The 270,968-nt window shown below is 40.8% G+C and overlaps 39 protein-coding genes, 5 long non-coding RNA genes, 3 other non-coding genes and 1 pseudogene across 68 annotated transcripts; 26 read left to right on the top strand and 22 right to left on the bottom strand.

The window, feature by feature from the left end:
• Positions 1-3,218: 3,218 nt before the first annotated feature.
• On the top strand, positions 3,219-7,253 carry LOC135593977 (uncharacterized). 2 transcript variants are annotated; one of them, XR_010479928.1, is made up of 2 exons: positions 3,219-4,811; positions 6,796-7,253. It is a non-coding gene; the product is annotated as an uncharacterized LOC135593977 (long non-coding RNA). The 2 variants fall into 2 exon arrangements; XR_010479929.1 differs by having other exon boundaries at positions 3,219-4,789.
• A 2,184-nt stretch (positions 7,254-9,437) lies between these two features.
• On the top strand, positions 9,438-14,148 carry LOC135593978 (uncharacterized). Its single transcript, XM_065084372.1, has 5 exons — positions 9,438-9,657; positions 10,856-11,382; positions 12,217-13,122; positions 13,277-13,568; positions 13,936-14,148. Exons 1-4 carry the CDS (start codon positions 9,493-9,495, stop codon positions 13,542-13,544), a joined length of 1,866 nt encoding a protein of 621 aa, XP_064940444.1. The 5' UTR covers positions 9,438-9,492; the 3' UTR covers positions 13,545-13,568; positions 13,936-14,148.
• A 703-nt stretch (positions 14,149-14,851) lies between these two features.
• LOC103999462 (uncharacterized) lies at positions 14,852-24,963 on the bottom strand. The gene is made up of 11 exons (XM_065084574.1): positions 24,796-24,963; positions 21,750-22,269; positions 19,158-19,308; positions 18,812-18,961; positions 18,507-18,750; positions 16,641-16,829; positions 16,041-16,280; positions 15,887-15,956; positions 15,568-15,707; positions 15,414-15,486; positions 14,852-15,091 (listed from the first exon to the last, which is right to left on the bottom strand). Exons 1-11 carry the CDS (start codon positions 24,961-24,963, stop codon positions 14,940-14,942), a joined length of 2,097 nt encoding a protein of 698 aa, XP_064940646.1. The 3' UTR covers positions 14,852-14,939.
• Positions 24,964-26,400: 1,437 nt separating this feature from the next.
• Positions 26,401-31,282, bottom strand: LOC103999361 (U-box domain-containing protein 45). 2 transcript variants are annotated; one of them, XM_009421105.3, is made up of 6 exons: positions 31,122-31,282; positions 30,761-30,837; positions 30,158-30,343; positions 29,474-29,581; positions 27,629-28,788; positions 26,401-27,384 (listed from the first exon to the last, which is right to left on the bottom strand). In XM_009421105.3, the coding sequence occupies exons 2-6, from the start codon at positions 30,809-30,811 to the stop codon at positions 26,583-26,585; spliced, it is 2,307 nt and encodes a 768-aa protein (XP_009419380.2). In that variant the 5' UTR covers positions 30,812-30,837; positions 31,122-31,282; the 3' UTR covers positions 26,401-26,582. The 2 variants fall into 2 exon arrangements, with proteins under 2 accessions (XP_009419380.2, XP_009419381.2); XM_009421106.3 differs by lacking the exon at positions 29,474-29,581.
• A 3,267-nt stretch (positions 31,283-34,549) lies between these two features.
• Positions 34,550-47,438, top strand: LOC103999362 (ribonuclease J). Of its 2 annotated transcripts, XM_009421107.3 has the most exons (17): positions 34,550-34,808; positions 35,998-36,226; positions 36,973-37,096; positions 39,527-39,583; positions 40,266-40,457; positions 40,539-40,616; positions 42,459-42,641; positions 42,756-42,836; positions 43,012-43,077; positions 43,213-43,305; positions 43,524-43,649; positions 43,792-43,905; positions 44,766-44,861; positions 44,933-45,030; positions 45,860-46,347; positions 46,565-47,001; positions 47,218-47,438. In XM_009421107.3, exons 1-17 carry the CDS (start codon positions 34,697-34,699, stop codon positions 47,308-47,310), a joined length of 2,667 nt encoding a protein of 888 aa, XP_009419382.2. In that variant the 5' UTR covers positions 34,550-34,696; the 3' UTR covers positions 47,311-47,438. The 2 variants fall into 2 exon arrangements, with proteins under 2 accessions (XP_009419382.2, XP_009419383.2); XM_009421108.3 differs by lacking the exon at positions 34,550-34,808 and having other exon boundaries at positions 36,089-36,226; positions 36,973-37,082.
• A 484-nt stretch (positions 47,439-47,922) lies between these two features.
• Positions 47,923-56,114, bottom strand: LOC135593980 (uncharacterized). Its single transcript, XM_065084374.1, has 15 exons — positions 55,958-56,114; positions 54,778-54,964; positions 54,565-54,676; positions 54,332-54,475; positions 52,588-52,692; positions 50,896-50,979; positions 49,406-49,521; positions 49,209-49,310; positions 49,023-49,136; positions 48,849-48,905; positions 48,705-48,771; positions 48,575-48,628; positions 48,405-48,479; positions 48,259-48,294; positions 47,923-48,136 (listed from the first exon to the last, which is right to left on the bottom strand). Exons 2-15 carry the CDS (start codon positions 54,804-54,806, stop codon positions 48,023-48,025), a joined length of 1,209 nt encoding a protein of 402 aa, XP_064940446.1. The 5' UTR covers positions 54,807-54,964; positions 55,958-56,114; the 3' UTR covers positions 47,923-48,022.
• Positions 56,115-59,006: 2,892 nt separating this feature from the next.
• Positions 59,007-60,704, top strand: LOC103999364 (protein ELF4-LIKE 3). Of its 2 annotated transcripts, none has more exons than XM_009421110.3 (2): positions 59,007-59,145; positions 60,161-60,704. In XM_009421110.3, the coding sequence occupies exon 2, from the start codon at positions 60,216-60,218 to the stop codon at positions 60,552-60,554; it is 339 nt and encodes a 112-aa protein (XP_009419385.1). In that variant the 5' UTR covers positions 59,007-59,145; positions 60,161-60,215; the 3' UTR covers positions 60,555-60,704. The 2 variants fall into 2 exon arrangements, with proteins under 2 accessions (XP_009419385.1, XP_009419386.1); XM_009421111.3 differs by lacking the exon at positions 59,007-59,145 and adding an exon at positions 59,215-60,015.
• A 2,909-nt stretch (positions 60,705-63,613) lies between these two features.
• On the top strand, positions 63,614-71,388 carry LOC135593981 (E3 ubiquitin-protein ligase RGLG2-like). The gene is made up of 11 exons (XM_065084375.1): positions 63,614-63,994; positions 67,481-67,565; positions 67,663-67,803; positions 67,887-68,000; positions 68,072-68,169; positions 69,481-69,560; positions 69,792-69,897; positions 69,992-70,119; positions 70,217-70,427; positions 70,611-70,667; positions 70,946-71,388. The coding sequence occupies exons 1-11, from the start codon at positions 63,701-63,703 to the stop codon at positions 71,024-71,026; spliced, it is 1,395 nt and encodes a 464-aa protein (XP_064940447.1). The 5' UTR covers positions 63,614-63,700; the 3' UTR covers positions 71,027-71,388.
• A 1,677-nt stretch (positions 71,389-73,065) lies between these two features.
• Positions 73,066-73,278, top strand: LOC135594564 (small nucleolar RNA U3). Its single transcript, XR_010480115.1, has one exon. It is a non-coding gene; the product is annotated as a small nucleolar RNA U3 (small nucleolar RNA).
• Positions 73,279-74,079: 801 nt separating this feature from the next.
• Positions 74,080-74,152, top strand: TRNAA-AGC (transfer RNA alanine (anticodon AGC)). The gene has a single exon. It is a non-coding gene; the product is annotated as a tRNA-Ala (tRNA).
• A 71-nt stretch (positions 74,153-74,223) lies between these two features.
• TRNAA-AGC (transfer RNA alanine (anticodon AGC)) lies at positions 74,224-74,296 on the top strand. The gene has a single exon. It is a non-coding gene; the product is annotated as a tRNA-Ala (tRNA).
• A 1,102-nt stretch (positions 74,297-75,398) lies between these two features.
• Positions 75,399-82,583, top strand: LOC135593983 (auxin response factor 17-like). Its single transcript, XM_065084376.1, has 3 exons — positions 75,399-77,465; positions 80,665-81,377; positions 82,288-82,583. Exons 1-2 carry the CDS (start codon positions 76,386-76,388, stop codon positions 81,337-81,339), a joined length of 1,755 nt encoding a protein of 584 aa, XP_064940448.1. The 5' UTR covers positions 75,399-76,385; the 3' UTR covers positions 81,340-81,377; positions 82,288-82,583.
• Positions 82,584-83,635: 1,052 nt separating this feature from the next.
• LOC135593984 (26S proteasome non-ATPase regulatory subunit 11 homolog) lies at positions 83,636-87,619 on the bottom strand. The gene is made up of 3 exons (XM_065084377.1): positions 87,505-87,619; positions 86,630-86,672; positions 83,636-85,144 (listed from the first exon to the last, which is right to left on the bottom strand). The coding sequence occupies exons 2-3, from the start codon at positions 86,631-86,633 to the stop codon at positions 83,883-83,885; spliced, it is 1,266 nt and encodes a 421-aa protein (XP_064940449.1). The 5' UTR covers positions 86,634-86,672; positions 87,505-87,619; the 3' UTR covers positions 83,636-83,882.
• A 1,557-nt stretch (positions 87,620-89,176) lies between these two features.
• On the bottom strand, positions 89,177-91,204 carry LOC135581092 (pathogenesis-related thaumatin-like protein 3.5). 3 transcript variants are annotated; one of them, XM_065084379.1, is made up of 3 exons: positions 90,797-91,204; positions 89,967-90,633; positions 89,177-89,507 (listed from the first exon to the last, which is right to left on the bottom strand). In XM_065084379.1, the coding sequence occupies exons 1-3, from the start codon at positions 90,852-90,854 to the stop codon at positions 89,366-89,368; spliced, it is 867 nt and encodes a 288-aa protein (XP_064940451.1). In that variant the 5' UTR covers positions 90,855-91,204; the 3' UTR covers positions 89,177-89,365. The 3 variants fall into 3 exon arrangements, with proteins under 3 accessions (XP_064940451.1, XP_064940452.1, XP_064940450.1); XM_065084380.1 differs by having other exon boundaries at positions 89,967-90,627; positions 90,797-91,203; XM_065084378.1 differs by having other exon boundaries at positions 91,032-91,188.
• Positions 91,205-92,430: 1,226 nt separating this feature from the next.
• On the bottom strand, positions 92,431-95,183 carry LOC103999370 (subtilisin-like protease SBT3). The gene has a single exon (XM_009421122.3). It carries the CDS (start codon positions 94,806-94,808, stop codon positions 92,523-92,525), a length of 2,286 nt encoding a protein of 761 aa, XP_009419397.2. The 5' UTR covers positions 94,809-95,183; the 3' UTR covers positions 92,431-92,522.
• Positions 95,184-96,673: 1,490 nt separating this feature from the next.
• On the bottom strand, positions 96,674-103,898 carry LOC103999371 (probable receptor-like protein kinase At1g49730). Of its 2 annotated transcripts, none has more exons than XM_009421123.3 (9): positions 103,673-103,891; positions 101,771-102,322; positions 100,402-100,707; positions 99,726-99,987; positions 99,600-99,652; positions 99,449-99,516; positions 98,344-98,433; positions 98,186-98,270; positions 96,674-97,511 (listed from the first exon to the last, which is right to left on the bottom strand). In XM_009421123.3, exons 1-9 carry the CDS (start codon positions 103,752-103,754, stop codon positions 96,979-96,981), a joined length of 2,031 nt encoding a protein of 676 aa, XP_009419398.2. In that variant the 5' UTR covers positions 103,755-103,891; the 3' UTR covers positions 96,674-96,978. The 2 variants fall into 2 exon arrangements, with proteins under 2 accessions (XP_009419398.2, XP_064940453.1); XM_065084381.1 differs by having other exon boundaries at positions 96,829-97,517; positions 98,192-98,270; positions 103,673-103,898.
• A 3,520-nt stretch (positions 103,899-107,418) lies between these two features.
• On the top strand, positions 107,419-112,599 carry LOC103999372 (PI-PLC X domain-containing protein At5g67130). Its single transcript, XM_009421124.3, has 8 exons — positions 107,419-107,751; positions 107,846-107,959; positions 108,052-108,189; positions 110,252-110,350; positions 110,423-110,726; positions 110,823-111,046; positions 111,132-111,209; positions 112,229-112,599. Exons 1-8 carry the CDS (start codon positions 107,662-107,664, stop codon positions 112,379-112,381), a joined length of 1,200 nt encoding a protein of 399 aa, XP_009419399.2. The 5' UTR covers positions 107,419-107,661; the 3' UTR covers positions 112,382-112,599.
• Positions 112,600-113,447: 848 nt separating this feature from the next.
• LOC103999373 (peroxidase 12) lies at positions 113,448-114,847 on the top strand. The gene is made up of 3 exons (XM_009421126.3): positions 113,448-113,752; positions 113,809-113,994; positions 114,124-114,847. The coding sequence occupies exons 1-3, from the start codon at positions 113,510-113,512 to the stop codon at positions 114,706-114,708; spliced, it is 1,014 nt and encodes a 337-aa protein (XP_009419401.2). The 5' UTR covers positions 113,448-113,509; the 3' UTR covers positions 114,709-114,847.
• A 2,874-nt stretch (positions 114,848-117,721) lies between these two features.
• On the bottom strand, positions 117,722-119,303 carry LOC103999374 (protein YIP4b-like). Its single transcript, XM_009421127.3, has 3 exons — positions 118,713-119,303; positions 118,293-118,367; positions 117,722-118,211 (listed from the first exon to the last, which is right to left on the bottom strand). The coding sequence occupies exons 1-3, from the start codon at positions 119,187-119,189 to the stop codon at positions 117,951-117,953; spliced, it is 813 nt and encodes a 270-aa protein (XP_009419402.2). The 5' UTR covers positions 119,190-119,303; the 3' UTR covers positions 117,722-117,950.
• Positions 119,304-119,511: 208 nt separating this feature from the next.
• Positions 119,512-124,816, bottom strand: LOC103999375 (tubby-like F-box protein 8). 5 transcript variants are annotated; one of them, XM_009421130.3, is made up of 7 exons: positions 124,253-124,580; positions 123,643-123,845; positions 122,950-123,019; positions 122,444-122,857; positions 122,215-122,302; positions 120,477-120,609; positions 119,512-120,384 (listed from the first exon to the last, which is right to left on the bottom strand). In XM_009421130.3, the coding sequence occupies exons 4-7, from the start codon at positions 122,798-122,800 to the stop codon at positions 119,646-119,648; spliced, it is 1,317 nt and encodes a 438-aa protein (XP_009419405.2). In that variant the 5' UTR covers positions 122,801-122,857; positions 122,950-123,019; positions 123,643-123,845; positions 124,253-124,580; the 3' UTR covers positions 119,512-119,645. The 5 variants fall into 5 exon arrangements, with proteins under 5 accessions (XP_009419405.2, XP_009419404.2, XP_009419403.2 ...); XM_009421129.3 differs by lacking the exons at positions 123,643-123,845; positions 124,253-124,580 and adding an exon at positions 124,631-124,816; XM_009421128.3 differs by lacking the exon at positions 123,643-123,845.
• A 4,787-nt stretch (positions 124,817-129,603) lies between these two features.
• On the bottom strand, positions 129,604-130,490 carry LOC135593988 (vacuolar iron transporter homolog 1-like). Its single transcript, XM_065084386.1, has one exon. The coding sequence runs from the start codon at positions 130,353-130,355 to the stop codon at positions 129,741-129,743; it is 615 nt and encodes a 204-aa protein (XP_064940458.1). The 5' UTR covers positions 130,356-130,490; the 3' UTR covers positions 129,604-129,740.
• Positions 130,491-131,809: 1,319 nt separating this feature from the next.
• Positions 131,810-134,730, top strand: LOC135593986 (abscisic acid 8'-hydroxylase 3-like). 3 transcript variants are annotated; one of them, XM_065084385.1, is made up of 9 exons: positions 132,587-132,721; positions 132,820-133,138; positions 133,217-133,369; positions 133,450-133,719; positions 133,787-133,873; positions 133,951-134,029; positions 134,111-134,217; positions 134,291-134,409; positions 134,482-134,730. In XM_065084385.1, exons 1-9 carry the CDS (start codon positions 132,600-132,602, stop codon positions 134,570-134,572), a joined length of 1,347 nt encoding a protein of 448 aa, XP_064940457.1. In that variant the 5' UTR covers positions 132,587-132,599; the 3' UTR covers positions 134,573-134,730. The 3 variants fall into 3 exon arrangements, 2 of the variants coding, with proteins under 2 accessions (XP_064940456.1, XP_064940457.1); XM_065084384.1 differs by having other exon boundaries at positions 131,811-133,138; XR_010479933.1 differs by lacking the exons at positions 134,111-134,217; positions 134,291-134,409; positions 134,482-134,730 and having other exon boundaries at positions 131,810-133,138; positions 133,801-133,873; positions 133,951-134,005.
• Positions 134,731-134,902: 172 nt separating this feature from the next.
• On the bottom strand, positions 134,903-136,316 carry LOC103999377 (protein MKS1). The gene has a single exon (XM_009421134.3). It carries the CDS (start codon positions 136,002-136,004, stop codon positions 135,270-135,272), a length of 735 nt encoding a protein of 244 aa, XP_009419409.2. The 5' UTR covers positions 136,005-136,316; the 3' UTR covers positions 134,903-135,269.
• A 5,172-nt stretch (positions 136,317-141,488) lies between these two features.
• Positions 141,489-143,035, top strand: LOC103999464 (E3 ubiquitin-protein ligase PUB23-like). Its single transcript, XM_009421218.3, has one exon. It carries the CDS (start codon positions 141,609-141,611, stop codon positions 142,848-142,850), a length of 1,242 nt encoding a protein of 413 aa, XP_009419493.2. The 5' UTR covers positions 141,489-141,608; the 3' UTR covers positions 142,851-143,035.
• Positions 143,036-143,144: 109 nt separating this feature from the next.
• On the top strand, positions 143,145-146,233 carry LOC135593989 (protein LEAD-SENSITIVE 1-like). Its single transcript, XM_065084387.1, has 3 exons — positions 143,145-143,300; positions 143,421-143,494; positions 145,266-146,233. The coding sequence occupies exons 1-3, from the start codon at positions 143,281-143,283 to the stop codon at positions 145,940-145,942; spliced, it is 771 nt and encodes a 256-aa protein (XP_064940459.1). The 5' UTR covers positions 143,145-143,280; the 3' UTR covers positions 145,943-146,233.
• A 1,085-nt stretch (positions 146,234-147,318) lies between these two features.
• On the top strand, positions 147,319-151,925 carry LOC103999380 (receptor protein kinase TMK1). 2 transcript variants are annotated; one of them, XM_009421137.3, is made up of 4 exons: positions 147,319-147,410; positions 147,523-147,720; positions 147,895-150,345; positions 151,245-151,925. In XM_009421137.3, the coding sequence occupies exons 3-4, from the start codon at positions 148,032-148,034 to the stop codon at positions 151,754-151,756; spliced, it is 2,826 nt and encodes a 941-aa protein (XP_009419412.2). In that variant the 5' UTR covers positions 147,319-147,410; positions 147,523-147,720; positions 147,895-148,031; the 3' UTR covers positions 151,757-151,925. The 2 variants fall into 2 exon arrangements, with proteins under 2 accessions (XP_009419412.2, XP_009419413.2); XM_009421138.3 differs by lacking the exon at positions 147,319-147,410 and having other exon boundaries at positions 147,420-147,789.
• Positions 151,926-155,515: 3,590 nt separating this feature from the next.
• LOC103999381 (serine/threonine-protein kinase Nek5) lies at positions 155,516-162,774 on the top strand. 3 transcript variants are annotated; one of them, XM_065084389.1, is made up of 15 exons: positions 155,516-155,759; positions 155,858-156,200; positions 156,275-156,341; positions 156,431-156,496; positions 156,576-156,622; positions 156,712-156,757; positions 156,844-156,924; positions 157,014-157,056; positions 157,147-157,196; positions 158,447-158,528; positions 158,619-158,668; positions 159,625-159,698; positions 160,080-160,131; positions 160,252-161,043; positions 161,118-162,774. In XM_065084389.1, the coding sequence occupies exons 2-15, from the start codon at positions 156,115-156,117 to the stop codon at positions 162,534-162,536; spliced, it is 2,955 nt and encodes a 984-aa protein (XP_064940461.1). In that variant the 5' UTR covers positions 155,516-155,759; positions 155,858-156,114; the 3' UTR covers positions 162,537-162,774. The 3 variants fall into 3 exon arrangements, with proteins under 3 accessions (XP_064940461.1, XP_064940460.1, XP_064940462.1); XM_065084388.1 differs by having other exon boundaries at positions 155,526-155,797; positions 155,877-156,200; XM_065084390.1 differs by lacking the exons at positions 155,516-155,759; positions 155,858-156,200; positions 156,275-156,341; ... (4 more) ...; positions 157,014-157,056; positions 157,147-157,196 and adding an exon at positions 157,865-158,002.
• An 884-nt stretch (positions 162,775-163,658) lies between these two features.
• On the top strand, positions 163,659-168,127 carry LOC103999465 (NDR1/HIN1-like protein 2). The gene is made up of 2 exons (XM_018818212.2): positions 163,659-164,440; positions 167,847-168,127. Coding segments are annotated over exons 1-2 (759 nt in total). The 5' UTR covers positions 163,659-163,682; the 3' UTR covers positions 167,848-168,127.
• Positions 168,128-168,812: 685 nt separating this feature from the next.
• LOC135593991 (NDR1/HIN1-like protein 1) lies at positions 168,813-169,764 on the top strand. The gene has a single exon (XM_065084391.1). It carries the CDS (start codon positions 168,901-168,903, stop codon positions 169,531-169,533), a length of 633 nt encoding a protein of 210 aa, XP_064940463.1. The 5' UTR covers positions 168,813-168,900; the 3' UTR covers positions 169,534-169,764.
• A 1,239-nt stretch (positions 169,765-171,003) lies between these two features.
• LOC103999383 (NDR1/HIN1-like protein 10) lies at positions 171,004-171,939 on the top strand. Its single transcript, XM_009421143.3, has one exon. It carries the CDS (start codon positions 171,095-171,097, stop codon positions 171,761-171,763), a length of 669 nt encoding a protein of 222 aa, XP_009419418.2. The 5' UTR covers positions 171,004-171,094; the 3' UTR covers positions 171,764-171,939.
• Positions 171,940-172,045: 106 nt separating this feature from the next.
• Positions 172,046-174,142, bottom strand: LOC103999466 (probable aspartyl protease At4g16563). The gene has a single exon (XM_009421220.3). It carries the CDS (start codon positions 173,817-173,819, stop codon positions 172,401-172,403), a length of 1,419 nt encoding a protein of 472 aa, XP_009419495.2. The 5' UTR covers positions 173,820-174,142; the 3' UTR covers positions 172,046-172,400.
• A 24-nt stretch (positions 174,143-174,166) lies between these two features.
• LOC103999384 (transcription repressor OFP13) lies at positions 174,167-175,154 on the bottom strand. Its single transcript, XM_009421144.3, has one exon. The coding sequence runs from the start codon at positions 174,831-174,833 to the stop codon at positions 174,222-174,224; it is 612 nt and encodes a 203-aa protein (XP_009419419.2). The 5' UTR covers positions 174,834-175,154; the 3' UTR covers positions 174,167-174,221.
• A 1,736-nt stretch (positions 175,155-176,890) lies between these two features.
• On the bottom strand, positions 176,891-177,957 carry LOC135593992 (probable CCR4-associated factor 1 homolog 11). The gene has a single exon (XM_065084392.1). It carries the CDS (start codon positions 177,833-177,835, stop codon positions 176,999-177,001), a length of 837 nt encoding a protein of 278 aa, XP_064940464.1. The 5' UTR covers positions 177,836-177,957; the 3' UTR covers positions 176,891-176,998.
• Positions 177,958-179,262: 1,305 nt separating this feature from the next.
• LOC103999387 (ubiquitin-conjugating enzyme E2 variant 1C) lies at positions 179,263-181,122 on the bottom strand. 2 transcript variants are annotated; one of them, XM_009421146.3, is made up of 4 exons: positions 180,987-181,122; positions 180,382-180,521; positions 179,689-179,814; positions 179,263-179,610 (listed from the first exon to the last, which is right to left on the bottom strand). In XM_009421146.3, exons 1-4 carry the CDS (start codon positions 181,018-181,020, stop codon positions 179,467-179,469), a joined length of 444 nt encoding a protein of 147 aa, XP_009419421.1. In that variant the 5' UTR covers positions 181,021-181,122; the 3' UTR covers positions 179,263-179,466. The 2 variants fall into 2 exon arrangements, with proteins under 2 accessions (XP_009419421.1, XP_064940465.1); XM_065084393.1 differs by lacking the exon at positions 180,987-181,122 and adding an exon at positions 180,660-180,678.
• Positions 180,821-187,864, top strand: LOC135593994 (uncharacterized). Its single transcript, XR_010479936.1, has 4 exons — positions 180,821-183,883; positions 183,992-184,092; positions 186,806-187,408; positions 187,510-187,864. It is a non-coding gene; the product is annotated as an uncharacterized LOC135593994 (long non-coding RNA).
• A 6,151-nt stretch (positions 187,865-194,015) lies between these two features.
• On the bottom strand, positions 194,016-196,501 carry LOC135593995 (uncharacterized). 2 transcript variants are annotated; one of them, XR_010479938.1, is made up of 2 exons: positions 196,172-196,501; positions 194,016-194,340 (listed from the first exon to the last, which is right to left on the bottom strand). It is a non-coding gene; the product is annotated as an uncharacterized LOC135593995 (long non-coding RNA). The 2 variants fall into 2 exon arrangements; XR_010479939.1 differs by having other exon boundaries at positions 195,964-196,501.
• Positions 196,502-196,556: 55 nt separating this feature from the next.
• Positions 196,557-198,310, top strand: LOC135594165 (ubiquitin-conjugating enzyme E2 variant 1C-like). Its single transcript, XM_065084575.1, has 3 exons — positions 196,557-196,655; positions 197,748-197,873; positions 197,952-198,310. The coding sequence occupies exons 1-3, from the start codon at positions 196,557-196,559 to the stop codon at positions 198,093-198,095; spliced, it is 369 nt and encodes a 122-aa protein (XP_064940647.1). The 3' UTR covers positions 198,096-198,310.
• Positions 198,311-198,490: 180 nt separating this feature from the next.
• On the bottom strand, positions 198,491-199,463 carry LOC135593996 (transcription factor DIVARICATA-like). The gene is made up of 2 exons (XM_065084394.1): positions 199,022-199,463; positions 198,491-198,849 (listed from the first exon to the last, which is right to left on the bottom strand). The coding sequence occupies exons 1-2, from the start codon at positions 199,402-199,404 to the stop codon at positions 198,663-198,665; spliced, it is 570 nt and encodes a 189-aa protein (XP_064940466.1). The 5' UTR covers positions 199,405-199,463; the 3' UTR covers positions 198,491-198,662.
• Positions 199,464-207,903: 8,440 nt separating this feature from the next.
• Positions 207,904-209,370, bottom strand: LOC135594434 (NAC domain-containing protein 90-like). The gene is made up of 3 exons (XM_065084819.1): positions 208,915-209,370; positions 208,526-208,821; positions 207,904-208,437 (listed from the first exon to the last, which is right to left on the bottom strand). The coding sequence occupies exons 1-3, from the start codon at positions 209,069-209,071 to the stop codon at positions 208,159-208,161; spliced, it is 732 nt and encodes a 243-aa protein (XP_064940891.1). The 5' UTR covers positions 209,072-209,370; the 3' UTR covers positions 207,904-208,158.
• Positions 209,371-211,673: 2,303 nt separating this feature from the next.
• Positions 211,674-213,939, top strand: LOC135593998 (uncharacterized). Of its 2 annotated transcripts, XR_010479942.1 has the most exons (6): positions 211,674-211,883; positions 211,977-212,067; positions 212,176-212,278; positions 212,479-212,581; positions 213,577-213,630; positions 213,748-213,939. It is a non-coding gene; the product is annotated as an uncharacterized LOC135593998 (long non-coding RNA). The 2 variants fall into 2 exon arrangements; XR_010479941.1 differs by lacking the exon at positions 213,577-213,630.
• On the top strand, positions 213,092-213,174 carry LOC135594551 (small nucleolar RNA Z266; annotated as a pseudogene).
• Positions 213,940-214,386: 447 nt separating the features above from the next.
• LOC103999391 (pentatricopeptide repeat-containing protein At4g21065-like) lies at positions 214,387-217,102 on the bottom strand. 3 transcript variants are annotated; one of them, XM_018818179.2, is made up of 2 exons: positions 215,107-217,102; positions 214,387-214,526 (listed from the first exon to the last, which is right to left on the bottom strand). In XM_018818179.2, the coding sequence occupies exons 1-2, from the start codon at positions 216,990-216,992 to the stop codon at positions 214,523-214,525; spliced, it is 1,890 nt and encodes a 629-aa protein (XP_018673724.2). In that variant the 5' UTR covers positions 216,993-217,102; the 3' UTR covers positions 214,387-214,522. The 3 variants fall into 3 exon arrangements, 2 of the variants coding, with proteins under 2 accessions (XP_018673724.2, XP_009419424.2); XR_010479940.1 differs by having other exon boundaries at positions 214,388-214,526; positions 215,036-217,102; XM_009421149.3 differs by having other exon boundaries at positions 214,388-214,526; positions 215,082-217,102.
• A 248-nt stretch (positions 217,103-217,350) lies between these two features.
• On the top strand, positions 217,351-218,216 carry LOC103999392 (uncharacterized). Its single transcript, XM_009421150.3, has 2 exons — positions 217,351-217,498; positions 217,647-218,216. The coding sequence occupies exons 1-2, from the start codon at positions 217,366-217,368 to the stop codon at positions 217,922-217,924; spliced, it is 411 nt and encodes a 136-aa protein (XP_009419425.3). The 5' UTR covers positions 217,351-217,365; the 3' UTR covers positions 217,925-218,216.
• Positions 218,217-221,018: 2,802 nt separating this feature from the next.
• Positions 221,019-221,938, top strand: LOC135594435 (protein FAF-like, chloroplastic). Its single transcript, XM_065084820.1, has one exon. The coding sequence runs from the start codon at positions 221,060-221,062 to the stop codon at positions 221,807-221,809; it is 750 nt and encodes a 249-aa protein (XP_064940892.1). The 5' UTR covers positions 221,019-221,059; the 3' UTR covers positions 221,810-221,938.
• Positions 221,939-226,802: 4,864 nt separating this feature from the next.
• On the bottom strand, positions 226,803-229,623 carry LOC103999469 (probable fatty acyl-CoA reductase 4). The gene is made up of 10 exons (XM_009421223.3): positions 229,457-229,623; positions 229,245-229,348; positions 228,783-228,985; positions 228,605-228,705; positions 228,256-228,448; positions 228,003-228,164; positions 227,815-227,896; positions 227,448-227,714; positions 227,223-227,350; positions 226,803-227,110 (listed from the first exon to the last, which is right to left on the bottom strand). The coding sequence occupies exons 1-10, from the start codon at positions 229,533-229,535 to the stop codon at positions 226,957-226,959; spliced, it is 1,473 nt and encodes a 490-aa protein (XP_009419498.2). The 5' UTR covers positions 229,536-229,623; the 3' UTR covers positions 226,803-226,956.
• Positions 229,624-245,608: 15,985 nt separating this feature from the next.
• Positions 245,609-246,606, top strand: LOC135594436 (uncharacterized). Its single transcript, XR_010480093.1, has 2 exons — positions 245,609-246,096; positions 246,170-246,606. It is a non-coding gene; the product is annotated as an uncharacterized LOC135594436 (long non-coding RNA).
• A 3,838-nt stretch (positions 246,607-250,444) lies between these two features.
• Positions 250,445-253,222, bottom strand: LOC103999393 (probable fatty acyl-CoA reductase 4). The gene is made up of 10 exons (XM_018818205.2): positions 253,064-253,222; positions 252,852-252,955; positions 252,387-252,589; positions 252,186-252,286; positions 251,876-252,068; positions 251,623-251,784; positions 251,407-251,488; positions 251,040-251,306; positions 250,815-250,942; positions 250,445-250,702 (listed from the first exon to the last, which is right to left on the bottom strand). Exons 1-10 carry the CDS (start codon positions 253,140-253,142, stop codon positions 250,549-250,551), a joined length of 1,473 nt encoding a protein of 490 aa, XP_018673750.2. The 5' UTR covers positions 253,143-253,222; the 3' UTR covers positions 250,445-250,548.
• A 15,030-nt stretch (positions 253,223-268,252) lies between these two features.
• Positions 268,253-270,957, bottom strand: LOC103999397 (fatty acyl-CoA reductase 1-like). Its single transcript, XM_065084821.1, has 10 exons — positions 270,818-270,957; positions 270,605-270,708; positions 270,138-270,340; positions 269,960-270,060; positions 269,663-269,855; positions 269,410-269,571; positions 269,222-269,303; positions 268,855-269,121; positions 268,630-268,757; positions 268,253-268,517 (listed from the first exon to the last, which is right to left on the bottom strand). Exons 1-10 carry the CDS (start codon positions 270,894-270,896, stop codon positions 268,364-268,366), a joined length of 1,473 nt encoding a protein of 490 aa, XP_064940893.1. The 5' UTR covers positions 270,897-270,957; the 3' UTR covers positions 268,253-268,363.
• Positions 270,958-270,968: the final 11 nt, after the last annotated feature.

The following is a 270,968-nucleotide window of genomic DNA, read 5'->3' on the forward strand; positions in this document are numbered from 1 at the left end:
ATATGTATCTTATATGATCATTTATAAATAAGATAAAATATCTTTGACTATTGAGACATGGAGTAAAAGATCCACATATATAAGTGTGTCTAATCTCTAAACTTTCAAAACTCCTCTTGGCATCTTTAGTGGACTTGTTGGATAACTTACCTTTTATGCAATCTACATAAGTTCCAAAATCAGTAAAAATCTAGAGTTTTTAGAACTCCATCATTTTCTAATCTTTTTATTCTTTCTATGAAGATATGACATAGTCTCCTATGCAAAGATTGCTTATTGATAATACCATGCTTATGTCCAAAATTTTGATCATGCATGTTAAAATATTTAAGTTCAAATTTGAATCTAAATCAAATTTAAATAAATCATCAACTAAGTATTCGGTTTCAATAACTCTTTTATTTTATCATACATACATGTCTTAAAATTGATTTTATCTTCTTAAGTACAAACAAAATGACAAAATTAATAATCCATTATATAATAATTATAATGGATGAAAAAAACATGAATATGAAAATTTTATTGTAAAAATAAAAAGAACTAGAATAGTGGTTAAAATAAAATTTAGGATTGAATCAAATAAATCGATTCCATCAAAGAAATACCTCAAAATTTACTCTTTATGTTCTAGATAACATGGATGTAGTATGACTCCAATACCATTAATGTAAGTAAAATAATCGATGAATTGAATATGCAATGGATTATAAAATTACCTTCAACCATAATTATTATAGAATAAGTTTTGGATGAAAAACACTAGACTCCTTGGATGATCTCAAGAAATATGGATGTCTTCTAGTATATGCCTTATGGAATTTCAAAGATGTCTATGCCTTCATGGATATATATATATATATATATATATATATATATATATATATATATATATATATATATATATATATATATTTACAATGATCTAAATTCAATGTAATTCATAAAATGCTTAATGCGTTATCCTTAAAAGTTCCATCCATCATGGAAGCAATCGCAAGAATTTTGAAATAACCTTCTCCGTTGTACTTAATAAAAAAATATTTTAATTGATCATCATTATCATGATAATAATATAATTGAAATAACTTAATTTGATATGTGGACCATCTTTGAAATTCCAACAATCATTGCTAGACATGTTCTCCCTATTCTCAATAGAACTAAAAATCTTTGGGCCAAACTATTAAATGCAAAATATTAGTGTCATGATCCTTGGAACCTATACTATAGGAGGGCTTCCCTAATTTGGAAAGGAATTAGTAGCACTATTCACTATATTAGGGAGGGCCTTAGGAAGGTAGTTGGATTTGGCAGCATGTTAAATTATGGGAGGAGCCTTAACTATCCAACATCTGAATAAGTGGCCCACCTTTATCAATTGTGAGTTTGCTTCCAACCTTCATTAGGTGGAGGATTTTATGATGGGTAGAGACTTGAAATGTGCAACTTCTTAATCATGTGTTTCACCCTTATTTTACTATTTATAATTTTTTATTTTTCTAAAAAATTAATATTTCTAAATTATCCTTTTACAAATATACTTAAATATTTTTTCTTCTTCTACTTCTTCCTTTTCCCCTTCATCATCTTCTTTCTCCTCGAAGAACAACATCGAGGGGCCAGTAAGCGAGGTTGGATGACATTAGTTAGCATTCGCAACGAGCAATGTTGATGACGATTAATGTCACCTTTGACTACACTTGCATCAATGGGTTAAAAAAAAAGAAGGAAATTGATAGATGCATAAGCCCAAGCATCTCACAATAGCTTTGTTAATTTTAAAATAATATTTTTATTAAATTTAAAAGTGTTGTTAATAACAAGAGAGTTAGCAATAAAAAAAGTGATAGTAAAGAGTAAGCTTGTTTACCCTTCACATGAGTTACCTTATCTAGACAACATATAAATTGTTACTTATTTTTTATTTCCTAACATAAAAATAATCTATCCTATAGTCAAAATAAATATGTACTTAAGTTTTATATTGAATCACATCATAGTAGAGAGAGAGAGAGAGAGAGAGAGAGAGAGGAGGGGAGGGTGTGTAGGTATAAATATATACAAAGATCTTATATTTATCTTTGGTAACCCTAAGTACATTGTATATGCAAGCTTAAGAAATAGAATGAGCAACTTATTTATACTATTCAAAAATCATTATACTACTTATATTCCACAAAGAGATTACATTGTTGCATCAGAAATAATTTATGTTCCATATTTTATCATTTTACATATTTTCTATATAGTTTATAATTTTTTTATATATTTATAGTATTTTATAATAAATTTATTTTTTACACCTTCGTCTCTAAGGTACTTACAAGATTTTTAATAGGTTTTTGACACTTTCACTTTTAAGTTAGTTACGATGCTTATAATATTTTTTTTTAAAAATATAAATTTATTTAAAAAATATTATAATCAAGAAATATGATTGGTTCATCCGATGAATCGATCTGAATTGATAGTTTGATCCAAAAAATAATTTTTTGTAAAGATAGTAAAAGGAATATTCATTGAAAAATATAAGTCCAAAAAATAAAGTTTTTCTTAAAATTTATCCTAATTTCTTACAAATGTAAATACCGAAAAAAGCTGAAACTCATCGATATCCTTTTATATTTAAGAATTTACAAGCAATTAATTTCTTTTTTTAATCTATTTATTTTTTTTTTTACTCCTTTTTAATTCCCAAAGCACGCACGCTGTACTTGCCTCGACACCCAATCCGTTCACCAGCCCAGCAGAGTGCAAGTATGTGAAATCAAGGGTGTGTGTATATCAATCAATCATGTTTTCCGTGATCAGAGGATAAGCCCTCATGATTTCCGATGCGACCGCGGAAGCGTCCCTCCAAACGACGCAGGCCAACCGCGGTGGCACTCTCGTAGTTACGGACAAGGACGAAGGCCAGTTCCGTACCGCCACCGCAACCGTCGTGCTCCCATACGGGACACGTTTCGATTGCCGACTCGTCCGGACACGGTGTCCTGTCCTACCAAACCCGACACCCCATCACCGCCCAAATTCTCTATGAACCGGGACACCTGACCGTCGTGACCCACTCCCGTACCTCCTCGTCCCCTACCCCCCACCCGTGGGTCCCGCAAAGGAGGACGACGTCCGAAGTTTACCGTTCTGCTGTCGGTTGTGTTATTGATGATTATTGTATATCTATATTTACCCTCTCCGTAAAACTGCGCTCGTTAAAAGACGGCTCAGCGGGATGCGAAGCCCTCTCCATCATCTGCTGCTCTTTGATTCGATCCATCCTTTTTATTCTCTTGTTCTCATCTATTTTTCCTTGAGTTTGTAGTTCGATTTTGATCTGCGATCATTCTAGTTCTTCGGTTTCTGCTTCGGACCACGGATTTCCCCATTTTATGAGGGTTTCGATCGTCTGCCGCTGGATCCGGCGGTTGAATGATCGATTCCGGATTTTGATGACGCCCTCTGAAGTCGCATGCGTGGTTGACAACGAGAGAGAGCACGCCGGTCCGCAATCATGCGGGCGGCCATGGTTGTGTGTACCAGCGTGCTCTTTCTCGTCGTCACCTGGCTCGCTCGCCCTCGCGACGAAGCGTGTTCTGTGTCTAGAAGCCCTCTAGGTTAGTTCTTATCACTTCGATCCTTGGTTGTTCACTAGAATCGGTTTGCTTTCAGTTTGATTTAGGCGAAGTTGAGAACTTACATGCTGCCGCTTTATGCTTCTTCTTATGCTCGCATACATTCTATGTTGAAGCTAGTAGATATCTTGATGAATCGTTTGAGCTTCATTCTTTCTCTAGAAAAGGTGCCATTTTCTTCACTCTATTACTAGTGAAAGCTCTACTTTATAGTTCTATAGATACAATGTAGCTGAATGAAAGCATGATTAACTGACCTGGTGCCCAACGATGTTGATGCTTATTTCCAATTAGTGTACAAGTTGTAGCGAAGATCCATCTGTCATGTTTCCCTTTTCGGAACCAAGAGAAGATATGCAAATGAATTGGATGAGGTGAACATAGCGTGAGGAATATCCAAGGCACATAAACTTATCAATAAAATTTCGAATTCTATGTTCTTTAACATACGGGAGAATCCCCATCTTTACCAACTTTTTCTTTGTGCTGCACTTTAATGGTGTTTGTCCTAGTAACGGATTAATGACACTGCAGTAGCAGAATAGTCTCCAATTCATGTTGTTGTGTTATAGCTGTTAATACTGTTGCGCTAGTTTGGGTTTAAAAGATTGTATTGGCAATTTTAATAAAGTTTCTTCCTGCCTCGTATTTCTCCTTGAATTTGAAGTCAAATGAGTTTCTTTTGGTTCTAGATTTGTCAGAGATTCTTCCCTATTGCATACAACAACTGTGAACCATACATATGCCTGCCTCTATTCCTGTTGGATGAATAAGCTTGAAGGCATTGTGCCTGCAACTTGTCTTGTGTATACACATCGCAGGAAGGATGTAATTTGTATTCTGCAAAAAAGTACACACAGCTTGAAACTTCCAAGGATTGAGGCTCTTTTGAATTTGTATTTTTCTCATATACTTCAATTATATAAATTGACTATTTCATTTTTACGATTCATTTCCTAGCCTTTTTAACCTATGCCTTGTCTGTTTGTTTTAGTATGTTGAAGAGGTAAGTCAGAATGTCACTTATACAGTGGTAAAATGGTACACTGTCGGCATCATTATTTAGCCAACTTTTTGTGTCTTGGCGTTTTATTCGTAGGCTGATCTATTGTGGCTTGGCTTCTTCTCTACAAGCTGGACTTTTTCTCCACTATAACGTAATCACTGCTGTTGGTTTGAGTGAGTTCATTTTTTTTCCAAGTGAAAAAATGTTTATTCCTGTTGGAATGTGTGGATCATCTTATTTGTTACACGAACTATTTTTATACAGTTTCTTTTGGAGGATTGTAGAGAATAAGAATATCACCTGACATTTATGATTGACCGGACTTTATTCTATGTGTCTGTCTCATACATCTGATATTTCTCTGAAGGACTACATTGTTTGATTTAGACACTGTAGGAGTAAAAATTTAGTCTCTAGATACGTCTTAATGGCTGATACCTAAGTATATGTTATTGTTGCTGAATTAAGCAATTATGCTCGACTGATTTGAATTGTAAATTCTGTTTGTAGTAATTATATTAACTTGACATAAGCATGCAATGATTTAGTACCAAATAACAAGAAAAAAATATCACCGAGACAGATGTGCAACTCTTGTAAAAGGTTCTGTAAACTACATAAGATAAGACATTCTAGACTAATATGGGTTGCCTGCGAAGCAACTCAGCCTGTGATATTATCATGGCAGCTTTGAGTACATGTTTCAAGAATAAGAGTATATCTGTTTATGGTATTGAAAAGTAGTTGATCTTTACCATGTATGATAATGAAATCCTTTAGTTTGTTTTGAATAATACCTGACTGCTCAACATGGACTTATTTTTATCTTTACATAATAAAGCAAAGGAGAAACAAATAAAGTGTTTAATTCGATGGAGCTAGTTGAGATTTATAGGAAAACAAATTAACATGCCTATTATAGTTAGTTATCTTTGTAAATATTGGAACTCAACATATGAGGATTTAAATTTAGATATGTTGATGGTTAATTTACAATCTAATTTATTAAGTACGGTGGTAAATATTATATTAAGTTAGACTTTCATGGTTATGGTTTTATGATAAAGAGTGTATCCAGTGCATGAGGCTCCTTGCTAATACGGGGTTTGGAGAGGATCAATGTATCTGGTCTTACCTTTAAATATTTTAAAAAAATTATTTCTGTGACTCAGAACCCTGATCTTCCAGATTGCAAAGGAGCATTCTTACCATATGTTTGGGGAGGACTATAATTTTATGATATTAACAAAATTATTCTTTATGGGTGAGATAGCAAATTACATGTGAGTACAGTATGATGTTTTAACATAGTCTATTTGATGGATAAGTGAAATTTGAAAGACTTGCGTAGTTGAATGTGTAGAACCAGTTGCATGTTTAAAATTATAATAATCATGCAAAAACTTCAAGAACATGAGGTGAATTCTACCAAAAATACATGTTCCAGAAATAAAAGGTATCCCATTAAATAGTATTATCATCCATCAGTGAGTCTTAATGTCCATTAAATGCAACAGGAGGCACCAGAAGAAATCCGCATTCTGTATTTATGCTATATTTTGTGATAGAGATTTGAGATAATTGTTGCTTTAATGTGGCTTGATTTTTGTTGGTAATTACTAAAGATTGATATAAGATTGTTTTATTGTCTCTGCGTCATAGATCAAAACGTTAAAAGTAGTCATTATTATCATAGACAGTTTTAAGTTCTGTTTCTGAAGTAAATGATCTTCAAAGAAACATCCTCAATGGATGACATTGGTTAACATGAATTTTCCCTAACCTGAAACATAACAGGGAGATGATATTATATTTTCATTGAGATAGAATTTAATCTGATGATAAGTTTGCTTGTCAGGTTGGATGTGTTGTTGTTCATTTGATGTATGTTGCATTGGCAACAAGAAATGCAGTGGTTACTTATGTTGAAAAGAAAGTATGATTTCCAAATGTGTCATGCAAATGCAGAATATGATTGAGTGAGATATCAAAAGTGGATTTCTGCATGGAATTCTTAAATTTGTTATTTACAAGGTTCTCAAATTTTCTGAGGTGGATAGCTTTATAATAATATCATATTGTATGTTAAAAAATAGAGTTAATGCATGCAACTTCTACATGACAAAAATTTGAATCTTGACCTTTTTCCATTTATAGATTGAAGGAAAGAAGAGAGAGTTGTGTTAAATCTATCATGCCAGGAGAATGTAATCAATAAATTTTCATCTTCAGGGCAAGCCAGCACATTGTCTTGTTACCTGGGCAAGAACTTCATCTTCTGACTGTTTTTGGGAAAAGGTTTGCCTCTGATCTGGACTTTTTGGTTCACTGTGATGTGAATGGGATTGGATGTAATCTCTCTTTTTTATCATCTTAATATAATTTTCACCTTTTTGGAAATTATATCATATTTACAAGAAAACAAATAAGTTTTCATGTAGGAAATGAATATAAAATATGATACAAATTATGTAAAGAGAGGCAGGTGTTTGAACCATGTTTCTTTGCCCATGCTCTCTTCTCCTATCTTTCTCTTATTGTTGTGCCAGTATGATTTCTTGTATCAGATGATTTGTATAACGTTTTCTTTTACAGGTTATAACCTGAACTTGTCACAGGCCCATTTCTAATGATTCTTGATCCATTGTTTGTAGAGAAGAAAACTTCATAATTAGTGATAGCTTATTTTTGTCATCTTTCATGTTCCAAGCATGAATCGTTTGTTTGTTAACCACATCACTGATAACTCAGAATGTTAGAGATGAGACACCCTATTACGAGTTCCTGTAAAGAAGGTGGTCTTAATCAGCACCAGTAAGTCCAGCCCACAAATGTTGCTTGATCACCAGCCAGAATTGAGAAAACACAAGGTTAGAAGAGAGGTTATTTTTCTACCATAGGACATAAGGCATGCAAGTATTACTACTATGTGTTAAAGACTAAGATCTTGAGAACTAAGACATTTAGAAATCTTTGGTGACACCAAAAGGGGGCAGTAATTAAAGGAATATACTGACAATATGGACAAAAGTTTTCTTTCTAATGGTGTAGAGTCAATAGTGGATTCAAAGAATAACCAAGAAAGAAAATGATGCTACTGGAAAACCTAGAATCCTTATGACATGAATAAAGATTACAATCCAAGTTAACTGCATCCAATAGTGAAGAAGAAACTCTTTTTAACTTCTCTTGTTACAGAAAATAATGTCTCAATATACATGTATATGAATAAAGATTACAATCCAAGTTAACTGCATCCAAGTGTAATGTCTCAATATACATGTATATGTGTGTTTTACTCTTCAAACTTGATACTACAGGAAATAATCTACTTGTGATTACTCAAGATATCTGAGCCTATAGCATGTGGCAATTTTTCGCAAAATAAATGAACTGAAAATTGCCCTTAAAGAACTTACAATGTATAAATCTCATGAATTGGACCATTATTTCCAATGAGATGTAAATCTTGTCTGATAAAATGTTTCTAGCTCTTAGTGACTTGTTTTCTTTTTAAAAAAATTAAATTTAAGAATTTTTTACCATTAGACATAATTATTTATACACAAGGATTTTCCTCATTCAATGAGATAAATATATTGAGTTTTCAAGACATATAATATCAAGTAAATTGGAAAACAACATAATATGCTAGGAATGTTTTTACAAGAAAGGGCCCTTGATTAAAAGGCAAGTCACAAACATCATATAGTAGCAGAGTTATTTTGTTCTTGGGCTTCTTTTTCTGAATTTGGTGGTTTAAGCAGAGTTATTTTGTTCTTGGTCTAAAGAGGGTCAATGATAGCAACCTTACTCATATAACCAGAGATGGTGATTCTTCTGTGACTAAAATCCTTATCACCTAAAGCAACCCTTCACTAATCCAATAAAATATGGTATAGTATACAGATTTGCAGCAATAATAGCACTTATAGTTAAAACTTATTGAACTATGGAAGGATCCAGAAAGCATATTAACCAGAACTAAGAATAATGCACCTCTAATATATATATATATATATATATACATATATATATATATATATATACATATATATATACATATATATATATATATACATACATATATATATATATATACATATATATATATACATACATACATATATATATATACATACATACATATATATATATATACATACATATATATATATATACATACATATATATATATATATATATATATATATATATATATATATATAAAATGTACTTCGGTTAGTTTTACTTAACTCATGCGACATTTTTACGTATTCAACCATAAAACCTTTGAATGTCAGTAAGAGAGAAAACTAGATTAAATGCAATCTTCTAAGCAAATATCATAAAAAATATAAATTATAAACATAGATTTCATAAATTCTCGAATACATAACAAAATATTTAAAATGATTTGTTACGATCAAAAGTTCTTATAAATATTCATATGATATTACTATGAACAAGATAACGAATCAGTCTTAAACAATACACTAAAGGCTATGTCAATTAGTTCATCACTCTGGATATATATATATATATATATATATATATATATATTTCAAAGCAAATATACTATTAAATACCCTTAAATTTAAGTAATGTTTGTTAAGAAAAAAAAAAGAAAGAAAATTCTAAGATGGTTTTGATTATATGGTATACTAAAACTAATAGGAATATTTATGTCATTTCATAACAGAAAGAATAAATATGTAATTATATATATTTTTTTTTTACTTTTATTTTTCTCTTTTCCTGACCGTCAAGTAGGTCACCTCTTTCTTATAAGCCGTTCAAGAAACGGTGCTCGGGTTGGGTACTCGATATCGGTAGGATTCGAGGGACGCAGCCATGTCCAACCGTTTGCTGAGGCGAGTCCTCAAGGAACGGGAGGAGAAGAGGTTCGCCTCCTCCGATCTCGATCCGGAAGCCGCCGCCATCGAAAACGACGAGGAATCTGATTCTCCGCCCGCCGGTTCTCGCTTCAAGAACCCTTTCGATCTCCTCGATGATCAGGTCGATTATACGTTTTTTCGATTTCTTTTTCCCATTCCTTGATTATTTCAGCCGACCCGTTTGATGATCTGAGAATTACATGGATTGGATGCTTCTTTTCTGACCATTGGTTGCTAGGGTTTTGATTAATTGCATGAGAATGGATAGTTCGAACACTTGATCGATAAATTGAAATAGATAATACGGAGGATGATTATGGTAACAGCGATTTGGATGTGGTAAAATCGAAAGTACGAAGACACAAAGATGGCGGAGTGATTTTTTTTAGTGCTTTTCTTTTCATCTTGCAACTTGGCATCATCTAAATGCTTGTGGACATAATTATCGCAAAGGTGATAGGGTGAGGACACAACAAAGGATGGAGAAGTGGACAAACTGACGCTGCTGCTCTTTTTTTTTTTTTCCACCTTCAAAATGCGTCTCTGCAGTATCTAAACACAATCTATTAATAGATGAGATGCTATATTTGACAATTTGTGAAGAAGTCGATTATAGCTTTTACTTGCTTTTTTTAATTTTTTCTCTCCGTTCTAAAATGCTCAAGAACATAAACGTTGCATATAGGTTCTGGTCTTGGAAGGTAGCAGATGGTTGAATATGAGAGAATTTTTATCTGATTCTAGGATGAGGATTGTTGGATGTGACATTTGATTGGTACACATTCATTCAGATGGCCCCTCTGTGCTACTTCCTGGATGATCCACTGCATGTTGTTGTTTCGGCGAGCTGCTTGTTTAGAGGAACCAGTACATCAGGACTTACTGGAAAGTTTGACTTTGTACATTGATGCATTTTTCTTGATCTACCTCAATATGCCACCCAACTTCATTGTATAAAATAATAAAAATAATAATTGTACTGTATTGAGACCAATAAATACCAGTCAATGCCATCCAGTATGGTTGAAATTTAAATTCTTGGTTCATTCTACAGTTGCTAGGAGTTACAAAATTATTTTTATCTTTTGAGATCTGATAATTATTTTCTAATATATTTGTTAGCTCTGGTGTTTTTCTTCCTTTTGCTTGATCTTCATTTGCAAGTGATCTTGTCCATGTTGTGAAATAAACAGAACTGAAAAGAGACACAGGAGAAAGCTAGCTAATTATAAGATGTAAACTTACAATGTTGTACACTTCTTAACACAGAACACTTGTTCAGCCAGGTCTGGGCATAAATGGTGTTTTTTTCTTTTCAGGAGGATGATCAGCAATTTGATGTTCAAGAGCAAGCACATGATGTCGGTGGACAAGAATTGGTGGCCAGAAAACCTGCTAATACTATTCCATCTTCTAATCATAAATTAAAGAAAAAGAAGAAAAAGAACAAAGATGAGTCTAAAGTAGAAAAGTCACTGGATTCAATTCTAGAAGAGCTATCAATCAACACAAAGCCTTCTAACAATCAGAGTTTGTCTGAAAATGTGAAAGCATTGGGAAATGAGGCTCACGAAAATAACAAGAATGGCAGATCTTCTGTCCTAATAGTCGATCCAAAATATTTAAAAGCTGAGAATGAGCTGCGGAAAATATTTGGTTCGAAAGTTGTCAACTCTTTTGAGAACCAACATAGTGTTGGCAGCTCAAGACAAATGCATGGCGGAAGGCAGGCAGCCTATAATCTAAGGAAAACATATCTTGCTTCTCCATCAGGATTATGGCCTCGATGGGACAATTCCATGACTATGGAGCTTCTGGAGACAAAGGATGGGGTGCACTATTTTAGGTACCCCTTTGTTCCTTGTATCTTGTATAGATAATGAGTAATATATCTGCAGAGCTCCTGGAATTTCACCTGCACCTGTTGTAATAGGATCTCACATAACTGTTGGAAAATACCAATATTAATCTATGAAAAAAATCAGGGACATCATGGGTATTTTATTTTCTGAATTACGGATTATTAAATTCTAGATTCAGTTGCTTTATTTCTTTACATAAGCTTCAGTTTTCATATAGCATCAGATTCTCGTACTAGAGAAATGACAGTAAAACACACTTCTTAATATTCAACTTTCCTTTGAGAACGGAAGTGCCAGCTGAGACAGTTGCCCGGCGCCAACAAGATACGAGTTATGGTAGGAACATTTATGTGGGCAGGATTGTTTAAGGCAATTTGATATGATCAACAAGATAGAGTTATGGAAGGGAGTGTTAGCTGAGACATGATGAGGATTGCTTAAGGCAATTTGATATGATCAAGATCCTTTCACAGTGACCGTTATGGAAGGAACATTTATGTGGTACTCACATGTCTTTATTCATTCACATGAGCTGCAAAATAGGCCTCATGGAATGGGCTGAAATGTAGGTTTTTGTTTTCCATTTAGCAGTAGATTGTGAGGGATGGTTATGGTGGAAAAAACACTTGCATGTACTTTCATGTTTACCCAGGATCTAATTTTGATGATAACATATTTTATCCAGGCATCTTATATGCTGTTCATTTCTATCCATATATCAGAATGCATTGCTGTATGTATATATCAGAAAATTTTGGACAATTTTATTTATCAAGCAGTTTCTTAGCTGCTTATCTGGCACCTGGTGTACAATGCAGGTACATGTACACCCCATCTTACAAACATGCACAAGAAGCATTCGAAGCTGCCAAAGCAGCCAACAATATTAATGCTATTGGGGATATCTTGGCGCGTCATCCCTATCATGTAGATGCTTTATTGACCTTTGCTGAATTATTCAAGTATTCAGGAGAACATCAAACATCTGCTGAGATGATTGAAAAGTGCTTATATGCATTGGAGTGTGCATGGCATCCACTATTTACACCCCTGCAAGGTACTTGCCAGTTGAAATATAGCCATGATACAAATAAACCAATTTTTTCAGCCCTTTTCAGCCACATGAAAAACATGGACAGACGTGGTTGTCACCGGTCAGCTCTAGAGGTTTGCAAGCTGCTACTTTCACTGGATTCTGATGACCCAAAGGGAGCATTATTTTGCATTGATTACTTCTCACTTAGAGCACAGGAGTATAGATGGTTGGAACAATTTGTTGAGGAATATGGGACTGACAACTCATTGTGGTTGTTGCCTAATATCTCATATTCTCTTGCTGTATCCCGTTTCTACCTTGAGTGCAGCGATGAATCTAGTATAAATCACAGTGAGAAAGCTACCTCTAAAGATCTTATGAAACAGGCCTTGATGCTTCATCCTCTTGTGCTTCAGAAACTAGTAACTAAGGCACCTCTGAAGGATTCAGTATGGACCCAAATACTCAAATATTCATTTTTTGGTTCAGCAAAGGCAGGAAGCCCCTCTCTTGACCACCTGATAAATATATATGTTGAACGAAGTTATATATTATGGAGGTTTCCGGAATTGCAAGCTTTATTAAAAGATGCAGCTTTGCTAGTGGCTGAATCACTCGAGCAAAATAGCAGCGAAGCCAGGGATTGGGAATGTGTAAGGAAGGAAGCTTTTTCATCAGAAAAGAATGAGTAAGTCATTATACTTCCTTTGGTTCTATCTTTGACATTATGTTCTTGAAGGCATTGCAACCGAGGAACGAAAAATCAATATCAGTTGTTTGTAATTTTGAAATGAGAGGTGATGCGAATGTTCCAAGCTAATAATAATGTTTCATTGTGACAGGTATTCTTATCTAATGGTTTCAGATTTCTCTGATGTGATACCATCACTTCCTCCTGAAGAGATAAGACACTTTATGGTTGGCCCTCAACCGGTGCGTGAGATGCCAGATGCTGATAGAGGAGCTGTTCCTGAGATAGGCCATGCTGCACGTTTGGATTTACCCCGCAACGCTGCAATTGCCTTCCTTGAGTCAATACTGCCTTGGGCAGACTATGGAGTCAATAGAAACAGAGGACCCGACGACCATGACCAAAATGTTGATGGCTGAAAGCAGCAGTATAACCCTCTAGCGGTTGGTGATCCCATCTCTGTCTTACATCATGGAGCACAATTTTAGGTTCCAATTTGTTTTCCTGCACTTAACAAAATCATTTTTTTTAATCTTTTTTCATGCACAACCTTTGGTAATCATCCATTGTATAAAAGTTGTCAAGCCTTATGGCGCCTTTTAATTCCATCCGAAGAGCACCCGGCAAACCTATACGTGTCACACCCCCCCCCCCCCATTGTTACCATCTGATAGCAGTGGTGTAATAGGTGTAGAATATTTCTGTTTGCTTCCTTTTAGTCATTTCATTTAAGTAGGACAGGAGGCACCATTTTGTTTGTAGTAACTCATTAGTGCGTACCCTCATTTATTTCCTTCTCTATCTATGCAGAACCACTGTATTAACCCTGGAAGCAAAGAAACCCGACACTGCAGTAGTGGTATATAACAGTAGAATATGATCAAAGTGAAGCAAACCATGGGAAAGATCTTTTTATTGGATATCATTGTGTTATTTCAGATTTTCTCAGAGTTTTGTTTGCTCGGTCAACTCGTTATACTTGACATTGCAAATAATAATGTGATTTCTCATGTTATGTAACCATCTTCCATTGTCATTCGCTTGTGGTGCTGCTTTGTTGGGGGTCTAATTCATGGCATATAAGCTAGAGTACGACACATGCTTGTGGCAGTGAAGTAGCTTCTGATATCTCATCTTTCTAGAGGCATATTGTTTGGTATGACATGTCAAGTTTGGACCGAAGTACTAAATTGAGTTTTGAGCTTTTACTTGCTTAGGAGTCGTTTTAGATAATTTTATTATTATATTCAACTATAATATATATATATATATAATAATAATAATAATAATAATAATAAATAATTTTAATTATATAAAACAAAAATATTAATTATAATACTCACTCAAAATAAATTATTATATTTTTTTTCAGTGCTTATAAACATACTCATAAGAATATATTATTCTTTTAAATATTTTAGATCGTAAGATCCTTAATTGACATTGATTGTATCAAGACACCTTACTAAGTACTTTATATCAATACTATCGTTATAGTAATTATCATTCTTTAAAAAAAAAACTACTAAGATATATCACAAAATATCTTAAGTCTTAAGATAAAATCTTATAATCATAAGACTTGATTAGTGACATTAAACCATACCATAAAATCAGTTTTTACTATTGATAATATAATTTATACTTTACTATTCTTCTAAATTACCGCCTCAGACTAATGTAAACATAAATTGTATTCCAACACCCTTGCATCCAAAACAACAAAGATATAATAAGATGGAAGATACTGTGTTATACTAAAGCCTTCATGGTGTCAATCTACTATTCTTCACGTTGGTATGCTGTGTTGTTGTTCATGCACGTTGTTGCTCTATCATGCTGCGAATTTTGCTTAACATGTTGGTAGCTGCAGCTAAACGTGCTTCACAGGGACTGCTCATCGAATCTCCGTGCGCATTCATCTCAAAATCAATCCCCTTGACGGTCACGCTGGCCTGAAAGTATCCTGCAACAAAAATTGCTCGTGATTAGCAACCAAGGAAAGCTTTCAACATTTCTGCTTTTACAAGGACAATATTTCGGAAGCCACGATGCATGGTTTGTGGCAATGTTCCCTAAGAAAATTATGTAGGGTAAGTATTCCTGAAGCCTTCTAGATACTAATGAAACAGAACATTAGAAAAAAAACTCTCTAGCTTATAGAAGGCAATTATAGACGACGAGTTATGGTTCTATCTATGTACCATAGTTTTCTGAAATGGGTTAATGCGGTCAGTCAGTTTATGGCAGCATTTGAAATAACAGATGAAGAGAACAGTGTGTCCTACCGTCAGCAGTCGACGGAAGCACGGTGTATCTCGGCAGAATCCAACCATTCTCACAACACATATCATCGAGTTCCTGCAAAACACAAATATCATTTGTCCAATAGAAAAAGAGAAAAACAAAAAAGCTATCCCATAAATGCATAATATTGCTTGCCTGAGATGAGCTTTTTGATCTAAGAATTGCTTCCGATAATCTCTTGACTTTGATCTCTTGCGGATATCCTCTTACATCAGAACATAGAGCATTACATGCTTCAATCATCGACTCGACTTTTGATTTCATGCTTCCTTGCCCTTTTTCGGATTATTAATAAACATAAATTAGAGTACTCTGCTACAGAAAACTGCTTTCAACTGAAATATACAATTGACTGCCTATGTGTTTCGGCATTACCCAATCAGTAACTATTATTAAATTAAATTAATAAACTAAACAGATATGTTGCCTGTGTAGTAAGAAAGTCAATTTTTACCGTTCACTATCGCTTGGATGTTCATTTCGCAATGAGCAATTTCGTCTTCTAAACAACGTTGTTGTTGAACCTATGAAAAAGCAAATTTATTAGTAATAACCACAAGAGTACAGAGAAAAGGATATGATATGATAATAACATAAAAGTCTGATACCAGATCATTTCGTCTTTTTATAAGAATTCTTAATGAAGCTTGAAGAAGATCATTTCTCTTTGAAGCCATAAAAAAATTAAATTCATCATAATTCTCAGATGTATGCTGAACTGGGAAGAGTGGTAGAAAAGAGGGAGATGCTGCATCTTGGGAAGTAAGATGTACGCTTTTCCTGCCAAAAGTTTCCCCATCATTGCTTTTGGTGATACGTGGCTTCTTTGATGAATTGAGCATGTCCGCCTATCAAGGGCCAGAAAGAGATTTTAGATTGATATGGCTGGATAAAATATATACTAAATGTCACAAATAGAGTATTGTCACTGAAACACCATCACATATTCGTTCACAATACCAGAAGCTGCAAATTAATTTCACCAAAACTAGTATCTCAATTTGCTGAAAGCCAAAATTCTATTACAAGCAAGTTTATTATAGCCATAAAAAATTAAGTGTGATATGATAAATTTATGTAAACTAAAATCAAACAACATACTGCTCGATAAAATAATAAAATATGCAAATGAAAAGCGATGGAACTCCTAAACGATTCTCGATCAAAGATATGAAAATAGATTTGGAGGAGAAAAATAAAGATCATACCTGCTCAGTACAGCCATTGCTAGGGTCATTTCTAGGATGCAAACTGCTGCTCTTTTTGCTTGTTAATTCATTTGCAGTTTTGCCTATGTTGTTATTACTTGTGGCCACAATTTGTTCAACCTGGCCAAAAGTTTGCCCTTCATTGCTTTTGGTGATGTGTGGCTTCTTTACCGAATTGAGCATGTCAGCCTATCAAGGGCCAGCAGAGATTTTAGATTGATATAGCTGGATAAAATATACATATTAAATGTCACAAATAGAGAGGGATAACAGTCATAATAGATAAATTTACTCCACGGTTCCCTGATTGAGTACTCACCCACTCTTGCTTTTCAGTGTTATTCTCTAGAACAAAGTTATGCTGGCCTTCTCTTTAATTGGTTCATACTTCATACTTCATAGATGCATCTCTTAAGAGTTTATAACTGAACAACATTATAATGGCAGTAACATATTTAATATAGTTTATGACCCTATTGTTGCAAAGAAGTCTAAGAGGACTAGGTCATCTTTGCTTTCTTTTGATGATGCATGTTGAATTCGCTAAACGGAATAAGACACTATAGTTTCAAGTTTTCAATTTACTAAACATTATCAAAGTTCATTTCCTCTTATTCTTATAAGAGAAGCCAAACCATCTTTTTTGTCTAGTGCATAAAGATGGACCCAAGTAACTTATCACCTTCTTTCTTCACTACTCTAATTAAACTTGATTTCATTTAGTGAAGACAAACATCTCCAACAAGGGTCCTCCGACACCTCATTTAACTGTACTATGTGAGTGGATGAAGAAAGGCAGGACGGCACAACGGTATATCTGGGATACCACAAATAGGCCTTATATGGAGCACCTTTTTTATAATCGTGACACAAGTACAACTTGGCAACAAGCATCTACAACAGCTTGTTCTTCCAAATGAAAGGAAGAAACAGGGAAAAGTAAAAAAAAAAGAAATTTAAGGGACAGAAAGAATGAAAAGGAATGATAACAGAGATAGAAACAAAAGCAAATAAAATGTAAATATCCAGGAGTAAAAGCAAATGGCTGAATTCAGATGGTACACAAAACGTTCATGATGAGCCACACACAGAGCTCCTATCACTGCCCCAACGATTTACTCCAACTGTTAAATCTTTCCAAGTTTCAATGTGTAGCTCAATTTGCAAACTTAAAGTTGGAGTAAATATTTTACTCCAACTTGCAAGTTTCAAAATTATTGGCATCACAATATTTACATTTGCAAGTTTACTCCAACTGTTAATCTTTCCAAGTTCATGAAGGAGTATGTGACCGTTGTGACCAATTATTGGCATCAAAATGTATAGCTCAATAGTTCATTTTTATTTTTTATTATTTTATTCGCTAATACCACAAGATAGTAGCTGATGGACCATCCAGTATAAAGCTACCATATTGGTTTGTTATGTAACTGAAGCTAATATCAGGATGAATTTTTAATCCTTGTCGACAACCATAACATAACAACGTAAAGAGAGAAAATAAAACTAGTGAATGTTCACAACGGTCACCATGTATCAGAAGTTAGTTTGTAAAACTACTGTTACCACAGTACTCAAAGTGTATATCTGAAACACCATCACATGCTCCTTCGCAATACCAGAAGCTGCCAATTAATTTCACCGAAACTAGTATCTCAATTTGCTGAAAGCCAAAATTCTATTCTAGCAAGTTTATTATAGCCATAAAAAATTAATTGTTATATGATAAAATCAAGTAAACAAAGATCAAACAATATTGTTTGTTAAAATAATAAAATATGCAAATGAAAAGGCAATGGAACTTATATAAACAATTCCCAATCAAAGATACAAAAATAGATTTGGAGGAGAAAATAAAGATCATACCTTCTCAGTACAGCCATTGCTAGGGCCATTTGTAGGATGCAAACTACTGCACTTTTTGTTTGTTACTTCATTTGCAGCTTTACTGATATTGTTACTACTTGTGTCCACAATTTGTTCAACCTGGCCAGACAAGTTGTTCATTTCATGAGATTCCACTGTAAGTACCCTGTCTGACCGCAATGAACACTCACTGACTTCAGGCAGGTGCCTGGGCAAATCCAAAAACTCAGCATGAGGTGCTTCCCTGTTCAGTAAAGCTGATGTTATAGCAAAAGTCGAACCAAGATGTCATGTTCCTTAGTGACCTGGGTTTAAGGTGGCATTCAATTAGATAAATAGTTACATACCTGGACAGCCAGTTAGACAATATATTAACATACGGCAACAAATGATAGTATTCAACAGCCGATGTCACTTCAGGAATTAAACCAGTCACGATGAGAGGCCCACTCAAGCTATAAAAGTCAAATCAATATTAGCCTCCGAAGTTAGGTAATTAAACAGGGTCAGAGACTCAGAATATTACTTAATCCAAGGCTTGGCATTTTTTTGTGAAGACATGCATAACATAAACATCACATGTTTAATAACAAGAACACAAAAGTGTAGTTGTCAAATATAAACCTACATATAATTATCATGCTAGCATACCTGGTCAATACATCTTTAATAGAAAATTCCACAAGTCCGTCAGTCACCACTTCCATTGAAATCATTACATATAACCTAATAGTTGTCTTCTCCTGAGTTAATGAGTAAGTCAGATGACGTTCTAGAATAGAGAACTTTGAGCAGCTAATACCTGTTCCAGTGTAGAAAATTTTCTTTTTGATATGAGAATAAAAGAAAAAAAGCAATGAGAAACTGAACTCCATTTGTAATTAAGGCTCTGATACATCAGGCATAAATACACTAGTCTAGTGATGAGAAATCAGTTAACAGAGGTAACTGTACATAAAATCAGAGCAAGTGCAACATGTGAGACAGACATACAAAATATTGGTAGCATTCAAAAAATATTTCAGTACCAAGCAGGTTTTTAGAAAACAGTTTTGCATAGAGGAGACTAGACTGACAAATGACGATCAGGACAAACTTGGAGTTCCCTTTAATCAAGAGCAATATGTTATCTACCTGTCTATGCCATACGTACCTCAAACTACCCATGTGATGATTGGAACATGGGTAGAAAGAAGGCATTGTTTAAATGCACCAAAACCTACAAAAGCACCATGGGCATACAATTTGGTATATTTTGATGAAAAAGTAATAGAGAAATTAGATCTGAAGGTGGCACCATTAACTGGAATTTTGTACTACTATGATTTCCAGTCTCAAATAGGTATGAAAATGAATGAATAGTTACAACTACAAGCAAGAGACTTATTCCCACTAGTACGTGAAATACCAATACTGGAACTCTACAAGAGTTAGCATTTAAGCTAACTCCAAATGTCCTTTACCTGCAAACAAGTGCTACCAAAGGCACACATCAGATGTGAGACTCACTGGGATCAGTTCTGAAATGCCCCTTAGGCACATTGTGAATGATCTTTTTCAGAAGACTCAAGCCTAAATGTTTATTTCTTCCTTAATTAGCTATTATAATATCTGTGTGATGGAAGAAATCATAACAGTTACTTCCTTTCAGTAGTAAAAGTTCAGTTCTATAAAAAAAACAAAAAGACCAACCAGGATTGTTTCGGTATATTGGTTCATAACTTCTTCATCATCCTATCCATTCTTATTTGCTTGTTTATAACTTGATTTAATATATTGTTAACCTTAATATATGCTGATTAGCTATTTTTCCTCACCACCTGCATTGTTTTTTAGACATTCTATCCTTTGAACTATTGACAAATAATAGATCTTATTATCATACATCATATATCAATTATTGTATCTTAAATCTTAATAATAAATTTCTTTAAATTATTACATGATTTCGTAGGTGCTTGTGTTGTATGCATCTCATGGCTAGACGCCATAGATGCTGGCACCTCAATTCACCCTGAAACTTGAACAACTTTGCTACTACTATGGTTTTCTTTGTTTCTACAACCGACAGGTATGTCATACTACTATGGTTTCCTTTCTTCTGTATAAGGCAACTCCTTTAGGGGATTTACTATGTATCCATCAATTTAAGACATCAATAAAGAAAATCTTTCACAAGGTTAGCAATTTCAATTTGTACTAGTATACTGAGCCTTGCTCGGTATGATACATACCGAGGCATACCGATGGTACACCAGGGCGTACTGAGCGATACACTTAAAATAGCTGAAATTGATCATATAGGCACAAGTCATACCTATACTTATACACCTAAATCAGGGTGTACCAGTACATGTCGGTAACGGTTGATTTACTGATACATGTCGGTAATAGTCGAAATCGACCGTTATCGCCCGGTACAAGTCGGTAACAGTCAGATTTCAATCATTACTGCCTGGTACAAGTCGGTAACAGTCAGATTTCATTCATTACCGCCTGATACAACTTGTATCGCCTGATATGGGGTCAAAACTTTGGTATCGCCCGGTAGTGGGATGTCCACATGCTAGGAGGTTCTCGGACCGATACGTGCCGTCCGTACCCGGTGGCACACATCGAAATTAAAATCCTTGAACCTTCACTCAAGACACAACTAGATTCACCCTACAATAGTCAAATAAATATCAATTTTTACATCAACTACAATAACCCACTAATGCACCAAGAAAGCACGAGTTATTGACTGGATAACAAAGTCAAAAGCAAGTAAATAACAAGAATCAAAATTTTTAATTGTTACCCAGAATAAAGGTCAAGTGTTATGCAAAACTACTCAAGACAACAAACTTTTTGCCATCATTAAGCCCATGATAAAATTTTTCATAATATGATTAGTAATATTTATATTATTATATGATATATTAATACATTAAAATAAAATAAAACAAACATATAATATAATATATTGAAAAACATAAAATTAGTAAAAATCTGTGGAAGTGGAATAAACCACTGATTTTAGTTAATCATATCCTACTCATCCATTTATATCAAATTAAACATCAGCTTCAAGCTATGAAATATATAGTAACAGTATGACAACATGTACATTAGCAATTTAAATGCCCGGATGCAACTGCTACTTAAGATATTCACAATTGTGTCTTCAGTATATAATCAACATTACATAAATAAAAATGCAACAGATATTTTAAAAATATGGTGATATACAGATGTTAGCACCTGTCTTTTGCTCCATAACAGAAAATGCAAGCTGCTGAAGTGAATCTTCATTTTCCAATAATCCATCTGAATAGTCACAAGAGAAACTTTTGTTTTTGGATGCATGTTTTTTCATCTTTCTGCTATTCACTAAAGCAATTGGTTTTTTAATTTCTTTCTCCACCAAAGACCAGACCCCCTGCGTCATAGAGCCAAAGTCAAGGAAACATTTTTCCTTGGAAGCATCTACAAGAAATACAGCAACCCGAGAAACCAGCCATCCGTCCATATTTGGAGCATTTTTTAATGCATCTAAGGTTTTAGAAATATTGCAGGCATCCATGATCTTCTTTTCCATAACTGAGAGCTGTTGGTCCAAATCTTGTAGTTCCTCAGCATTCTTGTGCATAACATTCATGTAAGTAAGAAGAATTGGTTTAGCTATGGTAGCTACTTTGCAAAAAGCTTCAAAACAAAGAAACTCAAGCCGTGGAAATTGCTTCCGGTGATAATAGTTGTAAAGAAGCACAACTGTATGCATCTGCATCGTAGCACAATTTAATGTCAAAAGAATACGCCATAAAAGAAATTCTCAGGCAGAAGAACATTGAGATGTGAGAATAAGACAAAGTGAGACAGCAAATAAATTAATAACCAGTCAATCAACGAAGCTTTGCTGCACTAAAGGCTTAATCTTTAGCCATATCTGACTTTGCAAATATGGGGAGAAATTAGCCATATGTAAAGTGGTGTCATACTCAAATACTATCGTTGTTGTCAAACATTGGTAACATATGTTACATGATGAAAGTCTCCAGTATAAATTTGCTAAAATTAACTATTTCGAACATATAAATGGAAAAAGGCTTCTTAGTTGGGAACTCACATGCACTGGCCAACCAAGAGAACATGAGACAAACATATTCTGTATTCAAAGAAATTAGGTATAATATCCCCATTCTTATAAAAAAAAGTAACTTTAAATGCATTAATCATTTATATCTCCAGCTAGTTATAAACTTGAACTAGAATATTGTATTAACACATCTATTTCTAGGTGAGTTGACCAACCATTTATATCTTCAGCCAGTTATAAACTTGAAAAGAACACTGCAAGAAGACAATTTTGTTTCTCAAGTTTACTCACCATTGAAAGAGCAACAGTATGGACAAGTGCATGACCTTGTTCTTGTATTTCATAATAGTGAATGGCTTATATCCAAGCTAGTAGGGATATGCTTTGGGTCATTTTGTATAATGCACTCCATCTCTTATATTTTAGTTTCACTGTTATGGGAAGAAAGATATTTCGTAAAAAAAATTAATTTATTATGGAATAAGAAGGTAAAATAATTTTTTACATGTGTTATTTTATATCAATTTTCTAAATTTATCTTTTGTTTTCACTATTTTGTGGGTGTTTTGTTTCTAAAATTATTTTCTAGGCTAATCCCAATCACACTGATCTAATCAAGGAAATCCTGTCAATCCTAAGCATATCATCCTCAGTGAGACCTGATTTCGGTCCAGTGAACTTTGGCTTTTTCTTGCACACGGCATAATTTTACCATAGTCTATCACTAAGGATCAACCATTGTCTATTATCAGCGCAGCCAAGTAAATGACGCTTATACCAATATGTTATCATTTCATCTACCATTGTCTATAATTAGGGGGTCAACCATTTCCATCATTAAGGCATCGATTAAATGAGGCTTCTACTGATACGGGGTCTGAAAAGCATCAATGAACAAAACCTCTACAAGTCGAAAGGTTATTTTATGACTCAAACCCTGATTATCCAATAGCAATTTTTAACTGTGGTGTTGTGGCTCACCATTTATTTCTAGTTCAGAAAAAACTGTAAAATGAGTTGATGTGTCAATTTATCACTTATGTCTTTGAAAATTGCAAGTGGGGCTTACTTATGTGCCCGCCTCTATTTTTACTCTATCTTCCTCTATTTTCAATCCATAAATTGGACACCACTAATTTATTTTGTGGAATCAAGTTTTCTTCAATCAAGCTTCACATATACCTTTGCATGATTAACCAACAATCATTGTGAGATCCTAACAACAAGAGACCTTATTTTATAATCATTTTGACCCAGCTATATCTAAAAACAATTCATGTCCGCCTCTTTCCTGAAGTATAAGCTGGCAACTCTAAGATCATAAAACAACAGAAAAGGCTAACTGAACTGAATTTTCTCACAGTAACCATATACTGATTAGAAAAGCATGTGTTGGTTAAGTGGTGATGAACAAGTTCAAGGATTTGCTCCAGGATAGTGGATGATAGAAACAAAAAGTAAGTAAAATGTTGGAAAGCTAACTTACAATCATGAAGCACAACCAGATAATGAAATCATCAATCATATGCTTAAGGAGGAGGTAAAATGATTTTGTAATTTTCAGCATTAAAGCATATTCCTTATGAGTGATATTTGTCTATCCATGTTTCTTGGTTGTTTTGGTTTTCTACTTTTTACTTCAGATACTATTTATAATTTGATATAACGATGGATTTTTACACCACATATGCTATATTCAGTACATCCAATGTTTCAAACGGTTGGACATATCTTATGGTGAGAAGAACCTATTAGACATAGGTCACGCCACTACATTGTCGGGGAAAAGTATACATGTACATGAAAATGTTCCTGGATTGCCAAAATCATGGTTTCCTGGTGATATTTGTCTATCCAAGTTTCTTGGTTGTTTTGGTTTTCTACTTTTTCCTTCAGATACTTTTTATAATTTGATATAACGATGGATTTTTACACCACATATGCTATATTCAGTACATCCAATATTCCAAACGGTTGGACATATCTTATGGTGAGAAGAACCTATTAGACATAGGTCACGCCACTACATTGTCGGGGAAAAGTATACATGTACATGAAAATGTTCCTGGATTGCCAAAATCAGGGTTTCCTAGTGAGATGACTCCGTACAGCGCACTACAAGGCTTCTCATTAGTGACAAAGATATTTGGTTCTCCTCCTTCAGGAATCAACCAAGAAGACAAGAAGATCAAATATTGAGTAATGGCATGCCTGTTTGGCGACGGAGTTCTGCTGGTCGATCGTCGGTGGCTCCGCCGAAGAAACCCTCGCGGGGAGGAGGGGCTCGACGAGGTGCTCGATTAGGGCTTGCACCACGTCGTCCATCGGCACCACAGCTGGTGCGGGTTGTTGCGCAACCGGCGTTCCTCTTGCCGCCATCAGGTGAGGGGAAGGGGAAGGGGAAGGAATATTTAGGGTTAGGGTTGTACCGGGAGTTTCGAGTTTGGCGTCGATCGCTGCAATGAGTTCTTCCCAAAGAAGAAAAGCGCGAAGAACCTCACGCGACTGCTTCGACTCTTCGTTTCCAAATGGGGGGTTATATAGTCCCGGTAATGGTATGATGATGCGAATATAATTGAGTACCCGATCCAAAACCCGAAATGACTCGAATTGAATCCGATAAGATTCCCATCATCAAAATCCAAACCCGAAATGACGTGGATTCTCAGTTTGGATCTGTGAATTTGTCGGATTCGGATATAAATCCTACATGGGTCCGATCCGATGAGATACTAGGGAGGAGGCAGGAAGGTCCCACGTTATCTGGCGGAGCCCGCCACGAAAGCCGCATCGTTTCAGGTTCATTGAACCTGTCGCTTCACCCTTCACCTCCGGCATTCCATCCCATGAACCCAGACACCGCCGGAACATTGCTCTTCCTTTGTGGGCAGGTGAATCCATCGAATACCCCCCACCCGAGTTCAATGCATCCCCAGCTCTCCGATGCATATATAAGCGTATGGAACATGCTCCCCTTTCATCCACGTACGCCTCCATCTTCATCTGTCTGGAACTGGGATTGGATCACCTGCTCCTTCTCTCCCTCTTCTCTCTGTACGTGCTCATGGGAAGTCCGACGCAGGAGGCGTGTCTTGTGATGGGGATCGCCGCCGTGGGGTTGGTTTACATGGTGCTGATGGTGATCGAAGCGGTGGGGAGTAGCAGGGCGGCGCTGCTGCTCCCGGACCACTGCTGCTTCCCCACGCAGCATCTTATGACCATGGACGGTGTCGGAGGAGCATCGCCGGCGTGCAATGGCGATGGTAATCACGTAGGAGGTTTTGCGTTGAGATTATGATGTCGGTTGCTTTGTTCTTGTCCATGCCTTCATTCTGGTGGAAAGAACGATGAGAATTGGAGTCTCGATGTAATCGTTGTCGGCTCTGCTGATTGTTGAGGTGGACACTGTAAATAACGAGCGGAGATTTAGATTGTGGATAGCATTTCTGACAAATATATGTGAATCTTTCATTTGCTAATCTCTACAACAAGTTATTCCGGAGATTGTAAACATCTTGTTGCAGTCTTATGTGTGTGAGACTCAAACACAGGCATGGATGATATACCACCACAAGTGTTGCCTCCATTTATATGAGCTCACTAAGATAACATATTCAATTGCTGTCTACCTGTCATTCTTCTTTTTCTCCTGTAATTTTCTGACCAAGGAGGAGGCAACAGAGAAGAGAGAACAGCAGTTGATGGCAGAAATTGATACTTATTCAGTACTGGTGGTTCTGTTCATGATGCCCAGTAGATTTCTTGCGCTTGAGGAATCACCAATTTTTTCGCTGGAACATATCGAAGAACACAAGATACTGTATGCTACCGGAAAGATAGCAACATATAACAAGAACAGAAAGCCTGTACATCTCTTCTACGAAGGGAGGCAAAGGGAAAATGCCACATTACCCTTGAGGAGAAGATAAAGAAATTTAAACAAACAAAAGCAAAGAGAAGATACAGAAGCATGTTTACATGACAATGGACCGAGAACATTAGCACCGGTATACCGAAAAACTCGTGTTCTTCCATATCGAACTCAGTGTCCGCCTGAACTTCTTCGATCTTGACTTACAGAGTGTCTTGGACTCTACAATCGTCTCACGACCACCATTCTTCTCGACCTGTTGTGGCTGCTGCTTCAGGGGGGAAGGCTCTTGCTGGCGCTGCTCCCGGAACAGCTTCAACAACTTCTCGGCCTTCTCCTTACCTTTGGTTGTTCCGTTCACCGATATTGATATTAGTGATGGTATCACCCCCTCTTGCAAGACCATCTGGCTGCATCTCTCATCATCACTGCACAGCATCAATAGGCAACACACAACCTGCTCTTGTTCTGCAGGCTCACCAAAGTCCAAGACCCCCGCAAGACCACAGAAAATGCTTGGGGCCGACATGATTTCCTTCCTTCCTGCTTGGCTTGCTGCTAAGTTTATCAAGATGGCCAGAGCCTTTTCGGCCAACATTACGCCTTCAGACGCAGAAGGAAATGCAAGGAAAGGATGGAGACTGTTAATGATATCTGATGATACGAGGGAAGGGATGTTGGGCGTATGTGTGGAGAGGTTGTACAAGGTGTAGAGGGCATCATACTCGCAGGAGCTTCTTTCAATGTTGTGATCTCGTAGAAGCTGGATCAAGAAAGGAACAGCCATACTTGAGCCAATAAGAGGCTTGGCTTCGTCGAGACAGGACAGGCTGAGGTACAGGGCAACTACACACTTGTACATTTCTGAATTTGAGAACATCTGCTCCAGCAATGGTATCAGTCCTGCTGCTATCATCATTCCCTTGTTCCTGATAGAAGAAGATTTGTCATGAGAGTTTACAGTGACTAAAATAGCCAAAATAGTTGATAATGAAGTATGTGGCATATATGCAGTAATTGATGTGCAAAGTTAAGGCTGTGTTGGACTGATAACCAAGGGAATGAACAGGTATAACATTGGTGTTGAATGCCAAATACAAAAGGCACCAACTGCAAAATCCTATCTATCATGAACACTGATAGCGGAATGCAAACTATCATGAGATCTAATACCTATTACTGTTGACCATAAGGTTGAAAAGGGCCATTGCACCAGCTTCTTGAGCCTTCTCATCACCATTGTGGACAGCCATCCTCAAAAACTGTATAAGCACTTCCACAGCCCCATTAGTACCCATAAAGATCCTTGCTTCTTCATCCTCCTTCAGCAGATTCGTGATCTGCTCAACTATTCTAAACTGTTTCTGAGCACTTTCAGCCTCATGGAGAGCTGACAGCAAGCTTCGATATCCGCAATTGTGGTAGTGGTTGTCTAAAGATTCAGCATCATTCTCTCTGAGCTCCTCTCGAATGCCACTCTCTTCCGGAGGAAGGACCTTGACGCATTTCAATTTGGAAGAGCTTGTACAGCCAAAAGAACTGGCGTCGATGGCTTGACATTTTGAGAAAGCCAACCACCAATAGTTGACATCCAGGGACTCTGGTGGACCATTTGGAATGGGAAATCCATTTCGTTCACACCAACTAACAATGAGTCGTTTAACACAATAATTTGGAGTTAAGCACAGATGGGATAGCTGCTGCTGGGTTTTCGGACAGGTACTATGGCCATCATTGAACCATTTCTCAATGCAGAGGCGCTCGTAGGTCTGTCCAGATGAAACAATGACAGGATCAAACATGAGCTGCAAGGAGATGGGGCACATGAATTCTTCAGGAGGGACTGGCATATTCCCAGAATTTCTTCCATTTTGTTTGAAATTGAAAGAGTGTGGCTTAGTTAGCTGTCTCTCGCATGTGTGATTATTCCTACATGGACTGGAGTCATCTTCAAATCCTTGTACGGTAGGAGAGCGTGGAGTTGATCCCTGAGAATCAGTATCATCTGCATGCTCATTTCTGAAAAGCTTTGAGTACTTTCTCGTGAGATGATACAAGTAAGATACGATAGATTCCTTCCGCTTGTCATCCTGAGCACGAGCACTCTCGATAAGTTTTTTGAGGGCTCTTCTTTCCGTAAGTGCTGCTCGGGAAGAAGTAATCCCCAACCTTGAAGCAGCTTGGTGGAAAAGTTCAAGCTCTTCACTGTCATTCAAGTTATTCTTAAATTTGCCCTCTTTCTGAAGCAACGAGATTACTTTTTCACCTGCCTGCTTCTCTGATTGATCCAATTCAAACACAGTTTCCTCCAGCCCACCAACAATTGCAATAATCTAGCATGACAAGAAAAGAATATAATCATTTAGCAAAATGAAACATACACAAGTAGAAATGAAATTGCACAATGTTAAGCACTTTTCTCTAAAAAAAGGTAGTCTCCTGATTTTACACACATTTAATCTGCCCTAGTTTTAATCTTTCAGTCAAGATATGCATATTCTGATACTAAAGCATTGTTGCTAACTATCACACATTGCATGATAGCTTCCTGACAACAGTAAAAGGACCGAGTTAATATTCAGTGAGCTCCAATGTTCACCAAAAGCATTGCATGTGCCTGAAGTTTGAGGAGTATAAAAAGGAAAAAAGAATAGCAGCTGCCAACTATTATTAGAACAACCAAAAATCAATTTTAAATGGTGGTAGAGGTGGAATGCTGCCTATCATTCACAGCTTTATCCAATTACAGAGGATTTCTCCATCAGTCAAAACTAAAATCAGGTTTATTTTATAAATGCAAAATCAACCTAGTGTCACTAAATCAGGCTAGCTTCATTTCCACATAAAAGAAACCGAGTGAAGATTCTAAGTGATTACTTTGTTGGCTCTCGCATAAGCTAACAAACCAAATGTTTAACTCAATTTTTTTAGTATATAAATTTCTTGATATAAAATCTAGTCAAAATTTTGACAATGAGACTGTCATACAATGATATGCAAATAACTGTAAATGCATACCTGACAACTAATAGGTTCTGGGACTATTTCTTCGACATGTCTAAGACTTTCTTGAAGCGCACATTTTGCCTTTTCAAACTTTGTTACAATTGAGTCTCCAGTTATTGCCTAAGACATCAACACATACATAATATAAACGATTCATAAAATAAAACAGTGCTATCAAACAGGATCTACCATAACAATCTTATTATGGATTGTTGGAAAATATCGCCTAAGACTTCATGATTCTATTTTCTCAAAGTAACAGCTGCGTGATAGGAAAGCTAAATTTTGACCAGGAAGAAGGAGAAAAAAAAAAGGAACCCAATTAATTAGATCAAATTCATTAGTTAGGCAAACATATAAGCAGCTTGTACAGTTTAAGGCTCCAAATGTGGCACAGATCCTTAGATATAGGATGTGATCATTCCTATTTCTTAAATGAATAATGTTTGAGTAGATTAAGGTCGTCAGAGAATTAGATCCTCTAACGAGTAACGACAAAGATAATCACTAATTCTAATCCATACAAATTTGTTCTGCCAATTTAACATGAAGTTATTGCCACAAGGAAAAAATGTTCAGTACAGAACATAACCTACAGGAGAAGTACATACTGTCGAAAAACAGGCTATCTTCATGTCAATTCCATATGGCCAAGATCAGCAGGGCGTACATAGCAGATGTGAAAAGAAAACTCACCAGGTAAAGCTTGCTACATTCTGAGCAATGCTGAAGTAGGCATTTGGCTTTCTCAAGAGCAACATGCAAGGAGCACAGTGCTTGGATGCCGGACTTACTTCTGGGTCTTGCTGCTTCTATTAACGGAAAGATCTCCAACACCTTACAAACAACTGCATGGAGCACCCTAAACATTCTTCCATGTACCTGCTTACACACAGAACAAGTCACTTACCTCGAGGAGAAAACAATTGTTCCAACTACACCATTTTCTGATATATATATAATTATATATATATGAACATACGAAGTTTAATCGCCAAATTTAAATTGAAATTAAGGGATATTCTCTTAATGTTCTTTGCAGAAAGTTAACAAAACGACATTAATTCGTTAACACGCCTTGTCTTGTAGGCATTGCAACAGAGTGTGTGAATCTTTGAAACCATGAAACCATCAAGAAAAGGAGTTTTCTCGCTCAAAAGAAGGGCAAGTAAAACAACAAACAAGAAGAATCAAGCAATCATGATATAAATCTTCTCTCGATTCGTGGTCTTTTGAGTCTCATTTTCGTTTAAAAGGAATCCCAAATTAGATGGCCTGAAAGCGGATTCAAAAGAATACCTTTGCGTCGCCAGCAACGAATAGATTCCCCTCGACCTCGGCCGCATCCATTATTCTCCCTCGACAGGGTGAATCAACTGATAGGGAGGGAAATGAAAAGAGTCAATAAGTTCAAACAAAGCCAACAAAGCTCTGAAGCATACCCCTCCCCTAAACCCCATCTTCTGACAAAGCCGAAAGCAAAAGCCTTCACGGAATAATACACGAGAACAGAAAGCTAGATCCAAATTCGACGACAAAAAAAGGCATTTTTCCAACTGGAAATAACCGGAGAACACGAGTTCCCGTGTCTCCGATGCTCCAGAATGAAATAAATCACCTAGAGAAACATTCACATCCCGTGAATCGATCAAAGACGTACCGAAAGAACAGCCACGTCCCAATCGCTAGCGCTGGAAACGATAATTCAGATGACAGGACGCATTCCGCGACAAGAAGATTGAGATCTCAGCGCCTCCACCTCGTTAATTAGGAAGAGGGTTCCTTCATTGAATGCACGAGGAGTGAGAGCAAAGCGAGACGCATTCCATCCACTATTCCTCTCTCTCGTCTCTCTCGTCTCTCTCTACTAATTAGGGGCAATTATTAGCACAATATTTGTAGATTAAACAACTCTACTCTCTCTCTTAACTAAATTAAACTCTCGATAGACCTTTAAGAACAACACTAGCTCATGTACCTTCACATCTACGAAATCTTATCGGGACCCACTAAATAATCCAACAATAAGACGGTACGTGAGACGGTAATATCGATAAAGGGTACGAAAAGAATATTGTCGTTTTACAACGTGGGGATGGCTTCAGCTGTGCTTTGCTTCTTCCAGGCAACATCCAGCGGCCGGAATCAATAATTGATTGCGGGATCCACCGATCGGACGGCTCCAATCAGCTCTCCTTTGTCCCCTCGTTCCGCGGCCTGCCGACCTCCTTGTCGTCTTGCGGAAGCAAAAGTACCCCTCGCAGTGGCTCTTGTATCATTAGTCTTCCGCTGATCCGATCGTTATTTACGCTAACTATATGGGTGTTTATGGAACACGGCTCTTTCCGCTGTCGGCTCTTCCGACCTACATGATCTGACACGTGGCAGCTTGTTCGTCGCTCGTTTTGGCGGGGATCATTCTTTCGGCGCTGGTAAACGCGGGGAGTTTTGACGATGATCGGACGGACGACAACTGCCCGATTCGTGACGGACGGTCGTGTGGCTATCCCGCAACGAAAAAAATAAAAAAAATTTACTACCTGCTTTGTCTTACTCGCCTTCCTACCTGCGTTGTGATTGGATACGTCCACGGCTTCCTCAAATCACGAGAGGGTAAAACGTGCCAAAACATCCACTCTTTACCGTCTTATCCGAAAAGGATAAGCAATCTGGACCGTTCATTGGACACCGCGCGGCAGTGGGCCCGCTCATCCGGATAAGCACCAGTGGTCGTCTCTTCTGGGTGTCGGAAGATTAGGTGCGTGTTTCGACGCCATAATTAAACATGGTTTATTATCTCACATGATATCATGCAATTATTGTGATATATATATATATATATATATATATATATATATATATATATATATATATATATATATATATATACAATAGAAAGTATGTATGACCTACAAAAAGAAGTGATGGTTGTGAAAGGACTTTGTTTGTGTCATCCACCACTATTCCTAAAACCTTGAGTTAGTAAGTAGCATACAAGTCCATTGATAGATTAATAGATGGATCAAAGCACATGATGACTTCTTAATTGGAAAGTGATCAAAGCACATAGATGGATCAAAACTTGTCTCCTTGACTTGGTCAATTACAATAATAAGCAATAAAAAATATATATTATTAATATATTAGAGATTAAAGTTTTGCTTTAGCGAGGATACCATGGGAAATAGATCACCCATCTTTATCTTCGTCTTATCCTTATCTCATTTTCCATTTAAACGAGGTATTAACGAAAAATTTATGGATTTTTCATATCCTCCTATTATATCATTTAAAGTTTTTTAAACAATGAGAATATCGAGAAAAGGGAGAGGAAAAAGTGAGTATGCGATGGGAAAAGAAAGAGAAAAAAGAGAAAAAAAATACTAAAAAATTATTATTAATGTTCACTATTTATTATTTACGATTGTTGATCATATGATGAATCATCATTTGCTAATAAAAAGATGAGGACCGATGAAGACAAAATAAAACAATCTTTTTTATTAGGAATTGAGTGCGTACTACTAGAGAAATTATTATTCTTGAACTAATAAATATTTTGTTTGATTCAATTGAACGAAATGATTCTTGATTGAATCGTAATCGATTCAATTAAGATTCATCTGGTCTAATTTAAATAACAAAAGTTTTAGGTGTATTAATATATCAAACAAAAGTATGGGAGTAGGGTGAGAAGTGTTCAATCCATCCGAGACTCATATTTATAAGGAGAATATAAAACGTCTTCGTACCTTACGACACCGTACTCACGTGTAATTGATATTCGTATATTTGTATTTGTCTCGATTATGTTGGTTGATATGGTCCAATAGCAAATGGAACATATGATGAGTAACGTGGCAAAGAAGTGATCCTCCACTTAGATACATTTGAATACTCTTTTTCATGTGATAGGAGCACCAACTCTTCTATCTTTATGCACATTTCATCTTCATTCATGAGGTAGCAGAACCATTAACTAAAGCCTCATGATATGCTTGTGTGTGTGTGTGTGTTTGCTTGGGAGAATCATTGGTGGTGTTGCCTTAGGTTAGGATGATCCATATGGAAGGAATACATGAGCATGGGAGGCATTAACTCTTGCATATTTAATTCATGCAACTCCAACATAGGGAATAGAAGGGTACCATGCAATGCAATGAAGCAACTTGGGTTGACTTTTCATTAAAAGATGCTTAAATATTATTTAATATAGCTCCTATCATCACCTTGGAATTTGTATTAGGTATGCTTATGACAATGATATTTAATATATGGCAAGAGAATTTTGTGATTGAAAAGCATTATCGGAATTCATGAGAATATTTAAAATCCTCAAAATTATATTACGGATACTCCTCGAAACACAATAATATTTGAAATCGAAATCAAGAGAGATTATTTATGAAATTATTGCTAATCCATCCAAAATTGGTGAATGAAGTAAGATTGGAGAGTAGGATACTATACATCTTTGGTCAAACTTTCACATGAAAATTAGACTTTTTAATGTAAGATCAATGTATATAGTTTCACATGAATAAACAGATTGATTGATGTCAAAGTCTTAAATTAAGGTCATAGAAAAGTAAACTTAGTTCTTGGCCTTATTAATATTATTCATTGTTAACTAAACCACTACTCAATTAATATTATTATTTATTTATTATTATATATATATATAATATATATATTTATTTATTTATGTGGGACAGTCTCATGTTCTCAAAAGAACTATGGAGTTACTTCAAAGATTAAAAGTTGGCGAGATAGTGCTTTAAGATTACCGCAGCCTTGTGTGGGGACCGTGGGTTTCGTGCAACACAAATCTCAAAGCAGAATCAACAATAAACCCCACTTAGCCGAAGCATAAGTTGACAGCGGATTTCGTGCAACACGAATCTTGAAGCTGAATCGCCTATAAACCCCACGAGTCGAAGCACAGCGGCCGACGGATATCCTGTAACACGACTCTCAAAGCATAAGTCCCCGCAAAGCCAAGCATAAGTGGCTAGGATATCGTGTAACACGAATCTCAAAGCAGATTTCCCTAACCATCAACCAAAGTCGATAAGGAGATATTTCCGCTCGGCACCCGTCCGCGGCGAAGAAGGGTCACTTCCTACTCTGCTCGCTCCCATTTCCTCGCTCCTCCCCAATCCGAGGCGGCGACCTCTCCCCGGCGCTGTTGTAGGGTGTCGAGTCCTCCCCGGTTCTTTCTCGGCGGGGGACCACATGATTTCTCTCTCCGCCTTCCCCTCTCTCTGCCCTTGCGGCGTCTCCCGGCTGCCCAAGATTCCAAGAACCGCCGTGTGGTGCTCCCTTGGATCTCCTCCCCCGGTCGCAGGTTCGCGTTCTTGTTTTCCCTTGTATGGCTTGGTTTCTTGAATTAACAGGCGTGGAGGGTTCCCTCCTTTGTTGGACTTGGCTAGTGATCGAGTTTTCATCCGGGAAACGATGGGGAAAGTTTTGGAACGATTTCTTTAATCAATAGTTTCTGGTGAATTTCTCGAATTTCTTGCGTGACCAATTCGTTTCCTGGCAATATTTGTCTCTATCAGCTATGATCTTCGTCGATGGTTCGATGCATTTCTTGCTGGTTGGCTTCTTTCCGTTCTCGTCTTTGTCGAACCACTGCGTGCTTAGGGTTCGAGATGTTGTTTCCAAAGTAACATGCTGCTAATTCGAAAACTTCAATCCTTTTTTCTCTTCCTGTGTCTGTATACATTTGGCATTTTCCCTTTGAAACGATTTCTTGAAGCAATATCTGGTAAATATGGTGACTCTGGGGTGTTTTCTTGAGTTTCTTGTGTGGCCAATTCATTTCTTGGGATTCAAGAATCTGTGATCTTTGTCGATGCTTTGATGCATCTCTTGCTGGTTGGCTTCTTTCCATTCTCATCTTTGTGGAACTACTGCGTGCTCAGGGTTTTAGATGTTGTTTCTCGAAGCAACACTTTGATGCCATCTCTACCTATGGCATTTGCCCTTTGAAACGGTTTCGTGAATCAATAGCTTCTAGGTAAAGGGACCTTGGGGTGTTTTCTTGAATTTATTGTGTGACCAATTCGTTTCTTGACAATATTTGTTTTGAAAAGCTATGATCATTGTCGATGCGTCAATGCATCTCTTGCTTGTTGACTTCTTTTCTTTCTCATCTAACCAAAAATTGCTAATTAAAAACTCAAACCCTTTGTTCTTTTCTTGTAGCGTTATTCATATGATCTTCACTTTGAAGTTAAAGAAAAGAAGTTTAATTGCTTAGAATCATTTTGCAATTTCTTGCTGGTTGGCTTCTTTTCTTTCTCATCTAACCAAAATTTGCTAATTCAAAAACTCAAACCCTTTGTTCTTTTCGTGTAGCGGTATTCATATGACCTTCACTTTGGAAGTTAAAGAAAAGAAGTTTAATTGATTAGAATCATTTTGTGATTTTCTTTAACCATTTTTTCGGTTTAATTTATTTTTCTTTTCCTTCTCATGTCATATATCATATTTTGGGTTTTAGTTTGAATTTTTTTTCTTTGTATTGATAGGTGCCCGAGAATCAAAAGCACCACGTAGAAGATCTAGAAGGACCGATGGAGCAGGGAAAAGTATGGAAGACTCTGTGCAGCGCAAACTTGAACAGTTTTATGAAGGATTAGATGGCCCACCACTCCGTGTTCTTCCAATAGGTGGTCTGGGTGAAATTGGAATGAATTGCATGCTCGTAGGCAACTTTGACCGTTATATCTTAATTGATGCAGGCATCATGTTCCCAGAGTATGTTCAGAAATTAAACTGCATCATTAGTAATTTTGGTAATCAGTAACTTTTTAAATTTGTCTGTAGTTGTGCAGTCTTGAAACCCCTATAATTGTTGGCTAGTATTGGATCTTTGTGATCTTTAGAACCATGACACTTTTTATCTGAACATTTTAAATATCAAGAAACATGAGGTTGCTCTTAAAATACATAGAAACGGTAAACATGATGAAAAACAGGGTGTCTCCTTCACATTTTGTATCTTACTATGGAAAAGTTAAATTAATGAATTGGTACTTTTTCTGATATGGATAAAATCTTCATCTGCACGTGTCCCTTTCATAAAACATGCAAATGGTTAGAATTATTGGTTTTTCTTTTGTTTCATTCAAGATAAAAGTAACTAGGCAAACAGTCTCTCTCTCTCTCTCTCTCTCTCTCTCTCTCTCATGGTCTGTTTATGCATGTCTTTTCTCGCTTCATATTTTGGCATGTAGGCATGACATTTCTTATATTCAATTTACGATAAAGTTCATGGGTTCTCCCTCATTTTATGTGTGCTAACTAGCTATTGTTACTTGGTGGTGGCATGTGCATTCAGTTCATACGTTTCTTTTCTTTGTGCTATCACCATTGCATTTACTGGTCCACATGTGCTTCTTGCAATTTTCTTTTAGTCTTCTAGATGACTTGCATACTTTTGTGTACATTTTCTCTCGCATTCTAAATGGTTTCATTTTAATTACGTCCTATATTCATATCAGTTATGATGAGTTTGGAGTCCAGAAGATTGTACCTGATACAACATTTATCAAAAGATGGAGCCATAAAATTGAAGCACTTGTTATAACACATGGCCATGAGGATCACATCGGTGCGTTGCCTTGGGTAAAGTTTTCTATCTTCTGCTTGAAGCTCTTACATTATGTGGGTGCTAATGTGGTTCTCTCACCATGCATTCAATGGAATTTGTTTGAAATGCAATAGATCTGGTAATTGTAACTGATTATTTTATTTGCAAAAAATTAAAATTCTGTATGGAAATTGTTATAAATCATTGGCTTTCACACCTTTTCCACGTAAGTTTGAGAATGCCTTTTGAAGGTCAAGTAATATTTTATTACTTGACCTTCCATCTTTTGCGATGCTCGTGTAAATTTCTTATCATGTGCCTTTTCTTTTTCGGATACCTCTGCCATATTTTCAGAGTGAGTTAAGAGAATCAAACGGGAAAATGTCCGAAAATGATACTACAAATGTGTCTCTATGGCCAATGATTCTGTTGGATTTTGAGTAATTCCAGGCAGTCATTAGCCAAAGTTGTGCCTTTGAGTTAGTCGATTCATTTGGAAGTGTTTGCCTGGGCTAAATTTAGTAAGATACATATTCCGAAATAAGTTGATCCAACAACAACTTTGGATGTACTTTGATTTTTTTCCCAACTTTAAATTTTTGGATTTGAGCCTGATTTATGGCACCTATGTTTGTGATAGTCTAATCGGGAATAAATAAGTTCTTCAGCAGACTAAAGAGAGAATTCCTCAGAACAAGACTCGAAAGTTTATGCTGCATCAGGGGTATTGGCACAAAATATAGATGACTGTTAAAGAAGAAAACTTTCTGTTGTTGCTGTGATAATCAAATGCTGAACAGTATGAAGAGTAGAATACCAGAGGGATAAGAAATAGATACTGAACCAGGCCAGTAGTCTTACAGAAACAGAAAGGGTTCGTGGGTCGCTGAAAAAATCAAATAAAACCAATGTATATTTTGTAAGTGGTGTCGCATCTCATCTAGGTGAGCTTTAATCTCAGAAAGAAAGAAAAGGAATAAAATCAAATTACTATATATATCAGTTAAGGAAACGATTGGTTAGTGGTTTTTCTCTCATCTAGGACTATTATCTTCCTCCCAAAGAGAGTGAAAGTGATTAAAAAAATATGTAAAAATGAGAAGAAAATAAAAAGAAAGGAAAGAGAAAGTGAAGATATTTTGTTGTTTGCTTGTTGTAGAAAGATCAATGATAACAACCATCAACCGGCAGTAATGTCTCAACTATTTTGGGGTCGGCCACATTGACTTGTTGCAGAGAATTTGGTTGGTGCAGAAAACTAAGGAAAAATGAATGAGTAGATGATTTTCCTTGAAATATCACTTTACCTTCATGGGAGGAAAAAATCGTGGATAGTGAAATTTTACTCAAGGCTTCTCTTTACATTTTTCTTCCTTAATTATCTTTTGCAGCTGAATTCCTGGTGGACTTTCATTTCTTATTTTCTTGGAAACAAACATAGAGTTAAAAGATTATGTAGCAAACCACATTCTTATTTTCAATCTGGGTGGCCCACTTTAGTATCCCACGGTTTTCCTTTCTCATTTGGCAATGGTTGGCCAAAGATGACAGACTCTTATAATAGTTACATGGCCTAGCTTCCTGCTTGTTCTGGAACCAAATTGTCCTTTCCATGGACAACATATTAGCTAAAATCCAGACATAAAACACAAAGCTTGATTCCAGATACTAATAAGATGAACCTAAAATAAGAAAAATTACTTTACCAACCTCGAAGATTTATTTTTGAAGTAAAAAAGGCTCAAGAAAGACGCATGCCACTCTACTCTTAAAAAATAGGACAAACTTTCTCTTTGAAAAGAATGTCCGAGAACTTTTCTTAAGTTGGTTAGATATTCAGCAGCTACATACATCCTTAGACTGGAGTTCCGGACAGCAAAGTATGAAGTGCTTCTAAAGCATGCATCCCAGATACACTAAATCTAGACAATTTTATTGCAATAGAAAAAATTATGATGAAAATTTATTTAAAATAAGAGAAAAGCAGGAATGTTTTATTTTGATTTACCATGATTTAATGCTAAACCTAGAAAAGAGTCATACTAAAGCCCCAATACAGTTTTTCCTGTGTCTCCAATCCACTTACTTTAGCTGAACTGCAGTTCTGTTTTCTGCTCGGTAGATACTGACTTCGTATGAGTGGATAACATAGCAAGTTAGTAGAGGTGGCTGCTTTATTGCAACTATTGTTAGAGTCTAAAATAGCTTTTTGTAGTAGGAATTATGCTTATACTTCATTTTATCTAAATTAATTTTTTCTGCAGTTTGAAATATTTCAAAAAATTGCTCTGTTTCCAATTTTTCATATATGGTTTGTTCTTTAGAGATAATCCTTTGTATGTATTATGTGTAATTTGATATATGAACTTTATCTGTCTTGCAAAAGTTGTCTAGATCATGTCGACATGCTACTTATTTAGGTCTGCTGCTCTGATTGTTTCTGCTTTTTTGGAGCATGTTTACAGGTTATACCAGCTCTGGACTCCCACACTCCAATTTTTGCTTCATCTTTTACAATGGAGGTAGGCATATCTTTGTAGTGAACATGTTTTAATTATTGTCATGGTTTACACTGTAAAGGGTTTCTTTATGCTTAGGAAATTTATAATAAATTGGACATCAAGATTCTTTGGTTCTAATCTTATGGGAATGGAAAAAAATTACCTGGACCTCTTTGGGTACACCAAGTTAACCAGATTGCAAACGTGGGTTTGCCAAAGTAGAAGCCAGCATAGCTTTGTTATTGACTCAAGCATGGTTTAGGAGCTGATAACTGGGCAAAGAAGAAAATAATTGCTACATAAAGGAAAAGACTTGTGAATCATTATGTTGTGTTGAAAAGGCTTAGTTCTTTTCCCAATCCCACCTCCTTTCTTTTACTTGGGTTTCTACTTTCTAGAATTGTTTTCTCCATTTTTTTACTTTAGTAACAAGAATTGGTGGGTGGGAAATATTTGTTACATCTTGGTAAGGCAAGGTTGTAGTTTTCAGACCTATCCAACAATTGCAATCCTTAGGCAATGTATTACATTTGGTGATTATGCCTATACCTTCTTTTTTGAGTGAAATGAGTAAATTCTCTATGATGTCCATGCGATTTCTTCTGTCACTATATTCCCAGTCTGAATTTTTCTTGTTCTGAAGATCTCTTTCTAGCATCCATATGACATTTACTTCAATGAACTTTGTGCTATTTGTGGACAGTTGATCAAGAGACGTTTGAAGGAGTTTGGGATTTTTGTTCCATCCAGGCTTAAGGAATTTAAAGTTCGAAAGAAGTTCCAAGCTGGTCCATTTGAAGTGGAGCCCATCCGAGTAACCCATTCAATCCCTGATTGCTGTGGGTTGGTGCTCCGCTGCAGTGATGGTACTATTTTTCATACTGGTGACTGGAAGGTAATATTTCTGCTTTTCTTGTCATGCCTCTATCAGCTTGTTTTCCTTCTAATGACTCAAGTATAACAAGTGCTTTTGTAGATTGATGAGTCACCACTAGATGGCAAAGTTTTTGACCGTGTTGCATTGGAGCAACTTTCCAAAGAAGGGGTGACTTTGGTAAGTTTTACTCGTAATATTGGACTTCTACAATTCTGATTGTTAGTTACCCTCTCCCCTTTGTCCAACTTTTATTTAAAGATATTGATCCTAGATTCTGTTAGTGTCTGGGAGAAAGTTTCATTCATGGACATTGTTATTTTTATCTGTGGATAAATTGTTTTTCTGTTGGATACTTTATAAACACTTTACTTTATGAAGCCCAATATGGTGTAATCTGATTATTGTTGCTTGTTCAACAGTGAAATGTGTGGTCATTTATGTTTTAGAAGAGCTGTTTAGACAAAAGTTCTGTTTTTTATTTGCTGAATTTCTTTTGAGGTTTGAAGTAATATAACATAAAATCTCTACCACTAAAGACTTGCTAGTTTAGCTGGTAAAACTTTGACAATTTATCTCTCTTGTCAAAGAACTAAGGCTTGCTCTCAAAGCTAATGTTTAAGGAGTTGAGGATCACTGGAGGAGATGCACAAAAAAAAAAAAAAAAACTAGTGGAAGTTGAGATTTTGTCATTTGTTCTTTATCCCATCTCATTTAATTGACTGTATCTCCCTGAATGATTCATTTGGTGTTGAACAAAGTAACAAAAACTGATCTTTTGTTTATATACATCCTTGTATTTTGTCTTCTCTTCAGAAGATGTCCTGTCATGTCATAGTTTTATGTTGCTTTTCTTGGCTTCCCTTGGTCTTCTTTCGCTTGAGTGTTTACCAACCATTAACCCTAGCACTTAGATCGTCTTGTAAATGAAGGTGTGACCTATCCATTACTTGGCATCTATAATGGATTATGGACCTCAGATTCTAGTGGAAGGAGTGAGATATTGAAAGCTGTACTGTTACTAAAGAGGAATCTTTTTTTTTCCCTTCATTTATATTTTCTTGTTATAATGGAAATGACTTTTTGGGGGTCAATATACATTTTTACTCTCAATAACAGTCTCAACATCAGAAAATTTATAACATCATTAATACTGTATTTGTAAAAGAAGAGAGTACAGAGAGGGGAGAAGTTATGTTCTCAGACACAATCATCTAATCACGTGAGTCGACTTCTGTTATTTGCGAGAGATCAACCAGGCATTCATCTGATCACGTGGATACATAGAGGCGAGAAGTTATGTTCTCAGACACAATCATCTGATCACATGGGTCAACTTCTGTTATATGTCAGAGATCAGTCAGGCATTCATCCTTCATTTCCACATAAATAATCTTTCTAAAACTTCTACTTTCATAAATTCAAGCTGAATATCTTAGTCAAATAGTTTCATGTACTCTCTTCATGGCCTCTATCTTCGTGCTTTCTTCAGTCCATAGAGTTGGTGACATCATACTTTTATGTGGATTAGCTTTTGTTCTCTTAAAGAATTCAACAGTCTTATAAGTTAAATATCTAATGGAACTTTGTCAACTTGCATTTTCTTACCTGGCATTCACAAATGAAGCAATCCTCAATCTTTAATGCATATTGCCAATCATGCTTTTTTTATTCATGCCATTAGCCTTATCTATGTACCACAGCCTTTAGTGTTAACATAGTTTTTGATAGATCCAAGCATTGAAGCTCGAGGAGGTTCCACGTTGATCTTTTGAATATGCTAGTGACTTATGGTGTATGACATAAGGCCTGTCTCAAGCTTAGGGTGATTGTAATATAATAAGTTCTTTTCTCCCATCTAGAGGATTTGATAGTCTGTTGTTTCATTAGTAAAAAAGGTTATTTCTTCTGGATGTGTTTACTCATTTTTTGTTTTATTTGTTCGACATGCCTTATTGTTTTGAATTTTTTCACAAATCTGGAACGGAGGATAAAGAGCTGAAATTGTTGACTCCTTTACAGATGATGAGTGACTCAACCAATGTTCTGTCACCTGGAAGATCTGTCAGTGAAGCAGCTGTAGCAGATGCATTACTGCGACGCATTTCAGAGGCAAAAGGAAGGGTTATAACTACACAATTTGCTTCTAACATACATCGTCTTGGAAGTGTCAAAGCTGCTGCTGATTTAACTGGACGAAAAATGGTAAGCTGCTGCAAATTCTTTAGTTCTTTTGATTGTTTTCCTGATAGACAATGTTCTCTGACTACATGATACACAATCATTTTGGATACTTTGAGAGTTATGATTAATCAACAGGTATTAGTTGGTATGTCTCTGAGAACTTATTTAGATGCCGCTTTCAAGGATGGAAAGGCTCCAATTGATCCTTCCATTTTGGTAAGGAAAATGTTATTAGCATGTCTTAACTTTTTCAATTTTCTTATTCCATGTTCTGAAAGAGGTCCAAAAATGAGAACTCAAGAGGAGAAAATTTTCCCATCTTTTCTTTCTATATGGCTATTTTTTGTGTAATATTTTCTCTCAACTTAACAATGTGGCAAACTTTTTGTAGGTGAAAGCAGAGGATATTGATGCTTATGCCCCAAAAGATTTGTTGATTGTGACAACTGGTTCTCAAGTAAGATGTTCTTGCTGTCTATCTGGGGACATGAAATTTTGTGTGATGCTGTCACAACAATATAATTAAATGTATTGTCCACAAAGATCATCACAAATTTACAATAGCATGCAAATGCGTTGATCATTGTGTCAGGCAGAACCAAGAGCTGCACTAAATCTTGCATCCTTTGGCAGCAGCCATTCTCTAAAACTGGGAAAAGATGATGTTGTTTTGTATTCTGCTAAGGTAATTATCAATTTCTTGGATACTACCATGCCTTTTGTTTCCATATTTTTGGTCATTGTCTTCTTGCACTTGGAAACTCCAATTTTATACTTTATTGTTTTGTTCGTATCTGTTTCCCAAATTGCCTTGCTGCCTGATTTTTAACAGCATTATATTGGTGACATAATGCCATTGTTTATGGTTTTTTTAACAGATTGGACATGGTTTTCTTTTTATAGGTAATTCCTGGAAATGAGACTCGAGTGATGAAGATGCTAAACCGCATATCAGAGCTTGGTCCAACGATCATAATGGGCAAAAATGCTGGATTGCATACATCTGGCCATGCCTACCGTGGAGAATTGGTATCTGCATTATTTTTCTTTCTTTGACACTTATTTGTAACTTTTCATATTATTTAGGTTGGCCTGTTATTCAGCCTTCCATGTAAATGTTCAACTTACAAGATGAATCTAAACAAAACTGTAATCTTATTAAATTTTGTAGGAGGAAGTTCTTAAAATTGTGAAACCTCAACATTTTCTACCCATTCATGGGGAACTGTTGTTTTTGAAAGAGCATGAATTACTTGGAAGATCCACTGGGATACGGCATACCGCTGTAAGTCATTTATTACTTGAATGATTTGACCAAGAATCTGTGCCTTAGATCATCATTATTTCTACTATTTTCTTCACTAGTTAAATATTTTGTAGAACATGTAGTAGTCAGTGTGGTTTGGTTATGATTTTTGTCACTTGGAAAAAAAAAATAATGCCCTATTTCCAGCCTGAACATGTATGTTGATTGTTATTTGTCATTTTGAATTTTTATTTTAATTTGTGTTATCTGTTCAATGTTCAAACTTCAAATTGTATGTTTTCCTGGCAGTCTCAATGTAAAATTGTCTAGCCTGGAAGATAACCAATTTTCCTGGCAGTCTCAATGTAAAATTTCCCTGTACGATTCCAATTTTTCATATTACTGTCATTTAGGTGTTTCTTTTCATGTCAACTATTTAAAATGCCAACATGATTCCAAGATCATTAGTTCCAATCAAAATAGATGTCAGCTCGGTTGCACATTGTGGATTAGCTAAAACATGGTAACATGTCTATTTTGCATAGCAAAGAACTGACTACTAGCTCACACAAATTTACATTTTGGTAGCCAATGGCTAAAGATTATTTTATTAATCCAACAATTAAATTTGTTTGTTTTAAGTGAGTGATGCATGGTACCTATCTGTGCCCATAACTTATGTCTGTTGGGTGGGGCAATGGAATCAAATCGTGAACATATTGGTCAATATGGACTAACATATATCAGTTTGATGGCCAACCAGTACATGGACCAAGCAAATTGCGTGAACCTTATGCAAGCTTTGTGTTAAAATAACACAATTGTAGTTTTGTGTTATTTTATCATGTAAGCTTGGCGTGAACACCTTATGCATTTGCAGTTGTTCTTTTTGATTGCAGGTAATAAAGAACGGAGAGATGCTTGGTGTTTCACATCTCCGGAACAGGAGAGTTCTGTCCAATGGGTTTTCTTCACTAGGAAAGGAGGCATTAGAGGTTTGATTTTCAATTGTTCTTTGTTGTTTTGTGATGTTGATTTGTTTGTAACACATAATCATCCATGGCAGTTGATGTATAGTGATGGTGATAAAGCATTTGGAACGTCAGCTGAACTTTGTATTGATGAGAGGTTAAGAATTGCATCTGATGGTATTATAGTTGTCAGGTACTGGATATATTTTGAATTTTAACACATTATTTTAGATATTTTTTAGCCAAGTCTGTTTTTACAGGTGAAAATAGATATTGTTGGTTTAGTTACTGACATACTGTGATATTTGATAGTATAAGACTGTTAAATATGCAAATTCTGACATATTCATTCAAATTCCTTAAAGAATATAAGTTTGTTGTCTGTAAAGTTTATACACTGCAGGGTACTATCTGATGCCACATTTTCTTGGAGATTCTAGATTTCATTGGTTTAAATAGAAAACTGGACTTCATTTTCGCTTTATAGTTTTTGTTCTATTTATAGTGAAGCTTATTCATTTCCACTGTAAAAAGTTGTGTATTGCACACATTAGTGGACACACGGTCCATATTGACCGTGTTCTTGCATTCCCATGAGAATAGAAAGGTAAAGCAATACTTATATTCTAGATCTCTAGCTGTTCATTCTTTCTTTTTTTCATTTGATTCCATGTATATGATTCTATCTACAGCAACATGATGGATCAGGAAAGAAACATCGTGTTGTAAATTAGAATATGTAACAATATGTTTGTTTCATTGCCTTTCATTGTTCTATCTATGGTCATTCCATTCTTCTGTTTTGATTTAAATTTCATGCATTTCAAGTTCTCTTTAATTGAGACTTGATGGGTCGCAACCAAGTTTAAGATATTATTTTATTTCTGTTGTCTTCTATGCTGAAGGATCTTTTATAATCTTTTTCTGGTTGACAGATATAGTTCCATCATTTATCTAGTAATAATTATTCATAACTGTTAAGGATAATAATTCTCAACGATTGCTTATTCTTATTTTACCAGCATGGAGATTTTGCGCCCTGAAGCTGTAAATGGTTCATCACAAGCATGTTTAAAAGGAAAAATAAGAATCACCACGCGTTGTTTATGGCTAGATAGAGGAAAGCTTCTGGATGCTCTGTATAAAGCTGCATACGCTGCACTCTCAAGCTGTCCTGTGAATTGTCCGCTGGCTCACATGGAACGAATCGTATCTGAAGTATTAAGGAAGATTGTTAGGAAATACAGCAGCAAAAGGCCTGATGTCATTGCAATTGCAGTGGAGAACACCACTGGAGTTGTAACTGAAGAATTGAAGACTCGATTATCTGGAAAATCTCGTGGTAGTTTTGGGCTCTCTGCTGCTGCTCAGGCATTCAATATGCGTGCAACAAAGCATTCAAGTAGACAGTTCAATGAATATAGTGATTCTTTGCCTTCAAGCAGGCAGCTTGATGAAGTTGGGGATTCTGCCATCGATGTGAACAACATAGAAATGGACTCTTCTGAAGGTACCATTATGGAGGAGAAATGTATTGTTTCTTTAACAATTAGCTCTTAGTTGTTTAGAAATATATAATATTCTTTTAGCAGCTTTAGTTAATAGCTTAGTCGGTAGATTTATTGCTTGATATGTGGGCTTCTGTTGTTCTTATCCATGCCATCCATAAATTTTATGTTTGTTGTATACCTTAGCCTTCTGAAACTATTTGATCTCTGTTTTTGTAGGCGAGAGTTTTGATGCTGATCAAACGTTGCCTGAGGTTGCAACTAAAAACTCTGACCAAGATGAATTATCTTCTCATGCATCCCAAGAACCAGACGATATTGTTGAACTTGTCAAAGCATCTTCTTCTGTCCAACAGACGACAGCTAGTGACTGTGGTTTGGAAGAGAATATGGGTGTTGATAAAAACGTAACACCTGGCAGCAAGGAGCCCAGCAGATTGTTAAATGCTAAGAAATCTGCAAAGCGTAATAAGTGGAAGCCTGAGGAGGTGCAAAGACTGATAATATTACGTGCTGGATTGGATAGCAAATTCCGGAGTGCTAAAGCGAGAATGGTTCTCTGGGAAGAGATATCAACTGATATGTTAAACGATGGAATAAATCGTAGTCCCGCACAATGCAAGTCTCTCTGGGCATCACTGGTTCAGAAATATGAGGTATCTTTTCTGTTTACGCCTTCAATTCTCTGCTACTTAGGGTTATTTCAGTGGCACATTTTTTATTTTCGTATTATTTATTCTGGTTAGTTCTTGAAAGGGAAATGCTGTGAAAAATGTATAAATTTGTTATAGGGGTTATCTTCTTTTTTTAATCGAAAAATGTATAAATTATAGTATAAATTTATTGCTCATATTACATTTTTCGTATGGCAGGAAAGTAGAAGAAATGAGAAAAGTAGAAAAACCTGGCCCCACTTTGCCGCCATGGATGAAGTTTTGTCCGCTGGTGACCAGGCAATGAAATGAACAGCTGAGTGGCATATATTATGTTGCACAGAACACCAGATGTGGCAGAGAAGCACCTTTGATTGATTCGTAATGCATATCATCATCACCAGAGGCTGTCTGTCGAGAGCAAATCTTTTGTATCACGAGGAGCACAGTACAGAAATTTTGGTGGTGTGGATTGTTCGGAAGGTGGGATGAAGCCTCTTTTTATGGACAATGCCAGGCAGGTTTCGTTCGAATGGAATGGCTATGTATGCTCCATTAAATATTAAAATTTTCCTTCGTTTTTTTTTATCTTAGCACTTTAACAAAGGATGTGACATTGATTGCTTTTAAAGATCATTCGCCTCGACACTTTCAAGTCCTTTAAATTGGTGGCGATGGTTTCGAGATTGAAAAGTGCTCATGAACACGCCGTAAGGAAGCAGAAGAAGACCTCAAAGGGCTGCTGCGCTGCATGTCCAATATAACGGATTCCGACGCTTTCTAACCGAACTAGCATATGTTCTTTTCCAGTGTACCTGAAGCGTCTCCTGTGCTCTCTGTTTTATCTTGGAGGATTTCCGTAAGGCATCCATCCTGTCAAACCTTGTCATAAAAGATTAAAAAGAATATACTGGAACTGTGGAGTGAAAACGCAAGGATCAATAATATATCAATATAGAGCCACAGATCTCTCTATATACACGCAATAACCGATGAATGAAGGGAAAAGAAATAATACATGAATTTAAACGCCTGTTGAGTTCGGGGGGCTGATCCCTTTTGAAAGATAATATGCCTTCTCAGCTTCCGACAATCGCTTCCGAAATATCCCCCACTCTTTTTTGCACCTCTCTCTGACCTGTAAAAAATCAGGAGACGTTTGGAGCATTAGGAGGGCACAATAAATCCAACAGCATTCCGATTGGGGATCACAGGCACAAGCGAGAGAGAGAGAGAGAGAGAGAGAGAGAAGCCACTTACCCCTTCCCATGGTGCCTTGCCGTTATCTGACTGGCCCTGCCAAGTAGAAAGAGAATGTCAAAGGAGGAGGGCCTACATGACGAACAATCACAGAAGCTCTCACAAGACACTCAGCCATAGCAACACACTTTGGGTTGTCCTCGTACCTGGTTTCCAAGCGAAGGAACCACCTGATGAATGATCCACTGTGAATCTACGACTCCAATTTTCTCATGAGCCGGCTATGTAGAGAGATACAAAGATCAACATAGTCAGATATAATTAATTACAGCCAAAAGAGCAACGACAAAGTCGGTCAATTCTGCATTGTACGTACCTCTACGCATTTTCTTAGAGCAAAGTCGAGGCCCCATCCATGGACCAAGTCATTCTGCATCAGTAATGCAACTTGAGGAATAGCAAACAGAGGTGTACACAGCACCGAAACAATGAAGATCCACCCTTACCTGAATCATGTGCCATACACAACGCCATGCATCCCTAGAGAACACAGTTGCCATTATCTCGACGAACCTGTTAGCAGACAGTATTTAGTTTTGACGTCAAGACGAGAAATGCAGGCAGGGCAAAGATTAGTAATGCATGCATACGCTGCACATGGGGGCAGATGGGGGTCGGCACACCAGCCTGGTTTTTCCTCTGTTTCCCTATGACGAAAACAGACCATGCGTCAGTTACCCTGGTATAAAGGCAACTTAATAATAAATTGACAACAATCATGTAAACATTTATTCCCAGGAAAAAAAAAGATTTAGAAAGCTCACTTGTGGACTTCACGGTCACCTCTCCTTTTTGTCATTTGCCATGTTAACCCTTTGTCAGGCTCTAAGCCAGGCTGTGAAATCTCCAGTCCATGCTTCTTTACTAATCTGATATACCTAAGATATGAAAGTTTATTACGTTAGGCCTTTTTAAAGGATTTCTTTTTGCTTAACAAATTCATCACTTACTCTTCGGCATCAAAATGCTGAACTCCTAGGTCCTCATCCCAAATGAATATGTACTCGTATGGGGCCACAATGTCAGGGTGCAAAAACCTTTTGGCATACCACCTTAAAATGAAGTAACAAAATTAGACACTTCCGAGTTTTGACCATGTCATGTAGAGTAAACACATAAGACCACACAACTAGCAAGAGATGATCACCATTTAGTTTGCTTCCTGGTGCTCACATGAATAGCTCGTTTTGACCACTCAAATTCATCCCATTCAGAAGTTCGACCATCATAATGAAATAATAGTATTGCGAAATTTTCAGAGAACTGTAGGATAGATTCTCACAATCAAACAACTACAGCAAAAAAATCTTCAAGTAACAGTTAAATATATGAGGTTTAACTTGTTGTCATAGACAAACTAAATAAAAAGTATAATGACAGTCTACAAAGCCAATTTCCCTGGTCCAGTGTTCAAACTCCAGAAGCAAAATAACAAAAAGTCAGTGTCTGTTCGAGTTAAGAAACCATACAAGAAACTGCTTCAACAGCTGCTAAGCAGTGTCAGAACCAAATTAGGGAGAGAGTAAATCCCTTCATTCAATCACATAAAAAAGAAATAGTTAATTGAGCTGCATAATTCAATATGTGGCATGATGCAACATATTGAAGCAACTATGCCCGATCCCCATGAAACATGAAGAAAGCTACATGGCATTAAGCAGCATCAACACTACTACCATGACTCAATGTTTCACATATTATGCAACCGTGGTAAAAAAAAGGGGTGGGGCGAGTATGTAGTTTATGTCAAGATGTTGTGGATTCACAAAGGCTGCGTAGAAGTGCTCTACTTCAAGTCCATACCCATTCCTCTTCCTTGAACCAGGTTTTTGGGAGCTACAAAACGAGTAGGTGGGAGTTGAGCTTGTCTGGATTATTTTTAACCGTCCAAAGCCTAAGTACCATGATTACTAAAAGCTACATTTGACAACCTATGCCCAGAACATTGACCTGGGAAGGTGAAATGGATGTACAATTTGACTTGCATGGATCCAATTGGGAAGCCAGAAACAGTTCATTCTTTATTTTATATATGGAAAGTGAACAACTAGTAGCTCAACCTTAACGAAGCCAGTAAAACAAGATCCACAATAAGTTAAAAAGACAATCAATTAAACCTCATGTATCTGTTCGCTAAGCAGATAAGCCAGAGATAATGATCAGAAAAACAAGCTTATAGCACAAAAACACATTGCAATCAGCAACTATTCTTGCACCATATTATAGTTATAATCAAAGGTTCTGAGACCTCCATAAATGCAGCTCCACTGCTTCCAAAATGAGCACGAAGATATAAATTGAATTCAATAAAAAAAAAAGAGTTGGCAATCAATCTCTGAGGGAAAATAAAAATGAAAAAACTGGAAAACAGGTAAACTAGTGATCAATCTTTAAACATGAACTTCAAATTCAAAGTGGAAAAGGAAAACAAAGTATTGGACTTCTTCAAACCAAATGATGTGGTGGAATAGAATTTACAAACTAGACGTCCATTAGTGAAATTCAAAAAAATCAGAAACAGGAAGTTATCATATATATTTGATTTAAGTTTCTGTATAGTAACAACAAAAATATTATAAAACATGTACCAGTTGAGAATCCTTTTCTCTAGAACTCAGTTAACAGCTGAGTACTCACCTTTTTAACAGCAGCATCAATGTTCTTTTTCTGGTCATATCCAACAGTGAATGTCACAAGATATTTCTGCCGGGTGATTAGATCCTGCATCATTCAATTTAAACAATAGAGGCAACAACTTTAAGTAAGACAGAAATACACATGTGGCCACAACGTGAAAACAGGTCCCAGAAAATTGTTAAATCACAATTGAAAGCAAGCATATCCATATTAGAGAAAATGTTGACCGATATAGAATTGGATAAAGCTAGAGTCAAGACTAGCAGAATACCCATTTTGTAACAATCCCATGCAGCATTGAACTTCAAAGCTACACACTAAGAGCAATCTAGTCTAAACCCAATAGATGAAGTTTAAGAGGAAAAGAGCATCTCAGCATCCTATGATTTCTGAAAAGCTTGCTTAAACTCTGGTTTATGACCAAATGGTGAATATTAAAAACAAACATAAAACACATAACAACAAGATCTAATTATTCAGCTTCTAGTTAAGTTGGAACTCTTTTCTATGTTGATAGCACGGGTTACAATCTCAGTCCAGGGGCCAGCTGCTGGACCAGCATGGTATTAGTATGGGGCAGAATACTGATGCTACGAATCAGTACCAGTTGGTACCACCCAGATGTGAGAGTGAGAGTGAGAGTGAGAGTGAGAGTGAGAGAGAGAGAGAGAGAGAATCTGTGAGCTCAGTAAAATAAGCTTACAGAATGGTATATCCTATACTGCACTGAACCAGACTAAATCACTTGGTACATGTCTCAATTGTCAAACTGACAAGTACCAGCCATAAGGGTGGTATTTTAAACCATGTTGATGAGTCTGGCAATAAAATATAACATATACCAAATTGAAGAACATCTGTTCAGATCATACTAGCAATCTGTTCTCATAATTGCTTAATTCAACATACGCTTCCCACTAGATTATCATGCAAGATGACACACATGAAGGTTCACATTGGTTCATAACTCAAGCTTCTATATGTATATTAATGTACAAAGAAACAATCTTCACATTCAGTAGAGCTGTATAAACTTTAATTTCACAAAAAACTTGGCCAAGCTTAGAGAGCATGTCATGGCGTGAAGCCACCGCTGTGTCATGGACTTAGCTAGAATTGCCTATCTCATGAGGTACCTTTGGACTAGCATGGGCAAGAATCCATGATATGGTACCTTCATAAAGCATGGGGCAAAACATGACGGCGTGGGAGCCAGGCAAACCCATGGCTGCATCAATTGCTTTTCACCATATGTCAACTTCAATATTCATTTCACATCAAGACTAAGAACATAAATTCATAAAAAAATGTTTCTTAGAAGAATCACGCCCAGGTTTGAGCTTTAATGATCTAAAAAACAATAATATACTGACTGCAAAAATTTGACTACAATATTCTTGCATAATTGGTTAAAGGGTCCGTTTTTAGTGTCTGAATGAAATAATATATACGGCATCTCACAGTGCATATTTATTGTCATGCTTAGAATCTAGCAACCATGTGGAAATTTTTTGTGCATGTATATTCCACATATATGTAGTCTAATTGGAAATTCAATATGGTTATAACAATCAAAAAATAAGTCATGACATAATTCAAGAATATTATTGTCAAAAGAATACATCAACTATGGAGAAATACATCATTAGATTAAAAAAATGTCTTGAGAAAAAATCATCGAGAGCTACCTACCTCATCTGGGTTACCCCATAATCTGCGCAAATAAAAATCTGATTCTGGCACAATGATGCCAGGTGGTAGTCTTTCTGCACCTCTGGGATTTGTAGGAACATAAATCTGCAAGACAGTCAATATAAAGAATCAAAATTCCAGTCAATCCTTTAACTAGAGTTGACATGAACCGTTGTCCCATATCGTAGGGGATTTCACTTCGAAAAGAAAAAGTTCATCCCAACAAAATTCAAGTCCAATCTGTAACCAAATGTTGCATATATTGTTTGTGCATTATCAAGTAAAAAATATATAAGAAGAGATACATGTGCATATTTCCAAGAGACACAATCTCCAGTACCATATCTGTACTGATCCAGGACTGCACCAATACAGGTTCGAGCTATACCGGCGTATCGTGTGTCAGTACATTGGTACATACCAAATTCCAGAAAAAACCTGAAAAGATGTTGAAAAATCTTTAAACTTTATTGCCGGTGAAAGCCCTGTTTTGGACACTAGGAGGTACAAGCCCTATATTGGACACAGGGAGGTACAAGCCCTATGCAGGACATAACATCAGGTTTACCCTAGTCTGCATGCCGATAGGCTATCGGGCGTAAATACTGACTGTACCAATAGGTGGTATTGTAAATATTGTAGATTGCATAATCACAAATATGCCCAGTTTACCCTGGTCCGTGCACTGGTAGGCAGTCAGATCGGTAAATACCATCCATACCAATGGGCAGTATTGCAAATCCTGTAAATTACATAATCAGATACCTACGTGTTGCAAGTATCGACAAAAATATATACTACAATAGATAAGATATTCCATGGAAGTAGATTTAGTATATATATACATTCAGATATATATACACTAGTTTGCACAAAAAATAAAGTATTTTCATCATGTTGAGAAAGGACTTTCCAAGAGAAGAGGGGTTTGGATAACTTAAAAATTAATATAAAATATAAATGCAAAATGGATGGCACTATCAGCCATGCATTCCCATGTTTGTTGAATTATAAGTTTCTGACATCATATTCTCAAATTTTCTCCGGCTATTTTTGAAGTTTATATTTGTATATTTAATTTTAGTTCTAGTTATACTAAAAACTCTTGTTTCTAAGAATTATCTTGATAGTTTATGTTTAAAATTAAACTCCCAATTCCTCTCATAAATTAAAACAGCATCTTCAACAGAAAAACATGCACCAAAGAAATATCTTCAATATACCTAAACTTTAGTTTGCTAGTAAAATATACAGATAGTATTAGGAGTGAAAAATTGATTTCCTCATATTATTCATATTATTTACAGATTATATAAAGTTATAAACAGACTTTAACTCTCATCTCTCCAATCCCAAGAACTCCTCTCTCCAATCCCAACAACTTCAGCTAATATAACATTAGAGAAAATTAACTCAACATAAATATACAGCCAGAAAAGTAATCCAGTTTCTTTCATTCACATGATGGAAAAATTTTATGAGACTACAATAGCACCATATGGTCACATCGACAGTTAGATCCTTTTAATCATTCAAACTCCTCATATTACAGATGATCTTCTCCAACGTAACTATAATTAAAATAGAATACCAAATTCACAAGCCATTTCATTTTTTGCTCTGCATACCAGATTGTGTTGTCTAAGGACTTCACAATAAAAGTGAATATAAAAAGCAAGTACAACAAACCATGAGATAAGCAAAAAACAATTAGCTGGAGCCAACAGCTAGAGAAGCAAAGCACCTTTAAAGTATCAGTTGTGTTTGAAGTAGCGTTATTTCTATTTTGATTATTAGCTGAGGTCCAAGCATGGTTCAATAAGGTTTGGGTAGTGATGCCTGAATTCCTGTCTTCAATGTATGATATAATACTGGAAGGAAAGTGAAGCTGCAAAATTTAGCAAGTAAAATTATCATTTCTTCTGGGAGCATTAGTTTTGAATATCAGAAAAAGAAAGTAGCAACAAAATCATTTACCTTGGTTATGCTGACTGTGGGAAAGGAAATGCCTATCAAGTAACCTAACACAATTCCAATGACTGTTGAAATAATAAGCCTCATGTTCTCATTTGATTTTCTGGGAAGGGCACTGCAAGTCACAAAGTAACATACATCAGATTATGTCAAGCATAAATATAGTTCTTCAGTGCAAAAGCTGCATAATCTAAAATGATTTAATAGCTTAGGTACCTGCGACCACCAGTTCCAAATTTTGCCATGTCTTCCAACTTTAGAATTGAGAAGCCAGAGCAATATTTCTAAACAAAAGCAGCTTCACATTGTTCGGTAGGTTCATAATTATTGTTAAATTATGAAAGAGATGATGGCATCACCACAATTTAAATATGAAGAACAGAAGTCAGAAGCACCATAAAACCTGGTTTGAGAAAAGGTGCCAACGAATTAACATACTGCACAGGCATCACAATCCAAGGATGCAAGGAACCACTAGAAATAATTTAATTATCCGGAAAAAAGTTAGAGCTGGAAAAACTTGTAACCAAGTCTGCAAGCAATAAACACTTTGACCAGAATGAAAATTAAATATGCTGGAAATTGAACTGAAGTTTAATTCTATCAGAATGTCTTTAGAATAGTAGTGACATCTGGAGACCTTGACCACTATTTATAAAAAACCAACACCAAGTACAACTGCCAAAAAAAATCCAAAAATATGGAAGAAAAAGCATTCATGATCACAAGAATAATACCAGTCCATAAAGTAACTCAAAGTTTCAATAAGAAAACAGTCTAACCCCATGCATCATCAGTCTATATAGCTGAAATTTTGTAAAACATAGCCTCGCAAAGAAGGAGAGAAATAAAATTAAAACTAAAATAAGATTATAAAAGACTGTATATGCAGCTGCAACAGGTCTTACACGGCAAGAAGTGATTTCCAATAGTTTGTAAGGAGGCCTTGCAGCATGTCTTAACGGTCTGAAAAGATCATTTGGATAGCCATTTGAGCCCTAGAAATGGGTGACCTAGGCACAGGGAGTTGATGGGTAAGATCTTTAGAAGAGACTTGGAATCTACATTTCCCCATTTCAACCTCCATGCTGTCCTCCCTCAGTAGCCCATACACCCAGCAAAGAAGGAAAGGAACTCAAGAATGGACCTTTCAACTCCGATGGCCACCAAATCGTCTTTCAAACAGTGAACATTTAGAGAGCATCGAACCAAACTAGTCACATGTAACAGATAAACAAATCGAAACCATCACCGCTAAACATCTTAAACGTATAATGAATCATCGTTTCTCCTCGCGTCAGACCACAGCAAAATCTCCCATGAAAGCAGGAAAACACAAGCAAAATCATGCAATTCCTTGAAGAAAAGTAGGAAGTAGGAGGCGAAAAGAAATCACCTGGACGGGATCAAGAAGATCTGAGACCCACGGATCGATCGGAGAAGCAGCAGGCGTCCCCCTCTCGCCTGTATCTCGAATCCACCGCCTTCGGCTCGATCTCCAGATATGATTCGTATTTGGGATATCAACGGGGTCGGTTGATCCAATCGTCGACCGACGATAAATAGAAGAGACCAATGGAAGGGCGAGAAGGACATCAAAGAACACGAAAGAACAGCGAGATCATTAACGTTATAGGTTTAACGCGACACCTTCCCATACCTTTCGTTCTATTGGAGTAATTATCGGACCCTCAAGGTGGGTCCAAGCAAGATTCCTCAGGTAACCTTCTCGGGTACGAACACACAAGTTTCTAGAAATAATTGCTCCGAGTTTTAACTACCATTTACGGCTAATTCGGAAGAACAGCAAAACTTCTTTTACCTACTAATAAGTTCCCTCGATCACGCATGACTTTTGGTTGGAACTTAGATGGGACCCATATATTTTTATCCAATACGAAAGCAGGTAGAATTCGGTGGACATGTAATCTTTGTTCCGCAAAGGGGATTGCTAGAGGTGTAATTGGGGCGGGAGGGTTTAAGCCGGTTCGGAATCAGTAGACCGAAAGCTACCTAACGGTTCAAGTTTTAAAACATGGACCCACCCCATTCAAAACGATCGCGACTGAAGGCGTGTTGGGTGGGTTTGGACACGATAAAAGACGATGACGAGCACAATTCGGTTCACTCGCGTCTCCGATACGAAACGAACCACACAATTTGACACAATCAATTTGGTGATGGCTTAGGTTTATCTCTCTGAACCGAGTCTGGTTCGACTCGAACCGAAAGTGAACCGGTATCCGGCGCACCGCCTCCAACGGTACAAAGGAACTGCGTCAGACACCGCAGGTCAGCCATCGCCGCCAATGCCACGCCGTTGGCGGCCACCCCGTTCTGTCAAGCCTAGGCCACCTACGAATCGAGACCACGTCTACACTCTTCAGCATCGACTCCGCCCTCCGCTGGTGGTGGAGGTCCGGCTGCAGGTAGCTAAAGGATACATCCATTACGTTATGGTTGGGGTTGGAGAAGTCGGCCAGAATAGTAATGCCGGCATCGAGAAGGGTGCCTGCGTCGAGGAAGACGAGGTAGACGATCAGCATGCTGCTACGGACCGTGTGATGGGGGTGGGTGTGCCGATGGGCTTGTGGGGCGGCTCCCAGTCGGTCGCTGGTGGCGGAGTTCCTCTGCTCGTCTCTCTCGGAATGGTATTGCAGATAAGAATGGGGAAACACCGCAAGATAAGTAGAAACTCTTCCGTTTTTATGGATTCATACATGCTGTTTAGGTGTGGAATGGCTGCTTCTTCGATTGCGGGCGAAGAGTATACCAACTCCTCGCTGAGGGCGAGGAGACAAAGAGGACATAAGGTTCGAATCCTCAACCCATTGCAAAGAGATTTGCATATGCATCGTCTCAATAGTATTTCAACACCATGCATCTCATCGGATAAGCCCAAGTCATAGATTAGCACTGCGGATTAGACACTGCACTTATTTTATGTCTGCTGCGCTCCACCTCCCACCGCCTAACGCACGAACTAATGGACATGTAGGCTGGCTTTCCATTTGTTTAACTCCATTACAAAGGTGATGGAACAGTAGCAAAGATCCCAACCTAGCTTCTAGATTTGACAATAGGAAACCTTAAATTACAGATCTTGGGTTTCCGTGTGCCACGCCGGGACGTAGAATAGTGTGCACCAACACAAAGATACTTTGATTGCATGCTGGCCTCAAGAGGGTCTCTGTCTCCAAAGCAATCAGTTTATGGATTGCACATGTCATGACAGTCTTTTGAGTGTTGTTATTTATCAGACATGATGGCTGTGAGAGCTGCTGAGCTTTGAGGTATCTCCACAATTTAGTTTGCAGATTCTACAACTGCACTGAGAACCATGAACCGAATAAACTAACAGAGGAAATGTGAGAAGAGAGGAAAGCATGAGAACCTGTCAAAAGCAGAGCTGTGACAACTTGGTTATCATCATCTTCTTCCTTGAGAAATGTTTCCTTATGATTTGTTGGACACTTGGATTCTGCACTAATTCTTATTTTGCCAATTCTTTTGTCTTGCTTGCACTTCCTCTGGGAAAAATTAAATTCTTGTTTACCCTTACAATTATCTCAAATTGGACAAGATGGAGTTGTAGTGTATGATTTCATATACTCCTAAACAGGTTTATAGTTGGGAAAACAGTTGTAAAATTCTTTATAAGATTTAGCATTGAAATTGTTTCATGATAGTCTTTGCTTGACCAAAGTTTTCTCAAACACTTGTTTATATCTGAGTTAATCCAGGCTTAATATTCCATCATCCATGAGTCCAACACTTTATTCCTATGCAAGTCATGACTAATAAAAAGTCGTAAACCATTATTCTTACATATTTATTAATTTAGTAGCAAATATGTGTCACTCATTTATATATTTCTGTCTTTGTTCCTTATAAAAAGCACATGACATGAAACAAAGTCTTTATCTTTATTTGTGCAAATAATCCTACAAAGTTTCAACAACAATTATTTCTTTATTTATTTTTCTTTTTCTTCAACAGCTCATCTAAGTTTTCCTTTGTAAAATTTGCCAAGCTACTCACATTTGACTTTCTGCAAATTGTTTATGTGGAAGGAATTGATGTCACAGAAATAATTGTTCAGATTCTTTGTATTATTAAACTTTGCACTTCTACTTGTAATCTTATCTCAGCTCTGAATGTGGATATAGAAGACATGGATCAAATAAAATGAAAGAAACTGGACAAGGAATGGATGGGAAGTCTGGATTGCTTGAAACTACTTGTCATGAGAAACTAGCATTTCATGTATGAGAACTTCAATTTTCCTTTTTTGAGTTGCATGTTTGATCTTTCCGCATGACATGATGTGTAAGTTTTAGGTTTGTGAAGGTGACTTGACCAAGTAGAGAAATCCAGGAAGTCTTCTCTCAAGTGCACATCTATACATCACCCACAAGTCACCCCCCTGCATTCTTTGTTTAGTCAGTAGACCCACTGTTATATATAGTCACATAAGTGTAGATTCTGGTTGCCAGTTCATACTCTCTCACATTTCCTCAATCTATTTCCTCTCTCTCTCTCTCTCTCTACATGCTGGGATTGTTGGAATTTCCAACTCAGAAGGTATGCCTGATGCAAAAGAATATGTACCTTTGTTTCCTTTCCATGTTCTTGTGGGATCTCCTTTTGTTTTCTTGCTGGTCTGTGAAGGTTATGGAGGATCTGACATCAAAAATTGTATCTTTGTTTTTTGTTTGTCTATCTTTGTTTCTGAAGAAAATTGTTTAGAAGTATGGCTCAAAATATGATATTTGTTGCTGGATCCTCTTCACTTTGCTTTGGAGGAGAGTTTTCATTTTCCTTCTTTCACTTTTTTTTCCATACTGAAAATACTAGATTAACAGCTCAAAAGTCTGGAATTCAGAGGTAATGATGCTACAAAGTTTAGCTGGCAAGTTGCTTTGCCACAAAACAGAAGAACCAGAGCTCTTAGCAAAAGATGCTGCCCAATTTGCAGCAGTGTTAGCTTCTCTGAAGATATGGTTGAATTGTACCTCCAAGAAATTACCTTTGAGCTTCCTTCTTTCACTTGATTTGATGCTATTCTTCCATTTGTTTTCTTCTCTCAAGTTCAGGTTCATCTTAGCTGCAGATTCTTGTCTTCACATGGCATAAAATATTTCTCTAGAACACATGAAAAGCAAGATGATTTCATCCCCTCTCCCCCCCCTCTTTTTTTTTTGCTTTAAATTAAAATGTCAATCTGCCTTCCCTTTTGCAGTACATTGGCTGTTCTCATTCCTTTGCTTTCTTTCTGCCATGTGGTTGTTCCCAGTCCTGTTTGAGGTTTTTGTTATGGACCAGCTTTTCCATGCTGTCATGTAAAGATTTTGTTTGTTGTACACATTGTGGAAAGGAGACTAGGAAACCATGATCTCTCTCTCCTTTGTCCCTGCCTCAGCATCCCTCTCAAGCCCAAATACCACTCAATAGGTGCCTTCCTTCCCTCTCTCTCTCTCTCTCTCTCTCTTTGCCTTCGAGCTTTATACTCGGTAGCTCTCACAGTTTCCTTGCTTTCAAAGCTGTTGTCAGGATCCTTCTTACAGTATAGACTCTTCCTTTTGTTGTCATCTTTCAGTGCTTGGTTGGATTGACTCGATCGCCAGCTGAGGAGGATCGGATTGGAGGTGGAAATGGAGGGAGGAGACACCTTCTCAGTCCATGGAAATGGAAACCAAGTGGACAACAAGGCCTTCCATGCCTTCCAGAAGAGCTTCGTTCAGGTGCAGAGCATCTTGAATCAGAACAGGCTACTGATCAATGAGATCAACCAGAACCATGAGACAATGATCCCCGACAACCTTGGCCGCAACGTCGGCCTCATCAGGGAGCTCAACAACAACATCCGCCGTGTCGTCGACCTGTACGCCGACCTCTCCCTCTCCTTCACCGGGCCGATGGAGGCGTCGTCCGGGGGCGACTCCGGTGGGAAGCTCGGCCACAAGAGGGTTAGACATGTCAACGAGTCATAGTCGCTCATTGTTCCATGTTTAGTGTCCTCCTGTTGTCCAGTGTCGTGCTGTTCCTGCTCTTACGGGCCAAAGACCTTCGTCTTATCTCGTGTGGTGGTTGTCTTCCTTAGATGCTTTGATGTGGCAACAAGAAAGCAGCTTTGGTACCCATTTCCCCTCTCCTCTGTGATTACTTTGATTGAAGCATGAACAGCCATATGACATGCCTTGGAAAAAAAGTAGAACAGGTATCAAGAATAAAGCAGCTGAATGATGCTGCAGGAGACAGAGACCTCTATAAAGTGGCGCCACAGAAGAGGACAAGCAACATAAAGCCACCTCACAGCTTATCATATCTGCTTAGAAGTGGTTCCTTGTTTTCTCCCACACTGTGCAGAAACCAGATCAAGGAAACTGGCTTCCCTTGCTAGATTCCTCCACTCTCTTCTCCATGTTGATTGCATGGGCTGTCTTCTAATGGACTAACCATTGCTAATCTATTTCATCAGCATGCTCAGATGATGGCCCCAGGCATCAATATGTTAGAAAACTAAGGAGTGGGTGATATGTTTCATGATGCATAGAGAGAATTACGGCAAGTGCATGTGTTGGTAGGGGTATCAATCATCCAGAACATAAGGTTTCGATGGATTTCCATGTGGACTGAGTTGACCAAACAAAATGAAAGGGATTGAAAGAGTAGGTTTGAAGCTTTTCCAAAGGCACTGCTTGCTGAATATGACAGTCAATCAATCCTTGTTGAGATGCTCCTGTCATTTACTTTCTGCCCCCAATGCTGATGAGCTTGCAGATGTTGTTTGCTGGTTGGCTAGCTGGACAAATCTGGAGGATGGTTTAGCATCATTTCAATCAGTGATCAACTGCATTCCCTCTTTGTGTTTGTCCCAAATCTCTCTGGAAAATGCTCCTCAACCTAAATGTATCTTTCACATATATGTGCTGGATTAAATTCAGTTCTGTATACTTCTGAATTCTGATCTTTCAGGCCCTTCACTTCTTAATATGCTACACTCTCTCTTACATGGTTAGAAGTGAATGCTATGTAGTTGGATGAAAAGTCTATAAGAGAAAATCGTTGTCGATGTTTGAGTCAACCCGACGTAATCCAAACTTGAGAGCGCAAGACTATCCGACGTAATCCAAACTTGAGAGCGCAAGACTATCCGACGTAATCCAAACTTGAGAGTGCAAGACTATCCTAAGGTGGTGGCTGAGGTAGCTCCGATGTGACTCCGAAATATCTATTCTGATCTTTCAGAAGTGGATGTTCTGTTGTTGGATGAAGCAAAAGCTTGGAGTGGAACCTCAGAGTCATCAGATCTTCTTCATCAACTCCTTGTATGTTTGACTGGAATGAAATCAATGAAGCATAAGAAGAAGAACTTTTTTCATAGAAGAACTCCAAATATGGAAAAACTTTTCTATGAAAAAAATAAACCTTAAAAGTCAGAATTTGATTGTTCCATAAGATTGTCACATTAGATTATGATATTTCATATCTTCTCTTCTCGTCTATCTATAAATTTCATAAATTATGATATTTTGAATCTTTTCTTTCTCATTATGTTAAGTTCTAAATGGATGATATAATTGGATGAAGTAAAAGATTGGAGTGGAAGAAAAGGTTATCGAATCCTCTAATGTTAACTCCTTCTCGTATGATCAAGTGAAATTAAAGAAGTATACTTAGACAAATATTACGGTCGATAAATATTTTTAAATTTTTAAAATTAATATTAATAGAGAATTAGAAATTCAAGTATGAAAACGACTTCTTTACAACGAAAATAAATTTTAGAAATAAAAGTTTGATTATTTTATAAATATTATAAAAAGAGACTTATTATATTTTGACCTCACATAGGGAAGAATTTAATTTTTTTCATTAAACATAAATCTGACATTAAAGTTTTCTATTTCACAAACATTCCCATTTTTAATGTATTATTGTGCAACTAATAAGTGTTGGAATTGGTAAAATGAGATTTCATATGTAGTTTAATATAATAATGAAAAAATAAAAATAAAAAAAACCATTAGCAAATAGATGGTGTTATGATCATGATTTCATATTTGATTAACTAGAAGTGTGTACCAAAAGGCACCAAGTTCTTCTATGACAAAATCAATGGTGCATATAAGTAGGAAATTGAAATGAAGACTTTGGAACATGCCCAGAAATTATTTTCAGGATCAAGTCAAGAATGAGAAAAGAGAAGAAATAATCTTTATCAAGTATATTTTAGGCATTTCTTTCATGTTTGAACACTTATACTAGAAGGAGGTTGATTGATATAAGTAAATGTATGCATATTCTGGTCACAACATATGTGATTGCTTCTTTGTCAAGATAACATATTTGACCATCTAGATTTCAATATAGCATTTATATAGATAGCTAAGGACATGCATATATCCCTTCAAATATTTAAATCATTCATGTTGGTCACCAATAAAATTAAACTATTAACTCTCTCTTAAAATTTTATCGATTATTTGAATATTTATTTATTAAACTTAAATTTAAAGGATAAGTATGAAATAATGGCATATATGATTTTTTTTAGAAACTATTATGTTTTTTATACAAAGAATAAATAGTGAAGACGAAATTTGAATACAAAATCTTGTCAAAGTCTTTAAGAACGACTTCAATTATGACGAATAAGATTTTTGCAAGTTCTCACTTTAGTCAACTTTAAAGATATATATATATATATATATATATATAATATTTATATAATCAACATTTCTTTGGTCAACTTAATACATTTTTATGTCATTATTTCACAAGTTTATATATATATATATATATATATATATATATATATATATATATTAGCGTTTGATTCACCACGTCGAGCAATCAGTCAAAAGCGGAATTGCTTTTGCTGTATGCTTTGTGGAAGCAAAAGTGTTTCCTACGTGACCTAACTTTGTCATCTTATCTAAAGAAGCACACACGGCTTGTGTTTGTTTTCTGCTTTCGTCCGTTGGCTCTGGTAAAAGCAAAAGCACTTCCTATAGTTGGTCTCATTCAGTCCATCACGTCTTGTTCGCCAATCATTTTGTCTTTCCTCTCGAGCCAGTCTTACCCCACTCCGTTCCTTGTTGTTTTTGTTGTTGATGGTGGCGGTGAGGGCTTGATGGGGGGTGGGAGCTCGAGGGATTCAAGGTCTCGCTACAGATCCTACCAACAGCGGAGCCATTCGACGGAGCAGTCTTCCCCCTGGGGGCACAACTATTCTCAAGACTACGACCCCTCGCCCCCTCCTCCGCCACCTCCTTCTTGGAGTTATGCCTCCCCTCCGCAAGCGTACCCCCCGCCGCCGCCGCCGCAGCAGCAGCAGCAGCAGCCGCAGCACAGCGCTGTGTCGAGGCCGAGGACGCTGGATCGGCGGTACTCGAGGATAAGCGACAATTACAACTCGCTGGATCAGGTAATCGATCTGTCTTCTTGATTTCTCTGAAATCCATGGAAGGAGGGCACACTAGTTGCTAGATTCGCATGTATTTAGATCGTAAGAAAATAAGATTGAATTTGATTATGACATTTTGTATAAATATAATTATATCAGAACCCTTAGATCTTTGCTATGCGAAATAGTTTTGATGTTCCATCTGGTCAAACCCTAAGTGTGATTCAGCGGTTTCTCGATTTTAGTTGCTTTTACTTTCTTTTCCTCTTCTTTCTTCTCCAGCGACAAGTTGGAAGGAAACGAAATCATGTAGTGAGGTTGGGAGAGATCTGTCATGTTGTGGTGTTTTAGGTAGGGGCGTCTTGGTGACTGGATAATGGGGAGGAAGACTAGATGCAGAATCTTGGTCAACAGTGCGGTTGTAATTATGGTTTTGATACGAGAGAAATAAAAAACACAGATATTAGCAGTGGTTGGGATTCATGATCTTTGATGTGTGTGTGTCGGCAGGATTGGAAATTTTATATATCAATAGAAGTATTATAAAAGGCATGCCTAAGGAGCAACTGAGGCATGAGGCCTAGTGAACCTCAACTCAGATGGGTGCGCCTTTGGTCGCATAAAATTTTCTAACTGCTCAGATGCCTTGTGATGCTAAAGGTTACCTTTTTGGAGGAAAAAAGTGATGCCAATCAACGAAGAATCTTTTGCCTATTGAAAGACAGAAAGAGGCTAAAATGATTGGGTGTCACATATCAGTTCATTGACCCTCCCCCAGACCTCACATTGACAGGAGCCTCATGTACTGGGTACACTCTATTTTTATATCGGTTCATCCTCCTTGTCTGAGCCACAGAGCCAGATTATTAATTTTGGTTAGTTGGATATTAGTGAATGATAATTTCATCTCATTTCTACTTATTTCTTATCTCGCTAAATATTTTGATAAATACTTATATCATGTACTTTTGCTTCACCACATTAGAATTCCGATAAAATTGGGGCGCTGGAAATCTAGCAAAGATGGGAGAACAAGGTCCAGTTTGGTTTCTGGAAAAAGATTCAAACTTAACCAAACTGCATGAAAAACTTAATTGAAATAAGTTTGGTTTGGTTGTCTATTGTATTTTGTTTCCAAGATGTATTATGTTTCAAAGGTAACTATACTATAAATAATTTTACATGAAATATTAATTTTGGATGACTTGGTTATCTGGACGTTATTTGGTTTGCTCCGTACCAGTTTAGCTATGTCTGTTGCCAAAACACTTGTTTTTTGTTTTCCTTTCAGGACATTTGATGCCTCGCAGTTAACATTGGACCAACCCATTCAATCATGATCAAGTTTTGGCTAATCGTAATTGCTTTCCATGAAATCCTTGTGGATTCGCTAGGTATTGGGCCATTAAGCCATTTGTTGCCTTTGGGATGCATCTTGCCATTCTCAAGTCCTGATCGATCTCTGACTAACCTATGACTGTTTCGTGTTACTTCAAGAAAAATATGATCTCATTATCTGATTCGATCAAAGTCATATTGCAACTACAAATCCTACTATCAAGTCCTGATCGATCTTTGACTAACCTATGACTGTTATGTGTCACTTCAAGAAAAATATGATCTCATGATCTGATTCGGTCAAAGTCAAATTGCAACTACATATCCTACTCTCAATCCTGATCTTGATTTTGAATCTTTGGATCTTGTAAAATCATAAGGGCGAAATTTATTATATTATGTTTATACGTGTATTGAATATGATTAAACCACTTGTGTTCCAAATTTATCAGAATGAAACATGTTTTCTTTTGTGATTATCTTATCTGATCTGGTTGAGATTGTTCATATAGTTGCTGGCTGATTCAGGTCCCATCCGAATTGTGGCTTATTACTGACAAAGTGAGTGAATGGTTGGTGGATGTGGCTTGAAGGTAAGAACCATATTGGCACTGATGTTGCAGGTGGTGGCATAGTCATTTGGCTTGGCAGCAGGTTGAGATGAAAGAGAAATGACATAATTCTTAAAAATATCTCGTATCCAGGTTTAGCTTAGTGTCTGCTGCAGCATGTGATCTTACACCATCTTGGATATCAGCCTTTTCACTTAAAATTCTAGATAAAAGACTTGAGTTTGAATAGGTCAGGAATGTATTGATGGGAAATGTCTTCTCTAAGATGCACCAAATGATAATAGGGCATGCGATCTAATACCATCTTGGATAGCTGCATTTTCACCTAAAAATTCTACATCACAGCCTTGAGTTTGAATAGGTTCGGAATGTTTTGATGGGAAATGACTTGTCTAAGATGCACCAAATAATAGCGGTGTTGGTGTGTAAAGTTAAACAACAGTGACACCACAGTTAGTTGAGGCCTATTTTCCATTGAACATATCCAAATTAAATTTCTTGAGACATTCTGTATCAGAATAACTTTGCACCTGACCTAGAGTGTAATAGATATTTTATTGTTCTCGGTTTCAATATAGTTGATGTGCTGTTAGTGTATTTTGCAACACCATGCTTGCTGCTTGTGGTCTAGTTTAATCAATTTGTTTTTCGTATTAGCTATTAATGTTGTTGATTTACTTTTCTTTTTGTACTCTGCAACCCAGCAACACATAGGACTTCCAATAAGTTTTAGTTCATATAGGGAATCCTATCTGTGGAGAATCTTCTTGTTCTCCTGTGCAGTGATAATATTGTTCTCTTTTGGTGCTTAAAGTCCTTAATCTTGTCAGTGTGGAGAGGATTCTATTTATGTTATGGTGTTGATTTTGTTGAAAGCTTAGGGCTTTTTGATTCTTGTCTAAAGACGACATACAAGTGATACCTCTTAAAGTTGCAGCATCGTTACCAATATTAAAATGTTTTTTTTTGCTTCCCTCTAATTCATCTTTGCTACATTTTTTCCTTTGTTTTTGCAACAATTTTCTGTTTAACTTAGAACCTTTTCTGTGATAGCCTCAGACACATTCATAACCCATCTTTATTCTCATTCCCTATCATTTTAGTGGCCATCAATCATGATGGTGAAATCCTAAATCTCTCTGGATTTTGGAATCATTATTGCTTATATTGGGTACTGCTTTGATTTAACTACTACAGCAACTTTTAATGAGATTATCACTCGATTGATTTGATTCTTCATATAGATCCAATTTTGATGGTGTGGTCTATATGAGTCCAAAGTGGATCACTTAGGGGCATATTTGTAACATATTGGTGGAGATATAGCTTGGCATGCTAGTAGTATCTATATCACTTCTTGTGCTTTTTTGAGCTTGCAGATGTGTGTGTGTATATATATATATATGTGTGTGTGTGTGTGTGTATGTATATATGTATATGTGTATATATATATGTATGTATGTATGTATATATGTACATATACATATATGTAAGTATATACATATATATATATGTACATATATACATATAGTAGTTTCACCATGCTTCCTATTCTTTTTCCTTTCTAACTAAAATAGTTTGAAATTTTCTCATTCAGGTTACTGAGGCTCTTTCACAAGCTGGCCTTGAGTCTTCAAATCTTATTGTTGGTGTTGATTTCACGAAGAGCAATGAGTGGACTGGTGACTCTATTACATTGAATATATTTTAGTCAATTACTAAATGTAGTTATAATATCGAAATCAAATATACTGACACTAGACATCATCTGATAATTAGGTAAACATTCATTTAGAGGCCGCAGTTTGCATCATATTGGTGATTCACCAAATCCATATGAACAAGCAATGTCGATCATTGGACGAACCTTATCAGCATTTGATGAGGATAACTTGATCCCTTGCTTTGGTTTTGGAGATGGTAAATATCATCTGAAGTAAGGTACTTTTTAAGATTGTTATTTTTTATGTGAAGATGTTGAATTTTTCTTTATGATTTGGCAGCATCAACACATGACCAGGATATCTTTAGTTTCTATCCAGACGAGAGACCATGCAATGGCTTTTCAGAGGCCCTCGAGCGATACAAAGAACTTGTACCACATTTAAGATTAGCTGGTACTTCTGCTGTTGTCAACTATTTCTGGCATATGTAATTATTGTGACTTAAAAACTTCTTTTCCCTCTAGGTCCAACCTCGTTTGCACCTATCATTGAAATGGCTATGACCATTGTGGAAGAGAGTGGAGGGCAGTATCATGTCTTATTGATAATTGCTGATGGGCAGGTATGATATTTCATATTTATGTTTATGTAATTGTACTTGACAAGGATTTAAATCTTGATCAGAACTGGTTTTTGTCATCTATCAGACTATTTTAATACTGGTATATTGGGTGGTACATAAACATGTACCACCCAGTACCATCGAATAAAACAATAACAAATTGTTGTTATATAGGTATCAAGGTTTTGTTTTGATATTGGTACCGTTGGACCAATAGATACTGGTGTATATTGACCAGCATGGTCAGATTTGAGACCTTGGATTTTGATGCAATTTTGGTGCATCTTTGGGTCCAGATATAGATACCTAGAGACAACTTGGAGGAGGCAGTGACAGTGACTTTACTGTTGCGTAATGGATGAGGCATTAATCTTGATGATGTGAGAGTAATTTCAGCTAATATGTGCAACGGCTCATAAGGAGTTTTAGCAATATGAAATAATTAGTTTTCTTGCTTTTATGGAATTTGTATAGCATTTTTATCTGTTGAAATGGTAGAGAAATAGGAGCAATTAAAAAAGTAGGTAAGGACATCCAGAAGTCTTTCGCTAGGACTTTTGACTATCCCCCTTATTTGCCAACAGGTTAATTAAATTAGAGTACTGTAAACTTGTTCATTTAATATTATTAACAGACTCGTCTGTCTTTATTGCTTGCTAGCTTGGCTTCTGATTACAGATTTTATATATGTTAATGGTTGTACAATCGTGAGTTGGCATAATGGGAGTCCTGTTAAAGATGAGCTTGTTCAATTAATCAAATTTATCCTTAAATGATGGCAACACTGTAAAACAAGGCTATAGGTTGTGTGTGGAGGTCATTGGGTTGAGTCCCAAGGATAGGGTCATATTGAGAAACTTCTACAGAATAGTGATTGATGAAACAGTGATGACAATGTATTTAGTGGGACTTAAGGAGCCATCGAGGACAAGATTCAGCTTTCTTTGTGTTTAGCTCTGCAACTTTTAGTGTGTCCTGTCCTTGATTAACCCATCTGTTATTATCTCCTTCCTCACTTCCATCCAAGTCCTTTCTAGTTTTCCTCTTCTCTTTCGACAACTCTAATTTGATGAACGTACATTGGATTACTATGAGATCTTCTTTGATAGTTTGAGAAAAAGGAAAATATGATGCTCTATGCTGTTATATATATATATATATATATATATATATATATATATATATATATATATATATATAACATTATGGTATTTGCTTTCTTACAGTCAGTAATTTGGTCAACTGTGGTCCTTACTTGTGTCTGCTTATTGACATTGATGATTTTCTCGTAATAATAGTTGGCTTACACAGGTTACAAGGAGTGTGGATACTGAATATGGGCAATTGAGCTCTCAAGAACATAAGACCGTTGAGGCAATTGTGAAAGCTAGGTAAAAATAGTATTTCATTTCTTTCATCTGTTGTTCAAAGAATCCCATAACAGGTAGAGATCAGGTGATTCGATGGTTTTATATATTATCTGAATAATATAGCATAACAACTATGAATACCAAAATGCTTTTTATTGATGTCATGGTCATCTGTTCATTTGATTAGTATGGAGAAAGTTATTGATGACTTCTTGTTACTAATGTACCTGTCCTGATACTTCTTTGTTGTAGTGAATTTCCCTTGTCTATAGTATTAGTTGGAGTTGGAGATGGCCCTTGGGACATGATGAAAGAATTTGACGATAACATTCCTGCACGAGCCTTTGACAATTTCCAGGTAAATTTTGGATGCCAAATATGTATAAGTTTATACTAGAATGGGTCTTTTATCTACTGTAGCTTTTATCTCTATGAAACTGCATATTTTCTAGTTTGTAAATTTTACGGAGATAATGTCAAAGAACATGCCCCAAGCGAGAAAAGAGACTGCATTTGCCCTTGCAGCATTAATGGAGATACCTTCACAATATAAAGCAACACTTGAACTGGGAATTTTGGGGTACGTATCCAAAGCTTTTGATCTGATTTTGCTTTATCTATAGACCATCTAGTTCTGCTTTCTCTGTACATGCTTTGATATCTTTGTTATTGAACAGCCGTCGTTCTGCAAAGTCTCCAGAGAGGGTTCCTCTTCCTCCACCTGTTGGAGGCTATGGTAGAAGCTCTGTTGGTTCTAACAGTTTTAAATCAACCAGTTTCCAGCAGAGTGCACCATCATACTCTGGCTATGAGACTGCATCAGCATTGGCATCCGCATCTGCATCAAGTACAACTCCTTCAGCACCAAGTTCTTCATATGATAATCAGGTACACTCCCGAAGAGACGTGACATTTTGTTCCCTTCAATATCTTATAGTGCTGAAATCACATCTCATTATTCTATAGTATGATCCAGAATGGTGTTCTGCTTTCAGTGATTGTCATATGTTACTACTTTTTTCCTTTGCTCGAGCTTTTGCTGACAACAGTCATTTATTTCACTCTTGGCAGATTTGTCCGATTTGTCTTACAAACCCCAAGGATATGGCTTTTGGCTGTGGGCATCAGGTGAACTTTCTCACTGCCTATCATTTTTTGGTTGCTCTTTGGGAACATGGTTTATGTTGTAGGTGTTTAGTGACTCTATAAACTGGCTTCTTGTGCATTGTTTTATATGGCACCCAACATCTTTTGCTCTTTGAAGAAAGAGGTATACATTTTTCTGACCAATGAGTAGATTTTGTCTGTGTTACGTCTTTCATTTCCACCTTCTTAACCTAATATTGATAGTTACCAGCCGTAATCGGTCACAGTAGGCTTACACTATCTAGTCTTCTTTGCATCAGACGTGTTGCGAGTGTGGTCCCAGTCTTCAAACATGCCCCATCTGCCGTAGCGAGATTCATACCCGAATAAAACTCTTCTGAGGTGGCATCTGTTTACGAGAGCCATGTGCTGCTGCCAAAGCAAAAGATGAGTTAGATTTCATGAATGGAGCTGCTATCTTCCAATCCACTTGGGTACGTTGGAAAATTGTGAGTGCTGTAATCTATTTCTGGGTGCTATCGATCTGTACCTTTGTACATAGACCTTGCGAGGCCAATGCAGCATATATCTTGATATTTGCACGACCAATTTAGCTCTAGAGATTTTTCTTCTTTTTTTTTTCATTGTAAAACAAAGTCTAATTCTTTTCATGGTGTCTGTCATGCTCAAGGATTCATCAAGTAATTTGTTGTTTAAGTACTGCCGTCCGCATGTCAACGGAATTTAAGACACTTTTTGCTCATCAACCACTCCCAACTCATGCTTGTCCATTTATATGCCATATTCTTTCGGAAACTTGTAATTTATGTCTTTCGAAATCCGTGGTTGGGTTTTAGAAAATTAATTGATGTTTCCCTGTTGATCGAATGGCTTGTAGATGTTTGACTACCCTATTGTTAATTATATGATGCTTATAATAACTTTTAATAATTAACATAATCTAATTATTCAAAAAATAATATTATATATATATATATATATATATATATATATTTCACTTGAAAGTCTAACTGTTGGTTAAATAGATTTTCAACTCCATGGAGGGTAAGCTTTATGATTCGTGCACATGCACAGCCGGACTTGATCAACCTCGAGGACTCCTCTGGGTCTTGTGTGGAATCGGTTGAGCCCAACCAAGGAGTCGATGTCTCTTCGGACTCCACATCGCTGGCTCCCAACCCTATAAAAGGGAGGACGATGTGGTTTCTTCTTAGTCTGGATCATTTCCATCACTGGCCGTGAAACCAGTGAGCTATGATCCCCAGAGAATCGACGAGAGCGAGCAGGCAGGTTTCTCGAATGCGGAGGCTAGGTGATGCCCTACAGCCCGTACTTGGTCTCTTTTCTGGACTCTGTTCGAGTTCTTGAACTGGTTTCTGTTTCTCGTTCAGATTGCTTGAAACTAGCGAACGAGGAGGCCGAGAGAATCGATCAGAACGCAGCAGCATGCTTCCTGAATGCGGAGACGAGGTAATGCGCTTGATCCCGTACTTCACCTCTCTTATCGACTCCGTTCGAGGACAAAGAATCCGAGGGCGACGAGGGGAACGCGCAGCAGGGGCTCGCACTCGTCACCTTGATCCCGTTCTTGGCTGTTGAGTTACTCCGAGTACTTCTTCGTAACGGAGCCGCTGTGGCCCCTAAGATCAGATCAGATTGCGTCTCTCGACCGTCGGGTCGACTGGCTGAAGGTTCACGAACGGAGCTGCCGCGTTCCCCAAGCTCTTTCTCATCTCTTTCTGTTGGGGTGTCTTACGGTTTCTTCTTGACTTTCCATTAGGCTTCTTCATGTTTTTGGGATTTCGTTGAAGTCTCTTCTTGAATCGTCTACGGTTTTACGGTTTCTTTAGGTCTCTTTTGGGGTTTCTTTAGGTTTCGCTTCCTCTCCCCCCGCCTTCTGTATTCATCTCTTCCCTTTTATAATGCTCCTTTCGAACGAAGCTTTTTGTTCTTGGGATTTCTTTAGGTTCTCTCTCGAATCTTTGGTCTTTGTTAGGCTTCTTCTTGTTCTTGGGGCTTTTACCTCTATCTCGCTCTCCACTCCTCTCCTTATCCCTCCTGTCTCTACTGCTCCTCCATGGGAATTTGTCGGGGGCCCACCCTTTCTGTAGAGACATCACTCTATGATGTGAATATAGCATTAGCTGTAGTTTTTGCGTTATGGATCAAAGAGCGATTAAGGAGTTACTGTCGCTCCTTTGATTGGTAGTGCATAACATTCTATAGGAATTATGATGATATATAATTAGCTAAAAGAGTAAACGAAGGAATAAATCTGGAACAATGTAAGTTCATTTACTGAATAAACACATCATGCATTTTTCATGTATTTTTCTTAAGATAGAGGCTATTTAGTCCCACATCCTAAATCCTATTCTTGCATGGAGTATATATTAGAAGCCTTGCTTACGGCTTAGGCACGACCTTACTTGAACAGGATCTGTTCTATAGGCTCGTGCATCTGTCTTCAAGAGTTCAACGAAGACAGACAATCAAGTCTGGCGGATGACTCCATGGCCTTAGAATTAGAGCGTGATTAACGGGTGAAAACTTCTTTGAGTTCAAACCTCCAGAGGATCGTTCTCAGTTGGCTGTGGCCACCTGGGATGATTCTAAGGTTGTCTGACAGACTCTACATACATCATTTTTGTTTTTGTTTTCTTTATTAGAGCTTGATTAATGACTGAAACCTTTTGAGTTCAAAAATATCGAGGATTATTCTCAATTGGTTGTGCCCAACTAGGGCGATTTCAAGGATGTCTGACAAACTACACAACGCTCATGAAGTTTCATATGCTTTACACTACCCCATCGAAGTGACAATTATGAAGTAAAAAATTTAGTATTCTGGATAGTGTAAGAAAATAGTTGGTAATTTTTTGCTTTGTATTTCAATTAAATTAGCCTCTTGCGCATCTGTCTTATCCATATATATTTGATCTAGATTCATCTGGTCGTCAATAGCAGCTGCAACAACAAAATGACCAATGCTGAAGCTGCGAGACTTAGTTAATTAGGGTCATTATTGTTGTGGAAAGCCAGCGGTGAAGCATGGATGTAAGTAAAGTTGGCTCGCTAGAATGCCAATTTAGAGGCTATTTAGTCTTATATCCTAATTGCTTATCTCGCATGAAGCATATATTAGAGGCTTGGCATAGGCATACAGCATGATCTTATTTGAATAGGATTTGTTCTCTAGTCTCAGGATGACAGATGACCTTAGAATTAGAGTGTGATTAATGGGAACAAACTTTTGGCTGTGGCCACCTAGGGTGATTCTAAGGTTGTTTGACAGGCTATACACCATAATCTTTTTTTTGACAAAATTCTTTTTCTCTTTACTCTAAATCTTCTCTAATTAGTTGTGGTCCAAATTTATTGACACAAATTTCAATATATATTTAAAATCCATTGTGATCGTTAATTGACGTGAGGGGATGTAGCTCAGATGGTAGAGCGCTCGCTTAGCATGCGAGAGGTACGGGGATCGATACCCCGCATCTCCATTTTCATTTACTACTTTTGACACAACACTCATGATATATTTAATAAATATTATGATCATTAATTGACATCAGGGGATGTAGCTCAGATGGTAGAGCGCTCGCTTAGCATGCGAGAGGTACGGGGATCGATACCCCGCATCTCCATTTTCATTTATTACTTTTGACACAACACTCGTAATATATTTAGTAGATATTGTGATCACCAATTTGATATCAGGGTATGTAGTTCAGATGGTAGAACGCTCGCTTAGCATGCGAGAGGTACGGGGATCGATACCCCGCATCTCCATTTTTATTTTATTTGAGTATTACTTTTGAATTTTCTTAGCCCATTGCGGATCTGATCGGACCGGACCAACAATTTAGCAACTCTTAGACAATATACTCCATCCATTCGGATAGTAGATAACTGTAATAAGCAACTTTATTGTAATATTAATTACACTATATATTTATTGTAATAGTAGATAACGAGGATTGGGATTCTCTGATGTCTGCGATAGCGACAAGTCCAGTCGAAGGTCCATGAACAGTGCTCGTTTTCGTTTTCCATCATCCCTCTCGGTCACGTAAGATTCTTTTCTTTTCCTTTGGATTCTCCTAGTGCTTCCTCTTGTTTTTGGGGTTTCTTCTCGGAACCTAGACTCTAGGGCTGCTTCCTCTTGTTCTTGGGACTTATTTGGGTTTCTTCTCGGAACCTAGACTCTAGGGCTTCCTCCGTCGTCTTCTCTCGAGCCTCTCGTCTCTCCCCCGTTGCTACGGTTTCTCTTGATCGATCTTTCTTTTGATCCAAGGTTTAGATTTCTTGGGGTATTTTCTTAAATCTTTCAGGGTTTTGAACCAGCGTAATAATACAAGAGGAAGCAAGAAACAGCACCAAAAAGGTTCGTGCTTTTCACAGATTTTAATATGTCCTTTGCTGTTTTGTCGAATCGAAGCTATTAACTAACGTGATTCCCTCATCCGCAGTTTCTTTCTCTCGGAAAGATTATACATACTTAAGTTGTCTTCTTCTCGTGTGCTTGTTTGCTATTCCGAACCTTTCTCCACTTGAGTTTCTCTCTCAATTTTTGAACTCAAACCAATTTATGAATATCTTATTGGTGATTTTTTTCGTACATTAATAGGATGATACATTATTTTTTCTGAAGGATATGACTCTCTTTTAGTGTCTGTTATAAGTATTTATATATATATATATATATATATATATATATATATTCGAGATAAGATTACGATTTAGAAATATTTACACATTCTTCATAATAGCCTTAAAATAAATTATCATAACACAATCAATCTAAATGTAGAGCTTATCCCTTCCTATACATTGCAACCACGGCAATAATGTTGGATAAGACAACCACCACTTTTCTACTCTCAAAATTAAAACGGAGAAAATGATCTGTCTCTCGCCGGACGACCGACAGGCCATCTCGCATATAGCTGGCACGGGCAGGCGAGAAACTGGCCACACCTGACCTCTTTACGTCATCGCTTGTACCCGACCATGTTCGCAAGGGCGTGACGCCCCTTGACCGATGGACTGCCCGTCGCGTGTTTGCTCTTTTGCGCGAGAGGCGCCCCCCTTGACCACCTCCTTGTCCTACTCGCGTGGTTGCTGTTTTGCACTATGACCAGCTCCCCACCCCTCCTTGGGGCTGGCAGAGACCGAGACATGCTGCCTTTCTGTGCCGTGCCTTGTCCTCTCCTTGTTCCCTCCATCCTCCCATCACACGTCCGGAGTAGACCGCAAAATCCTGATGCAATGGCCTGCACAAGCGTCGCTGGTTCCGCGTTAATCGATCGGTCGGTAGAATATCCTGTCTGTCACGAGTTCGCGTCGATTGATGAGTCGTTGAAATTTGGACAACCGTGTCCAGCCTCCGATCTTTTCTCCGTGACGGCGTTCAACTTTTTTCCGAATCTTAAAGCGCTCGATCATGGCACAAGGTAGGAGGATTCCATCGAAACCGCCTTCTGGCAATTGCGAGTGTCGACAGCTCTTCTTACTCGTTCCCAGTGGCAGGCCTCGTAATTTTCCCCGCTACTTCCCGAACCGAAGACACCCACACACACACACACACACACGCACGCACTTACGCACACTCCCTCTCCCTGCAACTTGCTCTCATCCTCTTCGGATACGCCCTCCGCCCATTTTAAGTATCCCGACTCCCTCCGCCCCGACTTAATCCAAATCTGAACTCCCCGTCACCAAACCCTAATTCGAATGGCGACGGAGGAGGAGGAGGCGGCGGCGCCCGCGAGGGAGATGCCAACGGTGGAACCGCAGGTGTGGAAGGCCTGCGCCGGCACGGCCGCGCGCATCCCCGCCGTGGGATCCCGCGTGTACTACTTCCCCCAGGGCCACGCCGAGCAGGCCGGTTCCCGGCCCGACTTCTCCACCCTCCCGTCCCTCTTTAACGCCGTCCTCTGTCGGATCTCCGCCGTCCGCCTCCACGCTAGTCCTGAGACGGACGAGGTTTTCGCTTGCATCAGCCTCGACCCCCGCGTTCCTTCCGCCGACGTGCCGCTGCCGGGGTACATGACCCCCTCCTCTTGCCCGTCACTGCCGGAGGTCGCAGATGGAGGCGGCGGTGGCTTCGTCTCCTTCGCCAAGATCCTCACCCCCAGCGACGCTAACAATGGGGGCGGGTTTTCGGTGCCGAGGTTCTGCGCTGACTCGATCTTTCCCCGTCTCGACTTCAACGCCTATCCGCCGGCGCAGTTCATCTTGGTCTACGACGTCCACGGGAATCACTGGAAGTTTCGGCACATCTACCGTGGGACTCCGCGGCGCCATCTCCTGACCACCGGATGGAGCAAGTTCGTTAACTCTAAGAAGCTCATCGCCGGCGACTCGGTGGTGTTCATGAGAAACTCATCTGGCCAGATCTTGGTTGGCATCCGCCGCACCAGCCGTTTCTGCGGCCCTGTGGACTATTCTCCCTGCGGCCCATCAGCCGCGGCCCTAGTGAATAGAGGTAGCCTCCTCGCCGGTACCGAGGGATTCTCTAGCAACGCTAGAGGTAGAGTTCCCGCCACATCGGTGGTGGCGGCGGTTAGATTGGCTGGGATGGATCTCCCTTTCAAGGTCTTATACTACGCGAGGGCTGGATCTTCAGACTTTGTGGTGGCGGCGGAATCAGTGGACGTTGCGATGAGCGTGCGTTGGACTACTGGAATGCGGGTTAGGATGTCGGTGGAGACGGAGGACTCAGCGAGGATGACTTGGTATGAGGGCAGAGTATCCTCAGTGAGGATGAATAGCGTGGACCTGTGGCCACGCTCGCCATGGCGAATGCTTGAGGTACGAGTTCTTTTACCTCTCATGCTTCGGTTATTCATGTGATCGGTTGCTGGATTCGCTTTTTTTGTTCGTTTATTGTTGTTGATTTGCTATCGTTGAAGCTAGTTCGATCGATCCTCGGTAGTGGTAGACTTCGGTCTTTTTCACATCATTTCAAATTTGCTTTGTTCCTTTTCTTTTTTTTTCTTTGTTGGGTTGAAAATAGTTGTTTAGTTTTATCCATCAAGTAATAGTTAATTTTGGCGTTTGGTCCGAACTTGCGGGTTTACAGTTGAATATTATATCTACTTTCTTTTTTTTTTTTATAGGTGGGTGCTACTACAGCACTATCAATGACTGGGTCTCATTATGACATTAATATAAATATTTGGTGACAGTTAATGCATTCACACATCACCGTCCAATACATTTTCCTTCACAATATAATTCTACAGTTTGATCTTAGTCTAGAGTTGGGGCATCAGCCGGCTTTCTGATTGTGTTCTATCATTCAGTTTAGAGAAGTGGTTAGCAATCGCTAAGTCTTGCATGGCACCTGAGTGTCTTGCAGTAACTGCAGGCGACGCCTTCATAGAGTCGGTACATTTCAGAACAAACGAACAGAAGCAACAAAAAGATGGGATTCTTCATCTCCTAATTGACCTAACAAGACAAAGAATTTGATTTCTGACCATTATAATTGAACGAGTTTCATCCATCCCAAAAATCAACATGCACCCCAGCATATCTTATTTGCTTAGACTTATTATCATGTGAATGTCTGCTTTTGGTTAGCCTATGTCATGAACTCTGTTGGTCCAGTATTAAAAGAAGTCAAAGATCTGATGCTAGTGTCAGGACAATGATTATGGTATGACAAGTATGGTAGAAATTTCACCATGCTAGTCATTTATGACAGCAGATTGGAGACGTTGATTCTGCCAGGTCTGCAGTTGGTCGGCGGCTGAGCCTGTGCAAGGTGTATCTGCACAAATAAGTATTGTGAAACAGATGATATGTACCATTCATGCTCCTGTTCCTATGGCATAATATGAAATGACTTGTATGTTGATCCTTGGTGTTATCTTAAGTGTGTTTATGGAAATTATATTCTACAAAAATCTTACTAACAGTCTTGAAGAAAATAAGAAATGAATGTTACACAACACTGTTCTTTCGCTACCTCTATCCTGTTTCATGGTGTTACCATAGGTGCTTGGCTAGCCTTCCAGTTTCCAAGTACCTTAATACTCTTTGAGGTACTTAATGCTTTTCAAGATACATGTAAGATTTTGGACTGTTTCTAGTGGGAACCAAATGTATCTAGCAAGTGCCATTAGCTTCACATGTTTATGTCCTTGGTTCTTCAATAACAAATGAGGTCTAGGTGTTTGATATCTCTTTGTGAAACATAACACTGGAACTTGTATATTGTACCTTAGCTTCCATCTTTCTTATGTCTTATGCAGATACACTCCAAGAAGTGCTACAGCTGTTGTAAGACTGCACCAAATATCTTTACCACATCACTATATTATCTTGAATTCCCATGATAAAGTCCTTGAAACTAGACAATCTTTTCATGATGTTGTCCTAATGGTACATGGAACCTTTTAAAACAATATTAGATTATGTGCTTGTCCTGAAATTTACTGCTTTATAGCCCAATTTTAGATGATTATGATGATGATGATGATAATAAGTATTAGCATTTTCTGTACTTCCTAGTTTTTATCAAATTGGCTCTAGCCAAAACTTACTTTCTGCAGTGGTAATTTATCATAGTTAGATTTATCTCCAATCTTAAGATGTAAAGCATTATTGGAACCTGATTTTCTTCACACTGGACCAAGTTGCTTGAACAAAAGCAATTCAAAGTTGTTACTTCAACCATCTTCATTGAAGACAAATGGGATTGCTCAGTTCTATGTTGACCTTAGAAGGAACATGCTTTTTTAAAATTCTATTAATATATTTTGGCAAGTAAATGGTCTTTTGCAGGTTAGTGGGCTGAATTGATTGACCTTCAGTATCGAGATGAGTTCGCCTAACGAAATCTGTCATAATTCAGTAGGTTGGTGGTCAATACCAATCTCCAAATCAAACATGTTAAAATTAACTTCAAGCGATATTGCTTATTTGTGGAACTCTGGTCTGGATTTTTGGAACATATCCTGGTACCAGTTCATTAAGAAGATGTAGAAGACATGAAACATATGGAACAAGTAATTTTTGGTGACTACATGTGTATTATGTTTTGACACTGAGAGATAATTTTGTATCAAAAATTTCCATCATTATTATTATTGTGGTAGCATGTACTTTGTTACTTGTTGATTTCTTTACTTGATTAATACTTGAAATTCTATTTCTAGTCTTGATAAATACTTGATTTGCTAATGTGTTAGACATAATTAAGTCTTGTGGATGCCTGTCCAGGTAACATGTTTGGTTGTATTGATAGAAATAGATCTTGTTGTTTAGTAAGATTAAACCAATTGAAGGGAGATCTCTGATCTTATTGTTAAATAAGATTAAACTAGTTACTGAATGCCAAATAAGATCTTGAATTTGAATGGTTTCTAGTGAATTCTTTGGTTTTAGTATAAGCAAGTGTACACTGGCAGCTTCTGTTGGAATTAGATTATTTTCTTCTTTATTTGTGGGTTTCAGAGCATGGTGTCTGGGAAGTGACGTTGGAAGTGACTGTGATATGTAACTAATTTGAATGATTATTAATAGCTCGATCTTACTTTGTCTTGGCTATAAATCCTTTTCCTCCAATGTTACTGCAGCGACATAATTGAATGCTTGGAAATAATTGATACTAGAAATTCTTGCACAAGACTTGAGGTTCTTTAGGATTCAGGATTGGTGCATTTGTCTTTTCAGCAACTGTTTTATCAATATGTTTATTAGGAATTATTTATGTCGTCTATGGATTAGATTGGAGCATGGGAATGTTTACTGCAATGCGATAGGATTTCGTTTTCTATCAAGATATGCATTTTATTGTTTAATATACATGCACTTATAGAGGAAATATGAAACAGCAATTATATATTTTTATGTTTCTGAGTAATCAATCCCAAAAGGATTATGGTTTTTTATTTGATTTTCTTTTGAACTTCTTATTTCACCTTAATTATTGTCATAGGAGCATTGGTTTGTCTTCATGATTTGCTCCAATATGTTGTCCTTGTTTCCTTTTTTCTATTAGGTTACCTGGGATGAACCAGAGATTTTGCAAAACGTGGGAAATGTTAGTCCCTGGCAGGTGGTGTTGGTTTCTGCTAGTCCTCAGATAGAATCTCAATTTTCTGTTATAAAGAGAATCAAGATGCTCGAAAGTTCAGAATTTTGTGGTGATAGAGAGGGTGACATGCTCTTCCCAGTGACAGAATTGAAGAGCACAATTGTCGGCAGTCTACCCTCCTCTGTGTTCAGTTACAGTGTATTTCCTGCTGGCATGCAGGGAGCCAGGCATTATTCCATTGGTACACCCAATTTATGTGACTCCATAATGAATACCAATCGAACAGTTCTCAATGATTTACAAGGTGTTAATGCATTACGAAAGGATGATGTATCCGTGGAATTAAAAATTGGGGGTACTTCACAATCAGGAGGATCATCTCCTCCTAGCCAGGGTGGCATCCAGGTTTTAGACAGAAAGATACCTGAACCAGGAAGTGATCCCGTTAAAAAAACTAGTACAGGATCAATCCAGCTGTTTGGTCAAGTAATCCATATTGACCAACCCACTAATGTTGAAGCCAACAGAGAGTATGAAGACACTGAAGGTGGAGATGGATCACATGGTTCTTTTCACTATCCGCATAAGCAGTTGGTCATTCAATGTCCAAGAGTTTCTGCTATAGGAGCTTGTCAGTGAAAAAGATGATGCTTGTGTTTCTATGATGCTTCTCGCAGGTATGTTTAATGTATTCGTGTTTCTTTTCTTCTTGTATATAGCTAAAATTTGAAATTTCTCAGAACAATGTTGATGTTCATATGACATTTACATCACAAAAGATTGAAATAACTATCCGGTTCTCTACTTGAGTTCGGTTCATAATTATGGTATGTCCTACGTGTTAAGATTGATATTACGGGACTTAGGAGTGTTTATTTAATTAGTTCATATGAATTTTTCTCATGTTTCTACTTTCAAACAGCTAAATTAACAAATTTCTCAGGAAATTTTTTTCCGTAGCTGGTACAGTCATATTTTCCTAATTGATTTTACCATGAATTCGTTAAAGGAGGTTTGTTGAAATGAGAAATTAGCAATTACCAATTGAAACAGCTAAATTAACAAAAAAATTTCACCCAAATATCCTTCCTATGCTCGCAAATTAGAATGTTGTCTTTTGGTTTGATGAACTTGAGCTGTTTACAAAGATATTCGGTCTTTCTATGGTCATCTTCATAGATGTCATGTTAGGCAAAGATTTGCACTTTATAGCTAAGATTTTGAGTATAGAAAAAAATATATAACCTACGGGACAATATTTTTTACGATAAACCAATGCATCTCAGCCGTCCAATGTTTGCACAATGAACCAAGTGTTCATCAATCTCCCTTCCTCTCGAATTATTGAATCTATGATACCTGGGACTTGTACTCAAAAAGTTGCTTTTGATGAGAACAAACATAGACCTATGATTTTGTGGATGGATTCAAATTGAATTAAGTTGAATGGATTTTTTTGTGTTAACACAGTTAGATTACCTTTAAATATTATTGTGCTTGTTTGATCATTGTAAAACTACTCTTCCAGTAGTTTCAGTGACCAATTAGAGCAGCTTGGTGCTTGACATTCCTTTTTGTTTTCTACAGGGGTGCTTTTTTAGATGCTTGCCCCATATATGACTCGATTTAAAAGTGTACTGCCTTGTCCCCATCATCTATCCATGTGGATTAACCTAGTAGTGATGCTAATCGCTTCTTTGTGATGCTGTTGAACCCATTTAGTTATGATGTTGTAATTGCTTTGGAGACCCCATCTCTTTGGGAATTTTTCAGCTTCGAGTGTTTAACTTTAGTTTTTTCTCTTATGGTTTGTGTGGTTGAACTTCATTACTGTATGACAGCTTTAGTTGTTTTGAGGACACCTCCTAATTTGTGTTTTAGTAGCTTGTTGTTGTCTTTGAGATTTAATTATATGAGTTTATTTCCTCTTTTGCTAAATCAATTCAGTTACATTATATTGGATCATGTGCATATTATTATGATCATGATATCCTGGTTATTGAATCAGTTTTTGCCAGTATGATGCACACATTGGGCATCGATTCAAAATCCAGATGTCAGTGTTGTTATTCATGGTAGTTACATGATCTTTGAGGATCATCTTTACATCTGATGGGTAATTGAATATATTGATAGAAATCGAGACTAAACTACGTTTGAACTGAGTTTAGGAGGAAATCTTCGAGTTAAGAGAGAAGGGAGCCCAATAATCGAGTAGGATGGAGATGGAATGGTAGAAAGTGTAAATGTTCACTCATAGAGTTTTGGTCTAAACCCTCGGGGTAATTTTGTTCTAGGCAAAGTAATCGAGAATGTTTTAATTATATAATTATTTATTCTAACAATTTATACAAAACTTATTATAAGATCTTACTCGGTAGATATAATTATATATTATTTTTTATAATTAATTATCTTTAGCATTTTGATTCTTATATTTTTAAAAACACTTTTACCTTATGAGAGAGAGTGTGGTCAGTGTCTTGTTTTGTTTTTGTTTTTTTTTTTTTTTTTGGGTTAAAATAGATGCATCACACAAGAAAATTTTAGTTGGCGGACATATGCTTATTTCCTAGGCGAGAGCATATGGTTTGGTGCATCAAACACTTAATAAGACCTTGAGATGGTTATGTCATATAAGTAGATACTTAGGCATGGAAAGATGGATATATCTAGATAGATCTCATTAAATGCTTGTCCCAATAGATGCATCAAACACAAGGTGATAACGATGTGCCACATCACCATAGAATCTCAAGGGAATGTTTTTCCCATCGATTCTTAATCTTCTATAACCAATAATGATTATAAAATCATTGACTTGAGCATAAATTTCGTCGAGCGTATGCCTCGACCTAAAGTTACGTAAAGAAAATAGGGTAGGACAGTCAAAGTTTATCGGTAACCAAGTCACACGAACCCAAATCCTCAAAACTTCAACAACAGAAAACAACTGTTCCAAGCAAACAACAACAGGCATTATGGTCTACTTCACGTTGTCCTAAATGAAATGAACCCAAACGGAAGGTACCAAGTTCATACAATTAAGAGTTTGCACAAGATAATGGACACAGCCAACGTGGGACAAGAAACAAGAAAAGTTTAAGCCTCAACCATCCAATGGACTGCTAAACAAACATCGTATAAAGTTTCTAAGACACCGTGGATGAACCACCCAACTTTCACGCCATTATGCGTGCTGATCTCACATAAAGGCTATCCACAACCTTGCCGATGTTGGCTATGGTCTCCAGGGTGGCAGGAAAAATCGCATCAGGTTTGGGATCGTCGAAGATAACAAGACAACCTGCACCTTGGTCCAAGGTCCCTGCAAACTTCTTGTCGAGTATCATCTGAGACAGCTTCTTCTCCACGTGATCCACTGGCAACTCGATCATCTCGGCTACATGCGCGATCTCCACCCTCGAGTAGGGTTCGATCAGCCTGCAAAGGTTCTGCTCCAGGAGGGTGTCGTACAATGACGACAGATGCCTATGAACGATTGGATCTTCCTCCAACTGGGCCCTGTAATCCCTAAGTGCGGTTTCAAAGAACTTCAGTGACCGTTTCGAGTGTGCATCGGCAACAGCTTTCATAGCATCCAAGTCAGGACCTACGTACTGCAATCCAGCCTTGGAAGATATTATTCCTGAAACATCATCGGCTTGGCTAACCATAATCTTGCACAGGAGCATGTATTTGAGGCTAAAGACAGCTCGGGGATCCTCCAGAGCATTAAATGCTTCAAATGCTTCAAAGAAGTAGCTGTAAGCAGTCTTGTAGTCCTTCTCTTCTGCATGAAGGATGCCACTTTGTAAATCTATTGTTCCCTGCTGTGCTGGTGGAACATAAATGGCATTAGCAGCAGTTCTTGCTGCCGTTAATGCAGCTTTCGCCTTGGGTAGATTTCTCAGGGAAAAGTGAAGCTTGCTCTCCAAAAGGTCGATATCCACTAGAAGTAACTTGTCATCCAATCTCCTGACCTCCTTGATTAGGCTGGAGAGAAGTGTCAAGGCTTCAGAATACTCTTTGCTTTCCATCAACAGGGCTGCAAGCCTAGCCTCCACTCGTTGCCTGAGGAATGTTCGTTTCTCCGCACGGGTCCATTCCACCATTTCCTTGCAAAGAGAGATTTGGAGATCAGAGGTTCCTGGTATCTTTGCAACAGCATCTATAATTCCCCTCACTATTTTTGCAGTTTTTGCCTTGGGAATCAATGAAAAGAAGGGTCTAAGCTGGGTCAGAAGGCTTCTCAAGTCCTCAGCTTTCTTCTCCTGTGTAAGCAATTCAGTAAGATTTGTTATTGCCTGTTCTTTTATGCGCAATGCCTCTGGAGAAGCCGATGGGTTTTCAAGGACTCGATAGAGCATAGAAATGGACTCAGAAGCATCTTTAGCCTCCAATGCCTGTGCTATTGAATCAGTAGTAGCAGGAAGATACGAGGCTGAAAACATTGAGATCACGTAAGAAACCGTCTGAAAGATATAGAGCTAAGAAATACAAGTAAAGACATTATGAGGAAAAGGAAGATCAATCCTTTTAGATATGTTCCGCAGTTCAGATGGTCTACACTGAAAACACAAATTATAAAAGCAGAAACATATGATCAACTAGAGTCTTTGTTACCAACTAATCCAACGATAAGAGCATAACTGACAGATCACACATGCAATGAGAAAAAAACAAGATTTTCCTAGAAGCTGACAGATTAAAGACTTGAAAGATTTTTCCCGCCCTTGATTGTCTTATACCTCCTCAAAGTTTGCATTTGACCAAAAAATGTACAATTGGTCTAAATCCCTCAAACATATACGTCATGTGTCAAGCTATCCCATGATCAGAAACACAACAACGGCAATAACAAACATGGCAAAATATCCCAAGTGCTTGGAGGCAGCTACATGCTCTCTTCTCGCCATTGAGCTCCGTGTAAGGTAGTATCTCTAGTAAAGTTAAGAGCGGTCATCTTTTCCATTGTTTGCTACAGGGATCTTTCCCTGTCATTGATTTTTGTGTAGGGTAATATCCCTATGAATCAAACTTTTTTTCTATTGTTTCTATTAAGGTTCTTCTACGAGTCCATCTACCTCTTCTCATACAATAGATCCTAATCGATTCATCTTGTCCAAGCCATGTATAGATCTCATTTGAACACATTCATATCATCTTAGATGGTTTGCATTCATTTTATTCTTCATTAGAGCTGCACCAAATTGTAAGTAGATGAAAATACTTTTTTATTCTGTCTTTTCTAAGAACCTTGTACTTCCTCCTCAACATCCACATCTCAGGTGTACTAACTTCTGTTCATGTTCCCTAAATGCCCAACACTCCAATACAAAAGTTAGCTTTACATCCATAAAGCGCAGCATCATCTCACGATCACTAACGATGAGAATACTTGTTGGCTTTACATCAGAAATATGCTCACTAGCCAAACTCAAACTGGGATATGTCTGAATCTGCTGAAATAGATCACGAGATCGATTATTTTGAAGTGATCATTTGGCCTGTGATCAGCCCAGATCAACAAGATCATCTGGAAGTCCATCGCGACTAATAGGATACAAATAAATTGGCATGTCTGACCAATAACCCATCAGACATCCAATATTAGTCAAGATTTGTCAAGGATTAACCTAATTGGCCTTCATATTCTGAAGACCTTTGATATACATGGGGTTTCAGAATGACCCAAACTGGCCAATCATAATGGATACAACAGGTTCCCTCTTCACGAGGCTAAAGAAAGCCTGAAGGGAACATGTTTATGACAAAAAAACCCAGCAAAAGCATGAAAAAAGGGATCAATTAGTATTCATTGCAATAAAAGAAAATGAGGAACAATAAGCAAGTTACCGAAACATATACGGAAACCCTAATAGAAAACATGCAAGTATGAATTGGTCAATAGAAAATAAAATCTTACCCATGCTTGTGTCGAACGGGATCCTTTTCTACAAGAAACCAACCTGCAACCAAAAAAGGGGCAAAGGAATGCATCAGTAAAGCTGCATCTTGGGTGGATTAGATCATGTTCTAAATAAACCTAGGGCTAACCCAGGTTACGTTTCGCGGAATTGTCAGTTCATATGTGTCTCATTAAGATACTAGCTACCACAGAAAAACCACTAGTTAATGCACTTATGCAGCAGCCCAAGCATTTGACTGTACCAACAGTACAAAATGCAGTCACTCAGCCAATGCATGCATGTTCAAAACACAAACTCACACCCAAACGCATGAATATAAATACACAATAGGTAAGGTAAGGGCATAACAAAAGTTGCAATGATCATGACCATATCTAACATTCTGAAAGTGGAGTCTCCTGTTCTCATCGAGTTTAACCAAACACCTAAGCAAATCTGTCCGACATCAACCTTTTGAGCTTCGAAGCTAATTTTCTCAACAACAACAAAAAAAAATGCTGTCAGATTCCCTAAGGTTGCCCAGTAATTTTTCTCACTTTACGATCTCAAAATCAATCCATCCATGTGAAAGAAAATAAACCGCATGAGAAGCACAAGTACCGTGTGTCGCTAATCTATGACTACTGCCGCACGCTTAGCTCGATTCTGAGTTCTACAGGTGAATATTAATTGTCCCATAGCATCATTAAGGTTTTTAGTACCTGACAAGAGAATACTAACGAAGCAACTAAATGAAAGTTCGAGAAGTTGCAAAAAGGTGGTTTCTCAGATGACATCGAACAGATCTGCTGCTTTGATTGTTCGAGGAAATTGGTCCTAAGAATTTACCACACGCTGAAACTACAGAGAGAGAGAGAGAGAGAGAGAGTACCCTGAGAAGGCTCGCGTGACGGCCAGCGGCGCGATCCGGAAGAAGAGAGGGGAATTGGGACGGAAGCGAGGCGACCGAATGGCTTTTAGGGATTCGGCGAGAATCCTTAAGGAAGAAGATTAATGGGCCGGGTTGGGTCGAGCTCGACGTTTATATAGGGAAGCGAGATCTGGTCAGGTTAGCCCGATGTCTCTGGAAACCAAACATTGGGCTCGTATTAGGCTCCAACCAACCCCTACTCTGTTGTCGACCTTCTCCCATCACAACGCACGGAATAGAGATTGGAAACCTACGAATCGTTTCATAAAAGAGTTAAAAATCTCCTTTATATATATATATATATATATATTACTTATATATATAATATATTATTACCGTCTTGATCAGTCTGACGTGATTTAAACTCGTATGCATATATGATTATCTAGGGTGTCTCCAAGGTCAAAACATTAAGCTCCCAAAGTATTATCTGTACAAAAACTAAGATCGAGAGAGGTATCCTAACTCGATCCATTTGACACTCAAGTTAATAATTCAAAGTAGGTGTATATAACCATAAGTGATAAAAAATTATCTCCTTTTTTACTATGTTAAAAATATATTTTTATGTCTAATCATTAAAAAGTAAAATATTGTATGGGAAAATAATCTTTTAACAATCTCTTCTTGACCTTTTCTCCACGTGGACAGCAAGAGTGAGATAACTTGTACCTGTCTATCTTAAACTCTTATCGAGAGTAATCGGGATAACTTTTATCTTTTTCTTTATGAAAAATACATTTACGATGATGAATGATTGTTGATATGTTCCTTATCAATATCTCATTATGAATAGCAGTTGTTGTTTGTGGATTATAACTTTACTTTATGTTAATACCCTTTACAAACTTATTATCATAATTAAAAATATTATTATATTTAAAATATTGATCTCATGATAGTGTGTTGTATCCACTTATTTGACAAAGTTTTTGAAGGCATAAAATTTTATTTGACAAATCTTTGAAGATATCAAATGATAAATATTTTGATGGTTAGTAGTAAGATCATGAAATTGTAAAATAGAAAAGCAATTGATGATATTTGAAGTATTTTTTTTATATTTTTAGTCCATATAAATGATAAACCTAAGTATATCGAATAGCTATCGATCGATCCATTTGGATAGATGTACTTGTTGATATTGAGCCGAGAAAGCATCGAAAGGACATCCATCCGACGCATTATATAATTTTTTTTTTATGCATAATCCGTTCATCGAAAATGATGAAAGATTACATTCGGAAACATCTCTTCCACATGATAAATTTATCTAAAATAAAAAAAACAGATAAAAGTGTTCATGTATCCCTTTATGCATAATGTGTCCATCCAAAATAAGAAGTTTCTAAAGCTAACATCATGCTCAAAGATGGATAAACCCACCTTATCTTAAAGCATAATGAGAATACATCTACTATTTTCGATCAATCGGAATATGCCTCATCAACGTAGCATCATAATTACAAAGCACAGCTTGTTAGCATGAACTTTGACAGAGAAACGAATGTGGCAACCCCACACAATTGGCCTCAGATGCCTCTTTGTGGTGTTGGATCACTCACTGGTCATGCATAACTCAACCACGGTTTAAGCACTTCGGAAGCCAAGGAATCTGTTCTACACCACGACAGAGAAAAAGCAGCAGCAGCAGCATCATTCTTGATTCGTGGAAAGAATATATATAGATATATATATATATGATTGGAGTACCATCGCCCACCCAAATGAATAAAATCTAAACTTTACAGCAGAGGATCCTGTTCTTGAGGCATCCTCACCGACTTTTCCCAAAGATAAGAACGAAAAGAATTCAGTGGTGTCACAGCCACGATGACGACCACATGCTCGCCAATCCTAAGAGCAGCACAGCCAGCCATTTCCCTGTCGACGATGCTCCTCGTCCGGGTGATCCGCTGCATATCAGCTTGTTGATGTGGTAGGTGCACACCCTCTGCTTCCGGCTGCAATGAGAACGAACGATTGATGACGAGGGGAAGAACTCTAATCAAACCTGCTCACAGGCTCAGTGCCAAGTCTAAACAATCTTTGTGTGTTCCACTTGCTAATGAAACTTGATTGCATGCCAAAACTTGGATGGTTCATGCAACACTAAAATGCAAGCTATGAATTCAGTGGCATGGTAAGATCAGGCCGAAGGACATCGGATCCAAAAGATTGATCCATGTCAGAAACAATAAGGTTTTGAGTCTCGATAGTATGTAAAGTTAATTGTTTGATTAGCAGGAGGAGTTCTAATGGAACGATGTTAGCTCGAGAGATCGAGAGAGGTGGTGATATAATGACATGCATTTTTCTTTTACTTGGGTCGATCATCTATCTTCCCTACGATTTCCAACCTACCGATACCGAGATTGCAGTAGTACAAGGAGGCTGAACGCCAAAATGCAATTATTGGATACCTTTTGGTGCAGAAGCTGACGATGTAATCGCCGCCGACGCAGGTAAAGATGCTGGTGGGATCGTCGTAGGCGTAGCTATAGGCGCCGGGGCAGGCTTGCTTGAAGATCTTGGAGTAGTACGTCGGCTGGCAGATCACCGAGTTGCCGAACACGCCGCGGCAGCAGTACTGGTCGGTGTTGAACACGTCGCACGCGCTCCGGCAGGCCACCGTTTTGCCGTCGAACTTGACGGCCAGCTCCGAGGGGCAGTTGTCGCGCAGGTCGCCGTCGCAGCCGGCGGAGCTGCAGTTGCCACCCTGCCCGTTGACCGGCGTCACCGTGATGGGCAGGTTGAAGCCGTCGACGAGGCTGACGTCGTAGAAGTCCAAGGGGGCGAGGGTGAACTCGGCCAGGGTGGCGGGGGTCTGGCCGGAGGCGGAGCACTTGAGGACGGAGCCGCAGGCGCCGGTCTGGCACGAGCCGTTCCCGTCGCGGTCGAAGTCGCACCCGGTTCGCCCCCAGATGCGTCCCGACCATCCCACCGGCGCCGTGAACACCACCGATTCCCCGGGCTTCAGTGGGAACCCGCCGCCGTTAAAGCTGTTCCCCGGCGTGATCCCCGGCCATATCGTCGTCTTGCAGTAGTTGATTATGGTGAACACTCTCGCCCCCTCCGCCGCCTCTGCTCCTGACAACCAAAAACCCTCAGGTATCTCCAAAGCAAGCCGCCGATCAAAGAACAACCTTGACTTCCCTCACGACCAGGAGAAGAACAAAGCAGGCTAAGAACAGACGAGGGTCCATTCAAATAAGACTGTCAAGAGAACGGGACTAAAGAAATCGATGCATACCCAATAAGAAGACGATGAGGAGAGCCCTGAAGAGGAGTTTCCCATGGTAATCATCCATTTCTTCCGCTGTTATAATCTCCCTCTACGACGACGACGGGGGAGGAGGCGCCGCATAGGGTGAATAGGGCCGAATATTTTAATGGTTTATAGCGTGGGGAAGAAGAAGCGGATGGGGAAGAAGGAAGGGATGGGGAAGGAATACTTGGGGATGAATCCAAGAGTCGAACAGCGCTACCTTGCTTCAGTGAAGGGAGGAGCAGGGTGTGGATTCTTCTTCCTCCTGTCCTCCATCTCTCTCTGCTTTCTCCTCTGCTACGTTGACTCCTTTCCCACGGATCGAGGCAGGTTCTGCTGGCCCCCGCCGTGCCTGCTCTCATTTGTGTTGCTTTCCTGGGCCTTCGGTGGCCATTAAAGGAGCTAAGCCGAGGCGGACACGCATCCATACATCTTTTCCAGAGAAAGGCCCGTCATCGAGTGCCCTCTTTCCACAATATGGGCGTCCATACGTTCTATCTTAATTCAAACTCAAATCCATAATATTTTCTTACCTAAATCTTATAATTAATAGATTTCTCTTACGTAACTCCAAAATCTAATTTAGATTTCTCGTTTCTTGTAATCTAACAGTTGGCCTTTAGCATCGCCTCCTCTTCTTCCCATCGATGATTGGTACTGCGAAGAACAGGCAAACGGTAAAGACGACCGGAGTTGGATGCTCGAAACGAACAAAATAGGCGCCCGCAGTGCGGTCCGCCGCTGCACCCATTAGCTCAAAAGCCACAGGCAGTAATAAAGGCCAAGAAGATAAAGCCACGTCGTACGACAACAACCCTTCTTCTTCTTTCTTTGGATCCTACATGTGATATATATACATGTATCTGTGGAGGATGTGTTGTTACTCGAGTTCTTAGCGTTGTTATGACTCTTTGTGTCGGTGTAAACAATTTTTTTAACCGTGGCCTCGGGGCCGACGCGGTTTGTTCGGGGGTCTGAATGACAGTGATCTTGCGCGGTGTCCCTCGAGGTCTCCCGGTGGTCGACTGCGACGGCCTAGTCGGGTCGTCGTGTCAGGCCGGGAGGAAAACTTCGCCGCAGCGCCGGGTAGAGGCGACGCCAGTCTTTCACCTGCACACAGGTCGGGTCGGAAGCTCGGCCCGACCCCTCCGACGACCAAGTCAGTGGGTGTGGAGGAGGTTTCGAATGAAGAAGTGCTTCTGTGTCGATGGCCCCCCTTTGTTTAGAACCCGGGGGTATTTATAGGCAAGTTTAGTGTTACCTGATGTGCCTGCCTGCCGGGGCAGGACCGTACCTCTGATGAAGTCTGACATTGCCGTTGGTGTTGCGTGGAGGACCGAACTGCCGCAGGGTATGGGCGAGCTTCGGTCGACGCCTTCCTCTGCCTCGGCCGTGCGTGCGGGGTCAAACGATGAGGTCGCCTGGGAGCGGTTTGACGTTGGCGCACATCAAGTCGGCGTTAATGCTCACTCCCTTGGGCAGTATGTCGTCCAGACGTGGCTGACGTCATGGCGCATCATGTCGCCATTTTTGTCCTTATCACTGTGGATCAAGCAATGGGTAATCGAGCACGTATTGTTTCATCTACAAGAGGAAGACGCAAGTCAAAGAAAGCCAAATGTAGACATCCCCTGAAGTGTATTTGCATTAATTAGTGTGTAAACAATGGGTCAAGTTGGGGGGATTATTAATGTCACTCCCCCCTCACCGTCTACAAGCTGATGGGACTTACGGTGGTGGCCACTATAGGACTCCTAACTACGTACTTCTCCTCATCGTCCACCCAAGTCAACGAACCATGACGCACCGCATCCTTCTTCTCCCTCGTGTTCTCCTTCAGCGTCAAGGTGAAGCTCTGCTTCTGGTACTTCTCCTTGAAGGACAGCTTTTCTGGCACCACACTGACGGTGAAGCCCTTGATGTCCGCGAGCTTGGCAGTGTAGGTCGCCACCGGATTATCCCCGACATTGGTCACCGTCCTACGGAACTGGCGGACCGAGGGAGCGCTCGCTGATGTCTCGTTTGGGTCGAAGTAGGCGATGAAGGACGGGTAGTTGAGATCCAACGTCGGGTTCGAACAATCTACGGTAGCGGTTCCGGTGATCGTCCTCAGCTGCTTGCTGGTGAAGTTCATGGCGCACAGGAGGTTGACGTAGTCTTCGGTGCCGGCGTCGTAGACGAGGCCGGGCTCCAGCGCCCGGTTGGGGTCGATATGCCCCGCGCCCATTGCCAGTGGACTCGCCTGCTTGTTTCCGTTCCCCATGTCCTTGATGGGCGCCCCGGTGTTGTCCAAATGGCTTGCGGTGGTCATCAGAGCCGATCTGATGGCCGCCGGGCTCCACCCGGGGCGTGCGGCCTTGAGCAAAGCGGCGACGCCGGACGCGTGGGGACAGGCCATCGACGTTCCCGAGATGATGGCGAATGGACTGTACAACTTGTGCGTGCCGACCCTCCCCACTGTCGAGTTCTGCGCCCACGACGCCAGGATGAGCGATCCCGGAGCCACCACGTCGGGCTTCAGTACGTTTGGGCAGCTCGCCGACGGCCCTCGCGAGGTGTAGGTAGCCACCGTCGGCGCGGGCTTGGTGCCCAATAGTGTCTGCCGGAACTTTATGGTGGCTTTGGGCTCAGAGCTCCTCTGGATGTAGTTTAAGATGGTCGGGCCATCTTGTGGGCTTATGATGGCCGCAGGGAAGCTAAATTGGCTGTACAACTGCGCAAAGGAGTCGTTGGATATGAAAAGGCCTGCGTCCACTTTGGCATACCGAAGATATTGGACGGCACCGCCCAACTCATCCGCTTCGCAGACCACTATCTTGTGGCGAGTCTTCTTGAGCAGGGTGGTGTTGTCGCAGGACCCCAGGAAGGCCATGGGCATCTGCTTCAGCGTCGCAGGGTTTCCCGGATAGAGTGATTGCCCGATGACCAGGGTGCCATCCCCGAGGCCGATCACGGCCGCGAATTCCCGGTCGACGGTGCCGGCGCCGACGGTCAGGACCCACGGCGTCCCGTTGTGAAGGAAGCCTAAGAACGGGCCTTCGTTCCCTGCCGACGTCGACACGAATATGCCCTTCTGCACGGCCGCGAACGAGGCCACGGCGATCGGGTCCTCGTACAGAGCGACGTCGTCCAGGCCGAACGACATGGAGATGACGTCGACGCCGTCGGATATGGCTTGGTCTATCCCTGCTATGATGTCCGACGTGACCGCTCCTTCGTCCCACAGGACCTTGTACATGGCCAGCCTCGCGCGGGGCGCCATGCCCCGCGCCACGCCGGACGCGTACCCGAAGAACGACGCGCCCTCCGCGTAGTTCCCCCCGGCGGTGGACGATGTGTGCGTGCCGTGACCGTCGGTGTCCCGGGGGGAGTTGACGGCGATGGTCAGGTTTGGGTCGCTGGCGAGGAGCCCCTTGTTGAAGCTCCGGGCGCCGATGAGCTTCCGGTTGCACGCCGACGAGCGGAAGGCCGTGCCCTGCTCGCACGCCCCCCTCCACCGGGACGGAACGGCGGTCAGGCCGTCGTCCCGGAAGCTGGCGCTCTCGGGCCATATCCCAGTGTCCAGCACCCCGATGATGACGTCGTCGCCGTAGTTCGAGGCCGGCCATAGTCCGGCGCTGGCGCTGAGCTCGAGGAAGTCCGAGGTGTGGGTCGTGTCCTTCTTGACGGGCGCGTCGCGGGAGCACGACAGGAAGCCATGCGACTTTTTGAGCTGCTCCAGCTGCGCCGAGGAGAGCCGCGCGCTGAATCCATGAATGGCGTGGTCATACACGTACACGATCTTCTCGTCGGCGGGGATGGCGTCCGAGGCGTCTGCGGTGGCAGCAAGAGTGGCAGCGTACCAGCTACGGCGGCCGGAGAAGGCGCTCGGCATGGCGGCGGAGTCCATGTGAACAATGTAGGTGTCGACATCAGCCGACGTCGATGCCAACAAGCGTACGGCGGATGCGGCGAGCAGCATCCACAACATCCCGAGGGAGGACTCGAGAAGCGCCATGGAGATAGGGTTGCGTCTCGATTGACGACTTCAGGACTGCACAAGGCATGAGATATAAGAGAGTGATGGGCGAATCTGGCGGTTCCATTGCATCGCGATAGCAGCTACAAACGGAGAAATCGGTGGAGGGTGGCGCCCGCCCATTCATTCCTTTGATACCAACCCTTGTGGTAGAGATGCAATTGGCGTGTTCCTCTGCAACACCCATGTCCCGGTCTCCATCGATCCACGTACACGGGCCATTCCGTGCTCGCCTCGCTTTAAACGCGCACAAGTATTTTTATCGTTCCATACCAACAGCAGATAACCCTCGTCGATGCTGCCTCAATCTCCATGCATGCCGTGCCAGCCCGCAATCACCGCAGAGTCGAGGGTCTGCTATTACTTGCAAGTCACCGAGGAGTACGTACGTCGACAGATGCGAGGATCGAAAGGGAATCCCTTATCATCAGGACGGACGAAGGACTGGGACAAAGAGGGCTCCATTCACACGATCACAGGACTCCCCTTCTCTGAGGTGATGTTGGAACCAAAAGGCGCACACACATTGAAGGAGAAGGGTGGTTGGCCGATCACCATTAAACTTGTGCCCTTCGTCGACAGGCAAAGACCGTGTAACGTGCATGAGTGCAACGTCACATTAGGTGGGAAGCCAACAAGAACAGCACGGTGACAGCTTAAATACCGATCCGTTGTCGGACTGTTCGTTTTGCCATGTCGTCTAAGAGGTCATCTTCTCCTCTTCCTTCTTCTTAATTCACCGCCGCCACCACCACGAGCATCTTCTTCGTCTTCTCTTTCACTTTGATCGACCGTGGAAGGTGACTGCGACCGGAGACGACGAAGATCGAGAGAGAAGTCGAAGCGAGAGATAAGCTATCGAGTCTTTCATTGGCAATGATTGGAAGAATTGACTCGAAGCTTTTAGATTACAGCGATGTCCGTGCAAGAAATATCACAATCATCGATCCCAAGAACAAAATTCTCATGGTGAAAGCCATCGCCATGCTGGCGAAGCTCAATCATGGAGGCGAGGGGATGAGCTAAGATGGTTGGAGGCTTCCCTGAGAGGGACCACCAACCACCACGTAGGAGTCCATTAAGTGGTGAAACATCCATCACATTGCTCGGACCACGTTGTTGGTATGGTTGGGAGACTGCATTATGAACGGGGACCACCGAGTGGGGCCTTCTTTGCTCTCACTCGATTGGCTTCTGCATTGGTGCAAAATTACGGCGACGACTTTTGTCCTCTGTTGCTTACAGCTACACTTCGTTCGGGTTTATTTTAGGGATTGCATCATTGATTGACTGTTGACTAAATGATTGGGATTGAAGATGATTTATGTGTTGGTTTAAGAGCAGGTTGTGAATCGCTAGTTAGATGGAGACCACCGATTTGACTTCACTGCCCTTGGGCGATGGCTCAATCATTACATCATCCAGCTCTGGATCATCTGCATGTCAGGTAGGGCCATCATATATATAATACAGCATCCGAAGCACGAGGGTATATATATCTCTTTAAATGGAAGCACATCAGAAGAGTAGTTCTTGTGGGAGACATAATGCCTAAATGTGGATTTGGTGTTATATAATTGAGATCTAATGATGTATTTTCCCGATGAGACGATATGAAATGTTGCTGACATTTCGACACAAACTTGTAGAATGTTTGATCGTCACCTTTTGCGTGCAAGTTATGCTGTCGGTTCTTCACATGCCGAGTTGCGGAGACTTCATGCAAGACTATGCGTCCGTTGATAAGATTGTGGCGTCAAGTGGAAACGATTCTTACGTAAAACATTATGGGATGTGACATCATCCACGAAATAATTAAGACAACCACTTCTATGCAGCTAAAATTAACAGCAAATAAAAATAAAAATTCACAAAAAAAGAAATAAATAGGTATCGTAATAGTTACACTCATCCATAATAATCAGATACAAACGCAACCACGTCAAAAGCACCAGAAGCTACAAGCATATACATTTGCAGCACTCTCAGCTATCTAAACTGCTGCAGAAATTCTAAGCATTTCTCCAACAGATTATATTGTTCGGGAACATCGCCAAACCTTTGCTTTGTTACAACTCGTCTTTGAGCTTGTCCTCTGATTAAAAAGCCATGACCCACATAATAGCGATAGAACTAAAGAAGAGAGAAATTAAAGAGAGATCATGCCGGGGGGAGATTGTGGCGAACCACTCTCCAGCAAGACGCTCCGACTACAATAGGATCTCGAAGTGCTCGACGACGATTGTAGACACCTTCCGTCACCGCTATAGGGAACCACCTCGTTTTTGTGTATTATTGCTTTGCTAGTCCCCCCGCTGCCATAACCATCGCTGCCTTCATTTCCAGAGAAGCCATTTTGCGCTGGATCCAAATGCTCGGAGAACACCCTGAGCACTTGCTTGATCGATGGCCTTGCTCGCCCTTCCCTGTGGGTACACCACTGCACAACCCCTACCACCATATGCAGCTGCTCAAAATCAAATGAGTCCCTAACGGCGGGGTCTACCAATTCCGATAACCTTGAATCTGTTGCCATGAATTGCTGAGACCACTCGACCAGATTCCTGTTTTCTTGTATGGCTCTCCTCCCGGTCACCAGTTCCAGCAATAACACGCCGTAGCTGTATATATCACTCTTCTCTGTCAGCTCTTGAGTCACCACATATTCAGGATCCATGTATCCTGTATGTTAAATATTTAAAAGGATTACCATTTTTTCCTACTGATGGATTATTTTTGCTGTAGAAAACCATTTAAATTTCTGTTTGTTCCATCAAGCAAGAACTAATCAGCGGTTATGAGATAAATGCATTACTTGCTATTCGTAGCTCAAGCTAGGTTCCAAGTGTCAACGATTAATTAAGCAAGCAAATGAACTAAACTATCTGGCTACCTGTATTTGGAAAATTTTGCAACTGCAAATACAAGAATATCAGTAAATATTGAAATTTGGTTGTAGATGCCATTTCTACAATAAATTAGATCCTCTAACTTACATTTCCACATGCAATTGACCTGCCAGCACACAAAATTGCCAATATTAGCAAATTGAAAGCCACCATTCCGGTTGCCTTTGTCTACCACCATAGCAGCACCAGATCACCACCGCACCTCCCACCACCCTACCCATCATTATCACCATTTCTGGCATATACCTCTATGATCATGACTCTTTCTTCCACAAACATTCTGTTTGTCATTTGCCATGACTTGTATACTAAATGATTTCAAAGTAGATGAGTTGGATCCATCTCACATTGTTCTAAGATATGTTATCTTGTTTTACTCTAATCCAGCTATATGGGAGTTTCAGGTACAAGTTTTGAGCAGTTATGATAGGGCTCAAAGATACATGCCTGGAGTTCCACGAATATCTGTATTTACTGGCTCAAAGCAGATGGCACCATTTCTCGAAGCATGCGCAAGACCAAAATCCGCAACCTATATACAAACAAGTGTTGTGATCCACCAAACCGAGTAAAAGACAGAATCAAAATGCATGATAATAACTTACCTTAGCCACAAATTTCTCATCCAAAAGAATATTGCTCGACTTTATGTCTCTGTGGCATAGGGGAGGATCACAAAAAAAATGGAGATACTCCTGCAACATAGGAACTGTTTCAGAAAAGCATTTTAAAAGTGTTATCATTTGACAAAAAGAATGGCATACAACCTGCATCCAGTTTTCAATCACCACACAAGATTCCATGACAGTTTATGGTACTAACAGTGAATCCACTGCAATAACCAGAAATGGAAATAAATCAAGCACCGAATATGAATTTTATTAAGTGCTTCTTTACCGGCGGCTAGCAGCCCTCAGCCAGAGAATTTCACAATGAGTTCATCAATGGGTTTACATCATACTTAATAGGTAGTAAGTTCCTTCCAATGACAGGTTGAATTAATTCTGTCTAGCTGCTCTATCATACAGCTCAAACCATAACAAGTTTCCAGTCAGCGCACAAGTTTTCATGAATTACAAAGCCACAACTTATATCAGAAAAGATAATACAAATCTGACACTATGTGTTTCCATATGGTGCTGGCGCTAGCAGACTTCTGCGTAAGAACACAGTGATAAGCTTCCCTTTAGCTGGAAACTTATTCTAAAGGGATCAAGTGGCATGCAGGGTGCAAGAAGTATAAAATATTTTGTTAATGGAGCACAGTAACAGATATTGCATGAAATTTGACCTTTCCAATAAATATTCAGACAAATCATTATAAATATTTAAAAGGAAGAAGTTCAAAGAGAAAGTCAGGCTTCACTCCAGAAAAGAATGGATCAGGTGATTTCATGTAGAAGCATCAAATAAAGCTCAAAAGGGAGTTTAGATATGCTTCTTTAAATGTAGTGGCATAAGCTACAATGGAAAGCTGCAAAGGGCAACAAGAAATTGCAAATCGAGTATGCATATTTTGTAAACCAAATACATAATAAATTAATGCTATATCCACCATCAGCTAGGGATAGAGTCATAGAGGAGTGGGAGTTCCAAAAAGAATGCAGAAGAAACTCCACATGGAAGACCTCAAACTTTGATAAGCAAACCTCAAACATTCAGCATAGATATCCAAAATTTTTCTTTGCTGTGGAAATATTAATTATTCACCAGAGCATTGGCCACATCAATCGCAATTTGTAACCTAGTCCTCCAGCTTAATCTATTCCTTCCTGATGCTGCATCAGTAAATGGCACCCAAGTAAAGAAACAACACAACATGTAACTTGAGCACAGAAAGCCACAAGAATTGAAGGTTTACAATGAAGATGATCCTTAACGCTTCCATTCTCCATATATTCATACACCAGAAACCTGAAAAATATTGAGGCAAAGGAAATAAGCATTCAGGTAAAATCTTCACATATTTACAAAATCAAATCTGCACCTCTCATTTCTTTCAGCACAAAAACCCTTGAGAGCAACAAGATGGCGATGATGCAGTCTGGCAAGAAGCTCAATTTCCCGGCAGAACTCTTCCTCGCCCTGCTTGGAAACTTTGTTCATACGCTTTGCAGCGGCTATGGAGCCATCTGCAAATTGAGCCTTGTAGACAGTTCCAAACCCACCTTTGCCTATAACAGTGCTGAAATTTTCTGTTGCCTTCTTTATCTCCACATAGGTGAATCTTCGAAACATTGTTGACGGACCTAAAGGAGAGCATATATCAGACAGATAAACTTTAAACCCGACAAGTTATGCTAACTTACTATGAATCACTCATTGAGTTTGTAGTCCATCAACCTTCTTTAGGTAAAAATTCAATGAATAACAGATGTTTCACATAAAATATTTTATTAGGATAACCAACTAAAGTAATGTTAAGGATCCAGTTTACCAACGTTAGCTAGAAATTATAGACAAACATGAGGAAACATTACTGAAATCCTAAATGATTCTACTATTCCATTTGTTCTCAGCTATATTCCATTGATTCTTCTACACTAAATAGTTCTTTTCACTTTGATCAAGCAAGCTTTTAGCCTATAATGCCTGGCTTTTTTAGCACAATGAACTGAAATGTTAAGTAGATGTATATGAGAGAGTACAGACAAGAAATAAACCTTCTTGACACCTCCGGACTTGAGTGCTTGGCATTGAGAAAGCATCCCATGAGTTCTCTATCGGAGTATCTGCATTTTTTAGTTCTCTGCTTTTCTTACGAATAAGCATTATCAAGATCAGAAGCAACAGAATTGTCAGCCCTATAACCCCAATGCCAATTCCTGGAATCAGCGTAAGGTGGTAGGTGTGATGAACTTTGTTGATAGGAATGGCATTTAGATGTTGCCTCGGAGCTTGAGCAGAAACAGAACTTGGAGAAGATGTAGAATTTGGAGATGTAGGTGTAGATGATTCAGAGGATGACACTGAAAAGTCATCAGCAGGTTTACTTACTTGAGAAAAGTTTTAAAGCAGTAAGGAAAACGTAAGTGAATTAAATTTAGACCCAATAAACATGCAGTAATTTGAAAAGGCACACTTGAGCTAGTAATTGACAACTGTTAGATGATAATTATACATTTAGTATTAGAATAAACAGTATTGTCATTCTGCCAATAAGATTAAATCATGTAATAACACTCAAATTGTTTCAGAAGCATCAGCAGTCTTTCCATGTCATGGGTTCGCTTAAAGGTGCAGAAGCAATTTTATTTTATAACTCTTTCCAGTGATTTGATTTAGAATTTGTGTAACCCATCATAATTTCATTCCTATGACAAAGCCTGGCATCACTAGGTATGTCTCTGACTGACGAACAATAGTGGTGACTTTCAGTACAAGTTACACACAACCGTGACATTCCTGTTAAGGCTGTAACAGACATCAGCCTAAAAATTCTCAGTTTACTGTCTTTATCTCTCCTAGACTATCCACATAATATACACCTTTCTAGGCAGTTGAACCACCAATGGTCTATGTAGATGCCATTATCTCACATCGAACTTTCACGGGGTTAATGTCAACGGCTATCATTCATACATCTTTCTGTTCTATTTGCTTAACACTTATATTTATCACACTTTTTGTCTACCAAAAAAAAAGCCTTGCAGATAGTTATGATATTAGCCTTTTTCCATTTTAGTGCTAATTGGTCCACATAATGGGGAAAAACATCTCCAATTCATTTCACCGGCTGTAATTTTCATGAATAGCTTTATTCCATCATTTATAACATAAAATCAAATAGTAAGAAAGTCTTGTCATAGCAATCCCGCATTTCATAATAGACATTTCATTGGCGAACACAATGTCTCATACTCCCAAATTTGTAACAAGCTGGTTTAAATCATCTCAAGGAATCATACTGCATACTTGTCATCCAAGCATAACCAATGTAGTTCTAAATGTATAAATAACTGGCTCTACATATGAACAATTAAAGTGTTACTCTCGAAAGATATATGCAGTCAAATCTCAAATTAATCAAACCTGGAAGAACAGTGAGCCCTTGAACACCAAAGAAGCAAGTGGCCATATCAACAGCAGAAAATTTGCCACCTTGGTTTGCAAGTGTCACAAAAACTGCATCGCGACAGACACTTAATGTGACATTATCATCTATTGCTATGAGGTGGTGAAGGTATACAATGCCAGAGTTTAGGCACCTCTTGCAACTATTATCTAATGAAAGGGGCACATTACAAGTTTCAATAACATCACTAAAATTGGGGGACTGCATCATTTCCAACACAGTTGTTCTACCCTGGCATTGATAAGAAACTCGAATTTTTGGTCCCAAACCACAAAAAGCAGTGGCATCAGCTGGAATGCCATATAAGTCGAAGGTTTCTGAAATGGAACTAAGGCAGACTTCAGTGAATGCTGGCGGAACTCCAAGCCTGCCAGTTGCATTTGCAAATCGAGCAATAGAAATCGCAACAAATGCATTAATATAACGGCAGCAATTGCCTCGCTCATTTTGATTTGAGCAAGCAGAAGACGCTAAGGTGAAGTTTGACCAACTAAAGTCCAGGGGACAATCTGCATGATAAAATGAAATGATTACTATGCCATAAACAGACATATTTAATAGGGAAGAAGGACCAAGCTAAATAACAGGAACACAAAGTAAATGAGAAAAATAAAAATAAATAAATAACAGCATGTGTACCAAAACTTTTTGAAAGAGCAATAATAAAGAAGATCTATACGACTCAAAAAACTGTTGGAGAAAGAAATAAGGGAAACTGAAACTTCCCATCAATCCTACCAATATAACCCTTTTAGTTTTTTTTTTCTCAAATATATTTCTATCACCTTAACCATTTAGTCGTAAGCCATCATGGTGGAGACTGCAAAGTGTAAACATTTACACTTCTTATGGGCCCCCTTGATGGTCATGTGTATTCAATCTTCAACAAGTAGCCCCACAATTGAACTTAAGTTTGCATGTTGTCCATACAGTGATAGGATGATTTTGCTCATGACAAGATTGTGCACATTGATCGTCTCCAAACCTTGCATCAATGAAAGCCTCGTGCGCCAGGCTGTCGTTTGAGTAGATCGAACAGTATAATCACTCACCATAAACATGATACGTAGGTAAGAAATGACATGTTCCGTATAACAAGGCTTTAACAACATACTGAATTTGCATCTTCTCCATCTTGTAGTCTTGTTTGCAACAATGTTATGACCATCGATCCCGGTGAAGGATGCGAAAACCTGCTATATAACCACCAATCAAATAACAAGGACAACCTAACAAATAGTAACGAATGATTCCCCAGACCTGGTTCACACTATATATGAAAATCACAGTCCAAGATGACAAGATCAGCATATACCCACTTGAAAATCTTGTCCTGATCCATTACTTCAAGTGATCTACAGTGAACTGTTTTCACTCCAGCATTCGTCCCTGGTCTAACTCAGGAGATGAGAATGGACATGACCAACTTTAAATTTGTCTGTTCATAATTACTGATCGCCATCGAAGATGTCAGGAGTCGAGCAACATATCAAGCAATCTAAATGCGGCAGATACCCTAATCTTCGCTCTCGAGACACAGTGAAAACGAATAATGCGTGCTTACCACCAGAGATAAGATCCCAAAGAAGCAACTGAACCGAAGTTCAAACTCGATCAACCCACAAAAAAGGAGGAACCCCTTTAATCATCCCTCGCATTTCACACGACCAAAAAAGCTCACAATTAACCACGATGAGAAGAAAACAAAAGCAGAGAAGCTTCAGAACTAATGAGCTAAGAGATGCAGCATCATTATAGGCACTGGAAACAAGCCCAGGAGAAAGCAACCAAGCACCATTAATACGCCCCATCTCACATTCGAAAGAGCACAAGAAGGCATCAATGCTGGGAGAACTCACCCCCCGCGATCACTCGAAGGCTGCTGCGGGATCCGAGGGAAGCCAATGCCAGGAACAAGACCAGATCATGGGCGGCCGGCATGAGGAGACGAAAGAGAGCGAAGAGAGCCAGTACACCGAGCGGAGAGCGGCGTCCGCGTGGGGTATGCCCACCCTCGCCACCTTTATCAGCTCCCAACCCTGAGAGCGGCCCGGTCTGGTCACCGGCGAGTGAACCAGAGGAACACGGTCACCTGCTCCGGATTATTTGAGCTAAATAAACGAACCCCTGAGACGCCAGCCCAGAGGTGTACAAACCTGCGGGACCCTCGAGGAACAGCACCGGCTCCTAGGATGCCGGACGCAGACACCGAACAGCCTTTTCGACGATGTGTAGACTTTCTACTGGTGAAACCAACTGGACTCAGACTTGTGGACATTTACACGTTGGCATAACCAGAGGCTTAGTGTTTGGGAAGCGAGAGGGGATGGGCGGGAGGACAAAAGGCTGGCTTCCGGGCTTAGGTATCGCGAGTGGTGGGGAGGAATGGGGAAAAGAACAAGAGGATGTAAAGGGCTTGATAGAGAGGACACGGGCGAGGCGTCGACAAGCGCGGGGCCCGTACCTAATTGGGAAAAGGAAGCTCGTTCGGCCTTTTTGGCAAAAGGAGGCTCGCACGAGCCAAATAGGGCCCGAAACTTTCGCACAGCAATGGGCACGTGTGTCTCTTGATTTAATAATATAAAAACCTAATAATGAGTCAAATTAATCAGATAATATATATAAGATTGAATATTAATGCAATCAAAAAATTTAAGTTTATTAAATTATGAATTAAATCCAATATATTATCTAACATCTTTAATCTATTCGGCTACATATATATTTTTTTGAAAAAGTCACTCATTTAGAATAAATATATGAAACTAAGGTAGAAAATTGAATGACCTTAAGTTTGAGTCAAATCGATTAATATTAATATATATTAAATTTGATAATAATTAAATCCAACTTAAATTTATTATATTTAAGATCAAACCCTATAAACATTATTTGATTTATTATAATTTTATTAATATATAGGTATTTTAATTATTTTTTAAATCTCTAATTTCACCCATAAAGATTTGCTTAATACCTATATACAAGTATTTATGATGTATATAAGAAATCATGTGATTGATATCTCAATATTATTTAATTGCAGTCTGACGGTGGTGCCACCGCCAGACCCTTCGGTTCACTTGATTGGGCTTCAAATTTAGCCCAAACCAACTCTAATTTTGGGCCTAGTTGGCCCCTAACCAGGATATAGGATTATCTCTAAATCCTAATCCTAATTACAAGTGAACTACATAAAACACGAAAAAAAAACATCCTAAGCAAGTTTTCAACCGCAAACGTCGAGTCTTGTTCCGGCGAGCTTTCCGACGAACTTCTTCCGACGGACTCCCAGTAAGCTCCCGAACTTGTGATGACTTTAACGAGTAGCCGAGCCTTCTCGGTGATCTTCGTGAACCTCCAACGACCTCTTCAGCGAACTTCCGAAAATTCCAACAGGTTCCCGATTTCTTCTCGGTTGGTTCCGGCAGCATCTCCGACGATTCTTCAGACTCTTAAACGTCCATCGAACTTGACTCCGGTATTCTTGCTTTGTGTTTTCTGGTTATCGTAGTTAATCCTACACACTTAACTCAATAATATGGATTATATCAATTAACCCATCAATTGATTGTTATCAAAATCCGAGATTCAACGATAAGTTACTCGAGAGGGACATCGAGATAACCGGATAGATTTGTGTACTATATACACATTCATATGATAAAGGCGATTGATATTTTTAATTATATATATCATTATCATCCAAGTGTTACCCATCGTGTTATCGCATGTCCCATAGATATGATGCAGTAGTACTCTATTAAGATGCATGTAATCATCACATCAAGATGTATATACAAGTCTAATTATTTACGTATGCTTTCCTCCTCACACATATATATATATATATATGTATATATATATACATATATATATACATATATATATATATATATGTATATATATATACATATATATATACATATATATATATATATGTATATATATATACATATATATATACATATATATATATATATATATATATATATGTATATATATATATATATATATATGTATATATATATATGTATGTATATATATATATATATGTATGTATATATATATGTATGTATATATACATACATATATATATATATATATACATATATATATATATATATATATATATATATATATATATATATGTATATATATATGTATATATATATATGTATATGTATATATATATGTATATATATATATATATGTATGTATATATATATGTATGTATATATATATGTATATATATATATGTATGTATATATATATATGTATGTATATATGTATATATGTATACATATATATATACATATATATATATATATATATATATATATATATATATGTATATATATATATATATGTATATATATATATATATATATGTATATATATATATATATGTATATATATATATATATGTATATATATATGTATATATATATATGTATGTATATATATATGTATGTATATATATATGTATGTATATATACATACATATATATATATATATATGTATATATATATGTATATATATATATATATATGTATGTATATATATATGTATATATATATATGTATGTATATATATATGTATGTATATATATATATGTATATATATATGTATATATGTATATATACATATGTATATACATATATACATACATATATGTATATATGTATATACATATATATATACATACATATATATATATGTATATACATATATATATACATATATATATATATATGTATATATATGTATATATATATATATATGTATATATATAATATATATATATGTGTGAACGTTGTATAGTGACGTCAAAGGTCTACTCTGATGTGAACTCATGTGAATATTATATATATATATATATATATATATATATATATATATATATATATATACATGTGAACGTTGTATGAACCTCAGTCAAAGGTCTCCTCTAAGGTGTCTTGAGATACTCGAAGTGACTTCAATATAAACTCAAGATGGCTCTGATGTGGACTCGATGTGGTTTCGAGATACATTTTTTATGAATCCGTGGTGGACTAGTGATGGCTTTAAGGTAAAGGTTTGAGGACTTTTTACCTAAAGATCAACTTGGAGAGAGGTTTCTCAATCTGATTTCTCCGATGCTCAAATTAATCTAAAATTTCTTAATGGTATGAGATGTCCTCGAAAAGGATATCTAGATGCAAAGAGTTCGACTTTTATAATTGATCGATCGAGGAGGACTAACCTCAATATTCTCTCTATTTTATTTATAATGATGATAAAAGGGGACAAGTCTAAGAGACCTCTTCTAAACTATTATCTATAGAGCCAATATGTTATAATCATCTCACGATCAATGATCGGAGAGATTAGTTGACAAATGGGGATTAACTATCCAAATATTTCCTATCACTATCATAAATTTAAAATCCACGATAAAATTCAGCATTTCACCTATATAAACTCATAAACGTTGATTCAATTGACCCTTTGGAAAATAGTATTATTCAGATGCATTGGAACATTGAAGATCCGTGCCTTATACGGACCGTCATCTAACTTGATAACATTCTTCAAGTCTCCATTCATGGTCAACCAAAACCTCGCCGATTACAGTCAGACTTGCTGATATCTAGATGTTATACCAAGTGTTGAATCCTCGCCGCGTCGCGGACTTTAGTTCCGGTCGGGTCGAACCCAATCGTGTCAAACTTGAAGCCCGCACCCGTATTGACTCGTTCTCGCCCGCCGTCGTCGTGCTATAAATATCTTCGGCGGCCGGTGAGTCGAAAACTGAACCCCTTCCCATCACAGAGGCCGTAGAAGCAAACGAAGAAGCCTGAGATGAGCAGCAGATCCGCCTCCACGCTTCCCTCTTTCCTCCTCCTCCTTCTCTTCTTCCTCGCCTCGCCTATTCTCTCCTCCGCGGCCAAGGTCTTATTTCTCTCTCTCTCTCTCTCTCTCTCTATTTCTATTTCTTTAGGCCAGTCATTTCATCGTTTCCATGACCGATCCATTCTGTTGTTAGCTGGGAGAGGCATGCTTGGCCGACGGGGACTGCGACGCCGGGCTGCGATGCGACGGTTGCGGCGATCAGCAGGGCGCGTGCGTGCGCATTCAGCCGTACGATCCGAGATCGAAGGTCTGCGTTCGTCGTCCTCTGTTGTTTCGATCTTGAGTTTTGAGGTTTTGAGTGGTTGGTATGGGGGCTAATTTGGGATCGGATGTGCGCAGGGGAAGGATCTGCCGTTCAACAAGTACTCGTGGCTGACGACGCACAACTCGTACGCCATGACGGGGGCGAGCTCCGCCACCGGTGCTTCCCTTTTGACCTTCACCAACCAGCTGGACAACGTCACCTCCCAGCTCAATGTACGCTTCGCTCCCTCTTCACCTTCGTTTCTCTCTCTCTGTCTCTCACGCGCATGTTTCATTGCGCCTTTGCTTTCGCATTGTTACCTCGCTGATATGTACGCGTCACCGGCGGTGTTGGGACCCAAAATAGAGGGGTTCGGTAGTTCGAGCCGCGGATAGCTTGCAACTCGGTATTCTAGAACGTTCCTGGAACGAGGTTTCGCGACGATTGTTCGAGCCATGTAGGTCGCGGGGTTCACAAACATGATATAGCAACGTGGCTTTCTTGGAATGGCGGGTAAGCGGTCAAGCTGTTCCCACTTAAGTCGCGATATAGTCGCAACATGGTGAGTTGGCTATTATCGAGGGTCGAGCAGGCGTGAGGGTGCGACCTTCTACGTGCTTTACCACGCATCCTTCGTGTCTTAAGTCGTCAGTAAGTCAAATAGCCGAAAGTTTGGAACAGTCGGTGGGTTGTTGGCGAGAGCAAAACCTCACCTACACGTTTTATGCCCTTCACTATTACCCGGTCGCTTATCTGCCTTGTGATTGCGGGCTAAGACGGGTTCACTGGGACCCACTTGCGAGGCTTAGTGGGGGATGACATAAGGTCAGGAAAAATATTCTAGACACAGAGAGAGAGAGAGAGAGAGAGAGGTGGCTCGCTGCCTTTTTTTGACGCGGGAAGGGACAAGTCGAACAAACTCGTTCCAAGCTCTAGAAAAACAAAGATTATTCTGTCATCTATAGGTTGCTTGTTCTGCTTTGTGTTGAAATTTTGTATTATTATACAGATTGATTTGGTTATTTCAAACCACCCCATGCGAGAATGACATTTATATGCCAAGACAGGGAGTTGGCAGACTGTGCGGATCAGAAAAATTAGCTGACAAATGAGATCGTAGTACATAATGTATGATAAGTTAAATCGGTCATGATGTTGTGTCATCGAATTGTCACATGTTCAATCAGCCATGGAGCTAGTCTCGAGAGGTGGCTATATATTAATACAAAAATGACTTCAAATATTAATCATGGACCGATTCTGCATATCATTCGATACCGCATTTTATATGTTTATGGTACTAATTATTTTTTGTCATTGACATTGTTTGGAGAACTAAGCTTTTAGATTATTTAGACATTAATTCGTTGACCAACTTGTTTATTAGTCAAGATAATATTATGTGTCATGTATTCAAAATTCCTTTTGAAAAATACGATTTAATAGTTACATAATATATACTTGTTTATATTCTTCTGTTTAATAAGAGAAGTAGCATGCGTTATTATTAAGGTTATTTCTTCAGCATTAGTAGTAAGACTTTCAAAACACAATTTCTGTGCCATGCAACGTCAGATGCAATTATAGCACGCCAGCTCGAGTAGCTTGCTTAGGTTCTTGTCCTTTGTGTGGGCCACCATTTTTAGATGCAACACTTTTTTCATAGTTTAGATGCAACTTTGATTTGGAACACATCAAACTTCACAAATTTTGGACCCATCAAAATATATTAATGGTTAAGGATGCTTAAAAGTTGTCGTGCCTGGGATCGTATTCCTTACCCAAAGCACAAAGATGTTAATGATGCCACTGTTTTTTTTTTAATTAGTCATTAACTCGTCTCATGGCATATTAGAACAGATAATTGGACTTGTATAGCAACACCATGGTTAATTCCGTCTTGCTCTTCAAATTACTGCATGGTTATCTCATGTGGTCAACGAGTTTTGAGCCATGACAACTCGGATTTCATCCCTCTCTGAGTTTATCTGTGAGTGTATATGAAATGGTACAGAACACAAATCTACTGAAAGAGTGAAGATAGCTGACTTTGTTCTTTTACCTTTTATCCGAAGGTAGCTTTCAAGATGCAATCTTAAGAATCACATTGGGCTAATAATGCATTTGCTGAATCATTTTTGTTAGTTGCAACCAGTGACTAAAATTACAGGGGGTGTCCTTTTGAGGGAACACAGTACTTATATTATAGATCACGCATATAGTGGCCATACATGTGCACTTTCATTTTGTTCTTATATGCACTTGCGTAAAAGAAATATTTGAATCTGATTGCAGAATGGTGTCCGAGGTTTGATGCTGGATATGTACGACTTTGAAAATGACATCTGGCTTTGCCACTCCACTGGAGGCCAATGCTATAACTACACTGCTTTTGTAAGTCTTAAGAGAACTGGTTTTCCTTGAGATCTCCTAGTTAACTTCTAATTCTAAATGGCTGTTGATCAGCAACCTGCCATCAATGTTCTCAAAGAAATCGAGACGTTCCTAGCAGCAAACCCTTCGGAAGTCATTACCATATTCGTTGAAGACTACGTCAAATCCACCAATGGCCTCAGCAAGGTGTTCAATGCTTCAGGTCTCATGAAGTATTGGTTTCCGGTGGACCAGATGCCCAGTAATGGCAGTGACTGGCCTTTGCTAAGTAACATGATCAACAAGAATCAGCGTCTTCTGGTCTTCACATCTATAGCTTCCAAGGAGGCTTCTGAGGGCATTGCATACGAGTGGAATTATGTGGTAGAAAATCAATGTAAGAAGAGACTATGCTTTGACTCCCTGGTATTGAGTAGTCAGTCATCTTTGCATCTGATTGTGCTTATCTCTCAATTCGTATTATGAGTTGCAGATGGTGATCAAGGAATGAATCCGGGCTCATGCCCCAGTCGAGCAGAGTCATCACTCATGAGCACCACGTCCAAATCTCTTGTACTGATGAACTATTTTCGAACGGTTCCGAGTACAGCTAATGCTTGCACTGATAACTCTGACTCACTTCTTAGCATGCTTCAAACTTGCCATGATTTGTCAGCCAACCGCTGGGCCAACTTTGTAGCTGTTGATTTCTACATGGTACTATATACTTTTCTGTTTTGTTTTCCAGTTTACACAGTACTCGGGATTTCAATCTAATTCAATTGCTTCATTCATGATGCAGAAAGGTGATGCACCTGAAGCTGCAGATGTAGCGAATGGCCATATGGTTTGTGGTTGTGATAATATTGCCTACTGCAAGGTGAGTATAAGTTATTCTGTTTGATAATCAATTGCAAGTACATATCATGGCACTATTAAGGATCACACGATTTATCTCTTTCGACTAATACTTTTTAAGTTTACGAAGAGCATAAAAGGTGCAATAGGGATTGTGTACGAACACACATTGCATAGGTCCATTTGGTTATTCCATGATCACAGATTCAATCTTCCTTCATTCCTAGTACAGTATGACTGACTTTTTTTGAATACTCTCATGCGAACACTAAACAAACCCATCAGTTTGTATGAACATTCATGACTCGACAAAAGTTGATTTAACATCGATGGTCATCAAATCATGTTAGCCAAATGGGAATACCTAATTTTTCTGATGGTGTCAAGGACCCAAATCTTACCATCTATTTATAAGAGTCTAAGAATAGGTTTTCTTGACTAAGTCTGTGTTCGTCAGCATTTGGAGAAAGACCTTGTGCGACTATGCATTCCATTTTGGTGAGAAAATTTCAGGAGATGCAAATTTGTGCTTGAAATTCTAGATGAAAAACCTTTAGATATCAGGATCTAAAAATAGAAATGTGAAGCATTGAGTTACGTCTCTAATTAGTCATTCAGTACTTAAAGAATGATACACAGGACTTCTGTACCTCTATATTTAGCCATCTTGTCAGCGTTTATGCACTTCTCCGTAGGTATGATTTCTTGTGTGCCATCAGAGAAAACCATAATCGTCTACTTATCTTTCTAAAAACATGACTATTGTATATATGCTCCTGCAAATTATAGGAATCCCCTTTAATACATTATGGTACATTAGGATCCCAGTGAACCTTAACTATTCCTTAATGGTATGTCATCCAAGGCCCAAAATGGTGTTTCTAAAGTTCGCATAGTTATATAGGACATTTGCATTTTTAAAAGATCCAATAGGATGATACTACGCTATCTTGCAGGACACACCAGAAATTTTCCTTTGAAGTAATTAACAGAATGTATAGTCTCCATTCTAACTTGTTGATGGGCTGCTCATCATGACAGGCTAATGCCACATTTGGCACTTGTGATGCGCCTCCAAAGCCGTCACCAGCAACGCCTACCTCAGTTCCGACATCTGATGCCTCCATTGTCGGAAGATTCTCTACGGTGATACCAATCACTGTAATCTTGCTACTGGGGATTATTTCACTTTGATCAATTTGCCATATGAGTTCATTCCTGTTTGTATGAATTGGTGGCCAATTTATTTTATGGGTGATTTATTTTGTTAATTATGTATTATTTTAGTTTCTCGCCTTCGAGTGTTCTTGTGTAGGATTTTATTGTGTTAGAGTTACGTTGGTGAAGGATTTGGTTGTACAAACGAAGGAATAAATTTTCATCCATATCGAAAGGCTTTTGTAAGCTGTTTATTCGCTTCGATCTATATTTATAGAAGTTGATTATATGGTGTTATTTTCGAGACTTCTTGTTGTTTCATTACTTATAATCAACTTCGTTTAATCTAAATCATTGATTAAAATGCTTATGCTTAAATTGATAATAATATATTCATCAAACCTTCATCTTGTCCACTTTGATGTGGGACTAATCAGGGGTGTTACACTTTTGAATGCTCCATATAAATTTTCTCCTCTAAATTATTATAAATAAAAATTGTCTTCATATCTAATTGCTCAAACTCAAGTCTAGGTTAGTAGTAATACCAAGAATAACACTAATAGAAGACGAGAAAAAATCTCTTTAAAATCAATATAATTTTTTTAATCAAAGACTTTCACAACTATTATATCTTTGTACTTTGGTTAAGAACAATGTTTTCGAGTTTTCAACCAAAAAACTCAATAACATTAGTTAAAGTTTTGATGGAATAAATTTTTTTCTATTTCAATTGAAATCAATGGATAAGATCACAATCAAAATTAAAGATTCTGATTTCTAATTAAAAAAAAAAATCAAAATCGACGTTTTTGAATATGTGATCACCCACCATTCCCCAACATATTCGAGACACGTTGGAAAATAATTCCTTTACTTGAGTGTCTCCCGTTGAACGGCTTGGAATAATTGAGGACGTAATTTATTGTAATATTATCTACTCCATTTTATTTTATTTTATTGCTAGACACAAATAAGTAAGATATTTATTTTAATGTGATATAGAGCTGCTTTCTGCAACAAATTAACCAGTCAAAGAATACAAATGCATGGACGGAAGGAGTTCGATTCGTGTGGAATCGAGACGTCCATTTCCGTCGGCTTATAAACTAAGATTCCTCGACAGTTTTGAGGAGGACACGCCTCGTCTCATTTGCAGCAACCATGGTCTTCAAGCCTCTCCTCCTCCCTCTCCTCCTCCTCATCTCTTCCCTTCCCCTTATCTCCTCTCGTTCGGAGCTGCATGACTACCCGCCGTTGGCGGATGGGCTGGCGTGGGAATTCTACGACGGCACCTGCCACGACCTCGAGTCCATCGTCCGCGCCCACCTGCGTTCGGTGTTCGACAGCGACGTCGGTCTGGCCGCCGGCCTCCTCCGGGTCTTCTTCCACGACTGCTTCGTTCAGGTACCGGCCGTCTCTTGTCATTCACTGGTTGTTTCGACTAAGCCACCGTTTGTCAGGGGTGCGATGGCTCGGTTCTGCTCACCGGCAGTGATAGCGAGCAAGCGTCGTCGCCGAACCAGACGTTGAGGCCGAAGGCCCTCCAAGTCATCGATGATCTCCGGGGCCTGGTGGAGGACGCCTGCGGCTCAGTGGTCTCTTGTGCCGATATTACTGCTCTCGCTGCCCGGGAAGCAGTATTCTTGGTACGCATACAATTCTGTTCTTGTCACTCCTACATTTCTTTGCAGGGCTTCCACGCTACTAGAAAGAAAGATGAGCTGGTTCGAATCTTAAGGCGAGCCTTCTTCTTCTTGTTGTTGTTATTGCTGCAGACGGGAGGACCCTATTTTAAGATGCCATTGGGCAGGCGCGACAGCGTCACCTTCGCTCCCGCTGCCGACACGATCGCCAGCATCCCTTCTCCCCGCTCCAACATCACAGCCCTCCTGAAGACGTTCAAGGACAAGAAGCTGAGCCTCATGGACCTCGTCGCCCTCTCCGGGGCGCACACCATCGGCGTCGGCCACTGCGCCGCCTTCGCCGACCGCCTCTACCCGGCGCAGGACTCCTACATGGACCCCTCCTACGCCAAGCGGCTGTACGCCACGTGCCCGACGGCGACGGCCGCGAACGCCACCGGTTTGGACTTCCGGTCGCCCGACGCCTTCGACAACATGTACTTCGTGAACCTTGTGAACGGCGAGGGGCTGCTGGCCTCGGACCAGGGGTTGTTCGGTGATGAGAGGACGAAGAAGGTGGTGAAGAAGTTTGCCGGCGAGCAGAAGCGGTTCTTCAGGAAGTTTGTGAGGGCGGTGATCAAGATGAGCCAGTTGGATGTGCTCACGGGGTCCAAAGGTGAGATTCGCCGGGACTGTACCGTCCCCAACTCCGCCGCTGCAGGGCTTTCTGCTATGTAGGTGGCGCTGCAGCTGCTGCTGCACCTGCCTCTTCTTGTTGCTTGCTGTACAATAATGTTGCCTTTCTTGCTTTTGCTACCAGCGGAATGAACTGCTGACTGTGTTGCAGAAGATTTGATGGCGAAGATGACTTTGCTTCTGTTGTTTTCTTGTTTATTCAGTACTCTTCTCTTCCTTCTCTTACTCCTTTTTCTTCTTCTCTCTTTTAGTTTTTTTTTTTTTTGGGGTAATTTACTGAAAAACCCCTTAATAATGAGATAGCAGCTCCATATTTTATTTTTCCCAAGGAGAATTTTTTTTTAGATTTTAATTAAAATATTATCGATAAAATTACAAAAAGATAGTATAATTACTATGTTTGACTCGATTTTAAATGATTGAATTTTTTCTATTTAGATGAATCGATCTTCCTCATCTCCTCTCTCGCCTCTCTCGCGCCTTCCTCTTTTCATCATCCTTTTATTTTACCTTCGTCTCCTTCCTCTTCGATTATATCTTCATCATCGTCTTCTCTTTTTTTTTCTCTCTTGATTTTCTTCTTCTCCTCTCTCTTATTCGTCCTCTTTTTTTCCTTTTCTTTTTACTCCTCAATTGCTCCATTCCTTCGTTTTAACTTAAAGTCATTATACTTAGTTAAACTCACGTTACACATATTCACAAAATATATTAAATATTTATTATTTTTATATAAAATTATATTAAATATATCATATAAACTATAAAACTTAAGTAGTTCTAAAATATATATTAATTTTTATATAAGATTATTCTATATTCTCTAGAAAAGTTATTATGCTTGAGTTACACTCATTCACATAACATATTAAAAAATTATATTAGTTTTTATATAGAATTATCCTAAATTCATCATAAAATTAAAAAAAACTCAAGTTGCCCTTAAAAATATATTAATATTTTATGTGAAATTATTTTAAATTATCTAAAAAATTATTATACTTGATGTACACTCATTCATAGAACATGTTAAAATTATTCTAAATTTATCATAAAACTAATCACAAAAAGCTTATATTTTCTATTTTTAATTTCTTATATTAACTTAATTACACTCAAAATTGAAATAAGTTAAATTCAATTACCTAACCTATTTTAATATTATTTTTAAAATTTTAAGATATTTTAGGATAATTAGTTATCCAAACTTTAAAATTCTATTATAATTTGATTCTAACAAAAAATTTAATATTTTTATTTTATAATTAATTTAAAATTAAATTTAGATAAAAAAAATTAATATATTATAATAAATTACGTCGATGAGTATATCTTGAATATAAAATCCGATTCTAAGGAATCTTGAAATCGGATCAATATCTTTAGATAAAGAATAAGTATAGTCATGTCATTGGATAAAATCCATTATCAGCAGTTTATTTCAATAAATTATCCTTTCCTTTTTGCTTCTTTTCTTTCTCATATAATACATAATATATGTACCTATGAAATGATGAAGTTGAGGGTCACAGTCACAATAATTCATAGAGTTTTGGACGGGCATAGCTGTGACTCGATGAGCGATCTTAAAGTATATCTCTAATTGTAACTCTTCATTTCCTTGGGGGACATATATAGGTCTCATAAATCGTAAAATTAAATGTTAGAGAGCTTTTATTTCTCTGATCACTGAGACAAGTAAGTTTCGGATGCACTCACTGAGACATATAGGTCTTTCACATGTGTGGGCTAGAAAATATATGGGATGTGATGGAAGGATGGCTATGGACATGATGAACCCCACATGGGGTATGTGAAACTGACTCAACGGTGGCATGATTCCTGGATGATCTGGTTTAGCCAATCAGCGATCGATGCCCTAATCCAATGACTGTTCCAAAATCATTGGTCGAGCAGTATCTGTCTAAAAGAAATTTCTATGATATTGTCTAAAGGATATCGATATCATTTATACAAAGACTAAGGTGAGAGTATATTTTTTTATTCGATCCATTTTTATCTCTTTTTTCATGTAAACGTAGGAGGATATAATCTATTTTAAACTTACGTCCACATGAACAAACGAAAATGAGATATATTTTATCCATGCAATTAATTAGGTTGCCATGTTTACAGGTGATTTTTTTTGTTAATTTGATAATCACATCGATGTTCTTTGTGCAAAGATCAAGATAAGAATATATTTCTCGATTTGATCCTTTGGACAATCAAGTCAACTAAGTTTAAGGACTAAAATAGTAGAACAATGAAAAATAATTTTAACCCTTTTTATCATATCCTTTTTATTGGATAGAAGAGGAAATAATATTTTCTAAAATATTTGAAAGGACAATTCAATAAACAGATAATCTATTTTTTATTTGTATCGATATAAATATAACAAAAAAGAGGCAGACTAATCCATGCATTTGATTAGTTACGTATCATATGATCATTAGTCCAAATATTTTTTATACAAGATATTATCATATATTGAAACTCACCGCCGTGATCACTACATATAGATACAATCAAAAGTCTTTTTTCACAATATCCGAGTTTCTTGGTGCAATATCTAATCCTTCTAGCCCGATGCTTGAATTCATGGCACGAAACCTTCTATCGACACGTTGATCTACCTCCGGTCTGACGTTTAATCTTTTGACATGTTTCATTTCGACCTCTCTCCCAATCCCTCTCTCGCCTCTCTCCCAATCTTTTGACACGTTGATCTACCTCCGGCACGAAACTCTCGCCTCTCTCCCAATCCCTCGAAACGAACAAAATGCCCTCGGGAGAGAGAGAGAGAGTGCGTTATACAGTGTCGGTTCGGATGCTGCGATGAGACGTTTGATGGATCCGATTATAATCGTTAGCGAGACGATGAAGTCGACCCGGATCCGATTATGAGGCTACCATAAAACTTCTACGACTCCCGCATCGTCGGGAAGCGCACGTGTCCAGAGTCGGAAGAAGCATCGATGGACCTTAGCTTAATCTCCTCGAGGGCAACTCGGGATGTCTGCTTCAGTAGAGACTGCCGCAGCGTAACCGACACTGCATAATAATTCTATTATTTTGCTGTATATTCGACGTCAAAATAATTCACAAGACAACACGTATTAGAACTTTGAATCGACGAGGAAATTAGCTCCCCAAATCCGCAATCAATCTAAGACTACTAAGAAGCCCATATCTCTTGCTGGTTCCATGAAAAAGGCACTTGAAGCCCGGAAGCTATGTTGTCAACCACGCCATCATCATCATCATCATCATCTCCTGATTCCCTAATCTATTGCGATGATAAAAAAGCCAACAGATATATACATGAGGAAAACCGGGTAGAGGGCCAATGCCTTTCTTCTTGGATCAACCGCGGCGCTCATAAATGGATATGCTGCCCAGTAGCTCCATGCCAATGTTATTGACACCACAATTATCTTGACTACAACATTAATTTTCAGCGAGCAAATTAGAGCTCCAATGTCCAAAGGGAAGAGGCAGTAGCCAAGAAGACTCAGACTCTGAAAGAAGATGATGCGCCCACCCTGTTAGAGTGAAGGAACACGATCAAAGAAAAGATGTTGGAACTCATGCTGCAAATAATGGAGCAAATGTGAACTGCTTACCAGAAGCAAAACGTTCAGCGTCAGGATCACGGCACCGGCAGCGAGGACCGCAAATGCAACGGCAAAGACTTGGGACTGTAACAAAGTATAAAGAAGATGCAGGACATGTAAGCCATCGGCAATGGAGCTTCCCTGATATCGCGTTCGAAAACATGGCACTAAACTATCAGAGAAACTAATACGAGGGAAAGAGCTTCCCTAATTCTGATTGGGCTTCCGATCACCGATTCAATTAAAAGGGAATAGATATCTTGTCAAGAACCAAAAAAATTAGAATACATTTTTTAGACTCATTTATCTTCAGTATTCCCATCTACTGATGTATTCAGATAAAGAAAACATGGCATCATCACCAATAATTATTTATCCGAGTTATAAACGATTAAGAAGAAAATGTAGGAAGATCCGGCGTTCAATTACCTTCTTCACGGACGCCGACCATGACAGGGTGAGCCCGAGGAAGATGATGAAGAAGAAGGGCCCCCATAGATCCCAATCCCTCAGCGCCTTCCCGGGATCCTCTCTGAACGGATTGGGGAACACCACCAGTTTCAGATTGATAACGATCCGCGTCAGATCCCGCTTTACCGTATCCAACACGGGCTCGGTGAGGGTGTCGGGCGGCGAACCGAAGCCGTCAGCGGCAACCCCACCACCCGGGCGTGGGCCGGCGGCGGAGGGGGCGACTGGCGGTGGAGGAAGTGGCAGGGAGGAGGAGCGTGGCACCTTCTGGTACGGAGGGGCAAGGGCGGCGGAGGGGAAGGATGCGCGGGGAGGGCTGGGGGGCCGGGCGGGGGGGACGGTGACGGAGAGGGCGTCGGAGTTGATGAGGTTCTCGATCTCGTCGATGTCCGACTGGGAGGAGGAATGGACTGGGATGGTGTCGCCATGCGACATCTTAAGGAGGGATTGGAGGAGGAGGAGGAGGAGGAGGAGGCGTTGGGATCTCGAGGCAATTACACGAAGAGGAGGAGAATGGTCGGTTGTTCCCTCAACCGTAGCACCATCCGAAACATGGTATCCACGTACATACACATATATATATATATATATATATATATATATAAACCACAGCTTCGTATAATAAAGAACTTTTAATTGGAATTTAATACTTGGAAGGTTCGTAATTATAGAATGAACATGTATTTTAACCTTCTCTTACAACCTACGAAAGGAAGATATTTCCAAGTGACGGACACAAGTAGCACAGCATGCATAGTAGCCTTAAACACCCGAAGCAGCTTGTAGGAATCGAGAACTCGTAATCGTACAATAACCAACAAGAATTACAACACAAGGTGACATGCAGAGTAGCGTGTTGTTGCCTCTCATTTTATACCATCGATTATCGTTCTATTCACAAGCCAACTTGGTGTCAAAGCTACTTAGGCAGATGGCAAAAGCCTGGAAGGCTGAAAGTGGGTACCGGTAGTCCATGGTGAACGTATCCTTTGCCACCTTGCCAAACTGCAGTATAATCTTATCATGACCTGATCCAGACGGCTGAGCCGTCGTCGTCGTCGGGGGGCCAACCGCAGCGGGCTGTGTTGCAGCTATGAGCTGGAAGTTCTTCACGGAGGCGATGGTCACCCGGCCCCGGAAGTTAAGACACCAGCACTGCAGCTGCTCATGCCACCTGGGGGGTTTGTTCCGCAGCACCAACGGTCTCTCCTTGGTATCGGTAGTAGCCTCAAACCCCTCTTGAGCTCCGCCGGCGGAAGTGGCAGAGAAGCGAGAACTGCTGAAATCTAAAGAACGGTCCATGACGGAGGAAAGGGATGACATGCTGCGGAAGGAATCCTCCAAGGAGCGTGCAACTAGGTTGTCAGGTTGGCCAGGGACGACGCCGCCAGGATCTAGGGCTGATGCGGGAACAGAGTGCATGATGCAGTGCATTCGGCGTGGTCCTCGTGTGCCTAGGACATTCAGTTCGTAAGTTACCTGAGCTATGGGGTAGCTGCCTGACGGGACCTTGGGAGAGACTTTCTTGGAGTAAAACCTGCGGCTTGTTCGTCCCGGAGGACACAGAGCAGCCCCATTGTATGGAGGCTGGGTGTCATAGATCCTGAACTTGGTGCCAATAAAATTTGACCTATGATGAATGCCAGAAGGAAGCAACCAAATTTAGGATTCTTGCCTCTAGTTCAATTTATAGAGAAAGATTTTACAATTAAAATCCAGTACCTCAACTTTCCGACGTAGGTGCTGCTTGACCTTGATATGTTACCAGCATCCGTTGAAATGACATATTCTGTACAGGTTGTCCTTGGGTTCCTTTTAGCTGATAGGAGGAACTTCCCATTCTCAACAAGCACAGCTACATAAGAAATTCAACAACAAAAAAAAAATCATTAAATTTCAAAATCAAAACAAAGACAATATATGCAAAGAAAAATAATTTCTTGCACCATTGGAAAAAAAAAAACGGAACACAGGCGAAATTAAAAATTGGCTAATGGAAGGATAATCTACAGTGACGAAATCCCTAGGGAGATTGATCAGCATAAGGAAAAAACCAGCCTAAATTCCCAACTTGAACGTTAGCTCTGCATATACGACAAAATACATGAAGAGTTTGTACAAGGAGATCACACTTTTACAGAAAAACTGATGAAGCACAAGAATTTATAGAAGAAAGAGTGGCTGGCTATGTTAGGAAAAGGTGAAAGGATGACAATAATTGCAACAAATATAAGGGATAAACAATATTGTAGTTACCTGAGCAGATATTTATCATCGTTATTGTGACCAAGAAATAACAATATCTACTTAAAAGGAAAAAAATCGGCATACAGGATCGAAGATGCTTCTGGTATTTAGCGTAGAATGTTTAGCAGATAAAATACACAAACTTATGTCCCAACACAAAGCCCTATGTTTGTAGAATCTACTTTGGAAGTGTGTTGCCCACACACGTGTCGGTCACGTGGCTCTTCTTGGCATCCAGAACAATGAGCAGGATCCAAGCCGGTAGTTCCATTTGGTGCCCGAGGGTTGGAACCCAAGGAAAGAAATAAGCCCGCCCTATCATACTATAAGTAAATTGTACAAGCAAAAAACATGAAATCTCTGGATAAAAAATAATAAAAACACATAACAATGAATAAAATCAGAAAATAATAAAATGAAACTAGATGAAATATAAAATGCATTGACCTTTCTAAGATAAAGTAATGCAATATGGAGTGGAACAAACTTAAGAAAAGAAAGATATGCACATAATCCCTATGGTGTAGATACACACAGCACAGACCATAAATGACATAAAAAAAAATTAGTTGAGATCGATGACATGAAGAATAAGATATTATTATGAAGCACCAGAATAGAAACAGCAATGTCGGAACCATAGAATCATAAACCAAACCGAAGAGTAAGCACAATTAAGAGTAACAACATATAAGGAATTTTATTTATTTATTTAGGATAGTAAGAAGAGAATCTGCACCTAGGATATTTGTTAAAAACCATTTCATAAAGTGGTTATCACCGTGGAGACAGCTAAAAGAACAAGATATATCTTGCGTGGAAGGAATCCTAACTCCATAAAATGGTGCATGACACCTATTTTTACTTGTTGCCCAAATGGGTTTAGATAAACGGAAATAAGAAACCCAAAGTCAACCTTTTAATTAAGCAGGCTACCAACATGGTCAGTTGTAAACTTGATTGGAAGAGGGGCACGACTTAAGACTAAATCACCGAAGAATTTCTTTGTCTTTATTTTATTGACCACAAAGAAAACAGGCAAACCTTAATGTGATATGGTGGAAATGTCCTTTATAAAAGAATAAATTGTTCATATCTCTACACATGCCTCTTTTGCACGTCACATGGGAATGCCCCATGTAATGGGGAACACGTAAACGAAACTTATATGTACTACTTGTTTGGAGAATTTATCAATGAAGAGCAAGCTTACCAGGACTAAGACACAGATAAAGATGATAAGTTAATTTTGACTTGTCCCTTTTAATGAAACACTGGATCATCCCATCTCGAGGTCCAGGCTGCACAAACAAAAAGCCAGAAATCAATGAAGTATTGAAATTTTAATAAGTGTAACAAAAGCAACTCCCAGACTTAAAGATGTGTGACGTTGTCTCACATCTATTGTGTCACTAGTAACTTGGTCAGGATAAAAATATTACCTGTTTTAGTGATATCGGAAAAGTAAGCTTCCCACAAAACTCTGGACTTCTAACAATCTCTTTACACATCTCCCTCCATGCCCTGCACACACCAGCACAATCTACAACATGCTTCCGTGATGGCCACGTCGCTTCATTTTCCTCCAACCTTCTAATCACATCACGAAGTAGCTCAGGAGGAAGGGTAGCCCAGTGGCTCTGTTGGGTAATTTGAGAGAAATCATGTGGCTCATTCTCAGAACTATAAGATTTTCCTTTATGATGACCCAGAACTCCTGAAAGTCTCACTTCAAAACTTCGCCTTGACAAACTACCAAAGCTATCCCTTACATCACGAACTATCCTACGAAACGACATCTGGGCTGACTTTAAGTAGATATGTATGCAGAACAGAGCTGTTGCACATACAAGGGGCTAGCAGTACAGTGACAAGGGATCAATGAGGTGGTCTTGGAAAGCATATATAAAAGCAGATGTTTGAACAGGCAAAACTTTAATCTCATTACCTTGCCAAGGATTTAATGTATCCACGAGCCACGAAAGGTTTCACGTGCTCAGTCTCAAAGGATTATATGGCTGCCAAAACAGAACCAGTGATTGAGTGGATTGTCCAAGAAATCAGCATAATTCATTAACTTATATAGTTCAATGATCTAAGCTTCCAACTAGTCATCAGCCGCGTTACCTTGGAAACAAAGGGACGTTATCACAAAATATCATGATTTAATTGCACAAAAACAAATGGTTACAAAGATGAGACAACCTATGCCATGATCACAGAGAGCCAATGTAATGCATGGTAAAGAAAGATTAAGAACATTGCATAGGTCCATCACCCGCCCTCGATAGATTTATGTTTTCCAATAACAAAGTCGGTGAACATCCATCTAAATTGGAGCTACTTATGTGAATTAGTTATCACAGCAAAGCTCCTGTATAAGGCTTCAAAACTTAATGTCTCTCTTTTGAATAAAGTCGTATCAATTCAGTTTCCAAGAGTTATAATAAGAATGAAAAGAGAAGGAATTCAAAACATGAAACACATTTGGCTTGAATGCAAACGATCTGATATAAAATCACTAGTAAATTCTTGATCTAAGATGAAAAGTCAATGATTAGCTTCGTAATTAAGAAAACAAAAGAGGTTAAAAGATTGCATAAAATATTTTTTTTTCTTTTAGTTTGCCATGAGAACCGACCACATGAGACACCAAGTGACCACGTTTATGGTAATCTCTCTCTCCTTCCCCTAAAAACAGGGGCTTAGGTGGGCAGAATCGCCCGGCATGAATCATGGACACAAAGAACTAGTCTCGCCCTCATCTCATTTTAGCAATCAGACGTTGGCGCAGCGAACTCATCCAGTTCCAGCTCCGCAACCAGTGTCGACATGCAGCGAACCCTAGGAAGAAGTCACAGGCAACAAAATAACCTCACAAATGGGCGATGTATTTTCCAGATCAAGGGAACGGAAGCACCAAATCAAACAATTTCACAACTTCTCATGATCACCTCGAGCTAAGTGAGAGATCAACGGGGAAATATCAGAAAGACGCGATGAAGACAAAACAACTCCGAGATCGGACCTTTAGCGTTCAAAACACCAGACCTCGAGGCTTCTCCGCAAAACCCCCAACCCAATCGCGAGATGATCCAAGAAAACACCAAATTTCAGTCAAAACCCCCGAAATACCAAGCGGTTCTTTCCAAGTATGCGCGAAATTCTCCCAAGAAAAACGTCGATAATGCACACAGCTCTCAATCTATAATCGCTGGACGAAAAAGAAATGAGCGGAACCCACAATCTACCTCGAGTGTCTTGAATCGAGATGCAAGAGCCCCCAAGAAACGCACAACTCCACGCAGCAAACCCGAACCTTCGAGTCGGTCCCAAGAAAGGAATCGTCCCTCCAAGAACCCCCCCGGATCCCTTCCTTATCGCCGCTTCCTCTCTCTCTCTCTCTCTCTCTCTCTCTCACGCGCACACACACCGAAGGCGGTGTCTTGCGAAGGGGTAAGGGTGGGAAAGTATGCGCGTGAGCCACTTAAGTGTCGGCCTCACGGGACGACACATATGTAGGACCCACATGGGCCATAGTGTAAAGCCGCCAATCGCAGGGCTGGTGACGGAGGAAGGTAAGACGATAAGCATCCGTTTCGTATGAGACCTTTAAGGAGCGGGCCTACCCGCACCGTCGCGTGACGGGAACCACGGACTGCGCGCGCCTCCTCCGCCACCCGCCGCCCGCTGTCCGTTCGGATAACGGCTCCGTTGGTGGCCTCGCCTGGCGATGGCCTTAACGCGATCAAGGAATCTGGATCCTTGATCGGAGATCGAACGGCTGCTGGGCGATCACGAAGTAGGCATCCTTGGATTAGGAAGAAGAACACGACCCAACGATGGAGGTCTATTTATCGTCATGTAGTTGTGGTTAGTAGATGTTTTATATCTAAATTATGGATGAAAGAGTACTTTACTCTTAACTTCCTTTAGTTGAGGCACCAAAAGAACAAATAGGACCACAATAGATGCTTCCATTCAATGATCGACACATATAAATAGGTAGATGAAGAGCCAAAACATCCACCAAACCTTATGGATTGTCACGAGGAAAGCTTGACAGTACGTTAGATTTGCAATCGAAGCACTTTAAACGACTTCAAGAGTTCACGTTTTATTTTGGATAACTCTTCGTATACTTATTAAGATTATATCGTACTATCAAGATGTCAACTTCTCGAACTTAGCTGGGATTGTCTAAATCTTGATGTGCCCTTGCGATATACATCCACAAAGGTCAGTCAATTTACAACCTCACTCAAGTCCTGAAGGACTTGTAAAAGAGAAAGTTAATTAGTTCGAAGAACAAACGACGGATAAGTCCTGATGTCTCGCGAAAATGGAAGCTTTACAAATAATTCAGCGAGCACCACCTTGCGTGCATTAGAGAAAAAAAGAGAGAAGAAAAACAATGACTTTAAAAGGTAGAACGAACGGTACTCATCAGATGTCGGGACATAGATATAATTATATGATATTAGTAAACTGTAATTATATGTCCACGAATAGTTCCAATGATAAGAGGGATTAAACCGTGGAATAAAAAAGATTTAACTATTATTTATGTGCCAATATCAATCGCACGAGGGAGAGGAAGGTGAGTGTTTAGTGGTCCAACATGGTTCCACCTCGATTAGTAGTACCAAACCATCATTGGTGTGGAGGCCCACAAAAGGGATTTGGGTCAATAATTGCCCTAAAGCACCTCATTCCACTTGATGTGGGTGTGTGGTCCATAGCTCACGGGAGATCATCAATGTAAGCAAAAAAGTTATTTTGATAACTGATTATTATTTTAGAATTATTTTATAAGAACATGGAGCAATCATATTTCAGAGTCATAAAAATAATTATGTTTCGAGATCGATAGTTTCATGACTCAAAATATGATTATTTGAGATGAGAAAATTTTAAAATTACCTAAATGTTTATTTTTTACTCTATAGTCTCTGGAATCATATATATCTGTATTTTTTTGATCTTTTTGTGTATCCATCGTGTCGGTATGTATATAATTATGTGTTTGTCATTCTCAACATGCATGCGACGGGATATAACATGCATCTCGAGTTATATCGTTGCGACTCTTACATTCTATATGTTATCATAGTAGTGGCATACGCGTATCATATCGCATGACGTACTCATACATTGTCACTTTGATAACATTTGAACGAGCAAAAAAAAATTACAAATTGATTCTTATGCAATCAAATTTTTAGTAATTTTTTGACACCCTCCAAGTCCTACTTTAGAGTCTATGAATCCTCTGATTCTTTTTCATGATTTTTTTTATTCTTTTAAGTTGCTAATGGATCTTGTATGCTTCCATGTTCTGTCTTGTTGACTTTCTGTTTAGATTTATAAGATTTTAGTCTGCTTTTGTTTTGATAGGAGATTAGATGTTTTTTTATTTCTGTGTTTATATCTTCAAAATCATAAAAGAACAAATTGACACAGTGCTATGATTGGGTTTTGCTATGTTATGATAATAGTGTGTTAAAAGCTTTACCTCAAAATCATAAGTTGAGAACAAGATATCAGCAGCTACTCCAAAGTCATTGTCACACAGATGCCATTCACAATGCAATTACTCCCTGATGTGATGATTGCAGCAAGAAACACACCTCCATGTGTATTTGTACTGTTATTTAAGGCTACCTGCTCCCAACCACAACTTTGCAATGCCATCTTAGGCTTCTGTGGTGCAACAATGAGAGGTCAACTATACATATGGACCCATACCATTGCCTCCTCAACTTTGTAGTAAACAAGAACATGGTAAGGGGAGCTTTGATTGAGCCCTCACAGAAGAGCATGAGGCTCTTCTGCCATCTCCACTTCTTCTTCTTCTTCTTCTTCTCCCTTGTCTCAGTTGATATAAAGTATACATAAAATGCATGTTGTCCATTGCATGATCCTCATGCAGTGCTGAGGTGAATGATGTTGTCTCATGACGACCAACTCTCACCACAAAAGAAACGGAAGCGTTTGAGATCATCAACGAGTCACCCAACTGCTCCAAACAAAGTACAAAGAATACTCGAGTATTCTACAGGAAGCTGAGCATTTGCTGACTTCTGAGACATCATCTATTCTATTGATCAAGCTTATCCAACCTGAGCACAGTGACAAAGTCTCTGTGCTTAGGTTGTAGCCACCATCGACCCAACCCAGTGCATGAATCAGGATAAGCTTCGGCAAAGGTGAGTGATTAATAATGTTGAGGTGCAAAGGTCATCCTTCCTCATGGTTGCAGTATGACTGTGTTGAACAGTGACAGCCAAACTACTCCCATTTATTTGATGCCATCATCTTCCATGCTCAACAGTCTACGGAGAGAGGGAGGGAGGGAGTCTGTGATGTCTATCGAAACCACGCTTGCTTGCCCCATGAATCCGACACTCCTCACAAGCAAGCAGTCTCGATAGCTACCATAAACCAATACATGTTATATTTCATTGGATTAATCTCCCTTTGTGATGGGAAAACATTAGATCAAAGCGCAGGGATTCGAGTTCTCAGGATTAGGATATGAAATGGGGTATATGTTTCACAAGACATGCTATGAGATTGCTTCTTATGTCACACAAAAACGGATGGATATTTCTGCTGAAAACATTCAGAATCAATAAGGGTGAAAAACATCTAAAGAAAACAAAAGCCAAAATCTCACATCCTCTCTGAATCCACCTTTTATAATAGGCTGCCCAAAACCCATAGCACAACATCACAATCATCCCTTAGAATCTCACTATTGACCCTTTTTTCACTATTCATAAGATATTGCTATTGACGATTCTTTAAAAAATAATAAAAATATTATCTTACTATTTATGATCTTATATTACCAAATTTATTTTTTTCTTTTCTATAGTCTTTTATTTTATCCTCGTCTTCCAATCCCACTAGTTGTCCTCTTAACATTATATTACGACGAAAAAGAAAGAGAAAGAATAAAAATAAAAAGAAATAATATATATATGAATAATTTAGAAATAAAAAAATAAAATAAGATTGTAAATAATAATCAAGTATTTGTAAAGAAAAATATTTTTTTTTTTTTACGAAAGAGAGATAGTGCATGGTATGGATCCACTAGTAGCTTTTAATTCATGGGTACATGTGTTGTCCGATACTTATATTCTTATACTTTTAAGAATTATATTGAGATCCCTATACTTATGAAAATAAAATATTTAACATTATTTCTCCTCATATCTTCGACTTTATTGATGGAAATATAGTTTATCTTTGAGCACATAATGACTCTATTTTACTTCGATTTATCATTAAACACGTATAATATTTTCGTCAATTATGTGAGAAGAAACAAGATTAAATATTTTACTTTCATAAGTATATTGATTTTAATATAATTTTTTAAAGTATTGTTGTGGGAAACAACTTTGAGCCGTGGCCTTGGGGCCGACGCGACTCGGTTTGGGTCCAGACGACGGGGATCTCCCTGGGGCGTTCCTCGAGCCCATCGAGGTGGTCGCGCTGAGGTGGTCCGATCGGGACGGGGGTGGCCGCTTCCTCCGGGCAAGAGCTCCTCGCCTGTGCGTCCCGCGGGGACCGTCGGCTTCGCACCTACACAAAGGTCGGGTCGGGAAACTCGACCCGACCCCTCCGACGATCAAATCAGTTGATGTGAAGGGGATTTCAGATGAAGAAGTCTTTTGGTCTCTCTCTTTCCCCCCCTTTCCCCTGATGAACGAGAGGGTATTTATATGGAAGCTTACTGTTTCCTGATGTGCCCCCTTACAGAGGGCAGGCTGGTAACGTCTGACCCTGGTGTTGGCATGACGTGAAGAATTGAGCCTGAACAGGCGTTAATGCGTCTCGGTTGACGCTCCAGTCTGTGTTGACCAGGTGTTGTGAGGCGTCATTTGGGTCAACTGACGTCAACCGAGTCTTATCATAATTACTATCCTCATCAAGTATAAAGATTGAGATACTAAAAATAACTAATTACATAAAATAATCTATAATTAACCAAGAAAAGATGACTGACTTTCTTGTTCTTATCTCAGATTCTCCATATATATTGCTCGGAAGGTAGGCGTTGGTTTATGTTCCATGGGCCTCTTCACCTCTATTTGCTGCCTCTTTTTCTTTGTCCCCGAGAAACAAGTAGAGTCGAACCACAACTCATCCCGAGTCGATCACCTTTGACGATCCATCACTGTGATAATACCTCAATAACTTGTCCGTTCCGAACATTGATTCGGAAGGATATCAAAAAAATGAACCGAGAATCTCAAACACTCTGTCGTCACGACCACTGTCAAGAAAAAGGTTGCAAGGTGGCTGTCTTATCTCGGAAAAGGAAAAGGGGCAAAGGAGGAGCTTTAATATGTTGTCACCTTCGACTCTATCATTACACTTATTATGATTCCCACTAGCATTATCATGGCTGACAATGAATTGCCCGTATTTATATATGCATATACGTTATTTCCATGGGAATCAGCAGCTGAGGAGTGAAGAAGGACATGCATACGAGCGTCTCACTCCGATCGGATGCCTTGTCGTAAGAAAGCGGACGTGATTTTGAGGTAGAAACCACATGCACAACGTTGATGAAGAGATGATGTGCATAAATCACACTCGCTACTATTTGGCTTCCCATTTCTCCACAACATTTATTCCTCCACCAACAAGCTTAGGAGGAGAGGCAGCTTAGACTATCCCCATACAGTTCTGAGCTCACCACGACATGCGGACGAGAGATCAAAGGGCACTGACGCTGAAGAGCCTCATGAGCCCGAAGGTCACGGCCATGGCCGCCCATCCCCCCACCACCGCCCGCAGGCACGACCTCCCCACCGGAGCTCGGCCCAGCACCGCCCCGACGGATCCGAACACCACCAGCGCTGCGCTGGCCGCCGCTGCCACCACCCCCAGCCTCACCTTGTAGTTGCCTATGAACCCGGCTGCCAGGAGCGGCACCACCGCCCCCAGCGAAAATGCCAGCGCCGACGCGGCTGCCGCCTGCACCGGGCTCGGCAGCCGATCGGCGCTAGCTCCGTCGCCTTTCGTCTGTAGCTCCCGCTTCATCTGCGCCACCTCGATATCCAGCTGTGCGTACACCGAGACGAACTCCCCGATGGCCATGCTGCATGCGCCGGCGACGAGGCCGGCGAAGCCCGAGATGATCATGGCCTTAGGGTCGTCCTTCACCGCCCCAACTCCCATCATCAGCGATGCGGTGGAGACGAGCCCGTCGTTGGCCCCGAGGACAGCCGCGCGCAGCCACTGCGCCCGCTGGGTGTAGTCTTGCTCCCCGACGTCGGGCGCTTGGCCTTCCACGCCTTCGAGGGAAAGCTTGGTGTCACCGAGGGCCATGGGGTGCGTCGGCAAGGAGAAACAATAAGCAAGGGTGGTAGAAGAGTAGTGTGGCAGACACACGCCGTGGCGAGGGCTTTATAATGGTGAAGACGGATGAAGGTGGTGGCACTAACTAGTGGGCGACGCCGGTACACCTCTATGGCATTATCAAACAAGATGGGTCCCGATGCATGTAGCAGAACAGTGGCAGATAAAAAGCAGAGAGATAGGCAACTTTGTAGTGGTAGCAGCTTACAAGATTTCCATGGACATGTACTTTGAGAAGCTTGGAGCGAAGGACAAGGAGGCTCAGAAGTCAAGGACTCACCAATCTCCTGCAAACAAGAATTGTCTGTGAGCCTTAGGAGTTAAATGATACACGTTCTACAGTCTTAATGAAATGGATTCCATGAATGAACTGGCTAGAACAGTAGAAAGTATGAGGAGCACTTGTGGTTTCTTCCGACCATTTCTGGGAGTTCCATTAATTACATGATGCGGTTCGTGAAAGTTTCAGGAGGTGACCAAGCTCACTCTTTAGGGTAAGCATAAGGAATCAGATAGACTGGTGTACATATGCTTTAATGCTTTCTTTCCTTCCTCTGTCTCCCTGCATTTCCTTTCCTCTGTTCGGTTTGCTTTAAGAACCATATTACCACTGGTCTCACAGGTATCAGACCCACAAAGGAGGGTGATTAAAGCGTCATATCATCATGTTCTCCAATCGATGTCAAGGACAACATGAACATAAATATTATTGGTACAGGTTTGCTCATGGATTGCTGAATAGACCAGCACCAGGGTGGCTGGTGCTGCAGGACACCATCCATGGCATTACTAAATGGGAAGGGAGTATGCATTCCACACGACTGCCAGCCACTCGCAATGGGGAGGCCTTCAATAATTGTCTCTTCTTGTCCCTTCCCCCACTGCTCCCCGAGCAGTCGGTGCTGTAATCAAATCGTGTATGTGGTCTTCCTGTGATCCATCTCTTCTGGGTGGAGACTCCTCAGATTGACTACCTAGTGTTTGTCTAATTCAACATCTCTAGTGCTTAAGTGCATGTCCCTTTTCTTTGTCTTTTCTTTTCTGGTCATAAGATAAGGTGCAGCTTCTTATCTCTCAACAGCATGATTCACAGCTTTAGGATATCTTTCTTCAGTAGGTAAGCCATGAGCATGTTTTGTGCATAGGTAGAAGATGATCAGAATGGTGTGGAAGCAGCACCAGAAGAACTGCTGTAGTTCATCATTTCGAAAGAATTAATTCGCCAACAACATTTAGTTCATCTTATCCCTTTGTGCAGGTCCTAAAAGTCGATCAGGAATCAGTCAAAGCAACACGATGACTCTTGCTTTTGCCAACAATACAAAATCGTAGAAGATTGACCCTCGGTCAGATAAAAGGATTCTTACATGCAGCAGGTGATCTTGATCCACCAATGATTGTGATGGGAATCCAGCTATGGCTTGGCCACTAACCAAGCTAGTGGATTCCAAAGATAAAAAGTCTTGTTCACCATATCAGCCTGCCTAGGAGGGGACTTTTCTGCTTTAGGATCATAGAGCAAACAAAGCTCATGAACAAGAAGCTCGAGTGTAGCCTTTGGATCAATGTGTGCTGGAAACAAATGAACAAACCGGAAAGCAAGCGTGAATCAGCTTGCACCATGTTCCATGATGTGTGTGTGTGTGTGTGATGCAGACATACAACTGAATTACCTCTTGCTTTGTGTCCACTATCTGATTTGCTAGCAGATTCACCGTGAATCGTCAGTTTGCTCTTTGATCAGCCTCTGTTCAGGCTGAGAGGTGGGACAGTGGAGTGATGGGCGGCCTCATGGATTCATCATCTGGCATCTTAGATTCTTTGAATCATTTGTTGTGTACCGAGCCAGCGATGCAAACAAGAAATTCCTATCTAATGTATCGAGAAGGAAGGATGCTGACAACGGAAGGCATCAACTTCTTCAACCGGTATCAGCTATGGACAGATGCTCGTGGTGGATAACTAAGCTGCTTGAATCACAACGACGACAGGGGCAATTGGTATTAACGAGGAAGAAATCCTCTGCAACACTTCAGACGGAGTCTTCCATGCATGAAATCGAAAGCACGGGGCCGATATATACATGTTGGGTTCCTTCGGAGCACTTCACTTCTGGAGTTGCAAGTTATGGACCTGAGTGGCACACAGATCCTTGCATCGTTCTTCGTACTCGTAATCACAGGTTTCGTATGGCTGCGATCGTGGAAGCCCCAAATGGAGATGAGAAAAATCCCAGGGAACATGGGTTGGCCTCTGATAGGAGAGACACTCTCGTTTCTGTCGGACTTCTCGAGCCCTTGTGGTATCTACAGCTTCATCAAGAAGAGGCAGCGCAGGTTTGCATGAATTCCTGCAACAGGTTCTGTAATCGATCTACGGTCTCGATCTCTACATTGCATCTTGACCATGGCTTCTCTCTGTTCCTCGCCGTCAGTCACGGAAGGGTGTTCAAGACGAGCATCTTGGGAAGGCCTACGGTGTTCGTGACCGGAAGGGAAGCGAGCAGAATCTTGTTGTCCGGAAAAGATGGAAGCGTGAGCCTCAACCTGTCGTACGCAGGCAAGCAAGTTCTCGGCCCCACGAGCTTGCTCACCACGGCAGGTGAGGAGCACAAGCAGCTTCGCCGATTGATCGCTGAGCCCCTGTCGGTGGATTCGCTCAAGCGGCACTTCCAATTCATCGATGACTGGGCGATCAAGACGTTGGAGGGGTGGCCCGGGCGACCGGTGTTCGTCCTGGAGGAGGCATCCACGGTAAGCCAAGAAGATCGATGCGCAAGCACTGAGACCTTTGATTCACCGTGTAAATTCCTCGTCCTCTCCCGATGGCAGTTCACTCTCAAAGTGATCACCAGCATAATGATGAGCTTGGAGCCAGCCGGAGGTGAGCAGGACGAGTTTCGCGCAAATTTCAAGCTTATATCATCCACCTTTTCCTCCTTGCCTCTCAAGATCCCCGGAACGACGTTCCACCGCGGTATACAGGTAATGCACATGATCCGTGGAAGATTCAATCAACAGGAAAACCAAACTATGATGATGCTCGTGGTGCTTGAATGGCGCAGGCTCGGAACAGAATGTACGCGATGCTGGACTCGATGATCTCCAGGAGGAGGAACGGCGAACACGAGCACCACGATTTCCTGCAAACCCTCGTGAGAAAGCACAGCAAAGAAGACGAAGATGGCGGTGATGATGCAAATAAGCTGACCGACACGCAGCTGAAGGACAACGTGTTGACTCTGCTTATCGCAGGCCATGATACGACCACCGCTGCACTTACGTGGCTCATCAAGTTCCTGGGAGAGAACCCCCATGCTCTGCAAAATCTCAGAGTAAGTGCGAACTCAATGTTATGTTGCAACACTGATTCTGGAGTCTCAGAACGACTATACTTGGCAGGAAGAGCACGGTAGGATCCGAAATGCTAGAAACGGCAGCTCACATCTCACCTGGTCTGAAGTCAATAGCATGCCTTACACCAACAAGGTGAGCGTGAGATCATCCAAGTCATTCACGAACCTCGACTGCATTGAATCGCTCACCTTCATCTTCTTGAAACCCAGGTGATAAATGAAACACTGAGAAAGGCCACCATCCTACCCTGGTTTTCCAGGAAAGCACCTCGGGACTTCACCGTCGATGGTTGGAAGCTGCAAATTAAACCCTGCGTAGGTACGATTTCTGCCGAAGCAAGTTGACCCCTAAGTTTCTTGAATTCCTCAGGTCATACGATAAAGAGGGATTGGTCAGTGAATGTGGACGTCGTATCGATGCACCATGACGCAGATGTCTTCCCCGACCCCGAGAAATTTGAACCTTCAAGATTCGACGTAAGTCGGAGAAACAGAGCAATGTTTCCAGCTGACACCCGAACCATTCATGCATCTTGTACGATTGCTGCAGAAACCACTGAAGCCATACAGCTTCTTGGGGTTTGGAAGCGGACCGCGGATGTGTCCAGGAATGCATTTGGCGAAGCTGGAGATCTGCATCTTCATCCACCATCTGATATGCCGATACAAGTAGAAGATCGAAGCAACCGAGAGCTGTTTCCTTCCGAGTAAATGGAACTCACATGGAACCTCTGATTGCAGGTGGAAACCTCTGGATGAAGACAGCAGCTTGCATGCTACTCTGGTTCGCATGCCCAAGAACAAGTACCCCATCACCGTGGAGCCACTGTGAGCGAGTCATGGCGTTTGTACTCTTCCTTCGGATTGCTTCAGTGCAACGAAGAAGAGAAGTCACAAAGAACAAGCTCGAATGTCAAATGCACTAAACACAGATTGATATATCGACCTGTTCAAGTCGTTGACCCAATTAGCCCCATTAACACGTACGTTATGTGCTGGATAGAATAGCAATCACTTGATTGATACAACCATCTGATGAAGCGGTACAAAGTCTAAGTTACTGTTCTCGATATCTATTTCTCAGTAATCTCGATGTCTATCCCGAGTAACCATAAATACGTAGAAAAAGTATACTGAACTAACTCAAGATAAACTCAACCCATGGGTACCAAAAGGAATGGTCGAGAGATTGATCTAAAAGAACTACAGTAGGCCAATCTTGTGCTTCTCATGGTTTCACCGCGAGCTTCATCTAATTAATTATTATAAGTACATTGCCGTAGAACAAATCCAATTGACTGTATCGAAACATGAATGAGAAGCTTCGGTTCATCGTGATGTAAGATTACGTGGAGTCAGAGACAGGGCATTGATATCGTCAACATGCGTGCCCTACTTATCCGTGCGATCGCTTTCTCGATAGCTGCACGTCTCAACTGCAATTACTGCTGGCGGAGCCAAAACACCACTTTTCTCTCCTTTCTCGGGGATCGTGTTGCGTGTCCTCGACTCCCTGCGGTCCCTGAGAATTAATACTGGTACTGGTTGAAGAGGTCCCAGTAAGACGCAGGAGAAGGAACGATTCCACTGGATAGGAAGTTGTTGGGACTGGGGAAGAAGCTGTTGATCCCCATGAAGCTCCTGTTGCTTTGGATCGCTGGGCTGAGTTCGTTGAAGAAGTTAATCTGATGCTGCTGAGCGGTGGAGGATGCGAACAAGTCGGGAGATATGCATGGCAGGGAAGAAGGAATCGGGGACAAGATGCCTGGAAACGGACCAGCCGATCGGTCCAACGTCGACGCACCAGCACCGTCGATCCCTAGCAGAACCTCGGCTAGATTCTGCTCCCCCTTCGTCAACCTTTCGCCGCTCGAACCGTGTGCAGTCTGCGCTGTCTTCTCGAACGTGGCTAATCGAGCAGCCGGAGAGAACAATTTCCCGGCGGCGTCGATGCGAGGAGACAGAACAGAAGCATCGCAAGGACCATGCGCAGAGAACGACGAGGCGGCGGCGGCGGCGGCGCCCGTGAGACGTTGTACCACCGACATGAAGTCGGTAGGAGTGGTGTGGATGACCTTGGGCGAGACGGTGTAAATTATGATGGGCCGCCGCTGCTGAGGCGGCGGTGCGGCCTGTTGTGGCGCGGCCATCGGAGGTTTCCTTATCTTGTAGGAGTCCTTTCGAACCTTGAGAGGAGTCGGGCGCGGGCCGTGCAGCTCTCTCCGGGATGACTGCTCGCCCATGGGGAGATCAGAGGAAGACATGGTGAGAGCAGAACCGGATGTGATGTGTCGGAGGGACGCGAAGAGATCAGAGAGAGAGAGAGAGAGAGAGAGAGAGAGGGAGGAGGATGGATGTAGAATCCGAGGACTCCCACGTGAAATATAAAGACACAACAAGTCAATGGAGTGCACAATGGTATGATGACACAAGAAACGAAATCGGAGAAGAAAAAGAAGCAGTGTCTGACGTTGAACTCGTCCACAGACGGAGGAGAGAAGTTAGATCAAGTAAAAACTCTCCGGGAGCAGCAGACGGCATGCATGGATGATGTCGCCACCCCAACCAGAGCCAGCCAGTTTGGAAGTTTCCAAGTCAAAGCAACCACTGGTGGTAGTCAGACGACTAATTAAGGGAGGATTCGGTAGGAATTAGTGGCGTTTAGGAAGACGCCAGGAAGAAGAGGGAGAGGGGTGGCGGAAAGGTGGTGACGTGGAGTCCGGATGCAGTCAATCGGTCAGTCAAGTCAACGAAATCCGAGACGTGGTCAGAGGGAGCGCTGATGCGATCGAGGATGCTACTTCTTCTTCTTCTTCAACGCCTTGGCTTATGCCATTTCCAACCCACACCACACTGTCGATCCGTTCCGTAGGCAGAGAGGACAGATTTGGGTCCCGAAATCTGTGGCATCTACGGAAAGGCAATCATGCGGCTTTGGCTCGGTGCACTTGTCGCATGCAATTCTTAAGATAATGTTACGTTCTCCGGACACAGACGCAGGTCCTCAGGTGCCTTCTGAAGTCTTCCGAATGACGCGTGCTCTTTCTAGAAGCCACAGAGAGAGAGAGAGAGAGAGAGAGAGAGAGAAAAGTAAAAGAAACATGTGATAGAAAGGAGACTCCAAGTTTGATCTTACTATTTTGATTATTCATGCTGGTAAGTTTGATCTTATCGAAATCTCGACTTGAACCTAATAAGAATAATAATAATAAAAAATGGATTGTTATCTTTTGTAGTAGAATGGATCCAAAGAAGTGTGGGAAGAGATTGCATGCAAAGTCAAATCTCAACACGTAGCACGACCTTTTTCACCCACTCGGTTGGCAAAGTCAAATCTCTGGATCAGTTAAAATAATTTGATTCTAGAAATAGGGTACGAGTGAGAAAGTTCTCTGTCACTTCCTAAATGTTAAAATGACACATATGATGGATTTTCTCATGGTTTAACCTAAAATCTAACAAGCAGGACAGCAGACTTTGAAAAAGATTAATTTTATCCATCGATTATTAGATCATATGATCTTATTTAATTAGATAATATATATAATTAATTAATTATTTTAATTATAATTATCAATCAATAAAATAAAATAATTATGATATAATTCCATAAAAGATAAAATTGATGGGATTACATAACTCTCACATCTCTCTTTATTTTCTATTCCTTCATTTATATTAATTCTGAATGATAGAAAAAAAGGAAAATATGGGTTTAATTATCCTTATAAATTAGTATTATTGTTTCCTTCGGATCCAACAATGATGTATATACAGATCAGGTAAAAGTTTTTTTTAATGATATCAAAAGTTATGCAATCTTAATCTTGATTTATTGTTATTTAATTTTGATTCTATCATTAAAGTTTTTCTATGTAACAAAAATATTATTATAGTTTTTATGCTTATCGTTACAATTTTATTTGATTAAAATAAGATATTTCATATCAAAACATAGGATAACACCTATTAAAATTTTGTTTAGATTTTTTCTCTCTCTTTAAAGAAAATATTTATGCTCTTATAGCTCATAAAAACATTAGTCTACTTTATGGTGAAACTTCTAGCTTGAGTATCAAAGAAAATCATCGAAAATATCTCAATGCTCTTTATACTTTATCGGCATCTCCGAGCACTAATTAACATATTCATCAACCAAATTAAACAAGACACGATCTTAGACCCATTCTCTAACTCATCTTATGGTGCTCTTCTAAGTTTGTGATGTTGATGGTTCTAAAAATAACCTGATCAACAGCATTCTTTAACTCATCTTTACTTAGTCCCTATTTTATCATCTATAATGATTGTATAGATGATAAAAAAAGAGAAGAAGACGAGTCTAATTCTCCTTACATATAAGTATTACTATTTCTTTTGGATCAAACAACGGTGCATATATAGATTAGATAAAAGTCTTTTGAATGATATCGAAAAATACGTAACTCTTATCTTAATATATTGTTATTTGATTTTAATTTTGCCGTTAAAGTTGTTTTGTATAACGGAAGCATAATTATAATTTTATGCTTACCGCTACAACTTTGTTTGATTAAAATGATATAATTCATATCATCACATAGGATAACACCTATTTCAAATGGCACATCGTTATTCTATTGATCTTATAAAATATTATTTATATCTTTCTCTCTCTCTCTCTAAATGAAATATTTATTCTCTCAAAGCTCACAAAACGTTGGCTTACTTCATGGAGAAACTTTTGGCTCGAGTATGAAAGTGAATCTCGAGAATGCCTTAGTGCTCGAGAACTTTCGGCATCGCTTACCACTAATTAATATATTCATCGATCCAATCAAACAAGGCACTTTCTTAGACCCATTCTCTAACTTATCTTATGATCCTCTTCTAATTTGTGATGTTGATGGTTCTAAAAATGACTCGATCAACACCATCCTTGGAAATTTGTACGAATGATCAACATATGAAGCAAACTAAAAGGAAGTCGAACATGAATTAAGTGGACTTGATAAATAAAATAAATAATCAATTATGAAGCCAAGAGAGAGAGAGAGAGAGATAGAGAGAGAGAGAGAGAGAGAGAGAGAGAGAGAGATTAAAAGAAAGAGTCATTATGTTTTATGAGAAATATAGAAAACTAATAAAAGCTATACCCATATGTAGCAAATGACACCCAAAAGTACACGGATTGATACGCCGATGGTGACACTCCCGGTGGCCTTCACATCGTAATTGAAATTTCAGCCACCGTCGTCTTGCATGTCTCACCTGCTCGCTCTCTGATTGGACACATCACAATCCGGCCCACCAAAGTCACCTCACGTCTCCGGTGACGTTTCTAAGAAAGAAAGCTTAAACAAGAGAGAGACAGAGACAGAGAGAGGGATGCCAATAACCCGTCGACCATAACACTTACTGAGAACAGAACCCAAACATTTCGGGCTCGTATCCGTCAATATGTCTCGATGAGAAGGCCATGTTGTTCGTTGATGTTATATCTTAACACATCACATGGATCCTACTTAGCCTTCTTCGTTCGCTCTCCTCCATCGCCGAACTATGCTGTTCGTGTCAGATAGATCGTAGCGGTCTCTTCTCTCTTCGTTGCCTCAGTTCATGGGAGGATTTCGACCATCTTTTAAGGACGATTCGTGGACAACGTGGCGACTCTTCCGCCGCGAGAAATCTTAATCGACGTACGTAAACTCGGTCAGAGGACGAGGAGGAGCTAAGCGGCCGAACGGGACGGACTTTGAGAGAAGACCACCGATTCCACATCTTAATGGCGCGAGATTAACATGGCGAGACTCCTCTTTTAACTCTCAGGGAGATGTGGACGGTGATCCCGACGTTGTTGTCCCTCCTGCCTCGCTCATGGCGAGGAGAACCCAAGCGAGCGAGCGAGCGACCGAGCCAATGCCGACGACGGCCCTGTCCACGCTGTAGAATCTGACTTTTCCTCCACGTAAACAATATGACGAGTTCTTACATGGCTCAAAATTGACTCGATATCTTTAACCTCTCGGATAATTATAATCTACTCGATTTATATTATATTATAAATTACGAAACACTTTACGTATTATATACTTATCATTTAATGTCATCGATCAAACTAAGTCATGGAGGTTCGGTCCTTCCGGCGTTGCCTTTAACAGTATGCGACTATTCCTATTACTGCGTTCGAGCAGGGAAGAAAAGTCAAAAGTCTTCTCATCTCTCTCGCCTCGTTAGGTCGACGCTAGTGGCGGGTGATATGCGGCAGTCCAATTTTGTTCCACGCATTCTTTTCACGTGCCTTTTCTTTTACTCCCACGTTTCGTATCCTTACGCGAGATTAAACCTCACGTGACGATAATACTTTTTTTTTTTTACCTCTTGATTTTGTTTTAAAAAGGTCTTTAATTAATTAGAAAGCTAATATGATAAAAGTTTATAACGAGATATCTCATAATATAAAAATAATATATGAGAGATGTTATGGGAAGAAATTGACATCCTGATCAGTTCAACGCGTCATCAAAATAAAAACGCAACTTCCTGTATATTATCTATTTGAAAATCAAGATTGTAAAAAAAAATTGATTTAATCTTTTCGATGCACAGATTAGTAATCCGAGATATATGAGTATTACATGAGTTATAAAAAAAATAATCCCCCCCTTTTATAAAATAAATAAAAATATTTTAATTATTTAAAATAATTCATCGTTGAACTCTTATCTATACAGACGACGGTTCATAATCATTTGTCTTGGACTCTTACATATATGGACGGACGAATAATAGATAATTTTTTATTTTTATTTTTAATTTGGATATTATGTGATGATCATATGTATTAGTTATCGGTATACTCTAAAAATATAAAAAAGAGATTTGATTCTTAGAGAAAAAGTATGAATCCTAGCAGCAAGACAAATGAACATTCATCATCTCACATGATTTAGAAATTTTAAATATTTTATTTTCAATTATTTAATAACCGTAATAGAAAATAAATATATAATAATTTAACCTTGGGTCGAAAATATGTATAGCGTAGATTACATGTACGTATTGCAAAGCAGAGAACGCACTTAGGAGGCGGGAAGAATCCACGTGACCGATTCCTCTTTCCCAGGTCAGAAGGTGGAACGCCACCGCTTGGCTTATCTGACCTGAGAAGTCGGCGCCGACGAAAGTAAACGCTGTCGGCTCCGCCAATAGAATCTCCCACACAAGTCAAGAAAAGGGTCAAAACCCCTTTCTTTCTTTCTATTTTCTTTCCATGTAAGTGATTTTTTATTTACAAAACATACAATTAATTACTTTTTGTTTTTGTTTTCTCCACGGAAATGTTGTTGTTTCCATGTCATTAGAGTCCTTTCCTTTGTCCAAATCTCAGTAACCATTAAAATTGAGCAGCGCAAGCACTGATGCCAATAGATGCTGTCCTGTTTTCCTTCCACAGGTTGCGGTCAAAGTTTTGGCGATGAACAATCCCCGGATCTCAAAACACAGAAAGTCAAACAGTTTACTTTGTCATTTGTCAACTCCTAAAATATAACGCCCTCAGATTTCCTCCTAAGAAAGCAGGAAATCATGTATTGGTCATGGAACACCTCAACCACAAACTTAGCATTTCTGTCACAGGAACTTCCTCCTCCCATACCGCCACCCCGGGTTGACTTTCTTGGTCTTGAATCTTCCCCCAATCTCTCGCCTCTTCTATATAAACGCCCATTCCATTCGTCAACCCCCAGCGATATATCCTTCCCTTCGATTCCATCCTACCAAGAAAGGAACCCAAAATCTCTTCCTTGCCTCATCTGTTAAGATCCTAAAACTTCCCTACAAAACCTCGCAGTGGAATTCTTCCTGTACCTTCCTACCTGCTGTCTTCGATGGAGGGAGTGGAGATCCCTTCCTACTTTCTTTGTCCTATATCGCTGGAGATCATGAGAGATCCGGTGACCCTGACGACCGGCATCACCTACGACCGCGACAGCATCGAGCGGTGGATCTTTGACAGGAAGCAGAGCACATGCCCGGCCACGAAGCAACCCCTGGAGGACCGAGAGCTCACCCCGAACCACACCCTCCGGCGGCTGATCCAGGCGTGGTGCACCCTCAACTCCTCCAACGGCGTCGATCGGATCCCGACCCCGAGGCCCCCCATCGACAAGGAGCAGATCGCCAAGCTCCTAGAGGACGCCAGACTGCCCCAGTTCCGGCTTGGCTCCCTGCGGGAGCTTAGGACGATCGTCTCCGAGAGCGACAGGAACAGGCGGTTCGTCGAGGCCACTCCCGGCGTCGTCGACTTCTTGGCTTCCGTCATAGTCAACTACGGATCGGAAGGAGAAACCAGTGATCGCTCGGAGTCCGCGAGCGCTTGCGATGAGGCACTCGTCCTCCTTCAGACTCTTGAAATCTCTGAAGAAGGCCTACTCGATGTTTTCGTGAAGAACGGCGGCATAATGGAGTCGCTGTCGATGATCCTACGACGATCGAACTACCAGTCGCGGAGCAATGCGATGCTTATTCTGAATTCTTTACTCGGAGTAATCCCGCCGGCTCGATCGATCGGTCTCGGCGGGGAGCTGTTCCAGGAGATCGTGAACGTGGTGCGTGACCGCATCTCACAGCAGGCGACCAAGGCGGCACTGCATGCGCTCCTCAGACTGTGTCTATACGGAAAGAGCCGCGTCAAGGCGGTGGAAGCAGGAGCGGTGCACGCCCTCGTCGAACTGCTGCTCGAGAGCCCCCAGAAGAGAGTCTGTGAGCTGGCGTTGGCGGGCCTGGACTGGCTCTGTGGTTGCGCCGACGGGAGGGCGGAGCTGGTTCGCCACCGGGCGGCCATCCCTGCGGTGTCCAAGAAGATACTCCGGGTGTCGCAGCTGGCGAGCGAGAAGGCGGTGAGGATATTGCACTCGGTGGCGCGGCACTCGGCGACGGCGGCGGTGCTGCAGGAGATGGTGAACGTGGGGGTGGTCTCCAAGCTGTGCCTGGTGCTCCAAGTTGGCTGCGGGGGGAAGATGGAGGAGAAGGCCAGGGAGATCCTAAAGTTGCACTCCAGGGTTTGGAAGGACTCCCCATGTTTATCTCCTCTCTACAGCTCTACGTATCCGATGTCATACTGTACATGAAAGATCTCTTTTAGCTTCTTTCGATGGGCATGAAGGCATGTCCTCGAAGCCGAAATAAACCATTCAAGAGGACCCTATGAAGTGGTGGGTCCCACTTGCACGACTATTAAAGATGACGTGGTGCTTTCCTAATTCCTTTTGGCATCTGATTCTGGTTTCTGATTGGATTCCGTGCCCAGTGGGCGGTGCCCTGCCTCAGCGAAAACGGGCAGGGAGAACGTGCCCGTCGTGGCCACGCTACTGCTACTCTAGCCGTTGGATGATGGTCGGTCCCATCGGACGGATGCGGCTTTCGCGAAATCCTTAATGAGGGGGGAAACAAAGAGAGTCCTTTGAAGGCGGCAAAAGCGGGAACCTCGGAACTTTTCTCCGTCCCTCACTTCTCCGATCGACGACCTCGAGATCGAGATCGAGATCGACGTGGGGAAACATGGGGCTTCTCTCGAACAGGTACGGATCCTTATTTGGTTGTCGTTTTTGGATCGAATTTTCTCTTCTTTGTGGTTGTTTCGATCTGCTTTTGTTTGAATGATGGATGGCTTTGTTGGACTTGACAATCGGTAAACTTAGGATCGGGAAGGAGACTTTGAAGCCAGGAGATCACATCTACTCGTGGCGCACCGCTTACATCTACGCTCACCACGGTAAGATTATGCGATCCATCTTCTTCTCTGTATTTGATTGGGTTATTGAATTATAATTGCTTTGGATGGGCTCCGATGGATGCAATCATGGAATCGTTCTACTTAGTTGTATAATTTGGTACGATTTGTATGAGTTTCGTGTTTGTGTTGGATAATCGTTGGTGATATTTCACGTTTCATGGAATTCTTATCCTTCTGATAAATGACTTAATTCCCCGTAACTATGTCTAAAAGACAAATCTTGTTTGAAATCAAATCAGCGGTGGAAAGTGTGCATGATGAAATTGAACACAAGATTTTAAGCTTAATTTTCGATTCCTCCAATTGCGACTTGGATCCACTCTCTCGATGATATCTTTCTATCGAATTTCGTTGTCACGAAGAGAAGGTATATAATTCTGAGTTAGGTGGTTAAAAATGTTTCCTGTTTAGCTTTTTAAGCTTCCCCGTCTGGAAGCATCTTAAAAAAAAATTGATGTTGCTTGGAAACCTTTGCATTAGTTTCGATCACTTCTTATCGAAAGCCAGCTATATTTTTATCAGCAATATGCTTCTGGATTTTATGCTCCGTCAAGTGCTGCTGGTGCCACGGGTAGTCGATTGCTTCATCACGCACAAACATGGTGAAACGTTTTTCGACATGGCTTGTGGCCTTATATTCTGCTGCGATCTCTTTATTTTAGTTTCCTTGTCATTTTACGTGTTCCTGATCTTTCATCGAGCCATGTTTAGATCAGTGAATAGCATAGGGTGGTGTTACTATGAGCTTAAGAGGATAGTTATCTCTTGTATGTTAATGTGTTTGTTCCATACATGTTAGAATTCTTTATCGTCTAAATAAAACTATCCAAAAGTGATATTACAATAAGTGAAGAACGATTTCCACTGTATTTGTGAGGTCATCATATATCAATTTTGGAGATATATATCTCTTGTCAATTCTGTATTATCGTGCAATATGATAGATTCGACTGATAGTGCATTGCTTTCTTTCTACGCTAAGCCATGATCTGTGATATTAGTGAATTTATTCAGATTCGACTGATAGAGCTTCGGTCTGTTCAGTCTTGACAATTCTTCATAAAATTATGGAAGTTCCTATTATTAAATGTATCCACTTTCAAGTTGAAGAAATAAATTGTTGACGCAAAACTGAAGTACCAATGTTTTACAATTTACTCATAAAGCTTAGGCTTGATGTTTCAACTTACGATCTCGAGGAGGACAAGGATCAAGGATAGGATAAACGAATTAGGGACTATAGTTTGTTGAATAATACATTGGAGAGACATTTGATGGTTATAAGTTTGACTAATTAATTACTTTCTGACTTTTGAAGTTGGCCTTCATCGACTTATAAATGTATTTGATTACCGTAAGCTAGTTTTGTCAAATTGTCGCTAGGTGTTGGCCATCATCATCAACCAACTGGGTGACCTTCCAATATGAACTTTTTTTCAGCGTCGCTGTTCATGTTTTTAGTTCCATCAAGTTTTCTCTAGTAATTTAGCATCTGAAACTTGTTTGTTGGTTATGCACCTAAGCTTGAACAAATCTACTAGTATCAATTGCCTCATCAATTGTTCATGTTTTTAGTTCCATCAAGTTTTCTCTAGTAATTTAGCATCTGAAACTTGTTGGTTATGCACCTAAGCTTGAACAAATCTACTAGTATCAATTGGTTGGCAATGTGTTTGTTTGAATTATAGTACCTGATATTAATTAGAAGAAATGTTTATATAATTTTTTCTATCTAAATTAAAAACAACAGGTATCTATGTCGGTGATGATAAGGTGATCCACTTCACAAGAGGAAGAGGCGAAGAGGTGGGAACCGGAACTGTTCTAGATGTGTTTCTCAGTAGCTCCGGACCCCATAGAGCCCCCTGCTCGACATGCACCAATCAAGCATTGGAGTCGCGTGGAGTGATGTCTTCTTGTCTCAATTGTTTCCTTGCTGGCGGGGTCCTATACCGCTTCGAGTATGGGGTCAGTCCTGCATTGTTTATTGCCAAGGCTCGAGGTGGAACATGCACCCTCGCAGTTTCTGATCCATCTGATATGGTCGTCCACCGAGCCAAATACTTGCTTAACAATGGTTTCAGATGCTACAGTGTGTTCAAAACCAACTGCGAGGATTTTGCCATCTATTGCAAGACAGGTATTCTTGTGGCAGAGCGAGGAGTAGTCGGACAAAGTGGACAGGCAATATCAATAATCGGTGGGCCACTCGCTGCTGTCCTCTCGACACCGTTCCGCCTCATCACGACCAATGTGTATGGAATGGCGGTGACGGCCGTCGGAGTTTATTGTGCCAGCCGGTATATTGCAGACATTGGCAACCGCATCGATGTGGTTCGGATTCCTGTGGAGGAACTCACGGCAGGACTAGCATCTGGAAGGGTTAGGATGGCGGAGGGTGGAAATCATCTGACTCTGCCTCAATGACAGGAAGGAGGGTAAATCTAATTGCCTCCGCATACTTTCTTATTATTATCATCATATGGAACGAATCATTCCTCGCCCTCCTTAGTTTGATTCTGCAGTCTGGCAGATACAAGTTCTAATAATAATGTGTGTCTTCCTGCCAATCACATCATATATACTGTTTGATGAAATAGAGATGACTGATTATGGCTTCACTTGTCACGGCACTATCGTGTATATCTCTATTTCTTTGGCCGCCGAATATGTCAGAACGGATACTGTTGATCTATATATTATTTTTTTGCTTGATAATTTCCTTGCAAATATGTTATGCTGGCAGCGTAATAAAATGTGTCCGACATGGTGGAGTGATGGTGAATCATCTTTGGTGTCTTGAAAATAAGTCATCTACGGTTAGGATATTATATCCCATTATTATTTGTATATGGAAATATAAAGATATAGATGAGAAGAGATTTGACATGTATAAGGTCCCATTGCTCGGTCTTGACATGCTAAGTTAGGCTTGTCACCTCATTCATGTGAATGGTAATTATAATGTCTCATTCTTGTGATGCATGTGAGGCATCTTTTGTATATGATGAAACAGCACTAATGATACCCACCACCAATAACATGATTAAGTCATTTATCAGGTAAGACATTAATTATGTCAAACATCATTGGCATGTCAAAACACAATGGTGGCACAAATTATATTAGATCTACGATTAAATGTTACATTCATGTGAACCACCACGTCATATCACCTCATATACCGAACTAGTTTGACATATCGACCAAGCATCACACCCATATTAACATGACTTGATATTTACGTTTCATTAAATAATTATATATGTAATATTTTTTGATTTATTTAAATAATTAAATACAACTCAAAGTCTCTGACTCCTTTGAAGATTAATCCCAAACAAACAAAAAGAGGTTGATGTTTAAGTTTCATATAATGAATGGTCTGATGACGTAGGAAGTCACGGACGAGTGGCGGCCACGTTGTCTCACCTGTGCCGACCCACATCGAGTTGGATGCTTGGGTCCAGAAAGCTCTACACAATCAATAGAAAGGTTCCTTCCTTGTTGTGCACGGGTCCCACATCGAGCAAGAGACCAAAATGGCTGCACCCACCCAAGACACGTCGACAACGTCTTCTCTGCTGCATAATTACGTTCCCACTCTTGTCTCTGTCGTCTCAAATATAAAGATCATGACTTATGTTGATCATGCCACGCATGACCTTCCGATTGTGATCGTCACCTTTCGACTTTTGGCGGGCTAATCCTCGTTATTATTATCATTATCTTCATGTGGATAGCATAAGTGGGCCACGTCAGGATAGTTAATCGCGATTAGGAGTTCCTTCTCGGCCGTTGTCGTTACATTCTTCTTGACCATAGACACAAGTCACGAATCTCTCCTTCCCTCCCTCCTTTTTCCGGCGTCCTCCGTGGACCACGTTTCCGTGTGGTAATCTACTGTCCGCTGGCATCTCCTATTTCTTGGTCTTCGGGGAATTTGATGTCTCCATTGTTCTCAAATTTAGCGTAAAGATCAGATTTTGACGTGAATTGTGGCGCAGAACCTAGTGGAACCCAATAAACGCCTGTCGTTGGCTCTGAAAGTGGTGGTGTTCTTGATTTGGATCACTCCGGGGGTGATGCTCTCTGCCCTCTTTTGGTGGTCTCAAAGCGAAAGGGATAGGAAGATTCCCAGTGAGGTGATGCCACTCACAGATATGGCCCTTTACTTTTGTTCCGAAAGCGGAGATTAGGGCTTTGTGAGTACCTCTTTTCTTCTCAGCTTCTATACCTTGGCGATGTCTTTTTCTTTCTGTGCCGATTTGGGAGTGAGTTCTAATTTCCGCTAGAACATGATATGATTTGTAGTAATTTTCTCTACTTTTGTTGTTTCCTTCCTTCTGTTTGTCTCAATATCCACTCTAAATTCACAGAGCGGCTTTGGGAATTTGGGTGGATGTTTGTCTTTTGAAGATAATTGTCCTGAAGGAGGAGATTCGGATCCGTGAGTACACTTGCTCCTCTTGTTCCTTGGGATGATTTGCTCGATTGGTGCCCATCTGGGATCGAGATGTTGTCCTTGAGCAGAATGGCGTTGGGAAACTGCATCAAGATCCTGTCTTTATCCGTTCTTCTCGGCCTCGTGTCGGTGGCCTTTGCGACCACCAACCACGGCGACTTCGCCGTGCTTGATGAGTTCCGGAAAGGGTTGACCAACGCCGAGCTCCTCAAGTGGCCCACGAACAACGAAGATCCTTGTGGCCCTCCGCTCTGGCCTTATGTCGTCTGTTCAGGCTCGCGAATCACTCAGATCCAAGCCAAGAACCTGGGGTTGATCGGGACTCTCCCACCGGGCTTCAACAACCTCTCCATGTTGGTCAATATTGGCCTCCAAGGGAACAAATTGACTGGAGCCTTGCCATCGTTCAAAGGATTGTCTAATTTACAGTATGCTTTCCTCGATTACAATCAGTTCGACTCCATTCCCGCGGACTTCTTCGTCGGACTCGATAGCTTGCGGGTTCTATCTTTGGATAAGAACCAACTGAATCAGAGCACGGGGTGGATGCTACCATCGGACTTGGCGAATTCAGCTCAACTGATGAATCTGTCTTTGGTGGACTGTAATCTCGCCGGTCCGCTGCCGGATTTCTTGGGAAACATGCGTTCTTTAACTCATTTGAAGCTGTCTTACAACAATCTCACTGGTGAGATTCCGGCTAGTTATGAGGGCTTGCCGTTGCAGACTCTGTGGCTGAACAATCAGGAAGGTTTAGGGTTGTCCGGTTCACTCAAAATCATTACCTCAATGGCCATGCTAAATGATGTTTGGCTTCACGGGAATCAGTTTACGGGGCCCATTCCAAGTTCGATTGGCGCCGTGGCTTTCTTGAGACGGATCTGGCTCAACGATAACCAGCTCGTCGGACTCGTACCCGCTAATTTGATGGATTTGCCACAGCTCCAATCACTGCACTTGGATAATAATGCATTCATGGGGTCAATTCCTGCTGTCAGCTTCAGCGATTTTACGTATTCTCACAATTCATTCTGTCAGTCTGCACCTGGAATTCCTTGCCCGGTGGAGGTGGCAGCACTTCTGGATTTCCTTGATGCAGTCGATTACCCGCAGAATCTTGCAAGATCATGGGTGGGAAATGATTCTTGCACTGGGACATGGTTTGGCATATCTTGCTCTGGTGGGAAGGCTTCTATCATAAATCTACCACGCAATCATCTGAATGGCACAATTAGTCCTTCTCTTGGGAAATTGGATTCTCTTGCTGAAATTTTGCTTGGGAGTAACAACCTTCGTGGCATGGTCCCTGAGGAGCTGACCGGATTGAAGACATTGAAGTTGTTGAATCTTTCTTCAAATGATATTTCACCTCCGGTTCCGCGGTTCCCCCGTGGTGTGACGGTCATACTTGATGGAAATAGGTTGTTGGACAAGTCCAGTTCTACCGCATCACCTTCCGGTGGTGATACCCCGTCAGAATCACCGAGCTCGTTAGGTGGCTCATCTTTGTCTTCCAACTCGAAAATTTTGATCATCATTATTCCAGTCATAGTTGGGACTGCAGTTATTCTACTGGTCATGCTGCTTCTTTTCTGTTGGAAGAAGGGGAGAAGGAATACTCCCTGTGCACCAAGTACCATCGTTGTGCATCCTAGGGACTCTTCTGATCCAGACAATTTGGTTAAGATAGTGGTTGCAAATAATGCCAATAACAGTACAGCAGCTAGTGAACTTCGGAGTATAAGCAGCAGTAGCACTGTAGATACTCATGTGATTGAGTCAGGGAACTTAGTAATATCAGTCCAGGTTCTTCGTGCTGCCACACGAAATTTTGCCTCAGAGAATGTGCTTGGCCAGGGAGGATTCGGAGTGGTCTACAAGGGGGAGTTGCATGATGGAACAATGATAGCAGTTAAGAGAATGGAGTCTGGCGTGCTAAATAACAAAGCTTTGGAGGAGTTTCAAGCAGAAATTGCTGTTCTTTCAAAGGTACGACACCGTAATTTGGTGTCTATACTGGGGTACTCTGTGGAAGGCAATGAAAGACTTATAGTGTACGAGTATATGCCTCATGGGGCTTTAAACAAGCATGTTTTCCAGTGGAAGCAGCTGGAATTGGAGCCTTTGTCTTGGAAGAAGAGGCTCAACATTGCATTGGATGTTGCTAGAGGCATCGAGTACCTTCATAACTTTGCTAATCAGTGCTTCATCCACAGAGATCTTAAATCGTCAAATATACTACTTGGTGATGACTACAGAGCAAAAATTTCGGATTTTGGACTGGCCAAACTTGCTCCTGATGGCAAAAATTCCTTTGCGACTAGACTTGCAGGAACTTTTGGGTACTTAGCTCCAGAGTATGCTGGTAAGGGCTTCGTCTCTAGCTTTGGTCAACTTATGGTGATTATGTCATTAAAACAGCAAAAGCATCAAGTATTTTATCATATATTGATTTATGTTTGGCTTGGATGCTTGAGGTTATATCATCTTCTTCTTTGAAATATTTTTGTTAATATTTGTCGACTTTAGTAATGATTCAACAGCTAAATTAGCAGAGAAAATACGAATGAGACAGTTTTCTACTGACCTGCCCTTCTGCTTGCCTTGGAATTATGAGTTGGAGAGACGGGAAAGCCTTTATTGTTGCTGTTTAAGTTTGTCGATTGTAGGTATTAGCACTAAAATACTTCTAATGACTTGCTTAGTGATGTTTCTTTTTATACTTCTAATTCATAATCCAAAAAATGTCTTTGTGTGAAATCCATGTTTCTCATTTGATACTTATTTTTTCAGACTCGAAGAAAAATAACCATTAGAGATTAGAAAACCCAGCTTCTTCAATTCCCCTTATGTGCTCATTTTAATGTCTACCTTATTACGATGTCCGCTGAAGAGATCTAAATTCAATAGTTCGCAAGTTAGTTTCGCACGTGTCAATTAATTTTTACGAGATAATGTAGGCAGGTAGGTAATTTGAAATATTTTATAATAAAATTTCACTCGAACATTTGACTTCTGACTTTCTCAGTACTTTGTATGCTTGAATACCATATCATTGTCACCTTTGTCAATGTCGATTGCAGTTTAAAGACAATATGATTTATTTACTATATGTCTTTTTGTATTTTTATGCAAAGTAATCATACTTTTATTTGAAGTGAATACTGCGACATCATACTCTTCAAATCAATCATTATGAGGATTTTTTTTTTTTCGCTTCCAACTCATTTATTGACACAAATCCTCTTGCCATGGTTGCATCAGTGACTGGGAAGGTTACGACAAAGGTTGATGTCTTCAGTTTTGGAGTAGTGTTGATGGAGCTAATAACTGGTTTAAAGGCTCTGGATGAGGATCGCCCAGAGGAAAGCCGTTACTTGGCATCCTGGTTCTGTCAAATGAAGAACGACAAGGACAAGCTCAAGAGCATCATCGATCCATCACTTGTTGTCACAGACGAGACCTTTGAGAGTATTGGTGTCATCGCAGAACTTGCAGGTCACTGCGCTGCACGAGAACCCCATCAGCGGCCTGACATGGGTCATGCAGTGAACGTGCTCGCCCCACTCGTCGACAAATGGAAGCCTGTCAATGATGATCAGGAGGAATACTTGGGGATTGACCTCTGCCAACCCCTTCTTCAGATGGTAAAGGGTTGGCAAGCAGCTGATGGTGCTTCGGACATCAGTTCATTAAGCCTTGATTACAGCAAAGGAAGCATCCCAGCCAGGCCTGCTGGATTCGCCGACTCTTTCACTTCTGCAGATGGCCGATGAATAAGTTGGTACATCTTGTGTTTCTTGATCTCTTCTTTTGTTTCTCCTGGCAAATTTCCTCCTTTTTCTTGCTTCTCAGTCTGTAAATATAAAGGATTTCTTTGTCACTGTTGGGCGCAGGTCGGTGCTGGGTGTTGTGTTTAGTTGAGGAATGCAGTTTCCTTGTTCATTTAGCTTGCTTTTGAGATGAGCTGATGCAATGGCTCTTGACATCGTTCTGACAAATTTGAGAGTGATTCATGCTTCATCAAATTGATGCAGAGAGTAGAGCAAAAAATTGATATATATTCTCGATCAATCGATGAATATATATCAGTGGTAGAAGATGATTTTTTTTTTTTTTTGGGTTCGATAAGTTCCTTGACTATCAAATTTTCATCATATCAATTTTCCAACTTCTCTATGTTGAATTAAGTTCAGTGAGCACTCATGTCATTTGTCATAAGAATCAAAGAATAGGTCTCATTTGCCCCATTACATATTATTGTCAGAAAGATAATATATCATAGATTGTGAACCTGTTTGTCAGAAAGAACAGGTCTGATTTTTCATTATTCCTATGACAAATGAAATAAAAATATCAGAAAAACACTGTAATCCAATACAAAAAAAAAACATTATTATAATAATTCATTTACTACATTACAATGTTTTCATATTATTGTTGAAAACACTATGATGCAATGTAAAAACACTATAAACATAATATCTTTATAAAATTTATATAAAAGATATATTGTGTTATAATATTTTTTTGATATTACTAAAAATATTATGCCAGTGTAAAAATACCATAATTAGACTATGATCTAATTAAAACCTCAAAAATAAAAAAAAATCTCCAATAAAGAATGCAACAGATATTAAACGATTCACATTATACTTTTAAACCCATTAAAATCTCCCACGTCGGATCTCGTGAACAGAGGACAGGAGGCGTGAGGCGTGTCATAAAGAGGACAAAGTTTGGCGTCGCGTTCGAGTACCGGTGGTGGAGTCCAGTCCTCGGCCCGCGAGGTTGGAGACGTTGACCGTGCCTCCCGCAGCCCATCCGACGTTTGACCTCACGGACCGCCCGATGTTTGACCTGTCTGTCAAGCCGTGCGCTGCTGCTGCTGCTGCTCCGCTGCCGGACCACGTTAATCCCGAGTCCCCCCATCAATGCGACCACCCTCACGCCCCACGCGCCGGAGTTGCCACGACCGGCCACGTGAGCTGCCTCGCTCCCGCGGGGCCCGCCCACGTTGCCGACGCACCCTCCCAAATCGGCCGACTTCGCCATCCGCGTCCCACGGACATAGCTTCTCTCGTTCATCGGCTCAAACAGGGTACAGTCTTTTCGGCCAATCGTTTTTCTTCCTTTCTGAGCTTTGAAATCCCGGACCCTGTTTTCGTCTCGCCATCGATCTCCACCCGACCCGATCGGGCGACGAAGTCGCGTCCAAGCGAAGCGAACTCGATTCGGCTCCAGCTCGAGTGCGAGATTAGATCCGGTCGTGACATGATTCGGATCCAAATGACACATCACCTTCTTCGTTTTAATTACATTAATGCCTGGTTTGTTTGACTCTCTTAAATGGCTTCATGGGCAAGACGTTGGCATGGTTGCAGGAAGCAGCAGCAAGTTGGCGGCATCGGGGAATGCGAGGAGGAGGCGGTAGGAGGCGGGGACACAGCTGAGTTGTTCCTGTCTCGAAATGAACACCACCACTGCAGCCATTCGGGTGAGCTGGCTGCGCTGTCCGCCAGCGTCGCCATCGGCGGAGGACCACCATCCGGCACTCCCCATGTGCTCCATGCCTTCCATCTCTTCTCCCTTTCCTCACTCGTGGCGTGAGGAAGAAGGACGAGTTCCCAATCCTCTCTATTACCAGCGACGAGAGACCTAAACGATGAATGCTTCACGTTAGATTCCATCCATGTAATGTATAAGGAGGTATGACCGAGCGTCGTCGTCCTCCTTGCAGTCGTCGTAATAAACAAATCGATATGAAAGATTTCAAGTACAATCATGCTACTGTAAGCCATGGAGCAATCACGCTGTCGATGACTCACCTGCCATCCCCGTCGATCTGCTGTGGTCGCATGCCAACCTGCATTACGATCCACTCTCGAGTTGGTATAGTCGGTGAAGACATACGTCGATCGTCGAGAGTAAAAGTCTGAGATCAATCATATCATTAGACGTCGTTGTGATCATTAAGAATTGCTGACGGGTCGGGGCTTGAGACTCCTATATTATACGTGAAACGAGTACGATTGTCTGGGACCCATCTGCGGTTATATTTGTCTGGGAACCATCTTAAGCCATGGCCTCTGGACTAACGCGGTTGGGTTCTGGTTTGAATGATCGGGGATTTTGCTGAGCGACCCTTGAGACTGTTGAGATGGCCGACTGCGGTGGTCCGATCACGACGGGACGATCGTTTCCTCTGGAAGGGAACTCCTCGCTTGGGCACGCGATGGGAGATGCTCCGTCTTCGTCCCTGCACACAGGTTCAGGTCGGGAAGCTCAACCCGACTCCTCTGACGATCAAGTTAGTGGATAGTCTTAGGGGGTTTTTGCTTTTGTTTCTCCTCCTCCTTCCCTTCCTGAGCGCGAGGGTATTTATAGGGAAGGTTACCGTTGCCTGATGTGCCCGCTTGTAGGGAGCAGGATCGTACTCTTGGTAACGTCTGCTACCGATGTTGACGTGGCGTGAAGGACCGGGCTCGCGCAGGATATTAATAGGTCTCGGTCGACGTTCCGATCAGGTTTGGCCAAGCACTGTCAGGTCAACCGAGGCGTGAGGCATCATCCGGGTGCAACTGACGTTTACTCGCATCCCATCATCATTATTGCCCTCATCATCGAGCTTGCGTAGGACGTGGCGTGGCCCGGTCGTCGTCCTGGTCTGTCTCGATCAGGCGTGTCAAGTTAAATCGAGGCGTGGATCATTATGTTAGTGGAGCTGATGTCAATGCACGTCCCATCGCCATTATTGCCCTCATCAATATTTACGTGAGTTACATGCGAACACACTTCACTCGGGCTAACCATTGTTGCGGTGGGGTTCTCTTCCCAAATATTCTCATCGCCCGCTGTAGCGGGGAATCCGAATACCTAAACTAAATCCAAACATGCATGCCGATCCATTGTGTTCCCTCTCACATGATCGCGGGGCCCACACTCGTCGCTGAGGTTGCCACGGGTCGTGGATGCTCCGCTGTGCAGCACGCCGTTTGCTGCTTCCGTCTGGCTTTAAGGTGCGTGAAATCACCTGATCGGTGCCTTCAAGATTCACACCACGCTTCCTATCAGCTTCGGGCGAGCAAAGACGAGTGGTTTTACATATCTACCCTTGCGAAGTGCCGAGATGACATAAAACACACCTTTTCCTGTAATATTAGTTTTTAGGATCAATTATCATCCGAATTAAAATATATTAACACTTATTTAATATCCGGCTTTACTCATTCAATTCGTATTAATAATTTAAAATGGCCTTTATTGTCTTTATAAATATATATCTCTTATATTTTCGAAAGCGGAGGCCACATTAATGGCAATCACAGCAGCGGAGGGCTCCGCGCTGCGGTCTGACATCTCCCTGTCTCACGGCATTACATGTCGCTCCCTTCGTTTTAACTCAACCCACCAAAAGACCCACCCCAACCCTATGGTTAGCTACTGCTCTCCTTCCCTCCCCGTCGCTTCACCCACTCGCCCTCCTATAAATTATTCCTTGCGGCAATTTAAAATTAGTGCCACGGCGAGAGTGACCGAGTGTGAGTAAAAGAGGAAAGAGAAATAAAGAGGAGAAACAGAAGAACCCAAAGCGACCAACAACCCTCGTTCCGACGCGCGAGGTGCCGAATCCCCGGCTGCATTGCCGTCCTCGATCTACATCCGTATCCGGAGAGGCGATCGGATCGTTCCCCGAGGCCAGGTTCCGGCTCCGGGGAGCTTGTTACGGCGAGAGATCGGGAGATCCGACTGCCGATAAGCATTGCGTGTTAGAAGGTGATGATTGAGATCGGCGCTTCGATCGATTTCGTATGGTGAGTTCCAATCGCACTCGGAAGTCAAGATTGATTTCTTTGGGCTTTGTTTTCTTACAGTGCCAGTTCTGGATCTCAGTGCCCTGAAATGGAAGCTGTTGTTCTTTGATTCGATGTGATCCGAGGAGCTGGAGGGGATCTGACTGATTGATCCATGGAGCAAGGCATCTCGAGTTGGGATTGAGAGACAGTAGCGACGCTTTATCTTCGAGGACAAAAAGGATTCGGCTCGCCGAAGCGGTTCTTCTTGAAGCTCGTGAAGGATCTGTTAATCTTTTCGTCGTTCCGCTTTGTGGATCGGACTCACGGAGTCGAGAATGGATAAGTATGAGATAATGGAACAGATCGGCCGGGGAGCCTTCGGTGCTGCGATTCTTGTGAACCATAAGCAAGAGAAGAAGAAGTAAGTCTGATAAACTCAGTGACCCCTTTCTGGAGTCTTCTTTGATCGATTGCTCGGTGTCTTTCGGATTTCAGGTATGTTCTAAAGAAAATCCGGCTCGCGAGGCAGACTGAGCGGTGCCGGCGATCTGCTCATCAGGAGGTCTGCCAAAGAATGAATACTTGTTCTTTCCTGCTTTTAGGATCACTAATGCCAAGCTCTCTAATTATGTCAAAGTTTGGTTTCCACAGATGGCTCTTATCGCACGGCTCCACCACCCTTATGTCGTCGAGTTCAAGGAAGCCTGGGTGGAGAAGGTCTGGAACAAGTAGACTGAGCGTATACGTATAATCTCTGCTGTCACATCATATGTCTAAACGTTGCCTCTGGATGCAGGGCTGCTATGTTTGTATTGTCACTGGATACTGTGAGGGAGGAGACATGTAAGTGCTACACTGTTTGTTCTTTTATAGTTTTTCTTCCATGTCAACATTCTGGACTTCTTTAGCCTTTAATCTATTGCGTCTGAAAGGGCTGAGTTGATGAAAAGATCAAACGGAACATATTTTCCGGAGGAGGTAATATTGATTTCTTCTGATTTTTTGGTCTACCACCGTAGGGATTTTATATAACGGTGGCATTATGATATGTTTCTTTCTACCAGAAATTGCTGAAATGGTTTGTCCAACTGCTATTAGCTGTAGAATACTTGCATTCCAACTTTGTTTTGCATCGAGACCTCAAGGTTGGTGACAAGTTTGGCAGCAGCTGGCTTTTTGTAGCTTATGCTGTTGTCTGATTTCTTCCATTGTCTTTTCTGCACCCATGTTGCAGTGCTCGAATATATTTCTCACCAAGGATCAAGAAGTTCGCCTTGGTTAGTGACTTTGATGTCTAACCATGAAGTTAGATTAGTCTTCCTCTTGTTGCATATCTGAAGTTTTCTCTTGCTGTGTTTCATGTGCAGGGGATTTTGGGCTTGCTAAAACTCTGAAAGCAGATGATCTGGCTTCTTCGGTTTGTGCTATAGATCCTTGACCTTTTTCTTTTGTTTTGAGTACACAAATCTATGATTTCTTCTGGATATGTTTGTGAAAGTGTGTTTAAGGATTGTTCGTCTTGTGATTATGAATGTTTTTTAAGAATTTAAATCTATGTATTTAATGTAGTTACTCCTCTATGATTACAGTTTTTAATATTAGTAACAATGCGTGGTGTGAGTTCACTAATATGATCTGCATGTTATAATTAATCTTTAGGACTAGTTCAAATCATCATTTCATTGTCCCAGAAGGATCAAATCTCTTCATGTACAGGGCTCTTTAAGTAACTTTGTATTTATTTGGTCACCATTTTCAAATGTTTTATTCAGTATTCCATGTTCTCCTTAAGAAAAGGCCTAGCGAATGTGCTTTCAGCCTTTCACATCTTGTATTTGCCATTTGTGGGACCTTCTTTATGATGGGTGGCTATATTGCCATAACTTCTTTTGGTCCTTGACTCCCATGCTTCTGTATGAGGAAACCCATTATATGTGAAGTTAATTTTACGAGGAGTATTACTGGTTTACTGCCATCTCAGATTTACTGTCAGTTTTTTGTTTATTCATTTTAATTATTCTCTGAACTGTAAATTGTATTACCAAGAGGCAACACCTATTTGAAAACTTTTGTTACACCACACCACGCAGATGTAATGTTTTGTCCCAAAAGAGCTATACCGCTGAGCATTATCTCAGGGAATATGGGGCTGTGTTGTATCATGTGCAACTGAACGTTACAGGAGCTGCTAACATTACAAAGTGTAGTAACTTCTAATCAGAAGTAAGTTCATATTCTTCTTTAAAATAGTGTCATCTAGTTTGTTAGGCAAATTCTGGTGTAAGAAACATCATAAGATAATAATGGTAATTGTATGAGTCTAAGATTCCCTTATTTCTCTTAGCTGTTCAAAATCTTGTGTGTACCTGATTGACTTCCTGGCTCTTTCGAGCTGAACGAGGAGGAAATGTTGGTCTTCAAGTAGCTCTTCAGATGTATGAACTTTGCATGAATGTTCCCTTTCCAACTTGGAGAAGTTATAGTAAAATTTGTATGTCAAAATTAACATCTGCCGAATTGTCTGCTAATTCTGTGTTAACTTAGCCTTGAAATCAGATGTACAATGGTTCTCTAGATACTTCCACCTTTCAAGAATTTTGCAGTAATTTGGGCTGTATATGCTTGTCATGTTACTGGAATTTTGATGAGCAGATCCTCCTTCTGTAGGTTGTTGGAACTCCCAATTACATGTGTCCAGAGCTCCTTGCTGATATTCCTTATGGTTTCAAGTCAGATATCTGGTCTTTAGGTATGATTACTTCATGAATTTGTCAGGTTGATTAAATGACTTTGATGAAGTAATGGCTAGATCCTGACTAATTTTAAATTGGTTGGTTAGGTTGCTGTGTGTATGAGATGGCTGCTCATCGACCAGCATTTAAAGCTTTTGTAAGCCTCTTGCATATTTAATTAATTGTTTTATTTGAATATTGATGCAAAAGCACAGTAAAAGAAATAAGCACCAGATAGCAATTTGTCCCTTTTATGTACAAGTGTAATGCCTTTTGTGGTATCATCTTTGCTGGTCAAAGACCTTTTTCCTTGAATGCTGACTTTTTTAATTGATCTGTTCCTGAGTCCTAGAAATGGTTGAGGAATGTTTATCTTATTGGTTTATTGCTGACCAGCCAATGTCTTGCTCTGACATTCTTTCTGCTGCAATCTCTTATTGGAAGTTTAGCCCATTTACCAAAGCTATTTATTTCATAATACTCACTACACATGTTCTTCCTGATGTTTAACCATCCCCTTATTACTATGTTTTTGTAAATTTATGAAGTTTGTGCTCAATAATTCTTAATTTAAATTTGAAACTAATTAAAAGATACAGTAATCTGTCTCTGTTTCCATCCATTTAAATTTAAGAAAGTTCACTGGTACTGTGTGATCTCTGTGCTAGAGTTCGACTTCACCCAAAATTCTAAGGCTCTTCTGGATTTTAAGATAACTAGGCACAGGTGCATTGAGGTAAATGTCACGATTTGACCTGATGGTTAGTTAATAAGCCTGAGTCACTTACCTAAATTGCTTAATCACAAGTTCTCAACCTTCAAATTCTCAGATGAAAATATAAATCTAAAATTTGACTACTAAGCCATGACCACATCTGCGAGTGTCTGTTCCTCCAATTGTCAAATTTAAATACCTTTTCTTATTCGTTTACCAATGTGCACAGACAGTTCAAGTGTGGAGCTGAAGTAATTTCTTGTTTTGACATGTTGGTGTGCTCAAACTTTTCTGGCTTTCTTGCTATTCTTCATAGTCATTATGTTGTTTCAAGTTTCAACATTGGTTGCAAGAATCACTTCCACTTTTCTTTGGTTGATGTGTCAAATAAATTTCAGGATATGGCTGGATTGATAAGCAAGATTAATAGGTCCTCTATTGGTCCACTCCCGGCTTGTTATTCTTCTTCATTGTGAGTATCACTATCATCAAATGATAATTAAATTATTTGGACTTATTAATTGTTAAGCCGTTTATATTTTAGTTTTCTGCTGACATTGTGAATCATCACACATGTGCATTTAAACATAAAATTGCAATTAATTTCAACAGAGCCTGCATTATAAGTTCTTCTAGTTGTTACTGCTCTAGTATGACACGATCTAGAACAATTTTTCAGACCATGGAACAATCTTATTTCCAGTGATGCTCATTAAAAATGTTTCTGAACTCCTTTTACCATATATGAGACTTCCTGAGAAGTTATATTTGGACAAACATGGGATTATATTCTTCACTGAATACTTGTTTGCTGTTTGCTAAGAATGGACTTATTAATACACAGTTCATGCAGGAAAGCAATCATCAAAAGCATGCTGAGGAAGAATCCAGAAAATCGGCCAAGTGTAAGTCCTTTAAATTGTCCTCTCCATTTGTAGCAAATTATCTGTTTGTGTGTGCAAGCCCTTGATGATAAGCATCTATTCATAACATAATCTAAAAATTCTATGATTTAACCCAATCAGGCATCTGAAATTCTACAACACCCTTATTTGCAACCATATGTCATTGAACACCGTCCATGCCCAGATCCTTCAAGTGTAAACCAGTCACCAGAGATGCCCATCTCCACTTCACATGGAAGTCAGAAGAACATGTCTGAAAGCCAAAGCAGCAGTGTTTCCAGCAGTGACAAAGATAGTTTACGGTCAGGTGACCATAACATTTCTGGTCCAACAGCTGATTGCCAGCAAAAGACAACTGGAGCAGACAGCGCTTTAACTGATGTTTTAGCTCCCAACGCATATACGCCACCAGTGGATGCCATACATGGTAATGAGGTCTCCAAAGCTGCTATAGAGAGAAAAAGTTCATCAAAGTTCATACATGTTGATCAGCAGCCAAAACTTGAGTCTAAGCAGTCAAAAACTGTAAATAACATTCTCATGGTTCTAAAAGAGGAGGGAAAAGCAAGAGAAAGTTCTCCTATGAGAGCAACCCGTGTAAGAGTTGCTAGTGGTTCCAATCACAAGACTAACCCAGAACCGACACCTAAATTGTCTAAGCCTGTTAGCACCACTTCAACATCGAAGCCTAATTCAGAAGGCCAGGCTCATGAACCAATCCAAACTAATAGGGACCCCACAAAACGTGCTTCCAACCATAACTCTGGCATAGATCCATCACAGGGGACGTCCAAGCCTATTAGCGCCTGTTCAACTTCAAAGTCTAGTGCAGAAGGGCAACCCGATGAGCCTCCCAAGACTAATGGTGATTCTGAAAAGCATGTCCAAGCATCACACAGATTTAAGCAACTGGTAAGTGAAGCTTGTGAAACTTGGAGGTATTTCTTTATAATTTCAATCTATGATTCATTTGTTATATGTTTCAGTTACCAGTATCCGAGCCTTGTTCGAAGACTAAAGTCAGGTATGATGGTGTTTCGCCACCAGATCGTGTCAAATATATTGCAGAAGATAATATTTCTCCCAAGACAAGGCAAAGGACCCCACCGTCCAGCATCTCTAGAAAGCCTACTGTACCTTCCAAGAAATCTGCTGGAGTTGATCATTGTCCAGTTGAAAATGAGATCAAATGTGTTTCAGCCAACCTAACTCAGGAGCCTGATAGTGATGTAAACAAAAAATGTTGTCACCCGATGAAAGTCAACAGTCAATCAGAGGATGTTCCTCTAGATCCTTCAAGAGAGATGCAGATTGAAACGGGTGATTCGAATGCTCCACCTGTTTCAACTCAAGATTCTCCAAAACCAGTTCTCAAGGAGCAGAACATGTTATCCTCGAACACTACAGCTGATTCTGCTGAGAAAATAGTGCTCCCTGAAATTTCTGAATCTAATCCACCAATGCCTTTGTTATCATCAGGTACATATCCAAGCCTCGATGATTCAACAGCAGAGGGTCATGAGCATGACAGCGGACCTATTCTGAATTCGAGGTTCAGTGCAGTGGACTTGCAGAACAGCACTTCAAGTAATGAAATGATGAGTTTGAGTTCACTCCAAGAGCCAACCTCTTCAATCTCTGATCAAGATGTTGTTTACAAGGATGATCTTTCTTTGAATAAGCCCGATCAGCATCAAATGGTCACTCAAACTGGTGTCGACAGGTTTACTGTCAGGGAGCTCCTATCTTCCATAGCAGATATCGGGACTTTTGTTTCAGCAACACCTAAGAACTCTCCTATGGAAAATATACCAGCTACGAATCAGATGTCGGAAAAACCAGCAGCACCTCATCTAACCCCGGTTTTTGATGATGTCATACATGTCATAAGGCACAGCAGCTTTCGTGTTGGTGGTGACCAGCCTATCTTAGAGAACAAGGAGAAGAGCGTTCAGAACATCGATGTGGGAAAGTTATTGAACGTGGTGCAGGATGAGGTTGATATGAGAAAGATGCCAAATAATTTGAAGCCTGCCGGATTCATTGAAACCGTGAAACCTAAGACGAATGCTTCAGAAAGCGGTATCAAGGAGAAGCCAAGTAGCCCAGAGACGGCAAAATCAAGTTATAATACTACGGAGGTTAGATCAGCTTCATCGGAACACGTCCTCAGGTCAAAGGAGGAGGAAACTCCAGTTAAAGAAACATTGGATGTGAACTCCTTCAGACAGAGGGCAGAAGCACTCGAAGGGTTGTTAGAGCTCTCGGCGGATCTTCTGCAGCACAATAGGCTGGAAGAACTTGCGGTGGTCCTAAAACCTTTTGGGAAGGATAAGGTTTCCCCACGAGAAACTGCAATTTGGTTAGCCAAGAGCTTCAAGGGGTTGATGAGTGAGACGACATGAGGATTCCATCCTTCTTCTGGGTAGTTTTTCCTGCATTTGTGTCAAGAAGGAATCTATATCTTGCAGTGCTTACCCCTTTTTCCACATTTTTTTCTTCAAGATTCTTTGTTTTAGAAAAAAATGGTGTATATAGCGTGAAATGTGAACAAAATAAGACATTGTTTTTTCTTTTGGGTAGCAAGGAACCATGGATGCGTGTAATGACAATTGCTGTAATGTTCTGTAATGAGGTTCTTTACTTTTCTTCCCATGTGTATGAAACACTCCGCATCAAGTCAGCACGAACGTTTTCCACATTCCATTTCATGTTGTCCCATGAACCAAAAGAAGTTGTTTCTTGGTAGAGGTGAGGAGATCCCAATGCACTCTCGTGAGATGAATTAAACGTCGTAATTTATTTTAGACCTCTTTCATAAAAATTCCGAAACATGTTTTTAGGAAACAAATGATAAAAAATATACTTTCAGCCAATGTAGATAATAGTATAAGACAAACAAACAATTTAAGATTATCTTATTAGTCTTATTCTTACGTGGATAAGATGTTAATAAGAAAACGTTGAGACAGTTAAAGATTATCTCTAAATTTTTTAGAATTAATACTTATAAATATTAAGTTTTTAATTTAGATGTACGAGAGATCAAGTTAAAAAATCTTTTTGATATTCAACCTTGAGAGCCTAACGTTTTTATCTTGGATATGCTTTAAATAATCCTGTTTGAATCAATTGATATTGATGTAAAATTGTTTGTTCTCTCGGTTCACTCATAATTAGATATGCATATTCGGTTTATTGAGGAAAGACGAGGTGGATAAAACGCTGAACGGATCGAATGATTCGGATGAACGAGACAGGAGATTCATTTCTCGTTGGCAACGATGTTAGGTTCATTTCACCGGATCGGACGGCAGCCAATCAGCTAAAGACATAAAGCGACCGATGGGATGTTTCTCGTCCATTTCACCGAGTTTTTTTTATAGCACGTCATCATGTCATCTTTTTCCCCACTTTTCGTCTCGATGGGGCCATCCCAGCCGTCCATTTTTTGGCCCATATCCGCCGTCTATTCTGTTCATTCCCTCCGTCTTAACCGTAAGCCCCTCCCCAACCCCCCCCTCTCTCTCTCTCTCTCTCTCTCTCTCTCAATGGCGACCCACTCCAAGCCCACCGGCGAACCCGTCGTCATCGGGTACCCGGCGGCGGGAATTACAGCGCCTCTCCCGTCCGCTACCGCGTACACCTACGCCACGCCGCGGCCCGACCACTACTACGCCGACCCGCGCACTGGCGCCGCCTTCTCCGCCAACCACAACCTTCTCCTCTACCGCATCCTCATCGCCGCTGCCGTCGCCTTCCTCCTCGTCGGCTTCATCTCCTTCTTCCTCTGGCTCTTCCTCCGCCCCAGCGCCCCCGTCTTCATCGTCTCCTCCGCCACCGTCTCCGCCTTCAACCTCTCCTCCCCCTCCGGACCCTCCCCGCAGCTCTCCTCCTCCTTCAATCTCGCCCTCAACGTCTCCAACCCTAATAAGAAGATGGGCGTCAACTACTTCCACGTCGCCGCCGCCGTGGCATACGACGGCGTCATCCTCGCGGAGACAGCACTTTCCCCTTTCTATCAGGAGGGAAGAACCTCCACCACATTGCAGGCAACGCTGGCAACGCGGCAGGAGTCTGTGGGTCTTGACGTGGCGAGGGGGATGTCACGCGATCGTGCGACCAGCGGCGCCGTCCGGTTCGACGTGATGGTGGAGGCGTGGGTTTGGTTTAAGACGAGCGCGTGGAGTACGAGCAGCAGCGTGATGAAAGTGTACTGCGAGGGCATCAGTATATCGCTCATCAACGAGACGGTCACCTCTGGATCGATGGCTGGGCCAACAAAGCAATGTCAGGTCAACATAGGATGGTGAGCTTGATTGGTAATCTTGCCTTTGCTTCTTCCTCTTCTTTATATGTCTTTGAACGATTCTAGAATGCATATCATAAATAAGCATGCATGGATGGTCTGAAGTCTCTGTTCTTTTGATTGGTAATCTTTCCATTGCTTATTCCTCTACTTTGTATGTCTGCTAGAATGCATAACATAGATAAGCATAGAGGTCTCTGTTCTTTAGTGTGGATATTACTTCTTGAATGAAATGATATACTTTTACTGTAGTTTTCTATTATATATCTTGCTCTTGGTTATTTTTGTCGATTGAGTTGTATCAATCTGTGCAATGTTACCGAAGTGGTGGGGAAATGCAAGTATATAAGAACGAATTTTTTTTTGGAATTGTTGGTGTTTTGCATGTTTAGGTTATAAGAATGCATTTTTGTAGGTTTTGCTTGTTTCTTTGATATATACAAGGCTGCTATGAAACTATTGGTATTTTTGGGACTACAGGCAATTCCTTCCGAGCCTTTTTGTATCTTTTTATCATGGGTCGTCAAAGTTGTTGATGAACTGATGCGTCGTGGTTGGTGAGTCAGCACGGCGTGATCCACGGGTCGATGTCGGGAGTCTTCGGTTGGCTTCGCTGGTTGCTGAAGTCGGTCACGCCCTCAGGACGGAGTGCTGGCAGTAAACTGTTGGCGTCTCTTGGTTGGGATGAAGATTGTGGCTCTGTGGAGGCTACTTTCCGGTTGGTTACTGGCTTGGCCCCTCCGACGATCAATTCAGTGATTGGTGGAGGTTTTTGTTTGTTTTTTGCCTCCCCCTGTGTTAGGAATGGGGTCGACACTAAGAGAGGGGGGTGAATTAGTGCAGCAGTAAAATTACGTCGGTTAAAAAAACCTTCGTACGATAAAAACCGATTTCGATTAAAACCGTTTCGGAGAGAGGTTAACTTGAAAGCGTTTTCGTAAAGATAGCTTGAAAGTGTACGGAAGATAGATAGTGGATATAAAGCAAGTTAAGAGGTTTGCAGTAAAGTAAATTACTCAAATATAGAAATGCAAACCAGAAAAGAACACGCCGATTTTATAGTGGTTCGGTCGTCGTGACCTACATCCACTCCATCGATTCCTCTTCCGTCGAGGCCATCGGCATCCACTATCGATCTTCCTTTATAGGCGAAGATCAACCTCCTTCTTACAGCTCTTTCGCCTTTTACCGGGTTTAGGAGATAACCCTTACACCCCCACTCACTTCTCTCTCAAACTATTCTAATACTTAGAACTTTGAGAGGAGTTTCACACAAGAGTACAATAGAGTTTCTTTCTTTTTTACTCGCAATACTTGTGTGTATTAACCAGGGATGAGAGGGGTATTTATAGGCCTCAAGTTAATTCAAACTTGGAGCCTAAAAATATCTCATCCCTGGTTTCCTGGGTCTGGGTGGTACCACTGCCTATGCTGGGCGGTACCACCGCTTGACACTGTCTCGGAGATTATGCCACGACGGTGTCACCTCTTGGGGCACTATTTGGGCCTTTTTATTGGGCCTAACATAATTCTTACATGGGCCCAATTGGCCCCTAATTGGGTTGGCCCAAATCCAATCTCAATTACGTGCTAACTATGAAATCTAAGGCATTTGCTAAGCTAAACAAGTCCCTATGTCTTGGTTTCTTCCAGCGAGCTTCCGGCGAACTTCCGACAATCTCTCGGCAATGTTCCGGCGGACTCCCGACAAGCTCCTGGACTTCTCGGCAGAACTTCCGACGAACGTCTAGAATTCCGACGAACTCTCGAACTCGCAACGAAATCGCTTCCTTGACTCCGGGACTTCATTTTGCTTCATGCCTTGCTATCGTAGTTAATCCTACACATGTAAAAACACACTTCGATCTAGACAATTAATACTAAGCATTAATCATGTTGTCCGGCATGTCATTGGTCCCTCGATGCTTCGTCCGATTCTTCGGCGCATCGTCCTCTCTTACGGTCTATTGCCCAATCGGCCAGTTGACTCTGCAACTCCGATATCCTTGGCGCAATATCCGTTCTTCTTGGCCCGATGCCTGAATCCATGGCCCGAAGCCTTCTGTCGATACGTCGACCGATCCTCCGACTCGACATCCAATCTTCTGACATGTTTTCCTCCGGCACAACATGATTCTTCCTGCTTTAATTGTCTCATCCTGATCGAAGCATCCTGTGTCACTCAAAACACAGATCAAATCATAAACACTTATTAATTGGTTTTCTCATCAAAATTCGAGATTCAACACCTTGGGCCAGAAGTCGGCTAGGGGTTTTATACTACTGTACGAGGGTCGGCCGTACGTGGGTTTGGCGTGACGATCGATCCTCGAGGGGTGAGATGGTACCTTTGTGCGGCCGCCGTCTCGGGACGCGCGGAACGGCGCCATACAGTGTCGTCCCGAGCTTTCCGAGACGGGATGTATTGAGCAACACCTTAGTACAGATTCTGGCTTGGCGCGTGGGGGTGCTCCTTTTGCTGACTTGGCGGTGGCATGGCGTGGCATTGATTGTGATGTGGCCGGACCCAAAATATACCTTATAAAAAGTGATTGAGATAATGTCAATTAGGTCCATCCAAGGCGAAAGTGTTGTTTGTTACCTAAATAGTCACTGATTATAGAACCAATGTTACTTTGGTTTGTTTGACTTTGCAGAAGTGACCACACTGGTTCAATGTTACTGCTTGGCCCAATTTAGAACAAGGTAGTATCAATGTCCTTCTGACATTGTCAAACTGAGCAATCCTGGTCTCGATTAGCATGTGTAAAAATTAGTGTATAGGGTGATTGATTATAAGGTGTCTAATACGAAATCATCTATGGAATGTTTCACATTGTTGTAAAAGAATCTATTGGTGTGGGTTGAAAGTTCAATCGTCTCCGATTTAGAGTTGAGATGGGTTTCTGATGGTTCCAGTATTTGCTTCGACTGTGATAGATTTGTTACTCGGCATCGTTGATGAACATAGGTGAGATGGATGGGAACTTTTTATAACAAAAATTTAGAATGTGATAAATCAACTGTCAATATGTCGCACTATTTTCTACGAGTCTAAGAAAGGAATTGACAATCAATTTAGATAGCATTATCGTACAGAGAAATACATATCCATGTGGAAGATGTGACCAAATCTAGGAATTGGAATTTACAATGCCACAGATATTCATGTGTGAGAGAAGAAGATAGATAAATTGATAGGATATGATTGAAAGAGTCAGATTTACATATATCAGTTTTGGTCCACAACCTAGAAAGTTAAGCTTTTGGATTGAATCAATGCTTAATCTCATATATTAATTATAACCAACTTAATTCAAATTCATCTAAATCTCTAACACCGAGACTTGTAACTCTACCAGACTTGTTCAGAGTAAGAAATTGTCTGTCTTGTTTTGGATGTCAGATGAAGAAGCTGAACTAAAACGATGGTCATATGTGGAACTGACTGATTCAAGAAGGCAATACTTGATGGAAGGGAAGCCTCCAAAGATCACAGGAGGATACAGAATATAAGGTCTGCTTTTAACTTAATGTGACTCTGAGAACTCTAGGGTTTGGTCAGGGATGAGCCTAACATGCTTTCCTCTTTAGATTTACCAACTATCCTCTGCATTATTTGCACTAATCAGCTAAGAACCATCTATATTACCAGTGCTTTCTACTGCCTGCAGAGCTTAATGTTCTATTCTTTGTTGTTCCTTGGTTGGTTAATATAGTGAGATTTATCGTCTGCTGATGCTATTCTGATAAACCAAATGTTGTTTACAGTTTTTGCTCATCAGAATACCAAGTTTCATCATCCTGAATGATTCCATCCTTTTTCACTCTTATCATGTTGCCTTTGCCCTGTCTCATGCATTCGAAAGGCACCTTGGTATGTACACTGGTCTATCAGGCCCGAGTCATAATATTTGATATCAGAACCAACCTAACATTTGGGCACTGATTAATCTCATATCGAAAGTAGACAGGAATTTTGGTCACTGGCCTGCCTCTCTCTCTCTCTCTAGATATATATTTTTCCTTTATGCACGTCAAGAGAAACTTAATCTTCAACAAGAATATGAACTACGAGCTGAGAAAGAATAAGCTCCATATTAGCCCAAGTATTTATTTTTTGTCGGAGGCGGTGCGTTATTCTAACGCCAACTCCTTCCGTTAACGCCCGCCAGCCATTTCTTATTTGCGTAACTGCCATCTTCGTGAATGTTCTCCTCACCGTAGGGTTTGACGCCGGTGCACACTCCGTCACTTACTCTGTTCTACAGTTACGCCACGTCACCATTAATCAGTGCGTTTTGCGCAATGAATCCTATCATTACCAGCAAAGTAAGTATAAGCCACTTCTTTATAAGCCACACCACACCCCCCTCTCGCCGCTCCACTCACTGTCTCTTCTCTCCGCTCTCGGATTCCCATCTCCCGATCCCCTCGTCGTTATCGTCATTGGATCCACCATGAAGAAGGACTGCGGCATCCATGGAGAGCAGAAGCGGCACAAGCTGTACCGCCGCCTGTTCGCGACCTTTCTGGTGCTTGTCATCCTCGCTCTCCTCGCCGTCCTCGTCGTTTGGCTCGTCCTCCGCCCCACCAAGCCCAGGTTCTACCTCCAGGACGCCGACCTCCTCCGGTTCAACCTCACCCCTGGCGCCGCCCCCCTCCTCACCTCCGTCGTCCAGGTCACCCTCTCCTCCCGCAACCCCAACGACCGCATCGGCGTCTACTACGACCGCCTCGACGCCTTCGTCCTCTACAACAGCCAGCAGGTCACCGCCGCCACCGCCCTCCCCTCCGGCTACCAGGGCCACAACGACGTCACCGTCTGGTCCCCGTACCTCTACGGCGCCGACGTCCCTCTCGCCCCTTACCTCGCCGACGCCCTCTCCCAGGACGAGAACGCCGGCTACCTCCTCCTCTACGTTCGCGTCGACGGCCTCCTCCGGTGGAAGGTCGGCACCTGGATCTCCGGTCACTACCACCTCCAGGCCAACTGCCCCGCCTTCCTCACCGTCGACACCGCCAAGTCCCACGGCGGCGCCCCGCCCTTGTTCCGATTCCAGCAGATCACCGCCTGCAGCGTCGACGTCTGACGGTGAGGCCGTTACAATCTTGACGGCCATCAGCCGTGACGGTGACGGTGACGGTGACGTTGACGTTGACGTCTTCTCTCTCACGTCCACATCTGACCACGCCATCTCCAATTTTCGAAAGTATTTCCATTTGTCTATATTGATTATATATATATTATGAAAACAGGTGGCGTAATGATATTTAAGCAAAAATTAACTGTGATTATGATTCAAACAGGTGGCAACATTTCATGACACAGCTTGTCTAGTTAGGTGGGCTCGGTTAAGAGCGTTGGGGGCCCACTAAGTGGTTGAGAGATTTCCAGTCTTAGTATGCATTAAATAATAATTTAATCTAGAAATTAATATAACGCATTAATTTACATGAACATAATGTTATCATTCTAATCAAGCTGATGATTTTGAGATTAATTATTTTAATTCGTCTTTTTTTTCATCTCATCATAAAACAAAAAAGATTAATATTGAAAGACAAAACACCCGTATGCAATCGAAAGGAGATGTTAAAAGTATCTTATAATTTGAACTCTAAACTTCCACAATAAAACATAAGATGTTAAGTATATTATAAGACTTACTGACGTGCGTGATGTGGACGCAACCCCTTCCAAGGAGATGCTCCTTTCTAGTCCGAGTTCACATGTAGGGACTAAGAGAGAGAGAGAGAGAGGGTGAGAAACTCTTGGCAGAGAAGCTTCGTCTCAAAAGATGTCATATTCCATCAACGACGACACCTGTGAGGCGCCGTAGTTCACGAAGTCAAAGTCTACTTTGGCAAGCAACACATGTCATTCATGTTGTCGATTTCTCCGCATAAGAAGTCAACATGAAGACAATCTGAAACCCAAAAGAACTCCGCGCCTCTGCGATGTCGACCTTCGAAGATGACCGCACACGTATACGGTAAATAACTACTGCTTTTTGTTCCGTGCATAGCACAGACTCCTTCGCACACCCAATCGATCGATCGTATTCTGAAGAAGGCTTCGTAGCAGTATATCGTTAACATGTCGAATCACATATAATAGAATTCGAAGAGCATAATTTATATTAGGCTTTGTTCCCGCACAAGTCGCCCACTCTCATCTGCAGAATTGGTTCCTCTGAAAGCAACTCCCTCCCCAACTCCACGAAGAAGACATATCATTCATGGGGTACACACAAAGACTTTGCGGAGTTATCACATAGCTAAATTTGTGGGCACTTCCATATGTATACGTGTTGATAGCTAACCAAGTAGGACTCCCTCTGCCTATTTACCATCGCGTCTATCCAAAATAAGCTACCAATCTCTCTCCGCGATCATCCCAACCTTTTTTACTCCGCCGCACGCGCACCAATTCCCCGAACGCGTCGCCTGTTTCGCCTTGTCACGCGTTTCGGATTCCTTCGCCTCAGGGTTTCGCAGGAACCTTCTCATCTCCTTCCTTCCCCTCCCAACAATAATACCTCTCTATATAAAGACCACGCCTTCGACCACCTCATGATGCACCGCAGCGTCACCCTCTTCTCGTCTCCCTTTGCGCCCTCTTATCTGATTTGCTCTCTTTGACCCCCAACCATGTCAAACTCGAAGCAAGGCCACCTGAACGGAGCCTACTACGGCCCTCCGGTCCCTCCGACGCAGTCCTACCACAGCGTGGGCAGCCGCTCCAGCTGCGGCCCCTGCTGCCTCCTCTGCACCCTCTTCAAGTTCATCATCTCCATCGTCATCATCGTCGGCATCATCGTTCTCGTCGTCTGGCTCGTCTTCCGCCCCAACGAAGTCAAGGTGTACGTCGGCACCGCCTCGCTCACGCAGTTCGCCTTCTCCAGCAACAACAACAGTCTGCAGTACAACCTCAGCCTGGACATGAGCATCCGCAACCCGAACAAGCGGATCAGCATCTACTACGACTACGTGGAGGCCCGAGCGCTGTACGACGGATCGAGGTTCGACTACGACGTCCTCCCCACCTTCTACCAGGGCCACAAGAACACCACCATGCTGTACCCGGCGTTCCAGGGCACGAACCTCTTGCTCGGCGACTCCGTCGCCACGACCTACAACAGAGAGAAGCAGGAAGGCTACTACTACGTCGACGTGAAGCTTTACACCAGGCTGAGGCTGAAGGTTTGGATCTTTAAGATCCATTACAACAAGCAAAAGATCGACTGCAGCTTGAAGCTTCCGGTGCCCGGGAGCTCGGGCAAGTTCGAGGGGACAAAGTGTGATGTGGATCTCTTCTGATCCCCTCACCTCCACATGGATATACTATTCATTCATTGTTTTCTTTTGCTCTTTGCTCTCTCGCGTTTAGTAGCAGATTGTATCCACCGATATGTTTCCTTCCCATTATAGTTTTTCTTTCTCGTATGTACTATGTCTTGAGTTCATCAGTTGATATGCATACATGTTTTATCTTCCTCTTCTTCTTCTGTACCTTTTGTTGGTCTTCTTCCATCGGGTATTATTTGATAGGTATCCTTTAAATATCATGCAATTATTACAATTAGGAAGATTAAATCTGCAAGAATCGTGATTAGCAAGCTTACAGCAGAAGCTAAAAGAAAGGGCAAAAAGAGACTGAGATCCCCGTGTTATCTTTTACCCTTCACAAGATAGAATATTAATTGCTGTGCACATCTTCAAAGCAGCTAAAAAGGAGACGCCTTCGAAGGAGCCTAATCGACACGATTAGGCATCACTGCCGTGCGATTCATAACCAACGACTCTGATCTCACGGGAATTACGACGGTCATCATAATCTTCATGCTTTTACCGTACACAAATCGTACGTCCGTTATTATCAACGGAAAACTAGTTTTATTTCTTGGTTAATCGACCTTTTGGCGGTTAATAGCACCTATTTATGTCGCTTTGTTCGTCACGACCTCAGGCACGACTGCCGCCGGAGCCCCAACCGCCCCTTCTCCAGGTCGTACGCCATGTAGTAGTCCTGCTGCTGGAAGTTGCCCAGTATGATCGCCGGGCCGCCGGCGTTATCCGAGGAGGCGCCGCCGTCGCTGTCGGAGACGATGGTGAGGCACATTGCCGCCCTATCCGGCCCCGTGAACGCGAAGTAGTTCTCCGGCGGGAGCCGCATCTCGGCGTGGCCATCGAAGCGGAAGGTCAGCTCCGGTAGCTCCACCTCGGCCGAATCCGGCGGCAGAGCGAAGCAGGGTCGCAGACCCGTCCGGGCCTCCACGGCGGCGGACCGTTTGTACCGCCCCGCCACGCGGTTCACGAACGCGGCGACCAGAGGCTTGAACACCGGCGGTGCCATGTACGTGAACGTGGTGCCGGAGTCGACGATAGCGCCGCCGTTGCCGCGGGAGTTGGGGATGAGGGCGGAACGGGGGACTCCGACTTTCTCGCCGCCTACGGCGATCTCCCGCAGCCCGACGTAGTAGTAGATGGAGAAGGGCGACGCTTCGTCCGCGCCGGCGGCGGTATTGTTGAGGAAGGGCGTGAAGCTGAGGCCGCTGGAGGTGTCGTCCTTGGCGGGGTCGAGGACGAGGAAACCGCTCTCGACGGCGTCGTCGTCGTAGCGCCGGGATATGAGGCAGTAGGAGAAGCGCTTGAGCCCCATTTGGGACGGGAGGGAGGGAGCGCCGCGGCCGAATCCAGCGACGCCAGCGGGCTGGCGTTCGGAAAGGATGGAGCAACCGACCGCGAAGTCGGGGACGGTACGGTGGGGGAAGGCGAGTGTCTCCAGCATGAGGAGACCGGCAGTGGAGCCGGAGCCATAGATGATGGCGTAAGGTGGGCAGGGGACGGCAGGGCAGCCGTCGTCGGAGGTGGAGTTGCAGGAGGGGCAGCGGGAGAGGCGGTCCCGGGGATGGATCCAGAGACAGCGGGGGTTGTGGCAGCCGACGAGGCGAGTGGAGGATGAAGACTTGGGGAGGAAGGGGATAATGGGGGCAGCAGAGGGGGAGGAGCAGCTCCGGCACTGGTAGGAGGAGCTGCAGGGGACCCAGGTGAGGTGGCTGCCGGTGTCAAGGAGGAGGGAAAGTTGCTGCGGCGGGGTGCCCAAGGCGAGCGTGAGGGAGTAACCGCCGTATGAGTGGGGGAAGAGTGGGGAGCGATAAGGAGCCGGAGAGGCGTCGTGGCGGCGGGGGTTCTTGAGAAGGGAGGCGCGGAGGGCGGAGGCGGAGGCCAGGGCGGCGAGGCGGTGGAGGGGGTCGGGATGGGGAGGCAGAGGAAAGCGACTGAGTTGAAGGGAGACTGGAGTAGAGGAAGCGGAGAAGAGGAGGAGGAGGAGGAGAGACAGGGAGAGCAGGAGGAGATGATGAGACGACGGCATTGTGGTGGTGGTGGTGGAGAAATGGAAGAGGGAAACGCTAGTTATCAGCCGAACGAGAGAGAGAGTGTGTGTGTGGGAAGATTATACTTTGCTTGCCTCGAAGCGCTACGGCCGATTGAGACCGTTGGTTGCGAGCCTATCGAGATGGCACCGGTAGCATTGGGTGCCCCGCCGCCTCCCTTTAAATCACGTCAACACATCTATCTTTCCATCAAGATTTGTGCCATCGATCAGAACGCGTCGGATCCCCTCAGCGCAGATTTCCACGTCAGCCTCATGGACCCAAGCCGTGGGTCAACGCTGCGGGTGCCAAGAGAGGGGTCAAACTTGATTCTTTCGCTGCTTGAATGCATCGAACAGTAACCCTATAAATCTTGTCGAGGATCAAAACACACTGTGATATTAATATACATCGTCTTCCCCATCCTCCATCCCAGGCGTAATAGAACAAGCGAGGCTCAGAAGCAAATCCAGAAAGGCCTCGACTATGATCCCGTGACACCTCTTCTCGTTCATCTTCAAGTACCAGCACAGCATCTCCTCGAGCCACTGCACATCCACCAGTCCATGGGCCATCGCCATCTCTTCCATGGACCACCTGAAATCCCAGTACGGGTCCTCCGACTCCACTTCCATGGCGATGCTTCCTTCGAAGGGAAGGCTCTCAGTCTTGGCAGCCGCCGCCGCCGCCCCCGTTATCGAGCTCGTGCTGTCCGGCTCGAAGAAGAGCCGGTCCGATCGTAGCCCTCGAACTACCACGGCCTCCACGCCCTCGGCCGCTGAGTCGTCCTCCGACGCCGTCGAGAAGCACGATTCGGTTAAGTCCAAGTACGATGAACCCAAGCCGTCGGAAACTTCAGCGCCGTCGGAAACTTCAGCGCCGTCTTCCTTTCTGAAGGAGTGGGTCGTTGGGTGCTTGCAAGAGGGCCAAAGCCATGAAGCAGGAGGAGAAGAGAGCGGTCTCGCGTCTCCCTTTCTGCAGAAGAGAGAGATAAAGCCAACTTTCACGGCCATTTGGCTTCTTTCTTACGAGTGGAATGAACGGAACTGCGTGTGCTATGGGTTGCTGGTAATCTGACTCTTCGCGAGGCATTAATAGAGGGTGACAGGTTTCTGAAGCCAGCCACGAGAGACAGGAAGGGAAGGTGGGAGGGAAACTGGAGAAAGAAAAGAACTCGGAGGATCACCGAACGTGGGCAATCCCTGTGTGCAGGTGGCACGACAAAAGCATTACTCAATACAAGCAGGAAGAGAGGTCGCCATTGGCGACAGATTCAGTGAGATGCTTTGATGAGTACTTAATTTGTTTGTGCATGCTAACAGCATACAGCTCTAATCTGTCATGTCTCGAATCGAGGTTCGTTAGCTGGCCATTGGCCACAACTCTCTAACTCGCCAATGGTGGATGGCCACGCTAGCTTACATGTTGCGTTTTCTTCTGCTTTTGCTTGTCCTGTGTCGATGTCTCCGCTGCTCCAATCATGGAAGGTCAAGCCGAAGAAAGGAATCGATTCTTCGAGCAAACATTTTGTGGTGTGTTTGTCTCTGTCCTCTCCGGACAATGCCCACCCATCTGAGCTCGATGGCATCTATCATTTCTTCCAGCTCTGCACATGCCCCTTTGACTGCCTCTTCGTGTATCCACGGCTGGCTTCGCAGAAGTACGTTTGCCTCTTAGCTAACACGGGAGATCAGCCGAATCTAAGCTTATCCAAACTTCATCATCGCAATAGAATTCTTCGTGGAAGTATGAATAATGAACACAGACTAAGACACGAAGGAGACGAGAAAAGGGAAGAGGGAAACAGAAGGCATATATAGGTGTTCAGCTGGGGAACATATTTTTTTTGATGAAGAGGGATGCTGAATCTGTGATCATATTACTTTTTAGATGTCGATTTTGATAAGGGTAAAAATGGTGACGTGACGCGCCACGACGTCAGCCACGCCAGGTGGACGTACTTTCCGAGGAAGCAAGCATTAATGCCGACTTGATGTGCGCCAACGTCACCAGCTCTCAGCCAACAACCTCAGCATTTGACTCCGTGCGCTCGATCGAGGCAAAGGAGCACGTCGACCAAGGCGTGCCCATACCCTACGGTAGCCCGGTTCTCCACGCAACCCCAGTGGCAATGTCAGACGCCACGAGAGGTACTGTCCTGCCCCTGCAAGCAACCACATCAGGTAACATCAAACTCATCTATAAATACCCCAGAGTTCTAAACGAACAAGGAGGGGGGGGAGACGAACTCACTCAGACACAAAACACTCAGATGCTCTTCTTCTGCCTCATCCACAATCCCCTCCACATCGCTGATTTGATCGTCGGAGGGGTCGGGCCGAGCTCCCGGCCCGACCTGTGTGCAGGTGGGAAGGACGGGATCGCCCCTTCCCGACGTTGCGGCGGAGCTTCCTCCCGACCCGAACCACTGTGCTCGGCCGCCGGGAGACCCCGAGGGACGCCGCCCGAGATCCCCCACATTCGGACTCCCGAACCGAGCCGCGTCGGCCCCGAGGCCATGGCTTAAATAGTTGCACACCGCAAGAGACTTCATGAGACCATTTTAGTGTGGTGTCTTTGGAGATTCCCTCTCAAGTGATTCAAATCAAATTTTCTGGTGCTGAAAACACCAAAATTCAAGTCGAAGATGTCTTCTGATACATCGGTACCTCATTGATATCTCAGTTGCAAGGCCAATGTCAGCATTATTGACTCAGTCCACGGGACTGTCATTACCTAAACGATGGCACTGAGCGAGCCTCTCACTCGTTCATAGTGATCATCATCTTAGACAAGTCAAAGAAGGGATCTTTAGACTCTGTCCTCGTCTGCATCCACTTCCGAAAGCAGCTTTGATTCGAACTTATCATCACTCTCCTAACCGGGCAGAACACCGTGAAGCCCACAGGAAAGACAAGTCAAAGAAGGGATCTTTAGACTCTGCCCTTGTCTGAATCCACTTCTGAAAGCAGCTTTGATTCGAACTTATCATCACTCTCCTAACCGAGCAGAACACCATGAAGCCCACAGGGAACCTCGAGGACCCGAACCTCTATCGCAGCAAAGGGAATTAACCATCGAAGATCCCATTTTTTTGGCATTGAATTCTTAGCTAGCATACACAAGATTCTCTTAGTACAAACGAATAAATCAATAAACATTTGTTTTTATTTCGGTATCAGCAGACTTCCAAGCCGTAGAGGACTCCGGCGTGCTTTCCGTCGTCGTTGCCGATGAAGAAGAGCTCCTTCATCCGTCGGAACGCTTGCCAGGTTAGCAAACTGTCCGACCCCGCCTGGTGGCACCGCCCCACCGCCCGGTCGACCTGGAGCGTGCTCGCCACGCGATCCAATCCGCCGTACAGGCTGTGGCAGTGCTTGATCATGTGCTTCATGTCGAACACCCTGTCCCCGAAGAAGACCCTCACCAAACCCATGAAATCGCCCAGATTGCTGGGTAATCTGCGGCAAGTTAAGATCTTTATCAAGTACCCGAAGTCGTACGCACTGTGGAACGTCACCCAGCTCACGGCCGAGTCGTTGCACACCAGCCCGGACGACATCAGGAGCTCGGCGAAGCGGCGGGAGTCGATCCCCCGCGCCCGGTTCTTCTCGAAATCGATCCCGTTGGACCTGAGGAGGTCGATGGACTCGGGGGCGTAGCGGTCGCGGTAGATGTCGAAATCGCGAAAGTTGAACTCCCAGACGTAGCGGACCGAGCCGCCGGCGCCGAGGTCGGGGAGGTTGCCGGCGGCGTCGGAGAGGGTGAGGCCCACCTGGATGAGGTGGAGGGCGTCGACGTTGGCCTTGAGGAGGGCATACCGTTCGGCGGGGCAGAGGATGGCGGGGTGCTTCCGGGAGCGGTGGACGACGCCGGGGAACTCCGTGTCCATGGCGGCGAAGGGGTGACACTCGACGGCCTCGCGGATGAGGTCGAATTCCGCCTCCAGGTTATCGGCCCACACGGAGCGGACCTGGACCTCGATCGGCTCTTTTGCATCTTCCAAAGAAGGCATCTTTTGGCCGCTAATCCGCTTCGATCCGATCGACTCCTACCGGTTTCCTTTTACGCTTTCACCGCCGGTTCGATTCGTCTTCCGAGATGCTCTGCTTCGATTGGTGAAGTGCGAGGGGGGAGGGAAGGGGGGTTTTGTAGTGGGGAAGTGAGATGTTTCCAAGAAGGCGGCCGCGGAAGAGGAAGAGGAGGAGGGGGAGGGAGTGAGTGGACACGGTCAATGAGCCAGATCAGGATTGTAACTGACGGGAGGCGATCGGGCACCAAGTCATCAGGACCGTCGGGATGTTGTGCCTCGTGGATGGAAAACCGGCGGCTGTGGGTCAGTGCGGACTGTGCAGTACAAGCGACGGCGAGTGAGGAAAAGGCCCAGGGTACAGGGAGGCTCGCACATGTCATGCGGGACCCGACGCCATAAGTGTGGCTCCCGGCAACAGTGTGCGGGCGGAATCGGTGTTCCCTGTCTTGACGGAACACACGGGGTGGAGAAAGGTGGTGGTTGTGGTCGTGGGATGCGTGTTCAACGAAACGCGTGTTTAATGGCGACAGCAGCCGTGGGTCGGAGGAAGGGGATGGTTTTGACCGGCTTCGTCTACGTTCATCTCATGTATCTTTATTATTGGGGAATCGATGAAGACGCTCTGTTAATTAATGAATGTTACTCTCCCTTTGGACAGTGGATTCGAGGAAGAGTGCATGAACACAGTGGCATCTGTTCTTTCGTCATCGTTCAATGCACTTAATTGGTCAGCAAGATGCGTAGTTCAATGAAACTTCAGTCTGTGGCTGTCGAGCATCCTTAACCACTCATCAGCACGGACGGTTATCCTGATCTGATAAACCAATGCCGTCCGATTCGACCATCATTAATCCAATAAAAAAATCATCGCCAATTCTGTAGTCTTTAACGTAATAATATTATTTATGAATATGTAAAAGGAAACAAATGTGGTTAATTAATTAACTAGAGACAAAATAGGAGTCAAACGCGTTGACTCGGTAGGCCGAGTCTTGGTCTCGCGTGCCGGAAAACCCATTTCCCTGCATTGCCTTATTGACTGCTGACTCACCGGTGAGAAGTCTCCTGGTTGGTTCGCAGAACATCTCTTTCAAGCTGCAAGCACGTCTCCACCGTAAGCTTGGACGAGTCACACCTCCGTTGAGACAGGCTGAGTTTCCAAGATTGACCTCTCTTTTTATCTCCCATTTAGATATTGTCAGCTTTTTCACATATTGGAAAAGGAATAAACTTGTGCGATCTATGGCCATTCTTTTGTCAGATCCCCCACATATCTAACGAGGAGTAACTAGTGCGGCTTCATGTATCTCGGGGACAACAAAATGAACTGAACTCTCAGAAATCACAACCACAACTGAGATTTCGAATTCGCGTTTCGGGTTCCCTTTCTGTCTTCTGCATGTATGATATTTCCAAGCAACAAGCATTCACTGCTAATGTAGATTAATCAGAAGCAAACGACAGCACGAAGTAGTAGTAGTAGGACTCGTCATGCACTCGAGCGGTCCCATCAGTCTGTCAGGCTTACAGTGCAGTCTGCCAAAACACAGTACGATGTGTTCAGGCATCGATACTCTCACGTACCTAACGTAGGAACCTCGTGACCTGCATGTCTACTCGAAGAAGGTGCCTTCGGGAGGCTGGACGAGCTTTCGGCTGTGTGGCGCCGCCATCTCCTTCTTCAGCTGGGTCAGTATGTCCTCCATCGTGTACTCTCTCTGCCAATTGGCTAGCATGTCAAACTTCCTCGCTTCCACCTGCACCAACGCGCAGGCTAGCTCAAGATCATCATCAGCACCAACACCAAAAGAAGAGTAGAATCGGGATGGGGTTACCGCTCCGGTTTCATGGTTGACACAAGTCAGGTTGATCCTGGAATGGAAGCGAACACTCGGGGGCTTATCCGGGTAATCTTTATCACAGAAGAGCTTCAACTGGTAGATTCTGCCTTCGTGCACAGACTGCAATCAATACAAAAACCCGGCATCAGAATGTTTAATGTGGGCAGGAGAGGAGGAAGAAGCTTAGGAAATGGTGATGCCAGATTAGTAGGATACAGCTCTCCTGTGTCAAGTATGACAGATCCACTATGGGATCAGTGAATGCTAGGTTGCAGAGCACAATAAGAACTATACTAAAACGACGTTAAAACGATCATATAGCCAGTCTAAAAAAAGTAACATCCACTAGATTACTAAGTTATACCTTTAGGGAATCTTTAAAGACAAAATATGATGAAAAACGTAATCTAAACAGTGAGGCAAGTTGACCCGATCTAGCATGACTTTTTTCCAAAGCTGCTAATGTCGATTGAACGAGTCGAATGCTTTGACTATTTCACTCCCCATTCACGAGGCTGGTCAATGTCTACAGCCACAAGCTGACACCAAAGGTTGTAAGAATTTTGCGCATGATCAACGAGCTGACAACAAGTCTCTCTGAGTTTAAACCGATGGACAGGTTGTTTTCTACCATACTTAAAGGAAATCTAAGTTAAACTCGTCAGGTACAAAAAAAGAAAGGCATACGTTGTGCGGGCCGACGATCGTCCCAGTCCAAGACCGCATGTAGATGTCGTCTCCATCGTCCATTCCATAACTCACCGTGCCATCCCCGATGCCCTTCTCACCACGTTCGAGCTCTTCCAGCAGTCGAAAGTTTCGAGGTACTGCAAAGTGCCAGCCAAACCAAGTTACAACATTCTCAGTTGGAACAACTAAGTTTCTTACTTCCAAGTAAACATGAATTGAGTTATGCTACTGAGATCGTCAATCAATTAAGTTCGATCGATTAGATTGAACCCGACCCATGTCGCAGCCTTATGCTCTCATGCCCCATCCATACATCCAGCAACAACCGCCCAAGTGACTGCTAGAAATAGGACGATGCATGCGACTGGAGGCGCATACGTACAATGGTTACCTACCACCCATCGCAACGCAGCGATTAGATCTATGGTCAACGATGAACCACGCACACATCGGATCAGTCATATAAACAAACACCTCGGCGTCGGAGTTGATCGAGTGGTGTTCCGCACAAACAGCGATCAAGAGAATCATGAAGCAGCGGGAGAACATGAACACACGGTAAAAATGCAAAGAAGGAAACAGAGAGCTTCGGCGATCATTACCCACGACGCTCGATCTCCCGGTGCCGATCGTCATCCCTCCTCACCAACACCACGAATGTGGAGGGAGACGGAGGTGTGCGGTGGGAGTAGCACTAAAGAACGAGAGGTGGCAGTTGGGCACTGCTTGATATCCGATCCAACGGTTCTTGTTCGCCGTCCGGACCCCACGGCCGAGATTCCTCGCCTGTCCTTCTAGATCTTGCTCGTCCGTCGAGGATCGGACGGTTCGCGTAAAATTTACGCGAACATTTGCGCCTGGTGCTGTCCATTTCTTTTATCTTTTCTTCCTTTCTTTTTTCCCTATTTGTGATGCCCAGGTCCCACCAACGGAGATTGTGAGGGATTTGAAGGAGGTCGGTGATCGTTCTTGGTTGCTCGAGGTACCTTTTTCGGATTCGAATTCTGTTTGCAGTTAGAAGGCGAAATGTATTCTGGTCTAAACTCATCTGATGATGATGATGACGTTGGTGGGTTCTTTTTTTTTTGCTACTATTAGGGTTTCGCGTCTGCAATTTTTACTCGATTTGGATTTTTGTTTTTTGATTCGAATTTTGTTTCCAGTTAGAAGGCGAATTGTATTCTGGTCTCAACTCATCTGATGATGGTGATGATGTTGGTGGGTTCTTTTCTTGCTACTTTTAGGGTTTCAGTCTGCAATGTTTACTCGATTTGGATTTTTTTTTTTTCGATTCGAATTCTGTTTCCAGTTAGAAGGCGAAATGTATTCTGGTCTCAATTCATCTGATGATGATGATGATGATGATGTTGGTGGGTTCTTTTGTAGCTACTTTTAGGGTTTCACTTCTCCAATTTTTACTCGATTTGGATTTTTTTGCGATTCGAATTCTGTTTCCAGATAGAAGGCGAAATGTATTCTGGTCTCAATTCATCTGATGGCGATGATGATGTTGCTGGGTTCTTTTGTAGCTACTTTTAGGGTTCTTTTGAGCAGTTGGTTTTTTTTCCTTCGATATCGAAACTCTCTGTCAATCATATGTTAGGTTATGATAAAATGGGGTTAAAATGGAGAAGTAGAATCAAGATTGATGATTTCATATTTCATGTTGGCATTGGATCATATAGGCTGCCTTCGCGTCACGTGTGTTGACAAACGAGGCATCACAAGTCCACAACTGACGATAGGTTTTTGTCATGTCTAAATCCAAATAAACAGTATTGATGAATCTGTGTTCTTTTAAATTCGGCTTTCAGTTCTCCGCACAATGTGATTGTCTCCAACCAGCATGGCATGAGTATACATACTGGTAACAATTTGATGATGCAGGGCAGCATATATTCTTGCTTCTGTTTGTCATGCATAGCACAGACTAGGGTTGAAGAGCCACTTGAAATAATTTGTCGTAAATGTTGTGCAATCCCTGAGGTCATTTTCTTAGTCTGGTGGATGTTAGAAATCCATTAGTACTCGTCTACGTACTTTCTCCTTCCATTCCTCTGTAAAGTTTTCTTTTTGTAATTTTGTAGCATTGACCTTTTATTACAAGTGCTTGGGAAATTAAGTGAATCTTTCTTCCATCCGATTTTGTTAGATGCTTCCTCTTTTTTATTGTTTCGAGTTCTCTATAACCTGTATTCAATGTATATCGACACACACCCCTGCTTTAGAAGCCCTGAACCTAACTTTGACTATGACGACAGGTCATAGGCAACTCCAGAATATGGGCCTTTTAATTTGTTATCCTAGTTTTTTTTTTTCAATTGGTGGTCCATGTCTTCAAGGGAATCCAGAGATTGAAGTAATTTGGACAAAATTAATGCCAAATACCACCTACTGTAATGACAAATATTAATTTTGGACAACAATTAATTGACTTTTCCATTCATCAAATGAATGGCAAACATCTATGGCTGCCACGACAACTTTTAGCTGTCCCTTCCAATGATCATTACGGCCCATGCATTTCCTACCAATGATACATCAAAAATGCTTGTCATGCATTGTGCTTGTGTGCCCGAGATTTGATGCACTGCATCAATTTTGTTTTATAGTAGATATTTTCTTTAGGACAAACATAAGGGATCCGCAATGAGTACCTTGATCAGTGTTTATAGAACAATAGCCTTGTCGTGTCCATTTTTGCCTGAAAAATATATATTAGTTACTTATAAAGAATACTTGTACTTGTTTTCTTCTCTATGTATATTGTGATGCAGATGAAAGAATGCTAATAGACTATACCTTATTCTCGGAATACGTATCAATTGCAAGTGGCAATGTAACCCTTTATTTGTTTAGGTACTCTCTTTTCTATCGTCGATTGTTTTGGGATATTTAATATGGCATTTTTTTTGGCCTACTTGTAAAAGATAAAGGAAGACTTCATTGGGATCCATTTCAACTCAACTATTAATTAAATATACACATCACGACCAACTTGTATAGCTAACAGTTGACATGCATTACAAGCATTCGCTAATCTGCCATCATCTAGTGTCTACCTGACAGCTCCTCTAGAGCAGCTTATCTTCATTGCAATGTTGCACTCTTGAATGTTATTTATCCACCTTCTGTAGACCTAATAAAACATTTGCTGATATGAATGCTCTGACATGGCCCTTTGTGGACATGCAATTAAAGAAAGTAGTTGGTGTTTCACTTGTTTGTGTGACAAGGTGTTGTATATAATGCTTTCACATGGTGCTTTAAAATCCATTGTGACTGGAAGAATCAGCTGTTTTGGAAATCTTCCTTCTTTTGTTTCAAATAACTCTGCAGTTATGCATGTGGGTTTTTAACGTTGTTGATCTGTTGTTGAGAAGAAGGGGTTGATGAAAGATGAAGAAGAAACGATAGTTTGGTGACAATGATGGAGCACGTTTTAAGATGAGGATGCCTTCTACGTGGAGGAGCTGATCATGGATGTTCTGATTTTGATGTTTGTACTTCTTGACTTTTTCCTTATTTTCATGTAACTTTAAAGACAGGAGACAGGAAACAAAACTTGCACTTTTGGTTCTTATTGTGGTTTTTTTTTTTTGAACAGTTCAAGCAAATCAACCATTCATATCAACATGAACTCCAACACTAGTGACGACTTTCTTGATGACTGAGCAGGAGAAGGTGCCCTTGTCTGACAATCTATTGGTAAATATTATCTTACTTGTTTCTTCTTCAAATTAATTGGATTCCAGTGGCTCTCTTAGTGTCATGCTTTAAATTTCTTTTGTCGATGGTTTCATTAGATGCATGGGCCAAAGGTTGCTCTGGGAAACATTATGGAGAGAATGATACATTATGTGTAGCAACAGTTTTATGATCCAGTGGCAAAAAGAATTCACTATTGCAGATGGTTGGACCATGGTGTTTGTGTACCATACTTTTCTTGTGTATTAAACCAAAGGATGTGTGGTGAGGGAGGCATACATTAGTGTATGTCCTCTGACCTTATCACTGTCATTATCCTCAACTGTCCCAATAAAACTCACATTTATTTGATTTTATTGGTTATAAATCCTATATAGTCTTTTCTTTCAATGCTTTCAACCACCTAACTTCCAAACAAGCACCATAGAACTCGAGAAAAATAAGCGAGCTCGATGTAGTTGGCCCATTTGTATACACTTAAAGAAGTGCTTTGACCATTACTGGCCTCCTTTATAGCTAAATATGATGAACATTTTCCATTTTAGCCATATTATACAGTGAACACAAGCAAATTTTCTATTATGACTCTATTGATCTCAGTGTTTTGTTTTCAAATGATTAGATAAGTGCTGAGTCTATACTATAGCTTTTGATGGGAAACTTCGGGCTACTTAGGTTCACCCGAGTACACAGTCTTACGGCGACACAAGATAGTGATCTATAGAGAGGGAGAGAGGGAACAACAACAGCATGTAAGAGAGAACTAAACTAGGATCAATAAGGATAGAATCGCTAGGAGAAGATTGGAGAACATATCACAAAAAGTGGGCGGCACCAGGAAGTGCAGCCACCATCAGCTTTTCCTGTTCCTGCTGGCAGTGGTGTTGCCCGGGGGGAAGTCGAGCAGCACCGTGCTCTTGCACCTGGGGCACTTGGGGTCCTTCTTCGAGAGCATGACGTACATGAGGCAGTGGGGACACCCGGCGAGCACCATCGAGGTTGCCTCCGGGCTGTTGGACTTTTGCTCACCCTCCGACGACACACACGAGCTCGTAGGTGATGTCGATGGTGATGACCAGGAATCATTATCCTCCTCCTCCTCCTCGATCACTGCCCTTGTTGACGGACCCCCTCTTGCTCCCATCTGCTTCGCTGACAGGTTCAGCTTCAGGTCCACCTTCGGGTTCTTCCCATGATTGCGACTCATCTCCTCTCCTTTGGCAGAAGCAGTCAGCTAAGCCTACATGATGAACTAGAAGTGAATCATAGAAGAGTCATATATAAGAGTCACATGGTGGATGAGGAGTCTCTCCCAACCTAGCAAGAGCGTGAATGGTTCTTGGAGTCTAACCAAGGTATAGGATGATGGAGGAAGCAATCTTCCAAGGGTGTCCTGGTCTTATTTGCTGGGCTGGTGGTGTATATAAGAAGGTAATTAAAGGTTGATGGGTTTTCTTTAATACAACAGCAGATTACTTTATTGTTTCTGTTGTTTCCCTCCCTCTTCTCTTGCATGCTTGCATTTTGTTCACCTGTTTTGGAGTGTATGTAGCATTGAGAAAAGGGAAAAGCTGGAGGCTTTAATGGAACTTAAATCCTGGGTGGTGCAATTACAAGTTGCAGTTCTCTCTTCTCTCTGACATACACATTTTGGAAAGAATTGGTGTGGCAGAAGACTGTAGGTTCCTGTTAGACTAGGCACATGTGCAATGTGGGAATTCAAGCACCTTGTGCTTCGAACTGGGTTGGAACGGGTGGAAGGAAGGAAGCGGTTCCTTTCTTGCAGTTGAGTTTGGCTACCCTTGTAAATGAAGAGAAGATAAGGGAACAACAAGCCATGAGGAACTCATGCACAGCAAAATCTTTACAGATATACTTTGGGCATTCAAATCTTGCCTTTTGAGTGAAAGATTTTAGTCATGTACACAACTATTGAGTGACTTCAAATTACATCAGTGAACCACAAAGTTCGCAAGTCTTTGTTTTTTGGTAAGTTCCATCGTTATGGTTCTCTTTTATGCAAGTTCTTGACAGAACAGTAGTTGATTCATATATATATATATATATATATATATATATATATATATGGTATTTCAATATTACATTTTTGCATACATTATGACACTCTGACAGGCCTAATGTGTAGGCTCCATAAGGGATCACATCACCCGTGAAATCTTTCTCGGGTGATTCGACCCTTTGTCGCTGTGCTACTACTGTCTTGAGACCTCAGTCAGTGGGCAGTGACTTTAGTTGGATGGAAGTTTAGGGTTGTTAATAAATGGAAGTCTCTGCACTCCACTCTTTACTTTGACATTTTATATGTGTCATCTCCACTTCTTTCCACGAAATTCATTGATTATACGCATCATGACTCCAATAGTTTCTAGCTAAGCAAGTAAATGGGAATAAATGACTTCTGTATATCTCAGTAAATGGTCTTAAATGGATGCATTTACTTTTGAATAAATGAACTTTATTTCCAATCAATGAAACTCTATGGCAAGTCTGGTTCTCATCTCAAATCTCTCTGTAGACATGACATGATAACCTCGCACTAATTGTCATTCATGTAATACACCCAGTGTTTCTAGTTCATCGGAACATTCTTGAGCTTTTAACTGAGTATGTTTGTATGATGCTCTTTGAGGAAACAGTTCAGAGAGTTCCGAGTCCTTTTAACTATGTGCTTGCTTCGTTATTTTCCTTGCAGATATCATGGCCAAGCGACATCTATCTAATCAGAAGCTGGCGTTTGCAGCTGGAGAATTAGATGGTCTTCTTAATTTCCCCATCACCCTCCATGATGTCATGCTGGAGCAATTTTAATATGCAGCATTCACAAAACCCACCAATATAAATGGTTCTGACTTGGGGCTAATGACTTTGTGATGAGTTCGGAGTTCAGCACACAGCACAAGGCTGTGCATGTGCTCATCTTTATTTCTGGTCAGGTTCATGAGGGGGACTTGAAACACACCCACCAGGGAAGACAAGAAATTTAACAAAGCATTGATTGACTGAAAGCTGGAAAGCTTAATGGATTCATTATTCTCCAGCTTGGAGAGATCTAGTCTCAGAGCTCTTCAATGTACAGATTCCAGCTCTGGATGGGGAGTGGTGGTCAAAGCATATGTCCAGAGATTAAAAACAACTCCCCTACTTCTCATTCCCTATGTTGCCACTGTGGACTTATTTGACAAACGCAGCATGGCTTCTCTTTTTTCTTAAAGGTTAGGAATGATGTTTGCAAGATTAGCATTTGGAGCACAAGAGATTGATGAAATGAGGAGATCGATGGATTGTGTTTGAGCAGGTGAATATGAATAGCATTTCTCTATTACATTTTATAGACTATTATAATACATGTCCTAATTGTTTGGGGTTGATTAATTGGGATTTTTTTTTTCCCATCAGAGTCATGTACAAGACGATCTCAAGCTTAACTCAAGTGTTATCATGAGTTATGATGGTTTCAACTTTGCTCACTCCTGGGGACACAGGAAGGATCAGCATCTGGAGAAACAGAGGATTAGAAACAGCGGGGTGACATTGTCACAGTCCAACTCACTTCCTGCAGGATCATGGAGTTTTATGTTGAAGAAGGACTAGAGTCGGTGAGCTTATACAATTAACGTAATTATACATAATTTAGGACAAACAAAAAAACAGAGGGTTAATGAGAAATGATGGAGGTGCCATAATGTCCGACACTTGGTCTCTACCGGTGAAGGATTCAGAACTTAATTCAAGTGAGGATGTGAGCTTGCAACAGGTTGCCAAACCGCATTCATTCCAACCGGTAGCTGCTCCGCCTCACTCATCCAAAAAGCTCGCGTCTGCTGACACCCGAAAGACGAAATGAGACTAGTGGGCATTAACAACCGATATGAATGAAAGCTGAAGCGGAAGCTTCGGGTCAACTCATGCACACCAAGCAATAACTACAGGATGCAGAGAAAGAAATAAACACAGATATGCAAGTTTGGACTCCAATGAAGAAAGAAAGATGCGTATTTTCTGGCATATAACAATATTAATAAGCTAAATAGATTATGACCGAATTATTCAAATATATAAAATCTTGATAAATTTTTATATAATATTTTAATTTAATTTAATTTACAGATTATTTTTGATGACGTGAGAGGATCATTTTACATTTATTTATATCTCTTGTTGGTGAACAAATGTGCTGGGAGTCAGCACGACTAGGTTCATGGGTCGATATCGGGAGCTTTTTGTGGGATGATTCGGATGATGAGGTACCCGAGCTCTCGGGAAGTAGTGTCGGGCGAGTCGCGCTCCCGTGCCGAGTCCTTCGCCGTCGATGAGTGGTAGCTCTCTTGCAAAATGGCTTCCATCGGATAGTACCCGACCGTGGCCTCTCAGACGAGCAAGTTAGTAACGAGAGAAATTGCTCTTTTCCTTCTCTCCTTTTTTTTCTCCCTTAACCAGAGGCTAGCCAGGGGTTTTATACTGTGGCACGAAAGCTGATGGTGCCGCCCTAAACCCCTAGGACGGGACGTGTGGCGCAAGGCTCTAACTTGACGTGCTGTGTTCGCTGTGATGTGTTCAGGCTGCCAAAATATATCATATCATTTCTATCCTTCACCACTCTTGTACTATCTCTATCATGTCAGATTTGTTTTTATTCACCTCGCCGAAAATAGAGACCATAATAGCTATAACCTTTATCTCGAGCAAGAACATAAGTGCTCACTATAAAAGAGACAGGAGGAGAGGAAGCCTACGAGCAAGATGGTTATTAATGAAAAAATTATGATTTTTTTAACATTAAGATATTTTGTGAGAATGTTTTTAAATATAATTTTTTTAAACTATAAATTATTATTATTATTAATTTTAAGGAGGAAATCTGGCGCCATTTTTAGTCTGCACGTTTGTTGATTTTAAAAACACCCATGTATCCGAAAGCGTTTTCTAGTTATCCAAAACAGTTTTTTGATGGTTTACAACATGTCATAAATCCATTTAAAAATAAATAAATAAAATTGTAGCAAATTCAAAACGTTTTCTTGTTTCCCATCATTCAAAAAGAAGCGCCAACAGTGAGGCTTGTTCAAGAACTGAGGGGATAGGAAGGGCAAAAGAATTCCATTAACTGGAAGCTTCGGGAGCGGACGGTGATAAGTCAGAGAGAGAGAGAGAGAGAGACAGGGAGAACGGGATCGATCTTCGAGAGGGGATACGACCCCGTCGCCTTCGTCGCCGGCCAACTCAGATCCTTCGCCGATTCCTTCTTCTCCTCTTCCTCTTACATGAGAAGAAGATCCGCGGACCTCAGGTAAAGATCTCTTCCCCGTCCTTCCACTCTTTCACGTTCTTTCCGATCCTTCTTTTTTCTCGATCGTGTCATCTCGACCGCTTTTGGTTGATTTCTTGGTCGTGATCGCGTCGCCTTCATGACCGGCCAACCCAGATCTGGCGCCGATTCCTTCCCCTCCTCCGTTTGCATGGGAAGAAGATCCGCGGACCTCAGGGAAAGATCTCTTCCCTGTCCTTCCCCTCTTACTCGTTCTTTTCGATCCTTCTTTTTTCACGATCGTGTCATCTCCACCGCTTTTGGTTGATTTCTTGGTCCATTTATCGTGCTCCGCATTTGATTGATTTCTTAGTCGTGATCGCGTCGCCTTCATGACCGGACAACTCAGATCTGGCGCCGATTCCTTCCCCTCCGTTTGCATGGGAAGAAGATCCGCGGACCTCAGGGAAAGATCTCTTCCCTGTCCTTCCCCTCTTACTCGTTCTTTTCGATCCTTCTTTTTTCACGATCGTGTCATCTCCACCGCTTTTGGTTGATTTCTTGGTCCATTTATCGTGCTCCGCATTTGATTGATTTCTTAGTCGTGATCGCGTCGCCTTCATGACCGGACAACTCAGATCTGGCGCCGATTCCTTCCCCTCCTCCGTTTGCATGGGAAGAAGATCCGCGGACCTCAGGGAAAGATCTCTTCCCTGTCCTTCCCCTCTTACTCGTTCTTTTCGATCCTTCTTTTTTCACGATCGTGTCATCTCCACCGCTTTTGGTTGATTTCTTGGTCCATTTATCGTGCTCCGCATTTGATTGATTTCTTAGTCGTGATCGCGTCGCCTTCATGACCGGACAACTCAGATCTGGCGCCGATTCCTTCCCCTCCTCCGTTTGCATGGGAAGAAGATCCGCGGACCTCAGGGAAAGATCTCTTCCCTGTCCTTCCCCTCTTTATCGTTCTTTTCGATCCTTCTTTTTTCACGATCGTGTCATCTCCACCGCTTTTGGTTGATTTCTTGGTCCATTTATCGTGCTCCGCATTTGATTGATTTCTTAGTCGTGATCGCGTCGCCTTCATGACCGGCCAACTCAGATCTGGCGCCGATTCCTTCCCCTCCTCCGTTTGCATGGGAAGAAGATCCGCGGACCTCAGGGAAAGATCTCTTCCCTGTCCTTCCCCTCTTTCACGTTCTTTCCGAGCCTTCTTTTTTCACGATCGTGTCATCTCCACCGCTTTTGGTTGATTTCTTGGACCATTTATCGTGCTCCGCATTTGATTGATTTCTTAGTCGTGATCGCGTCGCCTTCATGACCGGCCAACTCAGATCTGGCGCCGATTCCTTCCCCTCCTTTGTTTGCATGGGAAGAAGATCCGCGGACCTCAGGGAAAGATCTCTTCCCTGTCCTTCCCGTCTTTCACGTTCTTTCCGAGCCTTCTTTTTTCTTGATTGTGTCATCTCCACCGCTTTTGGTTGATTTCTTGGTCGATCTATCTTGCGACATGTTATCTTTTGGTAGACAAGTTCGAGGGCTCGATTCTTGATTTCCAATTGGTTCCTTCCTTAGCTTCGTTCCCGATCTTAGAGCTCATGCACAGCCCAATAGTGTGGTTCTACCTAATCGGAATACACATTGTAAGCTAGAATCATCAAACTACCCTTAAGTGAGCAAAATGATGAGTCCCGTAGATGTTGATTTAGATTCCCTTTTCTGTTCATTGGAACTTGTCAGAGAACTTTTCTGAACTTTGATCGATTTTATAATCAATATTTTATTGAATCTTTGTGGTGTTTTCCTGCGTGTAGAGGGAAAAAAAAAGAAAAGAAAAGAAGAAGAAACAGTTTACCAAAATTTCTAAAAGTAAAAAAATGGAAACTCTTATATGAAATAGTGCTATCTTATGTTTTCGTGATTGTCTCATGTTAGGAAGCATATCATCAACCCTTTGGTCAATTTTAACATTCACTTTAAGTGCTACTTTATTTTTTTTAACTTGATTAACTACTTGTATATTTGAATTCTTTCTAAATCCAATTCAAACATCTATTTACTTTTGTGTCTATTCCAACACTTTTTTGTCAAATATACTTTGTTTAAATTAATTGAATTTAATGGTTACGAGAAGTAAACAAAAATGATTAATTGCAATCCTTATTGCCAATATGATTGTGCTTTTCTGGTTTGCTTGTGTTGAGGTTTTTCTGTAGCCCAAAGAATTCCCGTAAAGGGATATTGATGCAGGAATTATTCAATGTATCAATAACAAAAATATACTTAAATTTTTTGTCCATGTTTCTTGATTTAGAGAAACTGTTTTAAGAAACAGTTTTCGGAGAATGATGGCTATAACGTGTCACAAAACCAATTTAAGAAACAAGATATTAACTATGGTTGCATTTTGTAAACGTTTTCTCGTTTGCCCCCCATAAAAAAAAGTAGTAAACTCTTTTCCGAATGAATTCTTTGTCCATGTATGTCACTTTGCTTTTTAATTGATTTCTTTGACGTTTTCTGTCTTAACATGTTCTTCGTCATCGTCACATGACGTGGTTGGTTATTCGTTGTCCCAGATCTTTTAATAGACACGTTTGAGGGCTTGATTCTTGATTTTTTGAGTTGCAATTATTGGTACTTTAATCATTTAGCTTTCGTTCCCGATCTTAAAGGTGCTTGGCAGGATTTCTTTTCCTTCTCTAGCCTGGTGAGCGCATTAGGGAGTTGGTTGTACCAATCTGAAAACGTATGCAAAAGTTAAAATCATCAAACTTCCCTTTAGTAAGCAAGCAAAAGGGGGTGAATCCCGTAGATGTTATTCAAATTGCGTTTTCTGTTCATGCTTTGGAAGTTGTCAGAAATTCATGTTTCTTAGAGTGTTTATGTCTTCCCCAAAGAAGGGGGCACGACAAAGGCTCCAAAATGCGTTTTCTGTTCATGCTTTGGAACCGTTCTTCATTTCAGGAATTTGTGTTTTTTTGGATGATTTGGAAGATACGGAAGCGTGAACAAAATGGTTCTTGGATGGCAGTAGTATTGTTATGATAGATTTCATTTTGGGGGGCAATAAAAACTGAAAGAGGAATTAGTCTCAAATTTGGTCCTTGGCTTTGCTTGGGTGATTTTGTCGAGTTTATCCTCGCTGCATGCTTTGTCTTGCCTGCATAATGTTGTGCTATATTGCGAATCTCATCTCCACCAAACCTGTCTTGGATATTTCTTAGATATTTCACTTTAGGATTTCCAAACAGATGTAGGGTCTTTTTTGCCTCAACACTAGTGTATTATTATAATTTTTGGTTGGTTCGAAGTGGTGTCAAAAGTGCCTAAACAAGTACGGAGTCTGGTTCTTATTATGTCAGTATGGTCACATTTTTTTTCTATGGATAAATTTGATTGGGGTGTGGTTTTTTCTATGGATAAATTTAAGGATTTTTCTGTTCTACAAGGTGCTTCTAACTAACTGTAATCTGAGAAATTTGTTGCAGCTGTTCCGCTAAGCAAGGAATTATAAATTTTAAGAGCCGCAATAAAGGAAAAATAAACAGCGTCGAACTTGTTTATCGAAAGTAAAGGTGACAGCATGGTGTTGCTGAAAGTATGTGGTGTTTATCGAACTTGTTTAGCCAATGTCGCATTAGTAACTTCTGTGGCTTTCCAAAAAAGGATTTCTTTTTTTCGATTTTTTTTTGCGACTTTCAAAATTTGCCCTTTCTGCTTCTACTCTACATTTTCTGTTCTATCGTTTTCGATTGTTCATATTTTTAAAACCGGTTCAAATAAATTCGGAATCAGCATCAAAATTTTATTCAAATAATCTAAAAATCAATGGAGTAAAATTTAAATTTTATTTTATAAATGTTGGATTTTTAAAAGTTGGATTTTAAAAAACAATTTAACGCAATTTATAATGGTATATTGAAAAAACTTTTTAGATCAAGAAAATCTAAAAATTTTATTTCGAAAATGTCATAATTTTACAAGTCAAATTTTACAAAACAAATTTCATAATATTTTACAAAGCAGATCTAAGATTAGTAAAATGTCATGAAATTAGTTCTTTACAAATCAAATTTTAGATTGAACAGATCACTTGTACAATTTTAAAACGTTGTGGAAAAAGACGAAAACGTGGCATTCTTTTGGCGATTCAAATTTTCCATTGACTTCCCACTTAGTGCGCCAACTTAAATGCGTCTTTTTAACCCAATCGAAAAAAAAAATAATTTAGAAAAAATACGGGTTCTTCTTGAATTTTATAGACAAAAAAGGATTATTTTTGATAAATGTTAAAAAATATTTATCAAAAAATAGTTATCGAAAAAATATTTTGATAAAATATTAATTTATCTTAACTTATTTTGATAAATATCAAAACAACAGTGCGTTGATAAGATTGATAAACGGAAGTGTGTGTGTGTATATATTTTTTGATAAAATATTAAAAAAATTTAGCATTTTGATAAATATTAAAAAAATAGTTATCGAAAAAATATTTTGATAAAATATTAATTTATCTTAACTTATTTTGATAAATATTTTGATAAATATCAAAACAACAGTGCGTCGATAAGATTGATAAACGGAAGTGTGTGTGCGTATATAATATATATATAGAGAGAGATTTCAAGAAACAAATTCGAACCACCGGAGAGGGAAAAATTGAAAAGTTAATAAGAAAGAAAAGGATTTGTCGACTTGGGTGGAAAGGCAAAGGGAAGGGACAGTGGTTGAACAAAAAGGAAATCACACTGCGAGCAAAGGCTCATGGTGCATGATTCTAATGTATGGCCATAAAAGAAATCACACTGTAATGAACAAACCTGCACCAAGCCTTCTACTCGTCCCTTGTGAACGAACCACTGGGTGGACTAAGCTGGAAAAGCGGGGATCGAATGACACATGGTGCATGAGATATCACAACACATGGTTGCCCTGCTGTTTCCTACGTTTGTTGCATTCCCACTACTCCGATCATTCTGCAAAACACAATGATTTCCACGTACAGTAACTATTCAAGAAAGTTATCATCTCCTGCAGTATGGCAATATATTCAACCAATCATCCTAACGAAGTCTATTAATTAGATTTCCAAACTTCGAAATTAATTCCTAAACAAGTTACTGAAGGATTACACTAAAGGAGAGAAAGAACAGAGTGAATAAAAGGATTTAAAAATCATCTTGAATAATACCAATAAAAACACAACAATGCTCATAGAGTACATTCCCAGTAAAAGTAAGGTTAGGCCAGAAATTTTTAGTTCCTTAAGGTCTCCCCTGGGTGTATTGCTATTGAGCAATACATTTGGTATACGCAATCATGCAGACCTATTGAGCAAACCAAAGCGTGTATTGCTAATCTACTACTGTCAGCAGAAACATTCGTAACAGCGGAAAATAGAAATACCAATTTCAACCAACAAACACTAAGTAAATGGCTCACTTAGATCATATCTAAGACGCTCAACAAATCAAAATATGAGAACTGCTCTCTGTGATCAATGAAGATAACCACATTGCAAGAAAATATTCCACCAATCACAGGCCTACAAATATGGGTCTTCTTTTACTTTCCCTTTGCCTCCATTTTTACCACTTAGTAGTCACTACAATAAGCACTACCACGACGAACGTATTCGGCAAACAACAATTAAAGCAACTTAGATCATAAAACATCAAACATTAACACAAAGCAGTTATAAATCATAGGCAAACCCATCAAAATGAAGTCACGCTAAACCTAAAAAGAAACCTAATAAATCGCATCCAAATCAAGATTCCCAGCATGCGAAGGGATGAAATCAACCGTCCGATGGAAAGTTGTTAATCCAAAAAGCAAAGAAACAACAACCGATGAAACTTGTTGAACAAAAATACAATATCGACTTGAAATCGAGAGGTAAAAGAGAATTTCAAGAACCGATGGATAATTCATGGCACAAATATAGGAGATCTACTTGTAATCATAAGGTAAATGAATCCAGAACCAATGAAGAGTCCCTAACCTAAAAAATCAAGGAACAATGGATAGTTCTTAACCCAAAAATTGGAGATCTACTTGTATTCGTAAGGTACAAGAATCAAGAACCGATGAAATAGAAGATCTGCTTGTGATCGTAAGGCAAAAGAATCACGACTGATGAGAAGTCCATAACCCAAACAAATATAAGATCTACTTGAAATCGAATGGCAAAGAACCAAGAACCGATGGATGGTTCCTAACATAAAAGAATAGAAGATCTACTTGTAATCGTAAGGTAAAAGAATCCAGAATCGATGAGAAGCCCATAACCCACAAATAGAAGAATTACTTGAAATCGAATAGTAAAAGAACCGAGAACCGATGAAACCCAATAATAGAAGATCCACGTGAAATCGAAAGGTAAAAGAATCAAGGCCGATGAGAAGTTTTCAACCCAAAAAATCGAAGATCTGCTTGAATTCGATAGGTAACAGAATCAAGAACCGATGAAAATTCCTTAACCCAAAAATAGAAGATCTACTTAAAATCGAAAGGTGGAAGAATCAAGAACCGGTGCAGAAGAAAGAACTAGTAGATCGAAACCGAGATAAAACGAAATGCCATCTTCCAATCGTTACCCGCACAACAACAGAGAGGCCAACGAAGTCAAGATTGCAGTAGCGAGATCCCCAGCTACCACCTCTCCCGACAACGAAGAGCTGTCCTTCGACGTCTTTCCGGCTTCGAGCCGAACAAAACAAAACGACAAAACGCTCGATCGGACGGCAAAAAAGCAAGCAAGACCAATTTAACAAGAAAGGGCGACGGCGTTTCGACCACACGCACCGACTGGTGGGGTTCGATGCCGAACTCGTTCGAGATGATGTGAGCGGGCGATCATGAGGTTCTCCTCCACGAAACGGTCGATCGGCTGGAAGACGGTGAGGTTCTTGGTGTCGTGCTGGTCAAAAGTTGAGCACCAGCGAACCCGTCTGAGCCACCCTGGCCGGCTTGCGGCAACAAAACGCTAATCAAGAACCATGACAACAAAACAACTCGAGCAGCGATCGGCCGGAGAGGAGGAGAAGAAATGGATCTGAGAACAACGACTCAGATCCATTTCTTCTCCTCCTCGGAAGGGCTTGGCTTCCATCGGAGACATTCTTGGGTAGTTCGCGATCGCCAAAGAGAGACAGCTGGGAAGGGAAGAGGGCTTTTATAGAAGTCCGGGATGCACGGAGAAATATCGACTGCTTGTCCAACGTCTCGAGTCACCCGCGTCATCTACCGCAGCGAATTTGTGGGTCCCACAGAACCTCGTATGGGGGCAGTAGGTCTTGTATCCGTCTCGGGAGGTGAATCGTCGATATGCACCTATGAACCACAGAATTACGCAAATGCCCTCGTTGGAGGCTTTCGCATGACTTCCGTTGCCACGTAGTCAAATTATAGGTAGTCTAATACGATAATACCATGTCAGAATTCCACCCAGTTATCTACCCAAAATCTTATAAATGACACTTTGGGTCCTTGAACGCATCAAATATCACATCACATAATTGCAATATGGAATCCCAAATCAGGTGCCCGCATATTAAAGGCTTCTTGTGGCTGCATCTCCTAATAAAAATGAGCTTATACATGTAAATTGTTTCCATGGAAACATACCATTCACATCCAATGTATTAATACATGTATTAGTACTCCACTGCCTTAACCAGCGGCTCATATCGATTAAGGAGCAATAAGTAAAAAACGATGACTCAAATCAACACTCAAAAACATATATATATATATATATATATATATATATATATATATATATATATATATATATATATATATATATATATAAAATTATGGTAGAAAACAACCTGTCCATCGGTTTAAACTCAGAGATTTGTGGACTATGATGTTGCAGGTTTCTTTTAATCTATTCGACTGGAAATTTGATTGGGTATTGTTGCTTTCTTGATCATGCGCAAAATTGTTACAACCTTTGTTGTCAGCTTTTGGCTGTAGACATTGACCAGCCTCGTAAATGGGGACTGAAAGAGTCAAAGCATTCAACTCGTTCAATCGAGATTAGCAGCTTTGGAAAAAGTCATGCTAGATCGGGTCAACTTGCCTCACTGTTTAGATGACTTTTTTCATCATATTTTGTCTTCAAAGATTCCCTAAAGGTATAACTTAGTAATCTAGTGGATGTTACTTTTCTTAGACTGGCTATATGATTGTTTTAACGTCGTTTTAGTATAGTTCTTAGTGTGCTCTGCAACCCAGCATTCATTGATCCCATAGTGGATCTGTCATACTTGACACAGGAGAGTTGTATCCTACTAATCTGGCATCACCGTTTCCTAAGCTTCTTCCTCCTGCCCACATTAAACATTCTGATGCCGGGTTTTTGTGTTGATTGCAGTCTGTGCACGAAGGCAGAATCTACCAGTTGAAGCTCTTCTGTGATAAAGATTACCCGGATAAGCCCCCGGGTGTTCGCTTCCATTCCAGGATCAACCTGACTTGTGTCAACCATGAAACCGGAGCGGTAACCCCATCCCGATTCTACTCTTCTTTTGGTGTTGGTGCTGATGATGATCTTGAGCTAGCCTGCGCGTTGGTGCAGGTGGAAGCGAGGAAGTTTGACATGCTAGCCAATTGGCAGAGAGAGTACACGATGGAGGACATACTGACCCAGTTGAAGAAGGAGATGGCGGCGCCACACAGCCGAAACCTCGTCCAGCCTCCCGAAGGCACCTTCTTCGAGTAGACATGCAGGTCACGAGGTTCCTACTTTAGGTACGTGAAAGTATCGATGTCTGAACACATCGAACTGTGTTTTGGCAGACTACACTGTAAGCTCGACAGACTGATGGGCTCGCGCGAGTGTATGACGAGTGCTACTAGTTCGTCCTGTCGTTTGCCTCTGATTAATCTACAGTAGCAGTGAATGCTTGTTGCTCTGAATTATCATACATGCAGAAGACAAAAAAAGGGCACCCGAAATGTGAATTCGAAATCTCAGCTGTGGTTGTGATTTCTGAGAGTTCAGTTCATTATGTTGTCCCGGAGATACATGAAGCCGCTCTAGTTACTCCTCATTAGATATGTGGGGGATCTGACAAAAGCGTGGCCATAGATCGAACAGGTTTACTCCTTTTGCAGTGTCTGAAATTTTGGATGTGCCATGTATTCTGCATCGGAAAAAGCTGACAATATCTAAATGGGAGATTAAGATATATATGTACATATTTTAGGTTTCTAATCACCATTTAACAATTAGGTGACTTGAATCCATCATATATTTATTTTCATAAAATAAGTACAATCATAATTTTTATATGATGTCATGGATGCTCTTTCTCTTCGTGTCTCTGTTCTTCCCGGCGTTATTCTGATTCTGACGGATGAAGAACTTCTGGGCGTGGCTGGCGACCTGCGTCGGTGTTCTCGTCTTCACCGCCCACCGCGAGATGTTCCTCCAATCCCCCTTTCCGTACTTGGCCAATCCTTCCAAGAACAACCTACACCACCCCCAAACCCCGCGGGTCAACAAAACGAAAAGCTTACCTTCACGTTTCATCATCCCGGTCTCTTTTTATCGACTGGGTGTAAGCGTGGAAGAAATAGGACCAGGTCAGCTCACCCCGCCGGTAAATCTACCAGCCGCGGGGATCACCAGTATAGTTTACTCACCGGTGCTCCTCCTCGGTCCAGGGGACGCCGCGCTTCCGCTCCTCTCCCCTGCCTCTGGAGGTCGGTTGCTGGTGGTGCCGCGCGACGCCGTCGGACTCGTCGTCGCTCCCACCGCCGTCCGCCTCGCCCCAACAGTCCGGCACCTCGACCATCCCTCGCTCGATCATGTCGCAGTCCTCCACCAGGACCTGGTAGCGCTCCCACGCGTCGGCGGAACTCCGTCCCGCCAGCTGCGCCGCGATGGTGGACCACCGGTCCGGGGTGCCCTCTGGGAACACCACCAGGGCCCGCTCGAAGAGTTTGTCCTCCTCCCGCGTCCACGGCCTCGGCGCCGCCCCCACGAACTGCCTGGAGAACATGGACATCAGGTCGCCCTCGCCCATCCGTCCTACTCTTCTTTCGCAAGGAACGGGAGAGTTGTCGCGCAATCTCTTTTACTCGGTGTGAGTATGGCTTATGAGGCGGTATTATATTATATAGGGAGATGTTGGTGGACACATTTCACACCTTGTGGGGTCAGTTTAAGTTCACCGCCGGTGCGGCGCACGCGTTAGCCGTGTCGATCACTGTACGAGCGAATCTTGACACTGGATCGGACGGCTGATACGGCAGGAAGGGGGGGGGCCGCCGTGTCGGTGCCGTGGCTTTAAGATAATTGATGGGGGAGAGGGGTCGGCCGGCGTGCCAGTCCAGATTTCGCCACGTTTCTACTCGCTTCGGCGAGGAAGAGGCGGAGACGGATCTGACGTGGAGGGAAGTCGACGTCACTTTGCGATGGTCGATTGGTTGTTCACTATCACGCGCAAAGTGGCGGCGGAAGACATCGACACGTGGTGTGCAGTCGCCCGTGGAATGACGCGTGATGGCGGGTCAGCTGCTTTGTTCGGAGGCGTGCACGGTGACGCGGCCGGTAAAAGCTAAAAGAGAGATGGGACTACAAAAACAGATACACGGCGGTAGAGCACCCAAGCGGCAACCCGTGGGAGCCACCGGTGTGGGAGAGTGGATGAGGCTGACGAGCCGACAAGAGTTTTGGCATCTAGCGAAGAGCACGTGGATGTTTTGCCCGATCGGGAGAGGCTCATCGAGTCAGTTGGTTGTTGGTACCACGTGTTTCCAAGGTGGGATTTTGGGCTGCCACAAGTGCTTCCTCTCATCACAAATTATATAAATATATATATATATATGTACATGTGATCATGACGCTTTTGATTTTGACTTGGACTATTGGAATTGCGGCTGACGTCTCGCAAGCACTAACAAAACGACAAACGTGTCAATAATGGTGGGCTGTGCCCGGATACGATGACTGCCATTGTGTACGTATGTATACGATGACCGCATGCCGGGTTGTATACGATGATTAGGGCTCCGATAGCTTTCGAAGACAATATACGCCGCTGACCCGATGATATTTTATGTTTGAGTAATATTCTGTAATGTGACAAAATCTGACACAGTTTCATGGATTGTGGATAAACCTACGAGAACTGTGATCGCCGTTGCAACGCTTGAAGGTGGGTGTGTGGAAAGAATAAAGTGAAGGAGGCGTGATATTTACGTGCCACCAACACACGAGCCCGACTTTGAGCTTTCGGTTAAAAAGATGCGTGTGGAGCGAATGGCAGTTCGTCGACAGGCCACGGCCATGGCCACATCTGAGCAGCGCAGCCAAGGACGAGGAAGAAAAGGATGGCCAAAGTGTGGATATGACTAAATACTATGTGTCCGATGTCGGCCAAGATGATTGATTCCTTGACTTTGCCACCTCATGCTGGTGATTGTTGTACTGGTAGTCGGTCCATAAGTTGCATGGGCTGCACATCCCGTGGTTGTCTGGTGATCCACTGTTTAGTTTTCGATTACACAGGTTTTGTTCCGCAGTTATATTACGGAAGCAACATCACACTCGCGGGTTAAGGCATTGCCCGAATTGATAGATACATGCGATGGAGTCAGATGCAGTATTCCTCCAAAACCGTATCCAAACCTTCGTTATGGGTCTCGATAACCAAAGATATAGGGTTACATATTGTTAAATAAGAAATTTAAAATATAACCTCATATTAAAAACATAAACATGTTAAAATGCTACAAATTTTAACATCATGGTCCTATACCGCTTGTCGCGTTGCGACATCGCGAACGCTCTACCAATAGCAGCAACACAAGAAAATAGTTCGTAGTATGTCGTGCATTATGCGTGCAATAACCAGCCACATCGGATTGGGTAGGTCGCACGTGGATGTATATCGTAGAGATGACGTAGCAAGGAAAGAAAAGTAAGGGTAAAACTATAAATTCATACAATATGTAATTATTAATTTGGACAGCTAATTTAGTTTTGTTACGAGAAAATATTTTTCATGTCTTGGTAAGTCTGACGTGGTTTTGACCCATATGTATAGGATTGTCTGAGGCATATTCGAAGTGAAAACGGTAAGCTTTTGACATGCCACCTACACAAAAACTGGAGTTAAGAGAGGTTTCCTAACTCAGCCCCTCCGACAATCATGTTAGTAACTCGAGAAAGGCGAATGCAATGATCAATAGTAAAAAGTGATCTCTCTAGTAACTACACCAAATATAAGCTTTTATATCCAATCATAAAGGGATAAAATATTCTATGAAATATTCTACACGAAGGCAACCCTAAACCCCTCAAATAACTTTTACTTAGCCTTTTCTCTACGTGGCAATAGGGGTGGAGATAACCTACAACTATTTGTTTTGGATCCTTATCCATATGGATAGGCTAGTGATGGGTAGCATCTGTCTCCTTCTTCCAACACAAACGCCATGTAAAAATCACATATCAGATGATGATGATCGGTCGAGATATTCTCCTCATTATTTGTCTCCTCTAAAGGTGTGCTTTGGGAACTCTTTTGGAAGGGTTCCAAAGTGCAGTTGTCAGCTCATTCAACACGTGCCCCATACAAAGGTGGGGGGCAGGAGCTGTTGAGATGCCTATTTCGGGTGATAGAGGATATGATCGACCTACTTGATCTATCGAGAAACCAATTTCGGGCAGAGGAAGGTTGCTCTAAGTCAACTTGTTGTAAGAGTTGAGGCATTCTCCTCGATTGCCTATCACCAAGGCAGACTATGGAAAGAGCTATGATAGGCTCCTCTGTCATCGATCATCGAGGTGGGTTCCTCTCTTGCTTGTCGCCGAGGCCAGTCATGGGAGTAGTTGAGGTGAGCTCCTCCTCGTCGAGGTAAGTAGTGGGAGAGACCCATGCTTCAACCTTGGCATGGTTGTGGTGAACTGAGGTGAACTATGGTTTCCCGACTTGGGCACCTTAGTAGTGAGAGGGGGCAGGGATGAGTAGGTGGCTTAGGTCTATCTCTAGGAGTGAGAGACCTACATCATTGAATATGTGTTATTATCTCATCGGTGTCTATGCCGATGTGGATGCACCGATGTATGAAAAATAGTGGCTACTGCCTCATTAAGTAAAAGTATTATGGGTCAAGGGTAAACTCTCTTCGCTCAAGCGTTTATTGAAAGGATCGATGAACGGGTATTCCTATGATATCGAGGCCTCATTCTAGCACCAAAAATATGATGGGAAGATTTTGTTGACATCCTGATTAGCTCGACGTGATTCTAACCTGTGTGTATAGGATTGTTCGAAGTACCTCCAAGTTAGAAACAATAAGCTTCTAAGGTGCCACCTATATGAAGACAAACCAATGGGGGGCAGCATCTCTCTCCTTGTTTCAGTTTGGAAGTCGCACATAGACCACATGACGAATGATGATTGATCGATGATTCTCTCTATCAAGTTTCATATTAGATATAAGAGATGAATCAAATTTACTATTACGGATTTAGACTTGGTCGATTGTTAATGTCTTGATCAATGTCTTTCTAGGTCAAATTGTATTGGTATTGGGTTGAAACTATACCAACTTATCGAAAAAGCCAATAGGCTTGGACCTGGGCTGAACTGGGTTCGTTAGAAGGCCAAAACAATGGTCTTGAGCAGGCCTGGGGGTGGTACCGCTTAAGTTAGTCGACAAATACAAACAGTGCTTATTAGCATTACTGATAGTGGCATCACCTGGGGTGACGATGGTATCGCTCAGAATTCAAAAATTCTAATGATGTTACCGCCCAAAAGTTCAAAAATACGATGTTAAAAATTACGACGGTAGTACCACCATGTGACAATGGTAGTACCACTCGGTGTTAGTGGCAATACCATCCATACCCTAAAATTTTCTATGATTTAAAAATTTTGACTTCATTTTGAAGCTTTTTGGGGCTTATAAATACCCATTAAGGCTTGGTTGATGAAGCATCAATTTCTGAGTTTGTGAAAAGTTGTAGCTCTCTCTTTAAGCATTGTTTGAGTCTCTTTTTCCTTGAGTTTATAAGTGATTTTAAGTTGTAGGAGGTGAGAGATATTGTAAAAGAGTGAGTATGGAGGTTTTCTTCTAAGCCTATTAAAAGGAGAAAAGCTGTAATAAGAGTAGTTAATCTTCGCCCATTGGAAAGAAGATCGATAATGAAAGCCGGTGGCCTCGAGGGAAGAAAAATCAGGAGTGGACGTAGGTCATGAAGACCGAATCACTATAAATTAGTTTGCATTCCTTCTCTTGCTTTTGATTTGTTGTTGCTTACTCATTTACTTTACTCGTAACCCTTACTCATATTTTTGGTTAATCATATTTACGATACAGATTTATTGATCAAAATTTAAAATCAGATAAAAAATTACTATAGCACTAATTCACCCCTCTTCTTAGTGCTATTACGATCGTAATAGTAAGTTGACACTCTTAACCTCAATCTATTCAAAGTGGGTTGACCTATAATCATATTGTATGTTGAGAGGATACCTATCATCATAAACTTAGTTACTATTATTTTGGAGCAGAGCTTATCTCCAAATGTGACGTGTAGATTCACAGTCCCGAGAGGTGAGATGAAGTCATTGGTAAACACTATTAATGAAGAAGTCATTAGGGTACGATTGTAGTTGACAGTCTAAGTTTTCAAAAAGGATCAATGTAAAGGATATTAGCAGAGCTACCTATGTTGATTACGGTCGTCTTCACCCTTGCATTGATCATCCTAAAAGAGACCACTAGGGCATAATCATGATTTGGGTTGAAGTATTCTATCACTTATTTCTTGAAAGTTATTTTCGAGTTACCCTCTATTCTTATATGCTTTTCAGTGGTAGCTTGGGCATAAGCCTTATGGACTGAGGAGGTGTCTCCCTCCGAGGTAGGTCCACCAATGATAATATCAATCTGCCTCTCTACTAGCACCTAAGGTCAATGTAAGGGTTCCTGATGCTTTCAAATGAACCGCTTGAGATATCTCTAACGTATGAAGTCTACAATTTGCTCTATTAAGTCATGATAATCTTCAGTGTCATGGTTGTAATCTCAATGGAACTGATATTGTTTGGACCAACCTCTTTTCATCAATGGGTTTTTCATTAGGCAAGGGTCCCATAAGAGCTATTTCTCTTTTATATGAAGAAAAACTTCAGTTTCAGTCATTTTTAGAAAGTTTAGCTCGAACCTCGAGCGAGGAAGTTTGAGTCGTTCATTTCTCTTCTGCCAAGGTGATCTGAGGGTTGAGGTTGATTATGGTCATTTTTGCTTTGGTCTTTTGCATGATTCCTCATGCTTGCCCAAGACTATTACCTCGATGGTAATGTATTGATTGACCCTTTAATTTATCTAGGATATGATCATCGATGGTCTCTCTATCAATGATCAAAGGAGACAAGAGGGCTTAAGCCCAATCATGAAAGGTCTGCATTATGAGTGATAAATGAGCATCTACAACATATCAAATCTCATTTGTAAACTAAGTGATAAAGTCTATGAGCAATTTTTCCTCCCCCACCTGAGTTCGAGGAGTGTTACTGTTGAAGGCCGAGGGTGCACATTCCCTTAGAAGTGAAGTTCCAACTCTCTCGCTAGCTAATTGTAAGAGTAGATGGAAAGTAAGTTCAGGTGAGTGTGTTATCCTCAGGCTGGGTCTCTTAGCATGGTTGGGAAGGTGCGACACATTAGGGTGTTCGAGATACCATATAGTAACATCTGGATATGAAAATCTATAATGTGCTCCATCGGATCGATATTATCATCAAATGTCACTAAGGACAGGAGATAGAAGTTCACTGGATTTGGTTCCTCTTGGATTTTTTAGGTGAATAATAATCGATTAGAGGTTGGGTCAACTAGCACTTCCCCTTTTGACTATTAGAAATCTCATCACATATCCTCCAAACGTCAATCCACCTATCATAGTTGTATTCACAGGGAGTTTTTCATCAAGTTCGCTAACTAGGCCTTGGATTCAAGTATGATAAACTAAGGGTGGTGTGGTTTATTGAATTCCATGGTCGGAGATCGAAGTGTCCCCTCAATCAATGATTTGACAGGCCTTAGGCACTCCTAGGATGTTGACATCATGTCAAGTCATGGAACCTCGATAAGTGCCAATGGCGATGAAGCCGAGGACTATAGGTGAGCTAGCGACATCACTTGTTAGGCTAGTCAGGACAAAAGCAAAGGGATGGCCTATATCATGCTTGTTAGCATCTACATTTGCTGAGTGAGATTTAAGAATACCTTGGTGGGGACGAGTATGTGGCTTATGGTTGTCCTTGGGGGTGAGAGACCTGAGTTATTTAATATGCACCAGTATATGATCGGTATCTGTATTGATGTGGATGCACTAATGTGCAAAAAATGGTGGCTATTACCCCTATTGGGTGAAAGTACTATAATAGGGAGATAAAACATTTTCGCTCGAGCATTCATTGAGATGATTAGCTAGTGGGTATTCTTGCAATATCAAGTTCTCCTTCTAGCACAAAAAATATAATGAAAAGATTTCATTAACATCTTGGTTAGCCCAACGTGATTCTAACCCATGTGTGTTTGATTGTTTGAGATGTCTCAAAGATGGAAATGACAAACTCTCGATGTACCACCTACATGAAGACTGAGGTTAAGAGAGGTTTCCTAACCCATGCCCTCTGATGCCCAAGTTAGTAACTTAAGAAAGGTGAATGTAGTGATAAGCTATGGAAAGTGATCTCTCGTATAGTTGCACTAAAAATTAACTCTTATATCCGATCATAAAGAGATGAAATATTCTACGAAAAGACATCCCTCAACTACCTCCAATAGTTTTTACTTGACATTTTCTCTACATAGATGACACGAGTAGAGACAGCATGTAATTATCTCTCTTCGTTTAGATGTCATACGAAGATTATGTATCAGATGATGATTGATCATTATATGTCAGATGATGATTAATCGAAGATATCCTCTTTATCAAATTTCACATTAGATATAGACTTAGCATCAATAACCAATAACTTACTTCATGACAATAACAATCGATGCATTAATACCGTTGACGCGAGCACTCGCCCATTTGAGATTCTCTGAAACAAAAATTTCTCCCGTTTAACACATCATCCGATTCTTTTCTCTCATTTCAATAATCCGATTGATTTATAATTTAAAATATTAATACCATAAATATACTTTATATCAAATCAGAAATGGACCTTTTATGACCTTACCACACAGTGCAGAGAATGAATCGAGAAGGATCACATCAACATTCCGGTGGCTTCTGATCACGTCAATATTATCCATAGAAATTTCAAGGAAACGACAAAACCACTCTCAATCAGTAAGCCAACTGCCTCATGTAGATAAGATTCTCTTGTTGGGTGCAGTGTCGAGCCACTCGCTGAAGGCTTTGGCTAAGGAGACTCGCAGTCGCACTCAGCGGTCAAGAGTCGCGCACGCGAATTAGAACGTCCCATCTTCCTTCTCTTTCGCCACATCAGAGCTCAACTGTCTTTTCCCTTTCTTCTCCCTTCTCACCAATGCCGAGCTTTCTTAGCACTGTTGACAGTGATAGAGGTGTTGAAATGTACAGACACCATAGTTTTCCTAATCAACCGACGCAAACTGCAATAGACTTGCAAGTTGGATCCAAAACAGCACCTGTTCGTGTAAACATCTTTATGCCGTGATCTCGGGGTCGACACGGCTCGTTTCGGATCCGAACGGCGGAGATCCTGTTGAAGGTCTCTCGAGGTTGCTGACGAGGGTGGCAGAGCGGATCGGGTAGCGTCGGGACTCGTCGGGACGTCCCGCGGGGAAGGGTCCCTCTCCATAGTATTGGCGAGGAAGTGGCTCGGTCTTCGTACCTGCACACAGGTCGGGTCGGAACTCGACCCGACCCCTCCGATGATCAAGTCAGTGGTCTTTAGCTAAGTTGTCTCTCCCCCCTTTTCGTTTAGCATACGAGGGTATTTATAGGGAAGCTTACTGTGCCCGCTTGCAGGGGGAAAACTCGTACACTGGAGTTGGCGTGATGTGAAGGACTGAGCCGGAGCAGGTCGTTAATGCGCCTCGACTGATGTTCCGATTCGTTTGACCGGGTGCTGTCGGGTCAATCGAGGCATGAGGCGTCATCTGGGACAGCTGACATCAGCCCGAGTCTTGCCGCCATTATTATCCTCATCAGCACCCTTTTTTTCCTTCTTTGTTCAACCAAATGGGTCAACCACATGTGCTTACGTGCATAAACCGAGTCCGCATATAGCAGTTATATCCGGTGAGCTTTGACCTTCTGTTGGAGCCAACCAGAATCCAACCCCAGGTGGTGTGATCCGACACAAAAGGGAGTTCCACGTATCTCCGCTACTCGCCAATGGGAGATGATGTGCAGCATATGATGGAAGGGACTGACGTTCGATTAACTTGTACTTTCTCATTAGAACAACGATGATGGGATCGTGTTATCAAACGGAACAATTAAAATGTGTGTGATCGATCCTTTTGCATGTTTTACTCGTAATCATATGTGACTATAATTTCAAATAACTCTTTATCTCTATAATAAATAAAGAAACAAATAAACATAATCCTAAGCTACACTGCACATAAAAGGTATTATATTCTACAAATATGATCGGTGATATGATTCAATTATTGGATCAAATCATATGTTACAACCAACGAACTCGAGTATTAATATAGACTCCATCCTTTATTCGCCCCTATTCTACATAATGTTAACAAACTATAGTCGTGATTACGACAATACGATAGATAATTCCCAACAACTGTCATCTTCGGAGCAAGTGCTGCCACGAGAACCACTCCTCGACGCCCATCGATGTCAGGCCATCTTCTCGTCGAGGCACCGGACGCCCAGAGCCATTCCCATCAGATGAAGAGCTGTGATGAGATGAAGACCTCGTTGCTGAAGCCGGAACGGGACTCGAGCGCGGCACCTCAGCCGTTCTTCGTTCATCAGTCACAGCAGCAGCAGCAGGGCGTCGATCGAACGATCTGACGGACTCTGATCTGGTGTACACGCGACACAAGCTAACTCCCCCACGGAGCTGCAAATAAAGACGAAGACGAGGACGCAGATGCTTGCTGCACTTGGAGAATCCTCATCAAACGTGATATAACGAAGGTGATGATTACCTTTGCAGCTGCACTTGAGATGACGCCGGTGGCCCCTTCCTCGAGCGCTCTATACTCGTTCATCTTCCACTTCGTCTTTGTGCAAGCGAGAGGACTTCCTTGGTAGAACACCATGGTCCTCTTCACGCCTATGGCCCGGTTCTCGGACGAGTACACGAGGCTGGGCGAACCGGTGCCCTTCCAGTAGCCCGACGGCGTGGTGCGAGTCGGCCGCCCCCCATTGGCCTCTCGCTCCTGCCTCGGACAGAAGAAGAACCATTGCTCTCCGTCTCGCCCGCACGCCTCTCCCGATATTGCTGCAGGAGATCAAACAAGGCGCTATTCCATTGAAGAGGACATGCATGTATCTGCAACACACGATGAAGCGGGACAGAGGATGTTGTGCTCACGTGGAAGCTGCCATGGATCGCAGCAGTATACATCGGCCACGGGGATGACCCGTTCCATGTCTTCTCTTCTGTTGTTGAGCTTGTTTTGAAGATAGAAACCGATCAACTCTTCTTCCGTCGGATAGAACCGGAACCCTAGCGGGACGGTGCTCGTCATCTCTTCGCCGATCAACCTGAGCTCTGGAACTCTTCGCTGCTCGCGGGGGCTTTTGATGCTTCCCAGAATGAAAGAAGGTTTTCTTCGCTTCACCACAAGGGCTTGTGTGGATCATTTATACATTGCAGGGTTTGGGTGCGTGAAGAGAAGAAAAGGTAGAATGGTGGGGCAAGATATGTGGAATTCAAATAGCACGGTGGAACTTTTGCTTATGAGGACTAGATGACAAAGTCAACCTCTTCCAAATTCTCCTCCCGTAAGGTCCAGTGTTCAGACACGAATGCTGTAGTGGTATATTTCAGACAAGAATGCTGTAGTGGTATATGGTATATTGTATATATCGTACAAGATACAATATTGTACTTATATATTTTTTAGAGAAACAAAACTGTAGGAAGTCAATTGTTCTTCTTTCTATTTCCCCTTCTTTTACTCGGGGAGTAGTATTTGTTCTCTTGGATATCATATGCACGTAAAGAATTTTTTGTACAAAGTATGCTGTGCTGTAAATTCGAGCAATCCCTAAACAGTTGTTCTAACATGAGACTCGTTGATTTTTCCACGCGCAGGTAGTCGATGACCAGTCTTTAGTGAAGTTTATCTGCAATCAAATGGGGGCATTTTCCTCTGCCTCTCATAGGTGCGGGACAAAGGAACCAACCTTTCTCCCCGTAAGCGCGTGATATGTCAGTAGTAGACTGATGGTTTGTAGGGAGACAACGTCGTTCTCCATCGGAAGATTCAAAAGTGGGTACGTGCAGGGCCCCCCTTACCTTTCAAGCAGCAAATGCTGTGACGCCATTAGTAACTTTAAATTAAAGTTAAAGTTTAGTTTGCCTAATCTGTTATCATCTCCATACAAATTTACTCGATCCAAATCATCATATCGTAATGCTCCAATTATCTGGCTCATCTTTTCCTCTGTTTTCGAGACCCATAACGAAAATGAATAAGCGTGTGTGTGTGCATATGTCGTATCTTTTACTCAGCTAGTAGCCACCTTAGATCACACGTGATGTTATTCTAGTCAAAGTAGCGTACATATCTTAAAGAAGTGAGAAATAACACAGATCGATTCAGGAACGACGGTGTGACATAGTCCGACTCAAAAGTGATTCAGCCCGACTCTAAGGTGATGATCCGAGAGTGAGTCGTTGGACTTTGGGAAGAAGAGGTGTACAGATGATGATCTGAAGGCGAGCCATTGTGCTGGGGTTACTGATTGAGTCAACTGAGGGAGAAGTGGGGTGATAGTTTACATCATGCTGGTAAGAGTCTGAACTCGTTGAGTGAGGCTGTAGAATGCTTTTGATGGGAGGAGCAAGGGGCTTATCTCTAGTCTTAGGGGGGAGAGCCCTGGATCGTTGAGTAGGTGTTAGTAGGGCCCCGGTGCTTGGGTTGAGGCGGAGGCATCATTCTGTTGAAATGGGATTAGTGTCTTCTCTTCCCGAGGGGGCTTGGAGCCGGAGATAATGTCTCTTTGCTTGAATATTCATTGGAAGGAGTAACAGAAGGATGTGTCGCAACATTCGACCCTCCTTCTAGTGCAGGAATGATAGTGTCATGAGTACTGTCGACTGGTAAGTTGCTATGGTTAGTTCACTGTAGAAGGTGCATTCTCATACATGTGCGTCTTCCTTGCTGATGTGGGAGGCTTGATGAGGTGAGATTGCATAGGCTACCCAATCATAAATCGTTCTGTTGGTGTGGACTCGGTTTGAGATGGTTGGGTAGACGAATTGGGATCTTCCTAGTTGCAAAGTTCCTCCCTATGGGCTAGATCGTCCGGATGTCTTCTGACGATCGACGATTCTGCATGACAGGTTGGTGCTGGGGGTTGCCCGGCACGACCCCTCTAATGCTTAAGTTAGCGAAGGAGAGAAGACAACATTGTAAGCCGTATGATTGAGTTAGTGTGTAGAGAGCCCCCCTTCAGCATGAGCTAATGAGTTTCTTTTTATACTCGATACCTGGGCTTCTTATTGGTTAGCCTGAAATAAAATCAAGTTAATCACATGATCTTTTTAATCTCCAATCTTGATAAGATAGAATGATTATTAAATATGATGGTTATTACGAATCATTGATACAGAGCACATCGAGACATACTATGGTGTCATTTTGGGGCTAATGGCTAATGACTTCGAATGTCCACCTAATTGACATGGGGTAAAATCGTCCCTATCAATTGTAATGTAATTGAAAAAAATAATTACATAATAATATACTTCATTCTATTTTGTAGTTACAAAATAAACTTCAGATTGCTTTGATTTTGGAGTCGAGCAGAACTAAATAATACATATGTAAAGGGTTTTTGCCAAATCAAGCGGATAGTTAAGATGGAAAGGAGGAGTGGGATCGACGGTTGGTGATCCTCTCATCAGAGCCACCTTACGTGTTCGGATTTGTGGGACGTGTATCTCCGGTCGGGTCCGCAAACTTGCGCGACTCCGGCGGGTTTGGGTCCTCTTCGGCTTGAACCCGTACCCGATCCCTCGCTCCTGGTTGGAGCAACAATCCAACTCGAATTCGGATCTCGTGCGAAAAAAAGGTCCGAAAAGCAGGGGCAATTTGGACAGTTCATTGATCGATCAAGGAATGGAAACCCTGGAAGCCGACAACGGTCTTCGAAACGGTCGCAAAAGGAGGGGGGCGATGGCGGGGTTTTCTAGTCGCAGAGAGGAAGAAAGCGGCGCTGGATTGAGTAGGGAGAGCGCGTGAAGGATGCAGATCTTCGTGAAGACCCTCACGGGAAAGACCATAACCCTAGAGGTCGAGAGCAGCGACACGATCGACAACGTCTAGGAGGGTGCTCATCTCCCGATCCATCTCTTCTTCTCCTTCAGTCCAATCGGATACTCTTTTATCGTCTTATTTCTTATTTTTAATGTGATATTTTTAGGGATTCCGCCGAATCAGCAGAGGCTGATCTTTGCAGGGAAGCAGCTCGAGGAAGGACGGACGAACGCTCGCCGACTGCAACATCCAAAAAGGTTTAAATTTTACGATCTTGTTGCTTCTTTTTCATCTGGACTTGGGACTTTTAGGATTTTTGGCATAAGAATGACGCGCGATTTGTGGTTTGTTCTGGTGTTCTCCAGAGTCGACGCTGCATCTTGTGCTGAGGCTGAGGGGAGGAATCCTCGAGCCTTCTCTTATGGCTCTTGCCGGGAAGTACAACCAGGAAGAGATGAGCTGCAGAAAGTACGCCTGCATTTTCCACTCTTATGGATTCCATTGCTTGATTGTGGTTATGAATTGTTTTTTGATTGAAGATCGAAACAAAATTTGAACTTGTCGATCGACGGCTTCGATCGAGTACGATGGAACCATGGGTCCAAAAAATCGAGTCTACTTAACTTTGTCAGCTGCCTTGTCTATATATTTGCAGTTGATTTTGACAGGTGGAACGTGTTCTTGGATCATCTGTTGGCCATCAGAAGTAAGAATGACACAAGTGATTCCAAAGTCCCGCAGTGTTTATAGAAGACATAGTCTCATTCCATAGTAAGAATTTCTTAAATGATAATAGCTTCTCTTTCTAACATATCAAAATGGCTCTACTTGTGTACTTTGTTCTGTTACTTACTCGATTTCTTGATCTATTATTATGCACTTTCTCTTTAGAATGTTGTTTGTTAAATAGCTTCTTATCTAACTTGTAGTTGTGTTACCTATTGTCTACTTTGACAGAGCTTCTTTATCATGTCTGTCAGCCATTTCGAGTAGATCATTTAGTTATAGTTAGCAACACTGCACCAGATATCTTTTTATTTTATTGAGGTTTATCATCTTGTTTTTGCTCTTTTGGTTTTTCTGAATTTTTTTTTCCTGCACATTGTGATTTGTGGCTCTGAAACTTGGAGCTGTTAAACTTGAAAATCTGAATGTCTTTGTCTGAGAACAAAATCAATCACTTTTTTTTTTTTTTTTAACTTAGTCTTTTACAGATAATTATTTAATTTTTATTATTTTCTGTGTTGTTTTATTATCAAATTTATTGTGAAATTGCCTGGGAGGGATGATGAATCGATTAGATGTGCTAAGAAATTCTCTTTCTAATGAGCTAAACCTTCGAGGCATGATAAAAATTCTGACCTGTTTATGGCAATTGTGGGTTGTTCTTTTTTGGTTGATCTCTTTGTTCTTAATATACAAACTCCATTAAGTTGCTGCTAGCAATCACTATACTTTGTTCAGGAATCTGTTAAGGTGCATATTCACAGTAGAGCCCAGCATTTAGATGCATTTCTGCTGTCAAATAAATTGACCTTGATTTTGTGCTCCTTGATGAATCTGCAAACCTGCTTGACCTGTAGTGATATCAGCTTTGCAAATTATTTTTATGCTTTCATTGATTTTGTTCCAAGGATGAAAGCACATCCTTTGAAACAATTTCAGTTAACCTTTTTAGATGCATGCTTGAGAACTACCTAATTCTATACGGCTAATGGCATATGATATAATTAGTGACAACTCCTTTATTGAATTTCTGCAACCAGAAATTGCTGAACAGGATTTTCTTCAAAAGGTTTTATTGGTCAATTGTTGTACGGGTGAGACTTGTGTATCCATTTTGTTGTATGATGCTTTTTTGCGTCTATGTTGTTTCGTGATGATGTTGCCCAGGAGGTGATGTTACTAATCGTTTGTTGGCTTGCCCATTTCCACAGGTGATATGCACGGTAGCATCCAAAGGTCTCTGTTTCAAGATTTAACGTTGCATGCACGTTTAGCCTATATGACACAGTTCGTCAGGAGACAAGAAACAATCCGTGTGTGTGTGTGTGTGAATTCTTTGGCATCGTCGAGTCTTTTCCCGTGTGTCTGTGTGTGTACACAATATTGTTGACCCAAGAAACAATCTGGCTAGCTAGATTAGTCGCAGCAGCAGATGATATGCAATATTGTTGACCCAGGAAACAATCTGGCTAGCTAGATTAGTCGCAGCAGATGATACGCAATATTGTTGACCCAAGAAACAATCGACACTCATGACCCAGTGGTCTCCGAAGGGGAAAGAGTAAACATAATTCTTCCACAAAAGGCTCGTGCCAGAGAGACGTACTTGCAGCACCAGCTTCGATCTTCCGACCGGTGGCAACATCGGTCGTGAATGCTGTAGCAATTGTGCTCTCTCATCATTGCCATAGATTGCACTTCCAAAAGCAGAAATGGCACTGCAGGGCTTCGACGCAGAGCATAGATCCCTTGGGGAACAAAATCATGTCGATGAATCCGACTTCGAGATAGCCTTTGATGATGAATGATAGCACAGGTGAACAGGGTTGGTGTAAAGAATTCTGCCGAGACGCTTTGCTCCGAGAATTCTGCCATGGTGGCTTCACACACTCGAATGCCAGCAACGGCAGTGAATCGGCGGCTGCTTTGCTCCGACAGAAGTGGTGTTTTCCGGAAGGATGAGGTCAGTCTGGGATGATGTTGGTGTCACCTGTGAAGGCAAAGCGAGAAAAGATCAAGACTAGCAGTAGGACAGACAAAACATTGTAAGAATATTTAGAAGATCAAGACTAGCAGATTTGACAGGTCAACATGCACTGATAAATCAGATAAACTATGCATTGCAGTCTGTGCTAATGTACTTTTAAAACCCATAATGCTAGAATTTAGATTCCCTCCTTCCCTTCTAATGTAGTAAACATATCTGACATTTCAGCAAATAAAATGCTTGTTTAATCTTGGTTTACACGCATGATATATTACAGGGAAAAAAATTCACTCAATGACCTAAAAGCTGCTGACTCTCATTAGATGAAAAGAGAAAAACAAGTTGCTGCATCTTCATAAAACACTTTCACTTCTGTTTAAGACACCAAGTGATGACTAACTACATGCATCAATTAGAATCTTAGGTCCTCGGCACTTTAACAATTAGATCTCTTTCTTTCTGTTCAGTAAGGAATACAAGATCCAAATTGGGGCATAACAAATGATACGTACCTAGCAATAACTCATTATCAAAAACTGAACCAGAAAATGAATTTACCGATATCACAGGTTCAGTTGATCACCAGTAATCTCCGCAAGAACAAGATCCTCCTCCGTTGAAGTGGTGAAACCTATGCGCATCCCGAACTATAATCTCCCGATCCATGACAGATGATGCCAGCTTGATAAATGTGTGGCAGTCTCCACAGACTCTGAGGTTCTTAGTTATCCTTAGTGTTGTGCTCTCGGGTGTTGCAAATAGACCGAATGCAATCGCTAATTTCTCGCTGTGGGTGTATAAAAAGCCCGCTTTAAGTTCCTCATCTATGTCATGAAGCACAAAGTTTGTATCAGGAACGTAACCAGCCGACTCCAACTTCTCGATCAACACCTTCAATGTCTCATAGATCTCCTTTGATCGTGGATGGGATTTGTCACCAACTCCGAAGCGATGAGTCTCGTTATTAATCTCGATCCATGTCCAGCCAGGTTTCTTCCTCAAACTCCTGCTGGCCATCAAATCCCTTACCTCGGCTACATCTTCCCACCTACCAGCATTGGCATATATATTGGAGAGCAAAACGTAATACCCAGAATTTCTTGGACGCAACTCAAGAAGAGATTTTGCAGCCTTCTCTGCTAAAACTGCATCGCCATGAATCCTACAAGCTCCCAAAAGTGCACCCCAAAAGCCTTCGTCTTTTTCTAGTGTCATCTTCTCAGACAACTCAAGGGCCTCATATAGCTTACCTGCTCGTCCAAGAAGATCCACCATACATGTATAGTGTTTCACATCAGGTTCGATCGAGTAGTCTCTCTCCATCAAATGGAAAAACTGCCTACCCTCATCAACTAAGCCTGCATGGCTACAAGCTGACAAGATGGAAACAAAGGTAATCCTATTGGGCCGAATGCCGCTCTGCAACATGAGGGGAAACAGGTCGAGGGCTTCCCTGCCACGACCATGAATCCCATAAGCCGAGATCATTGAATTCCAACTGATGACATTCCTATCCTTCATCCGATCAAAGATCACCCTGGCATCATCGGCGCTGCCGCACTTTGCATACATATCGATCAATGCCGTTCCCAAGATTACATTCAATGAGAAATTCCAGCTCGATATGTAATCATGGATCATCTTAGCTTTATGCATCACCCCCAGCTTCGCACAAGCAAAAGCGACAGTCACTGTGGCTATCTTATCAGGAACAACACCTTCCCCCCTCATCCTATCGAACAACGCTAGCGACTCCTCTGGGTTTCCGCACTCTGCATAACCAGACATCATGACCGTCCAAGTCACCATATGCCTCTTTGGCATCCTATCGAACACCTTCCGAGCATCGTCAACATCACCACACCTCGCGTACATATCAACGAGAGATGCCGAGACAGAGAGATCCGACTGCAGCCCAGCCTTGAAAACAAGATGGTGGATCTCGACACCCAGTCGAAGAGACACCGTATCCCGGCACGCCCTCAGGACGAAAGGCAGAGTGAAGTTATCTATCCGCAAGCCCGAGCGAACAAAATCCCGAAAAGTTTGCAGGCAATTGGCATAATACCCAACCTTCACAAACCCGCCTACGATCACACTCCAAGACACGTTGTCGCGTTCCTTCATCCGAGAAAACAGAGCGTACGCGTCGGCTAATGCCCCATGCTGCGCGTAGATGTACACGTGTTTGTTTGCTACCCCGAGGTTGTCGATCATCGCGGCGGTGGTCGCCAAAGCGTGAACCTTCTTGATCTCTGCCGGAGATCGACATCGCACGAGGGCCGAGACGAAAGATCTTGGATGGAGGGGGGCGGGAGACAAAGCGGTCTGTTGCGCCGCGGATTCGGTAGCCGGAAGAAAGGGGTCGAGGACGGCGGATAACGAAGCGGCAGAGGAGGAAGAAGAAAAGAGGGATTTTTTCGCTTCCAGGGAAATGATGGAGAAGGCTGAGCGTTTGCCCTCCAACATGTCGGTAATGGCCGCTGGAGGAGCAGCCGGAGACCGGGTAAGCACGGTGAGACACAACACGACTTACGTGACGGCTCCGAACACGATCCCACCAACTCTCCCGCCTGGAGTCGAGCCGCAACCCGTCTTTTGGCGTTTGTAATCGTGACTTACGTCATGGCAAGTCGTTCCATCCGAGAGAAGTTTTCGAGCCACGAAGCCTTACCGTTACGCACTGAGGAATTCCACGTGGAGCGAGATGGTTAGTTAGCGCACTTCTCTGCTGGGAAGGTAGACGAGTGGGGAGGTAAACCCGGGTGTCGAGTGGGTGTCATTTTCTCGTCGCTGTAATTTTTGGTTTCTTTTAAGGTTTAGTGCGAGAGAAGGGATCCCAATGGCTTTGTTGGTGGCCGAGATGGGAGGAAAGACCAAGGGACCAGCACAGAAGCTCTTCCCACTCTTCTTCTTCTTCTTCTCCCTCCTATTGGTTTTGTCCGAGATGCAGTCCCTCGACACAAAGGGCTCAGGTATTAGTCTCATGTCATTCGATTCCTTCTGTTGTTTCTTGGTAAAATTACTTTAAGACAGTCCCCAAAGAGCTTTCGCTTGCAAAACCGAGCCTCATCAACCTCCGTGACCCATTTGCTGCTTCCGTCTGCTACCATACTTGTTCAGTGGTCAACACAGCAGCAGCAGCAGCAACAACAAGTAGTGGCACATCATCCAGTGGTGGTGGCGGACACGGCGGTTCATCGTCCGGCGACGCCGGCAACGGAGACTCAGGCAGCAGTGATTCTGGTTCAGGTTATGGATCTGCAACATATCACCCGAGGAACGATGGTGGGTATCATCACAATCGTAGGAAGAATGGTGGAAGCAGCTGCGGTGTTTCCCTCCACACCATGCTTGCTGCTATTGCGTTCTTAGCTGCTGCTCTGACTCCCTGCGGATAGATGTTAATCTCTCATGGCATACGGATCCAAAGTGGTTGGCGTGTGCAGGGTTCCTCATTACTATATATATATATATATATATATATATATATATATATATATGTGATGTTGTGTGAAGGTGAATGAGAAGAAAAGCTGATAAGAATAAATACGAAGAATAAGCACCACATTTGAATCGATGCTACGAATGAGATTCTACGCTGACGGCTCTTAACAAGGAATGTCAACATCTCTTGTTGTCACCTATAACAACGCTTGGAGGAGATGCTACGTCGCCGACTCTGATTGCTGTGATCATTTTTTCGGTTGAAAGAATACGAGCTGTTTGTGTTAAAAGATTAATTCAAATAGTTAGGATTAAATAAAAATAAAAAATAAAATTTTAGATTTAAATAAATCGATGAGGGTGAAAGATTTATTGGGATATGAATGATTTTTTATTATTATTATTTTTTAAAAAAATATATTTTACTTTTTAATCAATATAAATAAGTGTTTTTGGATCAACCCAAATCAGATTGAAAGTACTCTTAGTTTATTTTATTATTTTCTTCTCTTTTTCTTTAAAACATTTAAGAAAAGTCAATAGTATGATATCAGAGTCTGATTCAAATAATATCAATAGGAGTACATTGATTAAAAAAATAGATCCCTTAAAAAAAGAGAAAATGATAAACATTAAAGTAGGTGTTTCTATTCAACTTCTTCATGATAATTATTAATTTTGGACTATTAAGATAAAAACTCTATTTATTTCACATGGATTATGAAATTTGGTAGAAGATGGTTTTGTTAAATTTGATCAACAAGATCCTAATATTGCTAAACATCAAAGAAATAAGATGAATAAGAATGTATAGAAATATATAAGAGCCCTCCACGTGCTACAACAAGCAATATATTATTTTTTATTTCTCTTAATCATGATGGCATCAACATCAACGGAAGCATGTAAAATATTAAAAATTATATTTGGAGGCATAAATAAGATAAAAATTTTAAAACTTCAAAGTATTTAACGTAAATTCGAAACTCTTATGATGAAATATTCTGAATCTATTGCTGAATCTATTGATTTCTTCTTAAAAGTTTCTTTTATTGTGAATCAAATAATATCTTATGATAAAAATAAGATCAAACTATAGTAAAAAAAGTTTTACAAAGTTTACTTCCAAAATTTGATATAATTTCTACTACTATAAAAAAGCTAAAGATACAAATATATTGTCTATTGATGAATTAATGGGCTTCTTCTTAATTCATGATTAAAAAGTAAATAGATCTTCATATAAAACTTCAGAACATATTCTTCAAATGAAAATAGATCACAAGAAGAATAAAAAAAAAATCAGAAATCAAATCTCAAGGAAGAGACCAAAAGGGTAAGGACGTGGCCAATCAAATAAGAGTCAAAGGAACTCGAATGAAGGTAACAAAAAAACTCGTTGATGTTTTTGTTGAAAAAAAAAGATTGTTGGTACAAAATAAAAATCTAAATATTCCTCTCTCCTCTTATCATAAAAAATATGATCATCTTGAAAACGATTGTTGGAACAAAAAGCAAACAAATTATTATGAAAAAAATAAGAAAATATTTTCTTTATACTATATGACGAAGAATATTCTAGATCTGTTTGGTTTTTGGATAGTGGATATAGCAATCATATGACAGAGGATAAAAGTTTATTCCAAACACTTGATGATTCAGTCAGATCTATAGTACAAATTCAATTGGAAAGAAAAGAAATAGTTACTGTGAATATCAAATTTGATAAAAAAAAAAATTATTACTGATGTGATGTTTATTCTTGGTTTAAAATAAAATCTCATTAGTATAGGGCAACCAATGAGAAAATGATATTATGCTATTTTTTATGATGAAAAATACGTGATTTATGATTAAAAAAATTTAATAGAAATTGTGAGAATGATAAAAAATAAAGTGTTTCCCTTATTATTTTCATATTTCTCTTTACATGCTACTGTTACTGATAAATCGATATTATGATATAAAAGTTATGATTATTTGATTTTTTTTATCTATATAAACTATCTCATATAATAAATCCTTCATAATTCAAAATCATAAGATGTCTCAGAACAAGGCTAAAATTGATGAAAGTTCCGTTGAGAATGATGAGGAGCCACAATTAAAGAAGCAAAAAGTTCTGGATTCTATTCCATCTATCGTTGGTAAACCTATTACAAAGGCTACCAAAAAGGAGATCAACAACAGTAATAAATATGAGGATGACAACTTTGAAAAAAAATTCTAATGATGAACATTTAAAAGGACATCAAGCTAAGAAGTTTTAAACATCAAAAGTTAATAATAGTTCTGACAAGTCTTATAAGGAAAGTGAAGATAAGCAATCAATGTTGAATACAGCACCGAAGATCAATTTGTCGATATCTTCACAAAAGCTTTAGCGAAAGAAAAAATTTTATTCCGAAGATAACTTCAAATTACAACAAATTATTTGAATTAAGAGGGTGTATTAAGATTAATTCAAATAGTTATGATTAGATAAAATAAAAAAAATAAAAATTTAGATTTAAATAAATAGATGAGAGTGAAAGATTTATTATGATACGATATATTTTTATTATTATTTTAAAAAAACTTATATTTTAATCAATATAAATAGTTAATTTTGGATCAATCCCAATAAAGTACTCATAGGTTTTTATACTATTCTCTTCCTCTTCTCTGAAGTTATACAGAAAAATCAACAGTTTAATACGTGTAGAGTTTATGTCACAAAGGTGTTACAAGAGAGATTGGGAGAGGGAGTTATATATGTTGGAGAGAATAATAGGGAGGGAGGGAGGGAGGAAGAGTACGCGAAGAATAAGCTTTTTATAGACGACGATGATGACCGGGAAATATAAATAATATTCTTAATTTTTCATTTTCCCTAAATTGTCGAGGAGCGAAGGGACATGCAATGCCGTTGGCAAGGGGTGAGTAGTTGTGGTTCCACATGTCCCAACACCCCTCGTTTCCTCTCCTCTATTAAGTTTTCTTCGTCCGACAACAGCCGCGCTTCACCGCCTCCACCTCCGCCTCCGTGGTCGCCTCCTCCCTCCCCACCTTTGTTTCTCTTGCCTTCGTGCGATGCCGCACGAGATCAAATGGATCCATGGGCTGAACTGAGAGAGATCTTAGAACAGCCACAGCCGGATAGATCGACGCTGGTGCGGTCCGTCTCATGGGAGGGGATCACGCCGGCGGTTCCGATCTCTCCCTCCATCGGAATGTTCGGCGACATTCACTTCGCAGAAACACCCCAGCCGTCCAGCATCCCTCCCCGACCCAATTCCCTCCCTTCGACTTCATCGGTGGCCATGGCAGCGAGATGGTTGAAACACGAGGACGCTAAAGAAGGCGACGGCCTCTCCCCCAAGAACTCGGAGTATCTATGCACCGAGGGGCTTGGCTTTGAGAACCTGCAGGATGCTGCCGACCCGACAAAGCGATCGATGGGAAATGCAAGTACACTGAGAAGGAAGGAGAACAAGGAAACGGCGGTGGGACAGCCGTCCATGGCGGCAATGGGGCAGAGACTGTACGTGAGGAGCCATTCAGATATTGGGCTCACGAGCGGGGAAGCAGTATTCCCACCGCCAATATCCACCATAGGCAAAGGTGTGAAGCCTTGGGTCTACCTTAAATCATTCAAGAAAGATGGGAGACTTGTCCTCAAGAAGATAAAGCTCCCGACACAGCAGTGCTTGCAAGCCACCAGGGAAAATGGCCGACTACTCTTACAGCTAGCTCATCCGACCAAGCAAGACGAGGAGGAAGAGGAAGAGGACGAGGAAGAGGAAGAGAATGGTTCTGGAAACGGAACTAGGGATGAGCCTTTCTGTATCTCATTGTAGTTTAGGTTGGCTTCTCCGTTGCCCATACACGGCTCGTAGGTTGATATGCATTCTGCTGCTTTTGACTCCAATTTCTTGGTTGTTTGGAACGTAAAATCTTGTGCAATGTGGGAAACAAGTTATCATCAACTCAGTGTTTAGTTCCTTTCATCTAACACAATGATATACAAAAGAGTCTGAATTGGTTTTACTTGTTGTTCAATACCTTTTGTCTTTCACTTACAACTTCATTGACAACAAGCATGTCCAACCTTTGACTAAATGAAGATACAATGCAGAGATAGGTAATTGATACTTGTAAATCATCCACCTTCATTAGGAGCAACTCCTTCTGGTTCAATTCTCGGTTAGATCTACCAACAAAGATTCGAGGTCAGCATATTACATATTATCCAATCAATCATTAGTTAGATGCCTTAGGTATCATTCATTCTCTTGACACCAAAAATTAAAAGGATTAGGAGTTTTTCGATTCAAATGCTCATCACCATCCACCATCATTTTCAATCTTCTGCCCAATTATAGCCCTCCGTCCAAATCAACAAATTTAGAGACACGAGTAGAGAGCAAAGAGTTGTTGATTAAAGCTTACTATATAATGAAAGTATTAAAGGAACCTAGATATGTTGGAATTAAACTTATTAAGATATCACGAAGAAATTCATTGTATCAAGAGGTAAAACACATTAAAGGCCTATAGAAAGAATAAATCAAATTGACTATTGATTCTTTTGAGAAAGAAGTCTTTTGACAAAGTAATATTCATATTAAATGTAATAAATATAATGTATGTACGAGAACTATAATAGATTTGGATCATGACACATATAGATATTTTAAGTGAAACATCGAATATTTTATTTTGTCCTTACTCTCCCTTTGTGTGATAGCTCTATCTCTTCTCCCTATCTAGTTTAACATTTGGTATCAAAGCTGAAGTTAAGCTGTGACCTCTTCCTCAAGCACCATCCAACTCTAAATCCCTAGATTGATAAAAAAAAATTATAATATATAGTGCATCGAAATAAAGGTTCTTATAGGCTCCTAAGATATATAAGAGTTTGTGGAAGATGGATTTATTAAATTAAGTCCAACAGAAGGAGCAATAAATATAGAATTAAAAAAAATATCTCAAAGATAAAAAGAAGAAGAAGAAAAAACTTTGTTCACGATTTACCAAGGGATTGATGATATAATATTTGAGATTATCATTCCAACAAATACTTCAAAAGAGGCTTGAGAAATGCTTCAAAGAATATTCGGTAGTGTGGATAATGTAAAAAAATTTCATCTATAAATTTTACAAGCTAAGTCTAAAAAATTATAACAAGGAACTTCTGAATCTATTTCTGATTACTTCTCAAAAATTATTTCTATTGTTCATCAAATGAGGTGAAATGGTGAATAAATAAGTGATCAAAGAGTAATAAAAAAATGCTAAGATCTCTAGATTTAAAGTTTAATTTTTATTACTATAGTGATCGAAGAGTTTAAAGATTTGGAACAAATGTCTTTTATACAACTAATGTGTTCTCAAATCAATCAAGGATCTCAAAATAATAAAGGTAATGGAGAATATTTTAGCCAAATAGGCCAAGGTTATGGTCGAGACTGTGGATATGGTAGAAATTCTAAAATGTCTGAAATATAATATTATATTTGTAAAAGGTATGAACACTACTTCTTTGAATGTTATTAGAATTCTAACAATCAAGGTGATAAGGCAAGTTTTGTTGAAAAATAATAGAAGAATGAAAATCATATTTTGCTAATGACTTATAATAATTTGAAAGAATATTAATCTATGACATGGTATGTAAATATAGGAGCTTCAAATTATATGTGTGGCATCAAAGAATTATTTTTTAAAATATATACAAGTTATTTCGGCAATATTATATTTGGTGATATATCTCAAAAGCTAGTAAGAGACAAAAATAAAATTTTTTTGGACTTAATAATAGAAAGAATTATGCATTTATGATGTTTATTATATCCTTATTATAAAAAAAATAATATTATGAGCTTGGGCCAATTATTTGAAAAAGATTATAATATTAAGATAAAAGATATAACTTTTTCAATTCATAATAAAAATAAAACATTGATCTCATATGTGAAGATAATGAAGAATAGAATGTTTCCTCTATATTTATGTATTTTTGATCAGTCATATTATTTTAAAACTAATAGTGAGGATAACTCTATAGACATCTTGGATGTACTCACTTAAATTTCGAGGCTTAAACTTCTAGAGAAATATAATATGATGGCATGATTGCCTAGAATTGATCGCTCATCAAAGTTATGTAAAATATGTATTATGGGCAAGCAAGAAAGAATGTCTTTCAAATTAAGAAGAACATAAAAGGCATGGTATTAATTTGATTTGGTGCACTCAGATGTTTCTTGCCCTATCAGTCTAGTATCACTTGAACGAAGTAAGCATTTTTTTACCTTCAATGATGATTATAGTGGCAAAACTTGAGTTTATATATTAAAGGAAAAGAAAAAAATTTAAGTAAATTTAACGAATTTAAAAATTTAGTTGAAAGACAAAATAGTTGTAAGATTAAATATTTAAGAATAGATAAGAATGATGAATACATATCAAATGAATTTTAAATTTTTTTATAAAAATAATATAATTTTACATCAATTCACTGTGATGTACACACCTTAATAAAATTATGTCTTAGAAAGAAAAAAAAGGACTATACTTAATATGATCAAATGCATGTTAAAAAAAAAAATGAAATATTTTGGGAAGTTACTGTTGGTTATGTAGTTTATTTGCTTAATAGATCTTCGATAAGGTGAATTAGTAATATTACATCAGAAGAAGTATGAAGCTTACAAAAACCAAGAGTCGATCATTTAAAATTTTTCGAAAGTATTGTATTTGACCATATACTAAAAGAAAAGAGAATATAACTTAAGGATAAAAGTTAGAAATGTATTTTGTTAGATTATATTGAGAATTTCAATGGTTACAAACTCCACAATCCTATTATAAATAAAGTTATAATATCAAGAGATGTTGAGTTTGATGAAAAATAGATTTATAATTTTAAAAATAATAAGAAGCATGAGAAGGCTATGATTCATAAGAGGATAATATAATACAAATAAGCATCGAAGAGTCTTTGCTTGAATCATCACCTATATCGACTAGGTTGCATGATTCAAAAAATTTGATTTTAAGAAATGCAAGAATGATTCAAGAGCTATATGATGTGACTCGAATAATTGATACCAACAATGATGAGTTTTTTATTTTATTTTATCTTTTTACAAGATATGATACATTAACCATCGAAAAAGCTTATAGAAAAGAAAAATGACTATACGCTATGAATGAAAAAATCATGCTATTAATAAAAAAAAGATAAATGAGAGTTTACTATACTTCCAAAAGACCACCAAGTGACCAATATTAAGTGGATATTCAAAATAAAAAAATACACAAGTGAAGGTAAAGAAATACAAGACTCGATTGGTTACAAAAGGATATAAACAATAATATGAAATCGATTATGAAGAAGTTTTCATACCAGTTGCTTGACTGGATGCAATAAAATTACTTCTCTCTCTAGCAGCTCAAATGATATTAAAAATTTTATAAATAGATATCAAATGAATATTTCTTAATGAATTTCTTAAAGAAGAGGTATATGTTCAACAACTCCCTAATTTTATTATTCATAACCAAGAAAATAAGATATACAAGTTAAAAAGGGTTTTTTATGGGCTTAAACAAGTCTTACGAGCATGAGATTCCCGAATAGATGCTTATTTTATTCCAAATGATTTTTCTAAATATATAAACATGCTCTCTTTATGAAATTTAACTCTGATGGAGATAATATTTATATACCTGTATATAAATGATTTAATTTTTATAAGAAATAGTGTCTTCATGATTAAAAATTTTAAACATTCCATGAAGAAGGAGTTTAAGATGACTGACTTAGGCCTAATGACTTACTTCCTTAGTATCGAAGTTATACAAGACAATGAAGAAATTTTCATCTCACAAAAAAATTATACAAAGGAAATTCTAAAGAAGTTTTTTACGAAAGATTGTCACATTACAAATACACCTATGGAATATGGCACTAAGTTGATTAAGGAATGTGAAGGTAAATCAATTAATATAATTTATTATAACAGTCTAGTTGGATATTTAAGATATTTGACATGCACTCAACTTGATATATTATTTTGAGTTGGTTTAATAGGTAGATACATAGAAACTCCTAATATATCTCATTTAAAGGTTGTTAAAAAGTTTTATAATATATTAAAGGGATAATTAACTATGGCATATTCTATTCATCATATAAAAGGTTGGAACTTATTAAATATAGTGATAGTGATCGGACCGAAAGCTACGATGATCGAATGAGTACAATCATATTTGTATTTTATTTTGGTAAAGCTATATTCACATGATCTTCAAAAAATAATATATCATTGCTTATTAAGTTGTGAAACATAATATATATAGTAATACATTCTTATGTTTATCATGCAATATTGTTAAGAAGACTACTCTATGAATTTCATAATATCGTAGGAGAAGTCAATCAAAATTTATGTTGATAATAAATCAACTATTGCCTTAGGCAAGAAATGAATCAAAGATGCATATCAATATAAACTTTTATTTTATAAGAAACCATGTCAAAAATAAAGAAATTGAACTATTCCATATCAACAAGTGAACAAGTGGTCGATATACTCACAAAATCTTTCTAGTTTCAAATATTTCAATAATCTCAAAGAAACTCAACATGTTTGATGAAATAAGTTTAAAAGGGAAGAATGTTGAAATTAAACTTATGAAGGCACCATAAAGAAGTTTATTGTACCGAGAGGTGAAACACATTAAAGGCTTATTGAAAAATAAATCAAATTGACTATTAATTATTAAAAAAGTTTAAAAAAGAAATATTCATATTAAATGTAGGGAATATATAAACCGCATGTGTTGAGTAAAGTTTTTGAGTGAAACAAAATATTTTGTCATGTTTGATAGCTCTATCTCTTCTCCTTATCTAATTTAACAGGATTCAACTAGATATTCAATTTATATCTTATTTCCACCAAGAGGGGTTTACATCCTGTTGTTCATCTTTGATGGCTCACTTGAATGCATATTTCATTACACCTGGGATATGAATGCTACTGAAGTAGTCCTCCCAATCAATGTGCTTGGGATCAAAATCAAACATCGTGGCCTCTGCGTCGTCCTTCTTCACCGCCATCCTCAACCTCTCCATGTTTAGATCATCAAAGCTTCAAAACGTATTCAAGTCATTCACATAATTTATTCTTTTTAAAATGGCTTTGTTAATTAAAAATAATAATCTTGTATAAATCATCTTTAAATCAAGGAAAAGTATCCTACCATCCATCGAAGTAGACGTAGGGTTTGTAAAGGTCGACAAGATACATCATGAACCTGTACTTCCGGTTGAGTTCATTGTATCCACGAGCGAGTCGTCCACAAGATAATAGATTGACCAGGTGCATTACCTATCGAGAGCAGTCACAATTCGCATGCGGAGTGAAGTAGGGCTATACATCAAAATGCGTGTGGCAGAATCGTGCAGAGATGTATGGACGGACTGACCTCCAATGGCAGCTTGTCTCTCAGAGTCATGAAGACGCGGAAAAGGACCATGCTTTTGATGAAAGAAAGCCTCTTTGTCGGCATGACACTTCCATCTCTCCCGACGCGAGGGTTGGCAAGGAAGTAACGGAAGTGACAATGCTCCAGGGTGGCGTACGTCACTGGATTTCTCATGGACGAGCCCATGTGGTAGATGAACTCGGCCTGCTGATTCGAGTGAGCTGCCATGGTCGCCATCATCGCATTCACCACCATGTCCCCGGGCACCTGCATCATTAGGATCATCTCAGAACGATAATACCCCAAAAAAAGTGTGGATTGCTGATGGGTATGTGGGTCGAAGCTTTGTTCCGAGGAGAGAACGAACCACGTCCATGATGACATCGAGATCTCCAAAGAAGCATGTGATCTTCCCCTTCGCGTAACCTATGATTACGCTGTCGATCGTCCTGCACAACAACCACCACACACCGGCTGTAGCTCTAAGGTGGCAGTGCAAATCTAAAACGCAGCGACTCCATCGACTGGAGTCATGTCAGATAGATAGATTGATACCGTGTTCCTTCGATCCAACCCGGCAGTGGATCACTCTGAACGCTTGTTATGATCGTTGGGCGCAAAATAACCATCGGCAGATCTCCTCTCGAGTGTCCAAGCAACATCTCACCCATCGCTTTGGTGAAAACGTAGGTGTTTGGCCAACCAAACAACTTAGCCCTTTGGGATGCAAGAGATTAGGAACGAAGAGAGATAAGCTCAATGGCTCAATCTATGAGATTAGGAGGACGAGCGACGATAAGGGTCAAACCTGTTTATCCCCAGTTCCTTCATGGCTAGCTTCTCTGCTTCCTCGGTCGCGTCCTCTGCACGGAGGTCCCTCTTCTTCTTGTCCGCCAAGCTTAGTTCTGCTTCAATGTCCAAGTAGGAGCCCCCCTTGAGGGTCTCTCCCATGAGAAACTTCTTCTCCAAGATCAGTCCGCTTTGCTCGCCAGCTACATAAGCTGGCAACAAGAGGAAGATGAGATCGTTGCAAGTTATTAATGGTCGAGTATATATATATATATATATATATATATATATATATATATATATATATGCACAAAATCTTATGTCATGTGTTAGAATGGTATCTTGAATCAACTCGAAATGCAACGTACCGGTAGAAACATGGAGAAGCATTTGTAGCCTAACACATCGTTTGGCAAACTCCAAGATATGCTTGGCTCCGAGGACATTGATGCCCAACGCAACATCATATCTGTGAGTTATCAAGTAAATTTCGATAGCAAGAGTCGCAACCTTGAGATCACATCTTTGTTTGTTGTGTCCGATTACCTCTCATCAAAGTTGGTGGTTGCAGCTACATTGACAACAACCTCTACTTCCTTCCACAAGTTTCTTCGGAGATCAGAGTCATGTATTCCTAAATCTTCCTGGACTATGTTGCCGGCCAGAGGAACAAGTTTGCTCGTAACAAATGAACGGAAGCCGTCGCCGTGTTTGTCTTTTAGAACCTTAAATAAATCCTTTTCTAGTATCTATAATGAAAAGAAAAAGATCATTAATTCCAAGAGTTGAACAATCAGAAAATACATATGCACAAGTAAACCGTAAGTAGAATTAAGCCTAATTTCTAGACTCATGAATCTGAACCTAAGTTTTTGGTGCAAGCGAAAGAGAAGAGGAAGAGGTATAGTTCTTGCACGTAACTTTGGTAAGCCAAAAACTTGCTGCTTGTGTGCGAATTAAGAATTAATGAACAAAAAAGAATGAAGAAACCCCTTTGAGGAGTTGTACCTCGGTCTGCACACGCTGGTGGGCGGATGTGGCATCACCGGCTCTGACGAGGAGGAACAGCTTCTTGACCTCGGGTTGAACCCGTAGCACCTTCTCCACGAATACTTTCATCCCAAACCAACAGGAAAACAAGCAGAACACACACAAAGCTCAGTAAAGATTGTAAAGCACATTTGGTTGTCTTCCATGAGATGTTTGTGTGAGAGGAGTACTTTTTGCTAGGAAGCCAGTGGATCCAGTGACCAGAATGCTCTTGTTCTTGAAGAACTCCACTATTCTGATGCTTTCCATGTCGCTGCTCTTGAGATCGAAGCCTCCGTACGTGTTTGTGTAGAGAGAGAGAGAGAGAGAGAGAGAGAGAGAGAGAGAGATAGAGAGATGGTTTGGGACACCTGAGCGAGGGATGCATATAAATAGTGGAGGTGAGAAGACAGAAAAGAGAGAATAAGAGAACACGAAAATTAACGTGGGAGCGGTGATTAATTTTAATGACATGGGCCATTGCTTTGGACAAGCAACATTACTGCCACGACGACTTACAATGATTGATCGTAACTTGAAACGACAAACCATATCGTATCAACTCATCATTAAGATGCATACTTTACTGAGCTGTTAGTGTTGTGCATAAACGTGATCAGCGATCAAGAATTCAACGAGGTAGAGCTTCAACGTTGACGAAGGCGCAACCTACCATGATTTATACTTTGTTTCTCATGCGTCTCACATCAGATCATGCACATGATCACACGGGGTTGTCAGACCTCTACAACAGTGCATTGCATGTGTAGATACATGCGACGACATTGTTGTAATCTGGAATGCTGTTGCATGTATGCGTACACAGGCGAAGCGACTTGCCCATCATGGAAAACAGATAGCAGTCCACGTCATGAGGGATGGAAGCGTCAGAGTTGAGTAGTTCAGCCATTGCGACACACCCTGACGTCTGACCGACTCCATCCGCGTTAGACAAAGAATAATAGCAATTGATCATCTTGTTTTTGTGCATCGTTCTTTGTTATAAAGTCTTCAGTTCAACCAAAAATGGACCACCAGAATGACACCTACTGTGCTGTATAAAGATGATCAACAATCAAGAATTCAACGAGGTGGAGCTTCAACGTTGACGAGCCGCAACCTACCATGATTTATACTTTGTTTCTCATGCGTCTCACATCAGGTCATGCACATGATCACACGATTGTCAGGTCTCTACAGCATCGCATGTATAGATAAATGCGACGATGTTGTTGTAATCTGGAATGCTGTTGCATGTATGCGTACATAGGTGAAGGAACTTAACCATCATGGGAAAGCCAAATCTAGTCATGTTCACAACAAGTAATAGATATGAGAAGTACCTACGCAAATGTAAAACTTCAAGTATAATGTGACGCGCAACACACACGTGACAGGCAATCGCTTGTCGCCCCCTCCATACGAATGATATCATCATAGTACAATCGTCCTGAAAAGCTCGGGGTGATGTCGTACGACGTCAATTTGTGTAGGTCAGTCGGTGCTTACACAGAAGCTTAAACCGATCACAGTTAATTGACCTTGTATGACCAACTCATCTTCGCATGTATAAAAGCTAATCCTCCTTAATCAGGAGGGGGAGGCATTTTAGAATACTCAACTCTCTCTCATTCCACCAAAAGCTAACTTAAGCTTCGGATGGATCGGTTGGGAAATCCCCCTCCCGACCTCGACCTTTGTGTAGGAATCGACAATGAAGCGATAGCAACCCACTGAGGGAGAATCACACTCGGGAGACGACGCTCGGACCCAACCCGACCTGATGTCGATGCAACCCGAGCATCTGCATGGGCAACCTTGCGCATCCGGGACAGGACCGAACCGTATTGACATCTCGACCATGACGTAGATGTTCATCAACACTACCTAACACAAAATAAATCTTGAGACCATCGTAAAAAACGTGGTAGGTTTGATATGGATGAGTATCAACAGAATACTTCAATCCTAGGGAAGACATCGAAGGACAACGGAAACATTGGGAAGTGAAAACAGATTGCAGTTCGTCATTAGGGATGAACGTAAAGTGATATCTCCCAACTCTATTGGATGCTAACTACCAACCTAACACAAAATAAATCTCGAGACATCAATCAATTTTCAGACAAAATATTAGTGGAGACGTCAACACACACAGAGAGAGAGAGAGAGAGAGAGAGAGAGAGAGGTCGGTAAAATACTTTAATCTTCTGGAAGACTTTTGTAGGACAACGTACCGTTGAAAAGTGACAACAGTCCACGTGATTAGGGATGGAAGCGCCAGAGTTGAGTGGTTCAGCGTTTACGACGCACACTGACATCTGACCGACGCACACTGTGCTTTCTAATCTGCATTGGTTCTTCACCGGCAACCTGTGACACCAAAACTTGGCCACACAGTTTCGTCATCTGCACAACGACACCCTTGGCGTCAGGTCTGCTACCGGCTGACGTACGTGTCCTCGGTACGAGGCACCGGTGAAAGGACAAGCCGGCGGTGCTCCACATGTCACACGTGGTGTTTGATGTCACCAACGATAGGTGAGAAATGAAAGGCCAAACGAATTATTACAAGGGGAAGGTGTTGTTAGGTGGAGTGTTGTGGCTGGCCATCGTTCTCGTAAAAGTAGTCGCCGTTTTGGTCATTGGCATAATTAAGTACTGGTAGATGCAAGTGAGTGGATGAATTAGTTGGAGTTGATGTTTTTAATACCAAGATGAGATTTAGTTGTAGAATAGAGAGAATGCTAATGACACTGTGCTGCACCTGATTCATCCCTGTCTTCTTTTGATGTGTTCCTTGCGATCCGTGTGATCCCACGGAGCGAAGACATACACAAAGTATTCCTTTGATGACAGTTATTATGTTTAAATTTTCTTAAACATAATAACTGATATGATTGAGGATCATTTCTAATTCTTATATCCTTAACCAATCTATAATTTGAGGATTTTGAGTAACTGATATGATTGCATCATTCGAGTGATTGATTAAGAAAAATCTGTATAAATAATTATCACCTCATATCTCATTTAGCATATTTCTTAATTTTACATAGTATCAAAGCTCCTCTTGCCTTGAACGAGATCTTCCCTTCGTTACCATCTGACAACGGCAGTCCCTTATCTTTACTAATATGTTGTTGTCGGTTTCCTCTACGTATCCTCCTCTGCTTGGCAATAGCCTCTGCTCACAACCATTGGATTTGATCAACAGACTTCAAATCGACATACCTCAAGCCGCCAACGACATCGTCGCTGAAGTAACAACAACGATCAATTCCAATCGTTCTTTGGGCTTCTGAATCAAGGTGGACGGAGGCGCTTTTGTGGACGACCCGATCATCCTTCTTCGTCCGCTACCCCAAGCGTTGTCACCAACGAGCTCACCTTCATCACCATTCCCACATCTTCCTCACTAGCGGATCACTGGAGGTAGACTTTAATCCACCGCGGTCACTCATCATAGACTTCCTTATTTCAGACTTCGCTACCTCTTCCAGACCATCGCTGATCTATACTGAACACCCACTCCTCTCGGCACTCGCTACGCCTTCCTCCTCGCATCTTTTTGCTTCAGGCCTTGGCACCTTTGCCTCGTTGATAGCCACTCCCTCCACCCCAAGCCTAGTTCTAGGTTTCAATTTCACGGTCGTCTTCTTGTCTCCTCCCGATGCTGGTGGCTTTCTCTGTGGTCGCTTGCTTCAACAATCTCCTCCCCGTGCCAACAACCTCGCTTCGCTGTAGCCCGTCGCTAGCCTCTTGCTGTTGTTACTCCTTCGACAGCCTCCTCTCATGGGTCGATCTGCTATTACTGCCGCTATCCTTTTGTTACTACTGCCATCTACGGGTCATGGATTGACCTCTATCGAGTTCTCCAGTGCCCATGTTGCACAGCAGAAGGCCGAGCGCCCGCTACCTCCTCTTGGCCCTCTCGTCCTTGGAGGTGCATAGCGTCGCTAACTCCGACAACCCTCTCACTATTCATGATACTCCAGAAATCAAGCCTGCGGACTTCAACCAAATCACAGCATCTGCCTGCCAACTTGAGCTGCTAGATCGGTGCATATCTAAGCATGTCCTCCTCATCTAATGCTTTAATTATTGTTTTTGCAAGAAACAATACTTCTTCTTAACATATAGGACTTGTATCCATAAACTCTAATCCCCTTCAAATTATGCAAAGATGACAACTATGTATCTTGGCAAGCACAATTTTCCAATCTCCTTTTTGGATATAATTTATTAGGCTATATCGATGACTCTTTCAATTGTCCACTAGAAAAGATCCAAATACTAGGAGAACCCAACCCAATAACAAATCCCGATTATAAGTTATGTCTATGACACGATGATCTTATTCTACAAGCAATTTAAGCCTTATATTTTCATAGGATACTCTCTTGACATAATGCCTTCCGTTATTATGATCCTCAAACTAAAAAAGTCTTTATATTATGCTATGTTATTTTCATGTCGAGTCTATTTTTTTCTTCTAAAACCATGGGCATTCAATAATGTGAGCCACTTCAACAATCATACATTATTGGATTCATATGAGTACACCTTATGCCCCCTTAGCAACTTCTCTACATACTTCTCTTTAAATTCACTCGATCAAGTACGTGTCAACGACTTTTTACTAATTCTCATATCTCAAACACAACATAATAATACCACCATACTTGAACATCACATGATAACATGCTCCAAAGATGACATTTTCAAATAACACAAAATCCTTGATCTTCATGCTACCACAAGCTCTGCACCTGAATCAATGTAACCCACAACCATCACCCAAGCCTAAAAATATCCACACTAGTATAAAGCCATATATGAAGAATACGATACCCTACTCCATAATACCACATGGACCCTTGTACCATTTTATTATATATAAAATATTATCGAGTGTAAGTGAACCTTTTGAATTAAGCAGAACCAAATGGATCTGTTGCCATATACAAGGCATGTCTAGTGGCTAAAGGATTTTACTAATGATCAGGTGTTGACTTCATAGAAACATTCAGTCCAATTGTTAAACCAACAATAATCTAGCTTATCTTGAGTTTGGCATTACTTAAAGCTAGCACATAAGCCAATTGGATGTTAATAATATTGTTAGAACCCTAGCGTATTCTAAGCTTGGGGTTGATCTCTTTAGGGGATCGACATCCTTGGAACTCTATAGGGGTTCCTTCCTCCAAGTTGCCACACAAAGGCTGCTAAAAAGATTCATCTGTTGCTTATCAAAAGAAGATGAATACATAGCTATTTATAAAGCTTCTAAACCCTAACTCCTAATAGGACTCCTACTCAAAACTCTTACTTCTAACTAACTCCTAATAAGACTCTTACTCTAATAAGCAACCTCCCAACTAACCCTAACCTTAGCCGGCTTCTTCACCTCTTTAATAAGGGTTGGCTAGGTAGGTTTTACATGAATGCCCCTTTTAATAAAATTCAATTATGACTCTCCTAGTTAGAATCCTAAAAAATGCTTTCTTATAGGAGATTTTAATTGAAGATGTCTTTATGTGATAACTTCCTAACTTCATCGACCCTCAATATCCAAGCTATGTTTGTAAACAACAAAAAGCTACTTATGTACTTCGCCGAGCTCTAAGAGCCTAGTATACCAAATTTGGCTTGTTTTCAACATCAACTAGCTTCATCAACTCTAAGTCTAACACCTCGTTATTTCTACGACAATAAAAGAGAAGTACTATATATTTACTGGTGTATATGGATAATATTATCATTACAAGTAATAATCCTATCAAGATTAAGTAATTCCTTAAGCAGTTGACAGATCGATTCTTCATCAAATATCTAGGAACCTTAAGCAACTTTTTGGGAGTAGAAGCAACGTTCATATCTTCTGAACTTTTCTTATCTTAAAAAAAATATATTCATGATCTACTATTAAAAACATGTAAAATACTAAAGAAGTTGTACACCACTCTTTACTACTGAATCACTCAAATTATGTGATGGTAGCGATACTACCAATTCCATATAATATAGATAAGTAATTAGCTCCTTATAGTATTTATCTTTCACATGTCCAAATATCTCATTTGCAATCAACAAATTATCATAATTTATGCATCAGCCCTCTACTACTCATTGGTCTACAGTAAAATGAGTCTTGCAATATCTAACGGGAACTCTCAATCTTGGATTTTTTTTCTTCGTAAATACTTATCACTCTATCTCCATGCTTTAGTCGATGTTGATTGGGTAGGCAACATTAATGATAGAATGTCTACGTCAGCCTATATTGTCTTCTTTAGAGTAAATTCAATCAGTTAAAGTTTTAAGAAATAAAAAACAATCACAAGATCCACCATTGAAACTGAATACCGAGCCATCACCATCATTATTGTAAAACTCAACTGGGTCATAATATACTATAGGAACTTGACGTCACATCCAAATCTACTCATACAATATACTGTGATAATATCGGTACCACCTATCTCTATGCCAATCCAGTGTTTTACTTACGTATGAAATATATTGTCATCAATTTTCACTTCATTAGAGATCAAATTGTTAGACATCAATTATGTGTTTCTCACATTATATTTTTGATAAACTAGTATATTCTCTCACAGAGCCTCTTGCTTGTAAGACATTTTAATTACATTGGCCCAAAATTGACATGATCGATGAAAGCTCAATTGGGACATGATAGAAGACTATGATAAAGTAGCTGATCTGATAGAGGATCATCCATGTTTTCTTATATCGTTAATCAATTTATGATTTGAGGATAAATTATTAAAACCTTATAAATACTAATCACCTAAATGAATAAATTTATCTCTTTCGAACCAAGGATCCCCTGGCCATGTTCCACGCATCAAATCTCAGTATCTTTTCCATCTAATACGGCTCACATATGCTGCGTCATGAAGGATAAACACTAATTTCCTCTGCGCTGTTTTCTCTTTTCTGCACATGGATCCCAATGAGATCAACTCCGGGCATTTTCCATGCAAGCAATCATCTTAATCTCAGAGCAACGAAGCCCAACCCGAAGCCGTGAGCCCGCCCAATAAACCCCAAATCTGATGGACGAACATCCAAATCCGCCACAGATTCCCTAGATATAAAATCTCTAGTCCGAATTTAATAGACATATTGATCACTCTTCAATTATATATTATTATGAAAGCTCTCATTCCGACCACGTCACGGAGGTCTAAATAATTGCTGCTAAAAAAAGAATGCGTGAGACATTTTATCTTAATATAATGTAATATCAGCAATAGCAGTACCGAGCTTATTGAAAGCTAAGTGCGAGAGGCTCTCTCTCTCTCTCTCTCTCTGGTAGAGTCATAATCCTCTGGACAACAACAAAGGCTAAATGACTGATACATACGTCTGGTTCATTCCCAGCACAACCTTGGCGAACCCTTATTACACTATGGCCGAGGATGTCGTCATGGTTTGGTCTAGCTCCGGATGCGCAAGGTTTGCCAAGCAGATACTATGTGGGGGAAGCGAACGTCAAGCCAGGTTGAGCTGGAGACTCGTTGCTCGAGTGTGATCTCTTTTATGACTCGTTGGATTCCTACACACAGGTCGAGGTCAAGAGGGAGATTTCCCGACTCGACCCCTTCAAAGTTTAAGTTAGAATTGGGTGGAACCAGTGAGCGTCTCTTTCTGGTGTTTGGTCAGGTGATGTGTTTTTATACCTGCACACGGAGGTCGGTCGTATATGGTTAGTTAATGACCGCTAACCTCTTAAGCAGCCAGCCCACATCTTCCATGCGAATGCCGGCTGACTTGCACGGATCGGTGCCGAGTGACATCGTCTCAAGCTTTCCGGGATGGCTTCGTACCCGATAGCATCGTCCCGAGTTTTCTGAGGTGGCTTCTTACATGACGGCACCATCCTGAGTTTTTTAAGGTAGCTTCGTTCTCGATTGTGCCTTCCTAAGCTTTTCACGGGCAGCTCTGTACTGTGCGTGTCGTCTGAACCCGAGGCGTCGCACCAATGTGGTCCACCACATTGGCTTTGAAGCTCCACATTGGTGCTATCGTGGCTGTGGACTGCTATCAAAGGGCATGCTGCTAAAATGTGACCTATTATTCTCTTCCCCCCCAAAGAGAGCCATGTGATAGAATGAGAGAATGAAGAATGAAATTATAAGGATAAAGCAAAAAGGCACACTTCAAGTAGTATCATGTGAAGTCTATTTATACATAGTGAAAGAGGATATTTCTTTAACTGAGTAGAGAGATTTCCTCATGCAGTTAGGAAATCTCATCTGCTATGCAGTTGAGAATATCTCTCTTTTATCAGAGAAAATCTCTCTGTTATCATGCCCCCGCAAGATCGAGCTCCTATCAAGGATACCGATCTTGGATCGATGAAACAAAAATAGTTTGCGGGCTAGAGGCTTCGTGAGTGAGTCTGCAAGTTGATCAGCCGTATGGACATGAGAGACACGAAGTTGATGTCTGACAACTTGATCTCGCACGAAGTGAAAGTCGATGGCGATGTGCTTCATGCGCGAGTGGAACACTGGATTGACACATATATTGTGGGAGTATGAGTAAAGCTAACTTTGAGTTCCTTGAGGAGATTTGTGATCCAGTTGAGTTCAGCAGCAGTGGTAGCAATGGCACGATATTCAGCTTCAGTTGTAGACCGGGCCACTGTCTTTTGCTTCTTAGAACTCCAGCTGATTGGATTAGACCCAAGAAAGATGACATACCCTGACGTGGAGGTTCTATCATCAAAGTTTCCCGCCCAATCAGCATCAGCAAAGGCATGGAGATGAAGTTGAGTGGTTTTGCGGAGAAAGAGACCATGATTAAGGGTCCCTTTAAGATATCGCAAAATTCGTTTAACCGCAGACCAATGTATAGCAGAAGGTTGGTGCATGTATTGAGATAATTTATTGACTGCAAATGAGATATCTGGACGGGTGAGAGCCAAGCAGCCTTCGATCTGCAGTTGTCTTGCATAAAGCTGATCACGCCACTGGCTGCATCACTGCCCAGAGTACTTCCTATAGAACTGCTGCATAGAAATCTACAGCTTTACACCATCTTGCATAGGTCTTTTCCTTTAACGAAGACCTTATTCTTTCACAGATCTTATCTGCCACCACCTCAGGTGACATTGATCTATACCAACACTTCTTTCTCCCTGATCATATCTTCCATATGTTATCATCATCTACCTCTGATGCTCCCATTACAGTTCCCGCAGGGAACCATAGTATCTTCCCACATACAAACCTTATCTCCATAAATGCAGCAACCCTCATCCCCTTCAAATTATCCAACGGTGGTAACTACGCATCATGGCGTGCTCAATTCTCTAATATACTATTTGGCTATGATCTTCTAGGCTATGTCGATGGCTCTCTTCGTTGTCCACCGGCGATGCTCAACATCCCAGGCGCATCCGATCCAATACCAAATCCGGATCACAAACTATGGTTACGCCAGGATCGTCTCATCCTTCAAGCAATTCAAGCCTCGGTTGCTGGATCTCTTGCCCCACTCATTTCTTCATGTGACACTGCTGCCGAAGCTTGGTGCAAGTTGCAAACCACCTTGGCCAATCGTTCTCGCACTCGCATGCTTAGTCTTCTATCCAGCCTCATGAAGATAAAACAAGAGGGAAGTAATATTGCTGATTATCTACATAACATAAAGGTTATTATCGATAACTTGGCCTTGGTAGGTCATTCCCTCAGTGATGAAGAAGTTACTATTCATATCCTCAATGGCCTCGGAGACGAGTACAAGGAATTGGCAGCAGCAATACGGGCGCGTGATTCACCAATCACATTCGAAGAACTTTTCGACAAGCTGATTGACTTTGAGATATATCTCAAGCGCGAGGACAAACCGCCAGGACCGTCCATCACAGCTCAAGTCACTCAAAAAAGGAGGGGCAATTCGTATAACAAGATTGTCAACAAAGGTTTGACCAAGACACCTTCTGAACCTATGAGCTCCAAACCAACTATTCCTCCTCCTCATCCTCAACATTCCAATCACAACAACCAAGGTGGCTTCTTCAATCATCCGCAGTCCTGGCGCCCTCACTACACAAACCAACAAAGAATTGTTTGCCAACTATGTGATAAAGTCGGTCACTCTGCAAAGGTCTGTCGATCTCGACCCAGACTTCCTGCTCAATCACATTGGCCTCAAGCAAATCTCACGACTACTCCAACGACCAGTGATCATAATTGGATTGTGGACTCTGGCGCATCCCACCACATCACCTCAGATCTCCAGAACTTGTCCATCCACAACAACTATGGTGGCACTGAGGACATCATCATCGGTGACGGTAAAGGAATTCCTATTACTCATACGGGTTCTACACTGCTTAATTCACCTACCACAACCTTTACACTCGATGATGTTTTATGTGCACCTTACATTAAACGAAATCTCATTTCCGTTTCTCAATTTTGCAAACAAAATAATACCTCCATTGAATTCTTTCCTAACTCTTTTCTTGTTAAGGATTTGAGCACGGGGGCATCATTGGTCCAAGGCCAGAGTAAGGACAATGTTTATGAATGGCCGTCACTTCCACAAATAAAACAGCCCACTGCTTTCTCCTCCGTTGCAGCTTCAATCGATGTGTGGCATCGTCGTCTCGGTCATCCCTCTCTCCCTATCCAAAATAAATTACTTTCTCGTTATTCTCTTCCTACTCTTACAAATAATAGGGTTGTCACTTATTGTGATGCTTGTCTTCATAATAAAAGTCATAGACTTCCTTTCAGTATTTCCTCTATATCATGTTCTAAACCATTTGAAATTATTTATACTGATGTTTGGGGCCCTGCTCCTGTCACTTCTTTTGACAAGTTTAGCTTTTATGTTATTTTTGTCGACTATTTTACTAAATACACATGGCTATATCCTCTTCGTCATAAATCAGAAGTTTCAAAAGTCTTTACCAACTTTAAAAAGCTGGTTGAAAACTTCTTTCAGTCTACAATTAAAACAGTCTACTCTGATGGTGGAGGTGAATTTCAAGCCCTCACATCCTACCTCTCAACTTGTGGCATCCAACACCTTAAGTCACCCCCACACACTCCTCAACTAGTTGGCTCTGCTGAACGTAAACATCAACATATCGTAGAAACTGGTCTCACACTTCTACATCAAGCCTCCATGCCACCAACTTTTTGGTCTGCCGCCTTTCAAACTGCTGTCTACCTTATTAATCGTTTGCTCACTCCAGTTCTTCAATACCAGTCTCCATTTGAAAAATTATTTTCCAAATCTCCAAACATTCAAAAACTCAGAATATTTGGTTGTTTATGTTATCCGTGGCTACGTCCCTATGCCCCACACAAGTTAGCGCCAAGATCTAAAGCTTGCATCTTCATAGGATATTCTCTTGAGCATAATGCCTTTCGGTGCTACGAACCACAATCTCAAAAAGTCTTTATTTCACGGCATGTTGTTTTTGTTGAATCTGCCTTTCCATTTCAAAACCATGAATCTCCTACCATTCATACCACTCCGACAAATATTAATTCCTGGAGTATACATTCGATCCCCTCAAACGAACCTCCTCCCACACCATCCAGTCCTATTGTTGAAGATCCACACTCTTTTGTTCTCCCGGTTCAACAACTCTCCACTCCCCCCATTCCTTCTTCACAAGTCTCCCCTACCACTGAAGTCGTATCCTCAGAAACACAACAACTTTCTTTACCTAGTGCCATCGATGTATCTCAACCTCTCTTGCATCCTGTCGATGCCTCTCCACCACTCTTACCAATAACACAACCTGCAGTTCCTAGCCATCCAATGACAACACGCTCAAAAAGTGGTATCTTTAAACCACGTCAAGTTCTCGACCTCCATACTATCACCAATTCTTCTCTTGAGACCAGTGAACCCACCACAATTACTCAAGCACAAAAATCTTCACATTGGCGTCAAGCTATGTGTGAAGAATATGATGCTCTTCTACGTAACTCCACATGGACTCTTGTACCCTCTCATCCTGCACAAAATATCATCGGGTGTAAATGGGTATTCCGAATTAAGCGAAACCCCGACGGGTCCGTTGCTCGATATAAAGCACGATTAGTAGCCAAAGGGTTTCATCAACGACCTGGAGTTGATTTTACAGAGACTTTTAGTCCTGTAGTTAAACCCACAACAATTCGGCTTATTCTAAGTTTGGCCATCTCCAGAGGTTGGAACTTACGACAACTGGACGTTAACAATGCCTTTTTACAGGGGACTCTAACTGAAGATGTCTTTATGCAGCAACCCCCTGGCTTTGTTCATCACCAGTATCCGAGACATGTTTGCAAATTACAAAAAGCCATTTATGGTCTCCGTCAAGCTCCCAGAGCTTGGTATACTGAACTTGGATCGTTTCTGATATCAATTGGCTTCATCAACTCCAAGTCTGACACCTCTTTATTCCTCCGACAACATCATGGCAATACAATATATCTTCTAGTTTATGTAGATGATATTATTGTTACAGGCTCTGATACCATGATAGAATGAGAGAATGAAGAATGAAATTATAAGGATAAAGCAAAAAGGCACACTTCAAGTAGTATCATGTGAAGTCTATTTATACATAGTGAAAGAGGATATTTCTTTAACTGAGCAGAGAGATTTCCTCATGCAGTTGAGGAAATCTCATCTGCTATGCAGTTGAGAATATCTCTCTTTTATCAGAGAAAATCTCTCTATTATCACCATGCTCTAACTCCTCCTAGAGGGGCTCGGGGCATGGTTTGGCATCTTTGCCTGAGTGGATCGGTCATCATACATGGATCGTTGGCTTGATCAGGGTTGATGCTGGACTGGTTGGGCAGCATAACTTCGGGGAATGGGTATCAATCGGAAGCTTGACTGGTCAAAAGCAAATGATAAAGGATTGCATGACAGGCGGAGCAGCATTGCTCAGGCACTAGGGATTGATCTGGCTGAGCACCATAGCTGGGGCACTAGAGACTGATCTAGCTAAGCACCATAGCTCGGGTACTAGGGACTGATGTGACTGAGCACCATAGCTTGGGCACTAGAGAATGATATGGCCGAGCACCATAGCTCGGGTACTAGGGACTGATGTGACCGAGCACCATAGCTTGGGCACTAGAGAATGATATGGCCGAGCACCATAGCTCGGGTGCTAGAGACTGATATGGCCAAGCACCGTAACTTGGGTACTAGAAACTGATATAATCGTGCACCATAGTTTGGGCATTGGAAACTGATATGGCCGAGCACTATAGCTCAGGTACTAGATTTTGATGTGGGCTGAGCACCATAGCTTAGGTGCTAGAGATTGATATGGCTGAGCACTATAGCTCGGGCATTGGAGACTGATATAGTCAAGCACCATAACTCCATAGCTCGGGCATTGGAGACTGATATAGTCAAGCACCATAGCTCAGGTACTAGAGACTGATGTGGGCCGAGCACCATAGCTCGGGTACTAGAGATTGATATGGTTGAGCACCGTAGGTCGGGCACTGGAGACTGATATGGTCGAGCACCATAGCTCGGGTACTAGAGACTGATATGGTCGAGCACCAAGCTCGAGTACTAGAGATTGATGTGGCCGAGTACCCTAGCTCGGGTACTGGGGACTGATGTGGCTGAGCATCATAGCTCGGGCACAGGAGACTGATGTGGCCTAGGGACTGCTTAGATCATGGCCAAAATTGCCTAGGGTGGGAAAATTCCTGCCTTGCGGTTTGGCGGGAATTCCATTCACGACGGGAGCCTTTGCTTTTTTGGCAAGAGATTCCTAACTCGACGATAACGTTTTGCCTTGGAACTTGTGCTCTTGTTTTGATTTATGTTTTGAAATAATATCGAGGAAGGGATAATCAAAGAAGGTAGGATCGTTTCTTTTTCAATTAGCTTTGATTTATGTTTTGAAATCTTGATATTGAGATTATTATTATTTTTTGATGCATAATGATGTTTTACTTTCGAAATTTCATGAGAAGTAAATAATGATAATTGATTTGAGATGTTATAATGATTATTTGATTTATCTCGATCTCTTGAGCTTAAGTGACTTTTAATATTGATTTAATTATTAAAATTCTTATTTTTGGATTAATATAGTAGTTCTAATTTATTTAATTAGATATATCTATGTTTCAAGAATTATGTATGAATTTCTATAGTATAATTAGTTTTAAATTTAAGATAATGAATTTAAAGTTTTAATTAATGAATTTAAGTCATTCTTTAATAATTTTAAGTATTGAAATCTAATTTGATAAGAGGAGTCTAATTGGGGTCGGACTTGAGTCAAGTTGATCGATCAGATCGAATTGACTCAACCTATATGGTCATGTACGACCTAGCTCATGTGACTAAGTATAACCTAGCCCATGTGACTTGGCATGACCGAACCTATATGGCCGGGAAGAAGCCAGCCCATATAGCAAGGTACGACCCAACCCATGTGGCCAAGCATGACCCAATCCATGTGGCTAAGTACGATATAGTCCATGTGGTCATGTATGTCTCAACCCATGACCACCATCCATGTGGCTAGGCATGGGCCAGCTCATGTGGCTAGGTATGATCTAGTCCATGTGTCATATATGGCCCAACTCATGTGGTAAGGTATGACCCAACCATGTGGCTAGGCATCGACCAGCTCATACGGTAGGTACGACCTAATCCATGTGGTTTGATACGACCCCAACTCATGTGTCTAGGACCAACTCGCGAGCCAAGCAAGGCCTAGTTTAATGGCAAGGTTTAACCCAACTTATAAGTGAGGCTTAGCCTAGTTCATGAAGTTAAGCCTGCCCAACTATACGATTGGCATTAAACATATAGTCGCTTCTTTTATATAACCCGTCGTACTTCAACTCAACTTAGTATTTAGAACAGGTATATGCAGTATATATGGAATATGTATATGCCATGTATGTGACCCGTCCAAGACTCAGGTGGGTTGGTTCAGTTTAAGTTAGCACTATACAACATAGTCCAATTTTCTCCCTCTCTATTGGTTCGAGCTCATTAATTGACTAAATCAAACATGTTTGATTAGTTATAACTTATTTTACCTAACTTGATTAATTCAAACTAACTTGACTAGTTCAAACCTATTTGACCTAATCGAGATCAATCAAATCTAATTAGACCAGTCTAGGGTGATTCTAGACCGGTTCTATAAGGATTTGATATTGGTTCTATTATATCATAATCGAATTAAGTTTGGTTTAAGTCAATTGAGCTATTTCAATTAGAGTTTTGGTTGATCGAGGACTATTGAGATATTGATATTTCATGCTTTGATGATTTGATGAATTTAAAGATTGTATCTGAAGATGTCATTTGAAAATAATTATTGATTTTCTATTTCTTATGTTTATGATATTGATATGATGAGTATCATGTAGTAGATGTCACTAGACTAGTAGTTCACATTGGGAGTGCAACCTGTGAAAGGAGCTACGGGCCATCACAGTGCAGAGCCACCAATGAACATAGTGTAGTAGATTTACATCAAATATGGTCTCTCATAATATTTAATCATATTAATTTCTTGATGTATGCATGAGTGATTGGATGAGTGTAAATGAATGATCATGGATGTTTATGTATCTCTGCTGAGGGCAGGTACTTCGGGGATTAGCAGGCCGTCAGACATGATAGTTAGACGATTCCTCCATCCGCTAATGAGAGGAACGTGTCCCCACTTGGACAGGTGAGGGATACCACTCCATCTGCTGTTGGGAGTGCGATATAGATTATCTTCATCCACTGTTGGGAGGAATCCATCCTATGGAATATGCCTCTCCATCCGCAGCTGGGAGAGTGCACCATTGGGTGATGTACGCCTTTGTTATTATGTATGTTTTGCATGTTGCTGATGCATAATTTTATTTATTATGTAAGAAATTATCATCATTTTTCTGATTCATAAGTTTTATGATGAATAGATATATTTTCTTATTGAATTATTGATACTTATTTATATTTCATGAATATTGAAGATTAACTTTATGATTTTTCTAAGATTTCTACCAGCATATGTGGTTGATGATATATTTTTATTTTATATTTATTTTTAGAGTAATTTACTACTGTGTAATAAATCTGAAGCTTGAGTGGAAGAGACTTGTGATCATATTAAGAAGATGTTATCATTTTTTTTATTAATATAATATTTACTATCGGAAAGATAAGGATTTGAATTCAAAAACAAATGAAAAGAAAAAAAGAGAGTTTATTATATAAATTATGGATAATAAAATATTAATTTATTATTTTTTTTATAAATTCGAGATGTGGCATCTTATCCTCGCCAACCGCCCGCTACTCCCTTACTTGACAGCACGATCGAGGAAGACTACCCACGGAAGAAGGCTAAGGTCGTAGACCCGCAAGATGTCCGAGGCGACGGCGGCTTTGGAGGCTACCACCACTCGGGGGCGAGTGCGGAGAAAGCTCTTGGGGCGTCTCCCAAGGCGAAGATGTTAGCGAGAGCACGTGCAGTAAGGAGTGTGCTCCCTCGTCGGGAGAGGAGTCCAAGAGGTCGGCTCTTCCGGAGTCGATGCAAGATCTTTACTGTGTCCGAGCGTGAACCAAAAAAGAGCCTTTCCAGACCCTATCAATGGGTGAATTACCTAATGGCAAGGCGGAGACTCCCCTCGAGCTGCAATGGTCGGGGCTGACCGTGGGGAGCCGTGTGTGGACCAACGGCTTCTTGTCCTCGGTGTATGTCCGAGGTGCGCTCATGTCGGCAATATCTAAGCAGGTGTATACCTCCTTGTCGGAGGTGCTGATCAACAAAGTCACCAAGTCCTTGGTCTGGGTAAGAACACCACTTTTTCTTCTGCTCTTGCGATTTCTTCTTCCAATCGCTGACTTGCGTATTCTTCATGCAGAACCAGCACTACTACATGCGGCTGATAGATCGGGTTTATGATGCGGGTCGGGTAATCAGCGGTAAGGCGAGCTACGAGAATAGCTCACGGAGGCTCAACGCATGTTAAGGAATCCCATGGGAGGGTCCGCTCAATGGAGGGTGAGCTATTGGACTTGTCGTCGGGCCTGGAGGCCGCTCGAGCAGAGACGAAGAAGGCCGAGGAAGCCCTCACCGAGAAGACCCAAGTGGCACTTGAAAAGGGCAAGAGGACCATATCAGAGTACAAGAATTCGTGTGCTTTCAGCTCGGTCTACAAAGATCAGGGCAGGTTACTTATGAATACGAGTACCGAGATGGCGATCGATCTAGTATTATTTTGTTTTGTATGTCACAACCGGTCGGCCTATGTAAACCCTTTTGGTTATTAATGCAACTCTATGTTCTGAACCAGCCTAACATAGACTTTCTGCATTGTATCGAGGTTTTTGGACCGACCCTAGGGGTTCCCGAGCCGAGAACCCTTATTAAACGTAGAACTTCTTTAAATTCGATATATGCTGGGTTCTCGATATCCGATCTCCTTCTTGTGTTGTCAAGCAATAGGTGCTATCCTGAACTATCTCAGTCACTTGGTAGGGACCTTCCTAGTTTGGGGCCATCTTGCCTCGAGTATGCATCAGGTCACTGACCTCAGTCTTCCGTAAGACTAAGTTGCCGAGCCTGATCGGTCGAGGGCACACCCTTTGGTTGTAGGGTTTCACGATAGCATTCTTGTAAGCTAGAGCTCGGAGGTACGTGTCGACTCTTTGCTCTTCTATGGGGTCAAGGTTAGCTCAGAGGCCTTTGCATAACGCGCTTTCTTCAAAATTCTTGACCTGAGGGGTCGGAAAGACTACCTCAGGCGAAAGCACTACCTCGGTTCCGAATGCCAAACTAAAGGGTGATTCTCCCGTGACGGGAGCTCCTCGACCCATGTGCCATGAGCTCTGACGATCCTTTTTTTCAGGCCCTCCAATATAGCTCAATTGGTTACCTTTGCCAGACCATTGGTCTACGGATGAGCCATTGAGCTAAACCTCAACTGTATCCTGTAATCCACGCAAAACTTTATGAACTTGGCGTTGTTGAACTACGTTCCATTGTCAGTGATGATGGATTTAGGGATGTCGATATGAGTGATAATGCTCTTCCAAATGAACCCTTCGACCTGCTTCTTAGTGATGGATGCTAGTAGTTCAGCCTCTACCCACTTCGTGAAGAAATCTACCCAGACAATAAGGAATCTCCATTGCCCTAAGGCTGGGGAAAGGGGTCGAGGAGATCCATTTCCCATTGCGCGAAGGGCCATTCGTAGTTGACCGGGGTTAATGGGACCGCAAGTTAATGCTGTGCATGTGCATGCTTCTGGCATTGTGGGTATTGATAGAAATAATAGAAGATAAGAACAATAATTGAAGAAGCTTTATTGTAGAAATGAAATAGCTTTAGCTTGAATCTATTAACATGTTCCCTCTCCTATTTATACAGATTAGGAGGAAGGATTTCCCTCAACAGAATAAACAGAATAGAGAGATTTCCTCATATAATTGGGGAAATCTTATCCTCTATCAAGTTGGGGAAATCTTATCTTCTATCATGCCCCCGCAAGATGGTGCTCCTAACAAGGATACCAATCTTGGATCGGTGCAAAGAATGGTTTAAAGCAAGAGGCTTCGTGAGTAAGATAAGTGTAGATCGCTGCTGCTGCTGCTGCGATTGCTGTTGCTATGATAGCACAGGCGTTCCCTTCATTCTCTTTAAGTCTGCCGGATGTTGACAGATTAGTGAAGACTACCGCGGTGAGGAAGATGAGGATTGACCACGGAGCCTCTTAGAAATGCAACGGCGTTGGTCGCTGGCCGAAGGGTGAAGCTTCACTTTTCTCAGCGACGTTGGTCGCTGGTTGCGATTACGACGGCTGCGACGGTAGAGAAGAAATCTACAGCAATGTTGTAGTATGATACTACAGCAAAGGAGGAAACTGCAACAGAAGAGGAAGCTGTAGCAGAAGAGGAAAGAAAATAGCTACAATGAGGAAGAAAGGTACGTTGGCGTAGAATGCTCTGTTGCTCTAGGCAAGTGGCTCTGATACCATGATAGAAATAATAGAAGATAAGAACAATAATTGAAGAAGCTTTATTGTAGAAATGAAATAGCTTTAGCTTGAATCTATTAACATGTTCCCTCTCCTATTTATACAGATTAGGAGGAAGGATTTCCCTCAACAGAATAAACAGAATAGAGAGATTTCCTCATATAATTGGGGAAATCTTATCCTCTATCAAGTTGGGGAAATCTTATCTTCTATCAGGTATCGCTGTACATAAATCATGGCATCCCGACGCATGGTTAGCTAGTAATAGTCTTATCGGAGGATTTTAAAGGCTAAAATTCGATTGCCAATATGCTCTCCGTAGATCCCCTCATGAACCTTAGCTAAAACTGTCCGGGCCTCCTTGGGGGCTAGGCACCTTAGGAGGGGCTGGGTGAACAACCTTCGGTAGAGTCGTCCATTTATCTCGCAATACCATGCTTACATATGCCAGAGCCGTCGAGTGGCGACCTTGTCGATCGATAATGTTTCATCCATCTTGTAGCTAAGGATTTCCTCAATCCAAGTCAGAGCCGTGTCGGTCGTGACAACATCCTCGGCTGCGATGGTTCGCCAAGGAAGTTGCTCAACCTCGGGAGGAGGTGATTTAGAGTTTAGACCCGAGGCTAGTTTTGCCAATGCATCAGCTTGCGTGTTTTGCGCCCGAGGAACCCTTGTCAATGTAAAGTTAGAAGCGGCTGGTGAGTCATCTTGCCTCAAACAAGTTTTTTGACAAAGTTGTATCTCGAGCCTCATAGTCCCTATTGATATGACCGATCACCAACTGCGAGTCGGTGAAAACCTCGATGTTTCTTACTTGGAGCTCTAGGGCTATTCTAATTCCAGACAGGAGCGCTTTATATTCAGTTTCATTATTAGTGACTTTGAATCCGAAGTGACGTGCATGTCTGTATTGTTGGCCATCGGGTCCCTTTAGAATGAGCCCGACTCCTCTTTTCGCATTTGCCGAGCCATCCACATGTAGAGTCCACTATTGTTTGGTGAGCGTGCCGACACTATCTTTGGGAGGGGTTAACTTTGAGACAAAGTCGATAATGGCTTGAGTTTTGATGGCCATCCACGAGCTGTATTGTATGTCAAATTCTCCTAGCTCAACAGACCATTTGTGCATTCACCCTGATATGTTGAATTCTCCTAGTTCGAGTCAAGGTAGCTAGGCAAGATGTTCCTTGAGCTGAGCGAAGGCCCCTTCACATTCTGAGGTCTACCTGAAGTCCTTTGGGCTATTCAGAGCTCGAAAAAAAAGAAGACATTTGTCCCTTGATTGGGACAAGAATTGAGCAAGAGCAGCTAGTCTCCCAGTTAGGCGCTACACCTCCTTTACTGAGCGGAGGGATTGCATATTGATGATGCCTTGAATCTTCTTGGGGCTCGTGGATGATAAAACCAAGGAATCTTTCTAAGATGACGTCCAAGGTACACTTGATAGGGTTAAGGTGCATGCCGAACTTCTTGACCGTCATGAATGCTTCAACTAGGTCCGCTAGATGAGTTTGGGTGAACTTGCTTTTTACGATCATGTTGTTGCCATATACCTCCATGTTTCTCTCGATTTGGTGAGCAAACATCTTATTCACTATTCTTTGAATTGTCGCCCCGACATTCTTTAGCCTGAATGGCATAACCGTGTAGTAATAGACTCCTTGGTGCATGATGAAGGTAGTGTATTCCTGGTCCTCAGGGGCCATCTTGATTTGGTTGTATCCTGAGAATGCATCAATGAACGAAAGAATCTCGTGCCCCGAGGTTGCATCGACCAACTGGTCAATCCTCGGGAGTTGATAACAATCCTTCAGGCATGCTCAGTTAAGGTCGGTGTAGTCAACGCACATCCTCTAGCTTCCACTAAGTTTTTTAACTAGGACTCCACTTCATCACTCATCGCCTTCCGTTGGTCGGGAGATAGCTTCCGAGGCTTCTGCTTCACCAGTCGTGCTTGGGAGTAAATGTTTAGGCAATAAATCAAATTGACTATTAATAAAGTTTTTGAGTGAAACAAAATATTTTGAGTGAAAGATTCATATTAAATGTAGGGAATATATAAACCGCATGTGATGAGTAAAGTTTTTTGAGTGAAACAAAATATTTTGTCATGTCTGATAGCTCTATCTCTTCTCTTTATCTAATTTAACAGGATTCAACTAGATATTCAATTTATATCTTATTTCCACCAAGAGGGGTTTACATCCGACAACAAAATTTTAATAGATAGCGCATCGAACATCCTGTTGTTCATCTTTGATGGCTCACTTGAATGCATATTTCATTACACCTGGGATATGAATGCTACTGAAGTAGTCCTCCCAATCAATGTGCTTGGGATCAAAATCAAACATCTTGGCCTCTGCGTCGTCCTTCTTCACCGCCATCCTCAACCTCTCCATGTTTAGATCATCAAAGCTTCAAAACGTATTCAAGTCATTCACATAATTTATTCTTTTTAAAATGGCTTTGTTAATTAAAAATAATAATATTGTATAAATCATCTTTAAATCAAGGAAAAGTATCCTACCATCCATCGAAGTAGACGTAGGGTTTGTAAAGGTCAACAAGATACATCATGAACTTGTACTTCCGGTTGAGTTCATTGTATCCGCGAGCGAGTCGTCCACAAGATAATAGATTGACCAGGTGCATTACCTATCGAGAGCAGTCAGAATTCACAGGCGGAGGGAAGTAGGGCTATACATCAAAATGCGTGTGGCAGAATCGTGCAGATATGTGTGGACGGACTGACCTCCAATGGCAGCTTGTATCTCAGAGTCATGAAGACGCGGAAAAGGACCATGCTTTTGATGAAAGAAAGCCTCTTTGTCGGCATGACACTTCCATCTCTCCCGACGCGAGGGTTGGCAAGGAAGTAACGGAATCCACAATGCTCCAGGGTGGCGTATGTCACTGGATTTCTCACGGACGAGCCTATGTGGTAGGTGAACTCGGCCTGCTGCTTCGAGTGAGCTGCCATGGTCGCCATCATCGCATTCACCACCATGTCCCCGGGCACCTGCATCATCAGGATCATCTCAGAACGATAATACCCAAAAAAAAGTGTGGATTGCTGATGGGTATGTGGGTCGAAGCTTTGTTCCGAGGAGAGAACGAACCACGTCCATGATGATATCGAGATCTCCAAAGAAGCATGTGATCTTCCCCTTCGCGTAACCTATGAGCACGCTGTCGATCGTCCTGCACAACAACCACCACACACCGGCTGTAGCTCTAAGGTGACAGTGCAAATCTAAAACGCACCGACTCCATCGACTGTAGTCATGTTAGATAGATAGATAGATAGATAGATAGATAGATAGATAGATAGATACCGTGTTCCTTCGACCCAACCCGGCAGTGGATCACTCTGAACGCTTGTTATGATCGTTGGGCGTAAAATAACCATCGGCAGATCTCCTCTCGAGTGTCCAAGCAACATCTCACCCATCGCTTTGGTGAAAACGTAGGTGTTTGGCCAACCAAACAACTTAGCCCTTTGGGATGCAAGAGATTAGGAACGAAGAGAGATCAGCTCAATGGCTCAATCTATGAGAGTAGGAGGACGAGCAAAGATAAGGGTCAAACCTGTTTATCCCCAGTTCCTTCATGGCTAGCTTCTCTGCTTCCTCGGTCGCGTCCTCTGCACGGAGGTCCCTCTTCTTCTTGTCCGCCAAGCTTAGTTCTGCTTCAATGTCCAAGTAGGAGTCCTCCTTGAGGGTCTCTCCCATGAGAAACTTCTTCTCCAAGATCAGTCCGCTTTGCTCGCCAGCTACATAAGCTGGCAACGAGAGGAAGATGAGATCGTTGCAAGTTATTAATGGTCGATAAATATATGCACATAATCTTATGTCATGTATTAGAATGGTATCTTGAATCAACTCGAAATGCAACGTACCGGTAGAAACATGGAGAAGCATTTCTAGCCTAACACATCGTTTGGCAAACTCCAAGATATGCTTGGCTCCGAGGACATTGATGCCCAACGCAACATCATATCTGTGGGTTATCAAGTAATAAATGCATCACTTTCACAAGTAATTTCGCTAGCAAAAGTCGCAATCTTGAGATCACATCTTTGTTTGTTGTGTCCGATTACCTCTCATCAAAGTTGGTGGTTGCAGCTACATTGACAACAACCTCTACTTCCTTCCACAAGTTTCTTCGGAGATGAGAGTCATGTATTCCTAAATCTTCCTGAGCTATGTCGCCAGCCAGAGGAACAAGTTTGCTCGTAACAAATGAACGGAAGCCGTCGCCGTGTTTGTCTTTTAGAACCTTAAATAAGTCCTTTTCTAGTATCTATAATGAAAAGAAAAAGATCATTAATTCCAAGAGTTGAACAATCAGAAAATACATATGCACGAGTAAACCGTAAGTAGAATTAAGCCTAATTTCTAGACTCATGAATCTGAACCTATGTTTTCGGTACAAGCGAAAGAGAAGAAGAAGAAGAAATATAGTTCTTGCACATAACTTTGGTAAGCCAAAAACTTGCTGCTTGTGTGCGAATTAAGTTTTAATGAACAAAAAAGAATGAAGAAACCCCTTTGAGGAGTTGCACCTCGGTCTGCACACGCCGGTTGGCGGATGCGGCATCACCGGCTCTGACGAGGAGGAACAGCTTCTTGACCTCGGGTTGAACCCGTAGCACCTTCTCCACGAATACTTTCATCCCAAACCAACAGGAAAACAAGCAGAACACACACAAAGCTCAGTAAAGATTGTAAAGCACATTTGGTTGTCTTCCATGAGATGTTTGTGTGAGAGGAGTACTTTTTGCCAGGAAGCCAGTGGATCCAGTGACCAGAATGCTCTTGTTCTTGAAGAACTCCACTATTCTGATGCTTTCCATGTCGCTGCTCTTGAGATCGAAGCCTCCGTACGTGTTTGTGTAGAGAGAGAGAGAGAGAGAGAGAGAGAGAGAGAGAGATGGTTTGGGACACCTGAGCGAGGGATGCATATAAATAGTGGAGGTGAGAAGACAGAAAAGAGAGAATAAGAGAACACGAAAATTAATGCGGGAGCGGTGATTAATTTTAATGACATGGGCCATTGCTTTGGACGTGGCATGGATCGTAACATCGATACACCCGAAGACTGCATTCGTGCATGCATTGGCTACTGTTCCACCGTTCGGCACCGTTTCTTGGACAAGCAACATTACTGCCACGACGACTTACAATGATTGATCGTAACTTGAAACGACAAACCATATCGTATCAACTCATCATTAAGATGCATAAACGTGATCAACGATCAAGAATTCGACGAGGCCGCAACCTACCATGATTTATACTTTGTTTCTCATGCGTCTCACATCAGGTCATGCAAATGATCATACGGTTGTCAGATCTCTACGACATTGCAATTGCATGTGTAGATACATGCGACGACATTGTTGTAATCTGGAGGAATGCTGTCGCATGTATGCGTACATAGGTGAAGGGACTTGCCCATCATGGAAAACAGATAGCAGTCCACGTCATGAGGGATGGAAGCGTCAGAGTTGAGTAGTTCAGCCATTGCGACACACCCTGACGTCTGACCGACTCCATCCGCGTTAGACAAAGAATAATAGCAAGTAATCATCTTGTTTTTGTGCATCGTTCTTTGTTATAAAGTCTTCAGTTCAACCAAAAATGGACCACCAGAATGACACCTACTGTGCTTTCTAATCTGCATTTCGTGTGGCCGATATTTCATTGGTTCGTGGCCGGTCACCGGTGACATCAAACACCTAACCTTACTTGGCCACACGATTTACATCGTCTTGCTCAACGATACCCTTGCCGTAGGTGTCCTTGGCGGATGTAAACGGTGGCTAGTGACTACTCAAAACTGCCGCATTCCACACGGCAATGGTTCTTTGGGTGAGTTGACATCGGTAGCTGTTACGAGGCACACCGGCCAAAGGGCAAGCCTCCACGTGGTGTTTGATGTCACCAGCGATGGGTGAGAAATTAAAGGCCAAAGGAATTATTATACGCCGAAGGTGGTTGTTTGGTCGAGTGTTATGAGATTGGCTGGCCAACGCTCTCATAAAATTAGTCGCGATTTTGGTCATGGATGGATTAGTTGGAGTTGATGTTTTTAATGACAAGATGAGATTTGGTTGTAGAATAGAGAGAACGCTGATGATGATGCTAAGACACTGGGCCGCAACTGATTCAGCCCGGTCTTCTTTTATGTGTTCCTTGCGATCCCATGGATTCCCCAGAGCAAAGACGTATACAAATTATTCCAACAGGTAGAGCGAGTCCAAATTGCCTTTCGTGTTGAAAGGGAGCTATTGGAAACGGGAAGAGTATCTTCCTTGACAACAAAGTGATCACTTTGATCGTGCGGTCACTATGGCGAGGCTCGACTCGGCCCATGTCGAGAACAACGAAGCCCAACTAGAACCAGTCTGATTCATACTTGGCTTAGCCTTAGCTGTTGGGATTTCCGGTTTTGGGCCGAGAAATTGAGCTCTTTCCAATCCTTGGCATTGACTAAGGGATGGATAATCCTAAATTTGAGGACGTAGACAAAAATACACCAACGAGTTTATAAACCCTTAATTCTTCTAATTCTCAACTAATATTGAGACTAAATTCTTCTAATTCTAAGATCAGCCATCGTAGATTAGAAGGCATGTTGCCACGGACAACCTACAGCAACAGGCATTACTAGGGATACTAACTCGTGACATATAAATGGGACATGCAACGATTTCCATTCATCCCAATGCCGCATCATGAAACATTGTCGTAGCTCGTTTGCAATGTCTCAGCCGTCCACATCCTGGAGCTTATCCCCGCAACCTCGCAAACTGATTAAACTACGCCACACATATCATCATGATTTCTCAGAAAATGATCCATTCACGAAGAATAATTAGGGAAAGAAGTAGAACAAGGAGCAACGAATCCAGCGGAGGCTACTCGGTGCATTGATTCGCTTCTAAGCATCAGAATGAAACCCTAGGGGCAAGAAATCAACCAGATAGAAACAGAACCAGCAGCAGCAGCAGCAACTACAGAAAGATCAAACCAGAAACACAGCTGACAAAAACCCAAGACCGAAGAACTGGAGAAATGGCCCTCTGATGCAGACTGACTATGAAGATTTAAAGATGATAAATATATCTGGTGAACAACAAACACTTAAGAAGTAGACCCAAGGAATTCCAGTCTAATGGTTAAGTGATAAGGACATCTAGAATTAGATCAAGGAACTGTCTGCATATTCGACAATAAATCATCCGCGGGCATGGGCAGGTTAGAGTGGGAACCATCACAGAAATACATGCAACTCCGTTTAATTATTTACTGGTTCTTGTTTAACCTAATATTCAACCCACAAAAGTAGCAATACTTCCATCTTTCTGACCTTTCTCTACTCTCTGAGATCTCATTCCATTATTAATGATTTTTTAACCCCCCCCCCCCTTTTTTTTTAATTTTCAAGTTTGGGTGCACTATCCTACCAACGATAGACATGCAACCGATGATCTTATAGTGTCTCCAACATGTTCATGGCCAGATATTAAATGCACAAGGAAGAAAATAAGAAGCAAGTACCTCCTCACTGATACTGACATTGTCCATCATGAAGACAATTGTTTCTGGATTGTGATGATAATCCATGCATGACATTCCTGGTCAAATGGTAATGTTGGCTACTGAAGCAAATTCTGTAAACATCTAAAATATCATTAGCTGTTGTCACCATAGCCAATAATTATGATCTAGCAATGGATGACGGTAGGAAATTAAGAGCTATACATTACCTCTGTCGTCTCAATCTTTTGTGTTGATCATGGAAGCCTTGTGTAAGATAATTAAGCATCAAAAAAGAACCAGATTGCAGTTTTGTGCCACACAGAGCACAATATTGTTGTCACCATAGCCAATAATTATGATCTAGCAATGGATGACGGTAGGAAATTAAGAGCTATACATTACCTCTGTCGTCTCAATCTTTTGTGTTGATCATGGAAGCCTTGTGTAAGATAATTAAGCATCACAAAAGAACCAGATTGCAGTTTTGTGCCACACAGAGCACAATATTGTTGTCACCATAGCCAATAATTATGATCTAGCAATGGATGACGGTAGGAAATTAAGAGCTATACATTACCTCTGTCGTCTCAATCTTTTGTGTTGATCATGGAAGCCTTGTGTAAGATAATTAAGCATCACAAAAGAACCAGATTGCAGTTTTGTGCCACACAAAGCACAATATTGTTATCACCATAGCCAATAATTATGATCTAGCAATGGATGACGGTAGGAAATTAAGAGCTATACATTACCTCTGTCGTCTCAATCTTTTGTGTTGATCATGGAAGCCTTGTGTAAGATAATTAAGCATCACAAAAGAACCAGATTACAGTTTTGTGCCACACAGAGCACAATATTGTTGTCACCATAGCCAATAATTATGATCTAGCAATGGATGACGGTAGGAAATTAAGAGCTATACATTACCTCTGTCGTCTCAATCTTTTGTGTTGATCATGGAAGCCTTGTGTAAGATAATTAAGCATCACAAAAGAACCAGATTGCAGTTTTGTGCCACACAGAGCACAATATTGTTGTCACCATAGCCAATAATTATGATCTAGCAATGGATGACGGTAGGAAATTAAGAGCTATACATTACCTCTGTCGTCTCAATCTTTTGTGTTGATCATGGAAGCCTTGTGTAAGATAATTAAGCATCACAAAAGAACCAGATTGCAGTTTTGTGCCACACAGAGCACAATATTGTTGTCACCGTAGCCAATAATTATGATCTAGCAATGGATGACGGTAGGAAATTAAGAGCTATACATTACCTCTGTCATCTCAATCTTTTGTGTTGATCATGGAAGCCTTGTGTAAGATAATTAAGCATCACAAAAGAACCAGATTGCAGTTTTGTGCCACACAGAGCACAATATTGTTGTCACCATAGCCAATAATTATGATCTAGCAATGGATGACGGTAGGAAATTAAGAGCTATACATTACCTCTGTCGTCTCAATATTTTGTGTTAATCATGGAAGCCTTGTGTAAGATAATTAAGCATCACAAAAGAACCAGATTGCAGTTTTGTGCTACACAGAGCACAATATTGTTGTCACCATAGCCAATAATTATGATCTAGCAATGGATGACGGTAGGAAATTAAGAGCTATACATTACCTCTGTCGTCTCAATCTTTTGTGTTGATCATGGAAGCCTTGTGTAAGATAATTAAGCATCACAAAAGAACCAGATTGCAGTTTTGTGCCACACAGAGCACAATATTGTTGTCACCGTAGCCAATAATTATGATCTAGCAATGGATGACGGTAGGAAATTAAGAGCTATACATTACCTCTGTCGTCTCAATCTTTTGTGTTGATCATGGAAGCCTTGTGTAAGATAATTAAGCATCACAAAAGAACCAGATTGCAGTTTTGTGCCACACAGAGCACAATATTGTTGTCACCATAGCCAATAATTATGATCTAGCAATGGATGACGGTAGGAAATTAAGAGCTATACATTACCTCTGTCGTCTCAATCTTTTGTGTTGATCATGGAAGCCTTGTGTAAGATAATTAAGCATCACAAAAGAATCAGATTGCAGTTTTGTGCCACACAGAGCACAATATTGTTGTCACCATAGCCAATAATTATGATCTAGCAATGGATGACGGTAGGAAATTAAGAGCTATACATTACCTCTGTCGTCTCAATCTTTTGTGTTGATCATGGAAGCCTTGTGTAAGATAATTAAGCATCACAAAAGAACCAGATTGCAGTTTTGTGCCACACAGAGCACAATATTGTTGTCACCATAGCCAATAATTATGATCTAGCAATGGATGACGGTAGGAAATTAAGAGCTATACATTACCTCTGTCGTCTCAATCTTTTGTGTTGATCATGGAAGCCTTGTGTAAGATAATTAAGCATCACAAAAGAATCAGATTGCAGTTTTGTGCCACACAGAGCACAATATTGTTGTCACCATAGCCAATAATTATGATCTAGCAATGGATGACGGTAGGAAATTAAGAGCTATACATTACCTCTGTCGTCTCAATCTTTTGTGTTGATTATGGAAGCCTTGTGTAAGATAATTAAGCATCACAAAAGAACCAGATTGCAGTTTTGTGCCACACAGAGCACAATATTGTTGTCACCATAGCCAATAATTATGATCTAGCAATGGATGACGGTAGGAAATTAAGAGCTATACATTACCTCTGTCGTCTCAATCTTTTGTGTTGATCATGGAAGCCTTGTGTAAGATAATTAAGCATCACAAAAGAACCAGATTGCAGTTTTGTGCCACACAGAGCACAATATTGTTGTCACCATAGCCAATAATTATGATCTAGCAATGGATGACGGTAGGAAATTAAGAGCTATACATTACCTCTGTCGTCTCAATCTTTTGTGTTAATCATGGAAGCCTTGTGTAAGATAATTAAGCATCACAAAAGAACCAGATTGTAGTTTTGTGCCACACAGAGCACAATATTGTTGTCACCATAGCCAATAATTATGATCTAGCAATGGATGACGGTAGGAAATTAAGAGCTATACATGACCTCTGTCGTCTCAATCTTTTGTGTTAATCATGGAAGCCTTGTGTAAGATGAAATGATGAATAGGGATAAACTTAGCCAACACCACTAGAATCAAGAAAAGCATAAACCAGCACTACGAAAACAAGATTCCTAAGCTCGATTCCATGTCAGTCCCTAAGTTAAAGTAGTACCATATATGTTTACCTAATCTTTCACATACGTTTCCAAGTTAAAGTAAAAGTTATTACAACATCGTTATATTCGTTCATAGAAGACTAAAGAAGTTACTTCAAATCTGCATCAGATCAGTAGGCAATATTTGTTTTCCTTCATTAATCAATACTCAATTGAATAACTAAGCCAACCAGGAAAAGAGCGAGAGCGACGCCCATACTTCCAGAATCTAACTCCAATCTCAAAACAATATAATGAGATGTCTTCAAAACGATAGATTTCGACACTATATGAAGAATTAAGCTGCACAAGGTCTTTCAAAATGATAATTTGTGATACAACTCTCTGGATCACCAGACTGTTATTAACTTGTCGACAGAGTCTAAATTATAACAAGATTACAGTGGAAAGCATATCATATGATCAAAGCAATCATCCAGTTCCAATATATCAACAGAAATGAAACGCGAAAGAGGAATAAAAGCAACCATGTTTCCAGGAAAAATAAGATAAAATCCAACGCATATACGAAAAGAAAATGAGCAGATGACAGGGATTGATCTAAACGTAAAAGATGCCAGCTCGAGGGTAAAACTGCAAACAGATCGAAGTCTAGAACGAAAGAAATCGATCAATAGGCCACAAAAGATTCAGGTGAACATGATCATCATAGAAACCAAATGCTCCTTGAAAGCATAAAAAATCTGTAATTATGCTAAATCAATAATGCGGAATTAACCTATATGCCAGGATTTGAAATTCAATACATAGATCTAATATACGATGCGTACCTTTTGATGCCATCCGTTCAGAGATCTTGTTTGATCTGCTCAGCACCGTGATCCAAGATTGCTGCGCTCCGTCTTTAATCCGATCGCGCTGCGGAATCTGCAGGGAGTGCGAAGCGTAGACCCTTTCTCCTCTCTTCCTATCCTTTCACAGGATCACACAAATTGATGGATTTGGGGAGAGGGTTTTGGGGGAGAGAGTCGAGGAGAATAACTGAATTCCGGAGAGATGCGTCTATACGTGTGACGCGCTAACACTGAATTCCGGAGAGATGCGTCTATACGTGTGACGCGCTAACACACTAACCACCCTTAACAACCCCTAGAGATCCTGTCCTTTAATAGGCGAGAGCAGAGGGTCTACGATGAGATGAGATCTCAGAAGATATCCTCCCATCAAGAATATCTCCGAGGAATCGTTCCGTAGTGGACTTAGTCTTGGCTAAAATATCGCAACGGAACCCAATTCTATTATATATCTTATTCAATAAAAGGCCACATATTCTAACATTCTCCCACTTGGCCCATTAATTGATAAGATATAAAAGAGATACAAAATCAAAACAAACAAAACAAAATTTGTTTGAAAACAATTTTACCTAATTGGATTCCAAAAAATTTTTGAAAAGCATTTTATACATGGCCATGTTTTAAAAATAAGCCAATAAGTCCAATAATCACAATAATACTATATTAAGTCCAACTATCAATGCGAGTCATAGCGGTTGTATTTCATCAATGTCATACTCCCTTCTATGTACCACAACATTGTTAGTCTTTCCTAACATAGTCCATAATGACCCCTGTAATTTGTCTTGTCAAGACAATCCTGTTGTTACATTCAACCATAATATGCATAAACATAAATGTAAACAGGATAGCAGAAACAGATAACTTTAATTAAGTAAAATGTCAATAATAGCATCCACATAAACATGCATCACCATATCCTTTATGACTTGCTCACAAGCCCCATTCTAAGAACATGTTCTTTGAATATTTTGCACTGTAAGGCTTTTGTCAATGGATCAGCAATCATCATAGTGGTGCTCAAGTTCTCAATTGACACTTGCTGTTTCTGGACTCTTTCTCTAACCACCAAGTACTTTATCTCAATGTGCTTGGAACCACTAGAGTACTTGCCATTCTTAGAGAAGAAAACTGCTGCGGTGTTATCACAAAATATCTTCAGCGGCTTGGCAATTGAGTCGACCACACCAAGTCCTGAGATGAAATTTCGCAGCCATAAAGCTTGATTTGTGGCCTCAAAGCATGCCACAAATTCAGCTTCCATTGTTGATGATGCAATAAGCGATTGCTTTGCACTTTTCCAAGAAATTGCCCCACCAGCTAACATAAATACAAATCCTGAAGTGGACTTCCTGCTGTCGAGGCAATTTGCAAAATCAGCATCTGAATATCCAGTTACTTCAAGCTGATCAGATCTCCTGTATGTGAGCATATAATCTTTTGTCCCTTGTAGATATCTCATTACTTTCTTTGCAGCTTTCCAATGTTCCATTCCTGGGTTGCTTTGATATCTTCCCAGCATTGCAACTGCAAAACTGATATCTGGTCTTGTACAGGTTTGAGCATATAATAGACTTCCAACTGCGCATCCATAAGGAATATTCTTCATTTGATTCTTTTCTAAGTCATTTCTTGGGCACTGATTTTGACTGAATTTTTCACCTTTAGTAATAGGCACATCATTGGTTGAGCAAAGCTGCATATTAAATCTCTCCAAGATACGATCAATATATCCTTTCTGAGACAATCCTAATAATCCTTGAGATCTATCCCTGAATATCTCAATGCCAATGACATAGGATGCCTCATTCATATCAACCATCTTAAAGTTCTTGTTGAGAAACATCTTGGTTTCGTGCAATAAACCAAGATCACTACTGGCAAGTAAAATATCATCCACATATAAAACCAATATAATAAACTTGCTCCCACTTACCTTCAGGTATATACACTGATCAACAGTGTTTTCCTTAAATCCGAAGGAAGTAATGGTATTATGAAACTTTATATACCATTGTCTGGAAGCTTGTTTAAGGCCATAAATGGATTTCTTAAGTTTACAAGCCCAACTTTCTTTTCCCTTTTCTATGAATCCTTCGGGTTGTTCCATATATATTTCCTCATCCAGATCCCCGTTCAGAAATGCCGTTTTCACATCCATCTGATGCAACTCAAGATCATAATGAGCTACTAATGCCATAACGATTCTCAATGAGTCCTTTTTAGAAACAGGAGAAAAAGTCTCATTATAGTCGATGCCTTCCTTCTGAGAAAAACCTTTGGCCACAAGTCTGGCTTTATATCGTTCGATATTGCCCGTTGAGTCGCGTTTTGTCTTAAAGACCCATTTACAACCGACTCTTTTACAATTATTGGGCAATTCAACGAGATCCCAGACATCATTCTGTACCATTGATTTTAACTCTTCTTTCATTGCATCATACCATTTTTCAGAATCGTTACTTTCTATGGCTTGTGAAAACGATAAGGGGTCTCTTTTTATTCCTATATCATAATCTGATTCTTGTAGATATACAACATAATCATCAGAAATGGCATGTTTCCTTTTCCTTTGAGATCTTCTCAAATCTTCCAATTGTGATTGTTCTACAAGATCATCAGCGGCGACATCAACATCATGTGAGAGTTCTTGGATGTTATTTTGTTGTTCACCCTCATCAATACTCTCATTGATTTGAGGAACAACAATCTCTCGGACAGGAGATGATATGGGAGAATTAACCTGAATCTCCTCAATATCAAAATTAACCCTTCGAGATTTTTCACTCCCACTGATTTCGCCATTTTCTAGGAATTTTGCATTACCAGATTCTACTATTCTCATACTATAATTAGGGCAATAAAATCTGAATCCCTTGGATTTTTCTGGATAACCAATAAAATATCCTGAAATAGTTCTTGGATCCAATTTCTTTTCATGTGGATTGAATACTCTTATCTCTGCAGGACATCCCCAAATATGTAAATGCCTCAGACTGGGCTTCCTACCAGTCCATAACTCAAATGGAGTCGATGAAACTGACTTGCTAGGAACCCTGTTCAAGATGTACATAGCTGTCCTAAGAGCTTCACCCCACATCGACTCAGATACAGAGGAATAACTCATCATGCTCCTAACCATATCCATCAGAGTACGATTTCGCCTTTCAGCAACACCGTTCTGCTGTGGCACACCTGGTAATGCATATTGAGCACAAATACCCCGTTGTTCTAGGAATCTAGCAAAAGGACCAATATTCTGACTAGATCCATCATATCTGCCATAAAATTCACCACCTCTGTCAGATCTGACAATTTTAACTTTTCTATCTAATTGTCTCTCAACCTCATTTATGTATACTTCAAGAGTATCAACGGCTTGAGACTTTTCATGTATTAGATAAACTTTGCCATATCTGGACAGATCATCTATAAATGTGATGAAATATTTTTCTCCACTAAAACAAGGAATATGGAGTGGTCCGCAGATATCAGTATGAATAATCTCAAGGAGTTCTTTACTTCTTGTGGCATTTTTCTTTATATGTTTAGTTTGCTTTCCCTTAATGCAATCTATACAAATATCAAAATCAGTGAAGTCTAAATGTTCCAAAATATTATCCTTCACTAATCTTTCAATTCTTTCCTTGGAGATATGCCCCAATCGTCTATGCCACAATATGGAAGATCTTTCATTATTGAAACTACGTTTCAATCCAACATTTGATTGCAGGGTCATTAGTGTCTTTGCAAACTCAAGATCCAAATTAATTCTGTACAAACCATCACACAGAATTCCAGAACCAACTTTTATTGAATCGTAAAATATGCTGAGTTTGCCACTACCAAAAGAAATACAATATCCCAACTCATCAATTCTAGAAAGAGAAATCAAATTTCTAGAAATTGTAGGGACATAACATGTGTCAACAAGATCCATCAAGTGACCCGTCTCTAAGCGTAGACGATAAGTTCCCATTGATATCACTTTCGCTTTAAGACGATTTCCCATAATGATGAATCTTTCATGTTCTTTTGGTTTCCGAATTGAAAGGAATCCCTGCATGTTATTTGTAACATGAGTTGAAGCACCGGAATCAATCCACCAAGTGTTAGAAGGAACTTCTGTAATGTTTGATTCGAAACATACAAAGGTCGAGTTAATACCTTTCTTTTCGAACCAAGTCTTGCGTTTAATGCAATCCTTCTTCACATGTCCTTTCTTGCCACAAAAGAAGCACTTTACAGTAAAGGCTTTCTTTTCATTATTCTGTTTAACATTTCCAGACTTAGCAAATCTCTTTGATGGATGATGCTTCAACTTTCTTTTCTTATTACCACCTCCTTGAGTAGTCGTCATGACATTATATGAATTTTCCTGCCTTAATCTCAATTCTTCCTGAACACACATGCTAGTCAACTCATTCAAGTCCCACTTATCTTTATTTGTATTGTAATGAATCTTGAATGGGCCAAACTGAGAAGGAAGAGAATTGAGAATAAATTGCACAAGGAAGGATTCATCAACATTCATGCCTAATGTTTTAAGTTTTGCAGCTTTGTCAGCCATATTGAGGATATGATCCTGAATTCCTCGAGTACCATCATACTGAGCCGTAGTCAGTTCTTTCATCAATGTGCCAGCCAATGACTTATCAGCAGATTTAAATCTGTCTTCAATAACCTTTAAATATTCCTTTGCGCTAGTTGCCATCGGTAATGAAGTCTTTATGTTATTTGCAATTGTCATTCTTATGAACATTAAACTAAGCCTATCAGATCTTTCCCAAGCCTTCATTTCATTAACTTGTTCTGCAGTACTTTCATCAGTCAAGTCTGCAGGCTTTTCAACAAGTAATGCTAGATCAAGATCTAATACGCCTAGTGTGAATTGCACATGCTCTAACCATTCTGAATAATTTGATCCAGAAAGTACAGGGACACTTGAAGCATATGAGTGTATATGCGGAAGTACCACTGCAAAAAAAGATATATAACAACATTAATGCTTTGAGTTTGTCAAAAATTGATGAACTATTGATATCATCTATATTACACCTTTGGGTGAAATATTGACATATCTAGTGTTCACTCAAGAATATTTTTGGAGGACTGATACCATCCTTGAGGAATAGGTATTGTTACCTTTGGGTATACAACCCTAAACTGCAAGGATATCTAAATAGTATCATCCTACCCCATCACATAATTATTTGAATTAGATTCTCCTTTGGGATTATCTAAATCTCATAATTATATGTGCCATTATGAATATTATTTCTTTAATATCATTTAGGACTAATTCTTTAATATTATTTTATAAGTCATTAGTCCAGGTCACTTTGGTGGCTACAAGACTAATGCCATGATATAAAATAAAAATGTCCTATAAATGATAAAACTTTTATTGTAATTCATATCACAAAAGTTTATCATCCTAGACCACTTTGGCAGCTACTAGTCAGATAGAACTTAGGGAAATGAATTACAAATAATATTCATCAATTTATTTAATTTTTGCTAAGCAATTCAATAATAAAATGACCATAATAATTATTGAATACTAATGCAAAACAATTCAATAATAAATAACCATAATAATTATTGAACAATAATGTAAAACAGTTCAATAATAAAATAACCATAATAATTATTGAACTTTAATAAAAAGCAATTCAATAATAAATAACAATAATAATTATTGAAATTTAATGCTAAGAAGTTCAATAATAAATAACAATAACAATTATTGAACTTTAATAAAAAGCAATTCAATAATAAATAACAATAATAATTATTGAACTTTAATAAAACTCATATGATAATTTCAAGCATATACATGTGAATAAATAAATAAAAATTCCAAAAACAATAATTGGATTTTAATTTTATTTACCACATATATAATGAATAATTCATATGAGAAACCCATAAAATAAACCATAATTTATAGTTTTTTTTTTTTTTAATCAAAATTAAATCCAATCAAATAATCAAAAATTATAATCATGATTAAAATTAATCATAATTATAATAAATGATATTTATCAATTTTATAATTGAGAATATAACCTAAATTTCTCAATTTCATAATGATAAAAAACCGAAAATATTTGATAGGATATAAAATCGAAAATATGCGAATGGCAGAACTGTAATTTGGCAGAAATTAGACCCGAGGGCAAAACCGTAAATATGTTGACAGAACATAAACTGTAATTACGATATTTGCAAAGGGTAAAACTGTAATTTTTCAAAAAAACCCTAGCCTCGAGGGCAGAAACGTAAATATGCCAAAACCCTAATCTGCCATCGCCGCCGCCGCCGCCTGCGCGAGCGGCGCTGCCGCTGCTGCCTGCGGCCTGGCCGCCTGTACGCGACTGCGGGTTGCAGCCTGTGCGCGGCTGCCGCCTGTACGCGGCTGCCGCCTGTACGCGGCTGCCGCCTGTACGCGGCTGCGGGTTGCCGCCTGTGCGCGGCTGCCGCCTGTACGCGGCTGCGGGCTACCGCCTGTGCGCGGCTGCCAGCGACCGCCTGTGTGCGGCTGCCAGCGATAGATCTAGTCTGCGCACGGCCACTGCCGCCACGGCGCTGCCGCCGCGGGGCATACTGCTCATGCGCGGCCACTGCCGCTGCGGCGGTTCCTGCCCGCGGTTGGCTGCTGCCAGGACGCGGCCGCCGCCTGTGCACGGCCTACTCACGCATGGCCGCCTCCTGGGCTGTCTGCCTGCGTGCGGCCGACCGTCGCATGGACGGGTTCTGTGATGCCGTCGCACGGACGGAGTTCTGTGATGCCGTCGCACGGACGGAGTTCTGTGATGCCGTCGCACGGACGGAGTTCTGTGATGCCGTCGCACGGACGGAGTTCTGTGATGCCGTCGCACGGACGGAGTTCTGTGATGCCGTCGCACGGACGGAGTTCTGTGATGCCGTCGCGTGGACGGGGTTCTGTGATGTCCACATATGGGACGAGTTCTGTGATGTCCACATATGGGACGATGAGTTCTGTAATGCGTACGCTACTCGGCGTAATCGCAGATTTGCAGCGAGGTCGACGGTGACCATTACTGCTTAGCAGTTCTTGGAAGATAAAGGTAATTATGCATCGTAAATTAATTTACAGATCTAATGCATGATTTCAAAAAACCGGGCTCTGATACCAATTGAAAGCATAAAAAATCTGTAATTATGCTAAATCAATAATGCGGAATTAACCTATATGCCAGGATTTGAAATTCAATACATAGATCTAATATACGATGCGTACCTTTTGATGCCATCCGTTCAGAGATCTTGTTTGATCTGCTCAGCACCGTGATCCAAGATTGCTGCGCTCCGTCTTTAATCCGATCGCGCTGCGGAATCTGCAGGGAGTGCGAAGCGTAGACCCTTTCTCCTCTCTTCCTATCCTTTCACAGGATCACACAAATTGATGGATTTGGGGAGAGGGTTTTGGGGGAGAGAGTCGAGGAGAATAACTGAATTCCGGAGAGATGCGTCTATACGTGTGACGCGCTAACACTGAATTCCGGAGAGATGCGTCTATACGTGTGACGCGCTAACACACTAACCACCCTTAACAACCCCTAGAGATCCTGTCCTTTAATAGGCGAGAGCAGAGGGTCTACGATGAGATGAGATCTCAGAAGATATCCTCCCATCAAGAATATCTCCGAGGAATCGTTCCGTAGTGGACTTAGTCTTGGCTAAAATATCGCAACGGAACCCAATTCTATTATATATCTTATTCAATAAAAGGCCACATATTCTAACACTCCTACCATCATCAACTCCGTATCGGAACCCACAGAAACAGTATTTCTTCACCTGACGAGGCAGTGGAAGCGATCGAAGATCGAGATGACTCTGGAACGTCTTGGTTGCGAGAAGCGGCTGCAGAGCAACCCAGATGAGAACGTACCTTCTCGACATGGAAGGTGGCAATGGGGCTTATTTATAGGGTTTATGAGGTCCGGGCCGGGCCGAGCCGGGCTGGACCCATGGATTAGGATCCTCTCCAAGTAGAGGGATCCGACTGTACGTCGAATCCACGCACTTTAGATGGAACCCGCATCAACAGACGGTCGAGATGTAGCAATTGGAAGGCTAGATTAGAAGTCACAATTGAAGCGGAAGGGCTTCGGGTGGCCGAAGCGGTGACGGTGGACTTCAGCACTGGTCCTTTGCTTTACCCACGCGTTTGTGCCGTCTCGAATGTTCCACCTGCCTCGTGATTTCGCATTAAGCGGGACACCGCACTGCCGCCAATGACGGATCGGGTGGAAAGGGCGGGTGACTTAATAGCTGGTAGAAACAATTATTTGAGTCGTCTCTTAGTTTCTGGTGGCCGGCCTTTTAAAGCTTGATTAAAGAAGATGCAGTAGATAACAGCAACCTTAACAAGGAATGCAGGATCGACATAGCTGCGAATTAACGCAATTTATATTTTATTTCCACCAAGAGGGGTTTACATCCGATGACAACTTTTAATAGATAGCGCATCAAACATCCTGTTGTTCATCTTTGATGGCTCACTTGAATGCATATTTCATTACACCTGGGATATGAATGCTACTGAAGTAAGCCTCCCAGTCAATGTGCTTGGGATCAAAATCAAACATCTTGGCCTCTGCGTCGTCCTTCTTCATCGCCATCCTCAACCTCTCCATGTTTAGATCATCAAAGCTTCAAAATGTATTCAAGTCATTTACATGATTTCTTCTTTTTAAAATGGCTTTGTTAATTAAAAATAATAATCTTGTACAAATCATCTTTAAATCAAGAAAAAGTATCCTACCATCCATCGAAGTAGGCGTAGGGTTTGTAAAGTTCAACAAGATACATCACGTACTTGTACTTCCGGTTGAGTTCATTGTATCCGCGAGCGATTCGTCCACAAGATAATAGATTGAATAGGTGCATTACCTATCGAGAGCAGTCACAGTTCGCATGCAGAGTGAAGTAGGGCTATACATCAAAATGCGTTTGGCAGAATCGTGCAGAGCTGTATGTACGGACTGACCTCCAATGGCAGCTTGTATCTCAGAGTCATGAAGACGCGGAATCTGACCATGCTTTTGATGAAAGAAAGCCTCTTTGTCGGCATGACACTTCCATCTCTCCCGACGCGAGGGTTGGCAAGGAAGTAACGGAAGTGACAATGCTCCAGGGTGGCGTATGTCACTGGATTTCTCACGGACGAGCCCATGTGGTAGATGAACTCGGCCTGCTGCTTCGAGTGAGCTGCCATGGTCGCCATCATCGCATTCACCACCATGTCCCCGGGCACCTGCATCATTAGGATCATCTCAGAACGATAATACCCAAAAAAAAGTGTGGATTGCTGATGGGTATGTGGGTCGAAGCTTTGTTCGGACGAGAGAACGAACCACGTCCATGATGACATCGAGATCTCCAAAGAAGCATGTGATCTTCCCCTTCGCGTAACCTATGATTACGCTGTCGATCGTTCTGCACAACAACCACCACACACCGGCTGTAGCTCTAAGGTGACAGTGCAAATCTAAAACGCAGCGACTCCATCGACTGGAGTCATGTTAGATAGATAGATAGATACCGTGTTCCTTCGACCCAACCCGGCAGTGGATCACTCTGAACGCTTGTTATGATCGTTGGGCGTAAAATTACCATCGGCAGATCTCCTCTCGAGTGTCCAAGCAACATCTCACCCATCGCTTTGGTGAAAACGTAGGTGTTTGGCCAACCAAACAACTTAGCCCTTTGGGATGCAAGAGATTTGGAACGAAGAGAGATCAGCTCAATGGCTCAATCTATGAGATTAGGAGGACGAGCGACGATAAGGGTCAAACCTGTTTATCCCCAGTTCCTTCATGGCTAGCTTCTCTGCTTCCTCGGTCGCGTCCTCTGCACGGAGCTCCCTCTTCTTCTTGTCCGCCAAGCTTAGTTCTGCTTCAATGTCCAAGTAGGAGTCCCCCGTGAGGGTCTCTCCCATGAGAAACTTCTTCTCCAAGATCAGTCCGCTTTGCACGCCAGCTACATAAGCTGGCAACGAGTGGAAGATGAGATCGTTGCAAGTTATTAATATGCACAAAATCTTATGTCATGTGTTAGAATGGTATCTTGAATCAACTCGAAATGCAACGTACCGGTAGAAACATGGAGAAGCATTTGTAGCCTAACACATCGTTTGGCAAATTCCAAAATATGCTTGGCTCCGAGGACATTGATGCCCAACGCAACATCATATCTGTGAGTTATCAAGTAAATTTCGCTAGCAAGAGTCGCAACCTTGAGATCACATCTTTGTTTGTTTTGTCCGATTACCTCTCATCAAAGTTGGTGGTTGCAGCTACATTGACAACAACCTCTACTTCCTTCCACAAGTTTCTTCGGAGATCAGAGTCATGTATTCCTAAATCTTCCTGGACTATGTCGCCAGCCAGAGGAACAAGTTTGCTCGCAACAAATGAATGGAACCCGTCGCCGTGTTTGTCTTTTAGAACCTTAAATAAATCCTTTTCTAGTATCTATAATGAAAAGAAAAAGATGATTAATTCCAAGAGTTGAACAATCAGAAAATACATATGCACAAGTAAACCGTAAGTAGAATTAAGCCTAATTTCTAGACTCATGAATCTGAACCTAAGTTTTTGGTGCAAGCGAAAGAGAAGAGGAAGAGGTATATTTCTTGCACGTAACTTTGGTAAGCCAAAAACTTGTAGCTTGTGTGTCCATTAAGCTTCAATGACAAAAAAGAAAGAAGAAACCCCTTTGAGGAGGAGGAGTTGCACCTCAGTTTGCACACGCCGGTTGGCGGATGCGGCATCACCGGCTCTGACGAGGAGGAACAGCTTCTTGACCTCGGGTTGAACCCTCAGCACCTTCTCCACGAATACTTTCATCCCAAACCAACAACGAAAACAAGCAGAACACACACAAAGATCAGTAAAGATTGTAAAGCACATTTTGATGTTTTCCAAGAGATGTTTGTGTGAGAGGAGTACTTTTTGCCAGGAAGCCAGTGGATCCAGTGACCAGAATGCTCTTGTTCTTGAAGAACTTCACGATTCGTATGCTTTCCATGTCGCTGCTCTCGAGAGCGAAGCCTCTGTACGTGTTTGTGTAGAGAGAGAGAGAGAGAGAGAGATGGTTTGG

Source organism: Musa acuminata, chromosome BXJ1-9 (genome assembly GCF_036884655.1).
Source record: "Musa acuminata AAA Group cultivar baxijiao chromosome BXJ1-9, Cavendish_Baxijiao_AAA, whole genome shotgun sequence".
Classification (NCBI taxonomy): Eukaryota; Viridiplantae; Streptophyta; class Magnoliopsida; order Zingiberales; family Musaceae; genus Musa; species Musa acuminata.

Bases quoted from the DNA above. Each gene is read 5' to 3' on its own strand.
- LOC135593978 (XM_065084372.1), top strand. From the start codon at position 9,493: ATGTCCAACCGTTTGCTGAGGCGAGTCCTCAAGGAACGGGAGGAGAAG. The intron at 11,383-12,216 runs GTACCCCTTTGT...TGTACAATGCAG, and splicing joins GATGGGGTGCACTATTTTAG to GTACATGTACACCCCATCTT. The intron at 13,123-13,276 runs GTAAGTCATTAT...TCATTGTGACAG, and splicing joins TTTTCATCAGAAAAGAATGA to GTATTCTTATCTAATGGTTT.
- LOC103999462 (XM_065084574.1), bottom strand. From the start codon at position 24,963: ATGGCGGCAAGAGGAACGCCGGTTGCGCAACAACCCGCACCAGCTGTG. The intron at 22,270-24,795 runs GCATGCCATTAC...GCTACGATGCAG, and splicing joins AGAACTCCGTCGCCAAACAG to ATGCATACAGTTGTGCTTCT. The intron at 16,281-16,640 runs GTATGATCTTTA...GGCCCTTGATAG, and splicing joins GCAATGGCTGTACTGAGCAG to GCGGACATGCTCAATTCATC.
- LOC103999361 (XM_009421105.3), bottom strand. From the start codon at position 30,811: ATGGATGCGGCCGAGGTCGAGGGGAATCTATTCGTTGCTGGCGACGCA. The intron at 30,344-30,760 runs GTATTCTTTTGA...GTGTGTAAGCAG, and splicing joins TCGTTGCTGGCGACGCAAAG to GTACATGGAAGAATGTTTAG. The intron at 28,789-29,473 runs GTATGCATTTAC...TTGTCATGCTAG, and splicing joins CAGAACCTATTAGTTGTCAG to ATTATTGCAATTGTTGGTGG.
- LOC103999362 (XM_009421107.3), top strand. From the start codon at position 34,697: ATGATTTCTCTCTCCGCCTTCCCCTCTCTCTGCCCTTGCGGCGTCTCC. The intron at 44,862-44,932 runs GTTTGATTTTCA...CATCCATGGCAG, and splicing joins TAGGAAAGGAGGCATTAGAG to TTGATGTATAGTGATGGTGA. The intron at 46,348-46,564 runs GTACCATTATGG...CTGTTTTTGTAG, and splicing joins AGAAATGGACTCTTCTGAAG to GCGAGAGTTTTGATGCTGAT.
- LOC135593980 (XM_065084374.1), bottom strand. From the start codon at position 54,806: ATGGCAAAATTTGGAACTGGTGGTCGCAG. The intron at 50,980-52,587 runs GTAGGTAGCTCT...TGAATGATGCAG, and splicing joins TATGGGGTAACCCAGATGAG to GATCTAATCACCCGGCAGAA. The intron at 48,295-48,404 runs GTACGAGGACAA...TCTACTTGGCAG, and splicing joins TTCCTTCGCTTGGAAACCAG to GGCCAGTCAGATAACGGCAA.
- LOC103999364 (XM_009421110.3), top strand. From the start codon at position 60,216: ATGGAGGGAGGAGACACCTTCTCAGTCCATGGAAATGGAAACCAAGTG.
- LOC135593981 (XM_065084375.1), top strand. From the start codon at position 63,701: ATGGGGGGTGGGAGCTCGAGGGATTCAAGGTCTCGCTACAGATCCTAC. The intron at 67,804-67,886 runs GTAAATATCATC...ATGATTTGGCAG, and splicing joins TTGCTTTGGTTTTGGAGATG to CATCAACACATGACCAGGAT. The intron at 69,561-69,791 runs GTAAAAATAGTA...TCTTTGTTGTAG, and splicing joins GAGGCAATTGTGAAAGCTAG to TGAATTTCCCTTGTCTATAG.
- LOC135593983 (XM_065084376.1), top strand. From the start codon at position 76,386: ATGGCGACGGAGGAGGAGGAGGCGGCGGCGCCCGCGAGGGAGATGCCA. The intron at 77,466-80,664 runs GTACGAGTTCTT...TTTTTCTATTAG, and splicing joins CGCCATGGCGAATGCTTGAG to GTTACCTGGGATGAACCAGA.
- LOC135581092 (XM_065084378.1), bottom strand. From the start codon at position 91,173: ATGAGAGCAGGCACGGCGGGGGCCAGCAGAACCTGCCTCGATCCGTGG. The intron at 90,634-91,031 runs GTAGCGCTGTTC...TTTGGTTGTCAG, and splicing joins CCTCCCTTCACTGAAGCAAG to GAGCAGAGGCGGCGGAGGGG. The intron at 89,508-89,966 runs GTATCCAATAAT...TTCTCATTGCAG, and splicing joins GTCAGCTTCTGCACCAAAAG to CCGGAAGCAGAGGGTGTGCA.
- LOC103999370 (XM_009421122.3), bottom strand. From the start codon at position 94,808: ATGGCGCTTCTCGAGTCCTCCCTCGGGATGTTGTGGATGCTGCTCGCC.
- LOC103999371 (XM_009421123.3), bottom strand. From the start codon at position 103,754: ATGCCGGCCGCCCATGATCTGGTCTTGTTCCTGGCATTGGCTTCCCTC. The intron at 102,323-103,672 runs GTGAGTTCTCCC...TTTATCATGCAG, and splicing joins CCTTCGAGTGATCGCGGGGG to ATTGTCCCCTGGACTTTAGT. The intron at 99,653-99,725 runs GTGCAGATTTGA...AATATTTTTCAG, and splicing joins TGTGCTGAAAGAAATGAGAG to GTTTCTGGTGTATGAATATA.
- LOC103999372 (XM_009421124.3), top strand. From the start codon at position 107,662: ATGAGCAGCAGATCCGCCTCCACGCTTCCCTCTTTCCTCCTCCTCCTT. The intron at 110,727-110,822 runs GTAAGAAGAGAC...TATGAGTTGCAG, and splicing joins TTATGTGGTAGAAAATCAAT to ATGGTGATCAAGGAATGAAT. The intron at 111,210-112,228 runs GTGAGTATAAGT...TCATCATGACAG, and splicing joins ATAATATTGCCTACTGCAAG to GCTAATGCCACATTTGGCAC.
- LOC103999373 (XM_009421126.3), top strand. From the start codon at position 113,510: ATGGTCTTCAAGCCTCTCCTCCTCCCTCTCCTCCTCCTCATCTCTTCC. The intron at 113,753-113,808 runs GTACCGGCCGTC...ACCGTTTGTCAG, and splicing joins TCCACGACTGCTTCGTTCAG to GGGTGCGATGGCTCGGTTCT. The intron at 113,995-114,123 runs GTACGCATACAA...TTATTGCTGCAG, and splicing joins CCCGGGAAGCAGTATTCTTG to ACGGGAGGACCCTATTTTAA.
- LOC103999374 (XM_009421127.3), bottom strand. From the start codon at position 119,189: ATGTCGCATGGCGACACCATCCCAGTCCATTCCTCCTCCCAGTCGGAC. The intron at 118,368-118,712 runs GTAATTGAACGC...ACTTTGTTACAG, and splicing joins GGTCGGCGTCCGTGAAGAAG to TCCCAAGTCTTTGCCGTTGC. The intron at 118,212-118,292 runs GTAAGCAGTTCA...TCACTCTAACAG, and splicing joins CGCTGAACGTTTTGCTTCTG to GGTGGGCGCATCATCTTCTT.
- LOC103999375 (XM_009421129.3), bottom strand. From the start codon at position 122,800: ATGTCGTTTCGTAGGATAGTTCGTGATGTAAGGGATAGCTTTGGTAGT. The intron at 122,303-122,443 runs GTAATATTTTTA...TTGTTTGTGCAG, and splicing joins TTCCGATATCACTAAAACAG to CCTGGACCTCGAGATGGGAT. The intron at 120,385-120,476 runs GTACTGGATTTT...CATTCATCATAG, and splicing joins ACCTACGTCGGAAAGTTGAG to GTCAAATTTTATTGGCACCA.
- LOC135593988 (XM_065084386.1), bottom strand. From the start codon at position 130,355: ATGGCCCTCGGTGACACCAAGCTTTCCCTCGAAGGCGTGGAAGGCCAA.
- LOC135593986 (XM_065084384.1), top strand. From the start codon at position 132,323: ATGGACAGATGCTCGTGGTGGATAACTAAGCTGCTTGAATCACAACGA. The intron at 133,370-133,449 runs GTAATGCACATG...TGAATGGCGCAG, and splicing joins CGTTCCACCGCGGTATACAG to GCTCGGAACAGAATGTACGC. The intron at 134,218-134,290 runs GTAAGTCGGAGA...CGATTGCTGCAG, and splicing joins TTGAACCTTCAAGATTCGAC to AAACCACTGAAGCCATACAG.
- LOC103999377 (XM_009421134.3), bottom strand. From the start codon at position 136,004: ATGTCTTCCTCTGATCTCCCCATGGGCGAGCAGTCATCCCGGAGAGAG.
- LOC103999464 (XM_009421218.3), top strand. From the start codon at position 141,609: ATGGAGGGAGTGGAGATCCCTTCCTACTTTCTTTGTCCTATATCGCTG.
- LOC135593989 (XM_065084387.1), top strand. From the start codon at position 143,281: ATGGGGCTTCTCTCGAACAG. The intron at 143,301-143,420 runs GTACGGATCCTT...CGGTAAACTTAG, and splicing joins ATGGGGCTTCTCTCGAACAG to GATCGGGAAGGAGACTTTGA. The intron at 143,495-145,265 runs GTAAGATTATGC...TAAAAACAACAG, and splicing joins TTACATCTACGCTCACCACG to GTATCTATGTCGGTGATGAT.
- LOC103999380 (XM_009421137.3), top strand. From the start codon at position 148,032: ATGTTGTCCTTGAGCAGAATGGCGTTGGGAAACTGCATCAAGATCCTG. The intron at 150,346-151,244 runs GTAAGGGCTTCG...TGGTTGCATCAG, and splicing joins CTTAGCTCCAGAGTATGCTG to TGACTGGGAAGGTTACGACA.
- LOC103999381 (XM_065084389.1), top strand. From the start codon at position 156,115: ATGGATAAGTATGAGATAATGGAACAGATCGGCCGGGGAGCCTTCGGT. The intron at 156,623-156,711 runs GTAAGTGCTACA...TGCGTCTGAAAG, and splicing joins TACTGTGAGGGAGGAGACAT to GGCTGAGTTGATGAAAAGAT. The intron at 156,758-156,843 runs GTAATATTGATT...TCTTTCTACCAG, and splicing joins GAACATATTTTCCGGAGGAG to AAATTGCTGAAATGGTTTGT.
- LOC103999465 (XM_018818212.2), top strand. From the start codon at position 163,683: ATGGCGACCCACTCCAAGCCCACCGGCGAACCCGTCGTCATCGGGTAC.
- LOC135593991 (XM_065084391.1), top strand. From the start codon at position 168,901: ATGAAGAAGGACTGCGGCATCCATGGAGAGCAGAAGCGGCACAAGCTG.
- LOC103999383 (XM_009421143.3), top strand. From the start codon at position 171,095: ATGTCAAACTCGAAGCAAGGCCACCTGAACGGAGCCTACTACGGCCCT.
- LOC103999466 (XM_009421220.3), bottom strand. From the start codon at position 173,819: ATGCCGTCGTCTCATCATCTCCTCCTGCTCTCCCTGTCTCTCCTCCTC.
- LOC103999384 (XM_009421144.3), bottom strand. From the start codon at position 174,833: ATGGCCGTGAAAGTTGGCTTTATCTCTCTCTTCTGCAGAAAGGGAGAC.
- LOC135593992 (XM_065084392.1), bottom strand. From the start codon at position 177,835: ATGCCTTCTTTGGAAGATGCAAAAGAGCCGATCGAGGTCCAGGTCCGC.
- LOC103999387 (XM_009421146.3), bottom strand. From the start codon at position 181,020: ATGACGATCGGCACCGGGAGATCGAGCGTCGTGG. The intron at 180,522-180,986 runs GTAATGATCGCC...GGCACTTTGCAG, and splicing joins CGGGAGATCGAGCGTCGTGG to TACCTCGAAACTTTCGACTG. The intron at 179,815-180,381 runs GTATGCCTTTCT...TATTGATTGCAG, and splicing joins CGATCGTCGGCCCGCACAAC to TCTGTGCACGAAGGCAGAAT.
- LOC135594165 (XM_065084575.1), top strand. From the start codon at position 196,557: ATGCACGGAGAAATATCGACTGCTTGTCCAACGTCTCGAGTCACCCGC. The intron at 196,656-197,747 runs GTAGGTCTTGTA...TGTTGATTGCAG, and splicing joins CAGAACCTCGTATGGGGGCA to TCTGTGCACGAAGGCAGAAT. The intron at 197,874-197,951 runs GTAACCCCATCC...GCGTTGGTGCAG, and splicing joins TCAACCATGAAACCGGAGCG to GTGGAAGCGAGGAAGTTTGA.
- LOC135593996 (XM_065084394.1), bottom strand. From the start codon at position 199,404: ATGGGCGAGGGCGACCTGATGTCCATGTTCTCCAGGCAGTTCGTGGGG. The intron at 198,850-199,021 runs GTGAGTAAACTA...GGGGTGGTGTAG, and splicing joins TGGACCGAGGAGGAGCACCG to GTTGTTCTTGGAAGGATTGG.
- LOC135594434 (XM_065084819.1), bottom strand. From the start codon at position 209,071: ATGACGAGCACCGTCCCGCTAGGGTTCCGGTTCTATCCGACGGAAGAA. The intron at 208,822-208,914 runs GTGAGCACAACA...GATCTCCTGCAG, and splicing joins CGATCCATGGCAGCTTCCAC to CAATATCGGGAGAGGCGTGC. The intron at 208,438-208,525 runs GTAATCATCACC...CTTTATTTGCAG, and splicing joins TCTCAAGTGCAGCTGCAAAG to CTCCGTGGGGGAGTTAGCTT.
- LOC103999391 (XM_018818179.2), bottom strand. From the start codon at position 216,992: ATGTTGGAGGGCAAACGCTCAGCCTTCTCCATCATTTCCCTGGAAGCG.
- LOC103999392 (XM_009421150.3), top strand. From the start codon at position 217,366: ATGGCTTTGTTGGTGGCCGAGATGGGAGGAAAGACCAAGGGACCAGCA. The intron at 217,499-217,646 runs GTATTAGTCTCA...ATACTTGTTCAG, and splicing joins CCTCGACACAAAGGGCTCAG to TGGTCAACACAGCAGCAGCA.
- LOC135594435 (XM_065084820.1), top strand. From the start codon at position 221,060: ATGGATCCATGGGCTGAACTGAGAGAGATCTTAGAACAGCCACAGCCG.
- LOC103999469 (XM_009421223.3), bottom strand. From the start codon at position 229,535: ATGGAAAGCATCAGAATAGTGGAGTTCTTCAAGAACAAGAGCATTCTG. The intron at 228,449-228,604 runs GTACGTTGCATT...TCTTGTTGCCAG, and splicing joins GCTTCTCCATGTTTCTACCG to CTTATGTAGCTGGCGAGCAA. The intron at 227,715-227,814 runs GTTCGTTCTCTC...CTAATGATGCAG, and splicing joins TCGATGTCATCATGGACGTG to GTGCCCGGGGACATGGTGGT.
- LOC103999393 (XM_018818205.2), bottom strand. From the start codon at position 253,142: ATGGAAAGCATCAGAATAGTGGAGTTCTTCAAGAACAAGAGCATTCTG. The intron at 252,590-252,851 runs GTGCAACTCCTC...TTTTCATTATAG, and splicing joins ACCGGCGTGTGCAGACCGAG to ATACTAGAAAAGGACTTATT. The intron at 251,489-251,622 runs GTATCTATCTAT...GTTGTTGTGCAG, and splicing joins GGTTGGGTCGAAGGAACACG to GACGATCGACAGCGTGCTCA.
- LOC103999397 (XM_065084821.1), bottom strand. From the start codon at position 270,896: ATGGAAAGCATACGAATCGTGAAGTTCTTCAAGAACAAGAGCATTCTG. The intron at 270,709-270,817 runs GTACTCCTCTCA...TTGGGATGAAAG, and splicing joins CACTGGCTTCCTGGCAAAAA to TATTCGTGGAGAAGGTGCTG. The intron at 268,518-268,629 runs GTAGGATACTTT...TACATTTTGAAG, and splicing joins TACGCCTACTTCGATGGATG to CTTTGATGATCTAAACATGG.